This window comes from Chiloscyllium plagiosum, unplaced genomic scaffold, assembly GCF_037043375.1.
Source record: "Chiloscyllium plagiosum isolate Xiang-an unplaced genomic scaffold, Cpla_swu_hap1 HiC_scaffold_22, whole genome shotgun sequence".
NCBI classification, from domain to species: domain Eukaryota; kingdom Metazoa; phylum Chordata; class Chondrichthyes; order Orectolobiformes; family Hemiscylliidae; genus Chiloscyllium; species Chiloscyllium plagiosum.
This window is the reverse complement of record NW_028270160.1, coordinates 29,349,213-29,593,005: the sequence shown is the minus strand read 5'-3', so window position 1 is coordinate 29,593,005 and position 243,793 is coordinate 29,349,213. Positions and strand designations below refer to the sequence as shown.

General features: G+C 39.2%; 1 protein-coding gene across 15 annotated transcripts; it reads left to right on the top strand.

The window, feature by feature from the left end:
* The first annotated feature begins 973 nt into the window (after window positions 1–973).
* On the top strand, window positions 974–231,867 carry ate1 (arginyltransferase 1). 15 transcript variants are annotated; one of them, XM_043712690.2, is made up of 13 exons: window positions 974–1,204; window positions 11,133–11,196; window positions 24,684–24,746; window positions 31,915–32,015; window positions 34,313–34,561; window positions 48,504–48,754; window positions 51,633–51,761; window positions 53,128–53,256; window positions 87,977–88,009; window positions 129,694–129,875; window positions 140,024–140,123; window positions 195,463–195,583; window positions 221,051–231,867. In XM_043712690.2, the coding sequence occupies exons 1-13, from the start codon at window positions 1,120–1,122 to the stop codon at window positions 221,230–221,232; spliced, it is 1,689 nt and encodes a 562-aa protein (XP_043568625.1). In that variant the 5' UTR covers window positions 974–1,119; the 3' UTR covers window positions 221,233–231,867. The 15 variants fall into 15 exon arrangements, with proteins under 15 accessions (XP_043568625.1, XP_043568628.1, XP_043568632.1 ...); XM_043712696.2 differs by lacking the exon at window positions 974–1,204 and adding an exon at window positions 1,870–1,986; XM_043712693.2 differs by lacking the exon at window positions 24,684–24,746.
* Window positions 231,868–243,793: the final 11,926 nt, after the last annotated feature.

The following is a 243,793-nucleotide window of genomic DNA, read 5'->3' as shown; positions in this document are numbered from 1 at the left end:
GCATGATTGAATACAATTAGTAGGAGGAGTTGCATGACGTGGAATTATTGGAATTCTCATGTTGCAAGTCAATATGGTTGTATTTAATACTTATTTTAAGAATACATAATGTATGGTATGAGCTGAATGTAGTAGTATATAAGTTGATATTGGATATGGTACCAACAAAGAATCACAAAAATTCTCTCTCCATCTTTTTCTTGTTCTATCACTTTTTAATTTTATTGATCTTACACCTGCATATTTGATTGCATTGATTTATAATAACCAAATCTAGATAAAAACCATAAAATGTTAAAAGGTATGGACGAGTTGGACGGAAGGGTGTTTCCGTGCTGTACATCTCTATGATATATGTGATATTTCGGTGAATTATAATTATTTCAGAATTTTGGTTGCATTTAACTTTTGAAAGAACAAGTACTTAATGCTGTTAAGATTATCAGTGCATTTGATAAAAATTCATTCGAGCGAGTGATATAGAAGAGAATCACTGGCTTTGAATCACCACCGTACACCTGCTGGTTCTGATAGCAATTTGTTGTCGAAAGCCTAATGTAAAAATTACGTGCCATGTGCACAGAAACCCAGTTTATTCTGCCCAGGTCTAAACTTTTATCTTAAACCCTTGCCGACAGATTAATATCACCACCCTTTGCTACAGACCGAAGCAGTGGAAGGAATTAAAAAGTTGTACAGGTCTGTAGTGACTCATTATTAACCTAATTGAAATGGCTAGCTAGAATATATGAGACGGCACAATTATCAAGTTTGAATATTTTTGTAGGCTGAGTTTAGGTGTTAGCAATATACAAGAAGAAAATTAAACCTACCTTGAAATAATGAGTAAAAGTGAGTTAACAACCAAATTACAAATGTTGTAACTAAAAACGCGTCACCCTCTTTCTCGTTGTTAAATAACGTATCTGGTTGCTAGGTTTTTTCAGTGTTTTGAAGATCCTACAGAAGCACATCGGTTTTACAACTGAACATCTCTTCTCGGAGTTGACATGTGATTTGGTATTATCGTGTTTTTTTTCTCTATCCGGTAAAGCGTCTATTGGAAATGTCAAACGTGTAGGCAGTGGATTGACCGGGACGAAAACACACGACCGTGGGATGTATTCCATCGTGGAATACAAAGGTTTAAAATCCGGTTATCATTGTGGATATTGTAACTCGGACAATGGAAAAGTGTCCACGGGTAAGTCGGAGAAGCTTCGCAGCAGGATCATGTATTTAAACGTGAAGCTTTGTCAATGGCGACAGCAGCTTTGGGACCGAGGCTTCGGCCCAGAGTACAGGCCTCTGCCGCTCTCCACTTTTCACAAGATCCAGCATTTTATGACAACCTGGTGCACAAGCGAGATCGTATTTTCATTCTTTAATCAGCCTTCACGAATGGAGGGTTTTGATTGTTAACTATTTTTTTAAAACTCAAAACCTCTTCAATTTTATTAAAGACGCCTATAGATTTCAAACCAATCACGGAAAGTGTGTAACTGATGGTTGTTAGGTGCTCCATTTAAATAAATAAATACTCTGATGTGTGTAAAATCACGCTGCCCTCTCTCCAGGGGAGCGCACTCTTTCAGCGCCTTTCCCCAGCCGCCGGTGCAAAGCAGAACGTGCGCGAGATTCTCCCGCCTATCGCGCGGGTGCACAAACAACGTGCACGCGATTCTCCCACCTATCGCGCGGGTGCACAAACAGAACGTGCGCGCGATTCTCCCGCCTATCGCGCGGATGCACAAACCGAACGTGCGCGCGGTTCTCCCGCCTATCGCGCGGGTGCACAAACCGAACGTGCGCGGCCCCGCATGTGGTCACTGATTGGTTGGACTGGCCTGGGCGCGCGCCTTGGCCTGAACGACAGTTGGACGATGATGGCCGGTGGCAGAGTGCACAGTATCCTCGAGTATTTCACCGCGGATGACGGTTATAAATGTGGTTACTGTAAGGGGTCTTCCAGCAGTTATTCCAATGGTGAGAGGTTATCCCTGTCTTTGGATGGGAATAAAATACTCTGCATAAATATTCAGTGATACAGGAGCGGAAGGTGTTTATGCAGAAATAATGAACCAGGCTTCCTTATTTCCGAGGCCACACAACCAGCTGTGAGGTCTCAGAATCGCTGCAGTTACAGGTTTTTGTAAATTGCAAAAATATATTTTATGTATAAGATCTTTACATACGCGCGCAGATATTCAAATATTTTGCACCTTCTTTCCTCTCCTGTAAAATCTGAGGAGAGGACTCTGATTTCAACATTGCTCAAGCATGCATCATGTTTATTATCGTGACTGAAATGTTGCACTTAAGTATGCTTAGTTACGCAAGTCAAATTGAGTTTACTGTTTGAGGATGTTGCCTGCGTTGTTGTTTGAGTTCAGCAGATAGACTTGACAGCTCTGAAAATACGCCTGCAAGTTTGAGTATGTGATGCCTGATTACCTACCATTTGATCACAGTGTGTATATGCAGTTCCCACTGCTTTTAGCAGACATGTTTGTACTAGAAATCTCCTTGTATATGCAACATAAAATATCATGAAGGAAAGAAAGTTGACTATGTTTGCACTTTTCAGATTATATTATGAGACTCAAACACCATAATGCTCAAACAAAATAATTGACGAATTGCTAGTGGATCTGTTGTCCTAATGCAGTCAAAATTGAATCATTTGTGTACTTTTGAGGTTAAAACAATCGTGGGGTTATAGAACCATATTGCATGAAAACAGATCCTCAGTCCAACTAGTCCACACCAACCATGTTCCCAAACTAAACTAGTCCCACATGCCTGCGATTGGCCCATATCCCTCTAAACTTTTCCTATTCGAGTACTTAAATGTTGTCACTGTACCTGCCTCTGGCAGTTCATTCCACCCATGAACCACTCTGTTTTTAATTTTAAAAATTGCTCATACTCTAGCCTTTAAAAAATGTGCCCCCTAGTTTTGAACTCACCCAGTCCCAGGAAAGGACCTTTTGCTTTTCATCTTATCTATGCCTCTCAGAATCTTATAAATTTCTGTAGGGTACACCTCAAGCTCCTACTCCTGTGGGGTGAGGGAGTGGGGAGAAGAGAAGGGTGAAAGTGAGGACTGCAGATGCTGGAGATTAGAGTTGAATGTGTGGTGCTGGTAAAGCACAGCAGGTCAGGCAGCATTTGAGGAGCAGGAGAATTGACGTTTTGGGCAAAAGCTCTTCATCAGAAAAGATCCAGCCTATTTTTATAATTCAAACTCTCCATTCCCAGCAAAATCTTGGTAAATCTTTTCTGAACTCTCTCAAGTTTAATAATATACTTCCTCTAACAGGAGGACCAGAACTGCACACACTATTCCAGAAGAGGCCTCACCAACATCCTGTACAATCTCAACATGACTTCTCAACTCCTATACTCAAAGTAGGAACAAATTATTGCAGTTGCTGGAATCTGTACTAGAAACAAAAAATCCTGGCGATCACAGTAGATCAGGTAGCACCCATGGAGAGAAAGCAAGCTAATGTTTCGAGTCTAGATGACTCTTCATCAGAGCTGACATGAAGTGGAGAGGGGCAGCATTTATGAAATGGATGGGGGAGGGGGAGGAGTTGGAGTGCTGAGAGAGAAAGGATGTTGATTATTCAGACCCTGTAACTATTAGGTCAGATGTAGTGAATTATCTCGTGGTGGCTTTCCAGTAGGTACAGTGTCACAAACCACTGACAGTCCCTGTACTGTAATTACATCATATCCAATCATGATTGTGAATGTAATGAAATCAAAGCAAATATAAATGTACTTTTGCATTAACTGCAAAATTCAAAAGATATTTAGTTTTTTAAAAATTGCAAATAAATTTCAGAATTCTGTCCAAAGCATTCTGTGCTGCACAATGTAATTCTGAAATCCTTGAGTACTGTTTGGATCTTTGCAACTTAAACATACATATGAATGTCCATTGAACTCAAGACCAATTTGTATTTGCAAAATCATGGTTACTCAGTTGAAATAAATGTAATCTATGTTTGTTACTTCAGTAATTTATAGTTTCAGTGAATGCAGAACTCAAGATGAAGTTTGAATTTGTAATATCTGTTCTTATTAATTTTTATTCTTCTGTTGATAACTTATGCACACTTTCCAAGGACAAAATCCTTGTTGTTGGAGGTTGGTTAGCTCAGTTGGCTATATGACGTATGTGATGCCAACAATGTGGGTTCAATTCCTGCACTGATGAAGGTTACCATGAAGGATTCCCTTATTCAAGCTCTCCCATCATCTGAGGTGTGGTGATCCACAGGTTAAGTCACCACCATTCATTTCTCTTTTTAATGACAAAGCAGGCTGTGGTCTGGTAAGACAAACCATGGTGATTTTACCTTTACAATATTTCATTAAAGTTGCATCTTTGTACTGTTATGGATGCAGCTGCGAGGATATGCAAAATGAGCTGGTAATTTCTCCAAATTATGCTGCATTATAGAGTCATACAGTCATAGAGATGTACAGCATGGAAACAGACCCTTCGGTCCAACTCGTCCATGCTGACCAGATATCCCACCCCAGTCTAGTCCCACCTGCCAGCACCCGGCCCATATCCCTCCAAGCCCTTCCTACTCATATACCCATCCAAATGTCTCTTTAAATGTTGCAATTGTACCAGCCTCCACCACGTTCTCTGGCAGCTCATTCCATACACGTACTACCCTCTGTGTGAAAATGTTGCCCCGTAGCTCTCTTTTATATCTTTCCCCTCTTACCCTAAATCTATGCCCTCTAGTTCTGGACTCCCCGACCCCAGGGAAAAGACTTTGCCTATTTACCCGATCCATGCCCCTCATAATTTTGTAAATCTCTATAAGGTCACCCCTCAGCCTCTGACACTCCAGGGAAAACAGCCCCAGCCCGCTCAGTCTCTTCCCTATAGCTCAAATCCTCCTCAAGGAGTTAGAAGACGCAATGTTGTCAGCACCATTCATCAAACAACTTGCAATTTTTTCCTTCTTTCTCTCATAGAATGTGGGTGTAGCTGCAAAGTTTATCGCTCATCCCTCCTTTAGTTGAGTGGATTTATAAGCTGCTTCAAAGGGCAGTTAAGAGTGCAGAAAAACAAATGTGAAATAATCATATGTAGATCAGACCAGACAATAATGGCAGACTTCCTTCTCTAAAGGACATCAGAGGTCCAGATGGAATTTTAGAACAATCAAATATATTTTTTTTTCCAGATTTTAAACTTTTAATTTAAATTCATCAACTACCATGTTGTATTTGATCCCATGTCCCCAGAGCATCACCTGTGCTTCTTGATTACGAGTCTAGTGACAAAACCACTATGTCGTAATTTCTCCACAAAATATCTCCATAGGAATATTGACCCAATAGATGCTATATCACTTCAATAAGCACAAGTTGTTTAGCAGTCTTCAGAACTTCCACCCTTTAATCAATTTTAAAAGAAAATTATTTCTGTCAAAAAAATCATTCATGTACATAAAGTACATCTGTATAAAATGCTGAAGTAATTCTTATAGAATGGGTAATTTTTTTCCTACTATTCATACTGGCAGGGAAATGCCTTTTATATTTGTGATTGTTTTGGGTACATGTGCATTCAGGTGAGAAGCTGAAAGTGACATATCTGTGAAAGTTAGAGATGATCAGATGAGTTGCTGATTTTTCATTTTAATTGAACAGTTGCCGAGCTGTTTGGGTCTGGACATTGCTGCAATTTTAGCTGAATAAATAAACAAGCTATTAAAATGGAAACATTCATTTTGTAATTAAGTCTAATGTTCATGGCTGCTGTTGTACTAAGCATTTTGAAAGCAGTAGAATGACTATTTCCCTAATTGCACACAGATCTTGTTTTGAAAATAACAAAAAAATTTTTGAAAAGAATTCAGAGATGTAAGAAATAAAGCATTGGCACAAATTATTATGTATGGATGTGACTGGGTAGGGAAGGTTTGAGTATAAAGAAAGGCGGGGACTTTTTGCACTGGTGCGTAGGAGGTTGTTACAGATAGTTAATTGTAGTTGTCTTTTCCCTAGGATGAAACAGTTCAAGACTCGGGGGCACAATTTACAGTGAAAGGAGAGAGATTCAGAAAAGATGAGGGGCAAGTTTTTTACAGGAAGTGGATTGCGTGTGGAATGAACTTCCTGAGGAAATGGTGGATATGAGTATAATTATAATGTTGAAAAGACATTTGGATGGATACTTGAATAGGAAAGGTTTGGAGAGATATAGGCAGGGGCAGACAGTTGGGACTAGTTTAGTTTGGAATTATTTTTGGCATGGACTGGTTGGATCGAAGGGTCTGTTTCTGTGTTGTGTGACTCTGACCCTATAAATGTCTGAAGTGATTAGTTAAACAAGGCACTAGGTTTTATGAGAAAATGTTTTCACTGAACCACGTTTGTTCAGAAATTCAGTTGGACTCAACTTTGCATTACTTTTCACTTGAGCCCTCGGTCCTACATGGTCAGGCTAGCTGTATGTGCAGTTATGTAGAGATTGAGGTGTTCTACTGAAGCTGTCATTGACCACACAAACTCTTGCTTTTGAGACTCCTTTCCCTTCCACATTGCTTGCAAAGTTCAAGTCTTAGCTCAATGTTTCTCAAACATTTTTAGGTGAAGGATCGTTTTCAAAAGGATTCATAATCATGTTCTACACCAATGTAAATTATAATACACTCCTTGTACTTTTATATTTCTGAATGTAAGGTCGCTGACCTCTCGAAGTGGTTTCCATAAATGTTTTACAGGGTGACTTGATATAGTGAATATTGATGTGGCTGGTAATCGGAAAACCTTTATCATTTCATTAGCTGAAAGATGCTGTGTACTGGCCTGTTTGTCCTAGGGTATGTAGCATTAGTGCCATTGGGTTTCTGTCAGAATTGAGGCATTGAATCTTAGTTTGATTGCTGTTCTGGACCCAAATTTGAAGCTGCCCAGTCCCCAGCCCTGCTTTAATATTCTTAATGTGACTGTCTCCTCATTCAGGATTCTCTGACAGTCAGAACCTCATTAATCCAGTTTGATATTTTCAGCACTATTTTGACCCAGTGTCTGTTTAGTGATTGTTTCCACATGTCTTGCTAGAAACAGGCTTTAGTGACATTATTCTACATGACCCCTGGAGCATTGCCAGTTTGCATGGATTCCATTTTGAGAGCTACTGCCTTAGTTTTCCACTTGCTAACTAAAGATAGCTGTATGAATGACAGACTTCTTCATTAACCCACAATTCTAGTGTCCATTTTCATTAAAATTTCTGTTTATCATGAACTTTCAATAATTGTCACTAGAGAGAGAGAGAGAGAGAGACCAGTGGTGGTGGGTTTCACTTGTGGATCACCATGCCTCAGGTAAGGGGTGAAGTTGAGAAGGTGGGATCTTTGTGGCAAGATCAGCTGGTGCAAACATTGAACTTATGCTGTTGGCATCATTCTGCATTAAAAGCCAGTCATCCAGCCAACTGAGCTGACCAACTGAAGCATGATGACTACCTGTCATGCCTCTCATGGGAGAAATGCCCTATTTTTCTCTGGGACTATGATAACTTTTATAAAGAGGAGATCATGGAATTTCAGCTATGCTGCTTTGTCCATTACTCCCTTTACTTGATTGTTGACTTTTTCCGAATGCTTCAGCACAACTTCTGCTATATTTAGACAACACCTTATTTCTCCATTGACTTTTTGTTGCTGCCTTTTTCTTGAAATTATTTCTTCACTGGTTAAGCGCCTACTTACATTCTTTCAATCTTCTATGTTTTCCTCTCTTCCTGGGTTCCCTGAAAAGCTGATTGGCAGGTTTTATGCATTGATTAGGAGAAAGTGAGGATGGTAGATGCTGGAGTATCAGAGTCGAGTGTGGTGCTGGAAAAACACAGTGGGTCAGGCAGCATCCGAGGAGCAGGAGAAATAACGTTTTGGGCATAAGCCTTTCACCAGGAATGAGCCTCATTCATAATGAAGGGCTTATGCCTGAAATGTCGATTCTCCTGCTCCTCAGATGCTGCCTGACCTGCTGTGTTTTTCCAGCACCACACTCTCGAATTTTATGCATTGATTCCTTGGCCCCTGATGCATTGAAAATGCATAACTTGGACTTAATAACATTTATGAGAGGAGGTATCTGAACACTGGTTTTGCTAGTAATGAATGGATTCTGTGTAAAATTAAGAGCTTATTGGATGTTGGTTAGCTCAGTTGACTGGACAGTTAGTTTGCAATGCTGAGTCATGCCAACAGCTTGGGTTCAATCCCCACACTAGCTGAAGAACTTTTCTCAACCTTGCCCCTTGCCTGAGGCATGATGATCCTCAGGTTAATCTGTTACTATTGTGTCTCTAATGGGAGAGCAGCCGTATGGTGTGGTAAAATTGTGATGACTTTATCCTTCTCTTTGTATTAAAAGAATAAAGTCTGGAGAACCTTGTGTGGGAAGCTGTATTTCCTCTTCAAAATGGTTGTTTTGTTGTAGATTTTGTAAACATTTTTATGCATGTAAATATTTCCAAATGTGTTTCTGTAAACAAAATTATTTTAAACACTCAGTTGGATTGATTCATATCTGGAAAGGTTAGAAAAGCAAGGGTGCCCAAATGATGCGTTTAGAGAATGTGATAGGTTGGCTGTAGGACATGTGGTCCAAAGACATTGAGCCCAGACTACATTAGGGAAGGTTATTGTGCAACAAGATATGTTTGATTAATGGTCTCTAAGTGACAATGTCCCCATGTAGCAGGGATCTGATATGATAGAATTTTGCATTCAGGTTGAGGGAGTTAGGAATGGGTGCGAGACTATTTTTAAAAAAAAAGATTATGAAGGAAATTATGTGGGTACAAAAGCAGACCAGGCTAAACTGAATTGTGAAATTAGGTTAAAGATAGATAAGATTAGATTAGATTAGATTCCCTACAGTGTGGAAACAGGTCCTTTGGTCCAACAAGGCCACACCAACCCCCTGAAGAGTAGCCCACCCAGACCCATTTCTCTCTGACTAGTGCACCAAATGCTATGGGCAATTTAGCATGGCCAAATCACCCAACCTGCACATCTTTGGATTGTGGGAGGAAACCCACGCAGACACTGGGAGAATGTGCAAACTCCACACTGTAGAGATGTAGTGGCAGGCTTTTAAAGGGATATCACTGAATGCACAAAGATATATTCCCAAGAGAAATTTCAGGGAATGGAGTCACTGTATTAAAAATAAGAGGCACCCATTTAAAACTGAAATGAGGCAAACGTTTTCCTCTTAGGGGTTTGTGAATCTTTTGAATTCTCTCCCTAAAAAGGTAGTGGAAGCAGACTTTTAATATTTTGAAGGCAGAGGCAGAGGTGTATAGATTATCAATAAGCAAGAAGTGAAATGTTTGCAGATGGGCAGCATGTTGATTTGAAGTTTTAATCAGATCAACCATGATGTTGTTAAATGATAGTGATCTTGTGGGGCTGAATGGCCTACTCCAGTTCTTTGCTATATGCAAGTTCCTCCCTGCTTTTTGCCCTGGATTTGGATTACCTTTTGGATTTTCAGGTTGACAGAGTGGTGAAGAAGGCATTTGGTGAAGAAGGGTATTTTTACCTGGAACATCAGAGGCTGAGATGTGACCTCATAGAGGTCTATAAAATCATGATGAGCATGGATAAGTTGAATAACAAAGGTCTTTTTCCGAGTGTTTGAGAAGTTTAAAACTAGAGGGCAAAGGGTAAGGTGAGGGGGGAAATATTTAAAAAGGACCTTAGAGATAACGTTTTCACAAAGGATGATGCTTGTATGGAATGAATTGCTAGTGGAAGTGGTGGAGTGTGGTACAATTACAACATTTAAAAAGTATCTGGATTTGTATATGCATAGGAAGCATTTAGAGGGACATGGGCCAAATGCTGGCAAATGGGGCGAGGTCAGATTGGGATGTCTGGATGGCACAGACAAATTGAATCAAAGGGTCTGTTTCCCTGCTGAATGACTCAATGACAAGGTAGTAAAGTATTGTGAAACCTTGCTAAAACATTCTGCTTGGATTAATTAACTATAAAGGAGGAGCAAATTACTGCAGATGCTGGAATCTGTACTGAAATGCTGGAGTGCATTTACATAATTGTACAGCATTGTAGTTTAGGCATAAGTTTGTATATGACCATGGAAAGTGCATATGTAAATGTACAGCATGTGGGCACAACATATGGATCTATTAAAAAGCAGCATCAACAGAGACATGGATCGAAGAAAGTGAAGATTGAGACCTTGATCAGGAAAATTAGAGAAGGAAGAGAGTTGCAGTATTGATTTAAGAATCAGTTATTATACTGAAAAAAATCCTAGAAACTTGCATCACAAAAGAGATCATTTGGCTGCATTACCTTTTCTGGGTCTTTGAAAAAGCATTTGTTTTCAACATCATGTCCTTTTCTTTATGTCCTCATCCTTTAATATCTGTTCAATGCCATGCAAATTTGTTTATGGGAATCGACTTCAACCATGTTATTTGGTAATATTTTAAATCCTGAAAACTCTGAATGAAAAGATTTCTTATCCTCCCTCTAGAGTTTTTCTGATGATTTTGAATCTGTCTCCCATAACTGGTAAATAACCTACATGCCAGAAGGTTGTCTTATTTGAAGGGGTCAAATATAGATTCAGTAACCCCCCCCATTACAATAAAGGTGCTATTCTGATAGTGAATGTATTCGCAACATCTTCATAAATCTCCTCCACATGTACCCGTCTATTCCTGTCACATAACTTGTTTAAATCTGTTGGCTTGCTTGCAGTTTGTGCAATATAGTTTTGATTTTCTGGCTTTTTTGATGTAGCACAAATGTAAACTGTCCAGCATAGCTCTGTAGAGCATAATGTCAAAAACAAGCGCTGATATGTTCTTTTGGCAGAAAGTGAGGGGCAGAAAGTAACCATCCGATGAGTTGTGCAGGGCAAGTACAAAATGAAAATTTTGTTTAGTTTGTCAGTTCAGCAAGGTTTAAAAAAAACTGACAGCTTGTGTTTATGTTGTGACTTCTTCATAACTATGACAAATTAGCATTGCTGAGGTTCCTTAAATTTGTGACTATTTGTTATTTTGGTATTAAAACTTTTTAAATGCTTTTATATTATAGGCATGTGGGCTCATACCATGTCAGTCCAGGACTATGAAGATCTAATTGACCGAGGGTGGAGGAGGCAAGTAGCATTCTTGAATGATATTGTATATTAATGTCTTGTGATTCATTTTTAAAACTTTGTATTTTCATTAAATTGATCTTGAACTTCTTCAGGAATCTGAAAATGACTTGAACCATTGAGATACTTTTGAATTGTTGTTAGGTCATGGAAACAGTTTACATATAACAAGTTCCTGTAAAAGGGCAGGCCGGTGGCTCAGTGTTTAGTACTGCTGCCTCACAGCACTAGGGCCCCAGGTTCGACTGCAGCCTCCGACGACTGTCTGTGTGGAGTTTGCGTGTTCTTTCCCTGTCTGCATGGGTTTGCTCTGGGTGGTCTGGTTTCCTCCCATCATCCAAGGATGTGCAGGTTAGGTGAATTGGCCATGCTAAATTGCCCATAGTGTTCAAGAATGTGCAAGCTAAGTGGATTAACCATGGGAAATGCAGAGTTACATGGATAGAGTGGGGTGCTCTTCGGAGGTTTGATGTGGACTCAATGGGCCGAATGGCCTGCTTCCACACTATAGGGCCTCTATGATTGTGTTGATTCTATAAACAATAACAGAGCAAATGATCAAATAATCTGTTTTGGTGACATTGGATGTTATATATAATTGCGTGTCTTTTTGTTTTGAACAATGCCATGGAATCTTTTGTTTACTTGAGAGATCAGATCAGGCCTCAAGTGGTACAGTACTGTCTCAATTCTCACAGATACATTTGAATGAATTATGTGGCCAGATTTTTGGAGGACAGATTGAATGCATAAACTGTGTAATTCTGAGGCAAGACTGCCATTGCTGACCCAATTTATTATTTTTCTTTTCATTCATGAGATGTGGGCATTGCTGGTCAGGCCAGAGGGCAGTTGAGAGTCAACCATTTACTGTGGGTCTGGAGCCCCATGGGCCAGACTGGATAAGGATGGCAGATTTCCTTCCCTAAAAGATGTTAGTTAACAAGATGGGTTTTTCTGACAATTGGCAATGGTTTCATGGTCATAATTAGACTCTTAATCCCACCATCTGCCATGGTGGGATTGAACCTGGGTCCTCAGGACATTACCTGTCTCTCTCTGGATCAATAGTGTCATAACAGTACCCTTGGGCCATCATCGGAATGTATGTAGGTGTAGGCGTTCAGCCCATCAAGTCTATGCTCCCATTCAATTAATTCACAGCTGGACATCTATCTCAATGCCACATTCCACACTCACCATCTTTATCTGCTGTACAAAGCTTTGGTTAGGCCACAGCTGAGTGTTCTGGTCATCACACCAGAGAAAGGATATGATTGCAATGTAACAATTGCAGAGCAGGTTTGCCAGGATGATGGGGTGGAGCAGTTTTTCTGAGAAGAGAGGCTGGATAAGATCTGGATGTGTTTGTTTTAAGAGCTGAGAGGGCACCTGATTTGAAATGTGTAAGGGACATGGACAGGGTGGATAGTTGAAGGGAACATACCTTTTAAGGTAAAAGGCTAAACATTTAAACTGGATTTGCGGGAAATCTTTTTCACCGGAGAATAGTGGGAATCTGGAATGCATTGCCTGGGAAGGTAGTTGAGAAGTGAAAACTCTGAACCTTTTAAAAAAAATTATGTGGATAAACACTTGAACTGTCTCAGAACATTTAAGGCTGTGAGTCAGGTGCTGGAGAGTGGGACTAGTGCAGATTTTAGTTTTTGTTGGTGCCAACTCTGGGCCGAAAGGCCTGTTCTGTACAGTCTGATTCCATAATCTTTGATATCATTACTCTCCAGAAATCTATACCTTTCTGTCTTGAACATGCTCAATGATTAAGCTTTCAGCCCTTGGAATACACATTTCCACCGATTCTCAACCTTGAAGTGAAGAAATTCTTCCTTATCTCAGTTTTGAATAGCCTTCTGTTTATCCTGAGATTATGTAACCTGGTTTTAGACTCCAGTAACCAGGGGAAACATCTTGCCTCTATTACCCTGTAGTACCATCTTGTAAGTTTCAATGAGGTCACCCCCTCATTCTTCAAAACTCAAGAAAATACAGACCCAGTCACCTCAATATAATATTAAAGACAATCTTGCTACCCCAGGAATTAATCTAGAGAACTGCTATTGCATTGTCACCAAAGTATATCCCTTCTTAGATAAGGAGACCACAGGCCAGGTAAGATCTCACCAAGGCTTACCGGGGAGAATGCGGGTAAGTGGAGTTGAAATGCCCATCAGCTATGATTGAATGGCGGAGTGGACTCGATGGGTCGAATGGCCTTACTTCCACTCTTCTGGTCTTATGGTATTAAGGCTCAGTACAACTGCAACAAGACATTTCTTAATCATATTCAAGTCCCCTTCTTATGAAGGCAAATGTATCCCTTTCTGTCTTGATTAGGAACATAACAACAGAGGTAGGCTATTCTGCCCATTAAGTAAAATGATTTCTCCTTATGTTGGTCCTAGGTGGCATCCTTGTTGTTTTGTATTCCCTGGTTCTAGACTCCCAAACCAAGGCAAAATCTTGCTTGCATCTACCCAGTTTTAAATATTGTCTAGGCATCAGTGAGATCAGCATTCATTCATTAAAATGTCAGAGAATACATGTCCATTTTCCTCAATCTCTCTTCATATGATAGTCCCATCATTCCAGGAACAAGTTTGGCGAAGCTTCATTGCACCCTGTTTATGCCAAGTATATTCATTTTGGTAATGGTACAGAAATGCTGACTGCAACCTAACTAAGGTCCTGTACAGTTGAAGCCAGACTTTGCTACCCTATGGTAGCAAATAATCTTATGATAAAGACTCATTAGACTCCTAGGTGTTTACAGCACAGGACGAAGCCATTCCGCTCATTGAGTTTGCACTAGTCAAGAAAGATAACCACACTGATCTTGTTTTCAGGTCTTAGTCCAGGATTCTATGAAAATGCAAATGAATATCTAAACACGACTAAAATGTTATGACTGAAGCATCCTTTTAGACAGAGTTTCAGATTCTCTCTCCACACCCTCCCCCCAACCTCTGGTTGGAAAAAGATTCTCCTTGACTCTCCTCGTAGATATCGACTTCTTAGCTTAAATCTATACCCCTGGCTGTTGATCCCTCTTCTAATGGAAAAGTGCCTTCCTATCCAACCTATCTATGGCCCTCAATTTTATATGCCTCTATCAGCTCCTCTCTCAGCCTTCGCTGCTCCAAGGAAAACAGCCAGAGCCCATGCAATCTTTCCTCATGGCTCAGACTGTCCAGCCCAGACAGCATCATGGTAATTCTCCTCTGCACCCCCTCGAGTGCAATCACATCCTTCCTATAATGTGTTGACCAGAAAGCCATGCAGTACTCCAGTTCAGGCCTAACTTGTGTTTTATACCTTTATCTCCCTCCGTCCACGCATCAATGAACTTAATACGCATTGTGACGTCAAACACTTCTTCCTCTGCCTCCGCCTCGGAGCTTACTTTTACAATCAGGACTCCCACCATCTTCTGAGGTCCCCTTCACTTGCCTCCAACACACTACATCCACCTGGACACTCTGCGCTGGCCTATTACCCACCCTCGACCTCTTCATTTCCAACTGCTGCCGAGACATTAACCACCTCAAACTGTCTACCCCCCTCCCCCACTCCAACATCTCACCCTCACAACGCGCAGCCCTCCACTCCCTCTGTTCCAATCCCAACCTCACCATCAAACCAGCAGATAAAGGGGTGCAGTGGTAGTTTGGCGCACTGACCTCTACAGCGCTGAAGCCAGACAACAACTCGAAGACACCTCCTCCTACCGCCCCCTCGACCATGATCCCACCCCTCCCATCACCAAACCATCATCTCCCAGATCATACAGAACCTCACCTCAGGAGATCTCCCACCCACAGGTTCTAACCGCGTAGTCCGGAAGCCCCGCACTGCCCGATTCTACCTCCTTCCCAAGATCCACAAGCCTGACCACCTCAGCCGACCCATTGTCTCAGCCTGCTCCTGCCCCACCGAACTCATCTCCACCTACCTCTATACTGTCCTATTTCCCCCCTCGTCCAGGAACTCCCCACATACGTTCGAGACACCACCCACGACCTCCGCCTCCTCCAAGACTTCTGTTTCCCTGGCGTCTAACGCCTTATCTTCACCATGGCCATCCAAACTCTCTACACCTCCATCCCCCATGACCAGGGCCTCCAAGCCCTCCGTTTCTTCCTCTCCTGACGTCTCCAACAGTATCCTTCCACTGACACTCTCATTTGTTTGGCTGAACTGGTCCTCACCCGTAACAATTTCTCCTTCGAATCCTCCCACTTCCTCCAGACCAAAGGGGTAGCCATGGGCACCCTTATGGGCCCCAGCTATGCCTGTCTCTTTGTCGGCTTCGTAGAACAGTCCATCTTCTGTAGTTACACCGGCACCACTTTCCACCTCTTTCTCCGCTACATTGATGACTGCATTGGCGCCACCTTGTGTTGATGAGGTTGAGCAGTTCATCAACTTCACCGACACATTCCACCCTGACTTTAAATTTACCTGGACCATCTCTGACACCTCCCTCCCCTTCCTGGACCCCTCCATCTCCATTAATGATGACTGACTTGACACTGACATTTTTCACAAACCCACCGACTCCCACAGCTACCTGGATGACACCTCTTCCCACCCCACCTCCTACAAAAATGCCATCCCGTATTCTCAATTCCTCTGCCTCCGCCGTATCTGCTCCCAGGACGACCAGTCCACCACAGAACACACCAGTTGGCCTCCTTCATTAGAGATCGCAATTTCCCTTCTCACGTGGTTGAAGATGCCCTCCAACGCATCTCATCCACATCCCGCACCTCCGCCCTCAAATCCCGCACCTCTGCCCTCAAACCCCACCCCTCCAACCGTAACAAGCACAGAACCCCCCTGATCCTCCCTTTCCACCCTACCAACCTTCACATTAACCATATCATCCGCTGATATTTCTGCTACCTCCCCTACCCTCCTCTCTGACCTATCACCTCCATCCATTCACCCATTGTAATCTTTGCTACCTTTTCTCGCCCCCCAGTTTATGTCTCCATCCTGGAGGCTTCCTGCTATATTCCTAATGAAGGGCTTTTGCCCGAAACGTCGATTTTCCTGCTCCTCGGATGCTGCCTGACCTGCTGTACTTTCCCAGCACCACGCTGATCAAAAAACTTGTGTTTTATACAGTTTCCATATAATCTCCCTGCACATGTATTTTATGTCTCTGCTAAAAAAGTTCGACTTCTTGTCTCTCAGCTATTCTTGGATCCAACATGTCATTTTTCCTTTGATCCCATAGGGTCTTATTTTCTTGAACAGTGTGCCATGCAAGACTTTATCAAAAACCTTGTGAAGTTCATGTAGACCACATCAAATACATTGCCCTCAATAATACTCCTGGTTATCTCACCTTTTTAAAATAAATCAAATTTGTCAAATGTGACTTTCCCGTAACGATCTATGTTGACTTTCAGTAATTAATCTGTGTCTCTTCAACTTTTTTTTATTCTATTATGGGACATAGGCATCACTGGCTGGCCAGCACTTATTGGCCATCCCTAGTTTCCTGTGAGAAGGTGGTGGTGAGCTGCTGCCTCTGACTGCTGCAGTCCACGTGCGGTAGGTAGACCCACAATATTGCTAAGAAGGGAATTCCAGGAATCTGACCCAGTGACAGTGAAGGAATGGTGTTTTGTTTCTAAGATAGGATGGTGAGTGGCTTGGAGGGGAACGAGCGGGTATTAGTGTTCCCATGTATCTGCTGCTGTTGGCTTTCTACTTAGAAGTTGTTGTGGGTTTGGAAGGTGCAGTCCTAGGATCTTTGTCAAATTGTTGCAGTGCATCTTGTAGATAGTACACACTGTTGCAACTGAGCATTTGGTGGTGGAGGAGGGAATGGATGTGGTGCTGATCAAGTGGGATGCTTTGTCCTGAGTGGTGTTGAGAAAGTGTATAGGGAAGAGCAGGTAGGGAAAGAGATTAAGTTTTGAGTTTTTGGGAAACAAAAGGTTCAACTAGCATGACTCGGATCAGATAAGAACTGGCAGTAAACAATGGCGTGCTGGAGACAAGGGTATTGGGTTAACAAGGTGGAAAAGCATTCATTATGTAAAGCCATTTAACAAGATGAAGAAGCATTCAGTATGTAAAGTCAGTTAACAAGGTAGAAAGTATTCATTATGTGATGCCAGTTAACAAGGTTACGAACATTCCTTGTGTAACAGCAGATGGCTTAATCTTTACTGTTGACACTTGCTGATTGTAACGGTCACCCTTTCAATATGTATGTTGCCATATGGATGCTCCTGCCTGTAAACAACTATATAATGAATTAAGAAACTGCTGTTCGAGAGAAGACCGAGAACTCATGGCCCTGTGCTCATGGGCGATCGTGTTCTCTCCCTCCAGGGCCCAGGGTAAAGATGAAGGAGGTAAAACTATACTGTGTCTGAGTGTTTTGCTTCGACTGAGGTAGGAATGGGACAACAATGTCAAGCTTCTTGACTGTGCTCAGTCAGGCAAGTGGGGGGTATTCCATCACACCCCTGACATGTTCTTGTTGATGGCGGACAGAGTCTGGGGAGTTTGGAGGTGAATTACTCATTGCAGTGTTCCTGGGGGCCGGGGAAGCAACACACAATCCTAGAGTCGCATTAATTGTTGTAGAAAAGGCTCACTAATACCATGACAATGGCATCTCCTATTACAATTGCTCTTTCATTTTTTTTCCTCCTGTGGTTCCAACAAATTGGTTTTGGCTGCAATCCCCTGAGGAACTCCATTACCGTCCTCAATTAACCAACATGTAAGCCGATTGGCAAGTAAAATTGAATTTCTGTACTTCTTGCCTGGTCCTGTTAGACAGCCTAGTATTGCACATTCCTTCTCTGTTTGTTTGTATACTCTTAACTTGGTGTGACCACTCCCCTAAATTTCCAGTGACGTTCATCAACATCCTCTGTCTCCTCCTTGATAATATGTTGGTGATGGTTCCCACTGGTGGTAATACGGTAGAATCCTTTTTGAGGTCAAGATAGGGGTAAAGCGGAGATGTAGCATCATCCGAAACACTCTCTTATCCATTTTTGTCGTCATCATTCTTCTTCACAAGAACAAGCTTTGCAGTGGTGTACACATTGTCTACAGGATGGACAGAAAACGTTTCAACATCAACCATTTGAAATACAAAAAGATAATGATACCAGCATCATTTGTGGAACTTGAGTATAGGTGACAACGTCACCTTTAACCTTTTTGAAAGAGAATCTTCAAGTCTCACTTAATGCCATCACGGAAGCATACAGAAGAATTGGTCTTGGTCTCGGCCTCAACTAAAAGAAGTCTCAAATCCCTTACTAACCTGTCCCAGGTCAAAATCTGGTTCATCCCTTCATTAAGATAAATGGAGAAATCCCCCCAAATGTGGAATATTTCCCCTACCCGGGAAGCTATCTCTTATGTAAGGCTGGCAATAATGTAGAGATTCCAGCATCACATCCAGTCAATGAACGCCATCTTTGGATGAGAGTCTTTGACTAGTGACATTCGTGCTGACACCAAGATCCTTGTGTATAAGGCAGTCATCTTGTGAATCTTCTGTATGGCTCCATAACATAGACTACAGTACATACAGACCTCAAGACTTTGGAAATACCATGAATGCTGTTTGGGACAGATTCTCCGCATCAGCTGAGAAGACAGGCATGCTAACATTAACATCCTTGAAGCAGTTAACAAAATCAGTATTGAAGCCATGATCATCCAAAGCCACTTCCTCTGGGTCGGCCACATTTTTCATATTCGTGAGTCGCGACCACCAAAGCAAATCATCTTTACCTAGCTCAAGGAAGTCACTCGAACAAGAGGAGGAGAAGTGTTTCAAAGACTCCTGAAGGCTTCCCTCAAGAAAGGCAACGTTGGAGACCCTTAGAGGAAGTAAGAGGAAGGAACCGGAGAAAGGAATTTCAATGATCTCCAGAACAATTCCACCTGCTGGAAACACAGTAACAAAGAGGACAGAGCGGTAAATATGATCTATATGGACTTCAGTAAGACGCTCGACAAGATTCCCCATGGGAGACTGGTTAGCAAGGTTAGATCTCATGGGATGCAGGGGGAAGTAGCCATTTGGGTACAGAACTGGCTCAAAGGTAGAAGATAGAGGGTGGTGGTGGAGAGTTGCTTTTCAGACTGGAGGCCTGTGACCAGTGGAGTGCCACAAGGATCGGTGCTGGGTCCACTGCTTTTCACTATTTTTATATAAATGATTTGGATGCGAGCATAAAAGGAAAGTTAGTAAGTTTGCAGCAGACACCAAAATTGGAGGTGTAGTGGACAGTGAAGAAGGTTACCTCAGGTTACAACTGGATCTTGATCAGATGGGCCAGTGGGCTGAGGAGTGACAGATGGAGTTTAATTTAGATAAATGTGAGGTGCTGCATTTTGGGAAAGCAAATCTTAGCAGGGTTTATACACCTTAATGGTAAGGTCCTCGGGAGTGTTGCTGAACAAAGAGACCTTGGAGTGCAGGTTTATAGCTCATTGAAAGTGGAATCGTAGTTAGATAGGATAGTGAAGGAGGCATTTGGTATGCTTTTCTTTATTGGTCAGAGTACTGCGTACAGGAGTTGGGAGGTCATGTTGCGGCTCAACAGGACAATGGTGAGGCTGCTTTTAGATTATTGTGTGCAATTCTGATCCCACTCCTATCGGAAAGATGTTGTGAAACTTGAAAGGGTTCAGAAACGATTTACAAGGATGTTGCCAGGGTTGGAGGATTTGAGCTACAGGGAAAGGTTGAATAGGCTGTGGCTGTTTTCCCTGGAGTGTCGGAGGCTGAGGTGTGACCTTAGAGGTTTATAAAATCATAGGACATAGAACAATACAGCGCAGAACAGGTCTTTTGGCCCTCTATGTTGAGCTGACCTGTGAACTAATCTGAGCCCATCATGAGGGGTATAGATAAGATAAATAGACAAGGTCTTTTCTCTGGGGTGAGGGAGTCCAGAACTAGAGGGCATAAGTTTAGGGTGAGCATGGAAAGGTATATAAAAGAGACGTAAGGGGCAACTTTTACACGCAGAAGATGGTACGTGTATGGAATGAACTGCCAGAGGAAGTGGTGGAGGCTGGTAAAATTGCAACATTTAAAAGGCATCTGGATAGGTATATGAATAGGAAGGGTTTGGAGGGATATGGGCCGGTTGCTAGCAAGTGGGATTAGATTGGGATTGGGATATCTGGTCAGCATGGCCAAGTTGGACCGAAGGGTCTGTTTCCGTGCTGTACATCTCTTTGACTCTGATTCTATGACCTGCCAAATGTTTAGTTGGAAATGCAGCTCAAGGATCGGGTCTTGTCAGCTATGCAAGGACCCACAGAACCCTGGATCAGTGACATAGAATTTCCAAGGTGGACAATCATACTGTTTAGTGAGTGATTACCAATTGTTCTCCATGTAGTTAGTTCTTTGTTTTGCTGCCTAAGTTCTGAAATCCAGACCTCAAGCTTCTTCAACGAGTGATACTGCCAACAGATATGCTCATCTAGGACACATACTGTGTTAATTACAGCAGGATGTCCATCCTGCTTGGTAGAGTGGACCTGCCATAACAAAATGTTTTTTAAGAACTACTTATTACAGGTAGAATAACTTAGCAGGTACTCACTAGTCAGTGTCTTCCCCAGCTCTCTGTGCAAATAATTGAATTCCTGCCACTCTGTTGCCTTGCAGTTTTTCAACTGCCACTCTCCTAGAGGCTGAAAAATTGAGAAAAAGAAAGGAGCACCTTCCTCCCTTCAACTCCTTTATTCATCAAACCCTCAGATTTGCACTCTGTTTTAGCTGCATTCAGTTCTAGTCTTTCATTCTAATTATGTTCATGAATAATAGTGATATTTATGTCTATATGAACTTCTGTCATGCTCAGTAGCTTTTCACATGTTGCCAATAATGAAACTAGATAGAAACCCTGTTCTGACCTTTTGAAGTTTACATTGAATAAAGCACTTTTGATTGTACAAGAAGCAAACTCCCAAATACTGGCTCGGTTTCTGCTGCTGAACAAAGCAACTATGAGATGGGGCGATGGAGTAGGCAGTGTTAAGGCATCTGTGCTCGGGTTTGTCCTCCTCATCTACATTTTTCTTTTCCCTTTACCCCCTTTGTTTTTCTGTCAAACTTACCTGATAAAGAGAGCTCTGTGGAGGAGGCAGCTTCGATGGTTTCCAGAGCAATGGTGGCGTTTTCAGAGGTTGCATGGCTGCAGAGATGGTTGGTCGGCCTGTGAAACCTGGATGAAACTCTCGCTTTTGCACAGAGTAGGCCCCTGATGACAGCATGGTCTAGGCTGGTGTAGCCCAGAATGGGACAATCTCTGTGGCATCACGTGGACTGGTGTAGCCCAGAGTAGAACTCTGGTGGCAGTATGCTGTAGTAACGGAGAAGGAAAAGTTGGACTCTATTATCTTTTAAAAATTTTATTCTGTGAATGGTGCTTATGTATGAGTGATAGCACACACTCTTCACTGTATTTTATATTGAATGCATGTGACCAAAGATGTTTAACTTATCATGATGACATTATCAATTAAGGATTAGTTGTATGTTTTAGTTATATTGCTCTTTTTCTGTTTTTTTTTCCTGACAATCCTTCAAAGTTTAGTACTGAAACTTTCAAATTCTTGCTATGTGTTTCTAAAATTATGATACACTATTGAGGTATAGGATGCTCCATTTATGATTCTTAACTGTTTTCATTTACAAGCTAATTTTGGCAACAACTGAATCCCATCCTATTTAATTACAGTGATTTTGCCTGTAAAATTTAAACCATGATAAGCTGATTGTGATTCTATGGAGCTCTAGATTAGAATTCCACATCACATTACCAAAGAAAAATAATCACAAGCTATATATTCTTATGCAAAGTCAAGGAAGTCACATGTATTGCAAATCAGCACCATGTCAACTGAGCTAATTACATAGAACATAGAACATAGAAAAATACAGCGTAGTACAGGCCCTTTGGGCCCTCGATGTTGTGCCGATCCAAGCCCACCTAACCTACACTAGTCCACTATCCTCCATATGCCTATCCAATGCCCGTTTAAATGCCCATAAAGAGGGAGAGTCCACCACTGCTACTGGCAGGGCATTCCATGAACTCACGACTCGCTGAGTAAAGAATCTACCCCTAACATCTATCCTATACCTACCACCCCTTAATTTAAAGCAATGCCCCCTCATAATAGCTGACTCCATACATGGAAAAAGGTTCTCATGGTCAACCCTATCTAAACCCCTAATCATCTTGTACACCTCCATCAAGTCACCCCTAAACCTTCTTTTCACCAATGAAAACAGCCCCAAGTGCCTCAGCCTTTCCTCATACGATCTTCCTACCATAGCAGGCAACATCCTGGTAAACCTCCTCTGCACCCGTTCCAGTGCCTCCACATCCTTCCTATAGTATGGCGACCAAAACTGCACACAATACTCCAGATGCGGCTGCACCAGAGTCTTATACAACTGCAACATGACCTCAGGGCTCCGGAACTCAATTCCTCTACCAATAAAAGCCAGTACGCCATATGCCTTCTTCACCGCACTATTTATCTGGGTGGCAATTTTCAGAGATCTGCGTACATGGACACCAAGATCCCTCTGCTCATCCACACTACCAAGTATCTGACCATTAGCCCAGTACCCCGTCTTTTTGTTACTCTTACCAAAGTGAATCACCTCACGCATACCTACATTGAACTCCATTTGCCACCTTTCTGCCCAGCTCTGCAACTTATCTATATCCCGCTGTAACCTGACACATCCTTCCTCACTGTCAACAACTCCACCGACTTTCGTATCATCCGCAAACTTGCTCACCCAACCTTCTAGCCCCTCCTCCAGGTCATTTATAAAAATGACAAACAGCAATGGTCCCAAAACAGATCCTTGCGAAACACCGCTAGTAACTGCACTCCAAGATGAACCTTTACCATCAACTACTACCCTCTGTCTTCTTCCAGCTAGCCAATTCCTAATCCAAACCTCCAACTCACCCTCAATGCCATACCTCCGTATTTTTTGCAGTAGCCTACCATGGGGAACCTTATCAAACGCCTTACTAAAATCCAGATACACCACATCTACCGCTTTACCCTCGTCTACCTCCTTAGTCACCTTCTCAAAGAATTCAATCAGGTTTGTGAGGCACGACCTGCCCTTCACAAAACCATGCTGACTATCCTTGATCACATTATTCCTATCCAGATGTTCATAAATCCTATCCCTTACAATTCTCTCTAAGACTTTGCCCACAACAGAAGTGAGACTCACCGGCCTATAGTTACGAGGGTTATCCCTACTCCCCTTCTTGAACAAGGGAACCACATTTGCTATCCTCCAGTCTACTGGCACTATTCCTGTAGACAACGAGGACATAAAAATCAAAGCCAATGGCTCTGCAATCTCCTCCCTTGCTTCCCAAAGAATCCTAGGATAAATGCCATCAGGCCCCAGGGACTTATTTATTTTCACCCTTTCCAGAATTTCCAATACCTCTTCCCTACGTACCTCAAAGCCGTCCATTCTAATTAATTGTGACTCAATATTCACATCGGCAACAATGTCCTGTTCCTGAGTGAATACTGACGAAAAGTATTCATTCAGTGTCTCCCAAATCTCTTCAGCCTCCACACGCAACTTCCCACTACTATCCTTGTCTGGACCTATTCCTACCCTAGTCATTCTTTTATTCCTGACATACCTATCGAAAGCCTTAGGGTTTTCCCTCATCCTACCATGTCCCCTCCTTGCTGCTCTTAGCTCTCTCTTCAGATCCTTCCTGGCTACCTTATAACTCTCAATCGCCCCAATTGATCCTTCACGCCTCATCTTTACATAGGCCGCCCTCTTCCATTTAACAAGGGATTCCAATTCCTTATTAAACCATGGCTCCCTTTTCTTTTAAAAGGGAAACTCGTATTTCCAACAACATGTTTGGAACTTAGAATGAACAAAAGGCAGATGAGCACTGAAATGGTGTTAATGAAGTCCAAGTGGCTGCTCTCCGAAAGCTTGTGATTTCAAGCAATCCTGTGGACTATAAACTAGTGTAGTGGGACTTATGACTTTGTCCACTTCAGTTGAACACCAGCACCTCCCACATTGTGGTGTTCATGAAGCATTTGAATGGTACTGAGTGATGACTATCCAAACAGACATCATCCTATCTGGCAAAAGAGCCATTGGGCTAGCTTGAGATTGTTTGGATAGAGTTTCCAAAAGTACTACAGCTAGTGAAGGGAGAGTAAGTCAAGTGAATTCATCATAAAAGGAAAATTCTGGTATTAATTTATTGTGACATTCTGCTTCTCCTAACTGACTTGAACAGAAGCCAAGCAATTGATCACTCACCTATCCGTTGGTGTCTGCTGCTGGAAATCTAGTTTGTTCAGTGATGTGTGAAATTCGTTTACATTATAGCTGTGTAATATTCTAACCTAAATTGTTTAATCAATTTCAGGAGTGGTATGTATGTTTATAAACCTACAATGAATCGAACATGTTGCCCTCAGTATACAATAAGGTAAGAATTATGTCTACACATAGCCATCTGCATTTCCTATTTGCTAGTTTTTCTATATGGTGTATAAGGCACCGCATTATTGGAAATATATATTTGTGGACTAGGATACGGAACTGTTTGGATACTTTCTGGATTTGAAAAGGGCTTTTAACCATGTGGTTTCTTGGAAAATGAAATCATCAACTTAATGTGTGCTGTGATCTACCTGCTGCTTAGAGAGACGTGGCTTTGGAAAAGTCTTTGGGGAGACCACCCTAGTGATTTCAGTTCAGTGATTCCTGAAAAACAACATTTTGAGCCTGAACTAGGCTGTTTGTAATCTTATTTTTGATCCAAAATTAACTACTTAATGTACATATATCTGCACCACTACTGAGGCCATCTCTTTTTAGCTCCATAACATTGCTTGATGACCTAGCTTCTGCTGCTGAAACTCTGTCATACATTTGTTATCTTTGTTTTGAGTATTTAACGGTACTCTTAGTCTTCCACATTCTTATTGCCCATGCCATTATCTGTGCCAAACTCTGTTCTTTTATCACACTTGTTCTTGCTAACTGACATTTGTTCCTATTCGAACATATTAAGTGGGGCCAGAAGTAGGCCATTCAGTCCCTCAAGCCTACTCAAACCATAACATTATGGTTTATCTGTTTATGTTTCGAATTCTAATATACCACTGATAACCTTAGATTCTTGTCAGGCAAAGGGGAAAAAATCTACGTCTTAAAAATATCCATGACCCCATCTCAAATGTCTCTGAGGCAGAGTTCTCTCTGAGGGAAAAAACATCTTCTCCTCTGTCCAAAAAGGCAAACCCTGACTTTTGAAACAATGTCCTCTAGTTTTGGACTCCTCCAAAGACTTTTTAGGATCTTGTATGCCACAATGAACTCACTTCTGAATTCCCAGAGAAAGAAGCCCTGTCTGTTCAACCTTTCCTCAAGACTACCTGCTCATTACAAGTATTAATTTGGAATACATTCCCTGAGTCCACCACTTGTGCATTTACATCCTTCCTTTAAATAAGGCAACCAAAACTGCACGTTATTTGAGATGGGGTCTGAACAACTCCCTGTATAACCAAAGCACAGCATCCTTCCTTTCATGGTCAATTCCTCTCATAATAAAGGATAGCCTTCCATTAACCTGTTTAATTACTGTATCTGCATACTAACCTTTTTGTGACTCAAGCACTGAAATGCCTAGATCCTGCGCACCTTGGAAGTTTGTAATCTTTTTTCATTTGATTTAATCCTCTGCTTTTTTATGTTCTGCTTACCAAAGTGAACAACTACCTTTTTCTAATTTATACTCCATCTATCAACGCATCTGTATCATCATCAACTCTATGTCCTATTCACACCTATCTTTGTGTCATCTGCAAATTTAGTTCCTATGCCTTCACTCTCCTTATCCAACTAATTGATATAGTTATAAAGAACTGGAACTCAAGCACAAGCCCCTTTGGGATGCTGCTCATCACATTCTGAAATCAGAAAAAGACTTATTTATGCATGCTGTGTTCACTGCCAACCAGCCAATCTTCTCTAATGCTCATTTCTTAAGCATCACGCCATGAACTCCTATTTTGCACAAAACCTTTTTTTTATGTGCCATCTTGTCAAATGCACTTGAGAAATCCAAGACCAGAAATCTACAGGCTTCCCTTTAGTTTCATTGCATGTTACTCCTCCAAAGAATCCCAATTAATAGGTTAAACATGGTTTTTCTTTCATAAAACTGTACTGATTCATCCCAGTTACTTTCAGATTTACAAACTATCCAGTTATAATCTCTTTGATGATTAATTTGAACATCTTCCCCATGGCAGATGTCCACCTAGTGCCCCATAGTTTTGTGTTCTATGCCTTCTTTCCTTGGTTAGAGAAGTTATTTGCTACTTTCTGGTTTATGGAACCATTCCTGAAACTACTGATTTTTGGTAAATGTTTGCACCTATATAAATTTTATCTCCTTCATAGCCTCTTTTAAAAGCCTAGGATGATGTCTTTCGGGACCTAGAGACATGACAGCCAACAGCTGCATTTCCCCAGTGATTAAAATTGCAATCAGGTTCTCCTTCACTTCCATCACCTGACTTTTGATCCTCTACGATGAAGGCGGAAGCAAAATATTTGTTCCTTTTCACCCGCAATTTCCTTATTATCCACTCTTTTTCTCTCTGGGAGACTGACACTTCATTTACTCTTCCTTTTTAAATAACTGTAGAAACCTCCTTATCTGTTTTTTACTTTTCTTGCTAGCTTCTCTTACAGCTAGCTGCTTTTTACCGATTGACCTTATAATTATGTTTTGCAAGTCAGATGACTAGACGGAATATAAAGAACAGTCGATCATCATTGACTAATTATATGGTGTTTCCCTGAGTCTGATGCTTTACTTAATTTTAGTTAACCATGGGTGGTAGTTCCTCCTCATTCTGTATTGAGCCCTTAACAGGCTCCAGTCAGAACTAAGAACATATGAATTTGTTGTTTGCTGCAACCCAGCAAGGAAGTTTTTATTCTAAAGCTGTGCACACTGACAAAGCTCAATCAAGTCTGAACAAGTCCACAAGTACTTGCTGAACGCTTGCCTGTGTCATGTGACTCAACTCTTAAAGGGACACTGTCCTAACACAATATACACCAATCATAATACCAAACACCCCTTCACATTTACTTTAAAACGTCCCCTTAAACAAACAATCCCAGTACAGTATTTACATTGTTCTGAACACAGTGAATACGTAGAAGCAGCAAAGGTATTTGCAGGAACATGATGCACGGTTCTGCTGGATACAACAAACAGGAGGACCTATTCATAAGGGTTTGTTTGGATGGTACCTGTTTTGGGTTAGCTGTCTTTTTTACTCTGGTGCTCAATTCATCCTAGCAGATCCTGGGACCCTCTGGTAACCAGGGCTAGTCCCGGAGCCTACAAACAGGTTCTTCCACAGGGGAAGGTATCTTCACTCTCTTGTGGGTTACTTCAGGGGTAGCGTGCTGCCTTCAGGAAGCAAAGCTGAGGACCTGTGGTGCTAGATGGTTCTAATACTTGGGGGTATGCTACCAATGGCTGATCAGCATCCCCTCGCCTTGTGATCTTGTGTCAAATCTGGACTCCGTAGGATACAGGATCTGTCTGCACCAGGACTGTGTCTGATACCCACTTGTCAGTTGTATTTTAGCTCCCGACCAGTACTTGATCAGCCTAGTGAAGAAAGAATCTCTTGGTGTTAGTTTTCTTTCTGGACATCTGGGCTTACTGATCCTTAACAATTTTGTGCATTTCTTCAGGTAGCAACAGATCAAATATGTTCATAACTTTCTTTTAAAAAGCATGTATGCTGATGAGTTCTCGGTAGTGGCATGAGATGTGTTTTGGTATGTGACTATACCCAAACACATTTCATGATTGATAACTGACTAATGATCAGGGATCACCCTTTGACGCTTTAACAGTTGCACAAAACTTTTCACAACTATTGTTTGAGAGATAATAGCTCCTGACTTAATGTGGCAAATAACATTACGTTTCATGCAGTCAGTAAATTCCTACATGAGGAAATGAGAACTATTACCACTGACATCCTGCTCATGGTTACTGAACTTTGCAGATACTTTGTCCAGTTTCTCGGTGCTCAAGTCTGCAGAAGTGGACTTCATTACTGCTACCTGTAGCCACTTAGAATGAGCATCAACTGCCATCAGCAGCAATTGACCCTCAGTGGCTGGCAAAATTAATGTACACAATACCACAGTATTCCCAGAGCTGTCATGGCAACAATGGTGGGGCATTGCTGTTTTTTACACAAATCTTGCACAAATTAGCTGTCCCTTCGACTTGAATAGTTCCTGGCGAGTTCCTTCAAAGCTCACCACTCCTGGATCATCCTGGTGCAACTGCTCCAGCACCTGATATGTTCAGAGAGATGGTCACCCTCATTCCCTATTGAACATAACTGTTCCGAACCATGAACTCCCATCTCTCCTAACATATATGACTTAAGTGCTTGATAGGTACAGTTGAGCCTCTTTTTTTTTTAAAGTACCAGATCCATCACTTGGCTTAAAACAGTGTTGTTTCTGGTATTGATCTTCACTTGGTCATATCCTTTGGTCCAACTCATATGGCGACCAGAAATCCCAATCTGACCCAGTCCCATTTTGCCAGCATTTGGCCCATATCCTACTAAACCTTTTTATTCATGTACCCATCCAGATTCCATTTAAATATTGTAAGTGTACTCTTTTCCATCTTCTTTGGCAGTTCAACCCAGACACAAATCACCCCCTGCATGAAGTAGTTACCCTGGAAATCCTTTGTTAGTTTTTTTCCCTCTCCCCCTAAATGTATGCCCTCTAGTGTTGGACCCTCTGCCAGCTATTCACCCTATTCATGCCCCTCATGGTTTTATAAACCTCTATAAATATGATCACCGCTCTATCTCCAATGCTGTGAGGATTTTTTTAGAGTGTTTGTAAGACAGAGATATCAAGCAGTGTACCAAAACCACAAGAGTAAACCGCTTGAATCCTTGGGGTTTTTTAAAAAGTTGTAACAATGGAGGCACCCTTGATATGTATGGCCAGCTCTCTCAGATCAGGATTTCTAGTTTTTCTTTAGTTTCTAGGTTTAGCTTTAAGTTGTTGTGCGCTTGAAGAAGTGAAAGCTATCATTTTCCTCCACTGGGTTACACCTAAAAACTGGGACATCTCTCTGCTGGGTCACCTGTGAGACAAATCTATTTTTCTGAATTCTCCTTTTTGCCAAGGAATGTGTTGATGGGATGTTACCTACATTGGAATAGTTAATTAGTAATGTTACCTATATCTCTTATTCTGTTCACTTATTCTAAATTTGTGTTTCTTTAGTTGTATTTTAACAACTATATTTAATTAAATGTTTTGCTTAATATCGAGTAGTTTGACCAATCACTTTGCATCTCTAACATGGCACTTCACATTTGTCTTTAAAATAAGAAAAAGTTAGGGTCGAGGTTACCTTCTTAAAATATTTTGAGGGGGTCTGGTCCATAACTCTATTGTCTCCCCAGTTAGTCTTTTGCTCTTAATGTATTTATAGAATCTCTTCCGATTCTCCTTAACTCTATTTGCCATAGCTGTCTCATGTCCCCTTTTTGCCCTCCTGAGTTCCTTTTCAAGTATACTTCTATTACTGTTATACTCTTCTAGGCATTCTCTTGAACCCAGCTGTCTACATGTTATATATGCCTCCTCCTCTTTCTTGATCGGAGCCTCACTTTCTCTAGTCATCCAGCATACTGTCTCTGAACTCTCGTTACCTCATCCTTAAAAGCTTCCCACCTCCCAACAATCCCTTTACCTGCGAATAACCTCCCTGAATAAACTTTTGGAAGTTCCTGTCAAAATTATCTTTATTTCAGTTTATGACTTTAAATTTTTGATCAGTTCTTTCCCATTTTAAAGCTAATAGAATTATGATCACTGGTCCCAAAGTGCCCCCCCCACTGACACCTCTGTTGTTTGCCCTGCCTTATTTCCCAACAGAAGGTCAAATATTGCTCCTTCTCTAGTAGGTACATCCACATATTGAATAAGAAAGTTTTCTTGAACAAACTTAGCAAATTTGTCTCCATTCAAGTCCTTAACACTATGACAGTCCCAGTCCATCTTTGGAAAGTTAAAATCCCCAACCATATCAACCCTATTTTTCTTAATGGATATCTGAGATCTCCTTACATATTTGCTCCTCTATTTCCTGCTGACTGTTGAGGGGCCTATAATACAATCCAAGAAAGGTGATCATCCCTTTCGTCTTTCTTGGTTCCACCTGTAGAACTTCATTGGATGATCTTCCAGGAATAACCTCCCTAAGTATGGCTGTAATGTTCTGCCTCACTGAAAACGGCACTTCCCCTCCTCTCTTGTCTCCTTTTCTTTCTTTCCCATAGCATCTGTATCCTGGAATATTAAGCTGCCAGTCCTGTCCATCCCTGAGCCACGTTTCTGTAATTACTATGTTTTCAAGCATGCCCTGAGTTCATTTGCCTTACCAGTCAGACCTCTTGCATTGGAGTAAATGCAGTTTAATTTATTAGTCTTACCTCATTTTCTGCCAAGCTCTTGTCTCTTGTGACTAATAGACTTGCTCCCTCTTATCTCCTGTACCAGTCTCAGCCTTTTCTGTTTTCTCACTATCGCTTTGGTTCCCACTCCATGCATCTTATGGTTTAAAGCTTCCCTAGTAGTACTCGCAAATTTGCCTGCAAGGACATTGGTCCACTTCCAATTCAGCTGAAACCTGATTGTCTTAAACAGGTCATTTTTACCCCCGAAGAGATCTGTAGTCCAAAAATGTGACTCCTTGCCCCCTGCACCTGCTCTTCAGCCATGAATTCATCTGCTGTATCCTCCTATTCCTACTCTCACTTGCCCATTAATAGTCCAGATATCACTACCCTCAAGGATTTTCACTTGTGCCACTGGCACCAGCATGCTTTCTGTTTGGGAGAAGTAGGGAATCTTTCATTCATTACTGTGTTGTCCTTCACTTGAATGAAGAGGCAATCTGCACGATGCATCTCATTACGTTGCCTATATTTCATATTGTGCGAGTGTGCTACAACGCGTTAGAGCCCACCTCTGAAATTGACTGGCTTCTATGGAGGAAATCGAGCTGAAGATTGATGTGAGGGAGCAATGATCTGTCAGCAGAACAAAGTGATAGTCGTATAAGCAGTGGTAAAATTTCATCCATGCCAAAAATGATGCTGAAGGCCTCCTTCTGCAATTGGGCAAATATCATTGCTGCACTAATGAGTATGTGCAAAGCAAAAACAGTTGGCCTCACCTCTCCACTGGACCATGCAACAGTACTGTCCCAACTTATATTCTTGGTCGTAACCATAATGATCTTTTTTTTAGATTCGATTAGATTACTTACAGTGTGGAAACAGGCCCTTCGGCCCAACAAGTCCACACCGACCCGCCGAAGCGCAACCCACCCAGACCCATTCCCCTACATTTACCTCTTCACCTAACACTACGGCAATCTTGATGAAATCATCCCCAAGGCTGTGAAATATCGAAAGAACAAATGCAACATTAGCAACAAATTTCTTCTTTTTGATTTGTAGTTCAATGTAAATTTTATTAAGAGTGTGCTGTTATCTTTCCAGGTGTCATGCTTTAGACTTCAAACTTTCTAAATCATCAAAGAAAGTATTGAAGAAAATGGCACGGTTCCTTTCCAAGGGAGAGGTAGCAAAAGGAACTGATGGTAAGTACTGTTTACTGCCAGTTGTGATTCTAATAAATTCGGTCTGATACTGTTATGTTATCCATTTACTGTGGCAGAAATTTTATTTTATTTCCCACCACCCCTCCCCTAGGAAATAGTGAGTTGAATTGAGGCACAATTAAAATCATGGGTATTTGAGATATTTGTATTTGTGTGATTGGTCACTCTTGTATGAATCATGCTATTCAGTGAGGAGATAACATTAGGTCTTACACTGCTGGGCATTCGGAGAAGGCAAGTTAGTTTCCAGCAGCGATTATCTGTTATCACCAATGGAATCCTGGTTGAGTTTTCCTGGTCTTTCTGTGTGTCCTGCTACCACCAAGTCCAGGAAAATTAGGCCAGTTGTTGTACCACGATGCTGTCTTTGTAGAGATTGTTGTCTCTGCTCAGACGATAGAGTGAAACTGAGAGAATCTTGATTCTATTTGACTAATACCATGCCATGTCGTTCAGTACACCACATGTGCTGTAATTTATAAAGTAAGATGCAACTATTTTCAGTATGTGGTTAGAACTAATATTTCTTTTATTCCTAAGTAATGAATCCAGGTTATTGCTACAGTTTGCATATTTCAAAATGATGTTCCTCATTAATAAGATGAAGCAAGCCAAGTTTATGTTGTTAATTTAGTTTGGTTGCCCCAGCAAAAATATCCTGATGTTGTTTTTTAACAAATACAAATTAAAGCTATTTGCTGAGTTACTATTCCAGGCTTAGTTTTACTGAGTTCTTGTAGATAATCTTGTGCAGTTTTTTGCAGATTAATAAATTAATTGTTTTGCCAGTTGGCAAAGCAACAGTGAAAATCCTAGACCACCATTTAATTGAAATCAAAGTTAACTTACTGTCTGTGAATCCATCCTTGGCAATCATCTAGTGTTCCAGCAACGCAGGACGTGACCTTGGCCCCCCCCCCCACTCCTCCCCAAACACCTCCAATGTTGAGTATTTAGACCTTGAACCGTATTCTACTTGGATCATGACAGATTTTAATCCTATTTTTATCTTGGATTTTGTAATCCTTGGTATCCTGTCAATTCTGAAATTTTCAATTGACTTCGGTTCAGTGAATTTTCAGGGAGAGTGATCCAGATCACTTCAGCATGATGAAGTGCTTCTGATATAGTTTCTGAATCGTCAAGTTTAAAATCTTAAGGTTATGTAATCTTCTCTTGAACTCTCCTACCGGTGGTCATTTGTCTCTGTACATTTACTTCTTCAAAACCTTTAATCAGTTTAAGTGCTTGTCCTCATCACTTATGTCTTTAAACATTCCAATGAATCTAGTGTGTGGAGAGCACCATATCCTTTCCAAGGGGTACCCCAAAGTTGATCGCAGTACTCCAGATGGAGTCTGACAAAAGCTCTTTACAATTGAAACACCAACTTCCCCATATATTCCAGCTACCTTGAGTCAAAGACTGGCATCCCATTTGCCTTCATTGATTTTTCTTTTGTATCTGTGTATTAGCTTTTAGTGATGGTACCTGAACAGCCACAATTCATGGTTGTTACACATCATCTATCTGCTGACTAATTTAGTTTGCCTAAGTTCCTTCATAACTTCTTGCTCCTCCATAGGATACTTCTTAGTATCTGATAAACTAAGAGACGATTAAGTTAGGGTACATTCTCTCTATCATTTGTCTCTTCCTAATTAATTATTTATACATCACAAGTTTGTATCCGAGTCTCTTTGCTATTCTCTTGAGCACAATTTTATTAAATATTTTCTGGTGTCTATCTAGAAAACTGCCATAGGCTGTTCTCTGTTCGGCTGTGCTAGCGACCTTCTTAAAAATAAACTCTGTGAGGTTGTTCAGATATAATCTGCCTTCACAGATTCATCAATTAGATACAGTTTGCTGGTCAAAGTGACACTTGTGCTGTGCCATGCTCCTTTAATGTAGCTTAAAAAAGATACATCCCTTAGTATTTATTCACATAAGGGAAGTTGAATAAACTATCAGCATTTTGACCAGTGTATTATGCAAGTTGGTAACAGCTCACCAGGCAAAATTGTTTTGTGTGTACTGTAGTAAAGGTGAAACAATTCCCTTCATAGATTGTGATATTACCACCGAATTTGCTAGTACAATTAAATATACTTCTAAGGAAGATTGTTCTTTGTTTAATGAGAAGATTGAATTATTTGGTATGAAAAATATTCAGATATACTTTAATGGAAAATATAACTTGGAAATGCAATGGATGTGCCATATTTCAAACTGTTGAAATCCATCATGTAATTATGCCTCTTCATGTGTTAAAGTTGAACCCATGGATTCTCACAGTGAAGATGCTGGAATTGATCATCAGGCTGTACCATGTAACTCAGAAGTCAATGTAGATATAGAGAAACCTTTGAAGATTGTGAGCCTCGAGGAATTACCGGAGTCTGCTGAAATACAGGAAAATCCTCAACCAGATGCTGCTAGTGAGAAAGGGGAACCAGGACAAAAACATGCATCCTCAGAGACCAATGTTTCCACTGGTTCACTTAAATGTACTCCGAAACCAGGTAGGTTTTAAGAATTTGAATGACATTGTCAAAATTATCATGCAAGATTCTTGAAGCAAACAATTAGCTGCTAATATTTGTGAATGTTCAACTTTTTGATCTGTATCGCATTTCTATAACTAAAATGGAGTCTGATGAATTGAATTGTTTGAAGTACCTCTTTGTTTGTTCCCTTGCTGGTTCGGAACTATGAAGAAAGTAGAAACCAATCTTATTAATTTTCTTGCCACTGCCTAATATATCCAGGATATTTTTGATAATGTATGAAAGTGGTCACATGGCTGCATTTTGCTTTTAGTTGTGATACCTTCGTTCGTTCAAGCCAGCCTTAACACTAGGCCATAAGCTTGGTCAATAGGGAAGTATGTTAATTTGTCGCATCCTACTTTTATTACACAGGTTTCTGGGATTTGTAGTTATTTCAGGAATTGTACTTTGCTTTTCTGGCCATTTGCATTTACGGCTTGCAGATTCTTGGTAACTGAGCAAAGTCAAATGGTTCTTTTAATTACCCATGATTGAGCTGATCAGAGCTTTCATGTGTATTTCACGAATTGCATTCTGTGATTCTGTAAATCTTGAATCAGTGACCCTTGGTCATATAAGGTGAATACTCACAAAATTTAATTCAATGACAAATGTTCTCTTTTTAAAAAAAAAAATCCCCTTTCTTGCCTTTGGTTATCTTTCTGACCTGGTGTACCAAGGAACTTGATTTTTGATGCAGAATTTTTCATTTATTTAAAATTGCTCCTTATTAAATAGTTTACTTGCCAAAAAATGAATTGTGGTTGACAATGAGTGTATGACCCAACTCAAGTTCTTGCCTAATTACCTGTGTGGAACCTATTGTGAAGTACAGCTCTTAAAAGGCAGTACAGAACACTCCCCTCTTCACTTCTCTGAAAAAGTTGCTAGCTCCAGAACTAGAGAGGTAGAGAAAGAAAGAAAATCAGAGGATAGTTTGTTTTGAAATTGATTTTCTTTTGATGCACATACAATGTTGAAACTTGTAATAACTTGAGCAAATTTCAGTAGTTAAAATATGAGAAATTGAGCTGAGAGAGAGTGGTACTGTTTTGTTGGTCATCTTGGCTCTGAATGCTCCTGCATCTTTGGGAGCAGAAAGCTGTTAATAAAAATGCATAACCTTCTTTTAATTTGAATGTTAGTATCGAATTGAATATTACACTTCAATCACCAACATAGCCAGCTGGACAATATTTCCTAGGTAAGTATTTGAAATGCTCATTATTGTGTTCAGTTCAAGATTTACGACTTTATTAAAATTAACAGCAGGTGGCAGCACAGTACAGGAATTTTGCCTTAAATTGGAATATGTGAAATGTAGCTCATCTGCAGTAGATTAGATTCTCTACAGTTTGGAAACAGGCCCTTCGGCCCAACAAGTCCACACCGACCCTCCAAAGAGTAACCTACCCAGACCCATCTCCCTCTGACTAATGCACCTAACACTATGGGCGATTTAGCACGGCCAATTCACCTGACCTGCACATCTATGGACTGTGGGAGGAAACTGGAGCACCCGGAGGAAACACACGCAGACACTGGGAGAATGTGCAAGCTCCACACAGATAGTCGTCCGAGGCTGGAATTGAACCTGGGACCCTGGTGCTGTGAAGCAGCAGTGCTAACCACTGAGCCGCCCATACAGTACTCCTGAATGTTGTACCAACTGCCCTTTTTTAAAAAACAGTATATACAAACAAAATATGGATCGATTTCTTAGGTTTTGCTCTGAACATTTCTGTAAGTAGAACTTCACCCCAAATTGATAATAAAACAGTGTGACAATGGGATGTAATATTGTGTATCCTTGTCAAATGAATTACTTATTGCACTGAAGTGGCACAGTTTGCAAAGCCAAATAATGACTAAAGTAACAATTCTAGACATTTTTCAATTACTCTTAGCACTACATGTTCATGTTGAGTTATCCCCAATAATGCATGGAATATTTAATTCTATTCTTTTGCCAAATTCTTTGTAGCTACGAAAGCAAAATATACTTTGACACTTCTGGGCAAGATCTGTTTTTTGGCAGCCTTTATTAGGCGTTTTTTGTTGTTAGGCTTGACTGCTGCTGAATGTAGATCTTCCTTTCCCTTTTTTTTGTTAATTGTACCTCAGCAATCAATTTTATCAGACAACCCAGGCAGTGACCCGGAGGTCAAATCAGTGCCATCATATTGTTATAATCCCAGATGAAACTCTAAAATTCATATTGCTGTCTGGCTCGGAGCCAGTATTTTATTTCAAGCCAGACCAAATTTGAGAGATGTGGTATTAACTAAGAGAATAAATCAACTAGATGCAACTGTTCTGAACAAACAAATTAAGTGTTTAACAAAATTAAGACAGTATGCCAATCCATATAGTCATTAGCATCCCTGGGTTGTTGAAAGAAGTCTTGACCACATTTACTATTTGATGTGCTCTGAGGGGTGTTCCACCATAGTTTGTCCGTTGCCCATACTTGCCTCCTATAATTCTGGATGTTGGAATATAAGTTGTAGCAAACTGGTGAAACACCTCACCGAACATCAAATAGTAAATGTAGTCAAGATTTCGCAGCAATCTTCAGATGTTAATGATACAATGGTTTGCCAAATCTCGCTAAAATGTTGTTTTCTCTAGAAGAGGTTCCAATTCCTTTCTCTCCAAAGATCCGGCTTTAGACAACACAGTCAACTTGTTCAGTCACAGACTGCGTTAACAACTGCTCACATTCAGGAAATTTGATCTCTTCCCCGAGACTGCGTTCCACTAATTCCTGAGACTGCATTCCAGCATTTGTTTGTGGGCACATGGCTAGAACACGGAACGTTACAGTGCAGTACAGGCTTTCGGCCCTTGATGTTGTGCCGACCTGTAAAACCAATCTGAAGCCCATCTAACCTACACTGTTCCATTAGTATCCATATGTTTATCCAATGACCATTTAAATGCCCTTAAAGTTGGCAAGTCTACTACTGTTGCAGGCAGGGCGTTCTACACCCTTATTACTCTGAGTGAAGAAACTACCTCTGACATCAGTCCTGTATCTATCACCCCTCAATTTAAAGCTATGTCCCTTGTGCTAGCCATCACCATCTGAGGAAAATGGCTCTCACTGTCCATTCTATCTAACCCACTGATCATTTATAGAAACCTCTCAATCTTCTTCTGTCTAATGAAAACAGCCTCAAGTCCCTCAGCGTTTCCTCACAAGATTTCCCTCCATACCAGGCAACATCCTCGTAAATCTCCTCTGCACCCTTGCCAAAGCTTCCACATCCTATAATGTGGTGACCAGAACTGTCCACAATACTCCCAAGTGCGGCTGCACCAGAGTTTTGTACAGCTGTAACATGACCTCATGGCTCCAAAACTCAACTCTGTATCAATAAAAGCTAACATACCGTGTGCCTTCTTAACAACCCTATCAACCTGGGTGGCAACTTTCAGGCATCTGTGTACGTGGACACCAAGATCTCTGCTCATCTACGCTACCAAAATTCTTACCATTAGCCCAGTACACTCTATTCCTGTTGCTCCTTCCAAAGTGAATCACGTCACATTTTTCCTAACTAAACTCCATTTGCCATCTCTCAGCCCAGCTCTGCAGCTTATATATGTCCCTCTGTAGCACATCCTTCAGCACTACCCACAACTCCACCGATCTTAGTGTCAACTGCAAATTTACTAATCCATCCTTCTACATCCTCATCTAGGTGATTTATAAAAATGACAAACAGCAGTGACCCCAAAACAGATCCTTGCGGTATACCACTAGTAACTGAACTCCAGGATGAACATTTCCCATCAACCACCACCCTCTGTCTTCTTTCAGCTCGCCAATTTCTGAACCAAATCACCCCCAATCCCATGCCTTCATATTTTGTACAATAGCCTACCATGGGCAACCTTAGCAAACACCTTACTAAAATCCAAATACACATCAACAGTCTTACCCTCATCCATCTGTTTGGTTGCCTTCTCAAAGAACCTAATAAGATTTGTGAGGCACGAACTACCCTTCACAAAACCATGTTGACTGTTGCTAATCAAATTATTCCTTTCTAGCTGATGATGAATCCTATCTTATAAATGCTTTCCAATACTTGACCCACAACTGAAGTAAAGCTCACTGGTCTATAATTAATAGGGTTCTCTCTACTCCCCTTCTCGAACAACGGAACAACATTTACTATCCTCATCTTCTGGCACTGTTCCTGTAGACAATGACGTCATAAAGATCAATGCCAAAGGCCCTGCAATCTCCTCCATGGCTTCCTAGAGAATCCTAGGATAAATCCCATCTGTCTATTTTCACACTTTCCAGAATTGCTAAAATCTTTATCTCAGTATTCTCCTCAACAGTATTGTCTTTTTCCAGTGTGAATACAAATGAAAAGTATTCACTTAGTGCCTCTTCTACTCCTCTGACTCCACACACAATTTCTCACTACTGCCCTAGGTTGGCCGTATTCTTACTCTGGTCATTCTTTTATTCCTGACATACCTATAGAAAGCTTAAGGGTTTTCCTTGATTCTACCTGCCAATGACTTCTCATGTCCCCTCTTGGCATTTCTTCGCTCTCTCTTTAGGTCTTTCCTGGCTAAGTTGTAACTCTCAAGCACCCTAACTGAGCCTTCACATCTCATCCTTACATAAGCCTCTTTTTCTTCCTCCTGACAAGAGATTCAACTTCTTTAGTAAACAACGGCTTCCTCGTTCGACCACTTTCTCCCTGCCTAACAGGTACATACTTGTCAACGCAGTAGCTGTTCCTTGGATAAGCTCCACATTTCAATTGTGCCCATCCCCTGCATTTTCCTTCCCCATCCTATGCATCCTAAATCTTGCCTAATTGCGTCATAATTGCCGTTCTCCCAACTATAACTCTTGCCTTGCGATATCTACTTATCCCTTTCCATCGCTAAAGTAAACATAACTGAATTGTGGTCACTGTCACCAAAGTGCTCTCCTACCTCCAAATCTGTAACACCTGGCCAGGTTCATTACCCAATTCCAATGTGGCTTTGCTCCTTGTTGGCCTGTCGACATACTGGGTTAGGAAACCCTCCTTCACACATTGGACAAAAACTGGCCCATCTAAAGTCCTCAATCTATAGTGTTTCCAGTCAATGTTTGGAAAGTTAAAGGCCCCCATAATAACTACCCTATTATTCTCGCTCCTATCCAGAATCCTCTTTGCTATCTTTTCCTCTGTTTCTGGAACTATTCGGAAGCATATAGAAAACTCCTAACAGGGTGACCTCTCCTGTTTGTAACCTCAGCCCATACTACCTAAGTAGACGAGTCCTCAAACATCCTTTCTGCCACTGTAATGCAACCCATGACTAACAATGCCTCATCTCCCCCTTTTTTTTTAAACCACCTTTCCTGGTCATACTGAAACACCTAACCCCCAGAAGCTGTAATAACCATTCCTGTCTCCAAAATGGCCACAACATCAAAATTCCAGGTACCAACCCATGCTGTAAGTTCACTCATCTTATTCCAGATGTTTCTGGCGTTGAAGTAAACACACTTCAAACCATTTTCCTGCCTGCCGGTGAACTCTTGCAACCTTGAAACCTTATTTCTAACCTCATAACCTCGTAACTCTCAACCTCCTGGATGCTGGAGCCACAATTTAAGTTACCATCCCCCTGCTGAATTTGTTTTAAACCCTCTCGAAGAGCATTAGCATACCCCCCCCCACCCCACCCAGGGTATTGGTTCTCCTCTGGTTCAGGTGTAGACCATCCTATTTGTGGAGGTCCCACCTACCCAGAATAAGTTCCAATTATCCAGGTATCCGAATCCCTCCCTCCTACACCATCCCTGAAGCCACATGTTCAACTCCTCTCTCTCCCTATTCCTCGCCTCACTAGCACATGGCATGGGTAACAAACCAGAGGTAACAACTGTTGTTCTAGCTCTAAGCTTCCACCCATTCTCCCTGAATTTGCGCCTTAAATCCCCATCCCTTTTCCTATCTATGTAATTGGTACCTATGTGGACCACAACTCCCTTTCCCCCTCCCCTTTAAGGATCCCAAAAACATGATCTGCGACATCATGACCCCGGCGCCTGGGAGGGAATATATCAACCACGGGTCTGTCTCATTCCCACAGAATCTCCTGTCTGTCCCCTAACTATGGAGTCCCTAATGACTAATGCTCTGCTCCTCTCCACCCTTTCCCTTCTTAGCAACAGTACAGACTCTGTTCCAGCGACCTGTACCCCATGGCTTACCCCTGTTAAGTCATCTCCCCTAGCAGTATCCAAAACGGTATACTTGTTATGGAGAGGAACGGGCACATGGGATCCCTGCACCGTCTTCCCATTCCCTTTCCGTCCCCTGACTGTAACCTATCTATCTTTTTCTTGTACGTGAGGTGTGACTACCTCCCTGTAATTCCTCTCAATAACCCCCTCAGCCTCCTGAATGATCTGAAGTTCATCCAGCTGCAGTTCCCTTGCACAGTTTCCAAGGAGCTGGAGTTGGATGCACTTCCCACAGATGAAGTCAGCAGCGACACTAGTGGTGACCCTTACCTCCCACATTCTGCAGGAGAAACATTCAACTGCCCTAACCTCCATTCCCACTATTTTAAATTCCCAAATAGACTATCGGAACATAAAAGAAAACTAATTACCTCACCCATCTAGCACACAGCCTTTTTTTTTGGTTAGAGGAAGAGGAGTGGGAGACATTACTCAAGTAGTGTTTTGGGTAAAGCAGCTGCTGAAATATATTACTGAACTTACTCAGCAGTCCTGTGTGTGCTCCACCCATAGACAAAGTTAAGTTTTTATAATTTAAAAATACCTTCCCAGCAGGCCCCTTGTCCTTGCTGGGATTTCTGAATTTCAATATTTCTCAACTTCACCCAGCATATACTGCTTATAGGCTTTCTTCATCTTCATTCTCAGTTGCCCTGAACCATCCCACTGCTACCGCTGCTAGAAAAATGGAGACCGCTGAACACACGAGCTAAGTTTTTTTTATAATTTAAATTTACCTTCCCAGCAAGCCCCTTGTCCTCACTGGGATTCCTGAGTTTCAATATTTATCAACTTCATCCAGTATATATTGCTTGTCGTCTTTCTTCATCTTCGTTCTCAGCTGCCCTGAAACATCAGTGGCTTCCAGGAATGTCTTATGTCCCAACAACTGTGAATTTTCTATCAGTAGCTCTTTAGCACTTGCTTAAGCACTCAATTGCTGCTGCCTTCTCCCAGCAAATACATACCAGACAAGTTGACACCAGAGAGCCACCTTGGGCTCTGTCCATCTCATTAACAACATAGCCTGCTTTGAACTAGTTTTATTTTATTTCAAAGCTCGCTGCTTTTACACTAATTTATCTTAACTTCCAAAACAGACAATCTCTTATTCTAATACCATTAAACAAACATGGGTAGCCTCTTAAAGTACTGTGACCTCAATTTTTTAAGTGTATTAGATTTGCATTTACATTTGTCATTTTGTACAATTAGATTTAATTTTCTAATCATATCATACTAAAATACATGAGTCGTGAAATGGTTGTTTGCAAAAGTATCAAGAACCGATGTGAATGATCACTGCAAATGTTCATTGATCATAAATAGAGTCCCTATAGTGTGGGAGCAAGCCATTCAGCCCACTGAGTCCACACTGAATCTCCAAAAAGCATCCCACCCGGACCTACCTGTTACTCCTGTAACCCTGCATTCCCCATGGCTCACCCACCTAGACTGCACATTCTTGGACACTGGTTAATTTAGCATGGCCAGTCCACCTAACTTGGATTGTGGGAGGAAACCCATGTAGACACAGGGAAAGTGTGCAAACTCCACGCACAGTCGCCCAAGGCTGGAATCAAACCCAGGTTCCTGGCGCTGTGAGGCAGCAGTGCTACCCACTGAGCCACAGTACTGCCCTGGCTGTTGTTTGAAAGATTTCCCCATCTGAATTTTATTCTCAGTCACAGGTACTATCTCCTGTGACAGCTTAGCTTAGTTTACCTCACGAGGTGCATTTTTTACATTGCCAATGCAAAGGGACCTTTGTAATCTTTTAAGTTTGTAATTTTGTTTTAGTTTGTTCCAATAACATTTAGTTAAATATTTGTTAAGCTTCTTAAAACCTTCTGCCTTGAAGATTAAGGCATTGTTCCAATCTTTTGGAGGTCAATTTTAGTTTAACAGCAATGAGGTAAAAGATGTTTAGATAGGTTGGAGGAATTTGACTTTGCTGTGAAGAAGTTATTTAAACAAGAACTTCCAAGTTGCATTTCAAGAAGAGAGCCACTTTAAATAAATAGGTCATTGCTCTTTTACAGCAATTATTTTTACAACACTTATAAATGTTTAAACTTCTGCTTATTCATGTAAATCCTTTTATTTTGTGAAACAGTTAAATACATCATTCTTGATTCAATGCCCAAATCTCTCTCGCATGCATATTGCCTATTCAGAGAGAGCAAAAGGATGTTTCTGGAACTTAGTGACTTTTGATAGCGTTGTGACATTTGTAAAACTCAAATTAATTTTAACAAGAGTGCAATTCAAACAGAATGTGTTATACTTCAACATTGGGTCATGCTTATGTCAAAGCTTTGGAGCTAGTGGTGACAAGTATATTAAGAAATCTCTAGTGGCAGTGGCTATCGAGTTAAATCAAACAAAGAGCCCAGAAAGATAAGTTATTTGATGCTATTTGAGTTAGGAGAGTGATAGCATGTTTAAGTGCATGTCAAGTCTTTCAGTTAGAGTTAACATGTAGCCAATACATTTGGACTTTTGATGAAAAGTGGAATTGTCAGAATAGGTGCAACTGTGGATTGAAATGGAAACAATGAGCAAATATGCATTACATGCCTCTTGACTCTGAAGCTACCTTAACTATATTTTCTCCTACCCCACTTCCTGTATGGCCATCAACGCATTCTCTCAGTTTCTCAATCCGCAGTTGCACCTATTCTGACAATTCCACTTTCGATACCAGTGCCTCCATAATGTCTTTTTTTTCTTTGACTGATGATTCTACTGCTTCTCCCAATGACAGGGTCCTTGATCCTGTACGTATCATTTTCTACATTCGTCACCCCTTCACCTCCTGGCCAAGACCTTGGTGTATTTTTTTCTTATCTTCACTTTCCAACTCACCGGCTGTTCATATTTAATTGGTTATCTATTTTTGCCTCTTCAATTACACATTTGGCTCTGTTCTCTTTCAAGCGTACAAAGGGATTGTTCACTTTCTATCTCCTTGATCCACTCCTCAATTACTCTCTTTGGTCTTTTCAAGTGTAACTAGCAAGTGATGTCCTCATTCTGCAAATGAATAAATAAAAATTCCCTTGTACTACATTCAGTTTAGTATGCTCTATTTGTGCTCTTGATGCAGACTCCTCTATTTTGGAAGACTAATCACAGATTTGTCATGTCCTGAAACAACGCCTTTAATTCAGTCTGCAAGTATAACTTGGAGCTGCATCACTTCTTCAGTTCTTCGTCCCACTATCACTGTGATGTCAGCCTGCTGCATTGTTCCACTGGAGTTCAGATTAAATTTAAGAAGCAGCACCTTGTCTTTTTCCATCATAGATTTTTCAGTTTCAGAATCTAAATTGGGCTCAACAATTTCAGATCATAATTTTTGACTTCTTTTTTCTTTTTGGGAGGCAACCCTTTTCGCGTTTATACAATAGAATAGAATCCCAACAGCATGGAAACAGGCCCTTCAGCCCAACAGGTCCATTCCGACCCTCTGAACGCACCCAGATCCATTCCTCTACCCTATTATCCGATATTTACCCCTGACTAACGCACCTAACTTATACATCATTGAACACTATGGGCAATTTAGCATGGCCAATTCACCTAACCTATTGTGGGAAGACACTAGAGCACCCTGGGGAAACCCATGCAGACACTGGGAGAAAGTGCACGCTCCACACATAGTCGCCCAAAGTTGGAATCGAACCCGGGTCCCTGGCGTTGTGAAACAGCAGTGCTAATCACTAAGCCACTGTCCTGCCTCCTGCTGCCCCTTATATTTCCTTGAGTCCCATATTTATTTAGTCACTTAGAGTCATAGAGATGTACAGCATGGAAACAGACCCTTCGGTCCAACTCGTCCATGCCAACTCGTCCATGCCAACCAGATATCTCAACCCAATCTAGTCCCACCTACCAACACCCGGCCCATATCCCTCCAAACCCATCCTATTCATATATCCATCCAGATGCATTTTAAATGTTGCAATTGTACCAGCCTCCACCACTTCCTCTGGCAGCTTATTCCACACACGTACCATCTTCTGTGTGAAAAAGTTGCCCCATAGATCTATTTTATATCTTTCCCCTCTCGCCCTAAACCTATGCCCTCTAGTTTTGGGCTCCCCCAACCATGGAAAAGACTTTGTCTATTTATCCTATCCATGCCCCTCATAATTTTGTAAACCTCTATAAGGTCACCCTTCAGCCTCCGACACTCCAGGGAAAACAGACCCAGCCTGTTCAGCCTCTCCCTTTGGCACAAATCCTCCAACCCTGGCAACATCCTTGTAAATGTCTTCTGAACTCTTTCAAGTTTCACAACATCTTTCCGATAGGAAGGAGACCAGAATTGCACGCAATATTCCAACAGTGGCCTAATCAATGTCCTGTACAGCCACAACATGACCTCCCAACTCCTGTACTCCATACTCTGACCAATAAAGGAAAGCATGCCAAATGCCTTCTTCGCTATTCTATCTACCTGCGACTCCACTTTCAAGGAGCAATGAACCTGCACTCCAAGGCCTCTTTGTTCAGCAACACCTCCGAGGACCTTACCATTAGTATATAAGTCATGCTAAGATTTGCTTTCCCAAAATGCAGCACCTCCCATTTATCTGAATTAAACTCCATCTGACACTTCTCAACCGATTGGCCTGTCTGATCAAGATCCCGTTGTAATGTGAGAGAACCTTTTTCACTGTCCACTACACCTCCAATTTTGGTGTCATCTGCAAACTTACTAACTATATCTCTTATGCTCACATCCGAATAATTTGTATAAATGATGAAAAGTAGTGGACCCAGCACCGATCCTTGTGGCACTCCACTGGTCACAGACCATCAGTCTGAAAAATAACCACCACCACCCTCTGTCTTCTACCTTTGAGCCAGTTCTGTATCCAAATAGCTAGTTCTGTCCCTGTATTCCATGAGATCTAACCTTGCTAACCTATCTCCAATGGGGAACCTTGTTGAATGCCTTACTGAAGTCCAGATAGATCATGTCCAGTGATCTGCCCTCATCAATCTTCTTTGTTACTTCTTCAAAAAACACAATCAAGTTTGTGAGACATGATTTCCCACGCACAAAGCCATGTTGACTAGCCCTAATAAGTCCTTGCTTTTATAAATACATGTACATCCTGTACCTCTGGATTCCCTCCAACAACTTGCCCACCACCGACGTCAGGCTCACCGATCTAAAGTTCCCTGGCTCGTCCTTACCACCTTTCTTAAACAGTGGCACCACGTTAGCCAACCTCCAGTCTGCCAGCACCTCACTGTCACTTTCAATACAAATATCTCAGCAAGAGGCCCAGCAATCATTTCTCTCGCTTCCCACAAAGTTCTAGGGTACATCTGATCAGGTCCTGGGGATTTATGCATTTCAAGACATCCAGAACTTCCTCCTCTGTAATATGGACATTTTTCAAGATGCCACTCTCTATTTCCCTACATTCTATATCTTTCGTGTCCTTTTCCACAGTAAATATTGTTGCAAAATACCCATTTAGTATCTTCCCCCATCTCCTGCGGCTCCGCACAAAGGCTGCCTTGCCAATCTTTTAGGGGCCCTAGTTACCCTGTTCTCTCCCTAGTTACCCTTTTGTCCCTAATGTATTTGTAAAAACCCTTTGGAATTTCCCTAACTCTATTTGCCAAAGCTATCTCATGTCCCCATTTTTGTCCTCCTGATTTCTCTCTTAAGTATACTCTTACTGCCTTTATACTCTTCTAAGGATTCACTTGATCTATCCTGTCTATACCTGACATATGCTTCCTTTTTTTTTAACCAAGTCCTCAATTTCTTTAGTCAACCAGCATTCCCTATACCGACCAGCCTTCCCTTTCACCCTGACAGGAATATACTTTCTCTGGACTCTTGTCATCTCATTTCTGAAGGCTTCCCATTTTCCAGCCGCCCCTTTATCTGCAAAACTCTGCAACCAGGTCAGCTTTTAAAAGTTCTTGCCTAATATCTTCAAAATTGTCCTTTCTCCAACTTAGAACTTTAACTTCTAGATCTGGTCTATCCTTTTCCATCACTATTTTAAAACTAATAGAATTATAGTCGCTGGTGCCAAAGTGCTTCCCCCACTGACACCTCAGTCACCTGCCCTGCCTTATTTCCCAAGAGCAGGTTCAGGTTTTGCATCTTCTCTAGTAGCTGAAAAATGTGTTGCTGGAAAAGCGCAGCAGGTCAGGCAGCATCAAAGGAGCGGGAGAATCGATATTTCGGGCATAATGCTGCCTGACCTGCTGCGCTTTTCCAGCAACACATTTTTCAGCTCTAATCTCCAGCATCTGCAGTCCTCACTTTCTCCTACCTTCTCTAGTAGATCCACCCACATACTGAATCAGAAGATTTTCTTGTACACACTTAACAAATTGCTCTCCATCTAAACCTTTAACTATGGCAGTCCCAGTCTGTCTATGTTTGTAAAGTTAAAATCCCCTACCATAACCACCCTATTATTCTTACAGATAACTGAGATCTCCTTACAAGTTTGTTCCTCAATTTCCCTCTGACAATTAGGGTGTATATAATACAATCCCAATAAGGTAATCATCTCTTACTTATTTCTCAGTTGCACCCAAATAACGTCTCTGGAAGTATTTCTGAGAATATCCTCCCTCGGTACATCTGTAATGCTATCCCTTATCAAAAACTCCACTCCCCCTCCTCTCTTGCCTCTCTTTTTATCCTTCCTGTAGCATTTGTATCCTGGAACATTAAACTGTCAGTCTTGTTCATCCCTGAGCCATGTTTCTGTAATTGCTATGATATCCCAGTCCCATGTTCCTAACCATGCTCTGAGTTCATCTGCCTTCCCTGTTAGGCCTCTTGCTTTGAAATAAATGCAGTTTAATTCATCAGTCCTACCTCGTTCTTTGCTTTGTCCCTGCGTACCCTGACCATTTGACTCCCCTTTGTTCTTGCCTGGTTATTATTTCTTTTTGCTTTATAGCACCTCCCCTTTTTGCCATTTAACTATTTCTGCCTTCCATTTTGTCTGTGTTTGAACTGGAGGCGACTTTTGTGTCTTAATTGACCCTGAGATATGCTTCCAATTGTAATTTGACTGCATCATTTAAAATCGACTATATCTATCTTTGCCTGAATCCGTCTCGTTTGAACTTGTCTTTTTTGCATTTGCATTTGACTATTTCAATGAACATATGGGTGATACCCCATTTTTCTGTCCTTTTTAAAAATGTGAGGCAATCCAAACCTATGCTGCCTGTATGTTAACTTGCATCACCAACCCATCCCTGAATTTGCGAGCAAGCATTGTGGGTTTGCCTAACCAGGTACCTTGGGTTGGTTTCCGGTTTTGCCACATTTTAATTAAGTTAAAAGAATTATATAAATAAAGGTCATTGATTAACCCCCATCCTTTCTATCCTGTCTCTGGACTGGTTTAAAACCAATTGCATCAACTTTTTCCAGTTGTTCTGACAGAACATAACCTGAAATGCTAAAATTTATGGACAGAGAAAGAGTTAATAGACCTTGGTTAAATGTTTCCAGCATATGTTTTTATTTCAGCTTTCCACCATATGCAGTATTTTCCTTTTGCGCTTGCTGCCTTTTGTATTATGTCAAATTTTGTCCCGTTTTAGGATTAACCAATTTTTTTTCCTTTGTAAAAGGCAGAGGAGCAGATCCAAATAAACCACCTTGTCGCAAAGCAAAAGTTATTCGGAGGGAGATGAAACTGACGAAACTGCTTCAGAAACAGCAGCAGAAAGAAATGGCAGATATATCCCAGCACCAAGAACCCTCTTCTTCCAACCCTCATCCACACCCTCTGCAGCATCATGCCACCCAAGCAAATAAGCCAAAATCATTGGAAGAGTTTATTTCTGAGTCTTTAACTCCAGATGCAGCCCATAAGCTTGAGGTAATTCTTAAATTTTAGTACGGTTTATCTTGCTGGTGGTTTTGTCCTTTTTAATCTTGCCGTATTAATTTCAGGCAAGTATGTTTCAGATACCTTGACTTTGGTATTACAGGTAGTCCTCCTATAACACAGTTGCTTTCCAGCAAAAAAAACTTGCTTAATATAAATAATGGGACCTATGGGAAAAGTGGGGTTGGGGCAGACCGGCAAATATAAAATCACTCATGATCACTCAGAAATCATCCAAAAGACTAATGCAAAGTATAGCATTGCCTCAATGAAAATTGAAACAAAAGTAATTTTAACACAATTCACTTAAAAAGTGTAAGGAAGCTGCTGTCTGCACAGTACCTCTTAGAGCTGCTCTGTCAGCAGCTGGCATCAGCACATGTGCAGAACAGCATGAAGTCCGGAGCTCCCGTTGTGCATGCGCAGTTAGCATGAAGACCTGCAGGGACATGGCGCATGCATGGGAACTGGCTGTTACGCAGAATGGCATGGAGATTTTGGCATGTACATTGCATGCACAGAACAAAGCCTGCAAGCCCATCCCTACTGAAACCGTGCTATTGCCAACGGAATTATGCATTCTCCAAAATACCGTTCCCTAATTCTTCAGCTTCGTTACAGTCAAACCACGCCACTGAAACTCGCATTATTCCAGAACTACCTGTATTACTATCAAATTGGTTTTTACCACAATCCATGTGGTTTAGGAGCCACAGTCAAATTGTTTAATTTACCATAACTTTATGACTTTTCAAACATTTTCCTTTTGGGATCAAATTTAATGAATGTTGAATTGGATATTAGTGTTCAAATACTTAAATTGCAATGATAGCATTTTGCAAAAAATTTCATAACATTTACAATTCGTTTTACTGCAAAATATCAGTGTAAATGCCATGCATTGTTCAAGAATTTGCTTCTGTATGCTAATCCTACTTGTCATCCATACTTTCTTTGAAATTAAGAGACACGCAAGTCTTTGTTTTTGATAATCTCACATATCAATGTTCATCATGCTATATTTTTCAAGTATTTTGCTGTCAAAAGCTTTCTGAAATATAGAAAGTTATTCTTGGTAGCATTCAATAATATTTCATGACAAACTGGAGAAAATGTAGTTGATTGTAGCACTAAAACTCCTAAAAGGTGCTTATCTAAAATGGCTAAAGTTGTTCCTCTTTAATTAAAAATCTTGTATCTAACATTTGTAACTTTTCAAGAATGTCCATACGACAGAAGGAAAACATCAAATGTGTTAGAGGGAGTTATATGTTCTTCTTGATCAAAACACTAACAAGGAGAAAAAAACTTATTATTTCCTTCGCCATCCCGTTGTATGCCAAATACAATACTAGCATAATTAATATGACCTTTCACCTATTAACTTTCTTTGCAGACTTTCTAAGTGATAACTGCATCCAGACCTTTTTGTTAAATTTAGATTTTTATGATTCTATCTAACACCATGAACAAACCAAGCTAGACTCTGATAATTATAGAATTTTAAAGGTTTTATTTGTTGGTATTTGTAATGCTTGGTAATTCTTTTTTGGCTATTTTCAATGATTTCCCAAGCCATTTTATCACATAATTGTGTCTCCAGTGAGATTTCCTCAGATGATAATAAACAAAGTGTCAAGCTTGCATGTTGGTGAAGGTAGTTGGTCATTGGTAGATTTTGGTATGGGCCAAAAATCAGAAAAAAAAAATTAACAATCATGCAGTTATAAATAAATGGCCTAAAATCCCCAAATAAATCATTCAATGGGAGCGTTAATGTGCCAGCTCATAAATGCAGAATTGGAAAATCAGTGGGCCTCCTTGCAAACTTTCTTGTCTACCCAAGAAACTTTATATTAAGCATTAGTCTATTCAATGTATCACTGCATCAGTAATTATATTCAACATAACTGAGAATATTGGATGCAAATGTTTGATTCTTTAATATACATGATATTCATTGCATATTTTTGTTACATTACATTAAAGTATTTTTTTCATCTGTAATTCCCAAAAGACCTGGCATGCCAAATATTTTTTAAAAGCAGAACTATTAAGAATGACAGCTGTTTTTTCATTTCTAATTTGCTTAATGAGTCCTTTGTTCATTTATTCCATATCTTAATTTAGTGATTTTAGAATGAAATCAATTTCCACTATCTATCTGGAAGCTAAAGTTTAAAAGAGCTGTGAAAAACTTTGCTTATATATTGAGTTGAACTTCTGCTATTGAATGACTGTCAGGCATTAGTAATGGCTCAGGGCATTAGAATAATGGCTTTCTGAAATGGGTAGATGTAAGAATTGTATCATATTACTGAAAAAACTCAACAAAAATAGATTTTTAATTTTATAATAATCTAAAAATGTAATTAACTCATTAATAGTAAATAGTTAATTGTGGTAATGCAATACAATACTAGATGAAGCTGCTACACTATCCTATAAATGAGATCTTTTTACTTTTTTTGGGGCGGCACGGTGGCACAGTGGTTAGCACTGTTGCCTCACAGCGCCAGAGACCCGGGTTCAATTCCTGCCTCAGGCGACTGTGCGGAGTTTGCACGTTCTCCCCGTGTCTGCGTGGGTTTCCTCCGGGTGCTCCGGTTTCCTCCCACAGTCCAAAAGATGTGCAGGTCAGTTGAATTGACCATGCTAAATTGCCCGAAGTGTTAGGTAAGGGGTAAATGTAGGGGTATAGGTGAGTTGTGCTTTGGCGGGGCGGTGTGGATTTGTTGGGCCTAAGGGCCTGTTTCCACACTGTAAGTAATCTAATCTAATCTACTTAATTATTAGGAATTTGAAATAATTTTCTATAGTTTTCACATATCTTGCTTTAATAAAATGCTTTTCTTTTTGCTGCCTGAAGGTGAGACTAGTGAGGTCATCTCCACCAAACTCCCAGTTCAAAGCAACTTTTCAGGAGTCTTACCAGATCTATAAACGGTACCAGATGACCATTCACAAGGACCCCCCCGATAAAGCAACTGAATACCAGGTCAGAATAAGATACGTATAATTCATAAAATTTAAGAGGTAAAGCAACCAGCGTAGCGAAAGGATGATCACTTAGATTCATGTAGGAAAATAAATAAAAGATAGTTAATATTTATGTCTTTTTACTATTTCAGTGAGTACCCTGTAATATCTAAATTAAGGCAATGCAAAATTAAAAATAAGACTAAACCAGTGAGAATGAATACGCCGAAAAGACAAAGTAGAAAATGCGTGTATATCCATAAATAGTGCACTTCCTTGAAAAACTGTTTCGTGATCTGATCGAAACAACAAGACTTAAAAGCAGAGATGTTCCAATTTTCTTTTGTTAAATTAATATTATGAATAATATGAAGGTGATGTAAAATAATGCCATTCTCAACCTGAAACTTTGATTGTCCTGAGGAGGAGCTCTGCTCAAATGTGCTAGTCTCAATCGCCAGCTAGAATTTAATTGCTTTGGGCTTTGAGGTACAGTATATGCTCTAAACATTTAAATTAACATAAATCAATTTCCACTGAGTAGAATAGATGCTACTGATCTCTCAATAGATTTATACTCTAACTTGATATTGACCTAACAATGTATATGAATTATTTTTGAGTCCTTGGGCAGCCTTTTGGAATTTCTATTGTAGAAAAGACATTAAAATAATGTATATTGTACAATACTGTAACTATTTCCACTGCCCCACAAAAGAGCAAGAGCAGAGTCATGAAGGTTTTGATAGGCTGAATTGGGAAAGGTGGCTACTTTTGTTGAGTGATTAATTTAAAAGAACCACTTAATTTAAAAGAAATGACTTCACCTGCTTTTCTTCTAAGTCTGATTTATAAACAGTTAGTATACTGATAATGCTAAACTTGTACAGATATGGCCACAAATGGGTATTTTCAAAACAGAAAATCTCTCATTTTGATCTCTTATTCAGTTTTGTTTTACCTCTGTCAAATGAGCAGTTTGTTGCACACAAAAGAGCTAAGCAGATTAAAGTGCCCTATCGAGCAACCTGATTTGAAGCCAACTTGAAAGGCAAACACATGCACTGTTAACAGCTTGGAAACTTGGCCTATATTAGATATCAAGTTATAAATCGGGTGCAGTTAAAAGTGCTTATTAGCAAAACTAAGCATAGAATAAACAATTTTATTAATACTTATCAATTTGTTTAGAATACTTTGACACATTATATTGGGAATGGGACAGATAATAGGTTTTTGAACTGGATTTGGAGGAGAATCTGCACTAATCTTACCTTCAGTGGTAAAACTTGTGGTAATTTTTCAAGTTTACTTTAGTTTCTATTGTCAAAGTATTTCCAATGATTTGTTTACTTCGCAATTTACATGGATTGCCTGCCCTGAAGGTGAAACTAGTGCCAGTTTCCTTCGATGACCCAGATTTCATTGAATCCTTTAACCAATCAGCAGCTTTGTATGCCAAGTATCAGATGGCTGTGCACCATGATTCATCTGATGAATGTAATGAATCACAGGTAAAACGATTTTTTTGCACTTGTCATTTTACTGATTGTTATTAAAATGTAATTCATTTAAATAGTGCTGTTTGAGGGGGTTCAAAGCCAGTTCACCAGCTTCATTTTCTGCTTGTATTTTATTCATCATATTGTTCATGCCTGTGTCACATCATGAAAACTGTGCCAGGTTTTTGCCACTTAAGTAATCTTTGATAAGATGGACATCATTGTCAATATAATAGTGCTATCTAGGCAAAGAAAGATAATGAAGGTAGAATATTTGTTCTATATATATCCATATACAAAATAGATATGTGACCATTACCTATTTTCATTGAAGCTATCTCTGTTGATATATCTACATTATGGTCATATGTTTCTCTATATTGTATATATGTGCATTCTTCTAGAGCAGCAGTTACATTATTAGGAAAAGGCACATCTGGAGCTCTTATTACCGTGGTGACTGATCACATTCCACTGTATCATTTACCGGTGAACCAACTTTCTAATGCAATGAAATGTTATGTATACTTCAAATTTATATGTATCTCGAATCCTGTTCTGAACATCAGGGTTGCAAAAATAACAATGCTTTCTTGATTCGTTGATTGTAATTCTAATATACACTGACAGCCAGTTGTATTTGAAATTGTCCCAATCCCTGCCTCTCTTTTCAGGCTCGGAAACAAAATGTTGTAGCTGTCACAAAAATGTTTTTATGATGTAATGATGAAAATCTGTTATGCATTTTGGGAAATACAGGCACTTTTGGAAACTAATATAAACAAACAATTTACATTTTTTCCTAATTGAGGTACATTGCTAAAACTGTTGCCTCTATATACACACTCTTGAAGGCTAAATTTTATATGGATTACCTTTGGTCAGAATACTATATTTTTCTTTGAGAGAAAAATAATTCTGTTTCTTTTCCTTTCAGACAGAACCATTTCTTCCCCACTGCCCACCACTTTTAAAATTTCTTCATTAGGCCTTGAGAAAATGTTGGTTTCTCCTTCCTGTGTTAGGATCAACCATATATTTTGTTATTGACCAGGTGAAATCTATAACTTTGGTGTGTTTTCAGTTAGTGTTTCTTTTAAAACTGGATTTAGTGTGCCCTGTTTCATTTCAAACTTTGCAACATTGAAAGTTACAGCTTCTATTAGAGGGAATAGTAAGCATGGAATTGCATTTGTGATATTAATGCCAATAAGTGGTATTTTGTATTTATTTTGGACAGATCATGCATCGCCAAAGTTACAACTTGGATGTTCAGTTTTTATATAATCGTGTAATGTTTATTTTATGTCCCCCGTGTTAACATTAATACTCTAATGTTTAGCTCAAAGGTACAGGTTGACTGGTATGAAATTACTTTTGAAATCACAAAACTATTAGTGTTCTGTTGAGCCTTTTAATATTTTTACTTAACTTAATGTGATGGAGCCTTCAAAATGCAGAATCTTGTGTTGTATTTTCATATCAGTTTGTATTTCCTCAAATTTATCAGTCTTAAAATTTATTTTGCCGATTTGCTAAATGCCTCAGAAACCACTAGATTTCATCCCTTCAAACAAGCTCGTTTTGGTGAAGCACGGTTCTATCTGTTAATGTAAACATTTTACTTATAATTATCAAGACATTTGAACACTTTTTTTCAATAACCAGATTATTACAACTTTCCTATTATTTTACTGATATGTTAACTAATTTGCTGTACAGTTCTGTATCCCAAGAGCTGTGACTTCTACTTTCAAAACAGGTGTACAATATCTACTGCTTCTACTGATTTTGGCAATATCTTTAAAGACTGTCAGATTTATTAACAATGATCTGTAGCATTGATTGAAGCTCTGATATACATTGGCACTGATTTTCTGTTGACCAGGGAATCCTTATTCTAGCGTAGATGGAGTTGTGTATATGGACCTGTGGAATCTCCATTGTAATAGATTTTGAGGGAATAGCCCAAGAAATCGAAGATCCCACTCTCCATGAGTCTCCATTTAAATCAGCAAGTTTGGATGATTCTGAAGACAATTAAGTAAAATAGCTACTCAGGAAAAGTTAGACATTGCATTTAATAGGTTAATTCCTGAGTAGCTGTTTGATAGATGCATACTTACCACACAAACACACACTGCACTTCCTCCAGACCGTATTTTTTTCCCTGACACCCACTTCTTTATGTCCCCACTGGATATTTCTGCCACCCACTCCCTAATCATTGCATCGCTTACCAGACCTCCTTGCCGTCTTCTGTGGCATACTATTCACTTGTCATTCTACTCCCTACTCACCTTGGATCCTATCCTCTCCAGCCAGCTCACTACCTATTTGGCACTTTACTTTGTTGGTACTCCAGTACCCTAACTTCACGCTTACCTTACGTATGTGCTATTTGAGAGCAGCTATCAAAATGGATGTTGGAACCTTCAAACTTTAGAATATGATAGCTGAATGATGTGGAAAATGGCATGTTTAGCCTTCTCCCAACACGTCTTTACTAAAGAATTTCAGATTGGAAGTATGGTTCTGTATTCCTGAAGGAGTCCTGTTTTGAGTCTCCTCTCAGAAATGCAGGCTTCCTTTCTTTAGTTAAAAAAAGGGACTCAATTGCAATCTGCGTGATTGCCAATCCTCAGAAAATTTAACCCATTATTTCCAATTAATCAGCTCCTGATATTTTCAGTTTCAGTATAGCTAATGTGTAATCAGTTATGCAAGCATGTATTAGTTGTTGGAGGTGATTCTGAAAGGTAGAATTTGGAGAGTTAAGGAATGATTGGGGATAGTAAGATGATTTTGCGATGGAAATTGTGTGTCTCAAACTTGATTGAGTTTTTTTTGAGGAAATAAGCAAAAGGATTGAAGACAAAGCAATAGACGTTGTTTACTTGAACTTCAGTAAACCTTTGGCAATGTTTGGCATAGTAGACCAATTAGTAAAGTTAGATCACATGGGATTCAGGGAGAGCTTGCCAATTGGATGCACAATTTGCTTCACGATAGGAGTCACAGTCAAATAAGGGTTTTTTTTTCGGACTGGAGGCCTGTGACCAGTGGTGTGCCGCAAGATTCTGTACCGAGTGCACAGCTTTTCATCAGTTACATAAATGATTTGGATGTGAATATATGAGAAATGATTAGTAAGTTTATGGATGACATCAAAGTTGTTGGTATAGTGGACAGTGAAGAAGGTTATCTAAGATTACAAAGAGATTGTGATCAATTGGATCAATGGGCTGAGGAGTGGCAGGTGAAGTTTAATTTAAATAAATGTGAGACATTGTATTTTGATAAAATAAACCAGGCTTATATAATTAATGGTAGGACCTGCAGTAGTGTTGTAGAACAAAGAGACCCAAGAGTTCAGGTATGTAATTCTTTGAAGTTTGTGCCATAGGTAGATAGGGTAGTTAAAGAGTTTAGCACACTTGCCTTCATTGTTCAGACCTTTTGAGTAAAGGAATTGGGACGTCATGTTGAGGTTGTACAGGACGTTGGTGAGGCCTCTTCTGGAGTACTGTGTGCAGTTCTGGTCGCCCTATTATAGGGAGGATATCAAGCTGGGGAGGGTTCAGAAAAGGTTTACCAGAATGTTGCCACAAGTGCAGGGTTTGAGTTATAAGGAGAGGCTGGATAGGCTAGGACTATTTTTTCTTAATGTAGGTCGTTAAGGGGTGACTTTATGGAGGTTTATAAAATCATAAGGGGTTTCAATAAAATGAATGGCAGGTGTTTTTTCCCTAGGGTGGAAGAGCTCAACTAGAGGGCGTATTTATAAGGTGAGAAGAGAATGAATTAAAAATGACAAGGGGCATTTTTTTAGTGGTTCATGTGTGACTGTGTAGAATAAACTTCCAGAGGAAGTGATAAATGTGGGTACATTTACAACATTTTAAAAGACATTTGGATAAGTACATGAATTTGAAAAGTTTGGAGGGATATGGACCAAGTGCAGGCAAGTAGAACTAGTTTAGTTTGGGAACATGGTCAGTGTTGGGGTGAAGGGTCTGTTTCTATGCTGTATGACTATAGCCTACTTCTAGCAAATAAAACCTCAAGAAAGAGAACCACCATCATTAATGCAGTTTGTGGTTGGACTTTTGAAAAGTGAAGGAAATGCTGTTGGGGCTGTATTTTCTTCATGTTTCAAAAGACTAAGTCATTAACTTGAAGGATTGATTAACGTGTTGGATTAACAAATTGAAGTGGTCATCTGACACTGAGGTTTGAATTTTATGTCTTTATGCTTGCTACATATAAGCATCTGAAGTTACATCCATTGGTACGCATTTCTGAACATCATCATACATCATTGATGCACAGCCTGTTAACATTTAGCTGAGTTAACAATTTCTGCCAGCATGTGAATGTAAAATAAACCCTTTATTATAGAATTGACACCTAACATGTGCTAACTAATGCTTGACAATGATGTGTTGTGAAGTGATTCGAGTTTTTTTACAAATTTTTAAGGTGAACCCTTTCAGTTAGATAAATGGCAGTGCAGTTTGATCATTGAAGTGCCTATCCTCCTATAATTTTACTTGGTGAACTGTGTGACAAAAGGTGTGAAGTAATTAAATGAGCATTTATTAATTATTCAAAGATTTCAGTCTTAGTTATTGAACGCTTGAAAATCAGCAAATGAAGCAGAAATCCACATGGATCTGACTAATCATGACTGAGGATGACTTTTTTAAGTTTGTATTTTCTGTATTGCACTACGTGCGAACTATATCATCCTTTGATGCAGCTTGCTCCAGTACTCTGCAGTTTTTTTTCTGTCAAAAGAACTTTGAAAGAGAAAGTTGTCCATCGGTCAAGGAGTTTTAAGCTAAGGTTTAAAGGCAGGAAAGCCCATGGAATATTGATTGTAGGAAATAAACAGTGCATCACTGATTTTTCTTTAAAAATAAGGGACAGCGGTTGATTTATTGTTTGGTCCCTTTTATCAATGGCAAGTTAACAGCTTTTACCGTGAAGGACAAATCTATTACCTTGTCCTCTTGAATTAGTTGCATCTTGTAATTTACATATATTTCCTATTTCTCTTTGTTTTGGGCTTGCTGGCCTGTTTTTTGAAAGAGATTCCAAAATATTTCCATTGTACATGTGCACATTTCTATTGCAAATCATGCAAGATTTGTGCATACACCCCTCACTAAGACCAACAGCACACTGAGGAGGCAAATCTTGACATCAACTGATATGATGTCATTACTGCCAATTCGAAGCTCCATGCTTCAGCCCAAACCCCTGTGTTAACCTCCTATGACTGAAAGACTCTCCCCTCAAGCATTGTTTAAAGGATTATCCAATACCCGTTAGTTGCTGGATTATCTTTTTTCTGACTGTTGCTGCAATTCTAGACATTTGAGAATTTTTTCTTTTTTTTTTTAAAGCTTCATTGTTTAGTAAATTGCCCAGCTGGTGGTGGAGTTTCCTTCTGGTGGCTCACATTTGAACATAAGTGAGCATCTTTCACCCAAGGGTGCTTTATTAAGCAGGACTAGCAGAATGAGATTAGACCACACAAGATAAGCTGCCAGAAGAAAAATGAGATGGGGTTGAGGAAAGAAAAACTAATAGCTAGAGAAACTCAGCAGGCTTCGCAGCATCTGTGGAGAGAAACCAGAGTCAGTGTTTGGGTCCAGTGATTCCTCTTCAGAACTTTCTGAAGAGTCACTGGACCTGAAAAGTTGACTCTACTTTCTTTCCACAGATGCTGCTAATCTTGCTGAATTTCTCCAACTATTTCTGTTTTTGTTTCAGATTCATAGTATCTGTAGTTTTGATTTAGTTTGGGGTTGAGGAAGTGGTATCATCATGAGCTGGTCTCCATAAAGGGACTTCAACAAGCAAATATTTTTTGGAGAACAGCTTGCAGGAATGCTGTGGCTACCTGGAAGTGTCTTTGCAAAATACTATGCAGAAGTATGATGGCAGCAAACTGAGACTGCATGACTGCAGTCTAAGCTTTCACTGAATTATTAAGGTATTGGTTGGATCCTACTTGTGCTATCAGAAATTGAATCATGATTGTCTCCACAAATGTGTTGATGAAAATTACTGAAATGTTTATTAGATTTCAAAAGTGCAATATTTTATGAACAAAACAACTCCCCAGCCTACCTGTTTTTATTTTTTTGACTAACCATATATGGTACATCATCTCACATGGATTCACTGTTGTTCAGATTCACGCATAACCCAGATATATATCGGCACCTGAAGTGATCAGATTTTCATTGTTTGACAAAGGCAGGACTGTGTGTATACTAAATTTTATTTTCATACTGTTTAATTCACTCCAATAAAATTGTAAACTATACAAAAGTATCTGCTTTAATGTTTAATTGTATATCCTTGAAGGAAGGCTAGTTCATGCAAACAGTCAGTGATCATCCAGTTTAACTGTAATATTATGTTCACTCGGACTAAGTAATCCAAGATAGTGGTGGAGTATGGCTTCTGTGCCAGAGCTTGTATGCTCGAATTTTTGTTATTCTTTTCTTCTTGTTTTCCTTTCCAGCTTAGCTTGGATAGCAGTCTGGAGACGAGGCCAGCCAGGTGCTAGTGTGGACTGGGGTACAAGGACTGTAATTCTGAACTTTTTATTTCTTTAAGTTATTTTCTAATTTATTCCTATGTTTTTATATTTTTGTACCTAATGTTGGACTTTTTAATTTCTTTTTCTAATTTTTCTAATTTAAGAATTTGTACCTGGGTACCTTCGTACCCAAGATGGCACTGTAAATGGCAACCTGTAAACTTTTTACTGTGTACTTATGTCAGTATATGTGACAATAAAGCTAATTCTAATTTTAAAACTTTTATTATTCCTCAGCTGTTCGCAATTTGTTTTTAACAAATTTCTTTAAAAATGCAAAAAAGAATTATTTTTAAATCATCCATGCTGTCATAAGTATGTCTCCCAACCCAAAATGAGTTTATATTGTTACCTTGTGATTTTATGACTTATGGTGAATTGCAGATGGAGTAGATAGCAATTCTGCAGAAAATGCAGGCCTTATGATTTAATGACCTTTTTAATTTGTTAGCAAGTTATTTCAATATTGGATTACTTACCAGCAGATATTTTCACGTACTGGTCATAGAGGTGTACAGCATGGAAATAGACCCTTCGGTCCAACTCGTCCATGCCAACCAGATATCCGAAACTTATCTAGTCTCATTTGCCAGCACTTGGCCCATAGCCCTCTTAACTCTTCCTATTCATGTACGTGTCCAGATGCCTTTTAAATGTTGTAATTGTATCAATCTCCACCAGTCCTTTTGGCAGCTCATTCCATACACACACCACACTCTGTGTGGAAAAAGTCCCCTCTTAGGTCCCTTTTAAATCTCTTTCTCCCCCCTCCCCCTCAACCTAAACTAATGCCTTCTAGTTCTGGACTCCCCCAACTCAGGGAAAAGATCTTGTCTATTTACCCTATCCATTCCCCTCATGATTTTATAAACCTCTATAAGGTCACCCCTTCGGCTATGACTCTCCAGGAAAAACAGCCCTAGCCTCTCCCTGTAGCTCAAACCCTCCAACCTTGGCAATATCCTTGTAAATCTTTTCTGAACTCTTTCAAGTTTCACAACATCCTTTCCATAGGAGGGAGTGCAGAATTGCACACACTATTCCAAACATGGCCTAACTAATGCAGCCACAACATGACCTCCCAACTCCTATACTCAATGCTCTGACCAATAAAGGAAAGTAACATACTACACTCCTTCTTCACTATCCAGCCCACCTGAGACTCCACTTTCAAGGAACTATGAACCTGCACCCAAGGTCTGTTTGTTCAGCAACACTCCCCAGAGCCTTACCATTTAGTGTATAATTCCTACCCTGATTTGCTTTTCCAAACTGCAGCCATTCTATTGTAACGTATGTTTTGTAAACGTGAATTTGCTGTAATGCGATTGACAAATTGGGGACACTGTTTGTAAAGCATGAGCTTTTAAATCATATGTTGGCTATAATGCAATTACATCGGCAACACTTTAAGCTGTTTCTAAATGCAATTTTTCTTTAATGCGGGGTTGCACAAAAACACTACCATTGCATTATAGAAAAACTGACTTACATTTTAGAGTTAATGGTTGATTTGGTAAAAACTACAGTCAAGTTCATTTCACTTGACTAATAAAAAATGTTTTTAAATATGTGCATTGAAAATTTAGGGATGCATCTAATTACTTAGTCTGGAATGTTTTATTGGTCTTAAGATCAGTGTTTTACGTTAGAGTTTAAGGTCACAGGAGACATCTGTGCAAACATTGCCGAATCAAGCAGTGTATGTGACCCAAGTGTCTTGTGTAACAGTATATGAGCCTGTCTAGAGGTGATTTAAATAAGGAGGGAAAATTCATTGTTAAGTGGAAGTCACATTTTGTTAATTTGGTGTTACTATTAATAGCACTTTAAAAATTGATTGCTTTCCTCTTTTTCATATTGTTTTCCAGTTTAATGCCTGCATGTTTTTGAACGAGATTGAAGCTATTCTTCCCATAAACCAGAGTAATTTCTAATTGCAATCCACTACTTGCTCAGTTATGCAAGTAAATTGAAATGGGAAACTTTACATTTTTTTTAAGCAGTAGCTGATCCAACAAGCAATGTTAGAGCTATTAATTGGAATGGTGTCCAAATAATGGAGCATTTATTTTCAGGATTTAAACATTTATTACATGAAGGAATTAGATATTTATGTTATCAGCGTCCGATTTTGAGCATTTGCAAGCTGCTAGGATGATAATATGCATTGTAGAAACACACATTGAGAATTTGTCTGAATACATAAAGCCAGGAGGAAGTGGTTGTTGGCAATTTGTTCTTAAAATTGTTGATCTCTACCTTAGTATCAGACGATCTCCTAGAACAATGTTTGTGTTTGGTTTGAGGTTGTTCAGTTTGGCACATCCTGCACTTGGAGATAATTGTCAGTAAGGCAATTACTTGTAAAGTCTGAGTGGTTTAGTTATAATGTTTTGGGAAACTTGGAAGCAGTACATTTGGATTTTCAGAAAGCATTCAGTAAGGTGTTGCTCATGATTGGGCTCAAGGAATTAAATAGTAATGTTTTAGCATGGATTAGCAATTGATTGTTTTCTGACCATTATCCGAAGTAGGAAAAAGCAAGTTTAATTTTTATAATTGTGTGTAGCAATGCTGGTTTGTGATCTTGATGCATAAAGCATAATTTTATGAGCTACCATTGACTGAGCATTTGATAGAGCCAATTTATTGGATCTTTACTTGAGACAGAGAATTACTAAACAATAAAATGGTTCGAGTCAGTGAAGCATTCAGCTGTGGTTGAATCCAGATTGATAAAGCTAGGACTCTGAGGCTAAACTATAGAAATCTTTTTGATCTTGATTGATATGTGAACAAATTCAGTTGCTGACAATTTAGATCAAATGTATACTCTTTTTATATTCAGGTAGTTGGACGTCTGTAAAATTATTTCCACTGCCAAATGTTCAGTTTAGTTAAACAGCTTCCCGGAAAGAAGCATAGCTCTGTAAAGTATTTGAAGTAATGGGCCTTTTTAACATTTTTGTTCAACATTTTTGACCTGCAGCTTGTGATAACCTGTTGCATTTTGACATTGTGAAATCACAGATAAATTGAATTAACTGATACCAAAAAAGAAAACTTAAAAGTTTGGAGCCAGTGTAGTTGTTTTTTAATGTTTTACTTAATATTTCAGTAATTTAGTAGCTATTATTAATCTTTGTATTCATACTATGTGTTTATTAAAATATTCTTTGAATGATATTGTGTTATGACATAGTCAGTTCTAAACATATAATCAACAATAATGCCACTAAAACTGATCATTCCACAATTGTGTTTATGTTCCTACTTGCTCTTTGTTCAAAATAGAAAAGTGTTTATGTTTGAAACAAATGTTTAATAGAAAACACATTTCATTTAATAGATATTAGATTAACAACTGTAACCATGATTTATTTTAACAGAATGCAATAGAAAGTTTGTCACTAGCTTTATATTCATATTGACAGCTTCATCAAACATAATAGTCTCCCACAGCCTCTAATGTAAAGGTAGCTATAGAACCTTCTGACCTGTGCCTGACTAAATATTGGCTTTGGCACTTATTAATCCTGGAGGAAAACAGATCATTTGGCTATGAAGTTAAAATAGAAATACATGTTAATATAGTAATAAATAGTAGCATTGAGAAATGTATGAATGTTTTGAAATGTGGTCAGGCACACCAGTTTAATTGGGGATATTGGGACATGTGGCCGTAAATGAGAACATTTGAGTCCAAGCTGTCAGTGACCTTTAACAGTAATGTGATACTCCCCAAGCAGTGATCAAATACAAAATGTCCACATGATGAACTTTCAAATAGTTTTGTGCTGAAGGAAAAATATATAATAGTGTTGTATCATGCTACAACAATAGAGGAGCATTGAACTGGACACAGAAATATTACCATGAAAGCATTCTAAAATGGCAGTGAAGATAAGCTGGTCACTCAATTTTCCTTCAATATGATCCTAAAATAATTTAAACTCATAGGGGTGGGAGGAGGAACAAGGGAATTGAGCCAGTATATTTTTAGTAAGAACATTGTAAGTGTCTTTTTTTCTGCCCATGTTTCTTGCAACCCTTTTTTTTCCTTAACATGGGCAGCTGAGCTTGGTTCTTCCCCTACTTTGATTCTGAACAAATTCATTGGTGATATTAGCCATGTTACCTCTTAATTAGTTCTCTGCTGACGTTAGTTATCTGAATGCCGACAAGAGATTGAACCTGTTATGTCTCAGTCGGTATATCTTTAAAAGACATGCTCATAATATTACCACTGCAATGCAGCACGGGACCCTTATTCCGTCTTACCTGGAATTGTTCGAAACATGGCATGCTGTAAGAAATACATAGCTCTTTGGATGAATATTAAGCTGTTGCAGATACTCTGGGCTGAATTTTTCCAAGCCCTGAATGATGTAGACAATCGTGAGTTGGATTGGAATGTACAGCAGAAATGAAAAAGTTCGATTATTGTCTGATTATTGCTCATTAGGTTTCAAAAGCTGATGATGAAAATCTCATCAGTAAGCGGCCATGGGTTGATCTGCATACATTAATATTTCATGATCATCTAATCACACCTAATTTATTTCCAGGTTGTTACATTCCCAGGTAGTACAGAGAAATGAGACAGGGAAATTCCTGACATGAGTCATTGGGTACCTGGCAATGCAATTTGCTGGCATCTTCTCCCAAGCATTTATCTTGGTCAGCATTCTCCATCTCAGGGCACTATCTGTGGGCATTTATGGAATCTGGCATCAGCTAAGTATCAGATTGAGGCACAGATTCAATTCAATTATAATACAGCTCAGCTCTTCAATACTGCCTTTTGGAGTTCACTGACACCTTTACATTACAATTCTGTTGCTAAGCCACTTCGCGCACAAAGACAGACACACCTCTCATGGATCTAAACAGTCTGCATCTCTGTAGACTTGGCTTGCTTCCTTAGCACTGACTTGTTTTGCAACTACTTGCATATGCACAGTATCTCTGCCTTGTCTTTTTATAATGCACTGGCATCTCATTCAGAACCTACAAGCTCACAGTGTTTCCACTTTGCCTCGTCTTGCCTCACCTCACTTTTTAGTACAGCCACAAAGCCAGGCAGCCTCTTGTCTTTTCCAGCAATGATTAGTGAAGGGAGATATGTATGGCATTATGCTACATCAATATTAATGTACTAGACTCAATATGTGAACTCTATTTCACTCTTTTACAGATGCTTCCAGACCTACTGAGTTTCTCCAGCACTTACGACTTTCATTTTTGGTGAAATTTTGTTTGGAGGCAAGACCTGGTTGTCATCCATAATTTTAGTAAGAAAATGTGACGCCAAGATGTTGGTGGCAGGCATTCAGAAACTGATTGTAGACCAACTGAACAACAGCTCCAGATATCAAAGAATTTTGTCAATTAGCACCATCAGTGTCTGTGCACCTTTACAGTCTTAGGGCAAAAACCAGCTAGAAGTCACAACTAATTTCTTTTTGCATAAAATCTAAGTTCTGTCATGATGCAAGGTATTTACATGATTCTCTTTGCTCTAAAGTTAAAAGGCTAAAGAAATAAAGGTAAAGGCTATACAGTACATAATCTAACCTTCTCCAAGAACAAAAGAAACAAAGAAACTGTTCATCTTTTTTTCAAAAAAGCCTAATTTAAACTGTCCTGACAGCACTGTTCTAAAGTGTTCTAAGAAGAATGTATCTCTTCAAGAGCAGTAAAACACCTTAGGAGGGCTTGCCTGTGGTCAGAGATCTGTTGATTGTACCATTTTATTTCTCGAGCTGATACAAAGTTATACTGAAGCCTGTATGATGATATCACTCCTTATGTGGTGAAAATGCTGCCAAGACAGTAAAGCCTGTAATTCTCAAACTACAAGCCGGTAGCTCATTCGCAGTCATTTTTTAAAGGGGCTAAGTCCATTAAAGGAACAACAGCAGTAAAAGTGATTAGAGAATGAAGTAAAACAGCAAATAAATAGACAAATATTGCAGACCGTGCTCTAATTCAAAATTAATAATGCAGACCTGCAAACAGAAATGGAAAGCAAGCACTACTAGACTGCACTTTTTTACTGATTTATAGCTATGCAAACAATACACACTTATATTTTACAGATCAGGTGGTAGGTAATCCCACGAAAAGAGCTGTGAAAATCTTGCTTTCCACTGGCAAAAAGAGATTTTGCAAGCTTAATATATGGTCTTTTCATTAGTAGTATAATGATTTGAATCCATCTGGAAAGTTCTTGAAGATCTGCTTAAGGTAAAAATTGACTTCAGGATTCATAGGTTCCAACTCTTATCATTGCAGACAATCCCAATAATCAATTTACCAGTTTGTCAGGAGATGCTGCAGCAAAGACCATGAGTGCAGCTTTTTAAAAAGGGTAATGTCAGAGGTTCATTTGAGTTAGGCTCATCTCTACAACAATTTAAAGCCTTTAGTAAGGATCTTTTGGGTATGTAAAAGGATCATATCATTGACGTATTACTTGAGGATTATGTACATATAAAACCACACTGATAGAGCAACGATGGTTATGCTTTAGATACAACTAACACAATTGCAATGTGTGTATCAACAAAGCTCACAGGACAAAATCTGTATCACTTGCTTTTTTTTTGTACCTCCCCAGAAGTTTTCTTTTATCTGTGAAGTATGTGCACCAAGGAACATTGGGTAGAGGTGTTCAAGAAAATATGGTTTCAAAGTCCAGAACAAAGTACAAGTCACCAACAAAACAGTGCAGCACTAGTAATAAACAAAAATGTTAAAACGGACTAGAATTGCACTGTGAACTAGGCAAAAAACAGAATTCAAAGATGAGCAAGTTTTCCAACTTGTTAAACTCCAACACCATCTCCACGGTATTACACAATCAGAAGCTTTTATAACTATTCACTTTAAAAAACTGAATGACACCAGTTTAGACCTGCTAAAATTGATATAGGAGCCAGTGCCAAAATATTACTAATATGTAGCCTGAAAAAGGCACCCCTCAGCAAGTGGCACTTCATTGTACAACCTACTCTAACTGTCTCTCTTATTGTATAATGCATTATTAATTCTATATATTGGCAGACTCACTGTAGTGCCAAAATGCAATTTACCTTGGCTTCCCAAAATAATCATCCTGGTAGAAATTGATGGTTCAGCATGTCAGGACACCAGTATGCACAGATTGGTATAATCACAGTGCATGATATTTGAGCCACAACTACTGAGGCAGAGCAGACCGCGTAATGCAATCAAATCATTCAGCAATCTCAAATGTGTTTGCTCAGACTGATTTAAGGTGATTGACAATTTTAAAGGTATTGCAATATGCATCTTAAGAGTCCCATTTGTTGATCCTCCAAGGAAGAAACTTTGAGTGGAACTGAACAAGACTGAGCAAATGGTATAATTTAGAAAGTTGGCCACTTGTGGCATTGACTGATTGTTACGTAATTTTATTATCATTCACTTTTAAGTTTCGATTTTAAATTGAGAGGAACAGGGTTTTTTGGATGTTATTTGCAAATATCCAGAATCCTTGAATCTCTACAGTGTGAAAAGAGGTCATTCAGCCCATTAAGTTTAGACAAGCCCATTGAGTTTAGACCAGCCCTCCGACGAGCATCCTACTCCGAACTAGCCTACTACCCCATCCCTGTAGCTCCACATCTCCCATGGCTAAATCATCTAGCCTGCACATTCTTAATCGTTATGGACAATTTAGCATGGCCAATCCACCTAACCTGCACATCTTTGGGAGGAAACTGGACCACTTGGCAGAAACAGTCCAAACATGTGCAGATAGGTGAATTGGCCACGCTAAATTGCCCGTAGTGTTAGGTGCAGGGGTAAATGTAGGGGAATGGGTCTGGGTGGGTTGCGCTTCGGCGGGTCGGTGTGGACTTGTTGGGCCGAAGGGCCTGTTTCCACACTGTAAGTAATCTAAAAAAAAAACCTATGCAGACCAAGGGAGAAAGTCACCCAAGCTGAAAATCTGTTGCTGGAAAAGCACAGCAGGTCAGGCAGCATCCAAGGAACAGGAGAATCGACGTTTCGGGCATAAGCCCTTCTTCAGGAATCAGCCCTTCCAGAAAGTCACCCAAGGTTGGAAATCCAATCCAGGTCCCTGACGATGTAAGGCAGCAGTGCAAAACACTCAGACACTCTGCTAGTCTGTGGGCATGATGGTTTATTTTAAAACCGTTTTCAGCATTACTTTTGCAACCTAATAATTGTTTGTTTATTTAGGATTTTACAACCTAGCAAGGTACACAGTTGTACCTCCAGTACCTGGCCTGTCCATTTAGCAGAAGAATCCCAAGAGCTCATGATATTTTGGATGCCATTTGAATCATACATTTTTTTTGGTTGTAATTTCAGCTTTCAGTTCAAATATATTCTAGCAGCAAATGGATAGGAATATATGGATATGCTGAACATGTGTTCTGTAGGCAAAACTTTGACTACTGCAAAATCACAAACTCAGGAAAGACATGAAACTTGAATCTGGTCCATTTTCTGTAGCAGTGCTTCCCAAACCTTTTCACACTGTGACTTGATTTTGAGGCTTGAAAATTATCATGAGCCATGGAGGGAGTGGAGAAGTCCTAGGAGATTTGAGTAGGGGGTCACTGTTTCTAGGAGAAAGTGAGGTCTGCAGACGCTGGAGATCAAAGCTGAAACTTTATTGCTGGAACAGCACAGCAGGTCAGGCAGCATCTAGGGAACAGAAGATTCGACGTTTCGGGCACATGCCTGACCTGCTGTGCTGTTCCAGCAATAAAGTTTCAGCTTTGGTCACTGTTTCTACTTTGGCATGCAAGACCCCAGATCTCAGTTTGCAACCCTACTTGGTATCCTGACTCTCACTTTGCAAAGCCCTCTTTTTTCGAAATCTGCAGATCCCACATTGTATATCTAAACTCCTGTTATAATGCTGGGCCATTTACCTTTATTACCTTGTCCAGAAGAACATTCCAAGTCTCAATCATTCTTGCCTAAACAAGTGCTACCTTCTGGGCTTCGCATTTTTACTGTTTTGTATCAATGATACAACAGAACCTACGCTTTTGATTTAATTTTAACTTAAAATTGTCCTCTCAATTATCTATCTTCTGTCTGTATTATATGCCTTATTTTAAGGCTAAAGACTGAGGAAGATATGCATTTGTTTTACTGATAATCTGTATTATTTCCCAGTGCAGCCTTGACACTTTTTTTAATTGTCTAGTTTCCCCTACTCCTGCCTATCACGAGCCATGGAGGGAGTGGAGAAGTCCGAGGAGATTTGAGTAGGGGGTCACTATTTCTACTTTGGCATGCTTGAGTGAGCTTAACTTTCATTACAAAACACCATAGTTTTATGTTCCATTTATTTTATGGATTATGTTGGTGAGGTGACTCTGTCAGAGATGGGATGGTAATCTAGTGTTTCAAATGGAAACCTCTCATCACTGTGTTCTCTTGGGGAGAAATATGTCTTTGGTGTTGCATTGTTCTTTTCTCTTAGACTTTTTAGCACTTTTTTTCTGACATTTTCATTATTCAGTTTCAGTCCTTGTAAATTGGTTGGTTTCTTTTTCATTTTACACTTTCTCTTTTTCTTTGTCTTTTTTGCTTTATTTGGCCTCTCACTGCAATGTTTTGATTAACTTCCTTTTAGTTCTTTACTGAGACAGTCTTGTATATCATCAAATAATTTCCTGCTTTCTTTTTGAGTGCGCTTGAAGCCATTCAACCCATTCATGACCTCCTATGGAGTAACTGCCATTTGAATCCTTATTCACCCAATCTTTATTTTTCCAACACTACTATAAATTCTTGATAATCTTTCCATTTTCCAATCTAAAATTTCAGCTATTTGAAGTAGGTACCTTTTTCTCTTTCCAGATGTTTGTACTTCTGTTTGATTTATAACAGTTACAGTTTTTCTTCCAATTTTAGTTCAACATGTTAACTTTAACAAAAAGGTAAATGATAATAGAATTGACTGGGTCCAACATGCAAAACATTAACAGTAAAATGTGAAAATTGGAATAAATTTGTAAAAACCAAATCAGTGGATCTCTATAAATTACTGAAAATGTGTTACATCTTTATGTAAAAGTTAGTAGATTGTGCAGAACAAATACAATTTATAATGGCTTCTGCTATAACACGGTAGTTCTGTTCTTATGCAATCCTATATTATAAGAAAATCACGTAATAGCAGCACCATTTAAACTAATGGGGCCGGAATTGTGTTGTATCCAATGCACACTTTAAAAATTTGCACTTTAGTAAAAGTGTCCCTAATTCGTCAATCACGTTACAGTGAATTTGCACTAACGAAATGTGCATTATAGCAGAACAGCCTGTACTTGAATGAAATTTGATAATTCTAACACAATCTGTCTGAAGATGTTGAAAGGTTTGCTTTGAATTAATCTTCCGTTTAATTTAAAAATATTTCAACTTTTAGCTAAGAAACGAGTTAAGGTTTAAATCTTTTTCTGTTTTAAAAGTCATCCACTCAGTGCGAACAAGTGTTATGTTTCCTGTAGAGATTGACAACTTTAACCTGATCTGAATGCCATATCCAAATTTAAGAAATTGACAAGATATCAAGTTTGAAGACCTTCAGTGCAACAAACCAACTAAAAGCAAAATTGATGAAATTGTACTTGGACGGCACAGTGGTTCAGTGGTTAACGCTGCTGCCTCACAGTACCAGGGACCCGGGTTCAATTCGACCCTTGAGTGACTGTGCAAACTCCACACAGTCATTCTCCTCTGTCTTCTTGGGTTTCCTCCGGGTGCTCTGGCTTCCTCCCACACTCAAAAGATGTGCAGATTAGGGTAGAGTGGTTATGCTAAATTGTCCATATTGCCCAGGGATGTGCAGGTTAGGTGGATTAGCCTTGGGAAATACAGGGTACAGGGATAGGGTAGGGGGTGGGTCTGTTCAGGATACTCTTCAGAGGGTTGGTGTGGACTGGATTAACCAAATGGTCTACTTCTGCGTGGTAAGGATTCTGTGATTCTATTTAATAGGTATTAGTATTATAAGTTAGAGAAAATTCACCTTTTCTTAATGTTTAACATGACTAATAACCCCACGATGCACGTTTGCTACATACAATGCTCGCCACAGGATTATAGTATTTGTTGGAAACAATCCATAGTCTCAGTTTCCAATCAGTTCACATGACCCCACTTCACTAAATTGTAATGTTGAATGATTGCCAAAAGAAATTTCACTCAGTTTCATGAATTTCGGAACTGTTATCTAGTAGTTTTGCCCACTCCAGCAATTTCTTCTGTGAAAGTAGCTAGGATAGATTTTCCAGGGTCTTTAGATTATCATGGGATGTGCCTCTTTGAGTAGAAACTCTCTTCCCTCCTGCATTCTGGCTGGTAGCTTGCAGAGGGCCATTCACCTTCTCCCCTTTGTTGACCATCGCAGCTATAGCAGAGCCAGCATGTCTTCATGAAGGAGAAATCATGCCTGACATATTTTTGAATTCTTTGAGGAGGTAAGAAGCAGAGTAGATAACGTTGGCTGTAGATATTCAGAAGAGTCATTCCAGACTTGAAGCATTAACTCTGTTTCTCACTCCGCAGGTGCTGCCAGACATGCTGAGTTTCGCCAACATTCTATGTTTGTTTCAAATTTACAGCACCCACAGTATTTTGCTTTTATCCTTGACTGCCTGTTCTATTGATTCAGCATAATGCACATGGTTCTGTAGCGCTACAACAATAACAAGTTGTATTTTAGTCATTCCTTTTAAGTGAATAAACCACACAAGCAATTCACTTTAAGAGATATGAATCTTCACATAAAAATCTCCTCTTACCCAAGATCAGCAAAATAAGTTTAGCTGATAAATGTTTTCATCATTTTTTGTAGAATTTTGCTGTGTGATAAATTACTGCTATTTTTAAAATTCATAGTTTATAGACATTCATTGTGAGGTCCTTTCAGTCATGAAAGGTAGTTCTTCTATGGTGTGATGCTTATGTTCTTCTGTAACCCCTCATTATAGAACAATCACGCTTTATAAACGGGGCTTAAAGTGTTGGTGATGGATTGTGTTACAGCTGTACATGTTTTAAATGTTTGCACTTTTGAAACAGTGTCCCCAATTTGTCTATTGCGTTACAGCGAATTTCTGTTCATGAAATACGCATAATAGTAGAATAGCCTGTATTATATAGCATTTTATAAGCATAACTTGTATTTTTGTTTCTGGCTGTCACACCAAAGAATTTGTGTTTTGTTATTTTGGTCTGGGAGTCTTTACTGACTTGCCATTTTTATTTCTTGAATCTTTGTAAATGCAGGATTTTCAAATTACGTTGTGAGCGATTGCTGAAAAAAGATGATGGTGCTGTCTGCTTTATCAAACTGGCATTTAAGCTAAAAGATATTACATTTGATTGGTTTCATTTTTACAAGTGTTTTATCAACAGCTGGTGAATTAACATTGGTCTGTGTTTATGCATTCCCTGCAAAAGCACAAACTTAGTGATCCAGATGCCATAATCTTTCTTCCAACTTAATTATGGGTATCATATAACATAGCGGTTGGTGAAGTAAATTTGTTTGTGAAATTCAAAATAAGCTAGTATTCAATTATCAAGAGTAGAAAAACTTTCTTTTACTGTTTTCCTCCATTTTAGTTCTTTTAAAATTTCTCTTCTTTGTAAGCATTCAAAGGAAAACAATGCAAAGCTGCAGTTAAAACCAGGAAATGGGACTTTCTTTTGACTCTTCGAAAGAGGAACCACACAGACTGAATGACTGCTTGCGATGCTGTATGATTCCATGAGATGTTGTTCATTGGAACTTTCACATTCTGTCAAATGTTTGAAGTTTTTCAATATCAAAATCAGTTAGCAAATGGTCATCAACTGAATGTTGTAGATTGTGCATGTGTTTATAATGGTGTTGAACCAGATGCCAGTTTATAAGAGGCACCATTACCGAATTGGTGCAGACCCATGCTTATAGAATCATAGAGCCCCTACAGTACATGTTTAAGGAAGATTTTTACACATTATGGTGAAAGAGCATGAGGTTGGGACAAATTGGATAGCTCCTTCAGAAATTTAGAATATGCAGTGGTATGCATTCTGATGTAAGTTGAGGTCTGTGTGTTGACAGGAATTGGTACAAATTTCAATTTGCTGCAGGTTAAGACAGCTGTTTCATGAATGTACTTCTATTCACATTTTTATGTATTGTGAACATACTTACTCAAAGTTGTTACTTCATCTATGTCCCCAAGCTGAATTTATTTACCTGGCACACGAGAACAAAGTTTGACTGTTCCAGCAATAATCCAATTTTACTACCTTAGTTTTGTGTGCTGACATCAGCTTGGTGATGTTGCTTGTTGATATTCTATTCAAATAATGGACCCTGTGTGTTGCTGGTTGGAGTTTAAACTCATAAAAATGACCCTAACATTTATCAGGGCCCCCAGCTTTGAATATATGGACACCTAACTTGGGGAAAGCCAGTTATGATGGGCCAGTGTAACAAATGGCCTTAATACAATAATCTAGCCGATTACAAAAAAAATGCCCAACTACAGCTCCACCTTTTTATTAGAGCTAGCTGCTGAAGTTATGCCAACCTACTTTTAAATGTATGCCAACTGACATACTGTATCATGTTTTTTTGTATACTTTGAAACATTTTATGAAAGCCTATTGTAAATGAACAGCAGTTGTAAATGGTGGGGGAACAAACCAGCCAAAAAACAAAATGAGCTAAGTCCCGGGTGGGCCATCTGCAAGAGTGCCTGCCATAATGGAAAGAAGCAGATTCCAAACCACATGAGCTGCTGACTTGCAAATGTATCAGTGTTGGGTCTGGTTTTTCAAGACTTTCCAAAGTCGAGCAGGCAGTTGGCAAAGAATATGCTAAGTCATGCATCACACTCCAGTAATGATGCCTTTATAGAAACTAGCTATACAAAGATTCTTTTGAAATTACTGTACAAAACCAATGTGCAGGAGGTGCAGTAAATTATTCATGAAATGTGAGCTGGGGCATATTTTATGGTGATGCTGTAATGTTTATGTCCCTCTACAGTAAATAGGTCAGTAACCTTTGTGTCATTAGTGCAATTATTTGCAACAGATGTTGAGTTATACTCACATCTTTGACAGAATGTGTTTGTAACTCCTGTGTCTTTTAGAAAAAAGCAGGCTTTTCGTCATACAAACATAACCACAATTCATAGAAATCATATCAGGCAGTCTTGGGAATTTTTTTAAAGAAGTACCTTTGGCACAGTCAGTGACTTGAAAGGTTATTTACACTGACTGCCTAGTAAAGAGTACAGATTGTAAACTTTTGGGTGTATGTTGACGTCAGATTTAATGACAGACTTGAACTCCACTGGTGCCAGGATTTGCTTAAATAGATTATTGAATAAATTATAGATTTCAAAATGTTAAAGGTGACAGTCTTTAAGAGTTTAGATATAGTATAAAGTTCTTTGCTTACATTAGGTAAAGATAACTTGTTTAAAGGATAAGTCACTAAACTGAAAGATTGCAACCATTGGTGGATCATTTCTAAAGAAAAAAAACTTTTAATTTCAGCAACAGTTATATTAGAATCTGGTACTTAACTAGTCACCTCTCCATCTTGAATCAGACCTTTATGGAATGCCTACTGTTTGCTTACAGGTTTGTTAGAGGCTTTACAGTGAGCAGCTGGAAGTGATGTCCATTTAATTCTTAACGCTGAATATTCCAGCTAGGTTCTACTATGTGAGCTGATTTAGACAGATTCTTTACTCTGAGTCTATTTAACATAATGGGCTTGAACTTGCTTCAACTTGTGACATGATAATATTGTCTCTTGATAAAGCAATATTATTAGTAAAACTTCAGGTAAAATTGGAATGAGTGATTTACACTATAAGCTGTGTTACACCAAAGTTAGCTTCTTGGCACATCTGTTGCCATTGACCTTTGCAAACTTGATAGTTTTTATCTTGAGAGCATGTATATGTCTTCGATGTTGCACTTATGCCATTATTTGTGCCACAACTGATCAGACTGAAAAACAACGATGTGAGCGACATAGTAATTCCTTAAGATTCCATATATCTGGCATTTAAAATGGTTTTGACCTTTCCTTATGTAACATAGATGACTTATTCAGCAAGAAAGGATAAGGAGGTAGATGAATGTTGAAGGCAGGGTCGACTTATTGAAACTATGGCTTCAGTACTACACAACTTCTTATCAAAAACAACCTAATACTGGAATGATATCTTGCACATTTGATGATCTAATGATTGGACTGCTTAAAGCTTTGACAGATTGGAGAATGTTCTACAGTATGCCACTAATAAAAGTCGCAAGGATTGTAGTGGTCTGCTACAAAATGCATGATTTTGAAGCAAATGGCATGCAAGAAGCAAATGCCTTTAATTTAACAGATGTCTTTGTACCTGGATGATGCTGGATCCATAGATTGTGGTCTCCCGGAGAAACGCATGTTGCCAATGACAGAAGGCCTGAATCACCAACTGAATCTACGACCCTTCCTCCCATCTGCATCACAAACCCAAGTTTCACCAGTAGACTACACATACATCAGGCGTATGGAGAAAGATTTCTGTGGAATGATCAGCTCTGTGAGATGAGCACAAAGAAGGACAGGCCTGATCTAAGCAAACAATTAATCTTTTGTTAAATACAGCATTGAAATAGCAGACAATAAGTAAGATCAGTGAATATGAAGATAAAAACATGAAGTTTGTGCGAAGATTTGTAGCTCGGGTGCTCGTTGTTGTGGTTCTGTTTGCCGAGCTGGAAGTTTTTGTTGCAAACGTTTCGTCCCCTGGCTAGGCGACATCATCAGTGCTTGGGAGCCTCCTGCGAAGCGCTTCTTTGATGTTTCCTCCGGTGTTTATAGTGGTCTGTCCCTGCCGCTTCCGGTTGTCAGTTTCAGCTGTCCGCTGTAGTGGTTGGTATATTGGGTCCAGGTCAATGTGTTTGTGGATGAATGCCATGCCTCTAGGAATTCCCTGGCTGTTCTCTGTCTAGCTTGCCATATGATAGTCGTGTTGTCCCAGTCGAATTCATGTTGCTTGTTGTCTGCGTGTGTGGCTACTAAGGATAGCTGGTCGTGTCGTTTCGTGGCTAGTTGATGTTCATGTATGCAGATTGTTAGCTGTCTTCCTGTTTGTCCTATATAGTGTTTTGTGCAGTCCTTACACAATGGGATCACCAATCTCGGGACTCATAGCAGAGGCAGTTATGCAAAGGTTAGAACAAACAGTCCTACCACAAATTCAACCCAAACTCTGGGTCAGATATGTCGATGACACGTTTGTAATCATTAAAAACACGGAAATAGAAAAAACACACCGGATCATCAACGCCACAATCACAGGAATCCGATTCACAAGAGAAGAAGAAAAGGATAGCCAACTCCCATTCCTAGACGTGATGGTACAGAGAACACCGAACGGAGAATTCACTACAAGAGTATACAGGAAAGCCACACACCCAGACCAAGTCCTAAACTATGAAAGTAACCACCCCAACACACACAAACGAAGCTGCGTCAGGACACTATTCAAAAGGGCAACAACACACTGCAATACACCAGAACTGCAAAAAGAAGAAGAGGAACACCTATACAAGGTATTCGCCAAAAACGAATACCCGCGCAACTTCATCAAAGATGCCTAAGAGAAAGACCACGGAACGAGGACATACCACAACCAAAAGGACTAGCCACACTACCATACATCATGAGCATCTCAGAACTGACAGCCAGACTACTGCGACCCCTAGGACTCATAACGGCACACAAACCAACAGCCACGCTCAGACAACAACTCACCAGAACGAAGGACCTGATACCCAACATGAGCAAGACGAATGTAGTGTACAAAATACCATGCAAGGACTGCACAAAACACTATATAGGACAAACAGGAAGACAGCTAACAATCTGCATACATGAACATCAACTAGCCACGAAACGACACAACCAGCTATCCTTAGTAGCCACACACGCAGACAACAAGCAACATGAATTCGACTGGGACAACACTACTATCATAGGGCAAGCCAGACCGAGAACAGCCAGGGAATTCCTAGAGGCATGGCATTCATCCACAAACTCCATCAACAAACACGTCGACCTAGACCCAATATACCAACCACTACAGCGGACAGCTGAAACTGACAACCGGAAGCGGCAGGGACAGACCACTATAAACACCGGAGGAAACATCAAAGAAGCGCTTCGCAGGAGGCTCCCAAGCACTGATGATGTCGCCTAGCCAGGGGACGAAATGTTTGCAACAAAAACTTCCAGCTCGGCGAACAGAACCACAACAAAAACATGAAGCAGTAAACTGTCAGAGAAAAACTGACTTTGAGACCGCAACTAGAAATTGATATATGTACTATTTGGAGGAAAGCGCAAGCTTCATATCTTTCCATATTCTGTAGGTTAAGATGTATCCAGATGGTCGAGATGACCTGTTATAGTCTTTAAAGATTTGTTAAACAATAATGTATTTTCTTAAAAGCTAAGTAGGTTAATGTCAGAAATTATGCATCACTTTGAGTTATGTTATCTATTGCTGGTTATTTCTACAACTGCATGGTATGCCATTGCTGTCTTGGCCATGTTATTGACCTCAATGTGTTGTAGGAAAAACAACATTACTGCTTATTTTGTGTAAATATAGATCAGTATGAACAAGGAGTTGAAAACCCAAACATTTCAGGACATTGGAGTGCTATAGTGGCTTAAAAAAACTCTGCAATCAACTGTTGCCTTTTTATATTCTTACGTTGTTGTTTGAGCTTGTGGAACCCAATTGCTGTAAAATACTATAATGATCCACCAAAGTTCATCATAAAACATTAAAAAATGCAATAAAACACCAAGTTAAGGTGCAAGCAATGCAGGTTCATTTAAAAAAAATACAAGCGGAAGTAGTCAATTTGTTTGTTTGAATCTGCTTTGCCATTTTCCGTTTGTTAATCTGATCAGGGGTCAACTCTATTTTCTTACCTCTTTGGCATAACCGTTGACTCCCTTGTTAATCCACAATCTGTCAAACTAAGCCTTGAAAATATTCAATGACCCAGCCTCCACTGTTGTCTGGGTAGATCATTCTAGCCTCATGAGGTGACCAATGAATAAACTACTAAACCTTCTCTGTATGGACTCCAATGCAATTCTATCCATCCTTTAAAAAGGAGACCAGAACTCAGTGCAGTACTTTTAGATGTAGTGTCGATTTGAAGAGTTCTAAAGCTGATGAGTTGTAGCAAAATTTCCCTATTTGCAAAAAAAAGCATTCCTCCCACGAGGAATGCAATAAAGGTCAGCAATAAAGGTCAGCATTTCATTTGCCTTCCTAATTATTTGCTACGCCAGCATGCAATCTTATTATGATTTTATACAAGTCATTCAGATCCCTCTGTACCGCAGCATTCTGCAGTATCTTCATTTCAATAATTTTCTACCTTTCAATTCTTTCCACTGAAGTGGACAACCTCATTTTTCAACGTCACAACCACAGACCAGACTTTCCTTCAAGCTGTGGACTGAGAATTTGTACAAGCTTGTACGTAGCCCCCTTGTAATTTTTGAATGTTTCTGTTTAAAAATAACCATTTGCGCAGCTTTGTTTTAAACCAAATAAAAAGGTTAGCTTATTGCACAAGTATTGCTGAAAGTTACTGACATAAATATTGCTTAGTAAAAGTGATAAATGATCAATTAAACTAATACGCAAAGATTTAAAGTAAGTAAGGATAAGAATTATGAAGATGAAACATCTTAAATATGATTTTTTTTTAAACGAATTGGTTGAAACTTCAAATCACATTCAGCAGCAGCAGTGGTTCCTGTGGTGCTGTCACAGGTGGACTCAGTAAGTTGTACCCCATTCTTCCAAATCTGGAGTACACCTCCAGAGTGATTCATATTTAACTGAATCCAAAAGCATGGAAGTTGAGCTTGGAGCTATGTTTGGAAAAAGTAGCTGAGCCATGGTTCAGAATCATTAATGCAACGCACTTATGATCTTGGATGATGGGGATTGGGTGTTGTTTCAGAGCTCCAGGTAACGATTCATACTTATAATTGATTGATCATTCTTGTGTGAGTTTGCAGTGTTCGGTTCCAAAGCTTTAATTTGATGAGAGCCCTAATCTTAGGAAAAGATGGAGCATACCCTTCAGAAGAAGTGATAAACTTAATTGGCTATTCTACTGGTTTATCCTTGAACCGAGAAGGATCAAGAACCAAGCTCCATTTTCTGTAATCAAGAAACAGCAAAAATTTACAACTCGGTACCAAAAAAAGGCTCAGGAGAAAATTGGTGGAAATTGAGATGTGCAGCTGGTTAGTCCAGGTAGCAACTGACCAGTAATTAAGGAAAACACAAATGAGCATTGTGTCTTGACATTCGTGGGAGGAATGCTTTTTTTTCTTATTTATTACAGAATTATAGAAAAAGTTAAGCTCTGCAAGAACTATCCTGCTCGGGCAAGTAATAGGCAAAATAGTACAACTACTTGATTTTTGCACTAACCTTGTATCAATAGAGGGCTCATCAATTTTGTCTGCCAGAAGTTGGAAAGCGCAAGTGATCCTATGCAAAGAACGCAGCATCCAATTTGGATCACAAGGGTGTCTTAGCGTTGTACGCAAGCTAAATCTATTTACGTTTTGGGCAAATTCCTGAGTAATAGTGAGCAGCACCATTGAATATCTCATACAGACCCCAAATTCATACTGCAAAGCTCTCAGTGATTTAACAATAGTATCATAATTGATGTATGATGTTGTTTGATTTTGCTGCATTTGAAAGAGTAAAAGTGATCAGAGGTTCAATGTTTTATTTTTTAAAAATGTTATGATAAAGCCAAAGAAGGAATTATTAATCCTGAGAATGCATTTTGTATGTATAATTTAAGTCCAGTTCAACAATCAAAGAAATAATGGGAAATAATGAAAAGTTTCTCTCTTCAACATTTTGATTGAAAAGTCTTTTTTTCTATGAAAATCTCTAAATAAATCAGTCATTCTGTTCGAATGTGGCACATAAATTAGACCGATACTTTGTTAGCTCATTTTTTGTGTTGGTGATGGAACGAAATTTTTGTGGTGGTGATGAATTTCCGCTTGTTTAGAACATTTGCATTGTTAACAGTTTGTACTCTACAGTAAATAAGTGATCATTGGATATAATTGATGTACTCTTATTGAGGCCTATTAATGACTATGGATAATTTCAGCTTAATTTTTACTTTTTTTTGACATTGATATTGTAGCCTACTGATTCAGTACAGAATAGATTTTTTGGATGGCAATTATTGACCTAACTATTAGGTCAATATCATCACCCTTTTTGATTAGTAACTTGCCAGTTATAAAGTTCCATATGTCAGATGAACCTTTTAAGTGAAGCAAATTCTACAGTGCAGTGTTCAGTTGTTTTGTGTTCAACTATATGAGCCTGTTTTCTGTTGGTGCTCACTATTTTTCACAGAATCACTGAATTGTTCAAGTACAGCAGGAAGCCATTTGGTCTACGTATCTCTATCAATTTTGAGCATTTTAAAATGGTTCTAATTGTCCTTTCTTTCTCCTGTTACCTTCAACAGTATTTCTATTTAAAATCATTGTGTGCTCTTAAATGCCCCAATTGAACCCGAGTCCACAACAACTCCATAGTGCGTTCTGTACCCTGTCTATGCACCTTGTGTTAAAAACAAGTTTTTCACATCTGTATTTCCTGCTTTTGCAAAACTGCATTCCTGTTCCATTTACAAGTGGGAACAGTTTTTCCTCCCTATCCAGTCTGTCTAAACCCCTCATGATTTTGAAAACTTCTTTCAAATCTCCCCTTAGCCTTCTCCATTTTTTCCTCGTAACTGTTGTCTCATCCTTGGGACCATTTTTGTAAACTCTTCTGCACTTTCTGCCATGCATTCACATGTTATAATATGGCACCCTGATATTCCAGGTCCTTCCAGGATATTCTAGCTGAGGTTGACTGGTCAGACGCATTATAACCTTCCCACATTTGTAATCTCTACCCCTATTGATGAAATCTAGAATACTCTTTTACACTTCACCTGCTGTCTTTACCTGTCCTGCCACTCCTTCACACTGGAATAATTTCTTTGATTTGACACTGGCTTCGCTTATCTTTTGTACCAAAGTGCATCACTTTTCATTTTTCCACATTGCCTCCATCTGCACCTATCTGCCCACTCCACTAAACTATTAATGTCCTTTTGAGTTTGACATTGTTCCTCATGCAGTTCATAATTCTCCCAAGTCTGATGTCGCCTGAAAACTCGGATATTCTGCCCTGCATGCCAATAATCAGGAAAAGCAAGGATCTTAATACTTACTCCTGAGGAATTACACCACAAACCTTCCAATCTGAAAAAAACCCATTAACCAATACTTTCTATTACCTATCCCTCAGCCAAATTTGTATTCCTATTGCTACTGTTCCTTTTTTTAAATCTATAACTTTCTTCACAAGTCTGTTGTATGAAACTGAATTGAATGCCTTTTGGGAATGAAGCCTGGATGTGGACTCAAAATGTAAAGAAACTGTAAGAAGAGTTGAAATCTGGAGCTAGAAGCATAGAGTGGATGTTTTAAAGTATGATATAAAAATCTTGAAAATACAGGTTCTACACACATACACAAACTTGCATAATCTCTGCATAAATATGAACTATGTACAGGACAACACTGAAATACCACAAGAATGTTTGACTTGGTTATCATCTAATCAGTCTACTTTTGTTCTCTTGTATTCAGGTTTGGAACTACAATGTCCCAGTCAATTTGATTGAATAAATAGAACCTTTCTGCGTCCTTGCATAGTAGAGGCACAATTTTCTTTTGTAATTATTTTCCAATATCATCAACTCTGTACAGAAAAGAAATTCATTTGATTATGCTGATTCATGTTATTTCAACAAAACATTTCTTAATATGAAGTGAAATTTTGATCGTCCAACCTAGTAATTGGGGACTCTGGTGGAAAATTAAAGTTGTTTAATAATGAGGATGAAACTACAATTGAGAATTTTTTTTAACTAATTAGTGCTGGACAATGTCTTTTTCGTCATTTGCTTCATACAATTCACCCTGACACTTCATTTTTGATACTCATCCATTCTTGTAGCATACAACTGAAACTGCTATTGCTGTAAAACCTCAACTGGATAAAACAGAAGGTTTTTCAGAACTAAACTTTTTTTTTTACTCTAATTGACCTAGTGCCATTTTCCAAAGCCTTCAATGGCTGAAGTGTTAAACAAAATGTACTGTCCATATTAAAAGGGTTAAATATAAGACTCTTCCGTGAACTGTTGTTATACACAACATTAAGTGAGAATTAAAATTTCTGATACTTCCATAAATCATGGCAGGAACTCTTTTTTTTTAAGTTTGAGAAATTTAGATTGCCCATTGTTGTAATTTTGCAGTGTCGTCTCACAGATGATGTATCGTGTCACACATTTCGAGAACTTTTTCAGTTTATAGGTTTGGTACACTGAAAAAAAAAAGATTTTGTTCATTCTTCAGAAAACAGAAGTGTAAGGAAGTGCCACAGTCATTTAAATAAATGTACTGCTGCTTCCCTCAATTGAAACCAACGTTTGTTTGTGAAAGGTTAGGGAGTTGATGGAAATGTGGATATTCAAGGCCATTGTTTAAGAAGATGCTGTTGAAAAGATGTGTTTTCAGACAAGTGGAGGATTATTTTTCTTTGAGTAAGTGAAGCCGTTTCTCACCCTGTTCCCTTTTCTTTAAAAAAAACCTGATTCTGGATTCAAGTCATATCTTTAGATGATGGAATAATTGGGCGGAAATCTGTAAGGATTCAGTACTGGTGCAAGCCTTAGTATGTAGTAATAAAAGTTGGATTTAGGGCTACAATATTATTCTCTTGATTCTGTGTCCACTTGCATGTAGTGATGTCTGCATAGTACATCAATCTTGCCGTTTCTGTCTAAAATTAGTCCAGTATTGTAGTTTTAAAATGTAATTTCTCCTGTTTACTGTATAAGCAAGTCATTTGACTTCACCACTAGTATCAGTGATACATACCAAATATTAGATTAGATTAGATTAGATTACTTACAGTGTGGAAACAGGCCCTTCGGCCCAACAAGTCCACACCGACCCGCCGAAGCGCAACCCACCAAGCCCCATTCCCTTACATTTACCCCTTCACCTAACACTATGGGCAATTTAGCATGGCTAATTCACCTAACCTGCACATCTTTGGATTGTGGGAGGAAACCGGAGTACCCGGAGGAAACCCACGCAGACACGGGGAGAATGTGCAAACTCCACACAGTCACCTGAGGTGGGAACTGAACCCGGGTCTCTGGCGCTGTGAGGCAGCAGTGCTAATCACTGTGCCACCATATTGCAACAGGGTATATTTTCTCAATTTTTTTTTAAACTCCTAAAACTATAAGATATAGGAAGAGCATTAGGTAATTTGGCCCATTCGAGTTGCTTCATTATTCAATTATTGCTGATTCTCAAGTTCACTGTCTTGCCTTCCCACTGTAAACCATAATCCCCTTACTAATCAAGAAACTAGCTATCTCAGTCTTAAATACACTCAATGACTTGGCCTTTGTAGCCTTCTGCAGCAATGAGTTCCACAGATTCACATCCTGTCGCCAAAGAAGTTTTTCCTTCTTTCAGTTCCAAAAGATCATCCTTTCAGTCTGAGGCTGTGCCCTGTGGTCATAGTCTCTCCTGCTGGTGGAAACATCTCACGTCGATGCTGTCCAGGCCTCTCAGTATTCAGTATATTTCAATGAGAATCCCCCTCATCCTTTTAAACTTTGAGTACATATCTACAGTCCTCAGCCACTCGTCCAATGCTAAGTCCTTCATTCCTGCATCATTCTTATAAACTGCCTCTGGATCCCCTCGAACACCAGCTCCTTCGATATGGAGCCCAAAATGTCTCCTTAGTGATGGCCACTATTCTCATCTGTGCCCTCTGATTCTCTTGAAGTTCTGTTATGCTATTGGTATCTTCCACTGTGAAGACAAATGCAAAATACCTATTGAGTTTCTCTACCGTTTCTTTGTTCCTCGTGATTGCTTCTCCAGTCTCATTTTCCAATATTCTAATGTCCAAAGTTGCCTCACTCTTAACTATCATATATCTAAAAAAGATTCTTGCCATCTTCTTTTAAACTATTAGCTAGATCATTCTCATATTTCATCTTCACCCCCCTTATTGTGTTTTTAGTTGTTCTATGTTGGTTTTTAATGGCTTCCCAATCCATTGGCTTTCCACTAATCTTCACCACATTTGTATGCTTTCTCTTTTGCTTTTGCACTATCCCTGACTTCCCTTGTCAGCCATGGTTGCCCTGTCCCCTTTGCTTTGTTATTTCTTCCTCCCCTTAGTGTGTTTCTTTCTTCTTGGGTTGAATTTCTGCTGTGTCTCCAGCAATTATTCCCAGAAACCTCTGCAGTTGCTGCTACACCATCTTGCCTGGCAGACTCCCCTTCCAATCAACTCTGACCAGCTCCTGCTTTGTAGTCTTTGTAGTTACCTTTTCTCAACTGTAATACTGTTACATCTGAATACAGCTTCTCCCTTTCAAACTGCAGGATGAATTCTCTCGTGCTATGGTCACTTCCCCCTAGCTGTTCCTTCACCTTAAGCTCCCTAATCAAGTCTTGAATTGCCTGTTATCTAATAGGCTGTACCACAAGCTCCTCCAAATAAAATAATCTTGGAGACATTTCACAAATTCCTTTTCTTGAGATCTGCTACCAACATAATCTTCCCAGTCGGCCTGCACATTGAAGTTCCGTGTGATTGTTCTCATAGTGTCTTTCTTAGTTGCCTTCTCTATCTCATGATTTATTTTCTTTCCCACATCCTGACAACTACTAGGGGGCCTGTACATAACTTCCACCAGGGTCTTTTTTCCTTGCTGTTCCTCAACTCTACCCATAAAGGTTCTGTGTCTTCCAACTCTATATCAATTCTTGCTATAGATTTAATTTCATTTCTTACTAACCAGGCATCCAGCTCTCTGCCCATCTGCTGATCGTTCAATAGGACGTGTATCCTTAGATATTTATTTCCCAGCTCTGATCCTCTTGCAGCCACATCTCTGTAATAACCACAATGTCGTACCTGCTAATGTGAATCTGTGACTAGCTCATTTATCTTGTTTCATATGCTGCAGACATTTTAGTACCCATTTTACCCTTCTCTGCTGTGCCTGAAGTTTGATTCCTGCCTCTTTCCACATTCTCTCTGTCCTATTACTTGTTCTAGAAACTTCAATAATCTCTGAGTCCTTCCCCTTTTTAACTTTTTCCATAATTTTTCATGCAACTGAACCTTCTCCCCCACTATTTAGTTTAAAGCTCTATCTGTGCAATTCACCTGGACTCTGGTCCCAGTATGATTCAGGTGGAGCCCCTCCCATAAGAGCACCACTCTCCTTTCCCAGTACTGGTGCCAGTGTCCCATGAATTCAGACCAGTTTCTCCCGCATCATTGTTTGTGCCATCCATTTACCTCGTTAATTTTGTAGTCCCTGTGCCAATTTGTTATTGGCTAAAGTAATAATCTAGAGGTTATTACCTTTTTTTTGGCTGTGCTTTTCAATTTAGCAACTGTGAGAAAGTGAGGACTGCAAATGCTGTAGATCAGGATTGAAAACTGTGGCACTGGCAAAGCACAGCAGGAGAGTTGATGTTTTGGGGTTAAGTCATCCATTAGGAATTTAAATTTAGCCCCTAGCTGCTCACATTCCCTCAGAACCTTTTTCCTCTTTCTGCCAATATTTGGTACCTACATGGACATGACAACTAGGTCTTTCCCCTCCCATTCCAAATTCCTTTGCAACCCAGATGAGGTATCCTGAACCCGGGCGCTAGACACTCTTTCCTGGCCACAGAAAACAGTATCTCTTCCCCGGATTTTATGATTCCGGAGTACATTTGTTTCCTCGCCTCTTTGGATTGGCTTTCTGGGCCATAGTGCTGTGGTCAGTTTGCTCATCCTCCATTCAGCCCTGCTGTCATTCACACAGAGGTCAATAATCTCAAACTTGTTAGACAAGGTCAAAGGCCGAGGCTCCTACAGTATGACTTCCTGGATCTCTATGGGTAATGTACACACTATGGGTACACGCTGACAGGACAAAATCACAAATGTGGCAATCCTCACAAAGGAAGAAGTTTGGAAGGTTTTAAAACTAATCAGACAGTGCTTTGGTTGAACAGGCTTGATCACACTTTCTGCATGGTAAGATAGCTGAAGCCAGATGACCAACAAAGGCTCCATTTCATACAAGGAGAAAGTGAGGACTGCAGATGCTGGAGATCCGAGTCAAAAAGTGTGGTGCTGGAAAAGCACAGTGGTCAGGCAGCATCCAAGAAGCAGGGGAGGTGACATTTCGAGCACAAGCCCTTGAATGAGGAGGGTGGCCTAATGGGGCGGAGCGATAAATGGGAGAGGGGTGGGGCTGGGGGGAAAGTAGCTGGGAATGCAATAGTTAGATAGCAGTGTATGATGATGGTGATAGCTCAGAAAGGAGGCTGAAGCAGATCATTGAGATGGAGATGGGAGGGCTGAAGAAACTGGTGAATTTGACATTGACCCCGTGTGGTTGGAGGGTCCCAAGGCGAAGGATGACCACATGAGGTCAATGTCAATTTCACCAGTTTCCCCATTCCCCTCCCACATCATATCCTAGATCCAACCTTCCAACTCAGCACCACCCTCTTGAACTGTCCTACCTGTACATCTTCCTTCCCAACGATCTGCTCCATCCTCCTTTCTGAGCTATCACCATCACCTCCCCACCACCATCTACCTATCGCATTCCCAGCTACCTTTCTCCCCCTCCCTCCACCGGCAGCACCCTTTCCCAGTTATCTCTCAGTCCCCTTGGGCCACCCCCTCATTCGAAATGATGAGCTTATGTTTGAAACATAGTCTGTGCTGCTTCTCAGATGTTGCCTGACCGGATTTTCCAGCACCACATTTTTTGATTACATTACATACATAGTGGTAAGTATGACTTGAAAACCTGAGATGTTGACTATCACACTTTGGAGTTACTAGCTGTCAGAAGGAGGAAGTAGTGGTATCTTCTCTGGCCTGCATACATTACTATAATAACCAGTAGCTTGGCAACAGGCAGTAGTGCTGAAAGCAAGAGGTTGCAATATTACTCTGCTTCGTGTGCTGTGCTCGAGGCAGAATTTGCCTTGAATTACTTTGTAGCCACCACCAAATGTTCATCAAATAAAGACACCCAACCGAAATGAATGTTTCCTCAGTGTCTTTTATCTCTCATAGATGAAAGGATGCCAATGTAACACATTGATATAGGCCCAAGAAAGTAAAGTTAAAAATATCAGTAATATAGCATTTAACTTTGCTGTGCTTTTATAAAATCTACTGACTCCTTTAATCAGTTTTATGGTTATAATGTCTCACTGTTCTTTTAAAAAAGAAATCCTTTCTGGTTCTCTGCTTCATTGCTTGTCAAAACAGGTTGTGTTCTATTTAGCTTATTAGTTTTTAATGAGGAATATTATTTCTTAAGCAAATATTTGTTAAATAGTGTGGTTGAAGACATGATCTTACTGTGTTAATTGTCTTGCAATGGAATGTTACATCATCTTCACAAACCAGTTATTCTGTTATTTTGCTCTTGTAAAACTAGTGTATGAAATTTTGTTTTTGAGGGGTGGCCATGGGGATGGGGCTATAATGCTTTGGTGAGGAAGGAAGTGGAATCCTGCGTAATTGAGCCATTAATGTGAATTGTTAATAACCAGTGTAAAATATAAACTCAGATTTTTAACATAATATTCATCATAATACACAGCTGTGCTTCTTTTAACAATGTTTTTGATTTTGCCATAAATTATAAAAATTGGAATTAAATTATGACTATTAGAGTTGAATAGAATTGTTAGAAGTAACAATAGTTCAATGATCGTAACTAAGTGCAACTTCATTCTTTTAAGAACTAACATTTCCTTTTCTTCTTTTGTTCCCTATTCTACTGATGGCGATTTAATAAATGCAGTATACAAGATTCCTTTGTGATTCTCCACTTCAGGTAAGTCCAACATTGCATTCACTGGTATGTTTTTATATTCTTTGCTGGAATATGAGATACAGGACCAAAGCCAAACACATAAAATCATCAGTTTTGAACAATCAAATCTAATTTTAATACACTGGTTCAAGGTATAAAGATGTTTTATTATTGACCTCTTAATTTGTGAGTTGCTGGTCATGTAGCAGGATTGGCATGTGGATCAAAACCTTAAGGTAAACAAACTAGCCTGGAAGGTTTTTCAATGTTATTGCAATACTGTATAATACAAAGCTGAGTCAATATTTGTTCTTTGAGAATTTTAATGCTGATTCTGTGTGAGATCGTGCCCCTTGATGTAGCTTTTAATCTTGACATGTATGGCTGCATTTTTGGCATCATCCAGTTTTTTGTCCTCTCTCAACATGATCCATTTCTCACCCTTGAGGTGACAACAATATAAAAGATGTCAGCTTGATGATACTGCTGTAGTAGATAATGTTCCGCATCAATATGAGAACATATCTTTACTCCTGGTGAACACTATTAACATCAGATTAAAAAGATAACCAGTGACTTGTCAGAGTTTGAAAACTCCAATATCTCTAACTTATCCTATTTCTTCTTTCCTTTTCTATTTCTCTATCTCTTTCTCAATCTATTTTTCATTAACTCTCTCTCAGCCTCTGTTACTTTCTTTCATCCTAGCTTTCCTAATTAAGATGTGGAGGTGCCAGTGTTGGACTTGGGTGGACAAAATAAAAGGAGCAGCGCTCTAAAAGCTTGTGGTTTCAGATAAACCTATAGGATTATAAACGGGGGTTGTGTGCTTTTTACTAATTAAGAACTAAGTACAGGACAGGAACAGGCCCTTTGACCCACCAAGACTGCGCTGACACATGGTACCTTTCTAAACTAAAAGCCTTTTGCCTCTATGAGGTCTGTATCTCGCTATTCTATATCTTTATCTGTTCCTGTTGTATCTGCTTCAGCCACCACTCTGATGGCACATTCCAGGGACTCACCACCCTCTGTGTTTTTTAAAAAAAACTTGCCTCTCACATCACCTTTAAACTTACCTTAAGCCAATGTTCCCTAGTAATTGACATTTCCACTCTTTTTAAAAAAAAAAGACTCTGACCATCCATTCTATCCATACCCCTCATAATTTTGTAAACTTCTATCAGTTCACCCCTCAGCCTTTGACTTTCAAGTGAAAACAAAACAAGTTTGTCTAATCTCTCCTCATACTGACACTTTCCAAACCAGGCAACATCCTGGTAAACCATTTTTGTACTCGCTGTATAAGCCTCCACACCCTTCTGGTTGTATGGCGACCAGAACTATACACAATATTCCAAACATGGTCCAATTGAATTCTATACAGCTGGTACTCTGGTTTGTTTTTATGCTTTGATTAGTCTGTTTGAATATCAAGCTTTGTCCCAGTGAAGAAATCCAATGGAAATGTTTTGATATTTTGTGAACATTCAAGCTTCAACCATTTATATTTCCTTTTACTGTGCAAATCATGACAAAAATGCACTAAGCTCAGAACAATTTTTTAATAGCTTTGAAACTGTGCACTAGAGAAATGTTGGTATTGTAAGCAATCCAGCGCCCGGTCTCAAGTTCAGAATTTAAATTGTCTTTTATGTTTTGAGTTTTATTAGTTTTGACTACGCCTTGTAATAGCTTCCCCCAATGTGCCTCCCTTTTGTGGAGGTGCATGACTTTCAGGATTGTTCTATTAATGATTCTGCATGAACTTGATTATGACAGTTATGTTTCAAATTTGAAAAAAAAATTCTATTAAACAATTATATTAGATGGGCTGCTTGTACAGCAGACACCTCAACTCCTTCGATAAATATCACCAGTGATATCTTTTCAAAATCCTGCAAATCCAAGCAAATTTAGTGCTTCGTTATCAGTCCTCTCAGGCTAGCACCCCTAGTGTTGGGGCACTGGTTACACTCAGCCAGCTGTCTTGAGTGGATCACATTGTTTGCATCCCTGACTAAAGACGTCCAAATCAAACTCTCTGCATTGGACTTTGTCTTGACAAGCTGTCAGCAGCAAAGGAAACACTTCACTACTCCTTGAAAGTGTTCCTGATAAATTTCAATATTCCCACTAACCTGTGAGAATATCTAGCTCAAGACTGCCCAAACTAGAGAAGATGAAGCTGCAAAGGTGCCAATCACTTTGAGCATCTTTCTTAGGCCCAGATGTTTATCAGGCACAAACAGTGGAAGGAATGTATGAAAGCCTGAGCCTCCTACATCACCTACTTCAAATGCCATCTGATCCACTGGAGCAGAATGCGCAAATGCAGCAGTGAATGATTGAGCCACATCAGAATGCACAACATCAGCATGGAAGAAAATCATCTTCAATCCTTAGGGACTGCCCAAGAAAGAAATGCTGTAATGACCACAGTATGGTAAAGCTTTAATGTTCATATTAACTGTAGAACATAGAACAGTACAGCACAGTGAAAGCCCTTTTAGCCCACCATGTCCTGTGCCAACCATGATGTTATTCTAAACTAATCCCATCAGCCTGCACCTGCTCCATATCTCTCCATTCTCTGCCTGTTCATGTGTCTAAGTGCCTCAGACTTTGCCATTTGTATCTGCTTCTACCACTTTCCTTGGCAGTGTATTCCAGGCACCTACCAATCTGTGTATTAAAAAAAACTTTCCTTGCACATTTCCTTTAAACTTTTCCCCTCTCACTTTATACCTCTGCCCCTTAACATTTGACATTTCCACCCTGCAAGGGGACTCAGACTATCCGACCTATCCATACCTCTCATAATTTCATATACTTCTCAGGTCACCCCCCTCAGTCTCTGATGCGCTAGAGAAAACCATCTAAGTTTGTCCACTCCACTCCAAGCAACATCCTGGTAAACCTCTTCTGCACTCTCTCCAAAGCCTCCACATACTTCCTATAGTGTGGTGAGCAGAAATGTGCACAGTACTTCAAATATGACCTGACCAAAGGCTTTGCATGACTGGCCAACTTTTATACTCAGAATGGTCACTGACCTCCAGTAAGATACACCCCTCCACATTACTCTCTATTCAACTTGCCATCAATATGGATTCCATACAATTTGGTCTTCTGGACCAATCTCCCATGAGGGACCTTGTCAAATGCTTTAGTAAAGTCCGTGTAGGCAACGCCCATTGCTCTATCCTCCTCAGCCATCTTTGTCACTTTGTCAAAAAAAACTCATTTTTGACACAAGTTCTCCCTTGCATAAAGCCATGTTTACTATCCTGAATGAGTCCATTTTTCTCCAAATGCAATTAAATCCTGTCCCTAAGAACCTTCTCCAATAATTCCCCTGCCACTGACGGAAGACTGGCCTATCTATAATTTCCTGGATTATCCCTGTTGTGCTTCTTGAACAAAGAAACAACATTAGCTATTCTTCTGTCCTTGGGACTTTGTCTGTGGACAAAGAGGATGCAAGGTCTCTGCCAAGGCCTCAGCAATCTCTTCCCTTGCCTCCTGTGCTAGAAGCCATCAGGCCCTGGGGACTTATCTACCTTAGTGTTTTTCAAGACACCCAACTCCACCACCTCCTCAATATCAACACATCAAGAGTATCAACAAACCACTCTCTAAACTTAACACCATTCATGTCTTTGTCCTTGCTGAATACCAATGTGAAGTACTTATTAAGGACTTCTTCTGGCCCACTTGTTCTAGCTGTGCACACACACACACACATTCTCTCCTTTGTCCTTGAGTGGACCTACCCCTGCCCGAGTTACCCTTTGCTCCTAATATGTGTATAAAATTCCTTGGGATTATTCTTATTCCTACTTTATGGCTCCTTTTAGCCTTCTTTTTTTTTAACTTTCTTTCTTACTTCCTTTATACTCCAAGGACCTTGTTTGATTTCTGTTTTCTAACTCTTACATATGCATCCTTTCTCTTTGTAACTAAACTTAGAACATCTGTCATCATCCAGAATTCCTGAATTTTACCATCCTTCTCTTTCATCCTCACAGGAACATGCTGGTCTTGAACTCGTCAACTGGCTTTTAAAAGACTCCTATATGTCAGATGTGGATTTACCTTCAAACAGCTACCCCCAGTCCAATTTTCCAGTTCCTGCTTAATACTGTTGTAATTAGCACTTTTACCTGAGGACCAGTCTTATCCTTTTCCATAAGTATTTTAAAATTTAAAATATTATGATTATTGTTCCCAAAATGCTCCCCCACTGAAACTTCAATTACCGGACCAGACTCATTTCCTAATACAATGTTTAATTTGGTCCCTCCCTAGTTGGACTATCAACATATTGTTTCAATGATCCTCCCCAGATGCACCCAAAAAAGTCTGCCCCATCTAAGCTGCTGGCATGAGGGAGTCCTAGTGAATACTGGGGGAATGAAAATCATCATATGCCACAACCCTGTTGTTGTTACATCTTGCCATGACCTGCTTACATTTCTGTTCCTCTAATTCCTACTGACTATTTAGAGGCCTATAGTGATTGCTATTTTTATTCCTAAATGCTTCCATATTGGCTCACAAAATGAGCCCTCCAAGATGTGCTTTCTTAGTCCAGCTGTGACGTTCTCCTTTTAATCAGTCTTGCAACTCCCCCAATCCTTTTGCACTCGGTTCTGCTATAACACGATAGTTCCATTCTTGTGTTATAAGAAAACGCGTAATAGCAGCACCATTTAAACTAATGGGGCCAGAATCGTGTTCTAGCCGATACGCGCTTTAAAAGTTCATGCTTTAGAAACAGTGTTCCCAATTCACCAATTACGTTACAGCGAATTATAGCAGAATTACCTTTCCATCCCTCTCTCTATCACGCCTGAAACATCTAAACTCTGGAACGTTGAGCTGCCTGTAACTGACTGTAATTCCCATGCTACTACATTGCAGCACTCTCAGAAAATTGAACATTTGGAAAATGACATTTAAAGCAGAATTCAGATAGGAATTTTATAAAATTGTGATAAATAATCACTTTTTTAAAAATTTCCTTTTGATTCATGACACATGAATGTTACTGGCAAGGCAATCATTTATTGCATGATTTGGAGGAGCCAATTTTTGGCTGGGATCGACAAAGTTAAAAATCACACAACACCAGGTTATAGTCCACCAGGTTTATTTGAAGCTTTCAAAGCATTGCTTCTTCATCAGCTGGTTGTGAAGCAGGGTCATAAGAAACAGAATTTATAGCAAAAGATCACAGTGTCATGCCGTTGAAATGATATATTGTACAAACCTCGATTGCTGTTAATTCTTTTACAATGTGTTTGTTAGTTTCGTTTCTTTAATATGTAAATCCCAGGACAACTTTAAAGTCACATTCTCAAGATAGCTTAAAGTTCCATAACAAAAGGTGCCATCTTAGCTCAGACAATGCATTAAAGGTGTGAGGTTAAAGCCTGTCTATATCCCAATCTTGAGTCAGTCTGGTTCTGTTTCTAATGTGGAATTTACTTGATATTATATGGATTGACTGCCTGTAGGTTATGTATTTTTTGAGCAAAATGGGATGTATATGCAAATATAAATTCACCCCATAAACTTTGTATGTGTGTACGCATGTGAGAGTGTGTGCTTGCGTGTGTACAAGCTTAGTGAAGTGGGTGTGAAGGGGTATAGTTCTATGAGGGGGTGTGTGCTTCGGGTGTGAGGGGTATACGTGTGTATGTGAGAGAGGGTCTGCGTGAGTGTAAGTATGTAAGAGAATGTGTGTGTGTTTGTGTGTGAGAATTTGTGCAATGGGGTCACCCAAGGTCCCACTTGAGGCCATTCTCATGGGTATCGAACTTGGCTATAAGCATCTGCTCGGCCACTTTGCTTTGTTGCCTGTACCGAAGTCCACCTTGGAGGATGGTCACCCGAAGGTCCTAGGCCGAATGTCCCTGACGACTGAAGTGTTCCCTGACTGGGTGGGAACACCCATGCCTGGTGATTGTTGTGCAGTGTCCATTCATCCATTGTCGTAGCGTCTGCTGGGTCTCATCAATGTACCATGCCTCAGGGTATCCTTGCCTGCAGCGTATGAGATAGATAACGTTGGCCAAGTCTCATGAGTACCTGCTGTGTACATGGTGGGTTGTGTTCGCATGTGAAATGGTGGTATCCATTTCAACACTGACATGTTTTCCAGTGGTTGTCGTGACAAGGTTGTATGGAGTTGCGGTGGTTGATGTCCTGAAGGCTGGGCAGTTTGCTGTGAACAATGATCTGTTTAAGGTTTGGTGGTTGTTTAAAGGCGAGAAGTGGAGGCATAAGGAAGGTCTTGGTGAGATGCTCATCCTCCTCAATAATGTGTTGCAGGCTGCGAAGAAAATGGCACAGTTTCTCGGCCCCTGGGAGGTACTCCCAAGGTGGTCTTTATAGTTTCTCGTTGTGGCACTGGTGATCAATGAGTTGAGTACTGTACCCTGTTCTTATGAGGGCATCCTTGAGCACCTTCAAGTGTCCGTCACATTCCTCCTCATCTGAACAGATCCTGTGTATGCGTAGGGCTTGTCCATAGGGGATGGCTGTTTTAATATGTTTAGGGTGGAAGGAAGATATGTTGAAGGAAGAAACATTCAAAGATGATGATGTGCACCAAGCTCTCCTGCTTTTATCCAGCAACCTGTTTGTGGATTGATTTGAGGGCAGATTTGATTGTGGTGTCCTTTACATTCAAGCCAAATGCTGAAAGCCATCTGAAGAAGGAATTAACATCACCAGGGGGAGACAGGAAAATTTGCATGTCAGGTTAATAAATCAAATATATAATATGCCATTTCCAGTGCCAGTGGAAATATTTTAGTAGAATAGTAACTTATTGTCACAAAACTGTTTAAAACATTTTCTGTCAAAAGCATGCAATCATAAATCATATTTTTGGGTAACTTTCTCCCATTTCCATTTTTAAAAAGTCATGAGCTGTGATTGTCATCACTACCTTTCACAGTTGTTTCGTAGTTTTTTTAACCTATCCACTCAATATTCAGAATTTCTTGCAATGGTTTCTCTTTTTGCCACTGCACTATGACCCCTGGAGTTCTCAAAGATATACATTCAACCAACCCTTCTTTCTCATCTACACGCTGTTCTCGAATTAATTCAAGTTCTGAATGCTTGCTAACAATACTAAGTTCAACTTTCTATCACCAACTCTTTCAATTCCTCTGCAGCCTATAATTTCACTTTGCTTATCTGACATCAAGCAAAATTTAGGAAAAGCAAAGTCATGTCTTTGCCTTTTGCAACAAGCACAATTCTTTAGAAATTGATTTCCATCTCTGCCCCTGTCTGAAACTAAACTAGATTATTCACAACCTTGCTAAACTGACTCCCATATTCTTTCTTGTCACTGAGAACACCTACTTCCAAGGATTATTATGTCTGCCTCTACCTCAGCCTATCTGCTGCCATGCTTTAATTACTTCTTGACTTGTCTAAAAGAGCACTAAAAATAGACAACCTCCTTCTTCTATCCTTAATATCCAAAATGTTACTGCTCATATTTTAACTTAGACTAAGTTCCATTCATCTATTAGCTTGTGCTTGCTGACTTACATTGCCCAAAAACCTGTTTTGTTTTTAAAAGTTCTCATCATTCAAATCCCTTCGTGTTATATAATCACCTCCAACCTTACAGCCAATGTGAACTCCAGCCTCGGTCCATTTGCTAATTCCTTTAGTCTACCTTTGGTGACAAGGCCCTAACCTCTGAAATTCCATCCCTCAGCCACTTTGTCTCCTGCCCCATATCTTTTAAGACCCACATTAAGGACTTGCTTCTTTGGTCATTATTAAACTTAATTGTTCTTGTGTCCCATTTGGCTCTCAGCCACATTTTGTCCAATTAAAGAAGTGATGTGCTCATTGAAATGTTACTCAGTTTGTGTTGCTGTTGTTCTTCTCTGTCTCAAGTTTTTTTCATGCCTGATATGATCAGGAGTTCTTGAATGTTCTTCACTTTGACAGTAACTTCTCTTTAAAGTCATTTGACTTTAGCCTTTTCATGATGCAATCCAAATCATTTGTGCTAGTTCCAAAAAAAACTCCTGTATTGCTTGTATATTTTGATGTAATTAGTAATTTCAAGTACTCTTACCTTTTGATTATTGGTGGGAGTTTCAAAAGCATTTACCTTAATCATTTTTGCTTTGAAAACAGGACAGCAGTGGGAGATTTTATTTTGTATAGCACTACATATTTTTGGGAATTGGTATGTTCTAGAAGAAATAATTTGAAAAGAGAGGTGATTTGCTTTCCCTTTTCTTCACCCACACCCATCAAGAGAAATCTTGATTATGCTATTATTTTTCCCTCTTTGCAAGTATATTGCCCAAATACGCAGAGCTTTCATATGTTTTGATATCCCAAATCCATGCCTGTCTTTGCTAGAACTATAGACTGGAATGGTTGGTAAAGAAAAGACTTATGGTTGGACAAGCAACACTTGTATCGCCAATAATGTAGTAAGTGACAACTTGGTTTAAGTATTCAAGATCTTGAGAAGGCTTGACAGGGTGAATGTGGAAAGGTTTATTTACTCTTCTTGGAGAATCTAGAACTAGGGGGGTCACCATTTAAAAATAAGGGGTTCCCAGTTAAGACAAGATTGCAAGTCATTGGACATTGCTTCTAACACATTCTGAGGAATCTGATCTATGAATATTTTTGAAGTAGATGTGGACAGATTCTTGGTATGCAAAAGATGAAAGACAATTCTGGCTTCTACCTCCAAGTGACTCAACTCTGCTTTGACCTTTCTGTGTTTGTATGTTTAAATCTTCCAATCTTGCATCTCCCAACACCATCCTCCACCAGTGACTCTCCACTGTCATCCAGATGGATAGAATTGCTCTCAAGTGGTTCTTATAGTCACACACCATAGAAGCATGCCCTTTGCCTCACCATGTCCAAACCGACCAATTATCTGTTACCTATTAATTATTTAATTATGACAATAGTATCACTTGCAATGGCTTCTCTTCCTGCTGTCATACCGTTACTTCTAGTGTCCTCCAACGACTAATCCTCGACCCTTTCTTATTTCTCATCCTCGTGATTCCAATTGGTGACATAATTTGAAGGTCTAGTGTTAATTTTCAAATCTGTGCTAATGGTGTCCAACTATAACACTGACTACACCCCTTAATTATTCTATTGCTGCTGAATTAATTTAAACTTATTCACCATCCAGTTTTGGATGAGCAGGGCTTAGTACTAAGAAACATGAGTAAGTATTTGGCCCTTCAAGCCTTCTCCTCCTCTCAATAAGATTTTGGCTTAACTCCACTTTACTGTCTATACTCTATAACTCTAGACTGTCTCTTGACTATCAAAGAAACCATCAAACTCAACCATGACTATGTTTAGTGACACAGCCTCCACTGTTTTCTGTCTGGAGAAAACTAAGAAAATATTTTTCCTTGCCCCTTTGCTGCAAGCAAGAATTTTTATTCCAGTTGGAGCCCCTCATATATGAGAAAACCTCTTCTCAAAATTCACCCTGTCAAGTCCATTCAGGATCTTGTATGTTTCAGTAAAATCACCTCTTTTTCTTCCAAAGTCCATTAAGTTCACTACCCTTTCTTCATAAAATAAGCTCAAGGTCATTGCCAACTTTAGCTTTGAAACATGTGAGAGAATGGGACTTTTGCTAAACACTTGGGAAACCGTGAACCTATTCCAACCAATTCGCACAGCAAAACACCTCATTTATAGTCAATCAAGTTCAATGGGAAGAACCTGACAAATGTGAACCATTTTCCATCATTGTAGGCGATAAAATTCATTATTGCCTGCAAGTTGTCATCTCGGCCTTTGACTGACAGAGGAAAAGGATATTTGAGAGCAGGATTTCATACCAAGAATAAGGTCTTTGTTTTCTAGGCAGTAATATTCCCTACCCTCTTATTTGCTTCAGAGACCGTGACAGCTTCCAGCTGGCACCTTGGAGCACTGGAGTAGAATCATCAGAGGTGCCTTTGAATGATTCTTCAACTGTGGTAGATTTGGAAAGGAAGTCCCAACACGACATTCTATCTAAAGTACCCACATTGAGGTGCTAATTACTCAATAGCAGCTTGGCTAAATGGGATGTATCTTTCATATGCCTTATACCAGACTCCCGAAGTAGTTCTACTCAGAACTTGGTTGCACTAGAAAACTTACAAGAAGACAATGGAAATTTTTTGGGGATCTCATCAAAGCATCCATGAAAAGAACAAACATCTTTGCTGACTCTTCGAAGTCCTTGCCTTGTGACTGACTCAAATAAATAGGTTAATTTAGGAAGGCACGAGACACACAACAGAAACTTTAAGTGCATGCAACGAGGAAGCCAAGACGCAGGAGATAGAGATGAACTTCTGAATCTTTCAAACATCATGTGCCTGACATGAAACTGAGTCTCTAAATACAAAGCATAAGATACAATCATCTCAGCCCCTTGAAGTGGAAGAAGGTTTTCAATGCGGAAGGACTGCCAGAAGAGATGGTGAGAATCAGTTACATTGATATCCTTCCAAATCGACAGTTGAAGCTTAAAATGTCCAACCCTTGCTAAATAGATTTAGAACCTGTCAAATGTTGAGTTTTGACCATTATGAGGTTGTATTCCCATTGATTCCTTTCTGAGATCAGTAGGAATGTTGATCTGCAGCTTTTTCTGCATACCTGCCTGCTCATGTTCCTAGCTGCTGGGAAACCAAAATTTGTGGCTAAATAGTGAGAGAAAAGTGATTACAAGTGATCACCCAAAAATTTGTCTAATTCTAAATTCTAAGAATTACAATATAGCAGTTCTTGCTTAGCTTGTGTGTCTTTAGTTACATGGGTTGAATACACGATCATATATTTGGCATTCAAATCCAATCAATCTGCATCTGACTGGATTAGGATGGTTTCTTGGAGTGATTCACATCTCTGTGTTTTCTTGATTTTGAATGCAGAAGTAATGAATTGTGGTGTTGACTGGGACAAGTTGGGAAGAATGCCCTTTTTCCCTTTATTGGCTTCTTTATACATTTAAATGAACAGACATGTATATGGACTAATGTCAAACACTGTTTCTCCTCCATTATCCCTCCACATTGCTGTAAAGTAGCAGGATTCTGAGGTTCACTTTATGAAATGCTTTTCATTATGCTCATGTTTTACTATTTGCTCCAGTTTTGCCATTTTCTGGCTCCTGTACTTTCCAAGGTGAGAACAGATTTTCTCTGCGGCTGTTATCCATGCTGCTTTGTGATCATTAGCAGATTATACCAAAGCTACAATACTTTCCCACCATATTTTGGGGTTTTGATTTTGTAAGATCTGTTTCGGCCAGAATACTCTTGCTTTCCATTGCACATCTCTGAACTTCTTAATGATCTATTCTATAGAGGGCTTGCATGGCCATCACTTATAAAGTCATGTTTTTAATACTTGTGTCATGAAGTGTTGAACTTTTAGCTTCTGCTGGATATTGCCGTTGATGGTTGATTTCTTGAATGAATGGCTTCAGTGATACATTTAGAAGACTAATTCAGTTTAAATCCCTTACGGATGAGTATCTTTCTGGATTGGAGCCTCTTCATTATTCATGACTATTTACCAAGAATACTGAAGGTGAATTTTCAAATCATGAGCAGTTGAAGTGGAGCTTACAGACAAGTAAAATACTGTGGGTACCAGCAATCTGAAATAAAAAAAGAAAACTTTGGATATACGCAGTAGGTCAGACAGCAAAAGAACTGAGTATTTGTATTAGAAATATGATAGTGCACGTTATTTCAATGAAACCATCTGTGAAGAGTTATTACTTTCTGCAGTAAAATGGAAACCTTTTTAGGTTGCTGCAGTTGAAGGCTAATAGAACTCATTATAATTTATAGGAAATGGGCTTTTATCACCTCATCAATGCAGGCTGCAGGTTTATATTATTTACCTAATTCTGTGTGTGGGTTTATTAATGTTCATGGAAGCTTTCCTGCTGGGAGTATGCCAGGGTAGGTTTTTAAAGATATTTTTTATTGGCATTTTTAAGTTGAAGTAAATTTTGTATGGCACCATTTAGATATGCCAAGAAGTTATGTAAGACACATTTCATATTGGGGATCATTTCAAGTATTTTGTTCCTTTTATTCTGTATATATATTTCTTGTGACTTCCTTTATTAATTGACTCATGAGATCATTGTCCTAGTTGGTGTGCTGTGGAGAACATTTCAACAGTAAGTACTACTTTCATTTCTTTCAGCTCCTGTTGATATCTTAAGGTATTTTCCCTCACACCCAATAGTACTGAATAATGATGAAGCTGCTTACAGGTGAACATGAAAATAGATATTACACAGAATATCTCCGATTTGTAATCCATTCGTACCCATATTTTTGGACCGAGCATTTCAGCAACCGATCACTGACTGTTAACATTTATGGAAACACAGGAGGCACCACACAGTTCTGTTCAGCGAAACAGAGGCTTATTGCAGGGTTTTCGATCGGTTACTCAGGACTGTTTGGGGACCAGTGAAGAGGAGTTCAAAGATTACAGTTAGTGGGGATGGAGACTTTTAAAATAGTGCTACTATTAACTACGCTGCTAAAGGCAGCTGGACTAATCAGATTTTGTGTAGTGAGGGCTCAGAAGTTCTTAATTGAATAACTTTATCAGGAGGATGCAGGGAGCTCTGGGAGCTCATAAGAAACCATGTGCCAGTCACAGTTCAATACAGCTAAGAGGGAGGCTGAGCAGCTCACAAGCAATACTTATTTGATACAACTGAACAAGTTCACAGCTCAGGGATAACAGGTAATTCCAGGGGTCATAAACCCAGAAAGGAGGATGATCAACTAGAATTGGTGTAGCTTTTGATGACCTTGAAAAGGATAGGTTGGCAAAATGAAGAGTTATGGTTCCTTCTGAAGTTTAATGAGATTTTATAGCCCATCATGTTGTTAATGTTTGGAGTAATTGCTCAGAAATCTATGGAATTGCCCATGATATTTTAGTTGTTTATGTGATGTGTTTGATCACTAGTCTATTACCCATATTTACCACGTCTTAATTCAGGGTGTGAGAAATAAGTTGTACATAAAATCTATAATAAATCACTTCTAATTTTCTGTATGATAAAGTTTACTGTTGTTTGGTCAAAACTATAGAATTATGTAGCGCTATTCTCTACTTAGTCCCCTGGATCTCTCCATTTGACTAATTTCAATAAAATACTAGCCAAATTGTGACACACATTTGGCGATCTGATCCAGGACACTGTGGGTGAGTCAGATAACCAGACACAGAGTTAGGATTTATATTTACGCTTTGCAATGTATTTTCCTTTCAGTTTTTCCCTGTTAGTTGGGGTGTTGAAGAGTCCCGAAGGGTGAAACCTTGCCTTTGCTCACTTCTGGATATGACTATGACCAAATGTGGTGTCCTGGAGAAAAATCAAGTGGAAATTTCAATCTAGATTTAAATTCAAACTCTTGGTATCAGGAGGAAATGTGCTACTAATTCCACTCCTGAATCACCCCAAATTAACTGGGAAGCATATCAACCTACTTTATTACTCGTGTTGATTTTGAGTGAAGCAAAAGTAGAGTCATCTGCTTACTTATGTAATGCTGAGGTTTGTGAAGAGGTGGAGACTCGTTTTTTGAGTTCAATGACATTGTGTTTAACAGTTCAAATGAAATTGGGAAGTTTAAACTAATTTCAAAATTTCCATGCTTGGAAAAGATGGTTGTCTTGATGTAAAGTTATTTTGTTGCATGTCATTTTTGACCATAAAGAAATATATCACAGCTGTTTTACTGACTCAATTTAAAAAGAAAAGCTGTTGTTCACTACTTATTGACTGCTGATTACAATGTCTTCAGCTGTTTGTTCATAATCTTTATTTAAATTGAAAAATGTGATTGTTTGGAACAAGCTCATTTTCACTTTACAAATGAAATTTAATAATTGCATCATCATAGAGAGGAATGTTTGAGTACTTTGAATTCAGACATTTAAACCACACCATTGTCAGACCCAGGGAATAACAAATGACCCCTTGACCAAGATGTTGGGCATTGAAGATAAGACTGGTGGAGGGAAGAACTTGTTATATTGCTATGCAAATGACTTGAGATAGAGGAGGGAAGAATAAATAATGTTCTTCAATTAAGCAAATACTGCAACTATATATGGAAGTGAAATATGTCTTATTAATCAACTCAAAGAAAATTAAACTAAGGACGACACGGTGGCACAGTGTTAGCACTGCTGCCTCACAGCGCCAGAGACCCGGGTTCATTTCCGGCCTCAGGCGACTCTCTGTGTGGAGTTTGCACATTCTCCGTGTCTGCGTGGGTTTCCTCCAGGTGCTCCGGTTTCCTCCCACAATCCAAAAAAATGTGCAGGTTAGGTGAATTGGCCATGTTAAGTTGCCTGTAGTATTAGGTGAAGGGGTAAATGTAGGGGAATGGGTTTGGGTCGGTTGCGCTTCAGCGGGTCGGTATGGACTTGTTGGGCCGAATAGCCTGTTTCCACACTGTAAGTAATCTAATCTAATCTTTTTGGAGGAGCATACTGGAAGCAGAGCTCTTTCTTGCTTCAAATGATAAAATCTCTGGTTAGTTTCATATATGTTTATGCAGTTGTGGCTACAAGAACAGGTCAGAGGTTAGGAGTTCTGACGCAAGTACTCTCCTGATGCCCGAAGGCCTGTCCACCATTCACAAGGCACAAATCAGGAGGGAAATATGATACTCTGCACTTGCATGGATGTGTGCAGTTGCAACAAAAGTCAAGAAGATCAATACCAATTATAGCAAAACAATCTGCTTAATCAGCACACTCTCTAACACCAACACAGTAGCAACAATGTATCACATTCACAAGAGGCATGTAGCAATGCACCACAGCTCCTTTGATAACACCTTTCAAACCCACACCTTCTACCTCTAAAAAAGACAAGGGCAGCAGAGGCATGAGAGCACCACCATCTGCAAGTTCCTTCAAGCTATCTACCATCCTGACTTAGAATAATATCACCATTCCTTCGCTATTTCTGGTTGAAAATCATGGAACTTCATTCTCAACAGTGTAGTGGGTGTACCTATTGCCCATTGACTTCAGTGGTTCAAGAGGCAACTCATCACTATTTTGTCAAGGTCAGATAGTGATTGACAATAAATGCTAGTCTAACCAATGAGGTGTGGATCCCATGAAAGAATAAATAAATAAGGTACCTATAAAAATCAAATCTATTGATTTTTAATTCTTTAATGGGATACAGTAATGATGGTAATATACATTTGTGTGGAAAAGATTTTGGGGGCAGATAGCTCATAACCATTTTATCTCCTGTTGGGAAGTTGTTCATTTGTTTCAAAACAAATTAATTTCATACTTATAATGTCAAATGCAAATAAAGCTTGCCAATACATAACAGATTGACAAAGGTGGATTAGAGACAAGCTGTTTCGTAAATCATGGGTGACAAAACCAGCAGTTCTTAGTTTGTAACTGAATGATGAGATTGACTGGAAAAACTGCTTGTATGCTTGATATAGAAGATTTGATTTGGGATGCCAAAGTCCTGGATGAAGATGTGCAAGTGTGCTCATTTCCCATATTCTACAAAGGTCTTATTTCAACCTTTTCAGTTTGCAAATAATAGTTAAGAGACAGCGCTTGTTGAAATATGAGAAGTGTTCTCATATTTTGATAGGTTTTTTAATGACAGTTTGAAGTCCAATTCTTTTCTCAATTATCCTGTATTTTGTGAATTCAGAGATGGTGTTATGTAGTTTAGCAAGCTGTGAGGTTTCTTCTGTGGAGATCTGATTGTAGTTTTTTGTTTTCACTGACTTTCAGATTAATTTTAAAAGTTAAAGATTGGGGAATCGGTGGCATAATGGTATTGCCACTGGACTAGTAATCCAGAGATGCAGGCTAATGCTGTGGAGGCAGAGGTTTATATTTGCAGATGGTGAAATTTAAATCTGAAAGGATAACTGAAATAAAAATGGCGACCCTGTCACTGGTCATAAAAGTCCATCTGATTCACTATTATCTTTTGAGGGAAGGAAATCTGTCAGTTTAGCTGGCCTGGCCTACTTCTGGTTCCAAACTTAATGTGGTTGACTCATAACTGGCCTCTGAAGTATCCTGAGCAAACTCGCCAGTTCCAGAAGCACCAAATGCAGACCAGACAGTGATGCCAACATCCCAAGAATAATTTTTTTAAAAAAGTTAGAAATAAAATAACGGTTAGTTGCTCATTTTTGTTCCTTGGGATTAACTTTAATCTTTTTATTCACAAAAAACTTGCTTCTAATTGTTCAAGCACAGGATTAATGCTTCAGTGGTACATTCAGTTCTTGGAGTTATTTTCTATTTACCTCAATGGGAAAGGCATAGCTTTAGTGGTCACATCATGGGACTAGTAATTTAGAGGCCCACAATCCCATCACAACAGCATATGAAAATTCTATTCAATCAATAAATCTGGAATTAAAGCTTGTCTTAGTAAAAATCTGTCTGATTCGCCAGTGTCCTTCAGAGAAGTAAATCTGCCATCCTTGCCTGTCCTGGCTTAAATGTGACACCAGACGCACAGAAATGAAGCTTACTCTTCCCAGCCTTCTGAAATGGTCTAGCAAACTACTCTGGTCAGGGCATCTAGTTAAGGACTAAAATTGCAAGCCCTGCTGGAGCTCCCACATCCCACAAATGAATTGGGGTAGGGGGGAAGGAAATAAAGGAGTGCAAATGGCTTTAATCAGAAGGTTGATGGAAGCAATTACTATTGGGTCATTCAAATGAAGATTCTTCAACTTTTTAAAATATTCACTCATGGAACATGGGTCTCGCTGGCTGGCCAGTGTCTCATTTATTGCCCGTCCCTAGTTGCCCTTCAGAAAGTGGTGGTGAGCTGCCTTCTTGAACCTTCTTGCAGTCCGTGTGTTTTAGGTTGACCCACAATACTCTTAGAAAGGGAATTCCAGAATTTTGACCCAGCGACAGTGAAGGAATGGCAATATATTTCCAAGTCACAATAGTGAGTGGTTTGGAGGGGAACTTGCAGATGGTGGTGTTCCAATGTATCTGCTGCCCTTGTCCTTCTGGATGGAATTTGGATGGTTCTATCTCAGGATCTTCTGTGAATTTCTGCGTTGCATCTTGGAGATAGTTCCCATCACTGATATTGAGTATTGATGGGATGTGTGGATATGATGCCAATCATACAGGCTGCTTTTTCCTCCATGGTATCATGTTTGTTGAGTCTTGTTGGAACTTCATCCATCTAGGCAAGCGGGGAGTATTTCATCACAATTTGCAACAGCAACAGTATGTGATGGATGGCAGTTATAGGAAGGGGGAAAGTCTCAGATACAGTCACATAGATGGGTTAACTCCAGGAAGGGTGAGAGAGGTCGGCACCTCGGGCAGGAGTCTTTTGTGGATATACCCATTTCAAACAGGTATGCTGTTTTGGAAAATGTAGGGGGTGATGGATTCTCAGGGGAATGTAGCGCGAACAGCCAAGTTTCTGGTATTGAGACTGGCTCTAATGCAACGAGGGGTACGTCGGCTTCCAAGAGATCAATTGTGTTAGGGGATTCTGGAGTCAGAGGTACAGACAGACGTTTCTGTGGCCAGCAGAGAAAAAGCATAATGGTGTGTTGTTCCATGGTGCCAGGATCAAGGATAGTCTGGGAGAGGGGCCAGCAGGAGGTCATTGTCCCCATTGGAATCAACGACATTGGAAGGGAAAAGGTTGAGACTCTGAAGGGAGATTACAGAGAGTTAGGCAGAAATTTAAAAAGGGGATCCTCAAGGGTAGTAATATCTGGATTACTCCCAGTGCTACGAGCTAGTGAGGGCAGGAATAGGAGGATAGAGCAGATGAATGCATGGCTGAGGAGCTAGTTTATGGGAGAAGGATTCACATTTTTGGATCATTGGAATCTCTTTTGGGGTAGAAGTGACCTGTACAAGAAGGACGGATTGCACCTAAATTGGAAGGGGCCTAATATATTGGCAGAGAAATTTGCTAGAATTGCTTGGGAGGATTTAAACTAGTAAGGTGAGGGGGTGGGACCCAGGGAGATAGTGAGGAAAGAGATCAACCTGAGACGGATACAGCAGAGAACAGAAGTGAGTCAAACAGTCAGGGCAGGCAAGGACAAGGTAGGACTAATAAATTTAAACTGCGTTTATTTCAACGCAAGGGGCCTAACAGGGAAGGCAGATGAACTCAGGTTAGGAACATGGGACTGGGATATCACAGCAATTACGGAAACATGGCTCAGGGATGGGCAGGACTGGCAGCTTAATGTTCCAGGATACAAATGCTACAGGAAGGATAGAAAGGGAGGCAAGAGAGGAGGGGGAGTGGCATTTTTGATAAGGGATAGCATTACAGCTGTGCTGAGGGAGAATATTCCCGGAAATACATCCAGGGAAATTATTTGGGTGGAACTGAGAAATAAGAAAGGGATGATCACCTTATTGGGATTGTATTATAAACCCCCCAATAGTCAGAGGGAAATTGAGAAACAAACTTGTAAGGAGATCTCAGCTATCTGTAAGAATAATAGGTTAGTTATGGTAGGGGATTTTAACTTTCCAAACATCGACTGGGACTGCCATAGTGTTAAAGGTTTACATGGAGAGGAATTTCTTAAGTGTGTACAAGACAATTTTCTGATTCAGTATGTGGATGTACCTTCTAGAGAAGGTGCAAAACTTGACCTACTCTTGGGAAATAAGGCAGGGCAGGTGATTGAGGTGTCAGTGAGGGAGCACTTTGGGGCCAGCGACCATAATTCTATTCATTTTAAAATAGTGATGGAAAAGGATAGACCAGACCTAAAGGTTGAAGCCCTAAATTGGAGAAAGGCCAATTTTGACGGTATTAGGCAAGAACTTACGAAAGCTGATTGGAGGCAGATGTTCACAGGTAAAGGGACGGCTGGAAAGTGGGAAGCCTTCAGAAATGAGATAACAAGAATCCAGAGAAAGTATATTCCTGTCAGGGTGAAAGGGAAGGCTGGTAGGTATAGGGAATGCTGGATGACTAAAGAAATTGAGGGATTGGTTAAGGAAAAAAAGGAAGCATATGTCAAGTATAGACAGGATAGATCGAGTGACTCCTTAGACTATAAAGAAAATAGGAGTATACTTAAAAGGAAAATCAGGAGGGCAAAGCGGGGACATGAGATAACTTTGGCAAATAGAAAAGGAGAATCCAAAGGGTTTTTACAAATATATTAAGGACAAAAGGGTAACTCGGACAATAGGGCCCTCAAAGATCAGCAAGGTGGCCTTTGTGTGGAGCCACAGAAAATGGGGGAGATACTAAATGAATATTTTGCATCAGTATTTACTGTGGAAAAGGATATGAAAGATATAGACTGTATGGAAATAGATGGTGACATCTTGCAAAATGTCTAGATTACAGAGGAGGAAGTGCTGGATGTCTTGAAACGGTTCAAAGTGGATAAAATCCCAGGACCTAATCAGGTGTACCCAAGCACTCTGTGGGAAGCTAAAGAAGTGATTGATAGTCACAGGTGAGATGCCGGAAGACTGGAGGTTGGTAAACGTGGTGCCACTGTTTAAGAAGGGCGGTAAAGACAAGCCAGGGAACTATAGACCAGTGAGCCTGACCTCGGTGGTGGGCAAGTTGTTGGAGGGAATCCTGAGGGACAGGATGTACATGTATTTGGAAAGGCAAGGACTGATTTGGGATAGTCAATATGGTTTTGTGCGTGGGAAATCATGTCTCACAAACTTGATTGAGTTTTTTGAAGAAGTAACAAAGAAGGTTGATGAGGGCAGAGCAGTAGATGTGATCTATATGAACTTCAATAAGGTGTTCGACAAGATTCCTCATGGGAGACTGATTAGCAAGGTTCGATTTCATGGAATACAGGGAGAACTAGCCATTTGGATACAGACTGGCTCAAAGGTAGAAGACAGAGGGTGGTGGTGGAGGGTTGTTTTTCAGACTGGAGGCCTGTGACCAGTGGAGTGCCACAAGGATCGGTGCTGGGCCCTCTACGTTTTGTCATTTACATAAATGATTTGGATGCGAGCATAAGAGGTACAGTTAGTAAGTTTGCAGACGACACCAAAATTGGAGGTATAGTGGACAGCGAAGAGGGTTACCTCAGATTACAACAGGATCTGGACCAGATGCACCAATGGGCTGAGAAGTGGCAGATCGAGTTTAATTCAGAGAAATGCGAGGTGCTGCATTTTGGGAAAGCAAATCTTAGCAGGACTTATACAATTAATGGTAAGGTCCTAGGGAGTGTTGCTGAACAAAGAGACCTTGGAGTGCAGGTTCATAGCTCCTTGAAAGTGGAGTCAAGGATAGTGAAGAAGTCGTTTGGTATACTTTCCTTTATTGGTCAGAGTATTGAGTACAGGAGTTGAGAGGTCATGTTGCGGCTGTACAGGACATTGGTTAGACCACTGTTGGGATATTGCATGCAATTCTGGTCTCCTTCCTGTCAGAAAGATGTTGTGAAACTTGAAAGGGTTCAGAAAAGATTTACAAGGATGTTGCCAGGGTTGGGGGATCTGAGCTACAGGGAGAGGCTGAACAGGCTGGGGCTGTTTTCCCTGGAGCGTCGGAGGCTGAGGGGTGGCCTTATAGAGGTTTACAAAATTATGAGGGGCATGGATAGGATAAATAGACAAAGTCTTTTCCCTGGGGTGGGGGAGTCCAGAACTCGAGGACATAGTTTTAGGGTGAGAGGGGAAAGATATAAAAGAGACCTAAGGGGCAACTTTTTCACGTAGGGAGTGGTATGTGTATGGAATGAGCTGCCAGAGGATGTGGTGGAGGCTGGTACAGTTGAAACATTTAAGAGGCATTTGGATGGGTATATGAATAGGAAGGGTTTGGAGGGATATGGGCTGGGTGCTGGCAGGTGGGACTAGATTGGGTTGGGATATCTGGTTGGCATGGACGGGTTGGACCGAAGGGTCTGTTTCCTTGCTGTACATCTGTATGACTCTATGACACTCTTGACTTGTGCCTTGTAGATGATGGATAGGCTGTGGGGGAGTCAGGAAGTGAGTTACTCATTGCAATGGTCTTGTAGCCATTGTGTTTGTTTATGTGGCAAGTCCATTTGACTCTCTGCTCAATGTTAACTCCCAGGATGTTGATAGTGGGGGAATCAGTGATGATAACATCATTGAATGTCGAAGGGCAGTGGTTAGATTTTATCTTATTGAATCCTGACATTTCTGTGGTGTGAATGTTATTTGCCACTTGTCAGCCCAAGCCTGGATATCATTCAGATCTTTTTTGCATTTGAACATAGACTCCTTCAGTGTCTGAAGACTTGCAAGTGGTGCTGAACTGTTGTGCAATTATTGACGAAAATCCAAATTTCTGACCTTTATGTTGGAAGGAAGGTGAATATGGTTGGTCCCAGTACACTATTCTGTATCATTGACTCCGGACCCAGTGACTTCGGATTAAACAAGGAAATCAATGTTGTGGACTCCCAGTGAAACTCCCCTCTGACTGTATACCACTGTGCAACCACCTCTGCTGGGTCTACATGCCAGTGGGATAGAACATATCCAGGGATCGTGATAATGGTGTCTAGGACATTGACTGACTGCAAGGAATGGTTCCTTGAGTATGACTGCCACTTGACTATTCTGTAAGACAGCTCTCTCAATTTTAGCACTAGCCCAGATATTAGTAAAGAAAACTTCGTAGGGTTGACAGGGTTGTTTTTGCTGTTGTCTTTTATGGCACCTAACTCAATGCCAGTTGGTCTGTCTAATTTCATTTTTCTGTTGAGACTTCGTATTGATTGATACATTTATAATTGAGTGACTTGGTAGGCTGTTTCAGAGAGCACAATGGATCTGGAGCCACATATTGGTCAGACCAGGTGAGAATAGCATAATTCCTTTCCTGAAAGGCATTAGTGAGCCAGATGAGTCTTTCTGAAAATTGTCAGTGGTTTTGTGGCTATCAGTAGGTTCTTAATTCCAGATGTTTCTTATTCAATTAAAATTCCAGCATCTGCTCTGACAGGATTTGAACCAAGCACCCCACAGTATTTGCTGATTAATAGTCTAGCAATCAATACCATTCGGCCATCAGCTCTCTTGTTGGGAGAATATGCAAGGTCTTTACACCTGGAGGCAATGGCAACAGTGGACAGATTGCAAACCTTTGGAGTCCCAAAAAAATGGTGATAATGCCAGATTGTAAACAGTTAAGTTTTAAATTGCCCATTTACTTCCAAGATAACAGATTCGATAATTTAAAGCTGGCTCATCAGCATTTCTACCTGAATACAAAAGTGTATATGATACATTTTGCCATTTGAGAAGGGCTTGAGAGGGGAAGACTTTTGTGGTGTAATGGCATTTGATGGCATTGGGGTAAGAGAAAGATAGAACAAGACAGCTGTATCTTAATCTCTCTGTGGCTCACCGTGCAGAAATGAACCCCGAGAATCTGGACGGGTTGGACCGAAGGGTCTGTTTCCATGCTGTACATCTTTATTACTCTATGACTCTAAGTGAAAAATCCCTATGGTCTGGGTCCTGGCAAGTTGAATGACAGCTTACGGGGTCGTGAAACATATACCTGGGAGCTAGGTTTTTTAAAAGTTAGATTAAAAAGAAAAGGAGGAATTCCTATTCTGCAGCTTAAAATATAAGTTCCCTACAAAACATGTTTTGTCAACAGTGCATTTAGTCTGGTTGTTGCAGTAAGAGCCTTAAAATGTAAAATGTCACTCTTTCAGCTGTGAACTGAAAGTTCATACTTATTTTTCAAAGTTAACACTGACATTTGAGGTCATGACACTGTATACGTTTTGAAGCACATAATTTGGACTTGCTGGCTGTTTCAGAGCTGGATATTTTTGTTTTCCAGTGCTATCTTCATTAATATATAATTATTTACCAGTTTAATTTATACAATTTTGTCCTGGTCTGACCTACTTATCTTCAGTGTTTTCACTCTCATTAGTCTTTCTGTAAACAAATAGCTTAAGAACTAATAAGTATCAACAAAACTTAGTGCACAGATAGAGTATTGGCTAAGGAAAGACTGATTAGCTTTTGGCAAAGAAGCATATTTAAATCTTGGAGATTTTGAAGGATCATTAACATGGAGAGATGGGCATGAATTTAGAATTTTTGCATCCTTTAAATTTTGATTATTTTATAATGTTGTGGCTTTGTCTCAACGGTTTGTCACAACTCTAAAATTTAAACAGAGTTTTCAGAGCAGGTTCTTGCATTTGGAGTGCCCTATAAACTGTTCAGTTTGCTGTAAAGTATACTGGACTATTACAAATCATCATTCAGACAGGGAACAGTCTGAGGCAGACTTCATAATTATAATAATGTAGAGTAAATAGTGTGTGTCAGATGTATGTGTTCTTCTGAGAGTTCTTCTGAAAGCCCTCCTCACTTGTTTGAGAATGCATTGAATAGTTTGAGTGAGGCTCACATTTTTTACCTCACGTTTTCTTTCTTCATTGCCAAATGACTTTACCAATTCATGTCTCGCAAACACAAGAAGTGCAAGTTAATATCATGGGTGATGCCTAAATTGCTTTCAGAATTACATGTGTACAAACTCTTCAGGAGATCAAACTTGAATGACTTTTACAGCAAGATTTCCACTAGTCAGGTTGCAATTCTGACTAGTGACTTGCCTGAGAGCTACTCTTTGACTTGTTCAATGGCTGACTTCATGTTGTTTTTAAAAACAATAATAGATCTCCAGTTCTATTGGTTCAGGGCAATCCAGGATCTGCAGTTTGGTTTCTGAAGTTTACTATGTGCTCTGCAGGTTAAATATAGTAATGATTTCAGTAATTTTACTAAAGCAACATATGATTAGACTTGCTTAAAGTAAAAGTATTCCAGAGAGGAATTAGACAAGCCTAATCCTGTCGTCCCCTAACATGTCTCACATGGAATTTTCAGTTGATGTCAGAATGTTTCGTGTCTGATTAAGATGAATTGATGGTGTGAGTAGTGACAACCTTTTGCGCTAGCAACCTAGGAAAATGGGTCAACTTTGAAATCAGAGCCATTCAGGAATTAAGTTAGCAAAGCATTACTTCAGTATAAAGCTTCATGGATGATAACCTACAAATATCAGCTGCTTTGAAATTCAGTGTCATTCAAGTAATGTTTTGTCCTTAGCTGAACATCAGAATGATGAATTAAGAACTGATACAGTTGTTGAAACCACTAATTCAACGTAGTCACTTGCTAATAAAACCCATGGTTCGTGACAGTTAATCTTTCCGACCAAATGCTCCAAAATATCTGAGCACTAGTTTTGGAAAGCAATGAAAAATGAGTAAATTGAATCAACAGAAGTCTTTGAAGTGGAATAACTAAAAATGGTCATTGTTTTTAAAATTATTTAAACTGTAGTTTATGTAATTTCGTGTACGAACCACCATCCTTGAGATGAACTAACACAGGTGATTGATGCAGACAAAAAGAGGAATAAACCGTTTTGGATTCCTGAAAAGTTGAAACTTTATTGCTGGAACAGCACAGCAGGTCAGGCAGCATCCGGGGAACAGGAGATTCGACGTTTCGGGCACAGGCCCTTCCTTAATTCAGGCTATCTTGCTTTGGTCAATTTTGTTTTCGGAGTTTAACAAATATGGAAGGGATAAATTTTCAAATCAAGTGTAAAAGGTCATCCCTGTTTGGGTTTTGCGCTCAACCGTGAATTTCTCACTGAAAACATAATTAACACAATCAAAAGAATAGTTGAATTCCTTTTATGGGTTTCTTTCTTTTTAATCCTGAGTTAGTTCAGCATCTCCAGTAATGATGTCCATGTTAGCTCAACAATTCATCAAATTTGGTCTTCATGAGCTAGTGCAAAAATATATCTATATTTACCTGTAAAGTCATTGGGAGATGTAACTATGACAACACTTGTATTTCAAAACCAAAGAAAATATTACATATCAGCATCATTTGAACATCAAGGTGTCAGTGATTGTGCTGAGCATTTCATGAATATTCCATTTATTAATGAGAAGCCTTCAACGCTTTACCAACCAATATTGTTGAAAGAACTAATTGTTATGTTAATGACATTTTACTTTAGGCACCTGGTGAATTTTCAGACTAACCAACCAACCTGAGTGAAGTCTGAAGGCACAGAACCGTGCATCCCATAAATAATAGCAATTTCTCTCTTCCCACACCAACCCCCAAACTGTTGTCACTTTTGTTGAGGTCACAGATCATCTTACCAGGACTTATCAAGAAACCAGTTTTGTTCTCTATGTTGGATATATTTTGACCTAATTGAACTTCATTTTTATGAAATTCTGGATATACCATCTATTTTTGCACGCTTTGAGAATGCTTTGCACTATTTAACTTGATACACAATATTATTTAGCCGCCACTTGAGTGCAGTGCTGCACTGTTGGGGATGTTAACTTATTGCTAAGGTACCAGGATCCCATCAGCTTGCAAGATCTCTTGGTATGTCTGAAAAACAAATTAAAGGAGTTCTTCCTAATTCTTGTCCCAGCAGTACTCCCACCTATCAGGTCATTTAGCTCATTGCTGTTTTCACTGATTGAGTTTCATAAATAAATAAATAATTATCGTCTGTAAAGTACGATAGAATGTGTTGTTGTAGAAGGCAGAGTGCATTCTTTTAATACTATGATACAATGGTTATATTGCCATCATCTGTTCAAATTAAAGTGACTTACGTATTTTCTTTTAATGGATTTTGGAGTCAGATTCTTTTGCTGCATCATCATTTCTTCATTAGTGTGCACTAAATTATAATTGCATTTGAATGTGTCTTGGTTCTGTGCCTTCCGACTTCACTATTTTACCTGCATACCGAACTGGCATATCTCCAGTACTGTCAGGTTTTTCTAATTTCCCTCTATCTAAATAGTTTCCTTGAACATACATGTATGCTTCATGTTTTTGAAGGCACTTGCCAATTAAAATTCCATATATGTACATGTTTCAAAAAGATTGGAGAGTATTATGGCACTTGCGGGAGCTCACTACATTTTACATCATGAGACAAATGCATTCAGATAGAATTTTCACTTTGAATATGATCGTTGATTCCAGCACACTTTGCATCCAAAATTATGCCAGTTTTTTTGCTTAAACCTCTTGTCCCCCTCATTGTGTTCCAGGGTTTCTCCTCAAAGTCTATTTTTATCTCACCAAATGCAACAACTGTCATGCACCAACACAATCTGGGTACTGCCATAAAACATTCTTTTTCATTGCTTTACATATATTTGAGTGATATCTTCATAAAATATCATTCTCATAGTTGCATACTAATCCACTCCTCAAGAGAAACATGAATTTAAATGACTAAAAATAACTTTTTGACAGTATACAAACATTTTCTAACTAGGGTAGAATATAATAAGTAGTTCCTTATATATAAAAAGACAACTTTAGATCGTTGAAAACATACCTGTTGGTGTCCAAGATCCAGCATAATTTTAGAAACCACCTGAAAGGCTTGCATGTGAGCAGTATTAGCAGGCATTCTCAAGTGATTTACTCCTCTTGGAGATATAGCAAGGTTTGTGGATGGAGCCTTGTGGATGGAGCCTGCTTATAGTGTAATTTTTAAAATGAGCACAAAAATATAATGGAAACTCGATGCACTGCATGAAATTTGAGCTTTTCTTTGTGATTTTGGTTTTGTGCCAGTTAGCCTGGTATCAAGGAAATTACACCATAAAGCATAGCATAATCTAATGGAAACTACTATTAGTTATGAACTGGTAAGAGGTCAAAAACATGATTGTAGCTACTGACTCAATTGTAGGTTACAGTCTTTAGTTATACAAACATAAAGCCCTGTCATTACAAGTTTTTATTTTTACAATTAAGTATCATCATTCAACTATATGTTCAATCGGAAAGGGATAGATATGCTAAGTGGAGAAAAGTCTTAGATTGTCATAGAGAGAAGTAGAGCACAGAAATCCAGTAGAAAATTGGTACAAAAAGTTAATGGGATTTTATCTTGAATCATATTTTCCAGAATAAATTTTAGAAATATTTATGTTGCATCTCTATATTTCAAGTCAAGCAAGTAACATTGATTGAATTCCACTAGTTTTGAACCAAAACGTTTGTCAAAATGGCTACATTTTACTGATTCAGAGAGGCCAGTTGGAAATTTGATCTTTTAGTTCTTTCCTTTCCTCTCTCTGTACCTGTCCCTATAATTGCTATCTAAAGAAAACAATGTTGATTTTCCAGGAATACTTATTGAAAACATTTCGGTTATGAAATTATAGAAAACCTTATCTCACTCCTATACTTACAGACTTTGAGAATAATGTGATCTGCAAAATCCCATGTTTCAACCATTGCACTTCTGCTAAAGACATTTTGTTGTGTTTTAAAGATTAGTGCTCTCATAGACCCAGGTGCCAAAAAGTACATCCTCTTCCCTCAACTATCAGGCACAACTCCATTCTGCTCTCTGATGTTTGCTTCTAAACTCTATAGTGATATTTTTAATCCCTGAAAACTGTGGAAAGGGATACTGTTTGAGTTGAGTGAAAAGTTAAAAATTTGAAATGGGAGCCCAATTTGTTCCTTAATTATCACACACAACCAGTTTCTGATCCTTGTCACATTGTTCTTTGTAAGAACCCAATACACTTCCAGTTTAATGGAATTGGAACAAGGTGCCTGTCTAGTGTTGGAACAACCTGTCTAGTGTTATTTTAGCAGATCCAATTTTAACTCATTTGGGCTTTAAGTAGACCAGCAGATAGACCGAAGTGAGATGAAGTTGAAACAATCCGTAAATACATTTACAGGACTCCATGTTGGACTGTATCAGTAGCAATGGTCCAAAAAGTTAGCCTGTAGATATTTCAATCAATCTGTCAGGAGCAGGTGGGACTTGAACCAGGGCTTCCTGGCTCAGACGTAAGATTCTACAAGAGCTCCCAAGTCAATCTGTAAATTAACCCAAGTCTACAATGTGGCTGTGATCCAGCACGCCTGCAATGATTGTGCAATCATTAACAGCCCTCCCCATGATGATCTGTCCCAATCACCTTCCCCAGTTGATATACAATGAGCAATCGCAACTCCCTCATATGCATATGCCAAGATTATATCTTGGGCTAAATTTGCTGTAAAAATAATGGTATCTAAATGGCGTACACACTGTTAATGTTGTGCAGATACTCAGCAGCTTCCAGTGATGATGAGACATTGTGCAGATAATGAACTACATACTTGTGTTCACCAAACTCCCACAAACAGCAGCATGATAATAACTGATTAATCTGTTGATTAAGGAATAAATATTGGCCAAAGCATGGGGAAAGCTCTCATGCTGTTCTTTAAAATAGTGCCATAAGATGTTTTTCTCCACCCAAGGGGGCAGATGACATCTTGATTTAATGTCTCATCCACAAGGTGGCATCTCCAACAATGTAGTGGTCTTGAGGTACTGCAGGAAATGCCTCATTTTAAACAGTACGTGCTCTTGTATATCACTTTCAATGGAAACTACTTATATTGAAACAGATTTTCTTATTTAAACTTATGTAATATCAGAAAATGTGTTTGGAATGCAAATATTTCAGCCCCGATATATGATATAAACATTAAATTCAATGTAAATGAATGTTCTTTGTTCACAAGATGTGTGAGAAACAGAACAAGTTTTCTTTTTCTAATTGTTCTAAAATAACGTTACAAGATACATTTCCAAGATATAATCAGTACATTTTTGCAAAATCAATGTTTATTTACTTAAAAAAATTATTTTAAGCAGTTTTACTCTTTGAATTTTAAATTCTACCAGCTGCTGTGATGAGAGTTACATCAAATCTTAGCCAGGTTCTCTAGGTTACTAGTCCTGTGAGATTGTCATGAAGGCATTTTCCCCTATTTGATCCCCGTCTCAGTGCCTCCCACAGACCCCATGCTCCACCCTTTGTCTCCATCCTTAATATTTTCCCTCCTCACTCCTATTAATTTGTTTCATCCTTTAAAATGTCAAGCTTGCCTGTGTGGAAAATACTTCCTGGTTGAGAACGCTTATCACATTACCAGACAGACTCCTGACCTTGTCTACAGTCCTATTCTGCATGGTGGTGGCATGTTTGATGCCATCTTCCTTGTCAACCTCATTGAGTGAGTAAGAGTGTGAGTGGTGATGGACAACTCCTCATCTGGCACTGTTGCTGTTATAGAACTTGCAAAGGTCAGCACAGATCCAGAAGAATGGTTTCTTGACTTGGAGGAGCCCCAAACCAAAACCCACACAGATAGCGTGTTTCAAGATAGGGGATAAGTGGATGTAAAAGTCAGAATTAAAAGTTCCAGCATATAAATAAATATCCTTTTCGTTAATTTGCCTGGCGAGTAACTGTGCAAGTGGTGACAAAAAAATCTTTTGCACTAATCCTAATTACTTTCTAACGAGGTAAAAATTATTTCAAACAAATAAATGGGTAGTACTGGGTAATGACTACTTAAGAACGAAACAACCCAACTGAAGCTACTTTGGTAAAAAGTGTTTAGCTGGATTGTACTACCCTAGTGTCAGTCTTTTATCCCCACACAAACTCTGGAGTGGGAGTTGAACCTGGAACTGAAATACGGAGACAGGAGTGTAGTGCACAAGTGTTTCCTTTGCAGTTCATCTATGGTTTGAAGTCACTCTGTTGTCCTCATAGCACAATATTGGCTTCGATTAACTGAGCAAAGCATTCAACATCTTAAACAGCTGTGATTAGGCTTGCTGGAAGATGTGCTGTTCCAGCAAACTCTGTAGCTCATTGTTACTAAAGAAATTTATTATTTTTGTATTAACTGGTATTCTAAAAACACCAGCAAAAATGTGAAAATGTTACTGGATGAAAGTGGAAAATTTGACTCCTGGTAAATGAATAACTTTAATAGTACTTTGTGCATTGCATAACACCTCCATTGTAACAAAGCAGCTGAAATATTCCACTCCAACAAGTAATGTTGCACAATGTCTACTTTTATAAACTTTAGAGAAAAAAATATTTTATCAACATATAATTAACTAGGAGATTTTGGAGTAATATTAACTCTAATGGTTTCAGATAATGCAATAAACCACACACGATCTGTCAGTGAGTAATTAAGATTTGACAGTCACAGAGTGAATGATGTGGGCATAATAGTTCGAGCAAAATAACATCCTTGATATCATGTGAAAAAATAACTTGCAGGGCTTCGAATCCACATTTTTTTCTTGAAATAAAAAGAGAGGATGGTATTAATTGCTACAGTCTATTATCATGCTTAGTCCATCATTAGTCATTGAATGAAAAAATAATTTCTATGTAGCCTTTAGCAGAGCAGACGTATTTTCTGCCTTAAGAAATCTTGAAGAGTGGATTTGGATTTTGTTCAATGTTTTTTGTGCTATATTTTATATTTTCATTTCAAGTATTTTAAAAAAAATTTAACCTTGTTTTTGCTATTCAGATAAAATATAATATCATGACTGTCGGTTTTTGCTGTTTTTACTTCATCAAAATTATGGGTAACTTTGGGAGTGTGCACATGTGCAGATTAGCAGAAGATGCTGTAGGTGATACGCTCCTCCAGAGGGTGCTGTTGGGCTCTCCTCCGAATGCATGGTCATAAGTTTGCTACCAAAATGGGTAACCGAGAGAATGGAGAACATTACAGCACAGTAAACAACCCTTTGGCTGACCATGATGCCATTCCAAATTAATCCCATCTGCCTGCACATGGTCTATGGCCCTCTAATCCCTGCCTGTTTAAGTGTCTGTTGAAACAGCTTTTAAACATTGCTATTTTAACTAACTCCCTTGTCAACAGAAGTTTCTGATTTCTTAAGCCTTATCAGTTTAAGAGATCTTGTAGTCCCAAAACTTCTCTTGGAGTTGGGAGTGGGTAGGATAGAGTTGGACTCAGCAAGTCTGTGATCTCCTCAGTTCTCATCTCAATCGTTTCAGAAATCTTTAGATTCTTTAGAGTTTGGAACTCACCCGCTGACCCCTAATACCTCATCCATCATCTACTTTCCATCACGAACAGAAGAGGGGAGCAATATAGAGCAACGTTCCAACTAAATTGCATAGATGTTCAGTTGCTCAGACGTTCCACTCTCACCCATCAATCTCCAGTCCTGAAGGCCGCTGTCACTCATAGATTTCGAAGACTCACGCAGCAGCAGAAAATAATAAAAGAAAATGTAAGTGTGGAGATGGAGGAAAGGCCCTTTAATAATTGGATACAGCTGAATTTTTCTAATTTTCCATAGGCTGTTAATTTGTTGTAGCAAAAAAAGTCAACAAATTTTTATTCAAAAGGCACACCAAACAGCTAATCCTTCAATGGCTTCTTCAAACTGTCAATCAAACTTTGAACTCTGAACTTATCACTAAAATAATACTTTGTGGCTTTTGCAACTAAGCAAATTATTCATAATACCATAAGAATAGCCTTTATAAATGTCCATAAAGATTCCTGTTGGAAAGGTAGAACAGGTAGTTTTTTTTCAACTTGCCACTGGATGGTCTGTCAATCAAAGCTGCCCAGCAGAGCATAGTTTCTTTTTAACTCTCATTGACAACTTAAGCCTGTCTCTTTATCCATATCTAAAGTGCTGCGAATTTTAAAAACTTTAAGGCCATGATATTTAAATACTGTATATATTTCGAGTAAGTCAAATTTTTTTGACTACTATTAAAGGTTAAATTTGTGGGGTCGACTATTACATGGATACTACTTTTATGGGGCTATATTTCATACATGTCAAAATTCATACTGTATCATTAGCAGACGCCCGATTGATCGAGAAACAAATAAAATCACAGTGAATTATGGTGATTCTGAAACCTCAGAGCGAAACGCAATAGCTGGTGGACTGGAAGACCTGGAGTGGAGTGGGACGACCGACAGACTGACTCATAAATGTTGATCTGTTATCTGGGAAGAATGAGGGTCAACCTGTACACGAGATATATGGAAAATTCCAAACTTTTTCACCAAAAATAGGGGGTCAGCTTTTACATGAGATCAACTAATAATTGAGTGTATATACAGTTGACATCTTCCCCCTCCTACCCCAACAAAGTTTACGTCTATTCTGTGCAACGTCTATTAAGTTATTTACAATGAATGAGGTCTGTTTGAATTCAGTACTTAATGCAAACATGATTCACACAGTATTTTGAATGTGGAATTCAAAATGCATACAAATCAACTGTGATATGATTGAACGACTTTAGAATACTGAAGAGGGAAATCAGGAGGACAAAAAGGGGACATAGCTTTGGCAAATAGGGTTAAGGAAAATCTGAAGGAATTTTATAAATACATTAAGGACAAAACGGTAACTAGGGAGAGAATAGGGCCCCTCAAATATCGGCAAGGCAGCCTACTACTGTGGAGCCACAGGAGATGAAGGAGATACGAAACGAGTATTTTGCATCAGTGTTTACTGTGGAGAAGGACATAGAAGATATAGAATGTGGGGAAATAAATGGTGACGTCTTGAAAAATGTCCATGTTACAGAGGAGGTGGTGCTGGATGTCTTGAAAAACATAAAAGTGGATAAATCCCCAACAGCTAATCAGGTGTACCCTAGAACTCTGTGGGAAGCAAGGAAGTGATTGCTGAACACCTTGCTGAGGTATTTGTATCTTTGATAGTCACACGTCAGGTAACAGAAGACTGGAGGGTGGCTAACGTGGTGCCACTATTTAAGAAAGGTAGTAAGGAGAAGTCAGGAAACTATAGACCGGTGAGCCTGACATCAGCAGTGGGCAAGTTGTTGTAGGTAATCCTGAGGGGCAGGATTTACATGTATTTGGAAAGGCTAGGACTGATTCAGGATAGTCAACATGGCTTTGTGCGTAGGAAATCATGTTTCACAAACTTGATTGAGATTTTTGAAGAAGTAACAAAGAGGATTGATGAGGATAGAACAGTAGACATGATCTATATGGACTTCCTTGAAAGTAGAGAGTTGCAGGTAGATAGGATAGTGAAGAAAGTGTTTGGTGTGCTTTCCTTTATTGGTCAGAGCATTGAATATAGGTGTTGGGAGGTCTTGTTGCAGCTGTACAGGACACTGGTCAGGCCACCTTTGGAATATTGTGTGCAATTCTGGTCTCCTTCCATTTGGAAGGATGTTGTGAAACTTGAAAGGGTTCAGAAAAGATTTACAAGGATGTTCCCAGGTTTGGAGGATTTGAGCTAGAGGAAGACACTGAATAGGCTGGAGCTGTTTTCCCTGGAGTGTCGGAGGCTGAGGGGTGACCTTACAGTGATTTATAAAATCATGAGGGGCATGGTTGGAATAAATAGATAAGGTCTTTTCCCTGGGGTGTGGGAGTCCAGAGCTAGAGGTCAGAGTTTTAGGGTGAGAAGGGAAAGATATAAAAGAGACCCAAGGGGCAACATTTTCATGCGGAGGGTGGTATGTGTATGGAATGAGCTGCCAGAGGAAGTGGTGGAGGCTGATATAATTACAGCATTTAAAAGGCATCTGGATGGGTCTATGAATAGGAAGGGTTTAGAAGGATATGGGGCAAATGGGACGAGATTAGGTTGGGATACAGGGGAACCTTGATTATCCAAACCTGATGGACGGGCACTGTTTCGTTCGGATAATCAATTATTTGGTTAATCGAGTAAATGCCTTTCCTCTGGGGCTCGGAGTTATTAAAGTCTGCTCCTCGCTTCGGAGACTAGCAGCAGCACAAGCGAACGAGGTCCCGCCCCTGACTTCGCCAAACCCCTTGCACACCGCGCCCCCCACCCTCCCCCAGACCCATGCAACATCGCCCCCCAGCCCCGACCAACACCACCCCCGCCTCCAACCCCATCCAACAGTGCTCTGGTGAGACCGTATGTGGAGTACTGTGTGCAATTTTGGTCTCCTTACCTAAGAAAAGACATGTTTACCATAAGGGAGTGCACCAAAGGTTCACTAACCTGAGTACCAGAATGGCAGGTTTGTCCACCTGATGTGCCAAACATTTTAATGCTTTTTTACAAACATTGGGTAATTGAATGGAAAAGCCAGATGGACTGTAATTTAAACTATGTAGCAGGATAATCCATTGCATCAGTGTGCTTTAAAGCCAAGATAAATTTTCAAAACATGAAGTCTCTAAACTTAGATAATTTATGCATTTGACATATAAATCTTGTTAATCTTGCTAACGAAATACTGCACTCGTTCTGATTCCCTTTGTCACCAGCTTTAATATTATTTAAAACAACTACACAATAGTTTTGTATCCACAACAAAATCTAATTGAGAAATTTAGCAAGTTTACACTTAACCCTCTGTATATTTGTAAATAATCATTTCAAAGTGATATAACTTGTAGGTGCACAGCAAGAACATTAATGGCATTCAATCATTGTGTGATTGAAAGTACTGCCATAATGAAAATGAATTTTTCTATCAAGGTACTGATCTGAGTCTTCTGTAGAATGTAGACCATTATCCAGTAGTCATATAGACCAGGAATGACTTTTAAATTAATTTGAGTTGTTTGCAAACTGGGCAACAATTAGGAGGCTATAATTAGCTTTATACGAAAAGGATGGATGTTTGTTAAGCTCTGACTAAGATGATATGGTTGCCATAGTCAACATTCTTTGGTAAGACTCTCTTATTTTGTTCCATATAGTTATTATTCATGCATCAGAACATGCTTAGTATCTGGAAGCCCTGCCTTAGGATGAAGACAACCTTTTGAGGAAAGGAAGTAAATGCAAATGGGTAAAAATAAAGTAATTGTGTATTTCCCAGAATATTTATAAAAGATAGCATTTTAAAGGGGACAGTCTTAAAAATATGAAATCAAGAGCCTATCAAGTAACCTACAGTATTTGAGGCATAATATTCTGTAAGTCCACTGACAGTCTCATCTTTTATTCAATGACTTTTGTTCTTACAGTATCTGAAGAGAGTAGTACACAAAAGGCAGGCCAGGTTGATGGTGCAAGCAGTAGATCATAGCAAAATCAACAACAGCCAAGAATTGTTTAGCATTCCTCAGGTACTGGAATTAGCTTGGATGTTTTATAGGCCAGAGAATTATCAGTGATATAACAGTAGAAAATTTATAACAAAGGATGAGGATGTTTGGTCTATCTGTTTTTAACTTTGTTTCTTCGCAGGCGTTGCTGGTGAGACCAGCATTCATTCCACATTTAATTGGTGTTGAGACGCTGCAATCCTAGTCATGTAAGTGCACTTAAAGTGCTGTTCAGAGGTTTCTTTAGGAGTTCCTGTATTTTAATACAACAATGAAGCAACAGACCTCTCATATATCAAAAATGATCTTTCTCTGCACCTTATCTGTCGCTGTAATACAATATTCTGCTTTGTGTTCTATTAGCCTGATGTACTTACATAAGGTATGATTTGTCTAGGTAACACACAAAACAATACTTTTCACAATATCTTGGTACATATTAGAATAATAAATCAAATCAAAGTATGGGGACACAGTTGAAGGAAAGAATGTTGTTAAAATGAAAATAAGGAAAGAGTTAAACAAGGTTTGTAGAGATTTGAATGCAAGATTAGGAGAAATTTTGGCGAAGGGTGTTAAATGAGAACAGGGACAGCACCGTTCTAGATTAATCCTAATTTGCAAAGAGTGGAGAGCTGTAAAAATGACATTAAGCACATTGAATCTCTTTTGGGACTAACATTTTGGTTTCCCTATGGCAGAGGTTGGAGGATGAGAATTGTGGGGGAGAGTCAGTCAGTGGCTTGAAACTACAGAAAGTAGTATTGTTAATGATTTGGATATGAAGGAGGGAGCTTAGCTTGGGGATAAGTTGCATGTCAAGTTGTCTGTGCTTCCTAATTAACTTGAGACAGTAGCCAGGAAGTTGATGTAAGTATTACATGCATATGTTTGTATGCAATTACAGAAGTCCATCATCATCATCATTAGTGGATAATTATTTTTGCTGTGAAACAGTTAGAAATGTCCATTTTCTATCAATATTAAATTAATATTAAAAAGATCATAAAAAAAGTTACAGGGAATGGAGCTTGTGTTGTGTGGCACACAAGTGTGAACTTAGTCTTTTCTGAGAGTGTCCTGCCGGCGTCTTGCATGATGTTGCATTGTATGTTCAGAAGTTAAATAGTAACCTAAGTCTGCAGCTTTGCCACAGATTTGCCTTTGATATGCACCCAAAATATTTCCATTTACATAACAAGGGAATTTATGCTATATTTGGTGTTCCCTAAAAGGACTAGTTTTTAATTTGTCCCCATTCAAATACAACCTTTTCTTACCTTGCTTCACCATACTTCCTGGTAGGGCAATCTGGGGAGAATCGTGTAGATCAAATGTGTGAGATGTAATTGTTTCAGCTAACCAAGACAGGGAATGACAGAATAGTGGAGCACAAATGAGGTAATTGGATTTTTTTTTTCTTTGTGATCAATGGTCAATAAAAACACTAGTATTTTTCATGCTTCATAAGTTATTATTTCTGTGAAGTTTCATCACTTTTTCTTGATTTTCAATTTCAGAGGTCACTTGCCTCCTTAATATGAGTTTGCTTTCTGCACTGCTTTGATAAATGTCCAATGGATAGATGCCATACTTCTGTCTGTAACAGCTTCAGTTTGATCAATCTCAGAGGGTTGAAGTACCTTGGGTTTGGTAATCTGTGAACTTTGATGTGTTGGTCCTGAAACACATTTTATAAGTTAGCGGGTGAATTGAGGAGCATTTCGATGAAATCCTATTCCTATTTAAAAGAAGTAACATTGGAGAAAACAGTTTGTTTTGTACTTTTCTTACATTTAACAGGAAAGGTAGCCAGTTTGTAATTATGGTACAAATGCCCCTTGAGTTTAAGTACATATGTTAATGTACTTACATATGTACTGTGTAGGGTTTGAACTGATTACTGTATTCATTATTTTTCAATAGTGTTATTAAAATTACTATGGAAAACAGTTGCTAAGATTATTGTGCCACATTTCATGTTAGGTAGGATAGCGTTTTTCAAAACTTGTAAGAAGTACACCACTGAGAAGGTTTGTAGCTCTGGTTGAGGTTCTGGATGTAGGTTTGCTCGCTGAGCTGGAAGGTTCATTTTTAAATGTTTCACCACCATACAAGGTAACATCTTCAGTGAGCCTCCGGTTGAAGCACTGCTGATGTTTCCTGCTTTCTGTTTACATGTTTGGGTTTCCTTGGGTCAGTGGTGTCATTTCCTGTTCATACCTTGCAAGAACTGTAACAAACACTACATTGGACAAACAGGCAGAAAACCAGCCACTAGGATACATGAACATCAACTAGCCACAAAACAACATGACCCTCTCTCACTAGTGACCTTACGTACAAATAAGGAAGGACACCACTTCGACTGGGACAACACATCCATCCTAGGACAAGCCAAATAGAGACATGCACGAGAATTCCTAGAAGCATGGCATTACAACCAGAACTCTATCAACAAACACATTGACTTGGACTCCATCTACCACCCCCTGGAAAAGAAAGGACAGGAAATGACATGGCAGGAAATTACATCACTGACCCAAGGAAACCCAAGCATATAAATAGAAAGCAGGAAACAGCAGTGCTTTGTCCGGAGGTTCACTGAAGATGTTACCTAGTACGGTGACGGAATGTCTGAAACTGAACCTTCCAGCTCAGTGAGCAAACCTACATCCAGAAGTACACAACTTTCTGAATAAGCTAATTCCTAATGGTCATGCCCACTCCTGAATATGTGAATGAGTAAATCAGGTTCTGCTTTAGATTCTAACATATGCGCCAGCTATTCCAGGGTTTGTTTCCTTGTTTCTACTGCAGAGCAAAAGAGACTCTTAAAAATGAATGCTGTATAGTTAAGGACAATTTTTGAGCTATTCCTTGTTACTGTAGCCTGTTTGTTTAATGTTCAAAAAGTCCTGCAGCATTTGAGAAAGAGACGATGTTGAAAAAAATGGTAGTTTGGAACAAGTTGGAAAAAAGTAGATTGTCCACAGAAGACTACCAAACAGACCACAAGTACCCACGTAACTCGAAACAGTATTCTAATTTTCTTAAGATGGTCATAGGCACTAGACCCCATGACATTGTAACATTCCAAAAGCATTGATAAATAACAACGCTGAAGACTTCTGGCAATAGAAAGAGCTGTAGCATAAATAAACATTTTAAGTTGAGTAATAATTGCTTTAAGAGTAATTGGGCAGAAAACGTGATTGAAGCACTCAGTGGAGGCAGAGAAGCAAAATCATGGACTCTAATTATGATTCCTGAAACATAGAAGTCTCTCTGGAGCAGGAACTGTTATGCAAGATTTACTTATCAATCAGTATTCAGTAAATGTTATAATTTTGGTTTTATAGAAGAAATTACAGCTGAAGACAAAATCTTTGGGTCTTGCTGTTGCAAAATTTCTGAAGCTCTGCTATCTGATTCAAAATTCAGGATGATCAATTTGCAGTTCCATCAGTTTTTCTTTGTAAGTGAAAAGTGGGTATTATATGAGTGCTACTTCCTTCTTGTTAGACCTCTGAAGATAATGTTTCGACTGATGGCACCAAACCATCTTTGTAACTAACTGGTGATTGTTGAATTCGAGCATTGCAGTTGGAAATTTTTAGTAATTTACTCTAATTTAGTATAAGCTCTTTACATTTTAACTTGCATCTATAAATCTTCTCAACTGTTGCTTGAAAGTATCTGACAAAAAGAAGTGAATCCTTGAAAAATTCAGTTTGCTGCATTAAAGTTCAATCCTCAAAACAGGATACATTATTTTGAAAATGCACCTTGAACGAATAATAAATGTGATTCAAAAATATTAATCCAAGGAAAGTGCACGGAACTGCCTGATTCATAAGTTATGTATACTAAGCACCATTCACATAGAGTTGTCATAAACTATTTTAGCACAATATTTTAGTTTTTCTATTTATCGCTAATGTGCCACTCCATTGTGAAATTCAAAAATATAAATAGGTTCTCTGTTTCTTTAACCATGTTTATTTGTCTCCAGTATTCTCATTTTATTACAGTTCTGTCCTTCATTGTTTTCTTCTATCCCATAATTTACCCTGCATGCTATTCATTCTAATTTATAATCCTGGCAGTCAGACATAACATAATGATAAAGTGCTGATATCTGTTCAAAATGGTTGAAGACAGCTGTCAAATAAATGGAATATATCTACTGGAAAATGCTGTAACAATCTAGCCATTGCAAGAGTTATTTGTGCATTAAAGACATGATTTTTGCTGACTGAAACTTTGTCAACCTTGGATAACTTCCTGTGTCTGGGATTTTGCACATGAAAAGCACGTTATCAATTTGTGCAGCTTTATAGCCTTCTACAGGTTCCTGTAAGATTAATCAGGATTCAGCAAGACAACTGAAAAAATAGGCAGTATATGGTTTTGAACAAAAGTAAAATACTGCTTGGAAAATCTGGAATAAATGCAGAAAATACCTGAATTACTCAGTGTATCAGGTAGCATCTATGGTGAGAAAATAAGTTAGTATTTCAGGTCAATGAACTTGCATCAGAATTGGGAAAAGTTAGCGATATAGCAGATTTTAAACAATGAAGATAAAAGGGAAGAGTTTTATTAGGCTGTAAGGCATAAGAAATTGAATGACGTGGAGATGTAACACACAGGGAATTGTAATTGAGCAAGTACAGAAACAAGAAATATCTAGACAAAATAAGAACAGAAGAAATAGTGTGCCATTCAGCATGATGATAAACGTGGACTTCAACTCCTTAAACTTGCCTGTCCATTCCCCATACCCCTCAATTCCCTGAGTGACTGAACACCTGTCCACCTCAGCCTAAATTATATTCAATGATGTTGCATTCCACAGTCCTTGTGGGTAGAGAATTCCAAGAATTCACAACTTGAGTGAAGAAATTGCTCTTCATCTCAGTCCTAAATGATCAACTTATTATCTTGAAACTGTGCTCCTTTTTCTAGATTCTCCAACCACCATCAATCATGTAAATCCATAGACTTTTGGATGGTTCAATGAGATCACTTGTCATTCTTCTAAACTCTAGCTTATACAGTTTGTGCAGCCTCTCCTCATTGGTGATGTGTAAGAGAGTTTTCTTATCAAGTGATCCTTCACTACAGTGTTTCCATTGCAAAGGTGTTCTTCCTTCAAAATGGAGGCCAAAAAATTGCACACAGTATTCCAGAAATTACTTCTGTCAAAGGGCTGTGAATCTGTGGAATTCACTATCCTCACATGCAGTGAATTTTGGGATATTGAGTAAATTTAAGGAGGAGATAGACACATATTTAATTAGTAAGGGGTTGAAATGTTGTGGACAGCAGGCAGGAAAGTTGAGTTGAGACTGAGATGAGATCAGCTATGATCATATTAAATGGCAGAGCAAGTTCAAAGGGCTGAATTGACTACTGCTCTTAATTCTTATGTGCTTCTTCTTTTTGAAATTCCAAGTGTTTGTTTCTCAATGATGCCAATTTTAAATGTAATAAGTAGTTGTGTAAACAACGTATCTTTTTTAGTTTTCCGCTTTTGTGGACTGAAATGGGAAGGGCTTCTTTTCATGCTGCACTTTATGAAAGGAAGTTAACAACACCTATTGTAAGTGCAGTTTAGACTGTTGTTTGTTCATCTCGTGGGGTAGGTTTACTGCAGATGATTTGAAACCACACGTCTGTGAAAGGGAGATTTGGCGAACAACAAGCAGCTAGTCTAGAGAGTGTTGACCAGTTATCAATGACAAAGGCCTTCTGTCTGTCCACAGTTGTGATTTGCACCAAGGTAGCTGAACAGCTTTTTGGTATGGACAATAGGATATAGGATATAATTCGTGAACTAGTTGGGCTGTGCCTGTCTCTCCTCAAAGGAAGTGGTAAATACATGGAGAAGAGAGAATGATCAACAAAAGCAAGTCCTGACCAGCCAAATGCAGCAGCTCAGCAAACCCTGTGAACTGGGGCCGTTGAACTGCCCTTCCCAGTTCATCCCTCCACCCATAACACCAATGCTGTTTCTGTTCTAAAGGGTTTACTGGACCCAAAACGTTAATTCTGAATTCTTTCCACGAATGTTGCCACACCTGCTGAGATTTCCTAGTGATTTCCAACATCCACAGTTCTTTAAGTGTTTTTTGTCTTACCTGTGTCAGTTTGTATTTGTGTGTAAAAGGGGAGTTTTATTACAGGAATAAGAGCATTAACGAGTAGAGTTATATGCTGACTGTTCATAATAGTGTATCTGTAGCTAAAATTTGTTTATTTGTAATAAATAGTGATTCTTGTACAAAAACCTGGTCTATGTTTTCTGTCAACTTTGGTTTAAAATGTCAAGTGAATTGGGGTATTTTGTGTACTTTGATAAAATCTTTAAGTTTTGTGATGCTTCTGGGATAGCAGGGCTTGATTTTCAGCTCTCTACCCCAGTGTATCATAACAGTGGTGCATACTTGGTAATGTAATTGCAATTAATGATCGCATAAAATTTAATTTTAAGCTTAGAGATATTACAAAAATATAATTTAAAAGATATCAGACTTTCAACTTTGGTCTGTTTAATTTCTCTATCATTGACTTGGTCAAATTGCTGGGATGCCTTATAGTATGATTTATTCTTCCTTTTTTAGGCAGAGAATCCAACCGATGGGCCTCCTTCAGGTTATGGATCATTTCACCAGCAATACTGGTTAGATGGAAAGATTATTGCAGTCGGAGTAATTGACATTCTTCCTCATTGCATCTCCTCTGTGTACCTTTATTACGATCCTGATTATGCATTCTTGTCGTTGGGTGTGTATTCTGCATTCAGGTATAGTGAGCTTTTATTTCGCTTTTTCATATCATTTCATTTGTACACTTGATCTTATTAATTTGTATGACTTCCTCAGGTCAGATATACCTAACATCTCCAGTCCGGAATGCTCGAGACCAAGCTAATCCTGTTCGTTATACATGATATTAGAATGCCTAACTGCGATGCATGAAATCGAAGATTGTAAATTTAAATATTTACTTCTAATATTTAAAACATGATAAAGGTGTAAAAATAAATTGTTTTGCTTATCCAAATACTTTATCATTCAAGTTTCTGCTGCTAAAGTATTGCACTAAATTATTCCCTGGTGTTAAAGAAATGCTTCGATCTGCTCAAACAAAAGGGTTCAGACTCGTGATGATTGCAGATGATAGGTGACTTTTCACTACCTTGATGTCAAGTGGAATAGTTGTAGTGTGCAAGGTAAGGATGGAAAAATATCTTAAATTACAATTGTGAAGCTTTTTTGGCCGGTTTATAGCCCAACAAGAGAGGGGGCTGTTCTGAACTTAATATTTGGAAATGAGTCCAGGCGGGCAGAAGGTATATCAGTAAGGGAACAATTTGGAGATTGTGATCGTAACTCGATTGTGGAAAAAGTTAAGAATGGGCCGTGAATAAAAGTTCTAAACTGGTGAAAGACTTATTTTACTAAGATAAGGTATAATGTGGCTTAAGACAACAGGGGTAGCTACTTGCAGATAAAACAGGATCAGATCAGTGGGAGGTATTAAAGCAGGAAAAATCGAGAGTACAGGGGAAATAAATTCCCGTTAAGGCAAAGGTCTTGGTCCAAGACTGGCGAACCATGGTTGTCAAGGGATATAAAGGTTTGAATTTTAAAAAGTGAAGCTTATTACAGATTTAGAGTGCTCAATGTGGCAGAATCTCTACAGTTTAGTGGAGAGGGAGCTTAAAGTTTGAAATTAGGAAAACAAAGAGATTACATGAGAAAGTATTGGTGGGTAAAATAAAAGACAATCCAAAAGGATTTTAGATATATAGAGTAAGACGATAGTCAGGGTAGACTTAGAGCCCATTAGGGATCATAGAAATAAACTGTGTGTGAACCTGAATGACTTGGGCACAGTCCTCAATGAATGCTTGCATCGTCTTCACAATGGAAAAAGTCATTGCAGGTAAAGACAATATTTTTTGAAATATTAGAAGAAATTTACACAGAGAAGATATGAGCAGGGTTAACAGCCTTAAAAGTGAATAAAACTACAGGCCAGGAAGAGATGTATGCCAGGTGGGGATATAGGGGGAGTCAAGGGAAAAATATATATCAAGACCCTTAGCAGTAATTTTCAAATCCACTAGCCACAGGTGATGTGCCAAAGAACTGCAGGACTAGGATTAATGCAGACAGATCTTTGAAGACTGGTGCTGATATGGCAGACTGAATAGCCTCCTGTGCTGTAAATGTCTGAGTCTGAGATTTCTGGACTGGAGAAATTAGTGTATTTGTTTAGAGGTAAAATGATGGTAATTTGTTTTTTTGGTTAATTTACCAATTGTTTTACATTTAAGATGAACAAGAATACATTATGGTGTCCCTAATATTGTGCACACCCATTTGCTGATATGATAATCTAGTTCATGATGTTTCAAAGTTTTCTAGGTTTGGAAAGTATACTGTTCAGTAGGGAAATTGCAAATGCTACACTATTATTTAAAATGGATGAAACAGATAATGAGTCTATTTAATATCATTTGTGTAAATGTACTGAGACCTATCATCAGAGACAGTGTCTCTGCACTTGGTTGAGAATCAACTGACCAAACAGAGTCTTTGTGAATTTGTGAAGACTAAGTCAAGTCTGACCAATCTAGAAGAATTTTTTTTTATGGTGACCACTTCCATCATGGATGTGGCTATTGGATGTTGTCCATATCTTGCAGGAATAAAGGATTTGTTTTCTGATTTGCGAAATGTGCCAAGTTGTGTTCCTTGGAGATCTGTACTGGGACCACTTTTCATCACATATTAATGACTCTGATATAGAGATAGAAAAATGTAAATCCGAGTTTGCAGATTAAATATTGAGATAGAGATTAAGGTTCAGGTGAAGTAAAGCTATGAGTTTAAATTATGAGCACAGGTTAGAAAAATTTAGGTTTAGTCCCTTACAATCAGAGGTTGAGAGATGATTTTAATCCAGCTGTTTAGAATGATATAGGAATTTGCTGATCGACGCAGACTACTTTCACTATTACTAGAAACTCGAAGAAAGACATTCAAATAGCATGAGAGCTAGACAGTTGAGAGAAATTCACTGCTATTCCTGCCTGTAGCTGTCCTATCAGGAGATCTGTAGTCATATGTGTCACATTCCTCTAATTTGCGCTGTCCTTTCACATTCACTGTAGATTGTCTGTAATCACTCCTCATTTAACAGCTATTATCCAATTATGCCTAGGTTAACCAGTTTCACTTTTGCCTGCCGTCTCCATTTTCACTGGTGTCTTTTCACTTTTCCTTATAAAAGAGAACTCTAGCTTTTCAACTCTAATCAAATACCTGTATATACTGACATTTTACCATCTTGGACTTTATGTATCCATAATCCTGATATCATCCCTTTTTCTATCTGTTATAAGATTGAGTAGTTCACTCAAATGGAGAGAAGCAAAACTTTAGAGCGATTTGAACACAAGAAAGAAGAATTTAAATCAAAGGTGTTGTTGGGCCAGGAACCAACGTCAGTTAATAATCATCCATTGGTTGCAGTTAGAATGCAAGTAATAAAGTATTAAAAGAACTCTAGTTTATGGAGACTGGCCAAGGGAGCATTAAATAGTAAGTTTGGAGGAAACAAAAATGTAAGTGGAAGTTTCAGCAGTGTTTATACTAAGTTGAAGATGAGCAATATCCAGAGGTAGGACTTGAATCCCAACTTTCTAACTCAATGCTACCAACTAAACACAGTGAACGGTCAAAACAAGTTTGTAGTGAGTTTCAGCTAGCTATTATCACCATACAATGGAACATGATGATACGTATTTAGTTTATTTTATTAAGAGCCAGCACATAGATGCAAAATACAGAAAGCAGAGGATCAAGTCTTAGGGTATAGCAATGAGAAGAAAAACTTGCAGTCGATTCTCAGACTATGACTGGCCTCAGTCAACTGCAGTCCTATTTAGATGGGTAATACAGAAGGGTGAGGTGATCAACTTTGTCAAAAATTGCATGTAAGACCATAACAAGCTGTTTGGCCCCTCGAGCCTGTCCCCTATTCAATAGGGTCATGCTTGATCTGATATTCTCACATCACTTTCCTGCCTTTTCCCTGTAACCCTTGATTCCCCTACTGATCAAAGATCTGTCTATCTCAGCTTTAACTATACATAAGGACTCAGCCTCACATCTCTCTATGGCAAGGACTGGCAAAGACACTCCACCCTCTGAGAGAAAAAATTCCTTTTAATCTCTGTCTTGAATCAGGACCTCTTTATTTCAAGACTATGCTGTCTGGTCCTCAACTCTCCCTTGAGAGAAAACATCATCTCAGCATTTGCCCTGTCAAGCCCTTTCAGAATCCTATATGTTTCAATGAGATTACCTCTCAATCTTCTCAACTCCAGTGAGTAGAGTCCCAACCTGTTTCGCTTTAGCTCTTAAGACAATCCCTCTAGACCGGTGATCCTAGTGAACATTCTCTGAACTGCTTCCAATGAAATGATATGTTTCCTTAAGGGAACCAAAACTGCTCGTAGTACTCCAGACTTGGTCTCACCAGCTCAGTTGCAGTAAGAATTCCCTACTCTTATAACTTCCTGGAAATAAGGGCCAATATTCCATTAGCCTTCCTGATTACCTGCTGCACCTGTGTGCATGTGCTGGCTTTTTGCATTGCATGTACAGGTACACCAATCATAGAGAAATAGAGATGTACAGCATGGAAACAGATCCTTCGGTCCAACCCAGCCATGCCGACCAGATATCCCAATCCAATCTAGTCCCACCTGCCAGCACCGGCCCATATCCCTCCAAACCCTTCCTATTCATATACCTACCCAAATGCCTTTTAAATGTTGCAATTGTACCAGCCTCCACCACATCCTCTGGCAGCTCATTCCATACACGTACCACCCTCTGCGTGAAAACGTTGCCCCATAGGTCTCTTTTATATCTTTCCCCTCTCACCCTAAACCTATGCCCTCTAGTTCTGGACTCCCCAACCCCAGGGAAAAGATTTGTCTATTTATCCTATCCATGCCCTTCATAATTTTGTAAACCTCTATAAGGTCACCCCTCAGCCTCCGACACTCCCAGCCAGTTCAGCCTCTCTGTAGCTCAGATCCTCCAACCCTGGCACCATCCTTGTAAATCTTTTCTGAACCCTTTCAAGTTTCACAACATCTTTCCGATAGGAAGGAGACCAGAATTGCACGCAATATTCCAACAGTAGCCTAACCAATAGTCCTTTTGAGTTTCAGCTTTCTGCAGTTTTTATCCATTAAAATAATATTCTGTTGTTTGGTTCTCCCTTCCACAATGAACAACTTCACTTTTTCATACGTTATACTCCATCTGCCAACTTTTTGCCCACTTACTTAACCTATCAAGGAATGTAGATTGAGAAAGAGTTTATAATGCAACATAATCACAGTCACATAGAATGCTGTTTGCCATTTTGATGAAGGTGTTTCGGAATCTTATATAAAAGATTTGAAAAAGAAACTGGCAGAAAGATGGGTGCAGATTTGGGAGGTGATAAAATATTCAAGGAGTTTGGAATAGAAATTAATGTTGAAGATCTGTTGGATATATGCAAAGATGAAGAAGGGGTCACAAGAAGAGGTCAATGATTTTTTTTAAGGAATAGGACAACAGATTTGAAAGGAAAGGAGAATAACTAACCATATTCTAATGTAAGTAGCATGGCAGCCAGGAAGTGAAGTCAGTTAACTCGTAATCTAATGGGAATGATGTCAAGATCAGGGATAGATCTTATGGACAAAATGAGCTTGAAGAGAACCTAAATAGAGATAATATAACCTGAGAAAAATGTTGCACCTTAATTAGCAAGTTTGTCCAAATATTGCAATTCCTTTGCATATGCTTGTTGGATATAATTTTTGCAATTGATTATTATATAGTAGAGAAACAGTTAGTCTTCCGTTCCTTTTTCCACTTAGATATCTAAGTTTCTGTACATTTTCTTTTGTTCACTGATTGCTTCCAGAATGCAGAAAAGTCCAAACTGAAAAATACTGCCAAGAATTCTATTGTTAAAAATGTAGTGCCTTTCGATCTGCACTATTTATTAGCCTTCGATTGCCTCATTAGCCAGGGCTTAGAATATAAAAGCAAGGAAGTTTTGTTACAATTTTATAAAACATTGGTTAGGCCCACAATTTTATAAAACATTGGTCAGGCCACAGATGGAATACTATGTACAGTTCCGGCCACCATACTGTCAGAAGGACGTGATTGCACTGGAGAGGGTGCAGTGGTGAATTGCCTCGGTTGTGAGGAGAGACTGGATAGACTTGGTTTTTCTTGTCACAGAGCAGGGGAGGGGAGTTCTGATTGAGGTTTACAAAACTCTTTCCCATGGCTGATGTATCTAAGAGCAGAGGGCTTAGGTTTAAGGTGAGGAGTAAATGGCTCAGAGGAAATCAGAGAAAAAGATTTTTCACCCATAGAATGATGGATATATGGAACATGCTACCTGAGAGGTTGATGGAAGCAGGTCGTCTCGCAACATTTCAGAGCCTCTGATCAAGGACTTGAAATGCTGGGACATAGTTGGCTGTGGATCAAATGCAGGTAAGTGAGATTAGTGAAGTTTGGTGTTTGTTGGTCAGCATAGCTATGATGAGCTGAAGGGCCTGTTTCTTTGCTGTATGACTTATGAATATTTGTATTTTGAAAATAACACAATGAAATAAGTATTTTGTTTGTTCCAGTTTAGTAAAATGCATAATCTCTGCATGCCAAAACAAATGCAGATTATGAAACTACAAATACTATTTGAGTTTGATATTTTGTTAAGATTAAATATTGCTTTTTGTGGAGAACATAGAATCCTCTTGGAATAGCCTATAAATGTTCTAGTTGCATTTATCTTTTCGCACATAAGGCTGCGAGAAGCTATCTGTTTTTCTCAAAGCCTTCAATATGTTTTAGTTTGCAAAAATTAATTTGGAATTTGATATTATTTGAAGGTTTGATATACGTCCTTGCTTTCACTATTTATTTTATTTGTGGTGGACATTGTGCTATTGTTACTGTCAGAAACTGCATTCAAACTACTTTCCTCACTTGGGAATTTTTCACTGCTTAACCTTTCCTGAAGAAAAAAGGTTATCTTGCATTAAATGATTTGAATTAATAAACCACTACTGGGAAGCAATGTCAATTTGCTCAATTTTTATAGTTTCTTCATATGGCCTTGCAGGACTAAAACTTAAATTAGATACCAAACTCAAGAAAGTTTGTGTTGTTAACACATGTTTTATGTAGAATTTAAGGAGGCAGCCTGAACTCAATCAACCAATGGTTAAAAGGAATTCCTTGTTTCGCTGAGCACTGTCTAATCTTTGTAATAGTAAACAGTTGATCCTTTATAAGCTCACCAGCCTTAAATATTACTTGGATAGGAAATTTGATCAGATACACATTTTACTTTATGTATCAGTTGAAAATTAACAATGTTATTACCATACTTTATATGCAATAGTATTTCACTGGATTGGAAGCTGTTTCAGTAATTGTTATTGGTGCCATTCGTTCTGTATTCCTGACCTTTAGAATTCCAAACCTGGAGACAATCACAGTCTTGTCATTATGGAATCAAGTTAATTTTCTAGCTAATTTATTTCTGTGTTTAGAAGGCAGATATTTACTCACTGTCACTTATTATGTTCATCTTTTTCTTCTTTATTTTGAGAATTTGATATCTGCCAGTAAAATAAACTATTTCTCAGCATTAATATTTCATGCATTGCATGATGTAATTTTGAGTTTTTATTAGTCATGGTTATGATTTATTTGTTAGGGTGAATGTGCTTGAGTACAACAAGTCTCAAACTTAAATAGTCCTGAGGAAGGGTCACTTGACTCTAAACGTTAACTCTGATTTCTCTCCACAGATGCTGCCTGATCTGAGCTTTTCCAGCCATTTGTATTTTAATTCTACAACTTATTTGGTTGAAGGACAGCTTATCATATGATTTAATAGTCATACTACTCCTGTGACTATACTGTAATATTCCAAAGTGCATGTATGTGTGTTACGTGTAGAAAGAGCACTTAGCAATGCGTATAAAACGTAGGCTTTTATTGTTGCTCTGTTCTGAGAACATTCTTTTAGACGTGCTGTCCTAGTTAGGACAGCTGTCACACCGCTGTTAAGGCAGCTGGTATTTTTATGTGGTCTTGTGAACCCTCAGAGTGTTTACACATTACAGTTTGAGAACTACTGTATGAGAGGTACTGATACTAAACCCATGACTAGTTTGAACAAGAGGGAAAAACAGATTTGCTTGGAATAGAGAAAAAGAAAATGGTCTTTTTTCTAGAAAGGAGATAGCTGAAGGGTCACTCAATAAAGGCCTTTTAAAATTGTCAAGGGTTTGTAGATAGAGAAAAGACTTCAGCTTTAGGAGAATTAAAAAGTTAGGGGTCATAAATATAAAGTAGTGACAAATAAATCCAGTGGGGAATTCAGGAATAGTTTTATTCAAATATTGATTAGAATGTGGAAGTTAGAGTCATAGAGATGTTCAACACAGAAACAGACTCTTCAGTTCAACTCATAACCAAGTCCCATTTGTCCCAAATCCCCTAAACGCTTCCTATTAATATACTCGTCCAAATGCCTTTTAAATGTTGTAGTTGTATTAGCCTCTACTACTCCCTCTGGCAACTCATTCCATTCATGCACCACCCTCTGTGTGAAAAAGTTGCCCGTTAGGTCCCTTTTAAATCTTCGCCCCTCTCACCTTAAACATATGCCCTCTAGTTTTGGACTCCCCCACAACGGGGAAAAGACCTTGTCTATTTACCCTATCCATGCCCCTCACGATTTTATAAACCTCTAAAAGGTCACCCTCAGTCTCCAACGCTTCAGTGAAAACAGCCCCAGACTATTCAGCCACTCCCTATAGCTCAAACCCTCCAACCCTGGCAACATTCCTGTGAATCTTTTCTGAACCCTTTTAAGTTTCACAACATCATTTAAGGTGAAACTCAACGAAAATATGAGGAAGAGATTGAATATTGCTAATGAGGTTAAAGGAAGGGAAATAGAAGGAAGCTCATGTGGACCCTAAATGCAGACATGTACCAGTTGATCAGAATCATTTGTTTCTGTGCTATAGAGTCTCTTAAAGATTTTAAAAATGACATTGTCCTCATCAACCGCTCCTCTATAAAGGATGACATCTCAGGATTTGCAGGTTTCTAGATCCTTGGACACAAGGGACATGAAGTTGTTGAATCTCGAACGTAGGACTTGTTTCCTTTTCTTTCCTTCACTGCTGCCATTCTGCATCCATCATTAAGACATTGTAACTCATAAGTATCAAACAGCGTGATGGATAAATTGTTGCCATTTTAAATGATTGGGAAGCAAGCTTCTCCCAGTCAGCAATGTCAATGCTGACTCTGTTCAAGGAAAGTTTGAGGGTCTTTGTCATGCTTTCTTTCTCCTCCCTGTCCTCCCTGGATCATTTGAGAGTTGATGAAACAGGACCAGACAGGAAGATACTTTTCAGTCATACCGACACTGTGTCCAGATCTTCAAAGTTAATGTTTCAAGTATTTTGCCTTAGTATTGTAGAGCTGGCTTGAAGAAGGATGCTAGTGTATATTCAACTGTCCTCTCATGGAATCTGAGATTTATTAAGTAGGCATGCTAGTGGAATTTCTCTAGCACATTTATGAGCTGCTAGTACACAGTTGAGGTCTCACTGCAAAACGGGAGGCGTTTCATTGATTTGCAGAGCTCTTTGTTGTCAAACACTTGCTGCGTTGGTTTGTAGAGTCTGGGTTGGCGCAACTCATCTAGTGTTGGATCTCCTCCTCAATAGTGGCCTTTTGAAATAGCTGGTAGCCAAAGTATGAGAAATACTCAACACATTTACATAAATGTTATGTTGATGGAAGGACTGATTCCATTCCAATTCTTTTCCACCTAGTAATTCTTATAGAATGTGTACAAAAAAAAAAGGATTTTTGGTATTAAACTTAACTTTGTATAATTCATCAACCAAGTCATAGCTCTGTAAACTCTACATAGCTGATTATCCAGAGGAATTACAGCATAATATGTATTTGAACTCTGAGTTTTGAAAATACTGAAGTTCCCTGGGCCCTCCAAACCTCTTGTGAACTAACCCTTTCTAACTCAAATTCTCAATGCTTTTATTCAATGCTTTTAGCACGCGGCAACTTTGAAGTATTATGAGAGCATTGTTTTCCTTTGGTTTATTGTAAAATATAGTGTCATGAATGAACTTCAAAAACAGATTGCAGCAGTTCAAAATTAAGTTTTAGGACATTGGCAGTTTTCCTTGTCTTTATCTATCTGTACCTTTATTATTCTTGATTAATACTGTTTTTCATTCTCTCCCCCCCCCCCCCCCCCCAGTATAATTGTGTACATAATCTGCATTCAAAGACTTGGCAAAAAGAAGAAACTTTGTACTTTTACTTGTGCAGGTTGTGTATTTGCATATGAATTGCCTCTGCAGTCTGAGAAACTACTTTGTTTGCTTGTTAGAAACCAAAGGAGAAAAATGCTCTCATTCTTGTTTTTTTGTTGTCTTTTGCCCAGCTGGTAATGATGGCAGGCACTGATCTCTCTTTTTATTTAAAATAGTTCACATGAATATTAACCAGAAACTGCTAAATAGAGCCTTTAATCACAGGCTGTTTGAATTTCAGATCAGGCATTTGAAGAGAGGAGATGGTGACAGAATAGGGGCTTCAAGTGTTAGCTTGCCATGATTTTCTGAATGCTGTGCCCTTTCTAACTTGGCATATTCTTGTTGTTTGCCATTCTTCTTGTACTGTGAGGATGGGTGAGATTTAAAATGATGAACCTCAAAGAAATATATCCAAAGATATCCGTAATGCTGTTTTTAGTGATTTTAATTTTAGTATTACATGTTGTTTGTTCCAGGGAAATTGCTTTTACGACCCAGCTACAGAAAACAGCTCCCAGTATCCGTTATTACTACATGGGCTTCTATATCCACTCATGTCCTAAGATGAAGTATAAGGTAATTAAAGTTTTGTCATTTCATTCTTGTTATTAAGAAATAAATAAGCATATTTTATTTGAATTCAACACTATACAGACAGGAATATATTTTGCAGCAACATGTATTTCATGATATGTGGCAGGCAATTCTCCAGCTATACAAAAACAGTAAGTCACTAAATACTGGCTAAGAATATTAATTACAATTTCACCCAAAACTTTCTGATATTTTGAAGGAAAATGCTTATGTGATCCAGAGGATGAGGTAAACTGCAGTTGGACTGTGCTCACTATTTTGGGTTCACAGTGCTATTAGGGTCTTGTGGTAGCATCTGCTGGACGCACACTTTTGATGCTAAGAATGTTAGATGCCACCTTGGTAAAAGACTGCTCATGCCAATTTGGCATCAACTGTAGGCATGTAGATTATGTAGATCATGATGTCAGACAGTATGCAATACTAATTTGCTGCTCCCTTTTGGAACTACATGTTCTGACCAGCACTTTTCATGAATGCTGGACTCATTAAAACAATGAACAAAATATTTTGAAGTGTAACTGCAGCTGTAATATTGGAAATTCAGCAGCTAGTTTGCACACAGCAACATCATAAAGTTAGATGAATTCGCCGTAGTCCCAGAGGACCGTAGTGCTATTCTCATTAGGTAGAGAGACAGATATCTGGTCAGGGGAGAGGTTGAGAAGGAGAGTCCTTCAGCTGGTGAAGGAATTTAACCCACGCTGATGCAATCACTCTTAAGTTGTAAACCTGCTTTCTTGTACCCACCTTCTTGTAATAGTACAGTGACAATGGCCTGTTAATCTTTTTTTGTAATAATGATTCATTGATAAATGCTGGGCAGGGTCCTTCAGGGTATCTATTCTGCTTTTCTTGGAATCTCTTATGTTCAATATTACAATTCTTCCTCAGTACTGCGCTGGAGTGGTGGCATTGATTTTTGTGCTTAATTTCTGGCATGGAACAAGACCCAGCACTTTGAGTCAGAGGCAAGAGTGCTACAAACTGAGCTGATTTATTTCTTCTGGTTACTTCAGCAAATATTTTTCTCCTTTCCATAGTTTTGGGATTTAATAAGGACACAGGTATAGCACATTCTGAACAAGCTTTTGCTGACTGTAGACAACGGTGCCCTTACAGGCTTTCCTTTTAGAATCAGCATGACTAGGAGAACAAGCAGAGACTTCCACAGAATAGTTACTAGAAGAGGAGAGGAAAATTATCAGCTGGTGGATGGATCTGAAATAAAAACAAAATGTGGGAAATTCAGCAGGTTTGGCAGTATCTGTGGAGACAGAACCAGAGACAAAACTTTGAATTGATTATGGCCATTATAGTGTTGAAATGGCTGAGAAATTATGTTCCTTATACTGTTAATAAAAGGGGAGGAAAGATGAATGGAACAGATGGCAGATCAAAAGACAACAGGACTGTACGTGACAGTAGGAGAGAATTTTGATGCAGAATAGGTGTTAAAGGTAGATATGATTTGTGGAAAGTAGGTCAACTCTGCTGAGAGTTAACCTATGCTAGGCAGACACTGGGTAGGAAAGGAATGTAATCACAATGGAGGGCAGTGCTCGTGTTCTGAAACTGCTAAACTCAACCTTGAGTCCTGAAGGCCATAAATTTTCTAAGTGATAAATGATGTGCTGGTCCTCCAGTGAGCCAAGGGTAGAAAGGGTAGTGTTGTGTAACACCTCCGCTCTGTCTGTAAGAATGACGCCAGCCTTCTGCTTGCTTGCCTTTCAACACATCAACTTACTGTCATCCTAATGTTTCTGTCTGAGGCTTGCTGCAGTGTTCTAGTGAAGCGCAATGTAAGCTTGAGGAATGGCACATAATTTTCTGCTTATGGACTTTACAGACATCAGTACTTGACATTGCGTTCAGCAACTTAGGAGCTTGAACATTGTCTTCCATTTGCTTCCCCACTCACCTACCATGAATTGTTTGCGTGGGTTTGATCTCAGTAGTGATGACTCCTCTTTTATTCACACCCGCCATTAAAACTTAATCTCAATTTGTACCTCCTTCCTAACTACCACTAATATTTCATTTATTTTTGCTCTGGGCACCTCACCATCTGTTTTACTTGCTCCTTTTCTCCCTTTGTCAACAGCATAAAACTATAATGTTCTACCTCCCCCTCAAAGTGTTGTATTGGAATCAAAATGTTCACTTGGGTTTTCTCTCCAAAATGTTGGCAGATCTGCTGAGTTTCCTCAGGACATTACTTTTATTTCAAACCACCATCATCCACAGTACTTTTATAGGATGATGAATCTGGAAGTATTTTTCCTACCTGAACCCAAAAGAACTGTCATACAGTTAACACCATCTTTCCCTTGGGCGATAGAACATGAAGGTATGCCTTTTCTCTCCAGATGACTGTGTTGCATTCAATTGTATACCATTTTCTGTAATAGATAAGAAAGTTAGCCATTGAATGTTATGAAATATGTTTGTTTGTGTGGCTGTCATAGTTGAAGACCTAGCAAATGTGCCAAGTGAGAGATTAGGTTGTTGGACTTTTTATGCTGCTAATTATGTGAGGTGAAGTAAATGAATGTTTGGTGTAAGTCATCGCTGAGAGTTGTGATAAACGTTAATTCACAAGTAGGTATAGCAGAAAAGACACTTAACGCAATGATGTTTGTTTCATCTTAGCACTGGGTAGTGCTGTAGAAATCAAATCCCAGTATTCCTAGATTTGTCATAAATGTGATAAAATAATTATTTATTACAATCAAATTAACCAGTGGCAATTAGGAAAGATGTATTGCTAATTTAAACTTAATTCTATCTCTTAAATTCCCCCTTTTCAAATAAACAAAGACACAAAATAATTTAAGGCATGGATATTAAGAGTAAACAAAGAAAAACAAAGGTCGGGAAGCACAGTTCAATACTACCAGTCAACCACAGGATTCAACAAATTGCTTTATTTCTCTTCCTTTCATTTTCTTTTTAATTATTTGCTGTTGACACAAGGTTGTTTGCACACAATGCTTTCTTTCATTCACTGGTTGAGAATGTGTCCTTTCAGTGCCTCTGAAGACACTTTAAAACATAGAACAGTACAGCACAATACAGTCCTTTGGCCCTCAATGTTGTGCCGGCCTTTTGTCCTACTCTAAAGTCAAACTAACCTGTATACCCTCCATTGTGCTATCTTCCATGTGCCTATCTAAGGGTCACTTAAATGTCCCTAATGTATCTGACTCTACTACCACTGGTGGCAGCAGTGCATTCCACACACCCACCACTCTGTGTAAAGAACCTACCTCTGATATCTCCGCTAAACCTTTCTTCAATCACCTTAAAGTTATGCCCTCTCATGATAGCCATTTCTGCCCTTAGGGAAAGTCTCCAGCTATTCATTTTATCTAAGCCTGTCAACATCTTGTGCACCTCTATTAAGTCACCTCTCATCCTCCTTTGCTCCAATGAGAAAAGCTCTACCTCGCTTAATCTTTCTTCATAAGACATGCCCTCCAGTTCAGGCAGCATCCTGGTAAATCTCCTCTGCACCCTCTCTAAAGCTTACACACATTTCCTATAATGAGGCGACCAGAACCGAACATAGTATTCCAAGTGTGGTCTAACCAGGGTTCTTTAGAGCTGCAGCATAACCTCATGGCTCTTAAACTCAATCCCACTGCTAATGAAAACACACCATACACCTTCTTAACAACCCTATCAACTTGGGTGGTAACATGGACCCCAAGATCCCTGTGTTCTTTTCACACTGCCAAGAATCCTGCCTTTAATCCTGTAAACTACATTTAAATTTGACTTTCTAAAGTAAATCACTTCACATTTTTCCAGGTTGGACTCTATTTGCCACTTATAAGCCTAATTTTGCATCCTGTCAATGTCCCGTTGCAAACTACAACGCGCTCCACACTATCCACAACTGCACCAACCTTCATGTCATCGGCAAACTTACGAACCCAGCTTTCCACTTCCTCATCCAAGTCATTTATAAAGATCACAAAGTGCAGAGGTTCCAGAACTGATCAATGTGGAATACCACTGATCACTGAGCTCCAGGCTGAATACTTTCCATCTACCACCACCCTCTGTCTTCTATGGATCGGCCAATTCTGTATCCAGACATGCAGATTTCCCTGTATCCCATGCCTCCTTACTTGCTGAATGAGACTACCAAGGGGAGCCTTATCAAATGCCTTGCTAAAATCCACGTACACCATATCCACTGCTGTACCTTCAATGTGTTTTGTCACATCCTCAAAGAATTCAGGAAGGTTTTGTGAGGCATGACCTGCCTCTCACAAAGCCATCCCGAATCAAGCTATGCTTTTCTGAGGAATCATAAATCCTGTCTGTCAGAATCCTCTCTGATGCTTCGCCTGACTGGCCTCTAATCCCCAGGGTTACTTCCTATTGCCTTTCTTGAACAAGGGAATAAGATTTGCCACCCTCCAATCATCTGGAACTACTGCAGTGGACAGTGAGGACGCGAAGGTCATCGTCAAATGCACAGCAATTTCTTCCCTTGCTTCCTGTAGTGACCTAGGGTATATCCCATCTGGCCCAGGGGATTTCTCTATCCATATTTTTTTCAAAATTTTCAGCACATCCCCCTTCCTAACATCGAACTGTTCCAGCATATCAGTCTGTTTCACATCGTCCTCAGAAATGTCACGGTCACTCTCAGTAGTGAATACTGAAGCAAAGTATTCATTAAGGGCTTCCTCTACTTCCTCCGATGCCAGGCGCAAGTTCCCTCCACTATCCATGATTAGCCCTATCCTCACGCTGGCCATCCTCTTGTTCCTCACATAAGTGTAGAACGCCTTAGGATTTTCCTTAATGCTACCCACTAAAATTTTTTATGCCCCCTTCTAGTTCTCCTAAGTTCATTCTTCAGTTCCATCCAGGCTACCTTGTAACCCTCTAAAGTCCTGTCTGATCCTTGCCTCCTCAACCTTATGTAACCTTCCTTCTTCCTCTTGACTAGATGTTCCACATCCCTTGTCACCCAAGGTTCTTTCAACCTACCATCCCTTCCTTGCCTCAGTGGGACAAACCTGTCCAGCACTATCAGCAAGTGCTTCCTAAATAACCTCCACATTTGTGTCGTGCATTTCCCTGAGAACATCTGTTCCCAATTTAGGTGCCCCAGTTTCTGCCTAATGGCATTGTAATTTCACCTTCCCCCAATTAAATACTTTCCCATACAGTCTGCTCCTATCCCTCTTCATGAGTATAGTAAAGGTCAAGGAGTTGTGATCACTATCACCGAGAGATCTGACACTTGGCATGGTTCGTTGCCAAGCACCAAATCCAATATGGCCTCCCCTCTATTTGGCCTATCTACACATTGCGTCAGAAATCTTTTCTAGACACACCTGACAAAAACTGCTGTATCCAAATTGTTTGAACTAAGGAGTTTCCAATCAATATTAGGGAAGTTAAAGTCAACCATGACAACAACTCAGTTACTTCTGCACCTTTCCAAAATCTACCTCCCAATCTGCTCCTTCATATCTCTGTTGCTAGTGGGAAAGCCTATAGAAAACTCCCAACAAAGTGATCGCTTCTTTCCTGTTTCTGAATTCCACCCATACTGACTCAGTAGACTTTATACCTCATTTCCAGGTGCCATCCCATTACACAAATGTGAGGTGATAATTTGTCTATTTTCAGACTTTTTAATCCAATGTGAACAAAGTCAGTTTTACATTTTATTCACTTAGCTGTATGCATATAGTACAGTATGGTATGTGATGTATTAAGTAATTAAGTCTTGCTTTGGCTTGAATTAAACATTTGCTATTTATTTCTAAAATATTAATTACATGGTATGTACCAAAGTATTTATGTATCATAGTGGATGTTTTATCCTCTACTTTTGCAGATTTTTCTTGTAGAAGAAAACACCTAATGGCATATCAAGTTGTATTTCAATATTTTGTCAGATTTCCAGTACCACATGTGGTGTCATCTGCATTGGCATTATGACTTGAGCTTTTATTCAGGACGTAAATGCATACTAGAGAATGTAATAATATATAGCCAGCAAACATAGAAAGTTTTTCAATTGTTTTGAGTTGCAAACAAAAACAGCGAAAACATACACCAGTTGAGGTGTACTGTTGAATAATTATATGCTTTAAGTAAAAATCTGAACTCTTCCAAAATTGAATTTTAATATTCTGAATACCATATTGCACAATCATAGCATTAATGCCAAAAGGAGTCATGTGTTTTAAACTGTGTTTATATAGCAACTTGAGAGTGTCTTACGAGTGACCAATGCTGCTATCTGCTCTTCATGGTTCTGGAAACTGGGAAATTAGATGGGCAGCTATTGTAACACATTGATGCATTTAAGAGGCAATAGTTCCATTCCAAATTTTCCACTTCCAGTAGCAAGTGGCAGATTTAAAGGTGAAAATAATTTAAATTATGCCATTTTAATTGATTATTTTAACAGGAGCTAGGAAAGTTATTATCAGCTCCATAGCTTGAGGGTAGGGGTTGAGAGAGACACTTTTAAAAAATAATTTGTGACATGAATGTCATCGGTAAGATTAGCATTTGTTGCTTAGCCCTAATTGTCCTGAAAAAGATGGTGGAGAACCATCTTCTTGAACTTCTTGGTGCAAATACCCCTACAATGACAGTGCAAGAATGGCAACGCAGTTCCAACTCAGGATGATGTGTTGAAAGGGACCAGGAAGAGGGTAAATGCCAGAGCTTTTCCTACGGCTATTTTCAGGAACGTGTCCAATGTAGCCGCAGTTTAATCCAGTTAAGCTTTTGATCAATGGTAGTCTCCAGGATGTTGATAATAGGGGACTCAGAGATAGTAATGTTCCTGAACGTCAAAGATGATGGTTAGATTCCGGCTTGTTGAACATAGTGTATTTGTGTGCTAGGAAACTTGGATTTCTCTGTACTACAGAATTCCAGTCTTGCTCCATTTCATAATATGTTTTTTTTCTACTCTGTGCCAAATTGGACAAGTTCATATTTGCCCATGTCTAGTCTGTCTGTCAGCCAATTCGTTGTCCACTCACTTAACCTATCTATATCCCTTCCAAAATTCTTACGCTGCTTCTTACCTATTTTTGTGCCATCAGCAAATTTGGCAATGATTTATTCAGGCACTTCATCCAAGTGATTAATAGAAGAGTTACATTTTCGGCTTTGTTTGGGGACCTTTCCAGACTCTACGAAATTTTGGAAAATAAAGTCCATTGCATCTACCTTAGCAACCGTTTAACCCTAATACAATGTCCATCAGGTCCTGGAGACTTATCAGCTTTAGTTCTAATAATCTTCTCAATATCCTGTTTTTAACCTTTTTTTTGTGGTGACGTGTTTCTTGTTCACAAACATTACTTGAGTCATATAGGATTTACAGCACTTTAACTCCTCCACCTTACGTGTTATCCTATCTGGTATTTTCTTTTATGCATTTATCACATGATTTAACAATGTCATTTCTCTCAGTTACTCTGTGATGTAGCAGGTTCCACCTTCTAACCAGTGACTAGAAAAAGAAATTTATCCTGAATTCTTTATTGGGTTTCTAAATGACCGTTGTGTAAGTAGCATTCTTAGTTTTGGGTCTGCCTCCCAAACAAATAGAAACATCTACTCTTTTCAACGCATTTGGAATTTAAAAACTTCTGTAAAGTTGCTTCAACTTGTTGAGCCTCTTCCTGATCAGAATAAGTGCCTGGTCCTGTTATCAACTTTGCATTTTTCACAGTGTCCATGTAGCTTTTTGAAATTTAGGAACCAGTACTAATTATTCATTGTGTTGGCTTCAGCAATGTTCTGCACGGGTTTTCCATAACTTCTTCATGTTTCAATTCTGTGCTGGTGGAGATGAACTCCAGCGATTTGGTTGTACTCCTCATCGTTGCTAACTTAGAGTCATAGAGTTATAGAGATGTGCAGCATGGAAACAGACCCTTCGGTCCAACCCGTCCATGCCGATCAGATATCCCAACCCAATCTAGTCCCACCTGCCAGCACCCAGCCCATATCCCTCCAAACCCTTCCTATTCATATACCCATCCAAATGCCTCTTAAATGTTGCAATTGTACCAGCCTCCACCACATCCTCTGGCAGCTCATTCCATACACATACCACTCTCTGCGTGAAAAAGTTGCCCCTTAGGTCTCTTTTATATCTTTCCCCTCTCACCCTAAACCTATGCCCTCTAGTTCTGGACTCCCCAACCCCAGGGAAAAGACTTTGCCTATTTATCCTATCCATGCCCTTCATAATTTTGTAAACCTCTATAAGGTCACCCCTCAGCCTCTGGCGCTCCAGGGAAAACAACCCCAGCCTGTTCAGCCTCTCCCTGTAGCTCAGATCCTCCAACCCTGGCAACATCCTTGTAAATCTTTTCTGAACCCTTTCAAGTTTCACAACATCTTTCCGATAGGATGGAGACCAGAATTGCACGCAATATTCCAACAGTGGCCTAACCAATGTCCTGTATAGCCACAACATGACCTCCCAACTCCTGTACTCAATACTCTGACCAACTTACATTGATACTTTTCATTACAGTTGGTTCTGCTAGAACACAATGATTCCATTCTTGTGCAAATCCATGTTATAAGAAAATCGCATAATAGCAGCACTTATTTAAACTAATGGGGCCAGAATTGTGTTATAGTCAATACATGCTTTAAAACTGCTGTAGAAACAGTGTCCTCAATTCGCCAATTGTGTTTTAGCAAATTCACATTAACGAAACATGTGTTATAGTAGGACAATCTATACTTATGGATCTAAATTAGCTTGCTGAGCTAGTAGGTTTGTTTTCAGACGTTTCGTCACCTTGACAAGGTAACATCATCAGTGAGAGCCTCTGGTGAAGTGCTTCATTGGAGGCTCTCACTGATGATGTTACCTAGTCATGATGGTGAAACGTCTGAAAACCAAACCTTCCAGCTCAGTGAGCTAACTTACATTCATATCATTAAACTGAGCTACAAATCTTAAAAATCGCTACCCTATATTTATGAATGTATGTCACTCTTTACGAGGAGTACATGGCCTCAATATTCTTCTTACTAATGTCTACTACCTCTCATTACTACCTTAATACTGGATATGTCAGTGTTTATTGTTGACAATTGCATATAACAATTTACACTTTACCCTCAGTTGAAGTATTTGGATTAAAAATGCCTTCTAGAAAAGTAGACACTACTTTTCTCCTCTGTTTCTGAATTCAAAGTGAAACTTTAATCAAAGTTCAAAATCAAGTTCGAATTCATCAGTTCTTTCTAAGTTACAGCTAACAGTGATGATCTGAAATTTTAAATAAAAATTAATTCTACGGCTTGTTTCAAAATTATGTAAAATAACACCAAAATCCTTTAGACTATACAGAGATATACCATTTGCAATTGTAGCTCTTGGTAAACTATGATCTTCAGATCTAGATTTTAAGATGCTGGAAGACATGAACTAAATTGCTCAACACACAACAGACACATGTAAATATAATGAAATTACGAAAACACTTATTCCCCTCGTGATCTAAATGCAGTTAAAAATAATATAATATAACCAAATCATTTGAAAGAAAGTTTCATCGACTTTAATCAAGAAGTATTTGAATTCCATCCAATTATTTCAAGAATGCCTTTCCCAAAGATATCCACCCTCTGCAATATGTCTGCTTTTATCATTGATACTTTCAATATCCATTTTTGCCTTTTTTTTGCACTAATTGCCTACTCTGAATGTCAATGTAAGTCTCCCATCATTGTGTTATGTAGTAGAATAACACAGTATGGAAACAGACCTTTCAGTCGAACCTGTCCACACTGACCATGTTCCCAAATTCAGCTAATCTCACCAGTTTGGCCCATATTCCTCCAGATCTTTCCTATTCATGAAACTATCCAAATGTATTTTAAGCGTTGTAACTACCTGCATCCACCACTTTCTCTGACAGTTCATTCCACATACAAAACCAGTCTCTGTGTAAAATAATGTTGCCTGTCATGTCCTTTTTAAACTTTCTCCTGTCACCTTTTGTAGTGGACCTCGTGGAATATGAGTTCCCTGATTGGGGCTGTTAACCTGGTCCAATCAGGGAGCCCTGGCTAATGGATAGAAACAGGAGTGTCAGGGATTCTGTTCACTCTGAGAAAGCCGGACCACTGTCAAATAATATACTCATGTAAATAAAGGATGACTTGGCGACCAGATTTGTGTAGTTATTTCAGACACCAATGTAAATTACGTGGCAGAAGAACCAACTGAGGCATCAAGAAATTTTTTTTTGCACAGGATATGGAATGGGCTTCCTGCGTATGGTGGAGATAATTTCAGTCATGGTTTTCAAAAGATATATGGAAAAGCACATGAAGAGAAAATAATTGCAGGGTTGTTGGGATACAACAGGATAATGGGACCTATTGCTTTTGCAGCTCTTGCTGTTCGTTGATTCTATTAAGGAGGAACAAGTCCATGAATTCTACACAAGAGAGATTAATCGTTCGTAAATTGTGGTTCCATCAAGTCATAAGTCACAGTTTGCTTTGGATATGCCTCAAATTTAAAAGTTTGTAAAAGCATGTTATCACTGAAGAAACTAATGTGCTGGCACGATGTCAGGCGTGAGATTTATTTTCACCCCAAAAAAAATCTACTTTGTATCTCTTTCATGAGGAAACATAACAGCTGAAATGTTCCTTGAACTGTTTTAAGGGCTCTACACAAAAGCAATAATCTCTGCCCAAAAGGCTATTAACTTTGGGAATAATAAAAAAAGAGCACTTTCTGCTGACATCAAACCTAACAAAACAGTCTCTTTTATTTTAATAAGGTGATTGCTTACAGACTAGCACTGTAAAATCAGTGAGGTCTGATATGGTGAAATGTCATCTATGGCAAAAAGAAACAATGTCTCAATGTAGTTTCCAGATAGTGCAGCCAAGCAGAATGTCGCTTGGACTGCAGTGAAATGACTTAACAGGAGAACTAGGGTCAATATTTTCCATTGTTTAGCTGATGCAGGCAATGTTTGTGTAAAATCCATAAAAGCTGCAGTGTTCAGAATGATTTGTCTTTGAAACATATTTTGAACACAATTTGAAGCAAAAAGAAGTATCATCTTGAGGTTTTGCGTTCTAGATTTACTACTTACATTAGTGTTGATAATGGAGCAGTTCTAAATGAAATGGTACAGAAGGAAAAAAATACTGGAAACACTCAACAGGCCAGGCAGCAAATGTGGAATGATACGTTGTGAGAAACAGACTTTAAAGCTTTAGCTTGACGACCTCCCACTAAATAGAAGGTCGAATTGTGCAGATCTTTCGAGTTAAGTGGGTTGAATAATGTAACTTACCATGATTTTGCCTTGTTCCCAATAATATTATTTCAATTGATTTCTGGAATATTTAGTTTTTTTTGTTGTGAAACAATGGAATTGGTGCAAAAGTAGATCACTTTAAATTCAGCAAATTCATTTTTGTGGTCTTCATTTGTTACAGTTGACAAAAAATAATAATACAAAAGTTCTTCAGTGAAGTATTCTAGCATACAGATGATTATGTTAAATCAACTTTACATAAAATAATGAGAAACTAAGATGTTGCACACTTAACTTCAATATTGACATTCTGATTGCAACAAGACACAGGATACATCATTCAGAAGGAACAAAGAGATGCTTGTATTAAAAGAACATTAAATTTGATTGATCCTTCTTAGAGGTATAGATAGCTCAGATAAAAAGGTAGTAATTTATCAGACTTATGATAAATTCAAAAGAAATACCTTTGTGGGTTGAAGTTTGTGTTATTTTGCCACAATTAAGAGAAGTTAAGATACTGTGTTTACCTGAAGTTGGACATTTTCATTCACAAGGTCGGCTTCACTGGCAAGGGCAATGTTTCTTGCCCATATCTAACTACTGTTGAAAAGGTGATAGTGAGCTGATAATTTGAACCATTTCTGTCCATATGCTGAAAATACTCCTATTAGTAATTTGAATATCTATTAGAAAATGCTGTTAGGGAGAATATTCCAGGATTTTGACTCTGCAACACTCATCTAACTTTGCGGCAAATTTCGACCTGGTGGTACTCCCAGATGTTTGCTGCACTCGTCCTTGTAGACAGTAGAAATCAGGGGGTTTGGGAGACCCTCTTGGATTGCTGCATAGTAACTTTAGCCATTTTGTGTTAGGAGTGAATGTTTGAAGTGATAAGTGGGGTGTTAATCAAGTACATAGCTTTCAACCTCAAAGGTTGTAGGTTTGTGTGTTATTGGAGCTGCATCTATCCAGGCAAATAGTGTTTTTCTTCATACTCTTGATTGTATGTCAACGTCTCTTGTCATCAGATTCGGAGGTGAGTTACTTGTTGCAGAACATTCAGTTTTTGTAGCAAGAATAATTATTTAGCAGGTCCAGTTAAGTTTCTGATTGGTGGTGAATGTTGATGATCTCAATTTGTTCATTTATTATGATTGGTGTTATAAGAGATTGTATCGGAATTTACAGGATTGTTTCTGATCATTCTCATCTTATGTTCCCCTGAACAAAATCTTTGTTGCCTTACTCAATATCCTTGCACAGCCTCTTCTGACCTTCTGTTCATTCGCTAAGTGATTCCAATCCCTTCTATTTACTTTGTTATGTTTATTCCTGATATTTGCTGTACTCCTGCTGTGTTATTGTTTATAGTTTTGTTTTTCCATTTCAAATCATTTGTACACAATGTAACTTATGATGATACTCTACGAATCATTTTCTTACAGTCTGATGCATTAAAGGTTCTTTTTGTTTCTTCTGACTGAGCCAACTTTTGATTCACTCCAGAAGTCTGCCCGCGACCAATAAGTTCAGTGCCTTCAAGCCGTTTGGGCTAATAAGTTATATGACGTTGTTAAAGTGTTTGCCAAAGGATAAATATATAGTGCCTACTAATTATCCCTTCTATAGTGGGTTTATTTTTCCATTGCATATCCTCATACATTTGATATACATAAAGCAAATGGTGACCCTCTGTGAACAAATTTTATTTGTACTTTTTTTGTCAATCAAATTCTCAAGTTGCTTCAGTTTACAAATGTGTGAATTTATAACTTTTTATAAGGGAATTAATTTTGAGCGGGTTCATGTTGAAAAAAAAAATGCTGGAATTTAATCCAAGGTTTTTACAGTTTATGAAAAATAAGTAAACAATGCCCAATTAAATTCTGGAAGATTTAACATGTTTCCTCATAAAATTAGCATGTAATTGATTTTGTATCTTTTGAACAATTATAATATTAAAATACATTTTAATGTTTTACATTTGTGTAAATGTATTAGAATATTGAAACACTTGAATTATACCCAGTAATCAGCCTTAAGCAAAATACTATGGGTGTCATAAATGTGAAATAAAAGCAGATGATGCTGGTCAGGTCTGGTAATAGATGTGGAGAGTTATTATTTCAGATCTTTATCTTTCTTTTATCCTTTCTGATTAAATGGTCATTAATTGAAATGTTGGCCTGGATCTTCCAATGACACTAGCACATTTTGTGATCCCTTAACATAGATGATCCTTAACTACAGATCTCTTATTAATCCTACCTTATTACATATTACTAAATCCTCAACCTTTGTCTTAAATGGGCAATCCCTTACTCTGAGATTATGCCCTATGATCTGAGATTCTCCCAGAAAAGGAAACATCTACCCTCTCAATCTTACGTGCCAGTTATATCTCATTAGGCTCCGGGTCTGAATTGCCTACTCATGCTCCTACTTCTTATGTCCTTATATTCTCTTCTTATTTTACTCAGTTCCGATGAGTACAATGCCAACCTACTCAACCTCGTCTCAAAAGAGAATCTCTCAAACTCAAAATCAATCAAGTCAACCTTACCTGGTCTATCCCTCCAGACTTACCCCTCTCTGAGGATGAAAGATCAGTCCTCAGCAGAGGCCTCACCTTCATTCCCCTACGCTCTCGGATTAATGAGTACAACACGCGGCGTGACATCGAACAATTCTTTCGCCGCCTTCGCCTCCGTGCCTACTTCTTTAACCAAGACTCTCGCCCACCCTCTGACGACCCCTTCTCCCACCTCCAACACACCCCATCCACCTGGACACCCCGTGCTGGCCTCCTACCTGCCCTCGACCTCTTCATAGCCAACTGCCGCCGCGATATTAACCGCCACCTGAACTCCCCCACCCCTCTCACCCACTCTCACCCTCGGAACGCGCAGCCCTCCACTCCCTCCGTTGGAACCCCCACCTCACTATCAAACCAGCAGACAAGGGAGGCGCGGTAGTAGTTTGGCGCACCGACCTCTACACGCTGAGGTCAAACGGCAGCTCGCAGATACCTCCTCCTACTGCCCCCTTGACCATGACCCCACCCCCCACCACCAAACCATCATCTCCCAGACCGTCCATAACCTCATCACCTCGGGGGATCTCCCATCCACCACCTCCAACCTCATAGTCCCACAACCCCGTACCGCCCGCTTCTACCTCCTGCCCAAAATCCACAAACCTGACTGCCCCGGCCGACCCATTGTCTCCGCCTGCTCCTGCCCCACCGAACTCATCTCCGCATACCTTGACACCGTCCTGTCCCCCTTAGTCCAAGAACTCCCCACCTACGTTCGGGATACCACCCATGCCCTCCACCTGCTCCATGATTTTCGCTTCCCCGGTCCCCAACACCTTACTTTCACCATGGACATCCAGTCCCTGTACACCTCCATCCCCCATCACGAAGGACTCAAAGCCCTCCGCTTCTTCCTTTCCCGCCGTACCGACCAGTACCCTTCCACTGACACCCTCCTTCGACTGACTGAACTGGTCCTCACCCTGAACAACTTCTCTTTCCTCCAAACGAAAGGAGTAGCCATGGGCACCCGCATGGGCCCCAGCTATGCCTGCCTCTTCGTAGGATATGTGGAACAGTCCATCTTCCGCAACTACACTGGCTCCACCCCCCACCTTTTCCTCCGCTACATCGATGACTGTATCGGCGCCGCCTCGTGCTCCCACGAGGAGGTTGAACAGTTCATCCACTTCACCAACACCTTCCACCCCGACCTCAAATTCACCTGGACAGTCTCAGATTCCTCCCTCCCCTTCCTCGACCTTTCTATTTCTATCTCAGGCGACCAAATTAACACTGACATCTACTACAAACCGACCGACTCCCACAGCTACCTGGACTACACCTCCTCCCACCCTGCCCCCTGTAAAAACGCCATCCCATTCTCCCAATTCCTTCGACTCCGCCGCATCTGCTCCCAGGAGGACCAGTTCCAAAAACGCACAACCCAGATGGCCTCCTTCTTCAAGGACCGCAATTTCCCCCCCCGACGTGGTTGACGATGCCCTCCACCGCATCTCTTCCACTTCCCGCTCCTCCGCCCTTGAGCCCCGCCCCTCCAACCGCCACCAGGACAGAACCCCACTGGTCCTCACCTACCACCCCACCAATCTCCATGTACAGCGCATCATCCGCCGTCATTTCTGCCACCTCCAAACGGACCCCACCACCAAGGATATATTTCCCTCCCCTCCCCTATCAGCATTCCGTAAAGACCACTCCCTCCGTGACTCCCTTGTCAGATCCACACCCCCCACCAACCCAACCTCCACTCTCGGCACCTTCCCCTGCAACCGCAGGAGGTGCAAGACTTGCGCCCACACCTCCCCCCTCACCTCCCTCCAAGGCCCCTAAGAAAACTTCCATATCCGCCACAGATTCACCTGCACCTCCACACACATCATCTATTGCATCCTCTGCACCCGATGTGGCCTCCTCTATATTGGGGAGACAGGCCGACTACTTGCGGAGCGTTTCAGAAAACACCTCTGGGACACCCGGACCAACCAACCCAACCACCCTGTGGCTCAACATTTCAACTCCCCCTCCCACTCCACCAAGGCTATGCAGGTCTTTGGACTCCTCCATCGCCAGACCACAACAAAACGACGGTTGGAGGAAGAGCGCCTCATCTTCCGCCTAGGAACCCTCCAACCACAAGGGATGAACTCGGATTTCACCAGTTTCCTCATTTCCCCTCCCCCCACCTTGTCTCAGTCAAATCCATCGAATTCAGCACCGCCTTCCTAACCTGCAATCTTCTTCCCGGCCTCTCCGCCCCCACCCCAGTCTGACCTATCACCCTCACCTTGACCTCTCTCCACCTATCACATTTCCGACGCCCCTCCCCCGTCCCTCCTCCCTACCTTTTATCTTAGCCTGCTGGACAAACTTTCCTCATTCCTGAAGAAGGGCTTATGCCCGGAACGTCGATTCTCTTGTTCCCTGTGCTTTTCCAGCAACACATTTTCAGCTCTTACCTGGTCTATCTCCAATGCCAGTATATGTTTCCTTAAATAAGAGGAACAGAGCTGTTCACAAGAATCCAGATGTGGTCTGATTGGTGCCTAGTACAGTTTTAGCAAGACTACCCTATTCTTCTACTCCATTCTCTCTGTTTTGAAGGCCAAAGGCCCAGTAGCATTTCCTATTACCCTCTGACCTTGAAATGCCATCTTTCTGTGATATATGTAGAAAGACCCCAAAATCCCTCTCTGCTGCAGGTTTCTGCAATCTTTCCTCATTTATTAATAATTAACTCTTTTATTCTTCCTATCAAAGTACACATCCTCACATATTTCCACATGATATTCCATCTGCCAAGTTTTTGCTCAATCACTTAATCTGTCTATCGCCCTTTGCAGACAGAAACATTCTCACTACTTGCTTTCTCACCTATTTTTGTGTCAGCCACGAACTTGACAATAGTACATTCCATCATCCAAATCATAGAATATAGAACATAGCATGATTATATGTTGTAAATAATTCTGGCCCAAAGAGTGATCACTATGGGCACACCACATGTTACAGGTTGCCATCCTGAACATGCCCCCGTTATGCCATCTTGCTGTCTTCTATTAATTTGCTAATTCTTTAATCATCCTAATATACAACCTCAATGCCATGGCTCGTCAATTATTAAGTAGCCTTATGTAGGCTACTTACAAAAAACAGTTTAGAAATCTAAGTATATTAATCTACTGGTTCCCCTTTATTGATTCTTATTGTTTCCAGCTCAAAGAACTGTAATAAATTTGCCAGACATAATTTTCCCTTCATGAAGCTATGTTGACTCTGCTTAGTTATATCATGTATTTCTAAATACTATGCTGTTAAATCTATTATAATACATTATCTTGCTAATGACAGACACGAAGTTAATTGGCCTTTGGTTATCTGTTTCTTGTCTCCCTCCCTATTTGAATAATGGTGTTGCATTGGTAGTTTTTTAATCCTGTGGAATTTTTCCAGAATTTAAGGATTATTATGAGTGCATCCATGTACTCATGAAGTCCTCTTGATAGGTTACAAGGTCAATCCAAAGAGTGGTAGCAGATAGGTGTACTTGTGATGTCTATTTGAAAAGTCAGCGCTAAAGAGCTGGAATACCTCCGAAGAGTGGATGCTCATAACTGACAAGATCCATTTGTCAGGTCATTATTAGGTCAAAGTTTCTTAAATATTATCCATGATGCTTTTCATCTCATTGACTTATTGTACTAGGTGCTCTATTAAAGGTTCTGTGTATGTTTATGATTACTTTCTGTAATGCATACTGTGCAGCACTATATCTTTTGTATTGTTCTTGTAGAGTCAAACAGCATGGAAACAGACCCTTGGGTCCAAATCGTTCATGCTGATCAAATTTCCGAAACTAAAACTAGTGCCACTTCCCTGCATTTTTGCATATCCCTCGTAAACCTTTCCTATTTATGCACCCATCCAAATGCCTTTTAAATTTTGTACATGTACCTGCACCTACCACTTCCTCGGGCAGATTATTCCATGTGCGAACCACCCTCTGTGTGAAAATGTTACCCCTCATGTCCCTTGTAAATCCTTTTCCACTCAGTTTAAAAATATGCCCCCAGTTTTGAACTCAACCCACCCTAGGGAAAAGACCTTTGCTATTCACCTTCTGTATGCCCCTCATGATTTTATAAATCTCTATTAGGCGTCACTCCCTATACTCATGTGAAAATTGTCTAACCTATCCCTATAACTCAAGCCTTTAGTTCCTGCAACATCCTGGTAAATCTTTTCTGAACCCTGTCATTTTAGGTAACTTATTGTTTTTAAACATGTTTACTTAAATCTTTTAATTTAAAAAAAAAACTCTTTTAGGGCATGTTTCTGTTTCATTTGGCTTGTATTGGGTGCATGGAGGAGTAGACTTTGTTTTTTGGTGTCCATGTTTTTTGGTGTCCATGGCTCTATCACTCGTGGGTAGCGAGGATTTAGTGCATTTCTTCTCCTCCAAACCACGGACTGCAACTTGAACCTCTTTCCTAGTCCTACCTATGTCCTTGGTATCTATGTGGAAGATGACAACTGATGCTTTCCCTGCTACTCACAAGTTCCTGTCCAACCCAGAAGAGTTATCTTGAAGCTAGGCATCAGGTTCATAACACAGCCTTTGGCATTTTTTGTGTTTGCTGCACAGGGCAGTATTTATTCCCCTAACTCTGCTATTCCCTATTTCCACTACATTTCTCTTTTCTCCTCCCATTTAAATGGCAATCTTGACTACAGGGTGGTGGTCAGTTCAGTCACCCTCCCTGTAGTCTGTCCCCTCATCCACAATGGGAGCAAGGTCCTCGTATCTATTAGAAAAGGGCTTTGGCTAAGGCTGTTCCTAAGCTACACTCTGGCTCCCCACATTTGCCTCAAGTACATCCTCCTGTTCCTGACCGTGAACTAAATTTAATGTAATTAATCTGTAGATGGGTAATTAAGCCTATCTCCAGACACCTTGTTCAGGCACTTGTCCTTCTTCTTGATTTGTCATAGTGTCCACAGATCAAACTCCAACTCATCAACACTGATGTTAAATATTTGAAAATATTCTAACACTGACCTTTATGTGAGAGTATTGGGCTAGATGCGCTATACCTACACAGACATTTACCTCATCCACCTCTCACAATGCAGTGATCCTGTACCTACATAAACATTTTATCTCATCCACCTCCCATAGTGCAGTGATTCACGTCAGAAGGTTATTCACCATCGATTCACCCCTGACAATGCATATCACTACCCACCCTCCACAATAGTATTCAAACTACAAAAATGCTGACAATGTTCCCCCTCTAATTTCAGTCAGTGAAGACCACCCTGTCATCACCTCTGGCTCAGAGGTCAGAGCTTGTAAACATTAACTGTTTCTCTTTCCACAGATGCTGCCAGACCTGCTGAGTATTTCCAGCATTTTTCTGTAGTTTCACAATAAGTAACCTGCCATGTATACAACAAAACAGCTGTCAGTGTTTAAATCAGCATAACATTGTGACAGAGAAGGTTGAGGATTTTGATACAGTGAATCAGAAAAGAATATTTTATTTGCTAAGGGTGTCGGTAATGATTAATCACCAATTTAAAATTGTCATTAAGAGAGTGAGTAGTTCTGAGAGCAGAACATTAGCTAATAGATCATTGGAACATAGAAATCTATGTATCAGAACCAGTTGGAAGCAAAAGACGTTGCACATTACTTAAAAGTTGCATAAATATTTAGAGTAGAGGAGAACGCTATATGGAGTTTGGGAGTAAGTTTGGACCGGTCGACAAAAGATAAACCTGTGGGCTGTCTACGCTGCCTTTGATGTCTACGCAAGGCCTATTCTAACTGGAGCTTCTCACACTTGCCTGAAAAAAGAGGAGGGCATTGAAGCAGATATCCCAATGGAGACTTAACAGAAATTTTAAGTGTACTTTTTGGGAACTATTGCCTGAGGCTTCTTCTTTTCTGTGACAGCCGTTTACAGACACAGAAAACCCATAGGAATTAAAAACCTTCATGTATTGCTTGTAAGTTTCTATTTTGTAGTTTCTACTGTGTTGTAGATTTTAACGATTTGTTTGGCCAGTGCTCATGGAATGTTGGGCACATAGATTTGTAGACAGAATGTCTCCATCTCCACAGGTTAGTTTTCATTGCCCTGTACATAGGCAGGTCTGGATCACATATTCACTCTCACGTCTGCACATTTTCTAAACATTTATCGCCTTTGAAAGATAAGTGAGTGACAGTTTTCATACAGATAATGCCTCCATATAAAATATTGTTCTGTGTTCTAACTAGAGCTTTTCAAACAAGCCCAAGTCCTTTAAACATCTTAAATGAAGTGTGTAAATTAAACCATTGTTTATATAGTGTAATGTTAAAAACTTTTTCTAAACTTAATTATTAATGGCTTCTGGTTAAAATCTATCCGTAACTGTCAACATTTTTATCAAACTACTCTGGAAAGTATTTTGGTCTATGTACTATGTAATCATTTGGTTTCTTCTGCAGTATTTTTAAGCAGAATAAGAAGAAACAAAGATTATTTTTCGTAATGATTGAGGTTCCCCTTTTTCTGATGTGATAGTTTTTCGAATTCAAAGGTTGTTTGTGATTTAAGAACTAAGCACATCACTAGCTATAAGATTTTAATTGAAATTTTAGTAAAATGTCTTAAGTGTTGTGTTAACTGGAGAATCCCCAAAAATCACTTGGGATTTCAATGCTTGCTGGAAGAAATTGATATATTCATGTATTCATTGTGAATTAGTAATTGGTGCAAGAAATATGAACCAAACAACGAAATGTGATGATATTATTTAAATAATTAGTAGAATTGAATTTTGCCTCAATTCCCACTTGACACCCTCATATCCCCCTCTATAAAATTCAGGAAGGTAATTACAGGTGAGGAAGTCAGTTCAACTTATCACACCATCTTGAGAGGAGCTCATGGCTTTTACCAATCTTTCAAAATCCAGCCATGTTTTAAACAAGAAGGGCAAAGGAAGTTATGGGTCGATTTGTCAGACGTCAGTTGCAGAAAGTTACTGGAAACCGTCATTAGAGGCAAAGTAACTGCATATTGGATAAATATAAACTGCTCAGAGAAAGAAAACATGATTTGTAAAGGGTAGGTCATGTCTAATGAATTTGGTTATAACCTTTGAGGAGGGAATTAATCTGGAATGTCTGTAGGTGTTACTCATGTAAAGTTGTAATCGCATTCTGTGCAAGATACTGCAACAAAAAATGAAAATGCATGGAATTGGACTTGTTGGCTTGGATACGGAATTTGTTAGGAATTAGGAGACTGGCTAGGGATGATAGGTATGTATTCAAGCTGGGCGCATGTGATTCATGGTGAGCCCAGGGATTACAACAGGGGCCAAATTTTCTTCATTGTGCTTATTAATGATTTGAATGAAAGAATGGAGAACCATATGTCTCAGTTTGCTGCAGATATTAAATTAAATTTTTCAGTCAGTCATGTAGAAAGCTGCAAAGGGAAAGTTGGTAGATTAAATGATTGGGTACATCTGTAGCAAATGGACTTTTGTATTGCAAAACTTGCAGTTATCTACTTTGGACTTGAGGGAATAAAAATAGATCAGAGCTAATGATGAGAAGCTAGGAACAGTGCATCATAAGGGATTTTAAGGGTCCAAATATGGGAATCACTAGCAGCTAATGGACAGGTATTAAAACATAACTACAAAGCTTAAAGGAATGTTGGACTTGATTTCAGGAGGTTGGAATTAAAAGGGATGGAAATTTATATTTAAAGTTCTAGTTAGGTCTCACTGGCATTCAGTTCTGGGCACTGCACACCGGAGAAGAAAAACAAGCTGGGAAGAAAGTGCAGATTCAACATAATGCCAGAAGGGTATAATTAACACAAGAGGTTGCATGTACTAGCCTTTTATTCCTTCACTAAAAGTGATTTAAAAGTGATCTAATCAGTGTACATAAGAAAATTAACAGATTTGATATTTAGGTAGAGAGAAGCTTTTTTTCTTGGAATTTTTCAGAGCAATTGTAGGTAACCTCAAAATAAAACTCTGCACTTTAGGGGCATTGGAAGAAAGCAGTTCCTCACAAAAAAAAAGTACTGGAAAGCTGGAAAAGTGTTTCCCCAAAAATTATACTTGAAAATTTTAACAATAACATTTAGAGAGGTTTAATTACGCAAGGAGATTTAGGATTACATAGAAGAGCAGGTGCATAGATCGAGTTAAGACAAAGATGAACATGATTTAACTGATTGATAGAGAAGTCTTCCATGATACTGTTAAGAATTAAACTATTGAGTTTCATATTCCATCAGATGATTTTAATACCTGGAACCTTAATGAACTGAAATTGTTTTAAAAAAGAAAACTGCTGACTTAAAATCACCACTGATTGGTCAGGTTTCTTAAAGCAACTTGCAGTATTATCTGCATCAAAAGTAACATTTTTATCAAAGGACACTGAAACTAGTCAATCCTCTTCTATTTTGATTTACACCTGTATAAGTAAGTGTGTTAAATCAACAATTTTCCATGCTTCCCAGTTTATGCCCACATACCCACTCCCATGTCCCCATGCAAATTGATACCCCACACCCGCTCCAATGATTCCAGTACCCCATGCTAACTCATGACTTCCACACCCATGCCTCAGATACCCACATATCCACTGTTGCCTTCTACCACCCCCATGCTTCTGATACGCCATGCCATCTCATGTGTCCATTTTTCGAAGACCTCAAAAGCCATGTGGGAGTTAAACAAAATTTAAAAATCTAATATTAGGCCTGTATAGTGACATTTATGTTTAAAATAAAACCTATTCATAAAAAACCCATAGTTTTTCTTAAAATCTCATTATTTTTCTTTATTCTTTTATGGAATGGAGACATTGCTAGAAAGTCCAACATTTGTTGCCCAATCCTAATTGCCGTTAAATTAATTGGCTCAGGAAACATAAGGAACATTTTGTTGAGCATCTTAGCTGGACCTGTAAGGGCCATCCTGACCTCCCGGTCACCGTCCATTTCAATTTTCCTTCCCTCTTCCTCTCTGACTTGTCCATCTTTGGCCTCTTTCATTGCCACAGTGAATCAAACTGCAGATTGGAGGAACAACACCATATCCTCCGCCTCGGCAACCTACAGCCCGGAGGACTCAATTTTGAGTTCTCAAATAACCTTCCCATCCATCCCCTGACTCCCTTTCCAGCCCCACCACCACCACCCTTCTATTCCACCTACTGATTCTTCCTTCCAGGAACCAATCGGATTCATTCCTCCCATCGACCACCAACTCGTACCCACCACCTGTGTTCACCTATCACTATGCCACCATTCCGCTACACTTCCCACCCAAAACCCTAGCCCCTCTTTATCTGATGCTCCCCCTATCCCCCACCTCCATTCCTGAAGAACGGTTATACCCAAAATGTTGACTTTTCCACCTTCCCATGCTGCCTGGCTTGCTGTGTGCTTTCAGCCTCCTGCTTGTTTACTTTGGATTCCAGCATCTGCAGTCTTATTTGGTCTCTGAATAAGGCCATTTAAGAGGGCAGTTAAGAATCATCACATTAGTGTGGATCTGGAATTCATGAAGGCTAGACCAGATAAAGATAACTGGCTTCCTTTGCAAAAGTACATCATTGAACCAGATGGATTTTTGCAACAATTGATGATAATAGCCACCATTACTGAGACCTGTTTTTAATTCCATATTGCTAATTGAATTCAAATTTCAACAGCTTCCATGCCCCCAATCAGGACCTTTGGATTATCAGTCCAATGATTATTACAACTGTACCACCATCACCCTGCTTAATATCTCATAAAAACAAACCATGTCGAGAAGAGCAAATCATTTAATAACTTCTCAAAGCTATAAGTCAAACTGAACCCTGAACACCTGTGCTGAGATCATTTTAATTTTTGACAGGCAAATTTTGATCGAGTCCTTGGAGAGAAAAGGTTAGTGAACAAATTCCCAATGTGTAAGAACAGAATGTTTTAAACCCTAATTGGCATGTGCAATTTTTCTTTCAGTTTTAATGGGTTAGGGATTTAAATAAATAATAATCATATAATTACTTACCCTTCAAGAACCTTCACATCTATTCCAATAATCTGTGATTTCCATATTTTTAAAAATTCATTCATGGGATGTGGACATCTCTGACGAAACCAGCATTTATTCTCTATCCCTAATTGAGAATGTAATAGTCACCTGCCTTCTTGGGGTGTAGATGCTCCCTAACAGCACCTGTGGATGTAAGTTTCAGAATTTTGACCCAGTGGCATTGAAGGAATGGTGATATAATTCCAAGTCAGCATGATGTGTGACTTGCAGTTGGTATAGTTCTCATGCATCTGCTGCCCTTGTCCTTCTCGTGGTTGTTATTTGGAAGGTGCTGTTGAAGGAGTTTTGGTAAGTCCCTTACATCAGCCAAAATGAGTTCTGCTTGAACTCAGGATTGTGTTCAGATGGCCCTGTTGAGTTTCCCCCTCATGTGAACCTCAGATCCCCACCCCCACCCAACTTCTTCCAGTGACAAAAGTTGGATACCATCAAACATTTTGGAAGCTCCACAAATTTGGGTCATTGTCTTTTTACTTTGCCTCTGCTTCTCTGTTCGTGTAGCATGTTTTTTTGGTCAAGTCGGTTGCAAAGTCCTTAGCAAACAAAGAATAACTTTGAATTGTTATGACTGTAATTATCGGTAGGTTTGGCAGTTTATTTTGGTGGTTTAATTTGTTTTGGCAAGACCCTGCCAATGACATTGAGATGCTTTATTAATATGTCCCTCTTTGATATTTGAGGGAACTATATAACATTATGATGTCAATAAAAATCCACAAAGAGTTCCATGAGATCTTTAACTTTTGCCTGAATAACCTGGGCCTTTATTTCAGCTGTAGTGGATTTTGTTCACATTAAGAACATATTTCACAGTGTATAAGGCCATCTGATATATAGATGACCCCATTTTTTTGACAATATCCCAAAGGCTAGCAACATTCTAGAATAGTCCTGAAGACGTTCTTTAGAGTTAGCCATGCCTGTCAACAAGTTGTGCCAGTACAGTTACAACACTGGCATCAAGTCCAAAGATGTGCAGGTTAGGTGAATTGATCATGCTAAATTGCCTGTAGAGTTAGGTGCATTAGTTAGGGGTCTGTGTGGGTTACTCTTTGGAGGGTCGGTGTGGACTAGTTGGGCCGAAAGGCTTGGTTCCACACTGTAGGGAATCTAATATAGAAAATTGCCCAGTTACATTTTGTTCACAAAAGGAAGAGCAAGTGTACCCTGGCCAGTTGCCACTCTATCAGTCTGCCTTCAATCAAAGTGATGTTATGGGTTGCCAATAGTGCTATTATGCTCTTGTAAAGGAGTATTGTCCACTGATACTCAGTTTGGTTTCTGTTAGAGCCATTTCGCTCTTAACCTCATTGCAGCCTTGGTCCAAACGTGGACGGAAGTGCTGCTCTTGTGAGGTGAGAGAAGTGTGACTGTCCATTCTTATCAAAGTTAAAAATCAGACAACACCAGGTTATAGTCCAGCAGGTTTATTTGGAAGCATGAGCTTTCGGAGCAATGCTCCTTCATCAGGTAGCTGTGGAACAGGACCATAAGTCACAGACTTTATGGCAAAGGATTACAGTGTCATGTAACTGAATGAAAGGATATATTGAACAAACCTAGATTGCTGTTAAGTCTTTCATCTTTTAGAATGTGTGCATGCATAGGGCTTGTCCATAGGGTATGGCTGTTTTAATATGTTTAAGGTAGAAGTTAGCAAAATGCAGCATTGTGAGATTATTCTTGGGTTTGCTATAGAGTGAGGTGCTGAGGTGCCTGTCCTTGATGGAGATGCATATTTCCAAAAATGAGACAGATGCTAAAGAGTAGTCCATGGTATGTCTGATGGTGGGATGAAACTTATTGATATCACTGTGTAGTTGTTTCAGTGACTCCTCGCCATAGGTTCAGAGGATGAAAATGTTGTCAATGTATCCGATGTATTTACTGGGTTTAGGTCCTATGTAGCAAAGAAGTCTTGTTTGAGCTTGTGCATGAAAATATTGGCATATTGGGGTGCAAATTTGGTCGCCATGGCTGTTCTGTGTGTCTGGATGAAGAATTGGTTGTCAAAGGTGAAAACATTGTGGTCGAGGATGAAGTGGATGAGTTGTAGGATGGTGCTCGGATATTGGAAGTTGTTGGACTTGAGTACGGAGGCTGTCGTAGCGATGCTGTTATTGTGGGGAATGTTTGTGTTGCGACACTAAAGATTTGTTACAGAAACACCCACGGGCTAATCAAACCGGGAACATTTCTCGTCACAACGGACGTTTCGGCACTCTACACCAGCATCCTCCTCACTGATGTCATTGGTGTGACAGACTCAGTACTCAATACCAACAACTGCCAATCTCCAAGCACCATCCTACAACTCATCTGCTTCATCCTTGACCAGAACGTTTTCAACTTTGACAACCAGTTCTTGACCAGACGCACAGAACAGCCATGGGGACCAAATTTGCACCCCAATATGCCAACATTTTCGGGTGATAATCCTCCAAGGCAGACTTTGGGATACCCAACAACACAGTGGCAGAGCAGAGGCTGATAACTAAGTTTGGTACCCATGGGGATGGCCCCAACTGGGACTTTGGGTTCATGTCACACCACAGATGACCCCACTACACTATAGACTCTCTCACACGTACGTGCGCATGCATGTGCGCGCACACACACACTCTCACTTTCTCTCTCTCTTACATACTCTCACACTCATGCAGACCCTTTCTCATATACACATGCATACACCCCTTACACTATCACCCATGCACACACTCTCTCACAGGCTTATACTCCATCACACTCACACAGGTACACTTTACCAAGCATGCAAACACACACACTCTCACGCACACACTCTCATGCGTGCATACACGTAAATCTATGGGATGAATTTGCATTTGCAGATGTATTCTATTTTGCTGAAAAAGTGCTCAGACTGGAGGCAGTCAATGTAGGCAATCAATCCATGTAATATTTTATAAATTCCTACTTTGGAAATAGAACCAGTCTGACTCAAGGTTGGGATACAGACAGACTCAAGCATCGCACCTTTAATGCATTGTCTGAGCTGAGATGTCACCTTTTTTTAAAATAAAACCTTGTTATCTCGAGAATGTGACTTAAAAGTAGTTCTGGTATTTATATATTAATGAACCAAAACCTGCAACCCATTCTAAAAGATGAAAGACTTAACGGCAATCTCGGTTTGTACACTATATCCTTTCAGTTACATGACACTGTAATCTTTTGCTGTAAATTCTGTGTCTTATGGTCCTGTTCCACAGCTACCTGATGAAGGAGCAGCGCTCCGAAAGCTAGTGTTTCCAAATAAACTGTTTGAGTATAACCTAGTGTTGTGTGATTTTTAACTTTGTCCACCCAGTCCAACACAGGCTCCTCTACATCATTAGTATTAAGGCAGCTTTTGAAGGAGAATGAAGGGTTCCCTGGAAAATCTAGAGTCAATGAAAATCTGGGCAAACTCTTGGCCGGTTAGAATCAAACCTAAAACAAAGGTCATGGTTGTAAGAGGTAAATCATTTCACTCTCAGGACATCATTTGGAGTAGTGTCCTAGGCCTGAATAGCTTGAGCTGCTTCATCGATGACCTTCTTAGAAGTGGGGCTGTTCACCATGTCAGGCACTATTTGTGACTCCTCAGATACTGAAGCAGTCCATTTCTACATACAGCAAAACCTGGACTACATCCTGGCTTGGGTTGATAAGTAGCAAGTAAGTTTTGTGTTTTGTACAAAAACTGAGTGATGACCATCTCCAACAAGAGATAATCTAATCATCATCCCACCACCAGCTTCTCCTAGGAATGGGCAATAACCACTCATTTCAGCCACGGGGACGCAGTTTATATGTTTGACTAGGCAGATAAAGCCAAGAACTTTGTAGACACTTTTAAAAATAGACCGATTGGTCTGAAGAGTACGGTTAATGTTTGTCCTCTTTTCCTTCTTTCCCTGTGTTTTCCGTTTTCCCTTCTTTCCTCCCTCTTTACCTAATAATTTTTTTTAAAATCAAAAATCTTGGAATATGTTGTTCCTATTATATTTTTATAACTGGATTTTATAATGGGGAATTTTGTGGGTACCCTTTGTTGTTTTCCCCTTTTCTTACGTTCTTTTTCTCTTTTAGTCACAAGTAGGAGTGGCATGGAGCTGGAATGGACAGAGTGCTTATCCTGACTTTTATCGTCTTTTGTTGACTTAAGGGATCATCTCCTCGTTTATTTACTTTTTTTTGTCTAAGGCTGGGACACAGTCTGGGGCTGAAAGAGTTGTGCAGGAGGGGATGGATAGGGTGAGTGCCCCCTATGGGCAGGGGGGAGAGTCTCCCGTTCAAGGTTTTATAGTTGGTTTTCTTTGTAGCTTTTTGGTAGCAATAGTTGTTCGTAATTATGATAGAGTAGTCTTTATATACACAATTCTGCGACTCTAAGTCTCCATTCACTTGTACTTGACGCACTGCAAGCAGGGTTCTCCCTCCCAGGGGTTCAAGGGTCTCTGAAAGGGGTATGGCTAAGTGTCTTGTTAAATGGTGCACCTGGAACATCAAGGGAAGTCATTCGCCTGTTAAAAGGAAAAAAGTGCTTTCTAGCCTTAAGAGGGAAAGAGTTGATATCGCCCTGTTGCAGGAAACCCATCTTGACGATGGGGAACACCTGAAGTTACAACAGGGCGGTTATGATCGGATATTCTTTTCATCCTTTACTACTAAAATTAGAGGAGTGGCTGTACTTATCCAGAAGAATCTTCTGTTCATATTATTAGAGAAGGTGAAAGATGAGCAAAGGCGGTTCGTGATATTTTAGGGGAGGAATATGGTAGTTTAGGTGTCTATTGTGCTCCAGTGCATCCCCTTAAATTTTTGATTGGTGACTTTTCTAAGTTGAGTACCTTTGGAACATGGCACATTATTGTGGAGGGAGGGGGGGATTTCAATTGTCTTTTGTATCTGACAGTGGACAAGATGCCTAATGGGCCAAGCAGGTAGCTGACGTATGCGAGGAGTTGGGGCTGGTGGACATTTGGAGATGTCTTCACCCTACCGGCAGGAACTTCACCTTTTTTCCAAACCCACGTAAATGTCACACAAGGATTGATTTTTTTTTTTGGCTCCCTCGGCCCTTCTGGATTTGATTATGGGTTGTATAATTGGGTACATAGCTCTCTCTGATCATGCGGCAGTATATTTGGACGTCAAGGCCAACAGTGAGGGGCTAGGTTTGTATCGGTCTGAGGGAAGTGAGGATAGGAGGGCAAAGATGGAAGCCTTTTTTAAGCGCCTGAAACAGGCCTCTCTCCTTAATGCCTCCTTGACAGTTCAGGAAATACAGGAGGTAGCTAGGCAACTTCAGATTGGGAAAGCGCCTGGCCCTGATGGTCTCCTGGGTGAGTTTTACAGGGAGTTTATAGGATTTCTGTCAGGACCAATGCTGGAAATGTACAATCACTCCAATATGCATGACTACCTACCACCATCTTTGAGAGAAGCTAATATTTCCCTCATTCTTAAGGAGGGAAAAGTTCCTGAGGATTATGCCTCATACAGGCCCATCTCTAAATTCAGATTTTAAGATTCTGTCTCAGAGTTTGGCTGAGATTGGAGAAGGTGTTGCCCTATATTGTGAAAGAGGACCAGGCAGGTTTTATAATTGGCCGTAGGTATTCTAATAATATTAGAAGGTTGCTGAATATGATCCAAGCATGTCATCAGCAACGATCAGTCCAGGTTAGTGATTTTCTTAGATGCAGAGAAAGCATTTGACCGGGTGGAATGGCCGTATCTCTTTTATGTCTTGGAGCAGTTTGGGTTGGGTGGGGTCTTTGCTAGGGGGTTGGAGGTTTTAGATCGCTACGCTCTGGCCGTAGTCATCACCAATGGGGTGAAGTCTGGGAACTTCAGAATTGGCATAAGTAGTCGTCAAGGCTGCCCCCTCTCACTGTTGTTTATGTTGGTGATAGAGCCGCTGGCAGAGGTCATTCGCCAGAAAGCCCACATAATCTGCTCCAGAGGTCGGATTGAGGGCACACAAGATTACACTATATGCGGTTGACGTCCTTCTGTTTTTATTGGACGCGATGACTTCCGTACCCCATCTGATACAATGTATCAATTCATTTGGGGCTATTTCAGGACATAAGATCAACTTAACAAAGGTGGAGGCTATGCCTTTGGGGGATCTCAGGGAGGTGCCAGTGGTTGAAGGTGGCCCTAGATTCCCCTTTAAGTGGTCACGGGTGAGTTTCCGATACCTAGGTATTTTTATTACTCTCATGTTTGATCAGTTATTTCGGACTAATTTTGTTCACCTGTTCGACAATATTTGGCAGGATCTCAGAGATGGGAGGCTCTTCCAATTTCGTGGTTGAATCGAATAGCCCTTATTAAGATGAATGTCCACCCTTATTTGCTTTATTCCTATAATGTTTCCCAGGTCGGGAATGTTGCGGAAACCTATGAGATGGTTTGGTTCCTTTGTCTGGCGTCGTGGGTGACCTCTCATCAAATTTACTAAATTGCAGTTGCCTCAAGGATGGGGAAGAATTGATTTCCCAGACATCAGGAGGTATTAGTTGAGTTCCATGCTGTCTTTTCTGTGTAATTGGGTAGGTAACGATCCAGGCTCAATATGGCTGGACATCAAGGCCTCCCAGGCAAAGTGCTCTCTCATTAAGCTGTTGCTCGGGGATAAGATGAGGACAGTTATGGATCATTGCCAGAACCCCATTGTTATTAGTACAGTCAAGGCATGGAGAGTCAGAGTGAGGGTTGCTTATCCAAGACTTCACCATTCACTCCCATAGTTGGTATGCCCGGGTTCCAACCAGGGATGATGGACTCAAGATACAAATTTTGGGCAGCGAGAGGAGTTTCCAGTTTGGGAGACTTGTTTGAGGGGGAGGTTATGGTGTCTTTCGAACAACAGAGCCGTAAACATGGGCTGCCCAGCAGAGATCTTTTCTGTTTTGTTTTCAGGTTAGGGATTTCATCCAGAAGAAGATTACGCTTCTCACTAAGCCCTATAAGCCCGATATAGAGAGGTTGTTGCTATGTACTACAAGCATCCTTAGTAATTAGTGCCCTCCATCACCTGCTGGGTGGTAGGGCCTGGCAAGATATTAACCGGTAATGTGAGGTTTTAGACTAAGATCTAGGAGTGGAGATCTTTTCTGAAATGTGGGAGGACATATGGGAGAATGTGCGAAAGATCTCAGTTTGTAATAGGACATGTGCTAGGCAGTTAAAGTTCTGCACAGGGTTCATTTGGCACTGGACGATCTGGCGAAGTTTAAAAAGGGGCATCTCCAATGTGCTCCAAATATAAAATAAGTGTCAGTATTCTTACCCATTGCTTCTGGACATGCCACAAGCTCCGTGCTTACTGGAGCGCTGTGGCGGGAGAGATAGGGAGGGTATTGAGGACCAAAGTTAAAGTAGACCCAATATCTCTCCTCCTAGATCTACTGAGTTTATCATTTTTAGATGGGAAGAAACTATTTAATATTCTTTCTTACTGTGCACGGAAGAATATTCTTATGAACTGGGTGTCCGAGAGCCCACTGAGCTTGTTGGGATGGCGGAAATTACTTATGGAGCGCATTCCCTTGAATTTCTTTTCACAAATATGGTGCACCACACAACAGACCTTTTTTTATAAAACATGGCAGCCCTTTTTGAGTTATTTGGACACAGATCTGTCTGGTGTCTTAACTAGAGTGTTCGTTTAACCAGGATGGTGAGGTTTGCTGGGCCCTGGAGTGGGGACTCCTGAGTTAATACGTGCATATATACAACGCTCCCTTTTTTTTAGTTTGGGAGGTTTGCGCTGAGCATTGTTATTTTATGTTCTTGTGTGTTCTTTTGTTGTTTTTTTTGTTTTATTAGTCACTTACTTATTTATTGGTGCTATTTTGCACAGTGTTTGGTTTTTGTTTTGTACTATAAATTAGGTTAATAGTTAGTAGATAATAGTTGTATTGTAATTTGCATTTTTTCTATTCTACTGATATTTGTTATATTTTCAATAACTTTATATTTTTGTAAAGTCAATAAATATATTTACAAAAAAGAACTAGCTACATGTCAACTGATACTGTAAGTTAAATTACTCTTAACCAAAATATAAGTCCAATGGGAAAATTATTTTAGGTTTTTGCACTATTGATACTAAACTGTTGCTGTAGAAAATGGAAATTCTTTTACCTCACTGACGAATCAGCCCCCAAATTCATTTATTTTTGTGCAAATTTGAAAGTTCACACTTTTCAAAGGTTGCTCGGGTTGAAAAGCAGTTGCTCAATAACCAAAAATCTCTCTTTTGTGATGTCAATCTGTCCTGTTTTTCAAACTCGACCAAGCAACTCCAGAAAGGTCTGTGTTCATGTCCGACTCCTTATGCCCAGAATGTAAGTGCCTTACAATAGTATTTTGAAATAAAATACTGAATTTAAGGGTTTTACACAAAATTAAACCTTAAATTTTTGAACTCTTATGTCTCCTTGCACCAAATTCAGTGTTACGACTCTGCAGCAAACTTGCCGCCTGTTACAGGATTCTCACCTTGCCTAATCCTCCATGTGATGCTGACTGCATATCTTGGGGTTCTCACCTCACCTGGTCCTCTTGGTCTTGAAATTTATTTGTGTTTTTCTTCCATTTACCTTATCTTTTACAAGTAATTCAAAGCTTGCAGCCCTTTAGGAATATAAGTGTTAAGTAATTACCTGTAATTTAGCTTGAAGCCAAACAAGCTGCTGCAAAGATGCTTTTACGCTTTACATGGTGTTGGATTTGTGAAATCATTTGTCTGGAATGCAGAAGGCATGGATATACTCAGTACATAGTTTTCTGAAGCTTATCACACTAAGCTAAACCCTCAATTGTATGTAAAGGGTGCTTATCATGCAAATCTCAAGTGTGTACCAGATAAATAATTTCTTGTTAAGTGATAGTTAATACATAATCAAATATGCAAGTTTCTAAAGAATTGCATTCTCAGTTAAATTTAAGCATTGTCCAGAAATGAATGAGTTTGAGAAATGCCCAGAGATCTGATCTTTTATTGACCTCAATTACTGGCCAGAGTCCCATCTTATCACATTATCATTGAAGCAGGGGCGTCACAGGATTTTGAATTTCTGTTATGCTGGCATATTATCTATTGGTGACGAGTGGTTTCATGGTTGGAGTGAGAACAGCCAACCCTGAAGTTTGCTTTTATAACAATCTGATTTAAAACATGTAGATGCCTGTATTAAAGTTGCTGTCAGCTTTGCTGCTGGAACAAACAGTACATTCAGTAAAGTGTAGCTGGAGATTTTACCAGAGTTTGCATGGTGAATTTATATGACAGATAGTCTTACACAGATATCTAACGATTTGAAAACCATTGCTATAAAACGATAATTGATGTTGAAATGTAAAAAAAAATGGATTGCAAGAACTTTATTGTCAAACTGACTGGGATGATGCTTTTCCTCCACAAAACTTTTTTACAAACAAATGGCTTTGATCTCCAACAAGTAAAACAGGGACATTTCTATTTACTTGTCAAGTGTTTAGACTAGATTTGATAAACTTTCAGTCAACCATTTTCTGAACAAATTATCAAAGTGAACCATATGCAGAAAATTATATGATGAATAAATATTGTATTAATATGTTCAAAATTCGTAATAGTTGAGATTGATTATATTAGTTATTTTGATTTTTCTATGTGCAGTCTGATCATCTTAAAATAAAGATCCCAGGCAAAGAACTTAGAAGCGTGTACTTGGACTGATTCATAGCATTTGATAGTCTCACTTGAGAGAGCTAATCATTATTTTGGTATGTTGATGGGTCATTGAAGGAAAGTAAGTAAATTCCTTGAGTAGATTTGAGGCTGACCAATTGAATCAAAATTTTAAATTGTTTAGTAGTTAACTCAAAGCATTTTCTCTCCGATTTTGAGGATGGACGTGGGTTAGCTGCAGGGAATTTTCACCTTTTTGATAGCTATATTTAGGAACAAAAAGACAGGATTAAGGCAGTCAGCCCCTTGATCCTGTTCTGTGACTCAATTTGATTAGCATTTCAACTCTATTTCTTCATCTTTGTTCCACCGTCTCAATATTGTTACCCATCAAACGTCAATCTATTTCATTCCTTCCAGAATAGAAACAGATGTTACCTATTTCCTTACTATCTGTTATAGTCTAAGTTTACTGCATTTAATCAGTCTTCATTCACCTTTCCCAATCTCTATTTCATAGTTAAAAGCTTGCTGTTAGTTTTGACCCCTTGTAGATTTAATCCCATGTTCTTTTTGTGTCTATTGTTATTCTCTATCTATCATTGCTTTTTACAACTCTCTGCTAGATTTCCGGTTTTTAAAAATATATTTATCTAAGCCTCTTAGCCTGATACAGTGTCTTACCTTATTGTTGGCTATGATTGTTCAACATTTCAAGTGGTACACTGTCTATTTGGGGTATATACTGGTCTTGTATTATGCCAAATACGCCGGTTAAGACTTCCAACTTCTGAGTCTTTAAAGTTGTCTTTCCAAATAAAAACTTGATTGATTTAAGTTAGATATTGATTCTCATGTAATTATGTTGTGTGTATAACACAAAATGCTTAGCTTTCCATTTTGTTGTCTGCTGTAGTTATTAGAAGTCTTGAATACATGTTTTAATTGTATTTTTTTCTTTCTGTAAAAATACAAAATATTTGGTATATATTAAACTCTACTTAAAATTATAAAGTTGATGAAAGCAATTGACAATATACATTTTGCATTAGACCTTGTATTCTTGCTAATCTGTCCATACTCATCCAAAATTCAGAATAGCTCCATAAAATGTAGGATTAGAAATAGACCATTTGCCCATTGAGCCTGCTTTGTCATTCAATGAAAACTTTGCTGATCTGGTAACCCTTAACTCCACTTTCTCACCTTTTACCCACAACTGTTGATTCCCTTACAGATTGAACATTTGTCTGTCTCAGCCTTTAGTATACTTAAAGACCTAGCCTCTGCACTCTTTGCGGTAATGTATGCCACAGATACACGCCCCTCTGAGAGAGAGATTCTTCCTCATCTCTGTTTTAAATAAATGACCCCTTAGTTTGAGATTATGCTGACATACAGGGGAAAACAGCCTCTCTCAGCACCCACCTTGTCAAGTTCATCAATAATTTCAAATGTCAAGAATCTTGAATGAGGTCACATGTCATTCTTCTAAACTCCAACGGGTATGTGCTCAATCTCTGTTTATAAGAAAATCCCTGCATACCTGGGATTAACCTAGTGAACCTAATCTGGACTGCTTCCAATGCCATTAAATCTTTTCTTTGATCCAGGAACCAAAACTGTTCAGTGTTCCAGTTGTGCAACTATTGCCTTGTTATTTTTAGGGTCAACTTCTTCTGAAATACAAACTATTATTCCATTTGCCCCTCTTCATAACTGTTCTGCTAGCTTTTTGTGGTTTTGTGTATGTTGACTCCAAAATCCCTCTGTGCTACAACTTTCTGCAATCTTTTTTCCATTTAAATATTATTCACCTCTTCCAGTATTTCTGGAAAAGTGCATAGCCTCACATTTTCCCATGTTATATTCTAGCTGCCAAGTTTTTGTGCACTCATTTATCCTGTCTACATCTTTTTGTGAGATAATCTCTGTCATTCTCACCACTTGCTTTCCCACCTATTTTTGTGCCAACTGCAAATTTGACAATTGTATTCCCTTCCCCCATGCAAGTCATGAATATCTCTTATAAATAATTGTGGCCCAGCATTCTGGCACTCCACTGGTTACAGATTATCATTTGGAAATGACCTCTTATCCCAACTCTCTGACTTCAGTTAGCTGGTCAATCCACTATTCATGTTAACGTACTATACCACTATCATGGATTCATATCTTATTAAATAACCTATGAAGGTACCTTACTGAAAACTTTGGAAATCCACATTACATCTATTGGTTCCCCTTTTATTTGTTCTGCTTGTGAACCTCTTTAAAGAATTTAAATAAATTCATCAAATACGATTTCTTTTCTTGAAGGCATGCTGAATCTGCTTGATTTAATATGTTTTGTAATGCTGTGCTGTTACATCCTTATATCAGCATTTATATGGAAAATCATTTTGAATTTTCTATAAAAATATAGTCACATCAAGTTGCTTTGCTTCATTTCATTCTGACTAAAATTATAGTTAATTCCTTCTGCCTGGTTAATGTATTAATTTACCTTTGCTGTAAGAAGTTGAGGAAAATAAACAGCATAGAATTGCAAATTTGCATTGCAGTATTAAGATTAGAATGTTCCCTGGACAAAGACTTGCCAATATGTTTGAGCTTCTAATTAGATACTCCCATTTAAAAGCAGATAAAAAGTGTGATAAACCAGAATATGGATGAACATGAAATATCCATCTATGCTATTTCTTAGAGGAAATGTTCACTGCCACACATTCTGGAGTCAGAAGGAACTTTAATTACATAAATCTGATACGTTTTAAGGTTTTAGCTGCTTAGGACTGTTAGTATTCTATTTTTTGTCAGTGAGTTGACATAGATTTTGTTTGTGTTCTCACAGTGTGAGGTCTGTCTATGCTATAGAACTTTTTTTTCATTTTTTTTTCATTTGTTTTTCATTTTATATCTGGTATAACCTCTCGTGAAACTTTGGGTACCAGCATTGGTACTTGGAATAAATTGTATTGTCATTTACAACAGTTTGTTCATGCTGTTATCAGCACTCTGGTTGATAAGTTACTGAAGCTTTGGCTCAAGATTTCCATAACTCATTGATTTTTTTTTAAACTTTAGTTTTAATAGATACTTCCAATGTTTCTCAAAGTTTTAAGATGCAGATAATTGTATTTTTCTTGAGATTCTATGAAAGCTTTGAATGAGGTGTGTCTCATCATGAGGTTGCAGCAATAGGAAAATGCAGGCTTTCCGAATTTTATTTTTGTCTTGGTCAGTGAATGTTCATTGTTTAAGGCTGACTTGGCTGAACTTAAGTTTATTGAATTTCTCTTCAGATTTTTTTGTTCACAAAAATCTTTGATCTTGCTGACAAATACTGCAAGCATTTGAGGTTTAGGACATTGAATAGAAAGTGGCTGGACTATATTCATAACTACAATCTGAAAGGTGGATGGACAAGTTTATATAGTTTTAGATTGTATTAAGAGGGATTAACTAGAGGGAAAATGGTTATGATGACTTTGTGCAAGATTATTAGTAAGGCTACATTTGGATACTTTGCACAGGTTTGAGTTGTTCACTTTGGTAGTGCATTGTGCCTTTGGATGAAGAGCAATATAGGGCATATATGGTGACTACTGAAAGTAGACTTGAGTTATGTCAAAAAGTTCCAGAATTACATTCTGTCTGTTGAAAAGGTTGGTGATATGATAGATACATTCAAAATGATAACAGGGATCCATAGCTTTATTCCTGTTGGTAGGTAAATAAGGATGAGATTATATCAAACATAAGTACAAGAAATAAGTGTAAACTCCTTGTTTAGAGTTTTGCCACTTTGAATGTCTCGCCATTAATGCTGAATTGGTTATAGCACTCAAAAAATACTTAATGATTCATTAAATAATATGAAAAGGATATATGGAGAAAGAAATCATATGGGATTTATATGCAGGAAAACAACAACTGTAACTGAGCAAGCTAGGGGCCTAGTTTGATATGAATACCTGTTGTTCTTTGATAAAATCTGTTTCTATAACTGAACGTACAAAATTATTTGTACATTGAAATTAAATTCCATCTTCACTTGTTTGTCACTTGATAGCATTATCTTTGATATTACTTAAAATTTCTTTTTATTTTAAATCGAAATGACATTCACTGAAATGCTTTATAAAAAATTATTAAATAAATCATTATTCCAAAGAACATGTGATTTGTAGAAGTGCTTAACATTTCTAATTTGGCTTTTTTAACAAGGTTGCAAAATTCTGTTCTTAGCAGCAACTCTGATGTTTCGGAATTCCATTAAATAAGTGCAAATATCAGTTTACTCGGATTTAGCTTGGAGATGTATGGTGAAGATGTTCATTTCTTCTACTGTACAAAATCTTGAAAAGTGCAACTCAATATTTTGTAGCAGTTGGTAGTCTGATGTTACAGGAGTTACATTGAAGGTTTACAGTTAAGTGTTTAGAAAATTAAAACAAAATTTAGAACCAAATATCAAGATGCACATAATCTAAGCAAGGGTATTTTCATTTTTAGAGTTGTAGTCATAGAGTCATACTGCATGGAAGCACACCCTTCAGTCCAACCAGTCCATGCCGACCATGATCCCAAACTAATCTAGTCCCACTTGCCTGCACTTGGCCCATAACTCTCCAAAGATTTCTTATTCATGTACATATCTAAATGTCTTCGAAATGTACCCACATTTAAAATGGACCTGTACCCACATCCACCACTTCCTCTGGAAGTTCATTCCACACATGTGTTTTAAAAAGAAAATTGTCTCTCATCTTTTTAAAATCTTTCTCCTTTCACCTTAAAAATATGCCCCATTCTTGAAACCTCAGTTTTGTTATGAAATGTACAAAATCCATCCAAAGTGCTCACTTGTAAGTTTAAGATTGTTGTGATTGTACAATGTACCATGGCTCATGTCAATTTTAAGTAGCTATCCAGGCATAGTCATAAATTCATGATGAGTGTTTAATTCTTTGAGCCTGCAGCATTCGTAGGAGTATGTTCAGGTATATGAAGACAATCACCCTGATTCTTATTTAAGCTTATGAACACTATTGAAAGTTTGTTGGAAATTGATTGTCTTGACTGAATATATTAGCAAGAGCACATAAGAAAGATTGTTATGGAAAATGTAAATCACAGCTGACTGTCCCATTGGAATTATAAATGGCTTAATAAAGCAGTGCCTATGCAATCCATCCTTGACTATCTTATTTAAATTGAAGCAATTGTGAATTATTAATCAAAAACAGAAAATAAGTAAATTGAACTTGGTATTTTATCATTAAAGAACTAAGCTAATTTAAATGTGGCTGGCTTCTTACTGAAGAAGTCTGTTAAGAAACAAGTTGTATGCATTTGTACTTGTGACAGTTAACAATGTGAGTAATAGCGATTGTTACATCTCTTCAATGAGGCCAAAGTTATAGCAATATTCTCAAAATTTACTTGTTTTGGACTGAAAAATGACGAAGCAAAAAGGTGTAATACTTGGTTGATGCATTATGGTGAAATTCAAAGACATACATGGAAACAACATTTGCACAGTATGTTCTTGAGCTGTGCCCACAGCACAAATTGCCAAGGTAATATGTGACAAACTAAATTATCGTCTGAAACAAGTTAACCTTGTCAGTTAGTGCGTACCTCCCACCAATGCTGTGTAATATCCATGCAATTATTTGTTTTGGTGGTCAAAATAGCATGCGTGTCATTCACTCATAATATAAATTACATATTCCATATATTTTATTTTTTAATCTCATTGACATATCAAGTTCAACCTTAATCCTATATCTGTTACAATTATTATTTTCATTTTTTAAAAAAGTGATTAGAAGATGGATTGTAATCCACATTTCTTGTTCCTTGCTTTCTCTTTGAGAGAATATTTCAATGACTTCACTTTCTAGACAGTATAGATAAACAAAAGACAAAACTAACATCAAATTTGAGGAAATTGACATAGCACCTGCTAAATCTTTGAGGGCTTTTTTTAAAACAGGACAAACACTACTCCTTTGCTGCTGACCACAAATCCTGATCCTCGTGTTTGTTGATCCTTGTGAACCTATCAGCTCAGTCCAAGAATCCAAGATGGGACTTCAAACTTGAGCAAAAGAAATAATTGATATGTCTGTTTTGCTGTTAGTCCACCATTTAAGCAAGTTGTCTAGTATTGGTAGCATCAGAAAGTAATACACAGAATGAGTTTCATTAACAATCTGGCTACAGTAATCTGCCCTAATCTGAGCTATGCACATCACAGAGGGAGCCAGTATCGATCTCATACAAAATGTTGTATGCCTCAAAGACATTTTACATGTATGTTGCAGCTAAGTCACTTGTAGAATGCAGTGATGCCACAAACCTGACTTGGAGAGGAAATTTCAGGGGATGATTTTTCCATGCATCTGCTGCTCTTGCCTTCTAGGGTGGGACTTTCATGAACTGAAATAGTTTGAAAAGGAAAAAAATGCCAATTTAAAATGGCTGCAGTAGTCATCTGACCACAATTTAAGCCAAATTGCATGAAGCTATCAATAAACAAAAGCTTGTCTGAACTGAAATATTTTTATCAAAAGAGACTGAAGGCAGAGAGGCATGAAGAAATGTGTTTCTCTTCTTTTGATCTGTTTTTCTTCTCAATCTGTTCAGACAATGTTATTACACACCTATCGAGCAGGTGGGACTTGAACCAAGAGTAGAGACACTAATGCTGCTCCATAAGAGGACTCATCTTTTGATTTACATCTATATGATCAGCTTCACATGTTAAAAATGAAAGACACCATCTGTAATTATCCAGTTTGGAAACAATGAACACAGTTTTTTGAAATTTATTCATGGTACATGGGCATCGCTGGCTGTCCAGTATTTATTGTCTGTCCCTAGTTGCTCTTGAGAAGGTGGTGATGAGCTGCTTTCTTGAACTGCTGGTGTCCATGTCCTGTAGGTAGACCTACAGTGCCTTGAGGGACAGAGTTCCAGGACTTTGACCCAATGACAGTGAAGGAATGGCAATACATTTCCAAGTCAGGGTGGTGAGTGACTTGAAGGGAAACTTGCTAGCAGAATGCACAAACCATCTGCATTTTATGAAGCTGTGTTTGGCAGAGCAGGGTAAATAGAACTGGAGAAACTCCTATCTCTGGTCCCTCAGCAAAGACAAAATCCAGTGACAAAGCAAATTGAAGAAATGTCCGAATGCCGAGAATGTAAACATATCTACACTTTTCCTGGTTGCTCATCATCCTGGACATCTTAACTGACCATGGTCTCAGGTTAAAATCTAACACCTGACATATTCTGTAAAAGGACTTTAAACTACATTTTAAAAATCTTTTTGTACTGAACACTAGGCCCTTTTAACTTCGTACTTGTGTTGGTATATTCAGTGGGAGTTTTATTAGAAAAGCTCAACAGGTGTGGCAGCATCTGTAAAAGAGAGATCAGAGTTAACATTTCAGGATTCTATGGAAGGTCACTGGACCTGAAATGTTAATTCTGATTTCTCTTCACAGATCCTGCCAGACCTGCTGAGCTTTTCCAGTAACTTATGTTTTTGTTTCTGACTTACAGCATCTGCAGTTCTATCAGTTCACATTTTTGAATTTTTTTTTCAGAGTTAGCAAGTAATAAAGTTGCTCTTCCTTGAGTAAACCTTATAATTGTGTCTTTATTGTTTCTGGTGAAGTAGTTTGTTGCATTTTGATGGAACTGAAGTACAGCTTATGTTATGAAGAATTTAAAACATCTCCTTTTCTGCTGACATGGGAGGTTGAAAAGAGTAAAGTTGACTTACCCCCCCTCACCTGGTTGTAATGCTCATTTTTATTTCTAATCTATGTCAAGATCAAACTGTATGATCCACCTAACTGCTAAGTCCTGATATCTCAGGAGGAAAGTGGTATTTGATGTTTGAGATGGCCCACATTGTTTCCAGATTTGTTCCCTGGTAAGCCAGTTCTTCCAGAAAAAGAGAAAGAAATTCAGCAGGCTTGAATTATGTGGCACTTATGACATATGCATTCATTCATATTATGTTGTAATTGAGTGTCTCAATGAAATATTTCAACAACATTTATTGTCCAAATTAATAGACAGCATGATCAACTGGGGATGTTAGTATAGATTTGAGAAACTGAAACCCATCTCTGGTTGTCATTCAAGGAGAGAAAATTGTAAGGAACTATTGGCAGTGTAGATGCTTGTTGCTTAGATTAGATTCCCTACAGTGTGGAAACAGGCCCTTCGGCCCAACAAGTCCACACCGATCCTCTGAAGAGTAACCTACCCAGACCCATTTCCCTCTGACTAAAGCACTTAACACTATGGGCAATTTAGCATGGCCAATTCACCAGGCCTGCACATCTTTGGACTGTGGAAGGAAACCGGAGCACCCGGCGGAAACCTACGGAGATATGGGAAGAATGTGCATACTCCACACAGACAGTCGTCTGAGGCTGGAATCAAGCCTGGGTCCCCGGTGCTGTGAGGCAGCAGTTCTAACCACTGAGCCACGTGCCACCCCTTGTTCTTCACTGGGTTTTCTTTTTAATTAGTGAATTTTGCTGGCAGTTATCAAATACAAGCCCAAGTTTTTGTCATGACACCTGTGGCAAACATGGCTGAATATGTTCCACCCTGAACCCAACATTTCTCTTTTTCACCTGGGTGGGATGGGATGAGTCCATTGTTCTTGCAAGAGCATTTCATGAAGACAACTGACCATTTATCAGATTTTGGATTCAGTGGAACCCAGAGTGTGGAGAATAGACCAGATAAGAACAGATTTGTTCTTGGTACATTTCTTTTGGATAGCCAGGGTAACCCTTTGGAAGAGCTGAGGCACCATTCTGGATATGTCCCAGGACACCTCTGGGGTGGTGTCAGGGATCCTTTATGTGGGAAAGAATGAATCATGTACCCCTTGGGATTATTTACTATGGAGAAAGTTGTGCATAAAAGGTGCAAAGACCCCTTGGATGTGACAAGGCCTTTTTAAAAAACAAATGAGAGTGCTTTTCTCAACAGAATGTAGTCTGCAAAATAGAATTTTCAGTGATAAATGCTGGGATGTCCACGCTGTCCACCTCAGATCACTAGGCCAATGGGCTGAGGAATGGCAAATGGAGTTAAATTTATATAAATGTGAGGTATGGCATTTTGGTAAAACGAACAAGGGTAGGATTTACACAATTGATGGTAGGGCCTTGTGTAATGTTGTCAAACAGAGAGACCTAGGGGTTCAGGTAGACAGTCCTTTGAAAGTTGCTTGCCTTCATCTCTCAAACTGTTGAGTATAGGAGTGTAGGATGTCATGTTGAAGTTGTACAGGACTTTGGTGAGGCCACTTTTGGAGTACTGTATACTGTTCTGGTTGCTCTGCTATTGGAAGGATATTATTAAATTGGAGAGGGTTTAAAAAAGATTTACCAGGATGTTGCCAGAAGGATAGGCTGGGACTTCTTTCACTGGAGCACAGAAAGTTGAGGGATAACCTTAAAGTTATTTATAACATCATGATAGGCACAGATAAGGTAAATAGCAAAGATCTTTTCCTTAGGGTGGGTGAGTTCAAAGCAAGGGGACATATTTTTAAGGTGGGAGGAGAAAGATTAAAAGGGATCTGAGGGGCAGCGTTTTCGCACAGTGGATGGTTCTTGTGTGGTATGAACTGCCAGAGGAAGTGGTAGAAGCACATGCAGGTACAACATCTAAAAGACATTTGGATAGGACTGGAATAAGAAAGGTTTAGAGAGATATGGGTGAAACGCAGGCAAGTGAAACTAGTTTAGTTTGGGTATGTGGTCATTATAGACTAGTTGGATCGAAGGGTGTTTTTTTTTCCCTGCTGTACGAATTTGACTCAATAACAAGAATCCTCCTCAGTTTGTCCTTGGTCACCTGGCCGGACTTCCAGTCCTGCATCCCTAAATTGCAAATGGAGAGAGTGGGTGGTCATTTTTAAAGTGAGGGTGAAAGAGCCAGGATTCTTCCTAGTAAAAAAAAAATCAGGAGTGTAATGTGTAGTGCCAATGATGTATTTATTAACTTCTGAACAATGCTGAAATATTGTTAGCTAACCAGAAGGAAATGAATATTCCCTGTGATCAAACTACTGCATAAAGTAACGCTTTGAGCATTTTTTTAAAATTTTGCCTAGAATCCTCAGAGTATTAGGACTGATGCAAAACTCTAGAGATAGCAGTCCATTTCTCTACCTTTTGTGTGGAAACAGCAGTCCATTTCTCTACTTTCTGTGTAGAAATAACAGTCCATTTTTCTACTTTTTGTGCTTCACATATCTTCTTGTCAAACCGGTATGCTGCCGAGCCACGGATGTCACGGAGTACTTTTTCCATGACTTGGGAGAATGGTGACTTTCATACCTTACAGTCTGTTGCCTGTTATTCTTTAAATTTCAGTGTAAACAAATAGTAAAATCTAATGTATTTCAGCTCCTATAAACCTGTCACTGCTTTTCATCACTTGGCTGGGTTGCAGGCCTTAAAACATAACTGGGAATGCAAGTAGACTAAATAATTGTGTTATTTATAATTCCTTGTGGGCTGGATTTGATTTTCTACTCTCAACTTTTGTCAGTTAAATCACTTTATAACTTTTCTGAAAAGATGGTGTCAATTGTGCTCATTGTGAAGATATGCATAATATTGTTAGTAATTTTAGTTTGACTTAGAACCTGTCAGTAAAATATAGAATATTTTTCACCATGCTTTTTTGATAACATCTAATCTGCAGCAGTTGATCTAAAATCTAAAATATTACAAACATAAAGTATTGGTTGATTATTAATCATATCATTCCAATTAATTGTTTTGTTTTCTTTCGGTTTTTAAAAAACCTCAAATATGTTCTAACTAAATATCTTTGACTCTGGAGTTGCATTGCAAGGAAGTGGAATCATAACTTATTCATTATTGTTCTCCTTATTTTAATAGAATAATTTATTCTTAGCAAAATATCATTTTATCCACAGAATTGTATAGAATTTTAAATAAATGTCATAAGCTTGTACACTAGTATTGCATAGTGTGATTTCAGGGCATCTTGAGTTTAGTTATTGAAAAATGACATTTATTTTGAGAAAAGAATATGATTGGAGAAGAACATATGTGCAGTGGTTGGAGCAAGGGATGAGAGCAAACACCAAAGGAACTGAGGTAAGTAGGTTTCAGAATTTTAAAGGAGAGTAAGATGAGCATTTGCCTCAGGAGGGAGAATGACAGCAATTATAAATTAAATAGGCATGGAAAGAATATTAAGAAATTACCATAAATGTGAAAAATAAGCTTAAGAACAGGCAGTCATGTCATTTTTGAGGTAATAATAGAAAAATTGTGGCATATGGCCACATAATTGCTTTTGAGATTTTGTTGTCTAGTTAGCTGATTATAATGCCTCACAATGCAGTTGAGTTCTTTGAATATACAAAGGGATGCAGGCTGCGTCAGATTAGATTAGATTACAGTGTGGAAACAGGCCCTTCGGCCCAACAAGTCCACACCGACCCGCCGAAGCGAAACCCACCCCTACCCCTACATTTGCCCCTTACCTAACACTACAGGCAATTTAGTATGGCCAATTCACCTGACCCTGCACATCTTTGGACTGTGGGAGGAAACCGGAGCACCTGGAGGAAACCCACGCAGACACGGGGAGAACGTGCAAACTCCACACAGTTAGTCGCCTGAGGCGGGAATTGAACCCGGGTCTCTGGCGCTGTGAGGCAGCAATGCTAACCACTGTGCCACCGTGCCGCCCACCTGTCATGCATAGAGATCTGAGACTATTTAACTCTGGTATTAGGTTCCATGTTTGCTAGTTTGTCCATGAAGTACTAGGACACTCCTCATGTATTTTGTTAAGTTGGGAGTTGAAGGTGGAGTAAAGAAATAGGAAGTTTGCTTTTATAATTGTGTGACAAATTGAAATTGAGTTTTTAGTGAATAATAAATTGAGTCTTTATGATTTATATAATGTAGTGGGTAGGAGAAACTGTTTTGACAGCTATGTTTCTGAAATGGTATCTGTTCAGTCTGTGGCTGTTTCCTGGATCAGCTTTATGCTTTTTTAAATGTCATTTTGTGTACCAATTTAATGTTTGACAATTAACTTGCAACACAATCTCTTTATGGATAAAAAATGGCCATGCTGACTAATATAAAAAGGTCAGCAGTGGGCGGCACGGTGGCACAGTGGTTAGCACTGCTGCCTCACAGCGCCAGAGACCCGGGTTCAATTCCCGCCTCAGGCGACTGACTGACTGTGTGGAGTTTGCACGTTCTCCCCGTGTCTGCGTGGGTTTCCTCCGGGTGCTCTGGTTTCCTCCCACAGTCCAAAGATGTGGAGGTAAGGTGAATTGGCCATGCTAAATTGCCCGTAGTGTTAGGTAAGGGGTAAATGTAGGGATATGGGTGGGTTGCGCTTCGGCGGGTCGGTGTGGACTTGTTGGGCCGAAGGGCTGTTTCCACACTGTAATGTAATCTAATCTAAAATTAGAATCAAGAAGTAAAGAATAATGACCATATTTAATCCAAATGTATTTATTACTTATGGTCTTGCATTAGCACTGTTTGGTTTCCCACTGGAACTAAAACTATAGTCACCAGCTCCGCTGGATAAATGTCTATACATGTGTGTATATATTTATGTATATTTAAAATATATGCAGGGTATGTTAAGTGTACTTTGTAGTTGTAACTAAAATATCTGCACATCTTCAAAAAAGATCAACCTACATTTAAAGCATTTCAAACTGTACATAAAGGAAATCTAGAATGGATGTATTCAGGAACTGAAAATGCTGACTGGACAATACCCAATGATCCTAAGTGGTCATAAAAAGCAAAATACTTCTCTCCTCAGATGTTGTCTGACCTGCTTTTCCATCATTTTCTGGATTCATCTCGAGCTGTTGTTATGCTATTGCTTTAAATACGAAAGTAATGTCAGTTCTTTTGCATGACTTAGGATCTTCCTGAGTTAGTAGGAGAATAAATCTCGTAATCCAATGTAATTTAACTATCATTGGGAGTCATTTGAATTTGCTGAGTCAGTTCACCAATTAGATACTGTGGCATAAGGCCTTCCGAACCCAGGTGCAACTTCTGAGGATATCACAGAGCTACACATCTTTGAAGATAGATTAATCCTTATCTGAAGAAACAATAAGTCAGAACTATTTTGTATGATTACCATGTATAACAGAATTTAGTGTTAATGAACTTTATAATGAAGTGTGATTCTGAATTCAAAGCTTGTGGATGTTACTTGAATTTGCTTTCTCTTTGCTAAGTTTGTCTCAAACTGTGGCATCAAATCGCATTATAAAATATGGTGCCTAGAAGATCATGACAGCAGTGAAGATCAAGAAACTGACCCAAGATCATCTGGAGTAGGGAAAAATTCAAAAAGAGACTTTTTTTAAGGATATTATCAATACAACTTTAAGACCAACTAGTAATTCACCACAGCAGATCAGCTGCTGTGAGGAAAGAAATCTGAATAGAAAACTCAACCAGAACAAGTCTCAAAGAGCCTTTTACAGTCAGAAATAAATGACTTAATACACAAACATATTATTATAAAGATGCATTTACTAAGGTCTGTAAAAGGTGTGAACTTTCAGTCAGAGAATAATTGGACCTGGGAGTGCAGAAGTAATGGTCTCAGTTTTGAAATCAAGCATTTTTGGTTCCATCATGAATTCCTTTGTCATTTTATAATGAAAATAACTTATGTATACTTGTCATGTAATTATGCTGTCCAGTCAATGATAATCGTGCATTGATTTCCCTTGAGAATGGAGTTGGGGAGGGAAGTGTGTAAATATAATTTCCATAAACTATTTCCATTGTAAATGTGAACTTGGTAAGTTTTCATGGAAAAGTTTGTGCAAACAAAGGATTAAGATGGATATGTAAGTACTTCATTCCTGTTTTGCTCTATTCCTCCATTTTGGAGGAGCATCTAGATTAATCACAAGTTCCAGTTGCAAAATGGGATTGTATAGTGATTTTATTTCTTCTCCTTATAAGTAACTCTATTTAAATAATGAGGTTCTAACCTCATTGATAAAAGACTATACTGACTTGAACACCTCTGAAGAATTCAGTAGTCAGTAGTAATTGCACATAGTTTGTTTTTGTATTAACATTTTTATTATCTGTTTCATTAGTCTTTTGTTTCATTGCTTTGAAGCAATACTTTTGTTGAATTCCAAAAAAAAATTATTATTTGGAGAATGCACCTCAAATATGTCTGTCCTCAACTTGTTCGTAATGTTTAAGCATTTATAACCATTGTATGTGAAACACAATGAGTGTCAATAGTTCAGTGTGATGTTACAAAATGATACCAACTATTGATCTATTCATACAGGAAATGAATTCTCAAACCTTTAAGCTTTAGTTGCTGAAATTGTGCCCTTCTGTAACCATAGTTCAATTTCATTGTACACAACTGGGCAGAATTTATGTATATTTAAAGCTGAGATGTTTGATCAGTTGGGAATCGAGGGTTACAGGGAAAGGGCAGGAGAGTGGACTTGAGGAAGTCAGATCCTATTGGATAGCGGAGCAAGCTTTCGGGGCTGTATGGCCTACTCCTCTTCCTAGTTCTTACGGTCTAACTAGATTGTTCCGCTTCAATGCTGAATGGTGCTACTGTCTCTATTCTTGGCCCGTATTTTGCAGTAAAAATAACACTGTTGTGTTTCTACAGTACCTTTAACATGGTAGACTGTCTCAAGACATTTTACAGGAGTGTTATTCAAACCATGAAGTGATGGCACTTTGGACATTCAGCCCATCATGTGTATGCAGAAATATTACACCAAGCAGTGGAGATTTAAATAATTTAATTTGTATTGGATGATCTTGAGATTTTCTTGAAGGCTTCATAGTGGAAAGGTAATTTCAGTGGAAGCCTTGATACTGACCCTGTAGTCCATAAAATTTTCATAGATTTCAAAAGTCTTGAAACCGCATGATTAGATATTCCTGAGGGAGGTATGGAGGGAGATGATGGTAACTAATTTGCCAGCAGTGCCCACAGGCTCAACACTGTGAGTGAACAGGGCAGAGGTTATCAAGGTTCGCTCCCAGAGGTTGCACTGGTAAGGAAGAAAACATAAGAGGGCAATTCAAGTATCAGTTCCTATGGAGGCAGTTTTGAGAGTCTTAATGGGCCATTTAGAGGATCACATAAGAAGCACAGCGGGAAACTGCTAGATATGTCAAGTCTGATATGGGAGTCTTAAGGTTAAGGAATGTTTTATGATTGGGATAAATCCATTACTCTTTCTCACCCCAGCTAATCCACTGGAATGGTCCTCATTTCTACTCCCTTAAGCCAATGGATATGTGGTTTACATCTCTCCACCTGTTGTTTCACTTTCCACCTTAAGACATTTCTTAAACTTTATCTCTTCTGACCTGCTATCTCCATATGTGGCTCAGTATCATTATTTTGTTGTACAATGCTCCAGTAAAGTTTTTTTTTAAGTTGTTAATGTCAGGATTTGGGAGAAGAGAGAAATGAAAGGAATCAGAAGACAAAGGCTCAGAGGAGTTAAAAGGAAAGTTTGAAAAGGGGGAAGAAAAAATGAAACTTGAGGAAAACTCAAGTTTCATAGAGTTGGTTATGCAGCATTTATAAGAAGAGAGATTTTGCTTGTATGTAAGAAATAAACGGGAGTCCATAAAGTTGGGATTGCACTCTTTATGCAATATTGATGAACTGCTGTCCAAGTTCAGAGACAGGCATGATAGATAAATGAAGTGCAGAAGCTACATAAGAGACAGCACATCAACAATGCACTGGTGATGGTATTTCCATAGGAGTGAAGATCCAGAATTGGGCAGAATCAGTTACTCCTCAGAAATATTGGCAATTGTCATAAGATCCAGAAGCAGCAAAGAAAAGAATGTAGGCTAAGGATCATGAATCTTGGGCCAGGAACCAGATTGTCAGTGAGGCTGAAGGCAAGTTGGCTAATCAGAGGCTCAGCAGGAAATAGTGGTGGAGAACCAAGCTAAATGTCAACCAAAGTCACTTTAAAATTTAGGAAATAGATCAGAGATGAGTTGCAGCTGAGTCTTATGCTGTAGCTCAGACTAGGTGTGTAGTCTTGATCTCCAGATAAGACCAGAAATTTTTAAACAAAGTTTGAGAAAAAGATCTGCAAAGAAAGCAAGGAGCAGGCACGACCTGGAAGTGAGCAGTGATGGGTTAAGTTAGCAGTTAACATTTTAGCCTGAGTTACAAGTTATCTGTCAGAACCGGATGAAATTTAACAGTTAGAAGAGAGGAGACTGGGCAGGAAGAGCAAAGGATGACAGTGGAAAGCCAAAGATATAGATGCAAAGTAAGGAACTCCCCAGGGATAAACTGCCCAGCAGTCGTTTTGGAAGTATCCTGTCAATGCTCATGATTACTAAAGATTAAATTGAACACAACTTGCGGAAGCCACACAACATGAAAATCAGGAAACATGCTATCTGAGTTGCCTTGCTCCTCCAGGCTTTCTATGTACAAAGCCTATAGCAAGTCTATGGATGAATGTAAGTCATGAATGACTTCCATTTATTATTTAGACCTTTCAGTTCATTCCTTCTTACTATCCTTCCAGGCATCCTCCTTGTCTTCAACTTGTATTTTCTCTGTCTGCTTAAATATCCCTGCAGATCTGCCCCCTTCTGCAGCCTAGTTGTCACCAAAATATCTGTTCCATTCTACTCCATCTTTTTGAAAAAGATGTCCATTAGGTATCTTGGTTGTTTTTAAAAAATGGTTTCATCACGGTTGAATAGAATTTGAAATGTACGCACAAACATTTTAAACATAGAAGCTTTCAGAAATACGTATTAAAATAATACAAGTAACTACAATTGGAAGAATAAATATTCTGAATACAGAAATTAAGGAAAGCCACTAAGGAAAGTAAAATAGATGTTCTGCTGTGGTACTGGACACAAGCAAAGGACAGAGGAGATTTGGTTAGATAATGGAGATACGTTGAATGAAACAGAAAACTTTTAAAAAGTTGTAAACAAAAATAGGGTCTTGTGAGCATCTACATTATCCAAAAGCCATAAAATTAGTATGGCCCACTCAGGAATACAAGTCCCTTTATTATTAGACAAATTACACAACCTTATAGGCTTTTTTAATTTTAGGAATAATATATTGAAATCATTTTATTTATCTGTGACCAGCATCATAAGATGCTGGGAATTGATTCATCAGAGTTATTTTTTGGATGCCAAAGAAATTTACCTAGAGATTGTACAAGTCTGAATAAACCATTGCAATTAGCAGAAATCATCACAAACAAGCACCAACCCTGGACTAATAACAACTTAAACTTAATGAACACTATCCTAAATATGCTGTTTGGAACTTAAATTGAATTGACTTCTTTCTCTTGATTTTATAATGGTTAACTTGAAAAGAAAGCATTTGCAGCCTCAGCCCAGATTGGATTTAGTGATCTATACTGTTCACCCTGTGTTGCCATTGTGTCCAGTTCCTGACTCCCAACAGCGTTAGTCAAAATAGACAGGTTTGGGTTACTTGCTATAGGAGGCAAAGCATTCAACCAGAATATAATTGAGTCAATTTATATTAGTGTAATGAAATAAGTGAATGGGGCCACAAAGTCCTTGACTACATTTATTAAAAAGAATCTACTGGTGTCCTCTTTCACAGAAAAGACAGAATTTTAATAAATTGAGGCACGGCCTTGCTTCGAGATGAATTCAGCTGGAGTTTAATGAAATTCTTCTGCTTTATATTGCAATGTGTTCAAGCCAATGGAAACCATATTGAGAAAGTATTATATTTAAGTTTAATAAAAAAATTTCTTCAAGAATAACTGACGTAGAATCTGTCTGGTGACAAGACTGTGATACAATGTACACACTTACAGTAATTCAGTTTTTGCAACACTTATTCATATTTCTGTTTTTGTAATGGGCCTGTTTTCCAGTTGGTTTCTATTTTGTTTGAATCAGTAGTTGCCATTCCTTATTATTAATTCTCATTTATTAAGGCTGACTAGAAAACTTCTGTTCATAGAATTGCATTTCTCTGTATTTTCACTGTTGACTATCTGGAGAAGAAACCTGCTAAGACTAGAATCTAAAAATACTTTTTTGCATATTTTGGCTTTCCTCAGATCTGGGTAGCTGACACAGGTGCGGGTGGAATGTTCTTGACATGAATTGTGTTTAATGATTATCTTGAGCAGACTTTCAGTGTTTGTTAGAGAAATTGATTGAATTTTTAAAAATTTGAAAACAATCATAACTATATTAAAATATCTTGTATTGTTGTCAGGTACTTATCCAAAATCAATTCTTGAATGATCCATAGTTTCCTCCAGATGAGCAATGGTAAAATTAAAACTATTGCCTTCAGCTCCCAATAAAATCAAAACCATTGTTTTCAGCCTCTGATTCCATTCTCTGTCCCACCCACTGTTTCGGGCTCAACCAGACTGCTCATTTTGAGCTGAGTTCCCAACCCATGTCTTCTTTATTATTCAGAAAGTGTACTTCCATGACTCTAACTTTGCCACCTCCACCGCTGACTAATCTGATGTTAAAATTTATATTTATGCCGTTGTCATCTCAAATCTTGATTATTCCAATTTTCTCCTGGCTGGTTTCATATCCTCCACAGTGACTGTAAGTTTATGTTGTTTACCTTAGCCATTATTAAATTAATGTACATGCACATTTTTCTGCCTAAAGAGGCAAATGCACTTACAATTCCCTATAAAGTGTGGTGCTTTTATCAAAATGCCATCGCATGCGATGACTGACTTAATTCTCTTAACTCAGTTTTATCATGAAGTCATTTGGTTTTTGAGGTGTATCTGAGGAAAATTGAATCATGTTGGAATAAAACATATGAAACAAATTAAAAGTGAAATAAAATTGCTTTCTCATACAAGATGTATTTTTAACAGCAGTTGAGGAAGAACCAACATTAAAGGGCCACCTTTGTACTGAACCCTGCTCTGTTTTCAGAGGATTACACTAATTCCTGTAGAAGAGTTTAAGCATGAATACAGTTATTCAACCTGAAAACTGAACACTGTGGTTCTGTTGTAACTGTTTTAGGCAGTGTGCCACTGTCTTCTAACTATAAACGTTTAGGCGCCAAGGAGATAAAGTGGCCTTTTCTCCCCCTCTCAAAATGCGAGTAACCTAAATTGCAGATCCATAGAAAAGAGTTTCAAGATCAAAGCAGACCTTAAAGGAAGTTTGATAAAAATATTTTATTGTGTTTGATGAGTGAAATGTTGCATTGCTTTCTGTTAAAATAGAAACTGGATGCAAAACATGAAATACCTCCTAACTGAAAACAGGTTTAGTCATTTGTAGTGAAATATAATTCTTTCAAATTAAATTGTAAATCAATATATAGTGAATAATTTGATTGTGCTATGTTTGGAACAGACACTTTATTAGTTCATTCAGGATTCAAATTCTGAACTTTTCTGCTGCAAAATTTACCTGTTGAGTTCTTAATTATATACAGAACAATAAATACCAGGCCAGTAATATGATCAGATGGCACAAAGCACGATATCTGACCTTCCGCCAAGGAAATTGCAGCTTTGAAGATATTTCTATGTATCCACTGTTTTTGTAATGCATTTTTGGGCAGTATTTGGTATGATTGCTGATGTTTAAGTATGAAATATATAATTGATTCAGTATAATAGCAAGATTATTAAAGTTTACAAAGTTTTCCTTCTTGCATGATTATAAACAAATAACATTTACAATATATTTTTATTTCAATTGCAATCAAATAAGTTATTTTAAGTTCAAAGTTCATTTTATATTGTACTTGCTTTTAAAATCTTGTAGACCTGTCTGGCTGGTGGCAGTGTTGTAGCTGGTTTATTTTTGGCAAACATACACATTCACTTGATGCTTTAGTGAATGTCTCTGCTTGAAACCCCTATGTAAGGCACTAACACTGCTCTTAACATAGATTGTTTCACACTCCCTTTCGATAGCCTTCTGTTTCTGGATCTTTATCTTACTAGCATTAAACCACTCAGGATTTCTTTTCTCCTGCCATTACTGTTGTGGAGTCTGCTAAACTGCATCACTGCACTTACAGGCTTATTCTTCCTAACTGTCCGGTTTCCAGCTGCAAGAAACCTACATAATCATTAACCTTATGGATGATCCTGTCTTTCTAAAAAAGGACTATTGCAATCTGTCTCCCTGTCTTGTTGGGAACTTTGTTGTTTGGCAGCAGCCCAGTTTTTTTCTGTCTTCTACTCTTTGAGGTGAATAAATCAGTGCTTTAAAAGCAAGGTTTTTTTTCAAAAGCCATCAGTTAAGTGCATGCAAACATAGTTCCAATGTCACTTCCAGAATGCAACAATGAAACTAAAACCATGTCCATCTGAACATAGATAATGTAGAAATCAAGCATAAAGCTATACATGGTTCTGTTCACATTAGAACCCAAATATCTGAAGAATAATATCCTGAAACTTCATTAAATAGGAGAACATTTTACTCTTTAAAACTTGTAAGTGATTTAAATATTAGAAAGCAATTTGAACAAAGAAAGTGAAACAGCAAAATCTACACCATGTACAACATGAAACATCCATTATCAACAATCTGATTCTTGCAGAATGAATCTTTGCAAATTTGTTGACATTTCATCCTGTGCCCATTGACACTTATGTATATTTGTATTCCAGTATGTGACATATTTCTATAACGCATGCATAAAGCAAATATTTGAGAATTCCAAATTATGCGCCAATTTCCATCCAAGAGAACAGAGACCTCTATTAGCTTGGATAATTGGGATTCTCACTATGATTTTAAAACAATACAACATAGTTTTCAGATAGCCAGATTTGAGACACTGAGTCTGTAGCTACAACAGAAAAGAGTGCTATTCTAGGAAGAAACTTTCTAACAATTTATATATAAAAAAAGTTTTGTTGTTGGATCTTTTATTTTTCCCATTCCTTTCTCCTCATTTAATTTTCCTTGATATCAACCATGTGCTCATTCCTGGCAGAGATGGCAGGCAGAGAACTGGCTTCTAATCATTTATTCCTCCAGCTGTTCATGTGTATGCTGTAAGATTTGAGAGAGAAGTTGGTGAGACTTTGTTCAGATTTTCCTTTATTCCTTGCAAGACCTAGCTGACCACGTAAAGCTCCACTTGTTTTGGGAACCTGGAATGTCATGAACTTTGTGTATGTAAATTATATGCAGCTTTAAGTTTTAAAAAAAGTATCTTTTCCTTAAGTTAAGGTATCATGTACAATAACACCACACTAATAAAAATGCTACAGTTTAAAGATGCTTTAGTTTCATCCTCTTGTGTACAACTTATTACAACCTATAGCTTTTGTATGTTTTAGTGCTTTTTTTCTCAGTTATTTGTAATACTTCACTGTATTTTGTTTTTCAAAATCACTTGGTTTTTGGGTAATTTTTCATCCAGGGCATGTTTTCCATACAGTGGGATAAATCAATTTTTCTTCTTAATATTGTGTAACTTATGGCCAGTGTTTTTTTTTCTGTTGTTTCTTAGGGTCAATACCATCCATCTGATTTGCTGTGTCCAGAAACGTATGCCTGGGTACCTATTGAAAAGTGTCGGACAAAGTTAGACCAGTCGAAATACAGTCGTCTCAATGAAGACATAAATGCAGGTAGGTTACAGCCTAGTGGCATTGGTAAATCAAGCTACTATGGAGTGTTATCTTCAGAATAACACTTCTTACTAACTTCACTGTTCTCATACCAAATAAATGAATAGTGCAATATTAATACTTATGAAGAATTTAAATCTCTATTCTGTTTGTCTGCATATAAATATTTTTGTAAATAATTTTATAGTGGATTTATTTACACCCACTTTGATATAGCAATGAAGTGTTCATAGAATCCCTACAGTGTGGAAACAGGCCCAACAAGTCCACACCGACCCTCCGAAGAGTAACCCACCCAGCCCCATTCCCCTACCCTATTACTCTACATTTCTCCTGACTAGTGTACTTAAGCTACACATCCCTGAACGCTATGGGCAACTCACGTAACCTGCACACCTTTGGACTGTGGGTGTAATCCAAAGCACCTGGAGGAAGCCCACACAGACATGGGAATGTGCAAACTCCAATCAACTCAGACCGGAATCAAACCTGGGTCCCTGGCGCTGTGAAGCAGCAGTGCTAACCACTGAGCCACCTTTATTGAATAGAGTTTATTCTTCATTCATTAATCCACAATCCATCTAGTTTTAAATCTAGCAATTCCATTGGAAAATAACAGTTCATACACTTTATCAAATAACATACAGTGTCATTTAATCTGAGATGAATAGGGCAGAACAGGTGGGATGCCATAGCTTCGTGGATGGCACGGTGGCGCAGTGGTTAGCACTGCAGCCTCACAGCGCCAGAGACCCGGGTTCAATTCCCGCCTCCCGGGTTCAATTCCCGCCTCCCGGGTTAAATTCCCGCCTCAGGTGACTCTCTGTGTGGAGTTTGCACATTCTCCCCGTGTCTGCGTGGGTTTCCTCCGGGTGCTCCGGTTTCCTCCCACAATCCAAAAATGTGCAGGTTAGGTGAATTGGCCATGCTAAATTACCCGTAGTGTTAGGTGTGGGGGAATGGGTCTGGGTGGGTTGCGCTTCGGCGGGTCGGTGGGGACTTGTTGGGCCGAAGGGCCTTTTTCCACACTGTAATCTAATCTAATCTAATCTAAGTTTAAGTATGTGGGAATTCCTGGACAACCATAGAAATTAAAAACTATAGGCCAGAATAGATCATTCAACCCTGGGAACCTACTCCACCATTCAATATGATTATGGCTGATCATCCATCTCAGTGCCAACTCTATCAACAATAAGTGTCTGCAGCTCAAGAACCTTTGGCTCAAACCTGTTGGGCTGGAGTCTGAGATGCAGACATTCCAGCACTGTGAGTCATCAGAGATAGGGAGAGTTATCTGGGCACTGAACAGGAGTCTTTCTGTCCTCCAGGCAGGGAGAATAGCAGTGAGCTATGTTGAGACAGCTCCCTAAGTTATGCTACTGTGAAATTTCATCATGAAATGACCAGAAGGACAAGTGAGCAGATATTTCAGATAATTAATGCCCTATAATTCATTATTTTCCTATGTGCACATTGTTTGCTGACAGTGGCATGGTCACTGCTACTTAGGGTGACCGTCACCTTCATGAAGACTGCCTTGCAGGTTATTAGAGACAGAGGCTTGATGGCCAAAGAGGGAAATGAGGGCGTGGTTTGTCCTCCTTAGCCCCACTAGATGGGCCACTGGGGTTTGCTTACATTATCCTTATGATTTCAATTTTTTTTTTCTTGCTTTTCTGAGGCCTCAAAATGGAGATGCCCTACTTGGATCAGCCGTGCCAACTGTTCCTAGTGGGCTCATTACATCTTTAGAGTTGCTGGCCCTCTGATTGGACTAGTAGCATTTACATCCCCTCCACTGGCTTTACTTGAATCGTGAACATCGAGGCAACCAATTGCGAAACTTCTTTGTAAAGAATGCTGGGATGACTCCATCTAGTTCTGACTTTGGTGTCCCAAAGCCTGCAATAAACTTCAGCTTAGGTAAACTACTATTTTATAGGTGGCCAATGTTTAGGAGAAGGAATGTGTGACAACAAGTTAAGAAGAGACCATGGCCAGTTTTTAGGGGCAGGAGTGTGTGATGAGTTAAAAAGATAACAGACTCCAGGGTGTAGTGGACGGAGGCAACATCTGGTGGTTACAAGATACTTGCTGGATGGGTGGATGAGAATGAGCAGTGCATAACAAATTGACCATGGTGCAAAAAGCCCCACAAATGGTGTTATTAAAAACAACTGGAGAAATAAAAGAAAGACGGATATTTATTTGGTATTTTTTGTGTCCTCAGGATATTCTAAAGCACTATAGCCAATTAAGTAACTCTGAAATGACTGCTACTTCAATATGTAAAATATGGCACTCAATTTGTTCACTGCATACTCCTCCAAACAGTCATGTGGCGATGACCAGGTGATCTGTTTATGCAACTCTGATTGAAAGATAAACATTGTCCAGTACACTAGGGATAATTCCCTTGCACGTCTTTGAAATAGTGACATGGACTATTTTATGTCTGCCTCTAGAGAGACCAGTAACAGTGTGAAGAAATTGAAACTCTCAGCAATTACAGGAAGAACTATGCATAAGATTGTGTTTTAAACAAAAAGCTTTGTTTAACTGTCACACTTCACTGGGGTGGCATGATGGAAATCAAGTCCTATTCCCAGAGTTGTCACAAAAGTTAAAAATGTTATCAAAGTACATACATTCCCCAATTTATCTGTTAGGTAGACCCAGGCTAACAAGAAGAAAAAGGACCTCATTTCTGGAATTAACAAGAACTGCAATTTTTACAAATTCTGACCAGAGGTAAAATATATAACATACTGGTTAAAACTCTATCCCCCGGAACGCACGGATATGCGCATATCCACGCACACACACACTCTCACACTCACGCATACTCTCTCATGCACACTCTTTCTCTTTCACGCACACACACTCTCTCGTGCACTCAGTCACACACATAGACACATAATGTTAAGCGTGGAAGGGTAAAAACTGGCAAAGTAATTCAATGGCCCCAGGCCACAGGTTTTGTTGAGATGATTGTTTTGCTTGCCAGGATTTTCTGTTTTTAAATCTCTTTTCTCCAGGTTCACTACACTCATTCCTACAACTCACCAGCAATTGGTACACTCTCTGTAAAGTCTCTTAGTTACTGATTAAAGGTCACAGCGAACAGCAACTAGTGAGGCAACGGAAACTGGCTTTCTACAGGTTTCTCAAGTAGAGAAAGGCATACCATTTACCTCTGTCTGCAGTCCAAAAGCTTCTGCCAGTATTGTTCACACCCTCGAGCTATTCAGCTACATGGAGCTAATTAGATAGTTGTCAAGCTGATGGCCTTTGGCATTCACAACTGCTCACACTTCCACAAATAAATCAGCAACCTGTTGCCTAATGAATGTCACTTCATGCACATCCTCTGATATTAGCCTGAATACAAGCAGCCTCCCCCACTTCTTGAAGAAAACAGCAGTGTAAACATGACTTGCAATGAGTTTCGGTAATTTGCTTTTCTAAAGGTCATCAATTCTTTCCACATTCCTTGGTTTTGAAAGAGTACTTCTCCCACTTCAGTCCACAATCAAAAGTACAGTACACTTCAAACAAAGCAAGCAGAACTATCTTAATACAATATTTCAAAATCACTTATACTTTAAACCTGAAAATCTCAATGGAATGCTCCCAGTTCCATGTTTCTTCCACCCAGTGTTCCCCTGTACAATATAGGATTCCGAAAGCTCTTTTTTTTTTCTGGGACAAAACCAAGTTATAACAAGAATTCAGTTTGATTCTCCTTAATGTTCAAGCTGCTTTCCAAGCTTGGAGATTTCTTGAGATCTTCTACTAGCATCTGGCCAAGTGGTTCCTCCAACTCTCTGTCAAGACTTCCACAATTGATGGTGAGGACAGTTAACTACATCACTTAAGAATGAAAGGATTTTGTTTCTTTGAGCAGTGGCACCAGTACTGGTTCCATTGAAAGGGCTCCACTTAAGTTGGGAGTGATTACTAATAAACATGATGTCTGGGAGAATTTGAAGATGTGGTCTCAGCAAATTGGAAATAAACCAATGAAACAATGCCATTCAACAAAAAGGAGAAAGGCAAAATAGGGAACTACTCTTGAATTCGCCTGACACTGGTTGTTGGAGAAACACTGTCATCTATTATAATCTATATTAATGAATTAGACAGATGCCAGGAATGATATTCCAGGTTTGCTCAGGATACAAAGTTAGGTGGCAATGTAAGCAGCAAAGAGGAAACTAAGTAGCTGCAGAGGTATATATTTAGGATAATTTTGTAGACAGAGATCTGGCATGTGGAGTATAATGTGGGGAAGTATGAGGCTATTCACTTTGACAGTACAAATTAAAAAGCATAGTTTTTTTAAAAGATGTGCTTCTTTTAAATGTTTATGTTCAAAGGTGCTTGTGTGAATTCAAGGAATCCAAAGTTAACATGCAGGTGTAGCAAAAGATTAGGAATGCAGTTTTGGGTGCCCTGTCAATCATGCCAAGGTTATGGGTAGGGTACATGAAAGCTTTACAAGGAAGATTGAGATTAGAGACTATAGTTATAGAGAATAACTGGGAAGGCTGAAGTTCTTTTGCTGGAATAGAGAAGATTAAGAGCATACCCGATCATTGCTCAATTCAGCAAATGTAATGTACAGCACAGCGAACAAATGGTTCTCTTAAGATGCACATATGCACGTGACCTGGCAATCTTAGTGCAAAAATAACAAAAACCAGAGGGACCTATAGAAGCTATTTAAAATTATGAATTAGATGCAATAATGAAAAACCTATGTTCACTAGAGAGTAATTATTAATTACAATAAATTTGCCATCACCAAGACTGTACGGGACAATAATTTAGCATCTTTTATAATGGATTGTTCGAACATGAAATGCCCTACAAAAAAAGTGCCAAAACATAATTTTCTGAAAGAGCCAAATCATTGGCTCTCTCATAAAAAACAGTAAAGAGACTTTCGACTGAATAGACTCTAGTTTAACATTCTGTATTCTTTGATGTTAAAGGTGTGTTGAACTGATTTTTATTTTGTTCCCCTCATATCCTTCAGTTTGTTCACTTGATTTGTGAGAAGAATTAAGAAATTTGATTTGTAATTATTAAACTCAGAGTTTACAATCAAATGCTTCTGTTTTTAACAGAAAATGAATGCAGTTTTCCAAATGCTGTAACACTATGTGGCCTAACACTATTTTTCTAATTTACTTTAGATATAGATATAGATTAGATTACTTACAGTGTGGAAACAGGCCCTTCGGCCCAACCAGTCCACACCGACCCGCCGAAGCGCACCCACCCCTACCCCTACCCCTACATTTACCCCTGCATCTAACACTACGGGCAATTTAGCATGGCCAATTCACCTAACCTGCACATTTTTGGATTGTGGGAGGAAACCGGAGCACCCGGAGGAAACCCACGCAGACACGGGGAGAATGTGCAAACTCCACACAGTTAGTCGCCTGAGGCGGGAACTGAACCCAGGTCTCTGGCGCTGTGAGGCAGCAGTGCTAACCACTGTGCCACCGTGCCGCCCATGGTGTTTATTGTTACTGACTTCATTGGCAGTAATGTTTGAATTAGAAATCAAATTCTGCACATTACTTTCAAAAAGCAATGACAAATGGCCCAGAATTTGTTGCAGTAATAACAATGAGCCTAACAGCATTTGCTGTTGTAATAAGTCTGACAGCAACTTCTGGCAACTGCATTTAGAATGAAATATAGAAATTCATATGAAATATGTTAGATATGCTGCTCCTCCGCGGAGTACATTGTTGAATGCAGTATTCAATGTCAGTGATGGTATAAACTAAGATATTGATAGAGCTGGCTATTTCTAAAAGTGAGAGAGTTCTGACTGTTGAACCATGTTGTTATTTCTGAGCAACCTTTTAGGGACTGAAAATACCTTTCTTTTAAATATGGTGTTTAATTCCTTAAGAAAGCAAATTAACTTTGCAGGTTTTAATTTTTTAACTGTATCTTTGTCTCTTTTACCATTATCTCATAATCGTAGCTATGTTCTCCAGCGTTTGTTTCACATCTTTACATGGTGTACATGGAATTTCTGATCAATTTATTTTGCATTCTGATTCATGTTTTGTGAGCCTCATTGGAGGTTCTTCAATCTGATTATTTGAAGAGTCTTGCTGTTCCTTACACTGTTCACAGATTCCCTAGTGTTGACACCATACAGAAACAAATACTTGATGACAGGAAAATATACTATCTAAAACCTGTCAAAATTGTGTGAATACCTGTTATGAAGGTGAATGATGAACACTGCTCTTTCATTACCAACAGGAAAACCTGAAACCATTAAATATATATTGCTTTTTGAGCACAGTACTAATAAAATTATGCAGTGATATCCAGCTCCGAGCACAGTCCAAAAATGTAGTTGCATAAACACTTCTGGACTTATTACAAATTGGATTCTACTTTGCAGTTATGCAAAAATAAAGGTGAAATATATAATCAGGTCCCAGCCAGTTTTAAACATTGAGATCCTCTTGAGAAAGCCATCTCTTACTCATGGGTCTATTTCAGTTCTTGAAAATTGTATAAAAGTATGTGGAACTTTTATAGTGTAATGGGATTCCAAAAATAACTGCCTGGTTCTCGGACCATCTAATGCATTGGTCAGGTATAGAGTTCTCATGCCTCTACACTTAATTCTGAATTCAAGAGCTGCTGATCATAAGCTATTTCTGATTTGCTGATCCCAGATTGGTCATCATATTAACTGTTAATCTCAGTCAGTAACTGATTCTTATCGGTTAATTCAGTCAAATATGTTTTATAAGCATTAAAATAATCAATATAGCCTACAGTCAGAGAATGGAAGTGACTATATAAACCACCTGAACTATTTTATAAAATATTAACCAGTAGTGGAATGACTTGATGTAGTTTCAATATTCAGTTGGTGTAGATCTTCTTACTTATCATTTCTTTCAACAAAGCAAATATTGCAACTTGAATGTTTTTCACAGTCGCATGTCCAGACTCCCTTGAGCTATGGCCTTTTTCTTTCTATCAAGTCCTTCTTATTTACTCTGTATGGTTCCAATTCATCAAACTGATACCGTTATTTGTTTTCCCCACCTGAAGACGAGCATTTCAGCTGAGAAAATAGACTTGAAATAATGAACTGCAGTAAAGCCCCAGACAATGGAAAAACACACTGAACAGAGAGCCTTATTGGATGTATTATTATTTATTGTTCCTAGAACTTGAAACTTTTCCTTTGGAATCTATAAGTTGAAGACAGCAGATAGTGAAAAATGAATTATGAGATCCAGTCATCCATTCTGAATGCAAATCATATTTTGCTACAAACTGCATCATCTCCTTATTCTGTTTTCACATCGGGATAGCACTCAAAGGATTGCTCGACCTATCACAAGTTGTCTTGAGGTTGTATTTTGTAGTATGTGCACCTATGTTATTTAATGAAATAGCAAATATTTAAAGGTTGTTAGAAACGTGAGTGGTAAACAACAGCAATTTCAAAATACTGCAACATGTGTGAACCTTTGAAGGCTGAACGTTGATACAGTTTTTCATTATCTGTACTTTCTTTTCCCTTTGTTCATTTATTTTCATTTTCTTTTCTTGCCACTGTCCAAAGTTCATGATAATTTTCCTTTAGATTTTGCTTTTGTATTCAGATATTTCTATCAGTGATTCTCCCTCAGATCCAGCCGAGTGAGGTCTCACATTAATGACTCCCAAAATTTATTAGCAAAACCTGTGGAACCCTGAAATAAAAACAGAAATTGCTGGAGAAACTCAGCAGGTCTGATACCGTCTATGGAAAGACAACAGAGTTAATGTTTTGGACTCAGTGACCCTTCTGAAAATTGTATGAAACTCTGTGGTTGTCAGCTGGAGGACATGGTCAATTAACCCCAAATTATTTCATAGTTTATGTAATGCCACAGATTTCACTTCATTTTCTGAAAATATTCATGATTTGTTAGCAGTGATTCTATGGACTGAATTACTGCTGTGAGATTAAATTGTACTTTTCCCCATATCATCAATTGGGAATACCACATGTTAATTGTCAGATATGATTTCAAAGGAAAATGTAATCAGCTTATTCTCACCAACCAGGGGTTCCACAACGTACTTCTGTAGTCAGTGTTTCTCTGTAGTCAGCATTTCCCTGTGCACCTTTATCTGGAAGTGTGGTTTCTCAGATTTACTAAACAGCTACTTGAACTTTGAATGATAACCCATCATAAAAATTTCAAATTACAAATCAAATATTCAAACTACCAATCAAATCTAGGTGTCTGTCTGGAACATAAACATTGGAACTAATGGCAGTCAGACCATATGACCAAGATATTGTCGCGATTTGCTGCAGCCGAGTCTTAGAAGCACAACTAGGTTTTAAAAAAAAGCAGACGTGTTTTCTTAAAGGGATGAATTTGAATGTAATGCAGCAAGCTGTTAGAACTGAGTCATTTTCCCAACATGCCAACCTGGGTCTGAGGGTCCTGTCTAGGTGAACGCACTTTCAGTTATGTGGAGGGATATGCAGTACTGTAGGAAGAAAGTCAATGTCATTCTTTTCCACAAAGCCAGGGTAAGTTCCACAGTGGCTCAGTGTATAGCACTGCTGCCTCATAGCACCAGGGACCTAGGTTCAATTCCAGCCTTGGGTGACTGTCTATATGGAGTTTGCACATTCTCTTGTGTCTGCGTGGGTTTCCTCCGGGTGCTCCGGTTTCCTTCCACAGTCCAAAGAGTGCAAGTTAGATGGATTGGCCATGCTAAATTGTCCCATAATGTCCAGGGATATATAGGTTAGTTGGATTAGCCATGGTAAATGTACAGGTACAGAGATAGGGTAGGTGGATGAGTCTAGATGGGATGCTCTGCGGGGAGTCAATATGGATCCTTTGGGGCAAGTGACCCATTTCCACACTGTAGGGATTCTGTTGTGATTTTTAAGAACTTATGTCTGAAACCTTACATTCACATCTCTGCTACTGTACACACCACCCACTAAGACTCATGCTTTGCCACTCCCAGAGTTGTTTGCCTATCCCTGAGTGCATAGTGTCCTTGCTGAGGTGTTGCAATGATAGTTGTTGTTGGAGCCGGAGGTACAACATTAAAGGGCAGAAGTATCCTGTAAATGGATTATAGATGTGCCATGACCATTGCAGAGGCTGACACATGCTGATGCCAGTGTCTGTGGATGTGGGGTGTGTGTGTGTCTGCCGCCTGTGTGGTATGCTTCAAGATGTTAGTGCCCAGTTTCCAATGTGGAGGCCATCTGGAGCAAGTGACAAGCTGAATATGCCAGGTGTTTAAGCTGGTTTTCTTGTTAAGTTTTCAGATGTTTAGCGAGTTTGGTAAGATGAGAGGTTGATTTTTCTTTTAATTAACTTTTCTTTTGTAATCAATCTGTTCAGAAATGTTATCACATCTCTGGAATAAGTGGGACTTGAACCCAGGCCTCCCTGTCCAGGGCTAGGGACCAGAGGGCAGATGGGACATGGAATAATAATGCGATTAATTGGACTGATATTAAGGCGTTTAACTAGCAATAATCCCTATCAAAGTTTGTAAGAGGATTTGTAGCTGGGGTGCTCGTTGTTGTGGTTCTGTTCGCCGAGCTGGGAATTTGTGTTGCAGATGTTTTGTCCCCTGTCCAGGTAACATCCTCAGTGCTTGGGAGCCTCCTTTGAAGTGCTTCTGTGATGTTTCCTCTGGCATTTGTAGTGGTTTGAATTTGCTGCTTCCGGTTGTCAGTTCCAGCTGTCCGCTGCAGTGGTCGGTATATTGGGTCCAGGTCAATGTGCTTATTGATTGAATCAGTGGATGAACGCCATGCCTCTAGGAATTCCGTGATGGGCTTTTGCCCGAAACATCGATTTCGAATCTCCTTGGATGCTGCCTGAACTGCTGTGCTCTTCCAGCACCACTAATCCAGAATCTGGTTTCCAGCATCTGCAGTCATTGTTTTTACCTCTAGGAATTCCCTGGCTGTTCTCTGTTTGGCTTGTCCTATAATAGTAGTGTTGTCCCAGTTGAATTCATGTTGCTTGTCATCTGCGTGTGTGGCTACTAAGGAAAGCTGGTCGTGTAGTTTCGTGGCTAGTTGGTGTTCATGGATGCAGATCGTTAGCTGTCTTCCTGTTTGTCCTATGTAGTGTTTTGTGCAATCCTTGCATGGGATTTTGTACATTACATTAGTTTTGCTCATGCTGGGTATCGGGTCCTTCATTCTGGTGAGTTGTTGTCTGAGATTGGCTGTTGGTTTGTGTGCTGTTATGAGTCCTAGTGGTCGCAGTAGTCTGGTTGTCAGTTCGGAAATGCTCTTGATATGGTAGTGTGGCTAGTCCTTTGGGTTGCGGCATGTCCTCATTCCGTTGTCTTTTCCTTAGGCATCTGTTGATGAAATTGTGGGGGTATCCGTTTTTGGCGAATACATTGTATAGGTGTTCTTCTTCCTCTTTTTGCAGTTCTGGTGTGCTGCAGTGTGTTGTGGCCCTTTTGAATAGTGTCTTGATGCAACTTTTTTGTGTGTGTTGGGGTGGTTGCTTTCGTAGTTTAGGACTTGGTCTGTGTGTGTGGCTTTCCTGTATACCTTTGTGGTGAATTCTCCGTTCGGTGTTCTCTGTACCATCACGTCTAGGAATGGGAGTTAGTTGTTCTTTTCTTCCTCTCTAGTGAATCGGATTCCTGTGAGTGTGGCGTTGATGATCCGGTGTGTGTTCTCTATTTCTGTGTTTTTAATGATTACAAAGGTGTCATCAACGTATCTGACCCAGAGTTTGGGTTGAATTTGCGGTAAGAGTGTTTGTTCTAATCTTTTTATTACCGCTTCTGCTATGAGTCCAGAGATGGGTGAGTCCATGGGTGTGCCGTTGATTTGTTCATATATTTGGTTGTTGAATGTGAAGTGTGTTGTGAGGCACAGGTCCAGTAGTTTGAGTATGCCATCTTTGTTGATAGGTTCAATGTCCTGTTGTCTGTTCTGTATGTCCAGCAGGTTGGCTATTGTTTCTCTGGCTAGGGTTTTGTCGATAGAGGTGAACAGTGCCGTTACATCAAATGAGACGATGGTTTCTTCCTTGTCTATGTGTATATTTCTGATGATGTCCAAGAATTCCTGTGTTGATTGTATAGAGTGTCTGGATCTGCTGATCAGGTGTTTCAGTTTCTGCTGTAGTTCTTTAGCCAGTTTGTGTGATGGTGTCCCTGGTAGTGATACTATGGGTCTGAGTGGGATGTCTGGTTTGTGCACTTTAGGTAGTCCATAGAATCTGGGGGTGTTGTTGCTTTCAGGTTTCATTCTTTGTAGGTCAAACCTGGTTATCTGTCCGTTATTTTGTAGGTTCCTCAGTGTGTTGGTTATCCTATTGGTGAGCTGTGGGGTGGGGTCAAACTCCCTCTTTTGGTAGGTGTTGGTATCTGCAAGTAGTTGTTGCGCTTTTTGGATGTAGTCTGCTTTGTCCAGGATGACCGTCATTCTGCCTTTGTCTGCTGGTAGTATGATTATGTTCTTATCGTTTCTTAGTGATTTTAGTGCTTCCCTCTCCTTGGTGTTGAGGTTATGACAACCGGAAGCGGCAGATTCAAACCACTACAAATGCCGGAGGAAAGATCACAGAAGCGCTTCACAGGAGGCTCCCAAGCACTGAGGATGTCACCTAGACACGGGACAAAACGTCTGCAACATAAATTCCCAGCTCGGCGAACAGAACCACAACAATCCCTATCAGTTGGCATCTGGCCATTGTCTAGGGTGAAACTTGCCATGCCGCTTATAAAAGATATAAATGTTGAGAGTTGTTGCTGATGTTGATGTGGGCCTCCCTGGACTTGTTGCCTAATTCTGCCACACATCTCACCATAGCAGGAATATTGATTTGAGATTAAAATCAGATCAACCATGATCTTATTGAATGGCGGAGTAGGCTGAAAGAGCTGTGTGTCCTACTCTTGTTCCTTGTTTGTATGTATAGTCCATGTCACTTAGCTCCCTTAAAATTCCACCCAACAACTGAGAGGAATTTCTGAACTGTGTACATGAGAATATTCTTGTTCAGTATATTTGCAATCAACCAGGAAAATGGTAGTGCTGGACCTTTCTCTGGGGAATGAATTTGAACAAATGACAGATATTTCAGTGAGGTATCATTGAAATAATGAATACAATATCATTAGGTTTACAGTTGTTATGGAGCAAAACATGAAAAGTTCAAGTGTGAAAATTAACTGGAGAAGGAATAATATCAATGGCTTGGAATGGTATCTGACCTAGGTGCAATGTGATCAAATATTGATGCGAGGCCTATGAAGAGGCAATAAGTTTGGTATAGTTAGATTCATTAGTCAAAAACTCTAAAAATAGATGGTAAATTGGATAATTATGTAGCTTTATTACACTAGTCATGATAGGTTTTTGGCTGTTGTCTTCTCGAGAATCTTGTCTACTAAAGAAATTCAGACTGTTAATTCAACAAGAGCAACTTGTATTATCTGATCCTTTAATATAGAATGACATATATTGGAGGAGAGGATATCATTAATAGATCTTTAATGGAGAATAATTTCACCTTAGTGATCTTGAAAGGGTGGTGGACTACACACCAAGAACTATAAGGTGAGGTTAGGCTGCACGGTTCTTTCTTGGCTGGAACAAACATGTAGGCAGAATGGCTTCCTTCTGTGCTGTGGATTGTGATGTGCTAGGAATTGTAGTACATGAACAGAGAGAGAATCTGTTCTTAGGGAAATTGTGACTACAGTCAGAAAGTAAGAGCAGAGATCTTCTGATGTGTGCTGCATCTTTAAATTAATGCATATTGCCAAATTCATTAATATTTATATTGAAGTTTTTAACTGGCAGAAACTAGAAAATGTACAGAAATTTGTAAACTTTGTCATACCCTTGCTCTTTTTTGTTCATACATTAATGCTCTTCAATATCTCAAGATATGAGTAAGGTTCCCAACTGTCTTGTATACTGCTGCAAGTATTCTGGGAGAAAAATTACTTCAGCTGAACTCTCAACCTACAACAGGCGGCACGGTGGCACAGTGGTTAGCACTGCTGCCTCACAGCGCCTGAAACCCGGGTTCAATTCCCGCCTCAGGCGACTGACTGTGTGGAGTTTGCACGTTCTCCCCGTGTCTGCGTGGGTTTCCTCCGGGTGCTCCGGTTTCCTCCCACAGTCCAAAGATGTGCAGGGTCAGGTGAATTGGCCATGCTAAATTGCCTGTAGTGTTAGGTAAGGGGTAAATGTAGGGGTATGGGTTGGTTTCGCTTCGGTGGGTCGGTGTGGACTTGTTGGGCCGAAGGGCCTGTTTCCACACTGTAATGTAATCTAATCTAATCTAAAAAACATGGGTTGGAGGGTTTGAGCTATCGGGAGAGGCTGAATAGTCTGGGTATGTTTTCCCTGGAGCATCAGAGGCTGAGAGGTGACCTTATAGAGGTTTATAAAATTGAGAGGGGCACAAATAGCTTAAATAGACAAGGTCTTTTCCCTAAGTTGGGGGAGTGCAGAACTAGAAAACATAGGTTTAGGGTGAGAGGGGAAAGATGTAAAAGGGACCTGTGGGGCAACCTTTTCATGCCAAGGGTGGTGGGATGCGATGCCAGAGGAAGTGGTGGAAGCTGGTACAATTACAATATTTAAAGGGCATCTGAATGGGTTTATGAATAGCGAGGGATATGGGCCAAGTGCTGGCAAATGGACCTAGATTAATTTAGGACATCTGGTCAGCATGGACAAGTTGGACCGAAGAGTACTGTACATCTCTATGACTCTGTGTGGACTGCAGCGATTCAAGAAGGCAGTTTACTGCCGCCTTGCCAAAGGCAACTAGTGATGGGCAATAAATGCTGGCCAACCAGCAATGCCCACAACCCATGAGTGAATAAAAAATGAGCATGGTGGCAGTTAATCCTAAATATGAATGATATTTCTTGAATGTCTATATTCTTTAAAAGACTGCTCCATGCATAGTAGGTTTTGGTGAGCCATAAATAGCAAACAATGGCCAAATACAGAGCTTAAATTAAAGCTCTTGTAAATAGTTACAAATATTGGAAAAATATGCTGTCAAGACAAGATAAACTTAAGGAATGTGGGAAGAGAAAAAATTGATTATTTGTCACAAGCGGTGTTCACTTGCTCACAATCTTGATCAATGTCAAAATAGATCACAAACTTCAGTCCTCCTTGGAGCATTTAGCAGATTAAACATTTAAAGCTAATGATCAATTTCACAAAATACAGATGTTTAATTGTACAGTTTACCCATTATACTGGGTTCAAAATGCATGTTCAAGTTCAGTCTAATTTGACAAATGTATCATAGGATACATGTCCAGTAGTGTGTTAGAATGGTAGTATTTGAGCTTGACTGAATTAGTAATATTAATTAAACTGATTGATCTTGACAGATTGGCTCTCGATGATATTCCTGCTAAGTGCTGCACTAAATTTATGTAAAGCACATCAGACAGTTTTAGCAACTTTGTATAATTGAACGCAAGTACTTTGTGCACAGTTCAGAGACTACCCAGTGTTACTAGTTTTCAAATTTGAAAATTGTTACTGCATTTTTGTAGAGAATTGTTTTGGAGATGATCAGAAATTCGGCAATTATGTTGAAACTCAGACATGAAGATAGAAATTAAGTTTATTCAGGGAACAGCATGGTCCCAACCAACTGTGGATGGAATTTAACTTGATTGAGGCACACTCTAGCAGGGACAAATCAGTTACTTGTTATATGCTGGTGGGGCCCCAGTAGCAGATTATCCAACTGTTATACTCTACATTAGGTTTTGTCTGCGCACTGAATTCCAATTTTTATGTTTGATCTAAATTTTACTTTTATATAACAGCTAATTACGCCTTTCAAGCTTGCAACAATGTGTTTCACAAAAACTTTCATTGAGTCATACCCTTACTGTAACAAAGCATTGAGGAGAATTCACAAAACCTTAAAGTAGATGTTTTTGTTTTCATTGTCGAATAATGTCCATAAAGAATAAATTTTAAAAAGTCACTGTCCAGGAAATGGATAATGTTAGGAGGGGGCACGGAAGATTTTCACGGGTGTTTTTTTTTCTTTAAACAAAGGATTGATGGTGTAATATTCCAGAGCATAGGAGCTTAGGCAACTGCACATCAATATTAGAAAGAAAGGAGGCACAAGAGGCAATGGAACAGGAACTTGTCATCTGAAGGAGGTTATAGAGCTCAGATTATATCACCATTAAAGATGAGGATGAGAGTTTTGAATTTGAGGTGTTGAGAGCTCATGTGATAACATAAGCAGTTACATTGAATGGTAAGAAGTGAGAAACCATGATGCAAAATAGGATACGGGCAACAGAACTTCAAATGAGCTGGACCTCATGGAGTGGAGAGGATGGATGGCTAGTCAGGAGAACATTGGAACAATTAAATCTGGGTGCAATAAATTTGTCGATGAAGATTTCATTGGCAGATTGTCTGAGGTACTGACAAAGGTGTTCTTAGGAAGTTGGAAATAGGAGCAATGGAGAAAAAAATTGTGTCAGAAGCTCAATTTCAAGTTAAATAAAAGGCTGACAAACAATTTTGCTGAGCAGTAAGTGGAGAGGATAATGAAGATTTTGGTGGGGCCCAGAACAAGATTTCCATTTTTTTAGCTGGATGAAGGTTCAGTTCAACAGATGGAGTGTCAGACTAGCAGTTTGACAATATCGAAGCTGTGCAATATTGAGAGGGTGGAGAGGATAATCTTGGTTATCGTCAGTATGCCTCTGATAACACAGAATAATGCAGTGAGTTCAAGGAGAGGCCGTGTTAGAACCTAAGGGAATTTATTACAGAACTAAAGTTGAAGCAAGCTGAAGGGCCTTACCACCAAAGGAGAGGATGAGGTTGGAAAATCAGCCATCTTAATGTTTTATGTCTGGTGACTCTTCATCATAACTAAGTTAACTTGAAACATTAACTCTGTTTTCTCCCCAAGAATGCTGCCAGAATGTTTCCAGCAATTTCTATTTTTGAAGCATATCAGTCGATTGACAAGAATTCTAGTCGTCTTTTAGTTATTTGTAAACATGTATTATTTTAAATGAATTATATAGAAAAGATGTTCTGACATCAACTCAATTAAGATCTTAATCCTTTCCTACCTACTTTGTGTAATGATACTTTCCAAGCTCCTAGAATACAATCCACTTTGAGCAATTAACATTCTCAATATCTTTAATAGTGATGCTTTACTAAAAATCAAGATTAATGTGATAGCTGATGGGTCGCTTTGGTGAAACTGGAAGAGGTTGTCCTCTTTATATATAAAGGGTTGAACTCCTTTGTTTCGAAACCTATAATTTGCCAAAGGAATGCAACTTTAGTCCATTCCTAATCCTATAATTAGCCTCAACTGATGAGTGATTCGAAAACGTTAATGTTAATTATGGTTAATCCATTTACTTGAAATTGATGTTTACCACATAAGTGCTTCCACTTTCTGATTCAGAAAGCTTTCTTGTTCACACACTGTGCCCAGAAGAGACGGTATTTGCATTAGGATTTATTAGAATTGAAGCAGTTTAGGGGATTGCAATCAATTCAATGTTATTTAGTCTGTTGATTTTCTGTGAATGTTTGTTGTAAATGTCAGTTACTGATTACACTTAGGAAAGATTACTGGAAAATGTATGTAGTTTGCCTTCGTGTTGCATCTTTAGCATCATTTTGAAGCATTTTGCCAAATTTCTTTAAAGGGTGGAATTTTCCCAACCTTTGAATGATATGAGCAGTGATGAAACAATTGGGAAAATTCAGTGAGAATGACAATGTGAGATTCTCAGTGGCTAGAAGAAAATGCCTGATTGTCTGCTTAATGTTTCAGCAGTTGAATGAGAATCTCACCAGTGAGTGGTGAGGGGCCTATTTGCATGCATTAACATTTCCTTATTAGCTAATTTTGTCTCACTTATTGTTAGTTATTGTCTTCTCGGGTACCAGAGAGAAACTAGATGCTACCAATTCCCAACTTGAGTTGTTAGCTGGAATTCACCAATATCTCCTCTGGGCATCCATCTTGGCAAGCATTCCCCATCATCTCAGGGCACACTCCATAGGCAACAATCACCTGCATTTTCCATACAAGCAGATTGGCATTCACAAAGCACAACCCTCAACATGCCATGTATCTCCAATTAACTTATAATACAATCTTACAATACTTTGGAGCTCATGGACATCTTACGTTGTAATACTGTTGTCAGGTTGCTTTGTGGTCAGGGCCAAGCACCAATCTCTTGCATGGCAACAGGATGCAGCTTAAGGCTCTAAACTTGTTTTATTAGTGTTTACTCACTTTACATTACTTGGATGCTCGCAAAAACCCTACCTTGTCTTTTAGTGCTGACGGAAAACCAGGCAGCTTTCACGCGTGCCAGCAAAGAGCAGTCAAGAAGGTGGACATTAATGTCACAATTCAGCATGTGGCAGCAGCTTAAGTGACAAACACACAATGGCCATGCCTGAAAGTCAAAGGCGAGCAGTCCTCAATCCAGTCCAGGAGGGTTATGGTCAATCGGGGGCCTAATTCATCAGTTGTTGAAACTTTATTGCTGGAACAGCACAGCAGGTCAGGCAGCATCCAGGGAACAGGAGATTCGACGTTTCGGGCACAGGCCTAATTCATCAGTCAGGAAAGGTAATGAGGCATCCCAAGTGAGTGTGTAAGAAACACAGAGGACAGGAGTAGCTCGTAGTTTTGGGGGATGAGGTGATTGAGAGCCTTTGAGAGTAGACCTTGCATGCTATTTTAGGGGCAATAAATCATGAGCCTTGATTGGAGGTAGCTGCGGTGGCAGACTTAGAGTGGTGTGAGGTAGCAAGGAGAAGATGGTAGTATTTACTCTAGCAGAGCACAGAAGGTTATTAATCTTACAGCATTTCTGTGCATTACTGAGGATCATGGATATTACATTGACCTGGATGACTACTTCAGAGCATGTTGGCAGGGCTTGGCATAGTTTACAGCTAACGTTTAGAAATGTGCAGTGTGAACTCTAAGGTCCTGGCACCAGCAAGCAAACTGTTGCTGCTGTACATAATATTGCATAAGAGGGCACAATACAAGCATGGTACTTAATTGAGGTAAGCAGCGTAAATTTACATAAGAAAGGTGAGTATGGCTTGACGAATCTCCCTGAAATTGACTAAATTGATTAAGCCTTCAGTGAAAGCAAAGTGATCTCTGGCAACAGGCATGACCAGAAGCTTGACTGAATAGATTGGTTTTGAGATGTTTATATAGTGGAGAGAGGAAGAAGCTTAATCCGTTTATTTCAGATCCTGATTGTACAATAAATTAATTTGGTGGGTGTTGCCATATGCTAGTTTCTGAAGAACTCTGCCTTTGTGATAGTATCAGAGTCAAATCTATACATAACAGCACAAAAGTCAGCTTCGTAGAAATTTCTAATTGACCCCATTCTTTATATTAAAGAAAATTACATTCATGGCATTTTTCATTTATGTTTAGATCCCAGTTGACTGTATTATATGACAAGTGAGACCCATTTTCCTTAAAAGACAAGTGGTGTTCTGGGTCATTACTTTATTCCAACTGTAGATGCAATTTTGAACATGGGGTACAAGCCTGACTTGCAAATGGATTCCTCCAGTACACCCCATCGAAAAAAATCTCACACTGATAAATTGGAGGGAGTACAATGTGTGGAGAATGTCAGTCTGCCTTTTTAATGTGTCCCTTATCCTTCTAAAATTTAGCACTGGAAAGAAAAAGTTGCTTTAATTCTTCCATTATTACATTTGTTTTAATGTTTTTCCCTGTTACCTGGCCTGACACATTCTTCTGGAGGCGGTGCCATGGTGATAATGTAACTGGACTAGTAACCCAAAATGTAGGCTCATGTTTAGGGGCATAGATTTAAGTTCTACCATGAGAGAGGGTGAAATTTGAAATTAGCGGAAATTTCGAATTAAAAGCTGGCCTAATGGTGACCATGTAACTATTGTCAATTGCTATTAAAAAAAAATCTAGTTTTTTGAATGTTCTGTAGGGAAGGAAATCGACCATCCTTACCTGGTCTGGCCTGCATGTGACTCCAGGTGCACAATAATGTCATAAAGACATACAGCATAGAAACAGGCCTTTCATGTCTATGACTCTTAAACTCCCTTTGAAAAGGCCAGGCAAACCATTCAGATCAAGGGCAGTTGAAGACAGGCATTAAATGCTGGCCTTACCAGTAATACTCGCATTGCATGAGTGCATAAACAAAAATGTCATCCTCAATAAAGAAATGTTTACTTTAAGAATTCTAAATATGCTTACTTTCATTTCTATTTTGAGAATTGGTCTTTGTTGACAGACTGCAATGAGATAATCTGGATTTATATTATCTATTTGCCTTACATTTATACCCTGCTTTATCAAGTTGAAATATCTCACTGCTTGTTCTTTTCTCTTGGAACTTGGTGGCAACTATATAGACAGATATGGCAGCCATTCTGTACTGCAGCTTGTAAAAATCATGCAAGGAAAAGAAGAACATGTGCAAGGGGGCTAAAAATAATGAAACTGATTTCATTTATATATATGTGTTGCTATGCAATCATGAAACTGTGCTAAGTTCTACAGTGAATCTGTCTTTGATTAGTTATTTTAATTATTCGTTAGTTACACAATATTAAGTTACCTGTATTCATGCAGTGTAATTGCTTTCATGTTTCAACAGGTTCTTCATTTTAAATTATAATATATAGTGATACTCTGCACTTGCTGTATTACTTTTGATTTCATCAAAGTAGGAGCAACTGCGTTCAGCATTGAATAATGTTTTCTGAATAAATCGAAACGAAGAGTTGATCATTTTGATTTGAAGAAAACCTGAATGAAATATTTTTTCTATTTAATTATCTTGTTATAATGCTAGCTGTTAAACAGATGGTTTAAACAAAATAAACTACAATCCTGCATTATTGTATTTTGAACAGAGTATGCTCTGTATGAGTTATAGGAGAAAGTGAGGTCTGCAGATGCTGGAGATCAGAGATGGAAATGTGTTGCTGGAAAAGCGCAGCAGGTCAGGCAGCATCTAGGGAACAGGAGAATCGACGTTTCGGGCATTAGCCCTTCTTCAGGAATGAATTAGCCCTTCTTCATTCCTGAAGAAGGGCTAATGCCCGAAACGTCGATTCTCCTGTTCTCGAGATGCTGCCTGACCTGCTGCGCTTTTCCAGCAACACATTTCCATCTCTGTATGAGTTATACTAAATCTCAAATATAGAGAAACAGTTTTTCTATTGTGTAAACATTTATTCAAAATATTTATTCACTATACATATGATATTAGTAAATTTAGTGTCTGGTGTAACAATGATGCTTGAGCATCTTTTAAGTTTTTTTTTGTCCAAATCTTTTCCAAAAATATTTTCATAAATTTTCTAAAAGTATGTGATATACCAGTTCAAATTTAGCATCGTACTAAGTACGACATAGAACAGTTTCTTTCAGTACAGTACCTGCGGTGCCTGCCCATATCAGTTTTTAAGCAACGTACTCTAGTAAGGTATGGGCTACCTTAGATAATGTGCAGAGAAATACTGTGGACAGAATCCTCTTAGCCTCTGAACATGTGGGCATTGGTGGGGAAGTTGACAGAGATCTCAAGATGGCTTGAGATCGGAGGTGATGAGCCTCGCACTGTTTCGTCCAAAACATGCCATCTTCCAGCCAATTAGATTAGATTAGATTACTTACAGTGTGGAAACAGGCCCTTCGGCCCAACAAGTCCACACCGACCCGCCGAAGCGTAACCCACCCAGACCATTCTCCTACATTTACCCCTTCACCTAACACTACGGGCAATTTAGCATGGCCAATTCACCTAACCCCTGCACATTTTTGGATTGTGGGAGGAAACCGGAGCACCCGGAGGAAACCCACGCAGACACGGGGAGAATGTGCAAACTCCACACAGAGAGTCGCCTGAGGCGGGAATTGAACCCGGGTCTCTGGCGCTGTGAAGCAGCAGTGCTAACCACTGTGCTACCGTGCCGCCCAACATATAAGATTCTTGTAAGAGTGGTGAGAAGCCTATTAGCATGTATAAAATATTCATTATTATACCATCTTGTCTTATTAATATGCAGTTTCCCATTCTTCCAGCTGCTGCATAGAAACTAGACAGAGACAATACCTGACAGAAATTCATTGTGATAACCTGACTCACAGCTGGCTCCTCAAAACCTCCATCAGTTACAAGACAGGGAACACCATGCGCTAGCAGAAAGTGAGGACTGCAGGTGCTGGAAATCAGAGTCGAGAGTGTGATGCTGGAAAAACACAGCAGGTCAGGTACCTGATGAAGGGCTTATGCCCGAAACTTCGATTCTCCTGCTCCTCGGATGCTGCCTGGCCTGCTGTGCTTTTCCAGCACCACACTCTCGACACCCCCACACAGACCATGCGCAGCAACTGCTAGCACCTTGCATCCAGCAGCACCTTCAGGTCCCTGTAGGCTAAGCGGAGTGCCAGTTGCTCTCTTTGAAAGTGTTTGGGTCAAATTAAGCAAATCATCCAGATAAGCTGTAGACTACCAGCGCTTGACTGGGTGTATGTCTAAGCTTTAAAGATAGTGCGAGTACCAGGAATCCCTGGAGGTCCTGGTATTGGCCAGTACCTCTGTCAATGGTGAATGGAAGAATAAGACAAGTGGCACAGCTTGAATGCATGGTGAATGAGGCAAGTTTGGAGAGAAAGAATATGACAAAACACACTAAGCGTCACAGAGCCATAATCCTCTATGGCTCTTATCAAAAATGACACCACCAATTTCTAGTGAAATTTAATTCTAATTCAAGCCTCATGGTCTTAATCCCGCTGGAGCAGGGAGTTAGTTAGACTTTCTCCTGCACTTTTTTGAAAACTATTTCTGCTGTAATGTTATGCAAATATAAGCTAATTGCAGGGATAATTGCAGGGATAAATCTACTTGACCAATGAGATTTAAGGATTAACAAAAATACTCAAATTGTGAAGAAGGAACATGGGTGGTTGTGAACCAAATGAGACACAAAGGATAATACAGATGACTAACAAAATATTGGATTGAATGTGAAAAAAGAGACTTAAGAAAAGTGAAAGAATGTTAAAAAATGTAATTGTTAATAATCACAATTTATTGCATGCAAAATTAAACTTAATAGTTTAACTTGTTCCCTTTTTGGGCCAGGGCGATTTATTGGCAACTACAGGTATCCCCCCACTCTTTGGACATTCCATTTACACCAATTTGCTTTTACAAAGGACCTACTTCCATCCTGTTTTCGGTAACTGAAAGAGGATTTGCGCTTTTACGAGAAAGTGTGTGCAGTGAGAGTGGCGCCGCCAAGCGCCTTCCCCAGGAACTACACTCAGCATCTCAGCCTCAAGCCACCATAGCTTTGAACTGTGTTTGTGAGCATCTGTGCTTTATCTCAATTTATTTTGTGCGTCAGTTATCAAGATGTGTCCTAAGGTATCAGAAAATCCAAAGAGAGCTTATAAGGCTGTTAAACGCTTAGCATAACGACATGTTTATAAGTCTATTTGGTTACTGACATGACAGTTTTGAAAATGGTTGGGCACTTTTCCTAAACTTCACCTCTTAAGATTCTTGCACCCTTGCGAAAATGAAGCACTTACCACCGTCGAAAATCGGTGAAACTCGGTCAGAACACAGCCCGCACCCTGGCCTAGCCGGGCACACTGTTTGCACATCGACTGGACTGAATCCAGCCTGGAAGTCACCCAGGTGGTGTGAGGTCCCGGAATCACCCCCTTGCACAAATGGATCACTTCCCACCGTGGCAAATCGCTGACACCTGGTCAGAACACAGTCTAGACTCTAGACTAGCCGGGGACAACGTTTGTACACTGCCCTGACTGTATCCAGCGAGACTAGCCAGCATGGAAGTCACCCAGGCGATGTCAAGTCCTAGATTCGCGCCCTTGAGAAAATGGAGCACTTCCCACTGTGGGAAATGGCTGAAACCAGGTCAGAACACGATCCACAGCCTGCCCCAACAGACAATACCATTTTAACATTGACCAGACCGAATCTGACACCACTAGCTGGAGTGGAAGTCACCCAGACGGTGTGATGTCCCGGAAAATGCAGCACTTGCCATGTTGGGAAATCGCTAAAACTGGGTTGGAACATGTCCCCCACACGGGTTGAGCCAGGAACATTGTTTGCACAACCCTCTTCCTCTTTCTCTTACACCGCAATCTCCGGTACCTCCTACCACTCCAACCCCGATGGCCTTTACTAAATGTTAGTGTTAGTTTAGGTTTTTGTGTGTTATTTGGTTGGTTATTTTTTGGGTCTGGGAAGGCTGAAAAATTTTCTATGTAAATTGATTGTAATTGCTGCTTTGCTTTACACCATTTTGGTTTACGAACTGTTTCATAGAAACGCTCTTCTTTCGGATAGCAGGGGACACCTGTAAACTGCAGTCTGGCCTGGAGAATCCATGCTAATATCTATGCCTCACAGCCATCCTTCCTTATCTAAATATATAAGTATAAGCCCCCATTTCCTTCTCCCTTTTGTACTTACCAAGCTTCTGCTTAAATGCATCTGAACCACTTGCTTCAAGCATTCTCTGTGACGACAAGTTCCAGATTATCAACCCCCTTTTGATAAAGGCATTTTACTGGATTTTCTATTGAGCTTCTTGGTGACCATCTTGTATTGTGAACCTCTGCTTTTGTTTTTCCCTTAAGTAGAAAAATTCTCTATGTCTGGTTGATCAAACCTTTAATGATTTTATACATTGCATTACCCAAACAAATCTAGCAAGTTTTACAAAATATTGGTGAAATGAAGGATGAGATGCCATTTGTGGAACAAATTGGTGGAGCAGTAAAATTAACAGGAAAGATCTGTGCCCAGAATGATGGGTGAGTTGGCATTGGGATCTACAAGGGGTCATGGCGTTAGAGGATGTCGACTGAGTTGACATGGAGAGTACAAGGAACTATTACGTAAGGTGTGAGGGGCCATTAGGTTTGGTTGGAATAGGGAAGTGGACAGGGATTGGAGAAAATGTGAAGGATGAGGGGTAACTAGCCAAATAATTACGATGAAGTTCCAGAGAACCAAAGTTCTCCAAATGTTGTGACCTAGTCCAGAGACCTGGATGATGTTCTGGGAACCTGGGTTTGAATGACACCAAGACAGATGGTAGAATTTTAATTAAATTTTTAAAATCTGGAATTAAGAGTCTAATGTTGACCTTGAAAGCATTGCTAATTGTCAGGAAAACCCATCTGGTTCATAAATATCCTTTAGGGAAGGAAACTGCTGTGCTTAGCTCGTCTGGCCTAGATGTCACTCCAGAGTGGAAGACTCTTAACTGCCCTTTGGGCATTTTAGAATGAGCAACAAATTCTACATCATTGACTAGTACTTTTACCTATAAAACAAACGACAACATTTCAGAAGTAATTTATTGGCTATAAAGTTCGTTCTGGCATGAGAATTGTTATATAAATTTAGGTTCAACTTTCATCATTTTAGAATGATGAACATATGTTACTTATCCATTTTAAATATACTGGTGAAACCTTTCTGAATTTTGGAAAGTTAAAACAATATTTTGCTTAAATAATAAGCAAAAACTCTTTAAAAGTTATTATTTATTTAACAAAAGGGAGTTAGAACCGCAACTGTTTTTAGCCTGTTGTAGCCTTCACACTCACTCATTTGAGATTAAAACAATGCACATTAATAAGAGCCATATATTGGCCATATTGTCTTCCAGTTTTGTTTTTAAGAAAAGTCTTCCTCCACTCCCTCAGTTTGAATAATTACACATCCAAGTTAGTTTCATAAGTATAAATTGGGATATACTTACTTATAGCTAACATTTGTATATCATTTATGGTACACAGAAAAACATACCAGAATGTTTCACAAAGGCTTAATCAAAATTAATAGACTGTTAGGTCAAAGGCATGTGCACTGTTTACCCAAGACAACTGTTGACCAATGTGTATTATTTATTTAAAAACCTGACTGAATTGGAGGACTAGAAAGAGAAAACTTCAACTTCTAGGTAAAAACTATAACTCTTCAGAACTGATGAGTTTACTAAATTTTATACCTGTAAATACAAATGAAGTGAATTAATGTAAATTAATATCAAGATGAACACTTCAAATGTTTAATCCTTTACTTCCTGAAATCTCCATGTGGTTATTCTATTTTTAAAAAATTAATCTGATTAACAGAATCGGTTTTGTAAATCTAAGTTAATTAAGGTATAAAATTGTGCATTTTTAATTAATTTTATTTGAAATTGGTCATTGACTGCAGAATGCTGTTCACTGAGTGATAAAATGAATGCTTGTTGTGTTGCAATTAATATTGAGCAGCTATTGTTTTTAATCTTTCCAGAAGATGAAAATAGCTTCCGAGACCTTGGTCGAGTTCTTGTACTGTACAAAAATGCAGTGATGCCTTACAGCATCTATCAGAGACGAAAGAAGGGAAGAGCCGATGATGAAGCAGCAGTAAGGCAATATGCAAGCTTGGTTGGACAGACCTGTGCAGAGCGAATGCTGCTTTATCGAAGCTAAAAGCATGGTTTATGTGTTGACAATAAAAATAAGAAAATGCTGTTTTCTAAATTTATGCTGTTTAACAATATCACAATGCAAAAATCAAATTTTAAATAACTCTAGCCAATCATTCAATATATGTGTCTTGTAACATTTTCTTTTTGTAGCATTTAACCTTTCCAATATAGAACTTTTTCCAAACCATGCCATTTTATTTCAATTTTCTTTAGGCTACATCTCACCAAAAATGTCTTGGTCTCATAGCGTCTCGGTTAGGATAGCTGTGCTCTTGTTCTTTTGCTTTAGTTTCTCTCTTTCTTCCTTCTCTTTCCATAGTGCTCATTTTTTTTTCTTTTACTATAATCCTTTCCATGCTGTCATTCAATTTTCTCAATTTTGATTTTTTCCATCGATGTTCTTTTCCCTAATATTACTTTAAATTTGCTTTGATTTAGTTTATTTTCATTTTTGTTCTTTTTATCTTCAGTATGTAAACAGCTGAACAACCTTAGAGTGCTAGACAGGGTTGCCACATATTGATTGCTGGATGTTGTAGTCTTTGTTTCCGTGTATGTTTTGTTTGCTTTTCTCGCAGCCTTTACTCTGAAGATGGGGAAGAGTGAGTTCATTGAGTAAGAATATTTAAATTCAGACGAGGTAAATGCATATATCTACAGTCCACAATTGTCAGACTCCCCAAGATATTCTGGTGAGATGGAATGTTATTAAAACCAGGTTTGTGGTTGAGTTTATGATTCTTTATAAAAGTATGATTAATTGGTTCTATGAATTTCTTATTGCACATAGATCAATGCTTGTCTGGAAAGGCCAAAGAATACTAAAAGATAACTAATTGTTTTTTTTAAAATAGAAGAGATATACATAATAGGTATAATAGCTGTAGTGCAGGAGGGGGGGAAATATTGTGACAGATTTTTTGCTGCCAAGCAAATATTTCAGGGAAATTAAAATTAGGGCAAAGATTTTGCATAATATTAAAATTGAGCAGTTAGGAAAGAAAAAACATTCTGAACCAATAAAGATGAAGAAAATCAATTATTTGTCCCAATGTACACAATTGACACAACTTTCATCATATACTGTATTTACATAACTCTAAAATAAATGTAAATGTTAATATCAGTCTTTTCATTTTGATTTCTTACATAGAATTCTGTTTGATAGATTATCACCTTAGTTAGGCACATTATCGGTGTAAATCTTTCACCTCCATAAACCATTCAGATGTGGCATCCAAGTCCAAAATTCCGTATCTGGAAGGGTTGCACTGGCACAGTGAACTCATTTCACACTTGGCTGCAGCATAGACATAACAAGTGATCGCAAAGTACATTGAGAAGAGAAGCTATTGATCATGAGTATACAGCTGATGACAGAAACTGCGTGGATAGAAACCATATGTTGTTAGACAGAGTGCAGCACATTTCTCAGCCTGCCAAATATCTATATAGATTTGTTTGAGGTGGTGCACATGTTGGACTGATACATATTTAGAACAATGTCAAACGGAAAATAAACATTTCCCCTCAAGACCATGTGACACACTATTTGAATGGTGCTTTTAAGATTGACATAGGTATTTGAATTAGGGGAACAAAAGGGGAGAAAGTGGGAAGTTGCACAATTCCAAAAGGTAGTTGAAGAAATTTTGTTATGGTAACAACTTGTTTTTATATATGAACATACATGTTAGGAGCAGAATTAGGCCTCTTGGCTCCTCGATCCTGTGAGCCATTCAATAAGATTTTGGCTAATTTTATTACTTCACATTCCCACCTGTCCCCAGTACCTTTTCACCGCCTTGCTTATCAAGAATCTGTCTACCCCTATGTTAAAGCTTTCAAAGACTCTGCTTCCACCATCTTTTAAAGAAGACAGTCCCACATATTTCTGAACCTCTTAGACAAACGTTCTCGGCATCTCAGTCTTAACTGAGCAACCCCTAAATATTAAACGGTAACCCTGGTCCTGAGTTCTCTAATGAGAGGAGACTTCCTTTCCATTTTTGTCCTGTAAAGGTCCTTCAGGATGTTGTATGTTTCAATCAAGTCACCTGTTTCTGTTCTGAACTCCAACAAATTAGCCTGTCCAACAATTCTTCACAGAACAATCCATCCATTCCAGATATTATTCTAGTGAACTGTCTCTAAACTTCTTCCAATGATTTTACATCCTTTCCTAAATAATAAAATAAATAAATATAGCACCTTTAATGTAATAAAATGCCAAAGGTGATTTAAATAAAATATGCACCTGAGTCACATTAGGGGATAGAGCACATTACTAAAAACCTTATCAGAAGAAACAAATCTTACGGTCTCAGCAACCGAAGCATGCAACCAACAGGTGAACAATTAAAATTGGTGTGTTCAGGAAATCAGAATTATTGAAGTGCAGTAGATCGTAGAGTTGGAGGAGATTACTGAGATAGAAAGAGTCAGACCATGGGTGGTTTTGAAAACAAAAATGAGAATGTTAACAATCAATGCATTGCTTAACATGCGGCCTCTGCAGGTCAACAAGAATAAAGATATTGGGTTAATGAAATTTGATGTGCATTAAAACATAAACAGTGGGGCTTTGGATGTTCAAAGGTTTATGGAGGGTAGAATATTACCAGTTGATCTGGAATTTGTTTAAATTTTCAGAGGCAACAAAGGTATTAATGAGGAGTAACACACGGGCAGTGTAGGTGGTAAATTCAGTAGTGGAAATGACAGTATGAATGTGATTGGAATTTTATTTCCAAGTTCGGTATAAGTCAGGGTTTTTGAACAGTCTGATTAAGCCACAGGCATTTGCGGCAGTGATCAAAACCAATGACTTTAGTTCTTCCCAATACTTAATTGGAGAAGGTTTCTAGTAATGGGTATCAGCTAAGCAGTCTGACAATTCAAAGACCTTGGGGGGGGGGGGTGGAAAAAAGCAGTGTGAAAGTAAAGCTGGATGTCATAAGCATACAGGTAGAAATGGATATTAAGCGGAATTTTCATTTCGTTGACCCCACAGTTCTGCCATCTGGAGAAATGTGGGTCAGAACCCATGCCCATGCTATATTGCCACTCCTGACTGTGGTCACCAGATGCTGGAAGACCAATAGGAGACTTTCCAGAAAGCATAGCAGTCAAATCAGTTGAGGCGGAAAGCTGCTAGGTCAGTAACAGAATGAGAGGATGATCCTCAGAAAAGCTTTCACAAAATTTTAAAAGAATCAAAGTAGTCAGACTGTCAGGCCATGCGCCCCAATTGGAAAATTGCACTGTATGCAGGGTGGTCTTCATGGGCCTTTTAGTTAGCTGCCAGCCACTTACAGATAGCCAATGGCAAGAAATTACGAACCATGGGCACCACTAAATGAAAAGTCAGCCTGTTGTTTTTCCTATGAGCAGTAGCATGTAGGTAAGAGATAGGAGAAAACAGAGGATAGATCTTGAAGACATCACTATTCTGTGAGAATGGGAACACAAACCATTGTTGGTAATTGTATGATTGCAATTAGGTAAGAATGTTAAAATGCAAGGACAGTATCATTCAGTTAGATGACAGTGGAAAAACATTGGAGGAGAATGGTGCAATCAGCAGTGTGGAAGGTTGCTGACTAGTCCTGAAGGATGAGGAGGGCTAGTCTGTCTTTGTCACAGTCACAATGGATATAATTTGACTTAATTAAATATACAGTGGCAGCGCATAGATACTTAATCGCATGTTCAATTTCAACCAAATCATTCTAATGTATTAGTCATTAACGTGTTGTTGTTCACTTATCTGATTGCTCGGCTAAGAGTAGCTTATGTTGATGATCATGAAGAGCAGCCAAGCAGCTGTTAGTGATTATGTTGAAATAGTTTAGCTGAAAAAATGGATTTTCTATTTTATTTCACAACCAGGTTGTGAAGAATTTTCCCAAGAGCAGAATAAATGAGCTGACTATCAAATTGTCCAACTTATGTGTTCTGTTTATGCAATTCACTGATAGCATGAAATAGAAACAGTAGGGTTGGCACTTCAATTTGTTTCTGTGTAACAATGGAACACAGATGACTGTTTTCCATAACATGCAAAGCATATATCTTTTCATTCTCTTTCCACTAATGGACCCCAAGAAGAAATTGAATAACTTTGGATAGCTATGGAGAAAAAGTGCCAACTTGTATTGATATAAAACCTCATTACTGGTACATCTTTCAAGACACCTGAAACTGGAAGCGCTTCACCTGCCCAGTGACTGTCAGCCAGCCAGTGTGGTAGCCATTTTGATCACAGAACAGGCCATAAATGAGAAACCGCTATTTTATATTGTGTTGGTTGTGAATATAAATCAAATACCTGGGAAAATTATATAGATCTATGATCCTTAAAATCTATCTAACTGCCAAATTGACATTCCCAACAATATAGTTTTTCCTTCAACTGTGTGCTAGCTAAAATTACATACTCATGGAGTAATACAGCATGGAAACAGACCCTTCGATCCAACTAGTTTTTGCCAAACATAATCCCAAACTAAACTATTCACACCTGCCTGCTCCTGGCCCATATCCCTCCAAACCTTTCCTATTCATGTATCCATCCCAATGTCTTTTAAATGCTGTTCAGGTCATTCTATAACACATGTTTTGTTAACACAAATTCGCTATAATGTGAATGATGACTAGGGGACACTGTTTCTAAACCCCAAACTTTTGAAACAGGTGTTGGCTGTAACACAATTACATTGCCAACACTTTAAGCACTATTTCTAAAGCGCAATTTTTCAGAATGCAACCATTGCATTATAGAAGAACTGCCAGTAATTATATGACCTAGACAGTGGCTTAATTTTACATTTTTGACCTTATAGGTCATAAAACGTCAGAAATGAAGTCATTATTTTTGGACGAATAAAGAAAATTAGGTGATGAAAGAGCACACAGCCTTGCAGCCATAAGCAACTAGTGATAGTACATTTGGAAGGGGAAACTTTGATCAGAATTGTCACTCCTGATCAATTTCAATGAACCATTCAAAAAATTGCAAATTTTTGGACATTGAGAGGTTTGAATCAATTTTGGAGCCTTCCATAGCAGAATAGACAGCTAGAATATGTCCTGTTGGCCTCAAAATGTGAGGAATTGCAACTTAAGTAGGTATCAGAGGATGGATATACTTAAGAGTGTGCCCATTTGAGTTAGCACCTATTTATTTTGAAGAAAAAATTGCAGTCATGATAATTATTTGCATGTGTTGCATTTGTTCAATATTTTGGGCATAATGAAATCTTGATCACTTCAGGATATCTCAAAGAGCTTCAATGTTAAAAGAGTACCTTGAATGCACACACTGCTGTAATGTGATGAAATCCAGGAGAGTGTGGCATTTTACTTAAGGGCAAGAACATTACCTCTGAGCCAAAGCTGAAAACTGATTATGTATTACAATAGCCCTTTTTGTTTTAAAGAGCTTGTGGGACTTCACTTGCTGTGTGAGGTTGTGTACAAGCTGACTAAATCTATATTAAGTATTCTGGTATATTGTCCAGTGAGAGTTATATTAAATCTGTTGCTTAGTAATCTGTTTTAAAGTACCATTTAATAGGCATAACACAGATTTAATTTAGCTTTGAAGTGTCAGATTATCAGTTGGTTCTTGCAATTTTTGACTGCATGGTTCAAACTAAATTTCTCAAAATGGTTATATGCACTCATGATACACATAATGCATGATATTGCAAAGTACCCAAATTCATTATGGGAAAAATAGGTACGCATGTCCATCTAAATTGCATTGTGGCAGTCTAGATAGAAGAAAATAGAAATAGAGAAATAATTTTCAAATTGTTTATTTTCCCTGTTATTGCACCAAATAAAATGACTAAATTGGCATAAGTACCAATAATTTGAAGTGCATATATGTATTTATAATCCAGTTAAAGGAATGTGTGAAATGGTGCATTAGGACATTGAAAGCCACTTAACCAGGAGTAAAATGCAATCTGGTCAAATCCAGTGGGCAAAAGTCTTAAGATATGTGGTACTCTGAACCTAGATCCTGCATTGCCACACTCATTCAGACCACTGGGTTAGCTTGCGAGGGAAATGAGGTTGTGGCTGATAAAATTTTTAACCTGAATTTTAAATAAATTGGTATCGCCAAAAGTGATACAAGTCTTCTATGCTAATGTGGTGTGCTTGCACGTTACTTCACTAGAATAGTGTTGCCAGTAAAGAACAAAAAGTTCACTTTGTTTTGATTAGAAATATGAGAGGAGTAGAATCCTGTAGGACTTTGTAAATGCCAATGTCAAACCAACATTGTATTGCTACAGAGCAGGGGAAATGGTGGTTCTCTCAGTGATATAGATGATGGATGTACATGCCTGGCAGTCTAAGATTTGTAGTCATGGTGACAGGAATGTGAAGCAGGAGACCTTTGTGATATTAGATAATTAAGATGTAAAGAGACTTCATACAACATTTTGTTAAGTACAGTTCTTTTAAAAAACTCTCCATCTTTTAAAAAACTTATTGCTGCCTGTCATAAAACTGGTGCAGCAAACTGAATGTGAAAATTTAACATGGTGTGTGATAAATGGATGAAAAACATCTGTCTAAATACTGAGATGTACCAACACTTTTAAATTGTTGCATTATCTTAAGGTAAAATTGTGTTTAAAGCTACCACTTTATTCCATGGTTCTGTAAGCAAATCAAACATTCTACTTGTTCAGTCCAGAATTCAGGTTTAAAACAGTCAGCCTAGAGCAATCTGATTCCTTACTTAACTGTAATTACCATTCTCTCCTTCTTGGAATGAATAATAAGAAGTTGTGGTTTCTTTCAGAGACTAACTGGTAGTTTCCAAACTCTCTGGTCATTAGTTTGGAGGTGGTTTTCCATTAATAACCAGTTGGTCAGATGAGAGTACATTCTTGAAAGATTCTTCATACAATCAAGGCTTGATATTGTGCCTAAAAATCAGCAATTAATAATCCTCCATCTGAGCTTACCCCTTTCTAGATCATTATGCTACATTTTCAGATATTGGAATTATGTTTGAATACATGATCAAGGAATTGATTGTATATCATACAAAGTGTCTTCTATTCCCTTACGTTTGTTTTACAAGTGCCTTCTACAAATGGTTACTTTTAAATTATTTATCTCATGAAAGGGGAAATATGCAATGTGTTTATACCTAAAATTGATATATAGCACGCTGCTTCAAATAAAATATATTCCTGCTAACACCTTAAATCCAGGTGATTCACTTATGCACTGCATTTTTGACATTACATGACTTTATTGTGAATAATAATTCTAAACCAAGTACTATTATGGGTCTATATAATTATGAGTGTTAAATATTCATTAACTGCTATGTTTCAGTTTATTGATATGAATTGAATATGTTCTTATTTTAAATTAAAACATTTAACACAAGTCATTTCATTAATCATTTGGCATTGTTTAGGAAGTGTGTTACTGGATGAGATTGTGTTATTGGATGAGATGTCATTACTTTAAAAGTACTGTTGAGTTCAATTATTTATTAAATGTGACATGTAGCAATTGACTATTAAAAGCTTATACTCTCTGACAGCAGCCTGAGCAGTAGGTGTTCATTATAAAGGCTAATTGTGAGTGACAAAGAGTTCTTTATTTCATTTGAATTTAGTTATTTGGATAAATCTACTGAGTTCTGATAAATCTGTTTAAATGTTGAACACAGACAATGAGTTCTGTCTGATGGGTAGTGAAGTTTGCATCCTAGTGATAGATGATTATAGAACTAAACTGGCAGTGAACATGGACAACATTGGTTAACTAGACAATGATAGTACCCTGCATCAGCCAGGAAGTTATGGTGAGTGTAGTCAAGTAAGAAAATGAAAGATTCTTTGAACACCTTCTGTGTTCAGTGGAGCAAGTTTCCAAATTGAACAAATATATTAGCAATCACCAATGCAACCAGACTACCTGCCTATATTTCATAGTGAGAGCTGCAAGCCATGTCTACACATCTCTATCATTTTGACAAGCACACAGCACTTAGTGAATGCTGTTTATCAATAGTGTATGGTGGGAAGAAATTTAAGTATCAGTGATCCTCCACTTAGCCAAGTTGGAAATCCAAAAGTTTCAAATGACATCAAATAACTGCTAGCTGAAGGTTAGATTTTGCTGGGCCTGGGGAACCTCTTACATTTACCTGAGATATTTCTGTTGGTTATGCCAGTGTAGCAACTGAGTTCTTTAGTAAGGCTATTTAGAGTGGGAGCTCTAGCCCTTCTGTTGAGGCTTGCTCAAAGAGGTCGACAGATTTTTTTAAAAATTAAACATTAATGGCATGGTTCTCAGATTACCTTGTCTCAGTGTTGCCAATTCTTCCTTTTTGCTGTTCCCTTAAATACCATGTTGGTCTTCGAATGTAGGGACGATCAAATGAAGTTTTACTCTGCATTGTAAAGTGAAATAACTCCATAGAGGCCAGCATTCCATCAACAAGCCACCCTTTATTTACACATGGAGAGTTCTTGACACTGATCCAGCTCCCTCAAAGCCCGCTGTCAGAGTGAACAGAATCTCTGACACTCCTGTTTATATCTGTCAACCATGGCTCCCTGACTGGACCAGATTAACAGCCCCAATCAGGGAATTTATATTCCCTTGGCTGACTTCATTACAGTCACTGCATAAAGTTTTTTTTTGTTGACAATACCAGTCATGTTTGCATTTTTTTTTATGTGGCTGAGAAAATTTCTCTGATGCAATGTCTATTCAGGCCTGGGTCTTGAGTATTTTTTAGGAATTATGTCAGGTTCCAAGTTGATAGCTATCAGATTTTTCAAGTGTCTTCCCATGAATTACAATCCATTGGTTCAGAGTTTCACAAACAGTTCAAACATAAGTTGCCCAATTCTACTGTTTGAGTGTAAGAAAGGGAATATGGACAAATAAATATTAAAATTGCACTGGATAAGTTTGCCACATATACAAAGATTTTCTTTTTTTGCAAATTCTAAGCCCAACCAGTGTTCATTTCATGACAGTAATGCTGTGCAAAGGTTCAAGCAATATGAGAAGAATCTGACCTTTATCTGAGTTAGAGTGATCTAACTGTGTAGAAATGACTCATCCCAAAAATCAGTGATACCTACTTTAGAATCATTTTTGACATATTGACGTACACTCTGCTTTAATTTGGCAAATGAATCGGATCTGGGTTTTATATAGGAAATACTTAACTATGCATCATAATTTATGGTCATGGTCATCAGCATCTGGGTATGACTAAATTATCTGATCATATACCAAGCTTGAAAATACAAATCCCTGAAAAGTTAGCTGTTCCATTGTGGAGTATAACGATTTCTTCCCTAAATTATGATGGTAGCCAATCAGAAAAAGATCAAACTCAGGTAGGTTCCACTTAATACATAATATTTGCATGTGATATAGGTTGAGACTTAAGTAATCTAATGAATCATAAATGGTATATAATAACTGCACTTGGACTTTGAAGAGCTATGTACGAAAGCTTCCCTAAACTACTGGTCCTCTGAAAAAAGCTTATTGCGTATTTGGCCAGATGGTTTCAATGAAACCAATCTTGTTCAAAGAAGTAAGTTTTTTTTAACTACAGTTTCAACTGCATTTTCATTACCTAAGGGACCATTTTACAGATATACCTTAGCTCAAGCCAACAAAAATTTTAGTTTTTCTCCTGTTGCAGTCAAAATTTTCATAAAGCTGCAGCTTTATCTCTTGGCATTTTGCACTAGTTTCATATTATTTATGTTCTGCTGGTATATTCTAGCTAAATGCAGGACTATTGTGAAACATAGCCCAGTGGAACAAATATATGACAAAGAAAGTTTTGACAATTCACAATAATCATATACATTTGATATCAGTCATGCAACAATACTATTGCAACATTTTCAATGCTGCTACATGAAATTTAACTTTACATTATATATTAAAATTTAGCGTGTTGTAAACCTTTTCATAGCTACATTTTTTCTTAGCTTTTAAACCCAACACTACGTTAGCTATACTAATGGATTAAATTTGAATGAAAGAAGCATTTTACGGCACTTTTTCACTTGATTTGAAATTATAACATCTGGTTTCATATGTTTGCAGTTAGTTCATAACATGTCTTCTCTTCTGACCTGTCTTAAAATGTAGAATGAACATTTGTTAGAATTAATGAGTTAATCTGTATAACGTTTCAGAGCCAATTGTAAACACAGAATTGTTGGCTTTTAGATTGAACCTGTTGAATACTGAACTTGCATTGAAACCAGTTGTGTTTAAGTACATTTTTTGGTCTGTTTGACCTGTGAATAATGCCAGTACAAAGAACGATTTCTCATTCTGATTTTAGATGATGTTCCAAGGATTCTAACACTAATCTAATTTAAAATTTAAGTTTATTGTTGAACACGCTATTGGATGGCCACTGCAGTCAAACATTCTTTAAGATTAATGTCCTCATTTCCTTATTGTGTCCTTTATCACCCAGCAGGCAAGAATTCTGTTGTTTCTTTGCAAACTTTAACTTATAGCCTATATAACTTCAGCACTCAGCATGTAAATTCTTCGATCAATGGAGTTCATTATTTGTATAGTAAATCTTTGTCACACAAAATTTTCTGTGTACTCATCTATTCTGCAGTGAAAACTTAACCTCAGATTAGCATTTGCAAGAAAAAAATGCCAAACTTAATTGTTCTCAAAGAAATTTAAGTGAAGTTTAGTACTGACATAAATTGAAAGCATTCAGTCTTATTAAAGAGTAGTTTGCCAATGGGCTGTTCAATGAAAGGAGTTTGAAAAAAAATGATTGATTACCATAAAACGAAAGTACTTAGCACTGACCAATGTTTTCTTTTAAGCAAGCTTTATTTGAGTCTTCACCATATCTAAAATGAGAAGGTTGGCAATGATGTGTATAATCTGCTGAGTCTTAAAACAGTTAAATATTGGGTCTATAGGGTTGGGTTGGGGTTGTGGGGGTATGTGAGGAAGCCATTGAAGTAGTTGGGAGCCAAATCAAGACTGCTTCATCCTGACAATGATTAAGGTTTCCAACAGTGGTACCGGAGTAGGATGGAGAAAGTGAGGTCTGCAGATGCTGGAGATCAGAGCTGGAAATGTGTTGCTGGAAAAGCGCAGCAGGTCAGGCAGCATCCAGGGAACAGGAGAATCGACGTTTCGGGCATAAGCCCTTCTTCGGGCATAAGCCCTCCTGAAGAAGGGCTTATGCCCGAAACGTCGATTCTCCTGTTCCCTGGATGCTGCCTGACCTGCTGCGCTTTTCCAGCAACACATTTCTAGCTGTGCATCAAATGGAGGCAGGCAGCTATTTTCAATAGTTAAGAATTCTATGAAATCTACTTTTATATTGACAGCAGAACAACCCCCTGCCACCAGCACCTGGGGAGGCCATAAGTTTCATGGTAATAGCATCTCTCCTACCATTGAATGGGGAGGAGGAAGTGGCAGAGGGGGGTACTAAAGTTACTGGCACCATGCATCAAAGAATGGATAATGGGTAATGCTGGCAATATCAGGAACTCACCTGCATTCCTTAATTGAACGTCAAAGCTGGAGGTGATCTATTAGGAGGCCATCTCCAGTAAAATTGCTGAGCTGGTCCTGATGTAGGCATGTAAGGGCTCAGTTCCCCCATTTTTTACTGAAGTTGAAGTCTCAAAACCACGCAGTAAAAGATTGGTCATAATTTCAATAACAACAATTCTCCTGAGTTTGTTGATTTATTTTTTGTTGCCCCTTTTCTGGAGGCTTGCCACGAATGGTGAAGTATTGGACCAATAGTGTTACCCATTTACAAGAAAGTTAAAAATGACACAACACCAGGTTATAGTCCAACAGGTTTATTTAGAAGCACGAGGCTTTCAGAGCGCTGCTTCTTCAACAGGTGGTTGTGAAGAGCAGGACTCTGAAAGCTAGTACTTTGAAATAAGCCTGCTGGACTATAATCTGGTGTTATGTGATTCCATATTTACAAGAAGTTTACATTCCCTGAAGCTTAAAGACCCAGCAGGAAAAATACAGTTGCCATAGTCCTACCAGACCATAGGGCTACTGTCTCATTACATTAGAGTAGAGTAACTTCATTTGTCATTTCTACCATATACAGCTGGTGCAATAAAAAAAGAGACAGCGTTCTCCAGGACCAAGGTGCTATATGAACACAGAGACAACATGGGAGTACAGTCATACACAGGGCAGCATAAAGTGCATAGAAAAATGTGCAAGACAGCCCAGTAATTCCTGACAAGACAATAGGCACAGTGGTGGACAAATTACAATGTAACAATGAATGATCATTAATAAAACATTGTTTTCACAGCAATTCAAAAAGTCATCTGAAAATTGCAAATGGAATACAGTGTGCTCATACAGTGTTAAGGATGTATGATCACACTGTATGATTGTACAGTCTGGCTGTGAGAGACCAAATGTTCCAGTATCTTCTGACAGATGGCAGGAGGGAGAAGAATTTGACTAAAGGATGTGTGGGGTCATACACAATGCTGTTAGCCTTACAAATGCAGCGTGTTGTTTAAATGTCTTAATGGAGGGAAGAGAGACGCCTATGCTCTTCTCAGCTGTCCTCAATCCTTTGTAGGATCTTTCAATCCAAGACAGTGCAATTCCAGAACGAGGCAGTGATGCAGCTGCTCGGAGTACTCTCAATGAATCCTCAGTAGAATGTGGTAAGGATTGGGGGTGGGAGGTGGGCTTTCGTCAACGTACGCAGAAAGTAGAGAGGCTGCTGGGCTTTCTTGGCTGTGGAGCTGGTTTTGAGGGCCCAGGTGAGATTCTCCGCCAGGTGGACGCCAAGTAATTTCGTGCTCTTCACGATCTCCATGGGGGAGAAAGAGGGACAACTGGTGGTGGTTTAACCTGAGGGTCACCACATCTCAGGCAAGGGGAGATGTTGAGAAGACGAGTCCTTCATGGTAACCTCAGCCAGTATAAAAATTGAACCCACACTGTTGGCATTACTATGCAACGCAAATCTTCCATCCAGCAATCGATCTTCACTACTGGAAAAATCCAACCCCGGCTAACAAGGGAAGTAATCAACTAAGAGAAAGTGAGGACTGCAGATGCTGAAGGTCAGAGTCAAAATATGTGGTGCTGGAAACGCACAGCCAGTCAGGCAGCATCCAAGGACCAGGAGAGTCGACACCCCCAGTCCTCACCTTCCACTCCAACAACCTCCAGGTACAACGCATCATCCTCCGCCATTCCTGCCACCTACAAACAAACCTCGGCACTAGAGATATATTTCCATCCCCACCCCTATATGTGTTCCAGAGAGACCATTTCCTCCATGACTTCCTTGTTAGGTCCGTGTCTCCCACAAATCCACCCTTCATTCCCAGCACCTTCCCTTGCAAGAGATGTAAAACCTGCACCCACACCTCCCCTCTCACCTTCATCCAAAGCCCCAAATGATCCTTCCACATCTGGCAGAGATTTTCCTGCACCTCCATACATGTCATCTACTGTGTCTATTGCTCCTGCTGTGGTCTCCTCTACACTGGGCAGGCAGGACGCCAACTTGCGGAATGTTTCAGAGAACATCTCTTGGACACATGCACTAAACAACCCCACCACCCAGTGGCCGAACACTTAACTCCCTTTCCCACTCTGCCAAGGAAATGCAAGTCCTAGGTCTTCTCCACCGCCAGATTCTAGCCACCTGATGCCTGGAGGAAGAACACCTCATCTTCTGCCTTGGAACCCTCCAACCACACAAGATCAATGTTGATTTCACCAGTTTCATCATCTCCCTTCCCTGCACCATCCCAGATCCAATCCTCCCAACTCGGCACCACCCTGTTTTAATGTCCTACCTGTCCATCTTCTTTCCCACTTATCTGCTCCATCTTCCGCTCTGACCGTTCAGCAGCACCCTCCAACTTCATCTACCTATCGCATTACCAGCTACCTTGCTACCAGCCCCACCCCCACTTCCCATTTATCTCTCAGCTCCCTTGGGCCTCCCCGACATTGCTGATGAAGAGCTAATGTTCGAAATGTCTATTGTCCTGCTCCTCAGATGCTGCCTGACCAGCTGTGCTTTTCCAGCACCAATCCTTTTGACTTTAACAAGAGAAGTTAAAGAATGTATTAGATAGAAGGAAGAGGCTTATAAATGTGCCAAAAATGTGATTAGCATGAGGATTGGGATCATTTTAGAATTCAGTAAAACATGGCAAAGAAAAAATAGAATATGAAAGCAAGTCATCAATAATCATAAAAAGAAACGGTAAAAGCTATTTGTTTTCCTATGGCACCTATAATCTTATAACCACCTAAATGGGAAGTCTTCACTCAAGTAGATGGTGAGTTTGAGCAGTGAATGTTCTGGCATATTTAACCGTGCTTTATGACAGTCTGGTCTGGCCATTGGTTATTTAATGTCCTGTATGTATGTTTCTAGTGAGTGACATGGATAACAATTATGTATTGTACAAAGTAATGATACTAAAAGCAATAATGTTGAAGACTGCATTAAGCTTCACCCAATCTGATGATGTCACGCAAGTTCGAATGCCAATAAGATAGAACCCCATAGGTTCTCACAGATTGCAGACCTAGTCTCCTCATAGATATTTTAATCAAACTGTTATGACAAATATCTGGAGCAAGTGGGACTTTAGCCTAGCCCAGCATAGGGTTATTTCTACTGCCATGAGACCCCAGCCCAGGTATCATCCTACTCTTAGAACAACTATCTAATGAATTAATGTAGATATTTCCTAATCAACCTATTCAGCAATGTTAGTACTTATATCTGGAGCAAGTGAAACTTGAACCCAGGTTTCTGGCTCTGAGGTAGGGGCACTACCATTGCATCAGAAGAGCCCTATGAAACTAATGTAACTTGTATCTAATTGCTATTATGCATAAACTGCATCTGTTAAGTCAAGAGTGTCCTTTTGATAAGACCGTTGTAAGACCATAAGAAACAGGAATAGGCCATTCAGCCCCTCAAACCTACATTGCCATTCAAAACCGTCATGGCTGATCCATCACGCCTCATGTCCATTTTCTTGCCTTTTCCCTGTAACCCTTGATTCCCCTCCTGATCGAGCACCTATCTATCTCAACCTTAAACATACACAATGACTCACTCCCACAGCTTTCTGTGGCAAGAGATTCCAAAAACACTTAGCCCTCTGAAAGAAAAAATTCCTCCTCATCTCAGTCTTCAATTGGTGACACTTTATTATCACTGGTCCAAGACTCTCCTATGTGGGGAAAGCATCCATCCAGCACTTACCATATCAAGCCCCTTAAGAATCCTAAATGTTTCAATGAAGTCACCTCTCATTCTTCTAAATTCTGATGAGTAGAGTCCCAACTTATTTAGCCTTTGCTCATAAGACAATCCCTCCATATTAGGGATCATCTAGTGAACTAGGAGACAGTGAGGTCTGCAAATGCTGGAGATCAGAATTGAGAGTGTGTTGCTGGAAAAGCAGTCAGGCAGCATCCGAGGAGCAGGAAAATCAACATTTCGGGCTGGAGCCCTTCATCAGGAATGAGGCTTGGAGCCTTGGGGGTGGAGAAATAAATGGGAGGGGGGGTGGGACTGGGGAGAAGGTAGCTGAGGGTTCAATAGGTGAATGGAGGTCGGGGTAGAGGTGATAGGTCGGAGAGGAGGGTGGAGCTGATAGGTGAAAGGAAGATTGACAGATGGGACAGGTCAATGGGGGGGTTGCTGAGCTGGAAGGTTGGAACTGGGGTAAGGTGGGGTGAGGGGAAATGAGGAAACTGGTGAAGTCCACATTGATGCCCTGGGGTTGAAGGGTCACAAGGCAAAAGATAAGGCGTTCTTTCTCCAGGTGTCAAGTGGTGAGGGAGTGGCGATGGAGGAGGCACTCAGCAGAGTGGGAGGAGGAATTGAAATGTTCTGCCATGGGGCAATGGGGTTGATGTTCTCGAAAGCACTCTGTGAGAAGGCATCCAGTCTCCCCAATGTAAAGAAGACTGCATCGGGAACAACGGATACAATAAAGGGCGTGTGGAAGTGCAGGTGAAACTTTGATGAATATGGAAGGCTCCTTTGGGGGCCTTAGACAGAGGTGTGGGCGCAGGTTTTGCAATTCCTGCGGTGGAGGGGAAGGTGCTAGGAGGAGAGAAATGGCTTGTTAGGGGGTGTGGACCTGACCAGGTAGTTGCGGAGAGACCAGTTCAGGTTTTAACCTTGTCTGAACAGCTTTCAATAAGAGTATTTTCTTAAAGGGAACAAAATTGCTCACAATACTCTCGATGTGTTCTCACCAGCACCCTGTAGAGTTACAGAAAACTTCCTCACTGTTATACAGCAACCCCCTTGAAATAAGGGTAACGTTCCATTAACCTTCCCAATTATCTGTTGCATCTGACTGCAATTTCTTTTGTGTTTTGTGTACATGTACTCCCAAGCCCCTTTATATTGTGGCTTTCTGCAGCTTTTCTGCATTTTGTTCTTTGTTCTCCCTTTCAAAATGAACAACTTCACATTTTCCCACATTATAGTCCATTTGTCAGCTTTTTGGCCACTTACTTAACCCATCAATATCTCTCTCTAAATTGTTTGTATCCCTCTCACAATCTGCCTTGCCACCTATTTTTGTGTCATGTGCAAATTTGGCGACTGTACATTCAGTTCCTTCTTCCAAGACATTAATATACATTGTAAACCATTGTGATCCCTGGGGAACCCCAGTGGTCACAGGTTGCCAACCTGAAAAAAAGAACATTAGGAGCAGGATTTGGCCATTTGGTCCTTCTAGCCTGTTCTGCCATTCAATAAGATCGTGGCTGATCTTTTCGTGGACTCCACTCTAATTACCCGCCCTCTCACCGTATCTTTTAATTCCTTTATTGTTCAATTAAAATCTATTTTAGCTTTAAAAATGTTTACTGAAATAGCGTCAACTACTTCCCTGAACAGGAATTCCATAAATATGCAACCCTCTGGGTGAAGAAGTTCCTTCTTAATTTGGTCCTAAATCTGCTCCCCCTAATTTTGAGGTTATGCCTTCTTGTCCTAGTTTCACCTGTCAGTGGAAACATTCTCCTTATTTATATCTTATCTATTCCCTTCATAATTTCATATGTTTCTGTAAGATCCCCCCTCATTCTTCTAAATTCCAATGAATATAATCCCAGTCTACTCAGTCTGTCCTCCTAAACCAAATTCCTCAACTCCGGAATCAACCTAATGAACCTCCTCTACACCCCCTCCAGTGCCAGTACATCTTTTCTCAAGTAAGGAGACTAAAACTGCTTGCAGTACTCCAGGTGTGGCCTCACCAGTACTCTGTACAGCTGTAACATAACCTCTCTGCTTTTAAACTCAATCCTTTCAGCAATGAAGGACAAAATTCCATTTGCCTTCCTAATTACTTGTACCTGCAAACCAACACTCTGTGATTCACCCAGGACCCTCTCCATGACAGCATGCTTCAACTATTTACCATTCAAGTGATAATCCTTTTTACTGTTACTTCCTTCAAAATGGATGACTCACATTTATTAACATTGTATTCCATCTGCCAGACCTTTGCCCACTCATTTAAAGTATCTATTTTCCTCTGGAAAGTTTCACAGTCCTCAGCACATTTTGCTCTGCCGCTCATCTTAGTGTCATCTGCAAATGTTGACACCCTACATATGGTTCCCAACTCCAAATCATCTCTATGCATTGCGAATAATTGCAGCCCCAACACTGATCCGTGAGGCACACCACTAGTTACTGACTGCCAACCAGAACACTGATTCTCACTCTTTGCTTCCTGTTAGTCAATCAATCTTCTATCCATGCTAATACTTTACCCATAACATCTTTATCTTATGCAGCAGCTTCTTGTGCAGCAACTTGTTGAAGGCCTTTTGGAAATCTGGGTACACTGCATCTACTGGTCCCCATTGTCCACCTTGCTCGTAATGTCTTCATAGAATTTCAAAAGGTTTGTTAAGCATGACCTGCCCTTCATGAATTCATGCTGCATCTGCCGAACGGGACCATTTCTATATAGATGCCTTGCTATTTCTCCATTGATAACAGATTCAAGCAATTTCCCCACTACAGAAGTTAACCTAATCAGTCTATAATTCTCCATCTTTTGTCTACCTCCCTTTTTAAGAAGTGGTGTAACATTTGCTGTTTTTCAATCTGCTGGAACTGCCCCAGAGTCCAATGAATTTTGGAAAATTACCACAAGTGCACTTGCTATTTCTTCTGCCATCTTTTTTAGTACCCTGGGATGCATTCCATCAGGGCCAGGAGACTTGTCTACCCTTAGCTCCATTAGCTTGCCCAACATTACCTCTTCCATAATAATGATTGTTCCTAGGTTCTCACCTACCTTCGTCTCTGTCAATTACTGACATGTTATAAGTGTCTTCCACTGTGAAGACCAACACTAAATACCTATTCAATGCCTCGGCCATTTCATCATATCCTATAACTAAATCCCTCTTCTCATCCTCTAAGGGGCCAATGTTTACTTTAACCACTCTTTTTTGTTTATATATTTATAGGGACTTTTGTGATCTGTCTTTATATCTTCTGTGCTAATTTTTTCTTATGTTCTATCTTACCTTTCCTTATGCCATTTTGTGACTCTGTTGACCTTTAATGTTTTCCCAATCTTTGAGTTTCCTGCTAGTCTTGGCCACTTTCTATGCCTTCTCTTTCAATTTGATGGCCTCCCTTATTTCCTGAGACACCCATGGCAGATTACCCCTATTCTTACAGTCTTTTCTTTTCATTGGAATATACTTTCGCTGAACATTTTGAAAAATGCTTTGAAAGTCCTCCACTGCTCGTCAACTGTCCCAGCATAAAATCTTTGTTTTCAGTCTACTTTAGCCGAATCCTCCCTCATCTAATTGTTTCTCGTTTGTTTAAGCACAGAACCCTGGTATTGGATTTTATCTTCACATACTCCATCTGTATTCTAATTTCAACCATAGTGTGATCACTCCTTCCAAGAGGATCCCTAACTATGAGGTCATTAATTATTCCTGTCTCATTACACAAGACCAGATCTCGGAAAGCTTGCTCCCTTGTCGATTCCATTATATACTGTTCAAGAAAACCATCGCTGATACACTCAATGAACTCCTCCTCAAGGCTATCCTGACTGAGCTGGTTTGACCAATTGACATGTAGATTAAAATCCCCCACTTACTGTTTTCTGTCTATTAGTCAACCCTTTATCCATGCCAAAATGCTACATCCAACACTGTGGGCTCTTATGACTTAACCTTTTGTGAGGTACCTTGTCAAACACTTTCTGGAAGTTTGAAATCCAACACGTCATCTGGTTCCCCCTCTGTCCACTCTGGTTGAGACTTCCTCAAAAAATTAATAAATTAGATACATTTTTCTTTCATGAAGCCATGCTCACTCTGCTTGATTAAATTATGATTATACAAATGTTCTGCTATTATTTTCTGAATAATTGATTCCAGCTCTTTTTTTCAACAAAAATGTTGGGCTAATCACCCTATATTTACCTGCTTTTTGTCTCCCTCCCTTTTTGAATAGGGGTGTCGCATTAGCAGTTTTCAATCCTGTGGTACTTTTCCAGAATCCAAGAATGTTTGGAAAATTAGAATCAATGCATCTACTATCTCTGTAGCCATCTCTTTCAGGACCCTAGGATGCAAGCCATCATGGCCAGGGGACTTAACTGCCTTTAGCCCCATTAGTTTATCTGAAGATGCTTTTCTACTAATGGTAATGATACTTACTTCCTCCCCTGTACTTTGTAGTATTAATGGTATGTTCAAAGTATTTTCCACCATAAGGACCGATACAAAATATCCGTTTAACTCCTCTGTCATTTCCTTTGTTCTATATAACTAGCTCCATAGCTCCATTTTCTAAGGGGTCTATGTTGACTTCAGCCTCTCTCTTTTTATACATTTAAAGAAGCTCTTATTGTCAACCTTTATATTCCTCACTCATATTGCCTTTGTATAGCATTTTCTCTGTCTTCATTATGTTTTTAGTCCTACTCTCAATCTTCAGGGCTATCACTGACTTTGGCCTCATTATATATGTTTTCTTTCAACTTAATACTCTTTTCCTATTGTTAGCCATTGTTGGTCTATTTCTCTGTTGGAATCTTCCCTCCTTACTGAGGTGTATTTTTGCTGAGATTTCTTCCTAAATGTCTGCCATTACTTGCTTACTGTCATTCCTAATACTCCATCTGCACAGTTCACTTTAACAAACTCTATATTCATTTCATTGTAGGTTCCTTTATTTAAGTTAACCACAGTTGTTTCCAACCCAAGTTTCTTAGGTTCAAATGAATGTTAAATTCTATCATGTCTGATAGAATGATAAACCTGTCTGATATACCTGCCTCGTTACCTATTATCAGATGCAAGATAGTCTGCACCCTGGTCAGCTCCATGACATCTTGCTATAGGAAACTATGCCAATTGCACTCCATAAATTTATTGTTTGTCTACCTTTTTCAATTTGATTAACCCAAACAACGTGAAGATTAAAGACACCTATGATTATAACTGAATTCTTTTTACATGATCTTGTCATTTGTTGATTTATAGCCTTTCCTACACAGATGCTACTATTTGGGGGTCTGTTCACTACTATTAAAGACTTCTTTCCCTGTTTTCTACCTCGCCCTAAATGGCCTCTATATCATCCGAGCCAAATGATCTCTTGCATCTGTCCTCATTTCCTCATTAACAGTGCTATTCCCCCAACTTTTCTATCTCTACTGTCTTTCCAAAAAGTCAAATATTCCTGAATGATATCTCCTTGTAACCATCTTTCCATAATATCTATAAGATCACGTGAGAACACAGACCAGACCATCACCTTCCATCCATTGACTCTGTCTACACCTCCTGATGCCGTGGAAAGGCAGCCAACATCATCAAAGATTATAATCTCTTACAGCCTATTCTGGCAGCATCTGAGGAATTCCTGCTGAAGAGCTTATGCTCAAAATGTCAACTCTCCTGCTTCTCAGATGCTGCCTGACTGGCTGTGCTTTTTCAGCACCACACTTTTTGACTGTTATCTCCAGCATCTGCCAACCTCACATTCTCTAACCTATTCTGTTAGGTAGAAGAATCAAAAGCTTAAATACACATACTAACAGGTTCAAGAACAGCTTCTTTCTCACTGTTATTAAACTTCTGACTGGACGTTTCAAAGTAAAACTTTTCACTGTACCTAGGTACGTGCTACAATAATAAATCAAATCAAATATTTATTTACTTCAACTTGCACCATCAGCTTGTGTACCTTATTAGAGTCATAGATAGAGTCATAGAGATGTACAGCATGGAAACAAACCCTTCGGTCCAATCCGTCCATGCCGACCAGATATCCCAACCCAATCTAGTCCCACCTGCCAGCACCAGCCCATATCCCTCCAAACCCTTCCTATTCATATACCCATCCAAATGCCTCTTAAATGTTGCAATTGTACCAGCCTCCACCACATCCTTTGGCAGCTCATTCCATACACGTCCCACCCTCTGTGTGAAAAAGTTGCCCCTTCGGTCTCTTTTATATCTTTCCCCTCTCACCCTAAACCTATGCCCTCTAGTTCTGGACTCCCCGATCCCAGGGAAAAGACTTTGTCTATTTATCCTATCCATGCCCCTCATAATTTTGTAAACCTCAATGAAGTCACCCCTCAGCCTCTGACGCTCCAGGGAAAACAGCCCCATTCTGTTCAGCCTCTCCCTGTAGCTCAGATCCTCCAACCCTGGCAATATCCTTGTAAATCTTTTCTGAACCCTTTCAAGTTTCACAACATCTTTCCGATAGGAAGGAGACCAGAATTGCTCGCAATATTCCAACAGTGGCCTAACCAATGCCCTGTACAGCCGCAACATGACCTCCCAACTCCCTTACTCAATACTCTGACCAATAAAGGAAAGCATACCAAACGCCTTCTTCACTATCCTATCTACCTGTGACTCCACTTTCAAGGAGCTATGAACCTGCACTCCAAGGTCTCTTTGTTCAGCAACACACCCTAGGACCTTACCATTAAGTGTATAAGTCCTGCTAAGATTTGCTTTCCCAAAATGCAGCACCTCGCATTTATCTGAATTAAATTCCATCTGCCATTTCTCAGCCCATTGGCCCATCTGGTCCAGATCCTGTTGTAATCTGAGGTAACCTTCTTCGCTGTCCACTATACCTCCAATTGCATTAAGATACAAAACCTAAGTTTTTTTTCTATTATCACATTTTCATATATTTCTTTGGCTCCTTGGTACATTTACACATTCCATCCCTTCCTTTTATTTACTGGTAATAATCAGGCCCATCTTTAAATAACTGCCCACCCCTCCTCCATTCAGTTTAAGGTCCTATCTACAGCCCTAGTTATGCAGTTCTTCAATTTACCATGACTCAGATGGAGCCCTTCCCAACGGAACAGCTCTCGCCTATCCCAGAACTGATGCCATTGTCCAATGAATTGGAACTCATTTTTCCCACAGCAATCCTTCAGCCACGTGTTTACCTCTTTAAT

Bases quoted from the DNA above. Each gene is read 5' to 3' on its own strand.
- ate1 (XM_043712696.2), top strand. From the start codon at position 1,884: ATGATGGCCGGTGGCAGAGTGCACAGTATCCTCGAGTATTTCACCGCG. The intron at 1,987-11,132 runs GTGAGAGGTTAT...TTTATATTATAG, and splicing joins TTCCAGCAGTTATTCCAATG to GCATGTGGGCTCATACCATG. The intron at 140,124-195,462 runs GTAATTAAAGTT...GTTGTTTCTTAG, and splicing joins GTCCTAAGATGAAGTATAAG to GGTCAATACCATCCATCTGA.